Raw genomic sequence first — 288,358 nt, forward strand, 5'->3', positions numbered from 1 at the left:
CTGTCTGCCTAATAAACTACGAAACTAGAACAGCAAACGCGGAAGAATATACATATCATGTCGTGTTTATATTCGTATTATTCTTATGCTGAATAGTGATACAGTAAGAAACTAAGCACGCAACTGACTAGATTTTTAAATCTAAGATGACCCTAATTTCTGTGCAGAATGTAATGTACTAAAGAAGTCGTCTGCAAAGATTTTCAAACAGAGAAAAATTTTCGCTAAACTCTCGTTCAGAACATCTTCTATCATACGCAGTCTGTTAATTGCAAGCCGCGGTAGCGCGCACAAAAGCAAGCCTTGCCGCGAGGGGCGACAGGTCGTAAACACGCATTATCAGAATGTAACAAACAATGCAAGAGACAGTACAATAATGCATTTTCAGCTTAGAGTGACATAAACACCTATAACAAAGAGAACGGCACTTATCAGATCAAAGCAAAATAAGCAATCGATTCAAACCAGACGAAGCACACGAAAGAGGAAGGGTACCCGTATAAATACGGACGGAGCGCCTGACATAGCAATGGCTACCTGGTAAAGCTTAACTGTTAAGCTTACGACTCGAACCAAACTACTGTAGCTATATCTTCATCCATTCGACCTCAATTGTGTTTCACGTTACAATGGACCAACTGTTTTTCGATTTGGAGGGGCGGTCTAAAACTTTTCTCTCACCTTGAATTTCGAGTCTCAAATTTCGGGAGCGGCTTAGATTCGGGGAAATTTGTTTTCCTTGATTTCGAGTCTCATTTTTCGGGTGCGGCTTAGATTCGAGTAAATACGGTAAAGAACAGTAATGAACCTAAGGTTGATCCTTGTGGAACCCCCATGTGAGACTTCTCCTCAGTCTGAATAATGTCCACAGACTACATTGGTTGAATTACTAAGTACAACTTTCTGCATTCTTTTGGACTAATATGATAGCCGTTGGTTGGCTATACTATCAATCCCATAAAACTTCAGTTTATCTGGAAGAATACCACAATTCATACAGTCAGATGCCTTACATAGGTCGCAAAAAATATCAGCTGGCACTGAATGATTATTTAATGTTTATAAAATTTTGTGATTGAACATGTAAATAACATTCTCTGTAGAGCAACTCTTTTGAAATCCAAACTATGATTTGCTGAGGATAATACTGTTGCTCAAAAATTTTGGAAAAAGATGTCAGCAGTGAGAGAGGACAGTAGTTTTGATATATTTTTTATCACCTTTCTTAAACAGGGGTTTATTGATGGCATATTTAAGTCTCCCTTACCTTTTGTAGTGATGTATTGTATATTTCAGGATAGACTGGGCTTATTATATGGGAACGAATCTTTTGTACTCTATTGGAAGCACCATCAAAACCAGATGAGATTTTATTTTTGAGAGAATATATAATTTTCTTAAAGTTGGTGATGTATTCATATGGTTGAATTTTACATGTTACTTTTTCAACAGACTGCCTTTCTATTGAACTATTTGTCCCTATACTTTCTACTATATTTAAGAAATGATTGTAAAGTATATTTGGTGCATAAAACATTCTCAGACTTCTTACCATGTCAGTTCAGAGTAAAACCTAGAGCTTTTGATGATTACCTCCATTGTCTCCATCAGGAGCAACTGACTGTCCAAACAGTTTATGTGGTGGCCTTATATGGCCCACAAATGGCTTTTGAGTTGTCGGTAATTACGTAATGATGTCATACGTGCTGTCATTGTCTGTGCTGCTCCACCACTCACATAGTAGCATAAACATTGTGGCTATTATCTCTGCCTCTTCAGCATACTTCCATGCACTGCTAAGATTATGTTGACTGTCACAGCTGAAGCTCTCCTCACACATCCTTGTAGGAACATGGGGCAAAACTTTTGTTTTGTCAAACAATATTTTGTGTTTGCTTGTACACTGAGGTGATAAGTCATGGGATAGCAGTATGCACGTACACAAATGGTAGTAGTATCATGTACACAAGGTATAAAAGGCAGTGCACTGGCGAAGCTATCATTTGTACTTAAGTGATTAATGTGAAAACGTTTCTGGTGTGATTATGATGACATGACAGGAATTAAGATACTTTGAACATGGAATGGTAGATGGAGCATGGGACATTCCATCTCAGAAATTGTTAGAGAATTCAATATTCCAGGATCAGTGTCAACAGTGTGCCAAGAATACAAAATTTCAGACAAATCAGAGGCCAATGGCCTTCACTTAATGGCCAAGAGCAGCAGTGCTTATGTGTAGTGGTAACAAACAAGCAACACTGCATGAAATAATCACAGGAATCAATGTGGGGCATGCGATAAACATAACCATTAGGACAGTGCAGTGAAATTTGACATTAATAAATGGGGTATGGCAGCAGACAACCAACATAAGTGCCTGTGCTAACAGCACATCACCTGGAGCCTGTCTCCTGGGCTCATGACCATATTGGTTGGATCCTAGACAACTGGAAAACTTTTGCTTGGTCAGAGGAGTCCCAATTTCAAGAGGTAAGAGTTGATTGTAGGGTCTGCATGTGGCGCAGACCTCACAAAGCCATGGACCTAAGTTGTCAACAAAGCAGTGTGTGAGCTTGTGGTGGCTCCATAATGGTGTGAGCTATGTTTACATGGAATGGACTGGGTCCTCTTGTCCAACTGAACCGATCGTTGACTGGAAATGGTTATCTTCAGGTACTTGGAGACCATTTGCAGCCATTCATGGATTTCATGTTCCCAAACAATGGTGGAATTTTTATGGATGACAGTGCACCGTGTTGGTGGATGGCAGTTGTTTGTGGCTGGTTTGAAGAACATTGTGGACAATTCGAGTGAATGATTTCACCACCCATTTAACATTTATGAGACATAATCAAGTGTTCAGTTTGTACACAAAATCCTGCACAGGTAACACTTTTGCAATTACAGATGGTTGTAGAGGCAGTATGACTCAGTATTTCTGCAGGGAGCTTCCAACAACTTGTGGAGTCCATGCGACATTGAGTTGCTGCACTACGCCAGGCATTAGGTGTTCCGATATTATATTAGGATATATCCCATGACTTTTGTCACCTGCTGGTCGGGGTGGCCGAGCGATTCTAGGTGCTACAGACTGGAACTGCGCGACCGCTACAGTCGCAGGTTCGAATCGTGCCTCGGCCATGGGTGTGTGTGATGTCCTTAGGTTAGTTAGGTTTAAGTAGTTCTAAGTTCTAGGGGCTGATGACCTCAGAAGTTAAGTCCCATAGTGGTCAGAGCCATTTTAACCCCCTTTTTTTCACATCATTGTAAGGCAGTGCTCAGTAATTGCAGGTTTTTCACGTTCTCAGTTTTTAATGTGCTGTTGATGTTTGTACAGCAGCCAGAAGTGGTACTGATCGACTCACAATTGTAATTGCTTCCGTGTCCACAAGGGAAACTGTAAATCCCAGGGATCCTCAGGCTGAGACTGTTCTTAAAATGGTATAGTATCTCCTTTATCTCTTAGTAAGTCAGAAAATAGATTTTACATCTTGCCTTGCCAGTACTCTGCCAATTTTGCTGGCTGTAGCGATGCAGAAAAGGAGTAGTATCATTGGTGCCCCATCGTGTGAATGTTCAACATTTTTCATGGTTTTTTCCTTGAAGGAGTATGACTTCGTATCACGTGAACCATAACCACGTGCTAATGTACTTAAAATGGCTCTCTCGTGGACTGAGTGATGAAAACTCTGGGTAGTGAGATATAAATCAGTGTGCCCCAGCTTGCATTACACAGAGCGGCTAAGACGTCCATCCGATTTTAGTTGTACCAAAACGTCAAAAAATGACAGCTTTCCTTCTGTCTGTCCTAACAGTGAACTGGATATTTATGTATTACTGTTTATATCTTCAAGGAAATGCTAAAGAGCTTCTACACCATGTGGCCGGACCATAAACGTTTCATCAGCATTGTGCACATTTCTCAAAATGTTCTATAAAAAAAAGTTGGCTACTGCTGGAGACAATGGAGTACCCATAGACATTCCATCTGTCATTTCATAAAACTTACTACCATAGAAGAAGTAGGTGGCCATCATAAAATGTTGGAACAACTTTACCGTTTCATGAGGGAAATGCTCTGCCAGCATTTCCAGTCTATCCCCACAGGAACTTTTGTAAATAGTGAGACCACATCCAGGATGGCTAAAATATTATATGGGCCGATTCTAATCTGTTTAACTTTCTCAATGAAAAGCTGAGAGTTTTCGATGTGATACTTGCAGCAGCCAGCTATCAGAGTCATTCTCTTTGTTAAGTATTTGTCTAGCTTGTAGGTAGGAGAGCCAGTAGTGTAAACAATTGGTCTCGGTCGAATACTGTCCTTGTGGACTTTAAGTAATCTGTACAACCTGGGAGGTCTAGGAGCTCAAGCTCCCATGATTTTTCATGGCATCCTTTGGTGGCCCAGATTTCTTCAGGAGGGCCACTGTTTGGTCAGATGTCTAAAATATGAGCCAACAGTTAAAGAGGCCATAGAAATAGTGGACAAATAGGAGTGATTACAAACTCTGTATAATGTCAGAGGTCAATAAGTTGTACAATAAAATTAAATCTGTCTGGGCAATAATTTAAAGAGAAACTGGGAAATCAGCAGAGGAATGTGAGGATTTGTTGTTAAAGAAAATGAACATATACACTTAATAATCACTTTATTGAAGTAGCTCATAAGATTGGCCTTGCCAGTTCACTGAATATAACAATGGAACATATACAAGAAAGAATGTCTCACATAAGGCAAAATATTACTCCACATTGTGCCAAAGAAATTAAGAATGTAATTAACTCATTCAAAACCAAAACCTGTCAAGGAGTTAACAATATCTCAAGTAAAATAATAATAATAAGGCCCGGGAAAAGAATAGGCCTCCGGTATGTTCTGCCAGCCGTAAAAGGCGACGAAAAGAACAAACCACTAATAGGGCTAACCCCCCTTTTAGTGTGATTACTTGGTTCATTACAGAACTAAAGAAGCCTCGGATAAGCGCCGTCATGGTCGGGGATGACGCTTGAACCCTATGCCCGCCCACAATGGTAACGACACTGCTGGCCAACTGGAAAATGATTTAAATCCAAATAGAGGTATTTTGCAGGATATGCTTCCTGCAACCACCCTAGAAGGAAAACAAAGACAGAGGATGAGATGGTCAGATGAAGTTAATCGACACCTCATGTTCTGTTATTACCAAGCAACAAACCTTTAGGTTTCAGATAAGTTATTCCATGTGTAAGTGTATCAGGGAATGTGTATGGGTCTGCAATGTAACTGTTAAATAATTTAATATAATGGAAGGAAACATTCCACGTGGGAAAAATTATATATAAAAACAAAGATGAGGTGACTTACCGAACGAAAGCGCTGGCAGGTCGATAGACACACAAACAAACACAAACATACACACAAAATTCAAGCTTTCGCAACAAACTGTTGCCTCATCAGGAAAGAGGGAAGGAGAGGGGAAGACGAAAGGAAGTGGGTTTTAAGGGAGAGGGTAAGGAGTCATTGCAATCCCGGGAGCGGAAAGACTTACCTTAGGGGGAAAAAAGGACAGGTATACACTCGCACACACGCACATATCCATCCACACATACAGACACAAGCAGACATATTTAAAGACCCTCTCCCTTAAAACCCACTTCCTTTCGTCTTCCCCTCTCCTTCCCTCTTTCCTGATGAGGCAACAGTTTGTCGCGAAAGCTTGAATTTTGTGTGTATGTTTGTGTTTGTTTGTGTGTCTATCGACCTGCCAGCACTTTCGTTCGGTAAGTCACCTCATCTTTGTTTTTATATATGATGTTAAATAATTTAGTTAGATGTGAATGTGTTGAGGTGAATTTCTTTAGCCAGAAATTTGCTATTTTATCTTTTCCAGGGGCTTTCCAATTGTGAGTAGAATTAATTGCTTGGGTGACTTCATGTTGCAAAATTATCACTTCAGGCATTTGTGGTATCATCTTGTATGAGTCTGTTTCTGCTTGTATCCACCGTGCATGCCTGTTATGTTGTACCGGGTTTGACCATATGTTGCTCCAGAAGTGTTCCATGTCTGTTATGTTTGGTGGATTGTCTATTTTAATGTGTGTGTTATCTATTGTCTGGTAAAATTTCTTTTGGTTTGTGTTGAATGTTTGGTTTTGTTTCCTTCTATTTTCACTTTTTTTTGTATCTTCTAAGTCGTTTGGCCAATGCTTGTAATTTCTGCTTCTTTTCATCTAATTGCTCTATCACTTCTTGTTGTGAGATTTTACCTAACCTTTCTCGTTTTTTTTCTGACATTTCATTTCTTATAAATTGTGTTAGCTGTCCGATGTCTTTTCTCAGTTTTTCTATTCTGATCTGTAGCCTGTGTTGCCATGCTGGTTTTGTGGGTTTCTTCTGTGTTTTGGTTGGTTCTGATCTCTGCCTAGTGTGTATATTTAGTGTAGTGAGTGCTCCTATATAAACCAGTAGTTGTAACTCTTCCATAGTTGTGTTTTCATTTATTTTGTTGTGTATGATTGTGTTGATAGTTTTTATTGTTGTTTCGACTTGTGGTTTATTTGGCGGTCTATGCAAGAATGGTCTAATGTCTGTATTTGTGTCTTTGTATTCTATACATGTCAGCTGAAATTTTTCTTCTATATCTAACATACGTGTCACTTCATGTTCTATTTGTGCTTGTTCTGGTGGCTGTCTTAAGATTTCGTTTCCCTCTGATTGTTTAATTGACGCATTTTGTTCTTTGTTTGTTTTCTCTGGGATGTTTGAGTCCGTTACTGTATTTTCTTCTTCTTCTAATTGCACATTATTTTGTTCCAGTATTTGTTGTACTTGTTGTTTGATGTTTTCTAATTCTGACTGGGGTATCCTGTTATTTTTGATTATTACACGGATCTGATCAGCTAGTCGTTGTTCTGTTAAAAATTTTAATTCTGGGTATCTGGTAATAAATGTTGTGTATACTTGTGATCTGTATCCAGTTGTGTTGGTTCCTAGGTTTGTTGCTTGGTAATAACAGAACATGAGGTGTCGATTAACTTCACCTGACCATCTCATCCTCTGTTTTCCTTCTAGGGTGGTTACAGGAAGCATATCCTGCAAAACACCTCTATTTGGATTTGAATCATTTTCCAGTTGGCTAGCAGCGTCGTTACCATTGCGGGCGGGCATAGGGTTCAAGCGTCGTCCCTGACCATGACGGCGCTTGTCCGAGGCTTCTTTAGTTCTGTCCTGAACCAAGTAATCACACTAAAAGGGGGGTTAGCCCTATTAGTGGTTTGTTCTTTTCGTCGCCTTTTACGACTGGCAGAACATACCGGAGGCCTATTCTTTTCCCGGGCCTCCACGGGAATTATTATATTATTATTATTATTATTATTATCATCATTATTATTATTATCATTATTATTATTATGTATAAATTATATATATGAATATAATAGAGGGAAACATTCCACGCGGGAAAAATGTGTTTGTTTGTGTTTCTATTGACCTGCCAGCACTTTCGTATGGTAAGTCACTATACGCAACACTTCACTATCACAAATGATATTTCCAGACCAACTGAAATATGCTACATCAGATCCCTTTACAAGAAAGGTAGTATGGCAGATATTACCGATCAGTGTCACAGCTTATGTCCTCCTTGAAGGTATTGGAAAAAATGTGTCATTAGGAATCACAACACACCTCTCTTAAAATAAGTACTTAGTCTCAGTTTGTATTTCAAAAGGGTCTTGCTACAGAACATTTTCTATTCAAAAATGAAAAAAATATTTCCAGCTAGTATTAATTTTGACTTGTCAGAAGCAGATCAGTGAGTAGTTCACAGAATTGTACTAGAGAAGCTAAAATATTATTGTATAAGAGAGCTTGCTGGTAACTGTATCTAACTAAAACAAATCAGTTTGATCATTAGAAACTCGGGGGGAGTGTCCACATGAAACACCAACTGCGAAGTGGGGAATAATCAGTACAGGTGTACCACTGGGTTGGATACTGCATCAGTCTTGTTCTTGTTATGTACAAATGATCTTCCATCATATATCCAGGAAGCAGAAATAGTTCTCTTTGCTGATGATGCAAGGATTATAATCAAGCCTAATTGAGTAACTTCAGTACTTGAAAATATGTACAACATTTTCTTGGAAATTAATAATTGCTTCTTTGCAAATCAACAGTCGCTAAATTCAGATAGAACACAATACATTTTTTGTTGACTGTGCTCCACAGTTTTTATAAATTGTAGAAATGACACTATATAAGTTGCTAGAATGCCGGAGAGTATGAAGTGTCAAGCATTTGACCAACTGATAGCAATTACCTGCATTTTCTGTGCTGGACAATGTTCTTTGACTGAAACTGTTCGTGCAATGAAGAGTAAATTGAGGAGCAGCTTAAGGTGTTACATGATGTCATTTCTATAATACACACATTCACTGTGCCCACACAGTGAGAAATAATATAGGTGGTAAATCAGTAAATGAAATAGAATAATCCATATGCTTACAAGGGAACCTCCCCATCGCACCCCCCTCAGATTTAGTTATAAGTTGGCACAGTGGATAGGCCTTGAAAAACAGAACACAGATCAATCAAGAAAACAGGAAGAAGTTGTGTGGAACTATGTAAAAAATAAGCAAAATATGCAAACTGAGTACTCCATGCGTAAGATAGGCAACATCAAGGATAATGTGGGCACAAGGTCGCCATGGTCCCGTGGTTAGCGCGAGTAGCTGCAGAATGAGAGGTCCTTGGTTCAAGTCTTCCCTCGGGTGAAAAGTTTACTTTCTTTATTTTCGCAAAGTTATGATCTGTCCATTCGTTCATTGACATATCTGTTCACTGTAATAAGTTTAGTACCTATGTTTTGCGACCGCACCGCGAAACCGTGCGATTAGTAGACAAAAGGATGTGCCTCCCCAATGGGAACTGAAAACATTTGATTGCAAGGTCATAGGTCCACCGATTCCTCCACAGGAAAACACGTATGATATATTCTATACGATACTGGTGACGGCGTGTGCGACACATGACAGGAATATGTTGTCGACGCACCTAACTTAGCGAATGCATAAAAAGATTTTTCTACCTTGCCCAATTTAGGTTTTCTTGTGGATGTGGTAATCACTGCCAAAAAAGTGATGATGGACAGATAATAATTGTCTGAAAATAAAAAATTAAACTTTTCACTCCAGGGAAGACTTGAACCAAGGACCTCTCGTTTCATAGCTGCTCACGCTAACCACGGGACCACGACGACCATGTGCCTACACTATCCTTGATGTTGCCTATCTTCCACGTGGACTACTCAGTTTGTATATTTTGCTTATTTTTTCATAGTTCCACACAACTTCTTCCTGTTTTCTTGATTGATCTGTGTTCAGTTTTTCAAGGCCTATCCACTGTGCCAACTTATAACTAAATCTGAGGGGGGTGCAATGGGGAGGTTCCCTTGTTAGGACTTTAAATTGAGTAGTATCCCAACTGGAAGTTGAGTATTACAGATCTTAAATGTCTTAAGTCTGCAACTTTTGTATTTTGGATACTATCAGATTTTGGCAGAATCGGGCATAATTCATCGTTGAGAACAAAAGCGCACAGAAGCACATAATAAGGATAACAAATGGTGCCCACTCTAAAACCTCTTGAAGACAGCTCTTTAAATAGTTGGGCTTGCTGACAGCAGCCTTATAGTACATCTACTACTCTATGAAGTTTGTTGTGTGCAGTCAAGCAATTTGAAAACAACAGTAACATTCATAAATATAATGCTAGAGGGAGAAATGATTTACACTATCCATCACTCTGCCTTAGCGTGACACAGTAAGAAGTGACATATCCAACCATAAATGCCTATGACCACTTTCCGAGTGATAAAGAATCAGTGGATAATAAAATTAACGTCAGTGGAGCAAACAGTGGCCCATGACTACACAGGGTGTTAATCGATCCAAATTCGATGAGTAAGGTGAAATGTATAGTGAGGAGTTGATAATAGATGTGATACGACAAGACCATTTTGGGTACCAACAAAAATCTTGTGAGGATAGTGTTTGAAGATTAGTTTATGTTGTGGGACACATCATTGGAAAATTGTAGCCATGGTGAAGTTTTACGATGCTAGCCAAACCCATTTTCATGCTTTAATTCTAAACATAGCTTTCTATTCTGAGTGCACTCTAATTAAAGCTTTTGAGTTTTCCTCAGTATTCCAACCGCTATGAAATCCTGGTTTCATTGTGGGATCATTAGCCCATTTCCTAGCCATAGAAGAGTGCATCTTCAGTTTACCTATTTCTGCTGCAAAAGCTTGTCTCTTGCACTCCACAACCCCAAAGTTGCCTGCTGATACCTACTTTCACTATATCGCTAATAGGATCTGGTGCGTAATGGAAGAGAAACATGCAAATACCCTGCCTTCTGTACTAGATGACCTCCTCTGTCATCAGCTTAGATTTATATTGGTGGCCAGTGCATTGTTTTGGGATAAAATGAGATTAAAATACTAAATTTAAAAAATAATATTATTCACCAAAATTTTAGAACATGTTCAATGAAAGTATAGGTCATTGCTGAATGTAGTTCTAATGTTACACCACTGAATTGCTGTGATGAAATAAACTCCCACTTATTCATTAATATTGTTTTAAACACATTCGCATTGAAAACTATGTAAACAAACAGAAATTGTTTGTTTCTCAAAGACATGCTGACACTGCGACAAACAGCTTCTTCGAGCAAATGCTACAAACTACTGGGAAAATGCAGATTAAAACAAGTGGTACTTTACATATTGTAAAGCAAATACTGCAGTCAGGCACCATGAGTTTTGTGTATTCCCTCAGCTATAAAAAAAATAAATAAAATTAAATTTGCATGTAGCTTAAATGCTACTTTTGGACTGAGTAGTACGAGGCATGTTTTTTAAGTAAGTACCATTTTGAAATTAAAAAAAGGTGTGCTAAGATATCCCAATTATTTTATTTTTACATGAAAGCCTGTACCTTAATCTACTTTTCTACATCATTTCTGTCAATATTGAGGCACTTGTCATAACATTGTACCAGTTTTTGAATACCCTCCTCATAGAAGTCTGCCACCTGACTTGTTAACCACTGCACTTCTTCATCGTCTTGAAGATGCTGACCGCCCAGGTGTTTCTTCAAGTGCAGGAACAGATGGTAGTCACTGGGTGCAAGTTCGAGGCTGTACGGAGGATGATCTAGAGTTTCCCATCGAAAAGATGTGATGAGATTTTTGGTCTCATTTGCCACATACGGACGGGCATTGTCTTGCAGCAAAACGATGCCCTTGCTCAACTTCCATGGACTGTTGCTTTGATTCTGGTGTGACGTAGGCCACCCATGTTTCATCGCCCGTAACAGTTTGACTTAAGAAATCATCACTGTTGTTGTGGTACCACTCAGGGAAAGTCAGTGCACTGTCTAAACGTTTGGTTTTGTACACATCCATCAACATTTTCGGTACCCAACATGCACACAATTTTCAGTAATTCAAGTGCTTGATCACAACACCATACAAAACACTACGAGAAACATTAGGAAAGTCATGCCACAAGGAGGAAACTGCAAAGCGTCTGTTTTCTGTCACCTTATTGTCCACTTCCTGCACCAAACTTTTATTAACGACCGAAGGACGCCCACTCCGTTGTTCATCATGCACATTTTTGCAGCCATCTTTAAATGCTCTCACCCACTTTCTAACCGTTCCAGCGCTCATAATGTTTTCTCTGTAAACTGCACTTCTCACTATGAATATCAATCGCTTTTAGGACTTTAGCACTAAGAAATCTTATAACAGCCCGTACTTCACAGTCGACGGGACTCACGATTATCGGAGGCCTCTTAAACACTCGGTACACAACATAAACAAGGAATAATCAGACTGTAATGGCGTCAGTGTGTAGATTAAGGTACAGGATTTCATGTAAAAATAAAATTATTGAGATATCTTAGCACGTCTTTTTTTTTTTTTTTTTTTTTTTTTTAAGACGGTACTTACTTAAAAAACATGCCTCGTATAATCACTGTTTTTGAGGACAAATGGGCACAGAGTTTTTACCAATAGAGTACAACACACTGAAGGAAAGTGTCCAGTGTAGTTCATTATCATAGTCCTTGCATAACTCATAACAAGAGATTTTTGAAATTTACTTGTAGCACCAGTATCAGAATTTTTGCAAATGGGGACGTCATGTGTAGCATGTACTTAGTTTCTGAGATCCACCTGGTCTTAATTTGCATGAATTTCTGTTTTGTGCTTTTTATCCCCACATGCCCTGAGCCTCTCCTTCAAATTTACCCTTTCCCTCACTTCCATCCAACCTTCCATGGGTAACAGATATGACTTGCAATCCCATTGATTTCTTTTTCCTTGGTCTTAGTCTCTGGTTCATTCAAATGTGTATGGCATTTCTCTTGTATTATCTCTCGCATGTCTCCTGCTATATGTTAATCTTGGTTATCTTTTTCCATTTTGCTAAATAAAATTTCTTCAGAATGTTAACATGACATAGCATTTAGCTCCACTTTTGTTTTTAGGTTATATCTTTGTATGAAAAGATACCTGCTTTGTAGAATTTCAGTGCTTACACATGTAGTGGAAGAAGAAATATAAAAACAAGTTTGATTTAAAAAGCACATTAAAATTTCAAATGTTTCTAACCATGAACAAAGTAAATACAAAAATGCTGAAGTTTGGAATTTACTTAATCATTTCTGTCATCAAGCTTATTCTGCTTCCACCCATTCTGCATATTTCATCTTTCCTGTGACATTTATTCTGCAACACTTACGTACACATATAATGTAGCGACTATTCTCATGTTAATCACAAATGTGAAATCAAGGCTTAGTAGACACAACAAGAAAAACTGAGGAAGTGCATACCAGATTATGGAACTAGTGAGTTTTCACATTCTTAACTCTTAATGGCTCACATAGTAATGTGAACTATGTTACTCATTGACATGTAGTATGGAGAAAGAAGGAACTTACCTAATGTAAAGTTGGTATTATCAGGTGCTGTTCTGGGAGGATAAAAATAATGAACATAAAAAAAAAAAAAAAAAGTTGCTATGGTTGAGATGCTAAATCAGTTAATATTCTATGTGGGGTCATTTAAAATGTAAGTGAATTTAAAAGTAAACAAATACATTGAAAATCTAAGTTATGGTGTAATTGACTTAAATAACAGACGTGGCAGCAAAATGGGCAGTTTTGAAACCTCCACATTAATACAGTTTTATTCACAGCAATATAAAAGAAAGACAACATGAATTTACAATGCATGCAATTTAACTCTACTATGGTGTGTATTTTGCACATACACTTGAGATGTTTAGGTCAAAAGACCTGGTTTTTTGTCTTTCCTGTTGGTATACTTTTAACATTAGTGTATTGAAGACATAAATAAAGTTGTAATTTAGACAGTTTAATGTATTAATCATTCAAACTGCACAATAGAATAGTACAACAATTCAATAATTGAATATTATATTTATGTGTGTGTTTGTTGTACTACACTATGCCTAACTTTTGTTTCCAGTTTATACTTGTGTATGTAAGATGTTCCTTACATTTAACAAATTTCACTGAATTTTTGTTATCAGATTTTCCACATAGATGGCATCTTCCTCTCTCCTTACTCCTTGGATAATTTTCTTCCTATGAGGTGAATTAAATGATATTCTTCTCTCTACAGTTTCCTCTTCGAAGATATCTTCGTCTCTTCATGTACACACCAAGTATCTGCTTGGCAAAAGTTTATAAAAGTTGTATGCAGATATGTTGATGATATCAGAGAACACAACAATAAGCCATCTGTTTCTGTTTATCTTCTTTTTTACTGTAAAATTCCCCGCCATCTTCTTTAGTGTGTCCACAGCTCTTTTTGTAGCATAGTAGTCTTAAAATAAATTGAGTTTTCTTCCTGGTGCCATTACTGGTTTTTGCATTGTGGTGCAGAGTGTGTTTTGCACAGTAACACTTTTTTTTCTTTGTTTCTTTGTGATGTATGCTGCAAGCATTGTGTCCCTTGTGAAAGCTAATGTTGATGTGTAATTAGGAATCCCCCTGGTCTGCAATAGTTTTGGTGTAATGGAAGGCTTGTTTTCTCTTCACACAGTTCCAATCATTGTGGTATTTCTCTTCATCAGCATCTGCCCTGGCTCGTAGGAGTTGTAAAGGTTGTTGCAAGTAATGTTATGCCCTTTCAAGCCATAAGACAAGTCAGTTATTACCCTTAACCTTGATTCTTTTCAGAGGCACTACCTGGTCATTTCCCAGTATATGGCTGAATATTCCTCACATAACTAGTTTCGTTCTGACAAAGTACCCAAAATTTTATGTCATACTTTGCCAGTTTACTGAGCATATATTGGCGGAAAGGACAGTTTCCTCTGAATACAACAAGTTGTTCATCTGCTGTAACTAACAAACATATTGGGATTGTATACTTTAAGTAATATCTCTACCCATTTCTCCCACAAATCCCATACAGGTGCAAAATTACCTTTTTCATGTCTTTGTAGTCTCGCTTGTCTCACCGTCATCAAATCGAATAACTCTTGATATCTTTTTGAACCTTTCTTGTGACACTGTATCTCTAAAAACTGGACGACATTTACACTCATCCCATAAACATTTGGAAGACTCATTATGTGATGTCTAAATTCCTGCTAATAACAACAAACATATGTAAGCATCCATATCAAAATAATAATTTCTTCTGCTTATGTGTGTATAAATACATTCTCTCAGTATTAGAATGGGTGGGTATAATGTTTTCAATTCATGGAGAAAGAAAAAATTTGAAAGCTGAGCATTCATTTGTGATGCAAGAAGTGGCATGTATTGTTGATCCTGGAATCAGGTGATCTATATTACATGCTGCATGCTGTGCCAGTTGAGGTAGCGGTTCTGTCTTCCATTAATTTGATCATAACTGCACTGCTTACCATGTTGTTCTGGTATATCATCTGAACCTTCTAGTGATTTTCATCTTCTCTCACTATCAGATATGTTCATCAGTACATCTTCTATTTTATCATCTTGCAAAGAAGCTATGAATAGTAAAGGTAGTAACCCAGTGACCCGAGTAGAAATGCTTCACTTTACGAACTGATTTGGCTACAGGGTAAACAATTATTCGTACTCCTCCTTCCCTCCTTTCCACGGAAATAGGTGTTCCATTGTTCAAAACAACAGTGATTTCACTTCTTTATACCCACCTTACTGCACCCACACAAGTTCAATTGTTGGAAAATTAAATATTGTCAGAATTTGCTGTAATAAAGAAGGTTAAAATACACAGGGTCTCAAAAGACCTGAGCAGTTTGAAAAATACTATTTCTGTGGATGTCAAAAACCTCGGAAACATTTTTTGCTGTCAAAATACACTTCGCTAAGGGGCAGGCAATTTATTAAAACCAAATATTTTCTAAGTTATAGACCATCAAAATTTCTTGTGGTTCAAAATAGACCCTGTAATCTACCACTCCATCACATCATTTGTTGATGTCACTGTCTTTACAGTTAATTCTTTTAATAAGTTTCGAGAGCAGTGAGATTTACAATAAACTTTTTACTTATCTTCTTTTCTTGTAGTTGGCTCCAGTTCTTCACGTCTAGGGGCTGATTGTTGAAGCTTAAATTTGTGACATTATAGGTTCTCATGGTTCCAATTGATGTAATAACTTCTGAACAAGTGCCTGAGCAGTAATTTCTGTTTTTATGTTGATTTACTTATCTTGTATTTTTCTATATCACACTGTCTTTACAATTTCCACTTCAACAGAACCAAAAATTACATTGTTATTGCCAAAAATAAAAACACATGCAGTCATGACAGAAGCATGCCCACTACTACTCATCCATTCTGCAGTACTAACAATGTTCAAAAGGGGATTAAAGATTCTCTTGACAAATGAATTTTTATTAATATATATTATTATTTTGTAAGTGAACCAAGAAGTGAACATAATAAATAGCTCTAAATTCCACAATTAATAATATTGCAAATATTTTGCAATTTCATATGTTTCTAAAAGAAAATAATTTCAGTTGTTCATTCATTACATATAAATTGTGACAGAAAAAAAAAGTAATTTATTACAGATTTTTAGCCTGAAATATAATACATCATGTACAAAATCATATGAAATTCTTTTAGAAAAATGGCTGCGATAATATTAACCTATTTAAAAAGTTGAAAATATATTTGGTATCAACTGCTTCTGTTGAGGAAAAGTAGTGTTAGAGGAGGGTGTCCCTTTACAACCCGAACACATTATAAGGGTTGGAATGCCCATAGCTTGAAAATGACAGGACCTGGGTGTCTGCCATTCTCCTTCACTCACATTGTAAGTCTCATATGGAAATTAGATATCGCATCGTGCAGCACATCCAACTTCTTGCAGCACAGTAAATAACTTTCCAGGCAATTTACCATCCGGATTAACAGTTGGCATATTTGTTTACTAATGTGTTAAGGTGTTTTTGTTAGCTGATCTTGATACAACATTCTTGGCATCTCTAATTTCCAGGATTCCTTCCATGTGCATTTTGTCTTCAAATCCCAATTGGTCAGAGCTAAAAACAAATTCCTTACTGAACTATGGGATAAGTTTTGTTTATCGCATGTACAAATTTTTGAGTTGATTCTGCAGTTTGCTGTGCATTGTCAGGATGATACTTTGTTTGAAATTTCATTATGTTACAACTTCCAGTCCTGTAGCACTGTTTGATGTTATACAACCATCCACTGCTTCAAATGAAATCACTATAATCTATGTCCGCATGAAATTTAATGTTCATAATGTAGTAGGTCACTATCATGCACATCCTGTAAATTGTATTGATCATCCTTGAAACATGCAAACACCAGTTATTGTAAAAAGTGTGCCTTGTCTTCCCTTGAATATCTTTAGTTTTTCTTATGCAATACATGGTCATACTGCTGTGGATTTATTCTTAATCTATTCATAATTAACTTTTTTTTTTACTATGCTGCAGATGATCTTCCATGTATGTGATTATGTTTAGTACTTGCTCCTTGGACAGCGATTGTCCTTTACTACATTTCATTGGAGAAGAGGATATGGGGTTCCCTGTCTGACGAAGATGAAGTACTATATTTCTTGATACCTCTTTTAATATCATATTCCTTTGTTAAGCACTTATCATCATCATCATCATCATCATCATCATCATCATGTACATTTACTGCACAGTTGAGCGTATTCGACACCACACATTCCACTGACTCATCTTGCAGAAATGCTAATGTTTCATCTGCCACTTCTTCCTCACTCTATGAAATTCGTTGGGTTCCTTTCTGATGAAATGTCAACGTTGGCAACTTCTGTTGTGGATTTAATGAAATGTTTGCTTAGTTTATCATAGCAATTACTCCACTTTGTGTCAACATCACTAGCATTGTAGCACTGTTGTGAGTTACTCATCAACTAAGCAATTCAACTACACTCCGTAGACTCGTTCTGTGCTCACCATCGGATACCTTCAGCCCTGCTCTTTGTTGCCACTATCAGCCAATATTGTGGTTGGATGGCAGACAATATATGGGATGTCGAATGCCATAAACATCATTGGCCTTTGTCACTTTTGCACTCAGGAGGCTCCTTGTTAGACACAGATTCCTTATATCACATTGTTCATGCTAGTATCATTCTGATTAAGTGTTCTAGACCTTTATGTTAACATCACTGATATTTCCATTCGTATTTTCATCTTTTCCTGCGTCTCTTTTGTTCCTATCTCTTCAAGATCTGTTTCTAACAGCTTATTTTCTTTATCCTTTCTGGGTTCTTACTTACCTCTTGAGTTTGTCATTGTATTTATACACTAATTTTAATTTCATGCATTCTCTGCACCAGCACATAAAATAGTGTGTTACTGGATAAATAAATTTAAAACAGCCTTTGAGCACTGCAGACATGGTTTGTTCAAGACACTGGACTGAGGTTTCTTCTGAAGAAATTGTTAACATAACATATGGTATTGTGAGGAAAAAACTGCCATGTTTAGATCTTTCAGCCTGTTCAGATGATAAACATCTCTTGCAAAACTTTACGTAATACCTGTGAAACAATGAGTGTGCTGTAGGGCCTACATTTTATAACTCCATGTGAACAACACTTGAAAAAAAAAAAAAAAAAAAAAAAGAGTTCGGAAGAGTTGTAGGATAATCTGCATGTCCGGCAGTGTTATATAACTATTGGAAATATTACACTGTGATTATAGTGACTTCGGTGTAGACAGGATGTTAAATACTAATGTAATGCTGTTTAATTACTTCTTGGAGACAAAAATGTAGTGAAAATAGTGGGGTGACAGTTAAAACAAACAAGCGCTCTTGCAGCAGGAGAATACAGCTGCGGTCATGTTACCGAGTGACGTTGCGCAGTGGTAAGACATTAGAAATGTATTCGGGAGAACAAGGGATCATTAGCCTTTCTGGCCATGCAGATTTGAGTTTTCCAAGGCTCTCTAAAGTATTAAAGATTAATGCCGGGAGGGTTACATTAAAACAGACACAGCCATTTTTCTTCATCCTCCATGTCCATTCCAAGCATATGCTCTATGTCTAATGGTCTCATCATTGACAAAATGTTAAATCCTAATCTGTTACAATTTGTATTGTAGATGTAACAATCTGCTGCAAATGGTATGAAAAAATATGAAAATTGACATGTAACTTGTGTGAAATAACTCATAAAGCTTTTTACAGTTACTAACAAAAATTGTAGCAGAGGATCATGATCTTGATACTTAACTTATTATTCCTCTGTTGTGAATACAAAGCTCATAATTACTTTGCTACAGAAAAGCATAAACTTGATAGTCATGCATGTGGGATGTCATTCATGCACTATAATAAATAAAATAAGAGTGGTTTGTATGCATTTTGACACCACATTGATACATAAATTTTCACTGTACATCATCAGTTGACACTAAAAATCAACTATATACTGCCTCTAACAAACACTGAACACTGACTGACTGGGCTTGCATACTGATGTATCTGTGTTAGGCAACTGACCATTTGTAACACGCAACAATTATACTTTTACATGTTGTTAGTAACATCATTATAAAATTGGCTTGAAAAAATAGAGTTAGCATTTACAATTCTGCAAGACTTCAGATGCCTAGTTCAGTTTTAAAAAAACATATTCACATGTGTTATGTAAACATATCCTGGTAGAAATATAGTTTCAGTTCAAAGATTTACAAAATTGCTTCAAAAACACTTACGGCAGAAAAACTGCAATTTATATTTATTTTTGTGATCACTTTTATTCCTAACATTCTCACAAATTCTATCTAAGGTGTATAACATTTTACAATAATTACTTTCGAAATATACGATTTGAAAATACTATTAAAGAAAACCTATGTTGTTGTTGTGGTCTCCAGTCCAGAGACTGGTTTGATGCAGCTCTCCATGCTACTCTATCCTGTGCAAGCTTCTTCATCTTGAAGTACCTGCTGCAACCTACATCCGTCTGAATCTGCTTAGTGTATTCGTCTCTTGGTCGTTCGCCCCCGGGTAGCTGAGTGGTCAGCGCGACAGACTGTCAATCCTAAGGGACTGGGTCAATGTCCGGCTGGGTTGGAGATTTTCTCCGCTCAGTGACTGGGTGTTGTGTTGTCCTAATCATCATCATTTCAACCTCATCAATGCGTAAGTCGCCGAACTGGCATCAAATCGAAAGACTTGCACCCGGCGAACAGTCTACCCAACGGGAGGCTCTAGTCATATGACATGAAGATCTCTTGGTCTCCCTCTACAACTTTTACCCTCCACACTGCCCTATAATATTAAATTGGTGATCCCTTGATGCCTCAGAACATGCACTACCAACCAATTCCTCCTCCTAGTCAAGCTGTGCCACAAATTCCTTTTCTCCCCAATTCTATTCAGTACCTCCTCATTAGTTACAAGATCTACCCATCTAACTTATATTTTGTCAATTTTCCCCAACGTTCCACAAAAGCAGTTTTGTATAAAACAATTAATTTTGCATCCAATAGTATCCTTTTTATAAGCTTAATTACATTTGTAGACATGTATTCTATTAAAATTAAGAATGCCGATATTAATAGTAATTACAAAATGTCTGTCTTATCCACTACCCACGGATTGGAATTTGGAATGTACGTAAGTTTTGGCATCAAGTGTTTCTTGAGCCAAATTACAACCCCTCCCTCCTCCAGAACCTCTTGCACAAAAATTATACACAAGATCCTGCCACAGCATGTATAGTGCAGGGCAAAAAAGTGATCTAACAATATTATGTGCATAGACAATATGTTTGTAATTTAAAGCATGGGTTGTTGTTTATACAGTGTATGAAGGAAAAATCGTATTTGTCTTGTATTTCAAAAAAGATAAGCATCCTACATGAATTGTTGCTATGATACAGTAACAGACTATTAATTAGGCATGTGGGAATTCAGGTGGGTAAGTCCTAGGAATGACAACTGGCTGCTGAATAATCCTGATGATATTTATTGGCGATATTGCTGAGTACACAGACAATACCTAAACACACTTGAAAAGCCAAGACTGGACTGACTCATGCCACTTTTGAAAGATGTAGTTCAACTCAAATGTCTGACAATGATAATTGCACACAAGTTGTCACTTGAAAACGAAGTACCAGGGAGACACCCCTTCCCCCATCCTCACTCCAGTGTGGAGCACCAATACGAGAGGCTGATGATAGCTGTGGAGCTCTCCATTCAACTGCCTAAGCATGACCAGATGTGCTGTGGCAGCCTGCAAAGCAGAGTACGAGTGGACCATTTCTTCACCATTCTCTTCTGACCAGGTGTTGTGGTGGTTGGTTGCTTGGGAAGGACAACCACTGGGCTGTTTCTGGCAGGTAAGATGGTAGTTTGGTTTCCTCCTGTTCCAATTGATATTGACAGAGGTGCTTTGGAGTCTTTAGGATCCATTCATAATGAGAGTGACTGTGTGGAGAGCATTTTCCCATCCCAGCAACTGTAGAATTTCTTGTACCTTCTTTGGTCATCAGTGATTAGGCCTGATGAGGAGGGGGAGGGGGAGGGAGGGATGGGAAAATTCCTGAGGGACCAAGCCTCATGGGGGGCACAAGTCTCTGAAGGGTTCAGATCAGTCAGGATGCTCAGTTGACAAATATCAGACTGCTATCGTAAAATAAATTCCGTGTCATATAACACATAAAAAAAACATTACCCCAGCATCAGCATAGATACTTATTTTCTACTTCAGTTCTTAATTTTTATCATTCTTACTGGGCAATTTTATAAAATACTGTTTTGTGTTTAATCTTGGATAAAAAATATTTTTCTTTAGACACTGTATGCTAAATCCACCTTGTAATGAATTAAAAAGATGTGCTTCCTTTAAATATTGGAAATCCTACCAAAATATTTCCTCAACAAACGTACATGACAACAGCTGTCATTATGATTTGGTGGGATTGCCAACATCATTAAAAAATAAGGCGCCTCTGATTCCTTCACAAGCTGATTTTGCATGAAATATACAAAAAATATTTTGAATTCAAGAGTGAACACAAAATGAAACACATGCATTCATAAAAAGCTGGCCTGGAAGAATCTTGTAAATGAAGAAATGAAATGACACGAAAGGCCATTCTGATGATTCCACCTCCGTAGTGTAGCAGTAGCGTTACCGCCTACCACACAGGGGACCCAGGTTCGATTCCCGGCAGGGAACTGGGTGTTGTGTGTCCATCATCATTATTTTCAATATCATTGACTTGCAAGTTGCCGATCTGGTGTCACCTAAAAAGGACTTGAAATACGGTGGCTGAACTCCCCCGAATGGGGCCTCCTGCCCAACAATGCCAAACAATCATTTTCTAGAGTGGTAATGTCCTTCTTTAGTTTGTCCATGGCAGCCACTTTGCATGGGAACTCTTGTGTTATTTGATGTGACATTATTTCTTGATCAAAAAGAGATTCAGCTCCGAAAAATCAGAGATCCAAATAACAGAAATTTCCTCGGCATATTAGAGGTCTTCAGTCACTATGATTCAATTCTTACAAAACACATAAGCAATATCAAAAACTGACAAGAAGCAGGAAAGCATTGTCAAGTGCATTATGTGTCAAGCGATGCTCAGAACAAATTTATTTCTAGTTGTGCCATTGTGGCATAGAGAGAAAAGGAAAATTATTATGCAATTATTGTTGATAGAATTCCTGATTAAAACCATGCTAAGCACACAGCATTCATCCAGTGGGTGTTACTTCAATAAGGAAATTGATAAATGTGAAATAAAGAACAGGTTTTGGAATTCATCGATTGTAATAAAAAAAAAAAAAGAGGTACTATTGCACATTTAATTTTGATCAGTCCACTCAGTTCCTATCAGTGAGTGTGTGGACTAGATTATCATAACAGAAGTAATACAAGCTAGTCTTATAACGTAGCTGAGACTATTTTCTTCAGTGGAATCTTGCAAAGTTTTCTTTGTGTTTGACATAGCCTTATGTGGAGTACATGGAGCTGGGAGTTGCCATGAAGCAGATACTTTCCTTTTTGGAGTGATTCAAAGCCTTTAGAACTTGTTCAGTTGCAGTCCAAAATGAAGGGAAATTCTGAAACAGTATGTTGGAAGTTCTTTAATTCCATGTCTGACAAGTGATGGAGTGCTCAGGTTGACACTGTAAGAGCAATTGCTCTCATTTAGATAACACTGCTATTATTGTTGAAACTTTAAGCAAGTAAAATTTGTCAGCTGTAACATGTTCTGTGGTTCTGGGTATTTTGGATTATATGAGATCTTTCAAATGTTTAATCATGATATCAGTGTGGCTGATTGACTACAGAGGCAAATTACTACAAACTCAAAATGCTACCATTGATGCTGAAGTAAGACACTGAGAGCTTATTAAATGATGAAATATATAATCACAAAAATTGGGTCAGTATTCTCCCTGATCATAAGTTGTTACCCGTGCAATGAAAATTGATCCAGGATTTCCAGAGTTGTGCGCTAAGATGAGGAAATAATTTCATTATGAAACCAGGAATTAAGTGACAGATGTGAATTCGGAAGAGTTATTCAAGATAGAAGATCTTTTTATGTAATTGTTGACAACCCACCATCCAACTTGAAAACCCGATACAAAAAAGTGAAGTTTTTAGATGAAACATTAGGGATTTTATGGAATACTCAAAGATAACTTATTATCAGTTAACTGAAGTGTGCAAGTTATTTACCAATGAATACCACAGTGGTGTCACAACTGAAGCTGAAGAAGAAATTAAATATCTGAAAACAATTCATATTTCAAACTGTGAATATCTTACCTCAGAAACATGAGACATCTTGAATAGGATGCACGAGCTTAAAATTTTAAACTCATTTTTGAATGTATTTGTAGATATGTGCACTGATACTATTTACTGAAATGAGTGCACATACCGGGGACAGAGCACTCCATACTGCAGCATTACTGGCGCCAGACACTTCGTCAATGTACAAATCAGTATAATACTTAGCCTTTTTTTAAACTGAAATGAAAGTAAACTAAACCAATTTTAAAAGTAAAATTAAATGGAGTGTACATACATTTTGCAATAATTTATTGTTGAGTAGCATCGGAAGTCAAATTTGTAAGTTCATCAGTTTTATCAATTGCCTAGTAGGTCTCGGCAAGCTATCATCAAGTTCCCTATCTGTGGAGTATATGTTAAGGGCAGAATTATGTCACTTCCACTTAGGCCCAGAGATTGTTACACTGTACTGGTACCGTCGTCAACTCTATGAGAAGAACCTGCTTCAGAATAACCTACAAAGTGTATCTGAGTATGCTTTGGACAGCAGATGCACATTAGTGTATATTGTTTACACTTTGGCAGTGTAGTTTTGACAGTTCTTTGATTTTTTGCAGTTTGATTGTTGTGTCAATTAATGATGCATCTACAATATTAGCTGTCAAGATATACTATGAGACAAAAGAAGAAAGTTGAATGACTTGGGGTAGTGTAATGGATAACATCATGGATTACAGAGCTGAAAAATGTAGGGTTGTGGCCTCTTATATGCTAAGTTCTTTTATTCATAGTGTTGTTGACATATTCTGGGACTTTCTTATCAATGTAATACAAGTATGTTCTGCAATATTTGATGTTATTTACATTTCTGTCTGATTAGAAAATGAAGGATGAAATAAATATTTGGCTGTTTCTTTTCGAATGTGTGGCAATTTCCAAATGTGTGGTTATGCAAGAACCTAAGAGGACAGCTTTAACTGCTGCAAATGAAACAAGCAGCAATAAAATTTGTATTTCTTCCTTGTCACAAATATTCATCTGTTTCACAGAACACCAAAATGTTTACTTCATAGAGTATACAAAGATCATTAAAAAGCCAGATACTTCACATGTTACAATCAGAGGTGCTTTTGGTTGGTATATTTCTGATGATAGCGACATGTCTATTGGAGATGGTCTTTGGTTCATGATAGCTGTCTCGATCACTACTTTTCAAACCAATTTTTATTACTATTCTGTCAGTCTCCTACTCTATGGAAGTGAAGAGGTGCTGGTATTCCTTCTCAATATATTTAATACTTGCACCTCATTCATGATTCATCGGATTGATGTGCAAGTTCTTTCAAAGTGGTATTGGAGACCTGGTTTACAACTAACCATATTCAAATGATTCTGACTAGCAGAACATTATACAAGGAGTATCATAGCTATTTCTAGGTTTTGGAAACAATAGAAGCATAAAATTAAACACTTTTCATAAGAAACAATGTCCAGTAATGTGTTGTTTTGAACTTTTACTGAGATGAAGGATGCTATATTGTAATAAATGTGTTGGAAGGACTTCAGTGCAAAATGAGTGTGAAATTTAGAGCATAATCCTAGTAATGATACATTATACAAGTGTGCAACAAACTATTTTCTTTCTACGAAATTATTATAATTAAATGTAATGAAAATTGCAAATATATTTATAAATCTTATTTAAATATGTAGCTATCACAATCTACACTAATTCTGATTGAAAAAGTGTGCGAAAATCAAAAATGTGAATACAAAAAACGTGATTGGAGGAAAATTACATTCTTAGGGAAATTTAGCCCTCAAATATCAGTTCTATAATTAGGAAGCCTTAGTAAACAAATTTCACAGAAGGTATTCTGTGAGCTACAAGGGCACCTATACCTGGGGGCAAAGAGGGACTGCTGTGCATGCCTAGCTCTTGGGGAAAGAAAAAAATTAGTGTAGGCAGGCGTTTTTCTTTCAAGAAAATGATTTAAAAGTTTGTATTAGACAGATTTATAACAGGGTTGGAACCGAGACTTTTTTTATGGGTACTTAAAATCACCATTCACCACCGGAAATATTAAAAATATTCCATATCCTCAGGTCTTACCCCCCACCCTCCCCCCACAAACAATCGTGTGGGTGCTCTTGGTGAGGTATAATAACTAACTTCAGTAGTTCATTGTTTTCGTGATAAGAATAATAGCTTAAACAAAAGCATATAAAATCTGAGTGATGAGAACTTGCTTTTGTATAGAAAAGGAAGTGTTTGCAGACACTATTATTGATAAATAATGTTTATTTTCATGTCCTTTGCAACATCAGACAGCTGTGAACAGTCACTCTGATACACCTGTATATAAACTTTCTGCTCTGTACCACCACACATCGTGAAATTTCTAAATACAATGCATGATAGGTCATGATCTGTAAAATTTCCTGTAATATTTACAGGATAGCATTGCATCCAAAGTGCAACTGAAGGATAACGCTTTATCCAACATACACCCTTATTTGGTGCTATTAATTACTCAGTGATACATGTGTGTACTACTTTGTGTTCTAATTCACCTACTTTGCCATAAACAACTGTTAGTTCATTTGAATTCTGCTGGTAATACCTTATGCAACTTATAGTACTCGCACATAAATTGATGATGATGATGATGATGATTGGTGTTGTAGAATTTGTTAGCTTTTGTTGGGGACAATCCTCGCATGAATGTTTCGTAAAACACCGCGGACATGAAGGAAGTTGCCGGGGGTTTTGCTGCAGTTTCTTAGCGGGTTGTTTACGGCTAGGCCGAGGCTGCATGTGGGAGCACACTGCGGCCACGTCGGCCGGCGGGGACGCGCCGCACGCGTCGTTAACAGCACACAGAGGTTGTATTTCCCTGACATCACCCCACGCCTCTATTTGCACCCCAGCAGCGTGAGAAGTTTCAAAAGACTGCGCAATGGAGAGAACTTCATCTAGAGTTGGATTCACCAACTGAAGGGCACGTTGCCGAACTTCTTTGTCGGGCACCGACTGGATAATAGCATCCCATACCATGGAATCGGCATAGGATTCTTTGTGAACGTCAGTAACAAATTGACATTTTCGACTGAGGCCGTGAAGTTCAGCAGCCCAAGCGCGATAGGATTGAAGTGGCTGTTTTTGACAACGATAAAAGGCAACACGAGAGGCTACCACATGCATTTGCTTTTGAAAATAGACAGACAGAAGTGAGCACATTTCAGCAAAGGACAAAGATGCAGGATCCTTCAAAGGAGCCAATTGCGACAACAACCGATACATTTGAGGTGAAATCCAGGAAAGGAACAGAGACTTACATGGTTGTTTGTCCGTGACATGAAATGCCAAGAAATGCTGTCGAAGACGTTTTTCATAATCAGACCAGTCTTCCGCCGTCTCGTCGTAAGGAGGAAAAGGAGGTACAGCCAACGACGAGAAACACCCTGCATTTGACGCCGCAACGAAATCGCGAATTGCCGCTGTTAGAAGCGTTTGCTGTTCAAGGAGATTTTGCAATAGTTGCTCGACAGTAGCCATGGAACCCTGTGGGTCAACGGTGAAAAGGAAAAATCCCATTCTCGTTGCCAATTGTTATAACGTCAAGTTTAACAAATATATTTCAGAATGACACAACACATATAAGTCACAGAGTAAGTTGACAAGCAAGACATGTGTACACGTTATCATTCGAATGAGCACTGAGTCCCAGTCTAGCGGCCCCTGCTCAGCTGGCCGCTTAGGTGGCGCAGCTGCTGCATGACTGGCAGACAGCACCGCACGTAGAGGACGCGCGTAATTGCGTGATGGCGCTTTGAATGATTGGCAAGTCACAACAGCAATGAGTATCTGACAACTTTGAACAGGAAATCTGCAACTTTGCTCATGTTGTTCATCTTTACATAAAAGTTCTGTGATACTACACTGACTGCAGCACCTGTATCAATGACAATAATAGTGGGTATCCCTCCTACTGTACTTGTAGTGGATGATAGCACAATTTGCTTCTTCTTTGATCAACACTGTGTGTTATCACTTGTGAGGTCATCAGCCAAGTTTCCTTGTTCGTTGTATCTCAAGAATAGTATGTGTGATTCATGTAGTGTGAATCTGATCATATTTCTGTGTGGTATGTTAATGTTTGGTGTGTCAAATAGTAATTGTGTGTCGAAACTGCCCCCCAAATATTCCTCAATCATACCCTGGAGCTCGGTAATGACTGCATCTAGTTTAACTCTTGGAGTAGTTAAATTCTGTGTGTCGGTGTTAGTTGGAGGTGGCATTTTGCTTTGCATTTCAATTATATTTACCTGTTGGAAATGGCATCGCCATTCCCCGGGTTGATTTTGGTGTTGCTGTTGTGTATGAGATGATGTCGGCATGTTGTTTTGATTTGCGTATGTGTTCCGCTGTATTGGCTGTGATGGTGGCTGTCAGTGTTGATTGTAGTGAAATTGCTTATGTGGATGAAAGTTTTGTTTTTGCATGTGATTTTGTGTTGCTGTGTAATTTGTATTATGTATCTGCCACTGTTTTCTGTTTGAAGATTGTCCATTATGGAAGTTGTTTGTGTTTTGTCTGTATGGGTTATGATTTGTTCTCAGGTTGAACTTATTAAATTTTTGCCTTTTATAGGGACTGCCCCCTTGTGTATAGCTGTTTTGATGACTGTAGTTATTTGCTTTGTATGGTGGTGGTGAGTTTTGGAAATTGTTCTGTGTATTTTGTGGCTGCACGAAAGAAACATATGACTACATGCCTGAGTTGGGTTGGCTATCCTGCAAGTTCGGCATAGCTGCTATGTGAATATTGATTTCTGTTCCAGAAGTGGTGTTGTTGGTTCCCTTTTCATTGTGTAAATCAATAGCTTCAAGTCTTCCTAAAAAGTATTCTGCCTCGTCATTAGGGAAATTTTTCTTTTATGTGAAATGGCAATTTGGATTTGAGTGAATGGATTATGTCATGAAGTGCGACTAGTTCGTTGAGGAAGTGGATCATGTTTGAATATTTCTCAAATCATACAGGGATGAGGTGGAGGGAGACTGGGCAGCTATGTGCAGTTGGGAAGTTAGACAGAAGGAGGGTAAAGGTGGGGAGGGGGTAGCAGAAAAGCAGAGAAGTAAAAAGAGACTGGGTGCGATGGTGGAATGAGGGCTGTGTAGTGCTGGAATAGGAACAGGGAAGGGGCTGGATGGATGAGGACAATGACTAATGAACATTGAGGCCAGGAGGGTTTGAGAATGTCAGATATGTTGCAGGGTAAGCTCTACCTGTGCAGTTCAGAAAAGCTGGTGTTGCTGGGAAGGATCCATATGGCACAGGCTGTGAGGCAGTCATTGAAATGAAGGATGCCATGTTTGGCAGCATGCTCAGAAACAAGGTGGTCCACTTGCTTCTTGGCCACAGTTTGTTGGTGGCCATTCATGCGGACAGACAGCTTGTTTGTTGTCATGCCTGTACAGAATGCAGAACAGTGGTTGCAGCTTAACTTGTAGATCACATGACTGGTATCACAGGTAGCCTTGCCTTTGATGGGATAGGTAATGTTTGTGATGGGACTGGAGTAGGTGGTGGTGGGAGAAAGTATGGGACAAGCCTTGCATCTGTGTCTATTACTGTGGGATGGGTGGGAAGGATTGTGGTCAGGACATTTCTCATTTCAGGGCATGAAAAGAGGTAGTGGAAACTCTGGCAGAGATTGCAATTCAGTTGCTGCAGTTCTGGGTGGTACTGAGTTACAAGGGGAGTTCTCCTCTGTGGCCGCATGGTGGGACTTTGGGAGGTGTGGGAGACTGGAAAGATAAGGCATGGAAGATTTGTTACTGTACAAGGTTGGGAGGATAATTACAGTCTGTGAAAGCTACAGTGACACCCTCAGCATGTTTCAAGAGGGACCACTCATCACTGCAGATGCGACGAACACAGCTGGCTAGGAACATCTTGATATGGAACAGGTCGCAGCTGCTGAAGAGGAGGCATACCTCCACTTTGACAGGTGCCACACATTCCATGCCAAGATGTCTCTTCCATACAGCCTAGCCACTGGGATCGTCACATCTGCAGTGATGAGCAGACCCTCTTAAAATATACCAAGGGTCTCACTGAAGCTTTCACAGACTGTAATTATCCTTCCAACCTTGTACAGTAACAAATCTTCCATGCCTTATCTTTCCAGTCTCCCACACCTCCCAAAGTCCCACCATCTAGCCACAGAGGAGCATTCCCCTCGTAACTCAGTAGCAGCCAAGACTGGAGCAACTGAAATGCATTCTCGACCAGTGTTTCGACTACCTCTCGTCATTTCCTGAGATGAGAAATGTCCTGCCCACTATCCTTCCCACCCCTACCACTGTGGTATTCTGCCATCCACCGAATCTACACAATATACAAGTCCATACCTACACAACTCCTGCTCCCAATCCTTTACCTCATGGCTCATACCCCTGTAATAGACCAAGATGCAAGACCTGTCCCCTACACCCTCCCACCACCTACTCCAGTCCGGTCACAAACATTACCTATCCCATCAAAGGCAGGGCTACCAGTGAAACCAGTCATGTGATCTAAAGGCTAAGCTTTAGCCAATTTGCTGCATTCTATGTGGGCATGACAACAAGTTGTCTGTCCACATGAATGGCCATCAACGAACTGTGACCAAGAAACAAGTGGACCACCTGTTGCTGAGCACGTTCCCAAATGTGGCATCCTTATTTTCAATGACTGTTTAACAGCCTGTGCCGCATGGATCCTTCCCATTAACACTAGCTTTCCTGAATTGTGCAGGTGGTAACATTCCCTGCAGTATATCCTATGTCCCCGTCACCCTCCTAGCCTCAACCTTTGTTAGTCATTGTCCTCAACCATCCGTCCCCTTCCCTATTCCCCATTCCAGCACTACACAGCCCTCATTCCACCATTGCACCCAGTCTCTTTTTACTTCTCTCCTTTTCCGTTGCCACCTCTCCATCTCTCCCCTCCCTCCCATCTAGCCTCCTGACTGCACATAACTGCCCACCCTTTCTCCACCTCATCTCTGTGGGCTCCCAGCAGCACTGCACTGTCCGCCACCCCTACCCTAATATTCTTTCCCCTCCCCATCCCTGTCCCAGCCTCCACCTTACCCCCATCAATTGCCACTCCCATCATGCACTGGAGCTGTTGCTTGCAGTGCAGCTTCAATTGCCTGTGACTGCAGTCATGTGTAGGGGTGAAACTGTGTGCTTAAAATTGAGTTATCCACAGATACATGAAGATTTCTGGCTTGCATGTGTAATTTGTATAGATATTTAATTTTCTACATTTATTTAATAGTAATTTCTGTGTTAATAATTCTAGAGGAATTTAAATAACATTATGTGAAACAGGCAAGAAAGACTAAAGTAGTTGTGTTGATGAGCAACTGTTCTTCCAGTTTATGCAATGAGTTAAAAAAAAATTGTGTAATGTATGTGCTTGAAGTATTTGAATATTAGGAAGAATGTTTATAAAGAAGTGATGGTTGGGTGTAGAGAAATTGATCTGAGTAGAGTAATATGTCATGTGATAAAACTCAGGATGCAGCATGCAAGGCAGAGAGTGTAGTCTTTTTCTAGCAGGTACCATGTGGGTAAGGTGGGCTAAACAGCCTGCACACCACATGTGTTTGAATTCAAAGATAGGAACATTACTGTAGCTTATAATGTCAGTTAATAGTTAGTTTCCAGTATCTCATTTTGCGAGTCGAGTTGAGAATTCTTTTTGTGAACGTAGTGCAGCTCACAGTGGCTGCAATAAATGAACTGTTTATTTGATTGCGACTGCTCTGCGTTAACTATTTCAGATTCTGTCTGCACCATTGTGTGTAGTATGTGGAAGACCATCATTCATAGCAATTTTCTGTGAATATACCAACAGTATAATTCAGACACGGTCCAAACATTTATTAATACTGTAAGGGATCATAGTTTTAATTGTCTATTTCATTGCTTAATTTGCTCACATCTTATATATCAGTATTTCACTGGCTCATCTCTCGGACCATCTTAATATTGTTATTCGCTTATGTAAGGGCATAGTCAATGGTGTGCAACAAAACACCTGTGCAGACAAGCCAGTTAACAGGTCGTGTACTCGCCCCCTGCTGGATTGGTAGCAGTAGAGTTACTGCTAGCCAAAAGGTAAAGATGCAGCCTGTACATTCTGTTAATGGCTGTGCCACTAGCATTGTGAAGTGGATGTCAGAAACGTCTAGAGTGTGTAGCTAAACCAAACAGTGCTGTTACACAAGAACTAATTTTAATATTCTTAATTTAATGATCTTAATTTTTTACTAAGTAAACCATTAAATTGCTATTAATTATGCTCATTAAGCTGCATACTAACTTAAAATATTTTGTTTATTGTAAATATACATAATTATATATATTCATGAATAATTGTGAGATTGATGCAGTATGTGCAGTCACGATTGGTGAACAATTAAGACTTGCTAATAAAGCTTTAATAAAGGTAATATGTTACTATGTGGAATGCAGTGACTATTGAAATTAGTAGTTTTGCTTTATTCGTTCACAAATATATAATTACCAGTTTATGATTTATTTGTTAATTTTGCCCTGTATGTACAACAGCTATTCTTCTCATGACTTTTGATCCACTCTTTGAGTTCCTTGCTCCTTTGCCTGTCTATTGTCTCCATTTGACGTATTTTTGCTGCAATCTGCTGCTGAACAACTGGCCAGTAGTGCTTCTCTTTACCAAGTGCCCTCATCTCTTCTAAAAAGTTAAAGATGTCTTCGATGTCTGCAACCACTGAAATGTAAATGAATCAATAAAATTATGTTGTGAAATATTTTAACCACATATAGTGTATACTGTTTTCTTTCCAGTTTAGAACTTATTGTCTAAAATTTTTAAATAATTAAGAGATACAAATCTGATCTCTTGTCTTTTATCAGCTTGATTGATTAACTGTGTGCTTTCAGGTATTAAGACATGTTATAGGTCAATTTCTATGGTGTCTAAAACTTTACTGTACTAATCCCACAATTTAATTTGATACCTGTGTGGAATATGTTGGGAGTGAAAGGTTGCAGTCAGCTCATTGTAGAATGGCTACTGGGACAAAACCATCTCCCATGGCATTCAGCTCGCAACCAATGAGTAATGGGTTAATGCGATGCAGAAATGATGTGAAAGTATCACTTAAAGTCTGATGATCAAAAATGGAATCTTATTGCAATAAAATAACTATTTCTTATGAAACAATATTATGAGAAGGAAAGTTGCTATTAAGCATATAGCGGAAATTCTGAGTCACAGATTGGCACAACAAAAAGATTTTCACACTTACAGCTTTCCAAAGGCCTTCGTCAACAATAATCAAACAATGGGAAATCCAGGATGGAATGTAACAATACCAGAGAAGGAAAGTTGCTACGCACTATATAGTGGAGATGCTGAGTCGCAGTAGGCACAATAAAAAGATTCACACACTCATCGCTTTTGGCCATTAAGGCCTTTGTCAGCAGTAGGCACACATACACACACGCACACACACATTCATGCAAACACAACTTGCACACACGTCCGCAGTCTCAGAGGCAGTGTAGTTTCAGCTCTCTGAGACTGCAGACATGTGTGCAAGTTGCATTTGCGTGAGTGTTTGTGTGCGCGTGTCTGTATGTGTGTCTACTGCTGACAAAGGCCTTAATGGCCAAAAGCTATGAGTGTGTGAATCTTTTTATTGTGCCTATCATGACTTTGTCGACAATAGACACATATAAGCACACACACACTCACGCAAACGCAACTCACACACACAACTGCAGTCTCAGGCAACTGAAGCCACACTGCAAGCAGCAGCATCAGTGTATGATGGGAGTGGCGATTGGGTGGGGGAAAGGAGGAGGCTGGGGCAGGGAGGGGGAGGGATAGTATGGTGGACAGTGAAGTGCTGCTGCAGGTTGGGCAGTGGGCAGGGGAGAGGTGGGGAGAAGGGGGCGGGGGGGGGGGGGGGGGGTAGTAGCAGAAAAGGAGGGAAATGGAGAAAAATAAATAAAAAAATGAAATAAATAAAAAAGACTCGGTATGGGGCTGTGAAGCAGTCATTGCAATGAAGTTTATCATGTTTAGCAGTGTGTTCAGCTACAGGATGGTCCACTTGTTTCTTGGCCACAGTTTGTCGGTAGTCATTCATGCGGACAGACAGCTTGTTGGTTGTCATGCCTACATAGAATGCAGCACAGTGGTTGCAGCTTAGCTTGTAGACCACATGACTGGTTTCACAGGTAGTAGCCCTGCCTTTGATGGGATATGTGATGTTAGTGTCCAGACTGTAGTAGGTGGTGGTGGGAGGCTGTGGAAAGGTCTTGCATCTAGGTCTATTTATTACAAGGGTATGAGCCATGAGGTAAGGGATTGGGAGCAGGGGTTGTGTAAGGATGGACGAGTATATTGTGTAGGTTCGGTGAACAGCAGAATATCACTGTGGAAGGGGTGGGAAGGATAGTGGGCAGGACATTTCTCATTTCGGGGCATGACTAGAGGTAATCAAAACCCTGGCGGGGAATGTAATTCAATTGCTCCAGTCATGGGTAGTACTGAGTTACAAGGGGAATGCTCCTCTGTGGTCGAACGGTGGAGCTTTGGGAGGTGGTAGGAGACTGGAAAGATAAGGCATGGGGAATTTGTTCAAGTTGGGAGGATAATTACAGTCAGTGAAGGCTTCAGTGAGACCCTCGGTATATTTCGAGAGGGACTGCTCATCACTGCAGAGGTGATGACCATGGGTGGCTAGGCTGTTTGGAAGGGACTTCTTGGTATGGAGTGGGTGGCAGCTGTCGAAGTGGGGGTTTTGCTGGTGGTTAATAGGTTTGATATGGACAGAGGTACTTATGTAGCCTTCTTCGAGGTGGAGGTCAACGTCTAGGAAGGTGGCTTGTTGGGTTGAGTAGAACCAGGTGAAGCAAATTGGGGGACTGGTAACATGTTGCCTGGTCAGACGAGTCTCGTTTCAAATTGTATCGAGTGTATGGATGTGTACAGGTATGGAGACAACTTCATGAATCCATGGACCCTGCATGTCAGCAGGGTACTGTTCATGCTGGTGGAGGCTCCGTAATGGTATGGGCATGTGCAGTTGGAGTGATATAGGACCCCTGATAAGTCTAGATATGACTCTGGCAGGTGACATGGATGTAACCATCCTGTCTGATCACTTGCATCCATTCATGTCCATTGTGCATACCGATGGACTTGGGCAATTCCAGCAGGACAATGCAATGCCCCACACATCCACAACTGCTACAAAGTAGCTCCAGAAACACTCTTCTGAGTTTAGACACTTCCCCTGGCCACCAGACTACCCAGACGTGAACATTATTGAGCATATCTGGGATGACTTGCATGTGCTTTTCAGAAGAGATCTCCACCCCCTCGTACTCTTACAGATTTATGGATTCACTGCAGGGTTCATGGTGTCAGTTCCCTCCAGCACTATGTCAGACATTAGTTGAGTCCATCTCACATAGTGTTGTGGCACTTCTGCGTGTTTGCAAGGCCCCTACACGATATTAGGCAGGTGTACCAGTTTCTTTGGCTCTTCAGTGTATCACCAAATGTGAACTGAATAGCACTGAACCAGTATCAGAGGATTCTATGTAAGTTCCTATTTATGAACAGTAAATTCACAGATGATCAAAGATCATTGGCAGCTGCTTCAGCACTAAGTGATCGAGTTTCTATAACTTGAATTTTACTATTATTGGCAGATCATAATTTCATTTCAGTAATTATACCACATAGTTTCAGCAAACACATAACAATTAATGCTTATATTCTGTGAAACTTTGACAATGTAATATAGAACCATTGGGCCTTGCTACATTAGTCTGAACTTTACATAATTACAGAGAATAATTTCACTTAGTCATAATATCAATTTTTATCAGTGTAAAAAATAGTAGCCACAAGGCATTACAATTACACATCCTTAATAATTCAAAGTTTAATTACATCAGCCAATCATTAAGTGTATATTTTTAATGTATCCGGACATGTCCTCCATTTTACCTTTTTGTCTGCGGTCCGGGCAGATTTTTACATTCTCCTCCTTTTTCACAAAGTTGACTGTAATAAAATTATGTTTGCAATTATCCCTGTTCTATTACAATTTTCTTAAATACCTTATTTACAGATGGCAACAGGATCGTTGATTTCATCATTTTTTCTTTACTGGTCATGGATCGATCCATAAGCAAGTGCAAATATTGATTATTTAAAATCTCTGTTCTATATTTTTGGTTCCAGACTCACTTTGTGCTAGCTTGGCATTATAGGTCTCATGTCATGTACTCAGTACTTATGTGCAAGTGTCATTTGTTGTTCATTGTAAATGAGTGGGTTTATAAAATACCTGGCATTGTGAAAATTCATAATTACTTTTCTATTTACACTGTTACAAAGCTACAGCATGTTAAAACTAGGTGGCTATTCCTTCTCCCAGCCATTGAAAGGCTACTGAAAATGTATCTTGCTCTGAAATCTTACTTTCTGTCTGAAAGCAAGCCACCAAATGTTTTGTTTCAGATTTTTGCGAATGGGTTAAGTGAAGCCTACTTATGGCATTTGCATTCATTGATGTCTGTGTTCAATTTAAATATTCTGCACACAGAAAATGAGGACAATTCTGTGCCTGAAGTGGTTGAAATTTTAGATTATGTATATAATGCACTTTAGAACTGATTAAATGAAAAATTCATCTACCTGAAGATTAAACAGAAGCAGGAAATTGAAATAGAAGAAGGCTTTTATAAAGAATTTAGACTTTCTATGGTGGAAACATATGTTACTTTATCATTCTTGCCATGAATATTTAGAATGATGGCTCTCTATGTCTGATTACTCTTCCCATTTCAAATGGATGTCTCTTAAAATAGATGTTAACTACAGTGATGTTGAAGAAAACCTTTTTTTATAAGATAAATATAAAGCTTTTGAAATTAAATACGTAAAATATTTTGACCAGTTCTGTAATTTTAGACCATTTATGAAACAAAATAGTGATGATCGTGAATTTAATGGGTTATCTTGTAGTAAAAAAAGGGCCAAGTATTTTGTGAAAGTAAGTTTCTTGATTGTCATTCAGAATTTTTAAAACTTGCTGAATACTTTTTCAGTATATCAGGGCACAATACAAATGCAGAACGAGTAATTTCGGTCATTACAACACAGTGGACTGATGACAGGAATAGGATGAACCTTGAATCTGTTAAAGGTATTCTGATGGTCTAATATAATTTAAAAGAATTTTCCTGTGTATCTTTTTACAATTATCTGTGAAGCAAGCCTACACTTCTGCAGAAAATTGGATCTTTAAAGAAGTACCAATAAAAGTGAAGGAACACGTGTTATGCCTATTAATTAATTCATGTATTATGTTTTAATATATATGTGTTCTCTTTTTTTCTAACTTTGCCTTTCTTTCTATAGCTGTTTGCCCACTTTTTTACTATCATCTGCCTCCAGTCACCCTATGAATTTCAAGCTGATCAAATTAGGCATTAAGGCACAAGAGAAGAAAACTAGCTCATTGCCTACACCAATCTGGTCTATGTAGAGACTTTTTCAGAGAATAGAACTAGGTTTCAATTTCTGCTTTCAGCATTTAGTTGGAGAAGTGTTATTTGTAGATGTAGTTCATAGATATTAGTGATTTGGAAAGTGTCTTCTGTGAGGTTTTTAAGGATTGTATGTTAGTGAATTTTCTCAGTGATTTAGGTGATAAGTTAGGGTTTTGGGTAATCCCAGAGTACTAAGGTAAAGATCAAGAGAATTTTGTTGAGTTATGGTAAAAACCAGATTACACTATAAAATGCGTAGGGAACAAGAAGCCAATGGTTAGAGGAGGGGTGAGGAACCCAGCTCAGATCAAGCAGTAGATATAAGCCAGGGAGATGGCAATAACTCTCTGATGGAGCTATTAAAGCAGATGAAACTCTTTATGTCAACAGTAACTAATTTAGCTACCAAGGAGTAAAGTATTTCGACTACTGTAACAAATTTAGTTACGCAGCAGTCGAATATTTCGACTACAGGAACAAAAGTAGCTACCGAGCAGTCAAATATTTTGACTACAGTAATGAATTTAGCCACTGAGTAGGCAAATATGTTAGCCACAGGAAACAATATAGCTACAGAGAACTCAAACGTTGCAGATACAATGGTGAAATTATCAACTACTGTGGATAATTTATGGGTCGAACAAATAGAGTTATCCACCAAAGTGAAGAATTTGTCAGGAAAGATAGATGAGCTACCCACTAAGGAAGACTTAACCAAGTTGTTAGGCAAAGTTAGTAATCTGTCTAATGAACAAACAGGTATGAAGAACAAGGTAATGAATCTAAAGTATGCTCAAGAACAGTTTCCAATACAGATAACCACGACGAATCGGGAATTAGAAACTATACATGGAAGACAACAGGCAGTGGAGACAGAAGTGCAAAATCTTTCCACATTGCTAAAGGAGATAGCATCAACATGCGAAGTTCTTATGGAACAAGAGTTCCAAACACTAAAACCGTAATTCAACGAACAGTTCAATGACTGGGCATCAGATAAGGGGCAATAAGTTTTGCTGTGTGTTAATAGAGGTATTAAAAAAGCCATGGAAAACATAGCAAATGAAAGCTTAACATTACCTAGTAAAAGGAATTGAAAACTTAAGGAACTGGGAGATCAAATAAGGATGGAATTTGGCAAATGGAAAAAGGAAGTAACACAAAATGTACAAGCAAGTATGCAAGGTTTAGAGGAGATGTGAGTGGCAATTAGAGAAGGCAGAAATGAGAACAACATAGACTGAAGACCACAAGCCCCAAGTCATGGGTCTTTATGTGTGTATGTTGGTTTGGAGCAATACCCTTGTAGGTGCTCGAAAATACATACTTTTGGAAGTGTGTCGCCATCCCTTGATTATGCAAAATCGATCATGGAGGAAAAGATGTTAAAGCATAGCCAGTTTCAACTTTTTTTTTCAAAGAAAAGGATACTTAACCCAGTTTTATTTATAAGAAGATTTAAGGGATATCCCCATGAGCATGGTCAGAAAGGCAAAGGATTGAGTATGCAGCAAGATATATCCAAGAAGACACTAGATTATGGGTGACAGACATGATAGATAAGTACCGAACATGTGAAAAATTTGGGAAGGCATTCTTAAATCATTATTGGCCACAAGGAATTCAAGAGGGACTGAAAAATGAGATTTTAAATCCTGAATCATTCTCAAACAATGGAAAATCCTGGATGGAATGTAACAGTATTATGAAAAGGAAAGTTGCCACTCACCATTAGCGGAGATGCTAAGTCACAGATAGGCACAACAAAAAGACTGTTCCACAGTGTGTTGCACACTCACACAAATGCAATTCGCACACATGTGACTGCAGTCTAAGGCAACTGTAACCACACTTCAAGCAGCAGCACCCACTGACTCATTCTCATATAGAAATAGAAACATAAGAAGATATTTTGAGAAAGACTTGAACAAAGCTCGGTATTGGGATGAACTAATAGATTACCGAAGTATTCTAAAGGTCCTGAAGGCCAAGCTACTGATGGAATTAAGGGAGGAGATAGTTCTTGGGTCTGATAAAAATTTGGAAGATTCTTTTGTTGGCTGTGGATTTACTTGTTTTGTTGCAAGAAGACCAGAGAGGGAGGATGAACAACAAAAAATTTTACACACAGGAGAATGCACAAGTCAATTATAATCACAGAAATAATGGAAGGGAGATAAATAACTGTAGTAGAACAAACAATAATAATGGCTATATTAATGGTCAGAGCAATAGTCCCAGAGTGACAACAAAAGTTTCAGATCGAGCAGGAACAAACAGGAATGATACAACAATGAAGTATAATACAGTATATAACACTAACAACAGCCAGACACAGGGTAACTAAAATTTGCCAGAGCCAAGACCAAAAATTAACTGTCTAAGTGTGGGGAGAACGACCACCTATGTATAATATATGAGATGGAAGATGACAGTGGCCCAAACAGGCATAGAAGTTTAAACTAAATGTGACCTGCTCATGCCCTGGAGGTTTGGTTGAGGTGCAAAAATGGCATGAGTATCATAGAAGAATTAACCCATGTGAGCAAATTTCTCATACAGTACCAGTCTCAGCTATATGGGCAGAAATCTTAGATACCCATATTCAGGTAATACTTGATACTGGAGCTTCAGTAAACACAATATCCAATAATTTGTTTAAAAGATTACCCCAGAAGATAGAGCCACCAACACTTCCAATACATAAGTGTAAGATCATTGGAGCCATAGGTACCAGATCATAAACCATCCGGATACAGATTATGTAAGAAGCAAAAGTGGGAAATGCAGCGATTTTGTATGCATTCCTGGTGACACAAAAATTAGTTGAAGGCTGTATCATTGTATTGGATACAATGAAGGAAAAAGACTTCACAAACGGTAAAGTCAGTTTTTGCAATGATGGAAAATTAGCCCAAGTTGATCTTATCTGGGAGGAATGAAGCCATGGAAAGCACCATCAATGGTGTGGAATTAAACTTATCAGAAAGGAGAAGCATGAAAAGTGTCCAGAAGAAGGAAAGGAAAATACTGGAGATATCTGAACAGATTGAGGAGAAGACCAAAGAAACTGATAGGATAGAGGTGGAACAAAGAAACCAGCTGTCCAAGGTCCTGGAGAAATATAGTCTACTTTTTTTTAAGAAAGACCTGGGATAATCCATGAATTTACATGCCACTTACAAGGGAACCTCCCCATCACACCCCCCTCAGATTTAGTTATAAGTTGGCACAGTGGATAGACCTTGAAAAACTGAACACAGATCAATTGAGAAAACAGGAAGAAGTTGTGTGGAACTGTGAAAAAATAAGCAAAATATACAAACTGAGTAGTTCATGGGAACATATGCAACATCAAGGACAATTGGATCGCAGGAGCGCCATGGTCTCGTGGTAACGTGAGCAGCTGCGGAACGAAAGGTCCTTGGTTCAAATCTTCCATTGAGTGAAAATTTTTATTTTCAGTTTATGTGACAAACTCTTACGTTTTCATCACTTTTTTGGGAGTGATTATCACATCCACAAGAAAACCTAAATTGGGCAAGGTAGAAGAATCGCCAAGTGTACAAGTTAGGTGGATCGACAACATATTCCTGTCATGTGGTGCACATGCTGTCACCAGTGTCGTATAGAATATATCAGATGTGTTTTCCTGTGGAGGAATCGGTTGACCTATGACCTTGCGATCAAATGTTTTCGGTTCCCATTGGAGAGGCATGTCCTTTTGTCTACTAATTGCACGGTTTTGCGATGCGGTCGCAAAACACAGACACTAAACTTATTACAGTGAACAGAGACGTCAATGAACGAACGGACAGATCATAACTATGCAAAAATAAATAAAGTAAAATTTTCACTCCAGGGAAGACTTGAACCAAGGACCTCTCGTTCTGCAGCTGCTCACGCTACCACGGGACCACGGCACTCCTGAGCTCACATTGTGCATGATGTTGCCTATGTGGCCCATGGACTACTCAGTTTGTATATTTTGCTTACTTTTTCACAGTTCCACACAACTTCTTCCTGTTTTCTCAATTGATCTGTGTTCAGTTTATCAAGGCCTATCCACTGTGCCAACTTATAACTAAATCTGAGGGGGGTGCGATGGGGAGGTTCCCTTGTTAGAAGTGTTTCCACATACAACATACTTTAAGAAATCATATCACTTCTGTGATTTTAGAAGTTGTTGGATGAAGAAATAGATAGGATGATAAATTTGGACATAATCAAACCATTGATAAGTCCTTATTGTTGTCCTTTATTAGTTATACCAAAACAAGGAGGGAAAGTAAGTTTGGTATTGAACACAGGGGTTATAAATGCAATCATTGTGCCAGTGAGGACCCACCCAGAAAAAATCAACCAACTAATACAGAAGTACCATGGGTCCAAGTACTTCACAAATATAGAGCTGTGTGACTCATATTGGAAAATTACATTAGATCTTCAATTGAGGAAATATACTATCTTTACATATGCCAAAAGAAGTTATACTGGTAAATTACATTAGATCTTCAATTGAGGAGATATACAATCTTTATATATGTCACAAGAAGTTACCAAATTATGGCACTACCCTTTGGCCTTCAATATAAGTGCAGGTGTCTTTGTAATGGCATTAGAAGCAGTTTTTGGGCCAGAGCTGAGAAGTCATCTAACGCTGACGGTTTGTACAAGATCAAGTCGTGCATGCAGAGCCATTAATCAGTCTACTGAGGAAGAGTGTATCTTGACAGTGGACAACTGAATGTCAGAATGCCTTGGAGGCAATTAAATATGCCTTAGTAAGTGCAAAATTATTACACTACCTGGTATGAAACTCTGCATTCACCTGATGACTTGTAAGTGTACTGTCATATTGCTGGTTTAGTTGTGGAGTATCTTTGCGGGCAGATGCTTCTGTAGAGTTGAGCGCAGGACATGGAACTGTTATGTTGTGTAGTATGTAGGTCTGCAGGCATTGTTAGCATGGAAGGTGAAGTGTTGCTACAAGTGTTATTACAGTAAAGTGATAAAATTAGTAAATGATTCGGAGGAAAGTGCGTCAAGAAGTAATTTAAAAATGAACAGTGCTGCTGATAAAGTATATGTGTATCCTCTCGTTGCGTGTCGTACCGTACAGAATCAGTCATCCACGCTGTGTTTGGTCTCCCAGAATGAACTGATGTGAATCAGTAGAAATTAGTTACCATAAAAGAGTGCAGTCAAGTACCAGTGGTATGTAGCGAGTGTGAGAACGTTCGTTCGGTCGTCGCGTTTGCGCAATATCAACAATCAGCCGCGCCGCAATGGTTACGCACAAGCTCGTACATGTGAGAACTGAGAAACTAACTTTATGAACAGTGTGAAAATAACATTACTAGTGTCAAGGATGACTGGTACCAAATATCTGTGTATGCGTGACGAGCATAAGAACTTCAGTGCGATCATTCGGCTTCCGCATCATCAACAATCACCCGTGTCAGTTATGCGTATGCTCGTCCGAATGATATTGTGGACTGTTAATCAGCCATTAATTGGGATAACACTTCTGAATTAGAATGTAAACAGTGCAACCTGCAATTTTCCTTCAATTGTCTCAGAATATAGTTGTTCATACCAGACGTCGAACAGTGTTGTGTTTTAATGTTGAGTGTTTCCCCTAAACCCACTAGCATAATTCGATAGATAATTTCAGGCAAACCAGCAGCAGTGTGGGGCAGAACAGTATGACTGCCACAGGATTACCAAGTATGTGGAGTGGACAGGGCGCTCGGTTCAGAAACGACAAACAGTTCCTAAAGGCACCACCCCACCCATTTGTACTCCCAGGCGTGTTACAGACTGACTCCTCAAATGTGGGATTAGGAGCTTGTCTGTTTCAAATTAAGGCAGCTGAGGGCCAGCCAACCTTCTGCCTAATAGCCATTGTAAGTCGGGTGCTGTTGAGTTGTGAAAGGGCATTTACAACTACAGAACTGGAAACATTAGTTGTTGTTTGTACCTTCAAGAAGTTCCACTATTATTCATATGGATTACAGACAGCAGTATACTGTGATCACCAATCTCTTAGTTTCTTCCAGTTGTGCAAGTTACTTACACCAAGATAAGGTGGACACTGGTGTTCCAGGGATACAGGTTTCAAGTACAATATATAAAGAGAAAGAAGAACCAATTCATAGATGCCCTATCTAGACTTCCCGGATGGTCAGAACAAGAAGAATAGTCAGATGAGAAACAGGGAAAATTCCCAGTACCATTGATGAGGAAACAAACAGCATGGAGTTACTGTTTAGAGCCACATCAAGCTATGTCATTGGTACAATGAAAGATCTGCTCTGGCATGAAATACGACAGATGTTAGAACAGCTTGAGTATTCAAACCTAAACCAGTATTTTTGGGTAGTGAATGAAGTACTATTCTACCAACAAAGTTCTGGAAGCAATAATTGATGTGTTTGCATTCCAGAGAGCCAAGAAAATAAGTTTGTACAATATATATACCAGGTGTGGGGCCATTTTGAGTGATTAAGTGTGTGAATAAACTACAGGCATACTGTTATTCCCACAACTGGAGGTATAGACAGTAATCAGATCATGTGTAATATGTAAGAAAAGTAAACTAAATAATAAAGACAGCATCAGATTACTCCAATCAGTTTTGCCATAGAAGCTGTTAGCTTTTGTATCCATTGATGTCTGTGGGTCATTACCAAGAATGAGAGGTGGGTGCAGATTTATTGTTAGTTTCCTAGATGTATTCACAAAATATGTAAACTTGTATCCATTGAAAACAGCCACAAGTAGGACCATTCTTAGAAGGTTCCTGTAGGAAAACAGACATTCATTGACACAGATCCTGGCATGTGTCACCCAGCTTCTCTGTGATAACATCATTGGTCAATAGAATATTGTAACAACTGTAATACGAACTAAGAACTTCAGTGAAGTGTAGTATCTCAATCACGTAAGTTTTGTGTAAATTGTGATATCTCAAAATGATTGAAAATAATCAATAATTCATAAATGACAGAGGGAAACCAGATGGGGTGACCCAAGTTTTTGATGGTTTTCCTGGGAGTCTTTGCCCAAACGGGCAAATAAGGCCATGGGCACACCAATCACAAATTATAAAATGAGTTTGAAAGAAAAAATGGCACAGAAGTTGCATGTGTAACTTAGGTAAAATGCTACTGTTGCTTAAAGCATCATAAGAAAATGAATTCCATTCAGTTATTATCAGGCAAAGTTGTGATTTACATCCAGTGGATTTTCTACGCCACTATAGATAGTTTTGTGTCGGGCATGAGTGATGACCAAAAGATTAAATTTGTTAAAAGATGTCTTGAAAGCAAAGCTCTGTCGTGGGTAAATCTAAACTTAAGTCAGTGGGAAACATACCAAAGTTCCGAAAAAAGTTGTTTAAATAAATTTTGGTCAGAAGCTGAACAAGGGAGAATTAAAAGTGAATTTCTGATTGGTCCAAATCATAGCAATAGGGACGGCACCCTGAAAGAGTTCTGTAAGAATCAATTTAAGAAATTAGCACACCTTGATAGGCCATTTGAAGGAATGACATTAATTGATGCACTAAAAAGGAGATTACCAGAAAGGTTGCAGTGGGATTTGGTACACGGACCAGACGATTATCTAGAACAATTTTTATGATTTGTAGACAGGCTGGATAGAGCAGCCGAAAGAAACATGTACTACAACAATAGTAATGATAGAGATCATTATGGTAATAACTACAGAAACAGAGATAGTGATAACTTCAATCAGGCTCAAAATGGTAATATAGACAGAAATTTTGAATGTCAGGAGAATAGGAACAATGGGATAACAATGGGCAATTTAATAGAAGAAATAATCGTAGAGGTGGCCATTCGGGAATGGTGGTCTGTCTCAATGAAGGTCGACAGTTTTGGGGCAAGGAAATAAAACAAGAACAGGACCCCCAATTTACGCCTACAATTAGACAATATTAACAGTATTAATAGTGTGGCACAGGTATCTGAAGTTGAAAAGAAGGAACATCAGCTTTCTCATTTATGTTTTGCTCAAAAATTTTGGAATACTATGTTTAATTATAATGATGTAGATTCTAATCACAAACCAGAATGTGAGAGTAATTAGAATTTTGAGGTAGTATGTACTAATGATTTCTTCTCTTGGTCAGAAAACAGTCTTACTGATGTATGTGAAACAGGTAATAGCTGTATTGGATCTGAATTAGGTGGTATTTTTTGATATAGATGTGAATGAGAGCTGTGAAATGGCTGAGGTTGGTAAGTCTGAGACTGATAGCTTATTCCAAATGAAAGTAGGCGAGGAGTGTGACTTTGATGGCTATAAGACATGTTGGTAAAGATGTTATTGATGAAGTTATTTTGGAAGAATATGATGAAGATGATGATTATGAGGAGGAGGAGGAGGAGGAGATCAGGTTTTTGTGGAGTCTAAGAATAATGAAGTTTCAGAGTTGTTTGCGAATACAGGTAAGGTAAGTGGTTCAAATGGCTCTGAGCACTATGGGACTTAACTTCTGAGGTCATCAGTCCCCTAGAACACTTAGAACTACTTAAACCTAACTAATCTAAGGACCTCTCACACATCCATGCTCGAGGCAGGATTCGAACCTGCGACCGTAGCGGTTGCGCAGTTCCAGACTGTAGCACCTAGAACTGCTCGGCCACCCTGGCCGGCTAAGGTAAGTGGTGTTTGTGATGATGTAAGTGAGAGTCATGGAATACCAGTCCAATCAAAGCAGTTTTTCATTAATGTCATGCAGAATAATGATCCAGACAGTGAAGGTGAGTTATCTATAAGCCTAGAGAATAAAGGCGAAAACTGTTTGAAATCTGTTTGGAACCAAATTGATGATAACATAGATAAATGTGCAGTCTGGAATAAGTTAACTGTGGGTAGTCAAAATTTGTATCCAACTTGGTGAAATGAAGTGAAAGAAGATCTAAGTAGGAAACGTAATTTTGACAGTAATATATTTTGTGTTCCTTCTGTAGTAAGTGATTTTAGTTGTGCTATGGAACCCATTCAGTGTGTTCAATCTGTACCTGATAACATGAGTAACCAAAGTAATGCTATGATACCAGTAAAGTCGGTAAAACCCTCCAAAAGCAGTGTGGATGTAGCACTTGATGAAATTGAAAGTGATCTTTTACATGAAGTGTCTAAGAGTAGGGATGATGATTAAGATTTTGGGTGTTCTTACATTAAGATTAAGGTTGATCAGTGGGAAGGGAACTGCTTGAATGATACAGGTAGTCTGATTTTTAGTATATCTGAACAATTTAGAGATAAAGTTAAATATATTAGAATTTTGTGTAAATGCCCATTGTAGGTGTAAAGATAAAGAGGAGCCACTGGTAAGCAAAGCAACTATGTAAAATGCCAAGTACTGCTAACATTTAGTATAGAGGACAAGATATATGAACATGGATGTGTAATGATACCTAGTCTAGAAGAAAATATTCACTATTGTTGTAGATATTTAGGACTATATGATTGTGTTTTGTTTGCCATGAATTTAGTATGTAAGATCATGTAGTTTTAAAGTTCTGTCTTACCTACTGACCAAGGGAGATGATGAAAAACAAGGGGGATAGGAGAAAGCAGAGACATGATGGTAAAGGTAGATTTTGTAAGTATGAAGTAGGAGATCTTGTGTTTGTGAAAGCCAAAGAGAAATCTAAAGTGTTGCCAGAATGAGATTTTCACTGTGCAGCGGAGTGTGTGCAGATATGAAACTTCCTGGCAGATTAAAACTGTGTGCCCGACCGAGACTTGAACTCGGGACCTTTGCCTTTCGCGGGCAAGTGCTCTACCATCTGAGCTATCGAAGCATGACTCACGCCCGGTACTCACAGCTTTACTTCTGCCAATACCTCGTCTCCTACCTTCCAAGTCTCCTACCTGCAAGGTTCGCAGGAGAGCTTCTGTAAAGTTTGGAAGGTAGGAGACGAGGTACTGGCAGAAGTAAAGCTGTGAGTACCGGGCGTGAGTAAACTTTACAGAAGCTCTCCTGCGAACCTTGCAGGTAGGAGACTTGGAAGGTAGGAGACGAGGTATTGGCAGAAGTAAAGCTGTGAGTACCGGGCGTGAGTCATGCTTCGGTAGCTCAGATGGTAGAGCACTTGCCCGCGAAAGGCAAAGGTCCCGAGTTCGAGTCTCGGTTGGGCACACAGTTTTAATCTGCCAGGAAGTTTCATCTAAAGTGTTGATAGACATGATCCATAAATATCTGATTTTTGTTTTGTTTATTCTTTTCCCATTGCCATGAATGTAGTATGTAAGACCATGTAGTTTTTAAAGTTCTGTCTTATCCAGTTACTGAATTTGAATCCATTTGTAGATTCATAAGACTATAGAACTGTGTACATATAGAGCTGTGTTTTGTTTGTCTGGATTTTAGTATGTAAGATGAGGTGAACTTTGAAGTTCTGTCTTATCTTTCAACTGAGTTAAAACCTGTGGTCAGATGATGTGACTTACCGAACGAAGGTGCTGGCAGGTCGATAGACACACAAACAAACACAAACATACACATGAAATTCAAGCTTTCGCAACAAACTGTTGCCTCATCAAGTAAGAGGGAAGGAGAGGGAAAGATGAAAGGATGTGGGTTTTAAGGGAGAGGGTAAGGAGTCATTCCAATCCCGGGAGTGGAAAGACTTACCTTAGGGGGAAAGAAGGGGTATACACTCGCGCACACACACACATATCCATCCGCACATACACAGACACAAGCATGTGCAGACACAAGCATGTCTGCTTGTGTCTGTGTATGTGCGAATGGATATGTGTATGTGTGTGTGTGCGTGCGAGTGTATACCCCTTCTTTCCCCCTAAGGTAAGTCTTTCCACTCCCGGGATTGGAATGACTCCTTACCCTCTCCCTTAAAACCCACATCCTTTCGTCTTTCCCTCTCCTTCCCTCTTTCCTGATGAGGCAACAGTTTGTTGCGAAAGCTTGAATTTCATATGTATGTTTGTGTTTGTTTGTGTGTCTATCGACCTGCCAGCACTTTCGTTCGGTAAGTCACATCATCTGTGTTTTTAGATATATTTTTCCCACGTGGAATGTTTCCCTCCTACAATTTTGAATTGGAACACTACTCATAACACTTGTATTGCAAAGATTAGGAATAGTATCTGAGCACATCTGTATAGTAACTTATTAGTCAATTCTTTTCACTGCATTTTAACCCTGATTGTTAATGTTTCATATGTGAACACTCTTTAATTTCACCTGACATAAATACCATGTAATTGATTTTAGAATGACTAAGGAGAGCATATCTTGTGTGCCGTGAAGAAGGTATTGAACAGCATAATTAGTACACAAAACAATGTTTCAGGATTTGATGTGAATGCTACACAGGAAGTTACCTATCTGTTGGAGCGCATGATGAGAACTCTAAGGAGGAAGCTGAAAGATGTCAGCGGATCCATTCTCCACAAAAATGTATGGCTCTATCCTGATGGATCAGTCAACTTGCAAGAGATCATGGGTGCTGGGTAACGTACGTGAGCATTGTTGACTGGAGCTGTGTTGTGACTTGTATTTGTGAATTGGTGGCCAAGACTGCTAAAGACAGTGTTATTCACCATAAATGCATGTCTTTCTTTAGAAAAAAATGGGGGATTGACTTTCCAATCATTATGTAACTTTAAATCAGTATGTATTTTTTATCATTTGACAATTAATCTTTGAGGTCTCTATGTATGTAGATTAGTTGTATGGAAAGTTAGCAAATAGTGTGGATGACATTTACTAGTATGGACAGTATAACAGAATGTATGCATGTCTGCTGTCATACTCTGATTTTTGGTTGTCAAGCTACTGGATTGTGTCATCATTCAAAGCTATTTATGGCTATGTTTACCTGAATTTATCCTGAGTATTGCAATATTATATCTGATTGGATGTTGAGTAATATATATTGATATGATTATGAGCTTTATTCATTTTGTTGTGTCAAAAATTTTTTCTCTTTTGTACTCAATGTGGTTTGGATTCATTGGTCGATCCGCTAATATTTTTCTATTATTTTGTTCTTATGTGAGTCAACATATCATTGAATCCTACAGTTTATGTGACTGATTGATTACTACTCACGATTGAGTATATTCTTCTGGTATGTACCCATTATTGTGAGTTTTTCAAGTTGGCTCACTTGTCGTACGCTGAGGCTCTGAAATTTTTTTCTCTTCTCTTTTGAAGATTTTGAAGGTTTGATTGTATAGATCTTAACTTAAAATTTGTAAATTCTACAATTTATATTGTCTCTGTAATTATTTTTATAGTTTAGTGGAGTCATGTTGTAGTTGTGACCTTGTATTATTTGTCATGTGACAATATGTTCCACAGATCTGAACATCTGAATGCCATATCCTGATATATGTGCAGATTATGATTTGTATAGTAGATATTTTTCTTATGTTCTCTGTAATCTGTAATGCATCAGATACTTCTATACATCTATCTGCTATCCTGGGCGTCATTTTGTACACCGTTTGGCAAACCTTATAGCCTGTCACAAAATATTATAAACATTATGTTTCCAAATTTTGTGATGGGGATATAATAATGAGTCACCCTCCTCTAACATTACCTTTTTTTTATATAGAAATAACCGATACCATGTATACTATTGATTCTTGTATAGGTGATCATTATATCAGCTGTCTAACTGAATGAGTTTCATATGATTTTGTATACAATATGTCATGTTTCAGGCTAAATTGTGTAAAAAGCAATCAATTTGTTAGTACTATGTATGTACAGTTAAAATTACTCTTCTTTCATAATTATATGAAATTATGAAACTTCTGGTATTCTTATAATTCATATTATTAATTGTACAATCTAATGTGAATTAATAAATTTATTTCTGAATCGGTTTATAAAATAATGTTATATTTTGGTGATGATTCTTCTTTTATCATGAAAGTTTGTAAACTCTTTTGCTTTGTAAACTCTAAGGAATAATGTGAGTACTGCAGAATGTAAGTAGTGGTGGGCATTCCTCTGATGGAAACGCATGTATTTTGATGAACTTGTCAACAATAATGTAATTTGTGGTGTGACAGAAGTGCAAATTTTAAAGTAGGTGTGATTTAGAAGAATGGGATAAAATAGAAAGATATTCATAGCAACAGGAAAATCTTCATCAGTTATTTCATCTTCAGGAATCCAGAACATTAAATCAAAATTTCAGCTGCAAGAGTGTACCCCTAGACTAGACTTTGAGCCTACAACAACAACAACAACAACAACAGGGTAATGAAGATAAGTAAAAAGATTTTCTTTTGTATATCTTATGCCTCTTGAAACTTTCAAAATTCATGCAAAGACAGAATTTTAATAGTGATGTGTGGGAGAGTAAGATTACAAACTCCGCTCTACATGCTTCCTTCTGTGAAGATGCACCAGAGGTACACATACAGCAGATCTCTGACAATGAAGACCACTCTACCAAAGCCTTCTGTATACCATTTGTCTCAGTACAACACATCAAGTTGCCTTGCAGTACTAAGGTGGTACCATCATTCCGTTACGGCCAAAGAATGGTCATCTCTTTCTGAAGTTACACGTGGTTGGCCCTATCCTGGTCTTTGGGATACAGCTTTGGTCTCTATAAGATGTCACCACTCCAAGAAACAACATGATGATACACATTAAGCCACTGGGCCACATAAGTTTGCGACTGTCTTGTTTCCTTTCTTCCTATGGCCTTCCACTGCAGAGAACCTGGTAGGCATATTCTCTGTGCCACACTGCACTGTCTGTGACTGTATACACAGCGACTGTGGATGTGGGACCAACCGACAAACACTACCCTTTTGATAGGTGCGCTGACGTCGTCATTGGTATGGTTTTCCATTGACTGGAATGTCATCTTTCATGCAGAACATTATCATTCCAACGTCTGGTGACAGTTTGTATGATTATATCATGAATTAGACACAGAACAGGAAAGTAGTGGTGTGTTGCTTTAATATTGTACACCAGTGTATATTTTCCCTACCACAAGGGACCACATAATATCACAGCCCGAGCCAGTGCTAGTTCATGATATTTTACGGTTTGTTGTAATAAAGCTGAGCTGATCATCTGGCAGTTCAGTGATCTTTCAATTGTTAAGGTGAAAATTTGTAAAATGCAGCAAGTTAGCACATTTCACCTGCGGGAGAAATGCGTTTACTCCATAACATATAGTTGCCCTGAAGTGAATGGATCGCTTAGGTGCAAAATTAGCAATCAACAGGGATGTTAGCAAAAATATGTATATGATTCTGATGCTGATAGGTGTCTATTGTAAGACTTCATTTGTAAAATAGATTGGAACTGAATTATTTGATGAGTATATAAAGAGAAAAAGAAGCCACAGGTGTATGTTTCAGTAAGAATATATTGGTATGTTAAAAGGTAATTCTAATAGTCTTAATTATTTCCAGAAGTTTAATCTGTGGAAAGTGAATTTGTACCAAGCTTCTGTGTAGGAACTTTAGACATTTTGGTAGTGATGTTTTCTGGTGAATCTGCAAGCATGATCAAGGGAATTTGAGAAGTGTTTTCCTGCAGTTAAGAGGAATCTGCTTTACAGCTATGCATCGTATAACCAAATGCAAACTGAACAGCACTGAATCATTATCTGTGGATTCTATATAAGTTTCTATTTCTGAATAGTAAATTCACAGGTCACAGAAGTCATCAGTGGCTGCTTCTGTACTGCAGTTGCTTCTACACAAGCAGATTGATGAGTTACCATAACTGCAGTTTTACTATTATAGCCATATCAAAATTTTATTTCAGTACTTTATATCAGTTTTGCTGAAGGCTTAAAAATTGGTGCCTGTGTTCTGCAAGTCTTTGATGATATAATACAGAACCATTAGGTCTTGCTGCATTAGTATGGACTTTGGACAATTAACGAGAATAATTTCACTTAGTTAGAAGATAAATTATTATCAGTGTAGAAGTAGAAGCCACAAGGAAAACTTGGAAATTTGTGGTAAGATCTTATGGGACCAAACTGCTGGGGTCATTGGTCCCTAAGCTTACACACTACTTAATCTAACTTACGCTAAGGACAGCACGCACACCCATGCCCGAGCGAGGACTCGAACCTCCGATGGGAGTATCCACAAGGTATTACAATTACACATCCTTAGGAACCCAAAGTTTGATTACTTCAGTTAATCATTAAGTGCACCTTTAATGTCTCACATACATACATGACTATATTTATACAAGCTAGGGTGACACTGAAGGAGGAGTCATGCTTTTTCAACTGCAGCTTCTTGTTCCTCACTTACAGCCATCTTATTTCCAACTACGTGTGCTCTTGTGCCTGAATAACAAGGTCACTGCATACAGGGATAACATATACAGTGTTTATTTGCTTAATGTTCCTGTTAATCCAATGTTTGCTGTGAACCACAGACATATGATCATACATGATATGAAATGAAGTTAATGGCTGTGCTGAGGATTTTTTAGCAGAGGGGATGCAGCATGTAATATTAGATGGAGAGCAAACTACAAAATAAGAAGTATATTTGCACTATAGTTCAATTCTTTTATCTTAACGGCTTGCGCATGCCCACCCAGACGCGGGAGACTGCTGCGTTGCCAGTTGCAAACGATGCATGTGCCAAGAGAAGCAGCGCCATAGTATAGTGTAGTTCGCAAACTTACATTTAGCGGGGAGGGCGCAGTTTATGAAGTAAAGCCACTACGGCCACATGAACCCTTTTGCTGCTACAGAGACCTGCTGCCCACATTCCGTGCTGTGTGCGATTTTGTCATCACTGCACTGCTTGCCTGTGCAGACACATGGTGCTCCGACTGCTTTGACACACTTATCATTCGATTTCACAAAAACTATTTGACCCAAAAATTTGATTTTTACACGTCTTCTTGACTGATACCCCCCATAAATGACTTCATTTTGTTTCGATGTTCAATGCAGTTATTGTGCAGCATTAAATGTAGTAAACCATTGCACGAAATTTTGAAGAGTTTGCAGAGGTAAAAGTCCATAGCATATACTTTCCGTATGGTCGATTTTAGTTGCCACAATGTTGAGAATGAAATGTGGACAAGACACCTAAATTTCATATAAAATTTACTGTATAACAATATCTCATTTAATTTAAGTACCAGATAGGTGTCGTATGTAATATTGAGAAATATTCCATTTTTCGCGACTGTAATAAAAGTTTTATATATACCAGAGTCATTTCACTTTTTTCTAGAAATTTCTGATTAAAACAAAATTGGCAAAGTACACAAAACTGAATTGTGGACGTAATAAAACACAGAAACTAAAATACATTGTCAGTGAGGAGCAGTGCGCAAACAATTTGTATGTGTCACAATGGACAGCAAATACTTGCCAAAACATAGATCAGTCAATGAAAACATTGAATATGATGATGTTGCCAAAGCAGCGAAGCAAAGAATTGCATCAGACAATCAAGTAGCTCAGCAACATATGAGCCAAAATTCTGCCGTAAATAATACTTTTAATACTGTCGCAAAAGAATATACCTCAATATGAATAGTAAAACAGCGACTGCAGAAGAGAAGATATACAAACAAAACAGATAACATGAATATTGTATGTGTGCCTTTTCATTGTTTTTAATTGCTGTGAAAAGAAATATTGGAGGGCAAAATTAGAAAAACAGAAAACTTATTATGATTATAATGAAGAGACAAAGCACTAGAAATTTCAAAAAATTACATTCAAACGAATAAATTCATGAAGTAAGTCACTTCGCTATTGTTTTTAAATAAAGAAAATGTTAAGCACTGAACATGGTTTGAACTCAGAACCATTACGCTAACACAGAAATGGTTCAAATGGCTCTGAGCACTATGGGACTTAAGCAGCAGAGATCATCAGTCCCCTAGAACTTAGAACTACTTAAACCTAACTAACCTAAGGACATCATACACATCCATGCCCGAGGCAGGATTCGAACCTGCGACCTTAGTGGTCACACGGTTCCAGACTGAAGCGCCTAGAACCGCTCGGCCACCACGGCCGGCAACACAGCTCATCATTCAACAGAATTCCTGGAGGACTCTAAAATATCAAGCAAAATACCGACAAACACTGTTGGTATGACTATGAATTACTCACATTTCGTCAAAGTACAACAGGAAATAAACAATTACCGCAGTTCTTTATTGCGAAAAAGCGGGTTGTGAGAATGATGCAAACACCTTTCCTTGCTATCGCCTGAATTAGAAGGCTTATTGCTTGTTTGGTTTAATTAATTAATAGAATATGAAGCAATTGATATAAATAATGCTTTTTCCAAACCTTCTATAAAAGAAAGTGTGCTATCAAGACATTGCTTTTGTTCAGTTACTTTATTTACGACTAACGTTTCTAAAACTGAAGACACTCATCCGTGCTCTGCACTGCAGTCAAGCTCTGGCAACGTCGTTCTCTGTTCAATTGGCTGACTGTGTTTTGTGACATCAGATGCACAGAATGAACCTAAACTCGGCCACCGTCATAAATGACGTGCACTATAGCAGTAAATTATTATTTCGTATAGGAGGTGGCAGATTTTAGCGCAGTCGTTAAACATTTGTACAGGTTAGTTCATACATTCTTTGCGTGTTTCCCTTGCATTATGTAGGCACGGACTCATGTTTTAGTAACTGTTGTTCCACATCGATTAGAATGGACAGGGATTGTAATTGCTGTGTTCGGATGAGGGCTGAGTTGGCATCCTTTCGCTCACAGCTGCAAGCGGTGCTGACTTCGGTCGCGCAGCTTGAGGCTGTTGCCAATGGGCACCACTGTGGGGAGCCGGACTTGGGTATCACGGGGATGTCAACCTCGTCCCGTCTGGCCACAGATCGGTCTGCCCCTGTGGTTGCCCCGGTTGCTGCCCGCAGTGGGGCTGAGCCCTCGCCTGTGATTGATTGGGAGGTCGTTCCAAGGTGTGGCAGGTAGCGAAAGATGTCCCCGGAGGCTGATCAGAAAGCCTCCTCAGTGCGTCTGACAAACAGGTTTCAGGCACTGTCTCTGGCTGAGCCAGATGCGGCTGCCTGCCCTGTTTCAGAGGATGATTCTCAGCAATCGCAGAGGGTGGGCTTATTGGTAGTTGGGAGCTCCAATGTTAGGCACGTAATGGGGCCCCTTAGGGATATGGCGGCTAAGGAGGGGAAGACATCCAGTGTGCACTCCGTGTGCATTCCGGGTGGAGTCATTCCTGATGTGGAAAGGGTCCTTCTGGATGCCATGAAGAGCACAGGGTGCAGCCAGCTGCAGGTGGTGGCACATGTCGGCACTAATGACGTGTGTCGCTTTTGATCTGAGGTAATTCTCTCTGGATTCCAGCGGCTATCTGATTTGGTGAAGGCTGCCGGTCTTGCTTACGAGATGAAGGCAGAGCTCACCATCTGCAGCATCGTTGACAGAACCGACTGCGGACCTTTGGTGCAGAGCCAGGTGGAGGGTCTGAATCAGAGGCTCAGATGGTTTTGCGACCGTGTTGGCTGCAGATTCCTTGACTTGCTCCATAGGGTGGTGGGGTTTCGGGTTCCGTTGAATAGGTCAGGAGTTCACTACACTCATCTGGCGGCTACACGGGTAGCAGAGGCTGTGTGGCGTGGACTGGGCGGTTTTTTAGGTTAGAAGGCCTCGGGAAAGTACGGGGTGGGCTGCAATCTCAAAGGGTGCATGGCAAATACAGGACGTGCTTGGATCAAGGAACAGTCGGAATTGCAGTTGTAAATTGTTGTAGTTGTGCTGGGAAAGTCCCTGAGCTACAAGCGCTGATAGAAAGCACAGAAGCTGAAATCGTTATAGGTACAGAAAGCTGGCTAAAGCCTGAAATAAGTTGTGCAGAAATTTTTACGAAGTCTCAGACGGTGTTCAGGAAAGATAGATTAGGCAGAATTGGTGGTGGTGTGTTTGTGTCTGTCAGCAGTGGTTTATCTTGTAGTGAAGTCGAAGTAGATACTCCGTGCGAATTTGTATGGGTGGAGGTTATACTTAACAGCTGAACTAGTTAATAATTGGCTCCTTCTACCGACCCCCAGACTCCGATGATATAGTTGCTGAACAGTTCAGAGAAAATTTGAGTCTCATAACAAATAAATACCCCACTCATACGGTTATAGTTGGTGGGGACTTCAACCTTCCCTCGATATGTTGGCAAAAATACTTGTTCAAAACCGGTGGTAGGCAGAAAACATCTTCCGAGATTGCCCTAAGTGCTCTCTCCGAAAATTATTTCGAGCAGTTAGTACACAAAACCATGCAAATTGTAAATGGTTGCGAAAACACACTTGACCTCTTAGCCACAAACAATCCAGAGCTAATAGAGAGCATCATGACTGATACAGGGATTAGTGATCACAAGGTCGTTGTAGCTAGGCTCAATACCATTTCTTCCAAATCCACCACAAACAAACGCAAAATAATTTTATTTAAAAAAGCGGGTAAAGTGTCACTAGAAGCCTTTCTGAGAGAGAATCTCCATTCCTTCCGAACTGACTATGCAAATGTAGACGAGATTTGGCTCAAATTCAAAGATATAGTAGCAACAGCAATTGAGAGATTCATACCTCATAAATTGGTAAGAGATGGAACTGATCCCCCATGGTACACAAAACAGGTCCGAACGCTGTTGCAGAGGCAATGGAAAGAGCATGCAAAGTTCAGAAGAACGCGAAATCCCGAAGATTGGCTAAAATTCACTTACACGCGAAATTTGGCGTGCACTTCAATGCGAGATGCCTTTAATAGGTTCCACAACGAAACATTGTCTCGAAATTTGGTGGAAAATCCGAAGAAATTCTGGTCATATGTAAAGTACACAAGCGGCAAGACGCAGTCAATACCTTCGCTGCACAGTGCTGATGGTACTGTTCTACATCTACATCTACATCCATACTCCGCAAGCCACCGGACGGTGTGTGGCGGAGGGTACCCTGTGTACCTCTATCGGTTCTCCCTTCTATTTCAGTCTCGTATTGTTCGTGGGAAGAAGGATTGTCGGTATGCTTCTGTGTGGGCTTTAATCTCTCTAATTTTATCCTCATGGTCTCTTTGCGAGATATACGTAGAAGGGAGCAATATACTGCTTGACTCTTCGGTGAAGATATGTTCTTGAAACTTTAACAAAAGCCCGTACTGAGCTACTGAGCGTCTCTCCTGCAGAGTCTTCCACTGGAGTTTATCTATCATCTCCGTAATGCTTTCGCAATTACTAAATGATCCTGTAACGAAGCGCGCTGCTCTCCGTTGGATCTTCTCTATCTCTTATATCAACCCTATCTGGTACGGATCCCACACTGCTGAGCAGTATTCAAGCAGCGGACGAACAAGCGTACTGTAAACTACTTCCTTTGTTTTCGGATTGCATTTCCTTAAGATTCTTCCAATGAATCTCAGTCTGGCATCTGCTTTACCGACGATCAACTTTATATGATCATTCCCTTTTAAATCACTCCTAACTCACTGTTACGGTTGACTGTGCCGCTAAAGCGGAGTTATTGAACGCAGTTTTCTGAAATTCCTTCACCAGGGAAGACGAATGGAATATTCCAGAATTTGAAACACGAACAGTTGCTAGCATGAGTTTCTTAGAAGTAGATACCTTAGGGGTTGCGAAGCAACTCAAATCACTTGATACGGGCAAGTCTTCAGGTCCAGATTGTATTCCGATTAGGTTCCTTTCAGATCACGCTGATACAATAGCTCCCTACTTAGCAATCTTATACAACCGCTTGCTCACCAATAGATCTGTACCTACAGATTGGAAAATTGCGTAAGTCGCACCAGTGTTTAAGAAGGGTAGTAGGAGTAATCCATCGAAGTACAGACCTATATCATTGACATCAGTTTGCAGTAGGGTTTTGCAGCATACACTGTATTCAAACATTATGAATCACCTCGAAGGGAACGATCTATTGATACATAATCAGCATGGTTTCAGAAAACATCGTTCTTGTGCAACGCAGCTAGCTCTTTATTCGCACGAAGTAATGGCTGCTATCGACAGGGGATCTTAGGTTGATTCCGTATTTCTGTATTTCCGGAAAGCTTTTGACCCCATTCCTCACAAGCGACTTCTAATCAAGCTGCGGGCCTATGGGGTATCATCTCAGTTGTGCGACTGGATTCGTGATTTCCTGTCAGGAAGGTCACAGTTCGTAGTAATAGACGGCAAATCATCGAGTAAAACTGAAGTGATATCAGGTGTTCCCCAGGGAAGCGTCCTGGGACCTCTGCTGTTCCTGATCTACAGGGTGAGTCACCTAACGTTACCACTGGATATATTTTGTAAACCACATCAAATACTGATGAACCAATTCCACAGACTGAACTTGAGGAGAGGGGCTAGTGTAATTGTTTAATACAAACCATAAAAAAATGCACGGAAGTATGTTTTTTAACACAAACCTACGTTTTTTTAAATGGAACCCCATTAGTTTTGTTAGCACATCTGAACATATAAACAAATACATAATCAGTGCCATTTGTTGCATTGTAAAATGTTAATTACATCCGGAGATATTGTAACCAAAAGTTGATGCTTGAAACCTCCGACGTTTACTTGCGTGTTGTAACAAACACAGGCCACGGTCGGCGAGCAGCTTCTGCAGGGACATGTTTATGATGATGACCGTGTTTATGAGTGTGGCTGTAGTGCACTGTTGTGGTTTGGTCTAGCTGTCGCAGTGTCCGCATGTAGCGCTTTCTGCTATTGTTATTCTGCATTTGTCTCCGCACGCAGACCAACTGTAGTACACCGTGTTACCAGACATCTGTGATAGTGTAGTGTTGTGGGAACTGTGACCATGGTGTATGCGAACTCTGAAAAGGCGGAGATGATACCCATCTATGGCGGGTGTCGACGAAATGCAGCTGAAGCCTACAGGGTGTATGCGGAACGGTACCCGCACAGAGAGCATCCAACGTGCCGCACATTGCAAAACATCTATCGCCAACTGTATGCAAGAGGTATGGTCGTAGCATGCAAACGGGTCCATAACAGGTCCGTCACAGGAGAAGCGGGTGCAGTTGGTGTGCTGTTGCCATGAACCCACACCTGAGTACACGGGACATTGCGAGAGCCGGTGGACTGAGTCAAAGTAGTGTCATGCGCATACCTCATCATCACCGCTTTCACCCGTTTAATGTGTCGCTACATCAGCAATTACATGGTGACGACTTTAATCTTCGAGTGCAATTCCGTCAATGGGCATTAACAGAGAATGCGTTGCAGTTCTACCTGTTTACCGATGAAGCGGGTTTTACAAACCATGGGGCAGTGAATCTACGGAACATGCATTACTGGTCCGTGGACAATCCTCGCTGGCTCAGACAGGTAGAGCGACAGCAACCGTGGACTGTAAATGCATAGTGCAGAATCATTGGCGACCACCTCATTGGTCCTCACTTCATTGTAGGGGCCCGAACAGCTGCAACATACATTGCGTTTCTACAGAATGATCTGCCAACGTTGCTCGAAAATGTCCCACTGGAAACGCATCGACTTATGTGGTATCAGCGTGATGGTGCACCTGCACATTCCGCAATTAACACTAGGCTGACCTTTGACAGGATGTTCAACGGGCGTTTCATAGGACGTGGAGGACGCATAAATTGGCCAGCCCGTTCTCCTGATCTTACACCTCTGGACTTCTTTCTGTGGGGTACATTAAAGGAGAATGTGTACCGTGATGTGCCTACAACCCCAGAGGATATGAAACAACGTATTGTGGCAGCCTGCAGCGACATTACACCAGATGTACTGCGGCGTGTATGGCATTCATTACGCCAGAGATTGCAATTGTGTGCAGCAAATGATGGCCACCACATTGAACATCTATTTGCCTGACATGTCGGGACACACATTATTCCACTCCATAATTGAAAACGGAAACCACGTGTGTACGTGTACCTCACCCCTCATGGCAATGTACATGTGCGTCAGTGAAAAAGACCAATGAAAAGGTGTTAGCATGTGGACGTAATGTGCTGTTCCAGTCTCTTCTGTTCCCTTTGGATCCCTACGTAATTTGGTGCTCTCCAATACACACGATCGAACAGTGGAGGAGTGGTACTCAAGCATCAACTCTCGGTTACAATATCTCCAGATGTAATTAACATTTTACAATGCAACAAACGGCACTGATTACGTATTTCTTTATATGTTCAGATGTGCTAACAAAACTAACGGGGTTCCATTTAAAAAAACGTAGGTTTGTGATGAAAAAACATACTTCCGTGCATTTTTTTTATGGTTTGTATTAACCAATTACACTAGCCCCTCTCCTCACGTTCGGTCTGTGGAATTGTTTCTTCAGTATTTGATGTGGTTTACAAAATATATCCAGCAGTAATGTTAGGTGACTCACCCTGTATATAAATGACCTGGGTGACAATCTGAGCAGTTCTCTTACATTGTTCGCAGATGATGCTGTAATTTACCGTCTAGTAAAGTCATCTGAAGACCAGTATCAGTTGCAAAGTGATTTAGAAAAGATTGCTGTACAGTGTGGCAGGTGGCAGTTGACGCTAAATAACAAAAAGTGTGAGGTGATCCACATGAGTTCCAAAAGAAATCCGTTGGAATTCGATTACTCGATAAATAGTACAATTCTCAATGCTGTCAATTCAACTAAGTACCTGGGTGTTAAAATTACGAACAACTTCAGTTGGAAAGACCACATAGATAATATTGTGGGGAAGGTGAGCCAAAGGTAGCGTTTCATTGGCAGGACACTTAGAAGATGCAACAAGTCCACTAAAGAGACAGCTTACACTACACTCGTTCGTCCTCTGTTAGAATATTGCTGCGCGGTGTGGGATCCTTACCAGGTGGGACTGACGGAGGACATCAAAAGGGAGCAAAAAAGGGCAGCTCGTTTTGTATTATCATGTAATAGGGGAGAGAGTGTGGCAGATATGATACGCGAGTTGGGATGGAAGTCATTAAAGCAAAGACATTTTTCGTCGCGGCGAGATCTATTTACGAAATTTCAGTCACCAACTTTCTCTTCCAAATGCGAAAATATTTTGTTGAGCCCAACCTACATAGGTAGGAATGATCATCAAAATAAAATAAGAGAAATCGGAGCTCAAACAGAAAGGTTTAGGTGTTCGTTTTTCCTGCGCACTGTTCGGGAGTGGAGTGGTAGAGAGAGAGTATGATTGTGGTTCGATGAACCCTCTGCCAAGCACTTAAATGTGAATTGCAGAGTAGTCATGTAGATGTAGATGTAGATGTAGATGTATAGTGTACAGGTGCAGCCTACAATGGCTGCTTCTACCTGTTAATATATAACTTGACTCATTTTATTTCCTGAAGGCTCTTCTTCATTATAAAATTTACAGAACACAATGCATGAATGAACAAATGAAAAAGAACACTAAGGGGAAAACACAGGGTTGAGATTTACAACAAGAAGTTGTTGATGAATAACTGAAATCTTTTTTAAATACATTCAAAGTAATCGCTGTGTTGAGAGGAATCACCCTTGCTTCCACACAAATGGAATAGCTGGGCATATTATGTAACTGGGATGTTATCAGACTTAATTCATGCTGTAAGTGTCACAATTGAGAGCAGGATGGGCAATGCATTGGAAGTTACTCTGTTTGAGAGCAGCCAGTTCTCACAAGATTTGGTACTGGTATATGCTGTAAGGCAATACATACAACGTCTATCTGAATGAATCCCTCATTTCATGTGGTTTTCAATAACTTGTTTCGTGCCATTGGTTTGCTCCAATGTGTAGTGTAGCTCTTCAATCTAGGCAACATTTTGCCATGCTTTGAGCATTGAGGTACTTGTACGAGGCAACAGAAACTGGTTCTGGATGGTAGGGCTGCTCATCAGTTGTTGTTTGTCAGCATTGAATTGGCATGTGATTTGCTGCATTGTGGTTGATCTGTCTGCTGTTATAATCTGTGGTAGTAGAAGGGCCATCTGTCAACAAGAAATTGTTGCCAATGGTAAGGTAGTGGCCATTTTAAGGTACAAAGTACACTCCTACCACCCAATATAAATCTGTCAATGACTTTAAAGAAGTGTTCAAAAACTATAATTATTTGTTGATTACATAAACATGGGCCACAGCTCAACCATACCACACACAGCCCAGATTATAGCTGAGTAAGGCTAGAACTGGTCTACAGCAGACGGTTGGTGTTTGAATGGGACAAAGTTTTATGTTAGGCAATTTCAAATGAATAAAAAATATTCTGCTATTAGCAGAAACATGCATAAATAATCATAAAGTCTATGAAAAATTATCTGTAAAATTTTCTTGGTTTGTTACCAAAGGCAAGTTAAAAGGGATTTAACACATAGAAAATTAATGAAAAAGCTGAGTTTGTTATATTTTGAATATGGATCCTTTCTCATTATGCCAACTTGAAAACTAAGGTCCTAGCTTACTATGTGTACTGTCATTGCCCACTGTCCTCCATGGGCAATTTAGCTAAAATAACAAAAGTGTTCAGTTTACACAATAAACCCGTTTGAATGTAATATTGCATCTTTGCATCTTGCACATGCCTCTTCAAAGATCGTGATATTTTTATATTCACTTTCTAGAGATTTTAGTCTTAATGGTATTTATTAACAACAATGACAGACAGTTTCATTTTAATTGTGATTCAGACAATCACAAATTAAAAATAGAAAAATAATGTCCATGTAGACACTGATGCATTGTCTGTGGGTCATAATAAGGTCCCTTATTCCTGTGCAAATGTCTTCAATAGTGTTCAATTTCCCATAAAACAAGAAACTGAGAGTTTCAGTGAAATCGAAAGAAAATTAAAAGTATACATTGTTTGCTAGTCATTATAGAAATTCTTTCATTAATAAAGTGTGAAAAAGATGAGATTACATCCTTATGGCTGCAGTGTTATCTCTGACTCCTATTTATGCTCTGTTCCCATATTTATTTTCCTTGCTTTGTAATGGTCTCAAGTTATTCATGCTCTCACATGTTTCTGCATTTTTAAATGTTGTCAGTAAAGTTGTTATACTGAATCCACAACATTTCTGGTGACCACTGATGCTCCAAGCTGTGCCACATCTTAATATGAAATGACTGCATAAACTGTGCCCCATGTCTTCCACATATCAGTACTGAATGGTTAATTATCTAAGAGACAGAATCTAATACTGCCTACAAACACACTGGTCAACCATATAACAGTTAAACCACTCTATCCTTGCAACAAAATCCTTTTATATGTTTTCCACAATTCAAAAGTCAGTTTGTGTTAGCACACATAGCTTCTGATGAAACAAAATATAGTTATGCCATCACTGCTCTCCACAAGGCATGGTCATGAAAGTGCAGAATAATTTTGGCCTCTCCATCACACACCAGTCAGTATACTGCCACTAAAAATGTTCTAAATCTCAATCTGAAATCAAACGATTAAGGAAGTTATTCTACACAGAAGAGTTAGGTGATCGAAAACCTTCACACTTGCTGCATTGCTTATAGATTCCGGCAATCAATGCAGTTAATGAAGGTGTTCTATGAAATACATAGCTGTGATGCCTACTGGATGACAAATAGAAAATACTCAGCATATGTGTCAACAATTTCGACACTTTAGCACCAACAGCAGACTGCATTGCAGAGATGTATCCATCCACACGTGTTGCAGCTGAATGTCCACAATCAGACAATCCCCTCACCACATTAGAACCACAAATTTCTGAGTTTACTGTGTAAGTTGCCACCTCTCAAACACCACATCCAGTCTAGTCAGCAGCTATGGCACCACCACTGGGTGTTGTAGTTTCTTTCATTGGGGCGAATGTAGTGGCGTGGGAAATAGGGACATAAATGAGGCTCACCAGTGGTATTGTAGGATCTGCAGCAGAGATAGGAAAATACTGGAACAGGAAGGGAAAATTGCAGCTCTTCAAGCTGACCTAGACAAGGCAAGGGAGGATCTGGACAGGTTAAAGAGGGAGAAGGGCGAACAGAGGTGGGAAGTGGCAACAGGTAATAGGAGGAACAGGCAAAGGAGAGCATCAGACAGCTTTGTGATAAATCTTGATAGTAGATTTGACCTGTTGCCTCAGTCAGAATCGGATGAGCCTCATGTAGCTGAAGCTGTAGAAAGGGCACAACAAGCTTTCAAGGACTTGAAAAAGGTAGGGAAATTTGTAAAGAGAAAGAAAGTTCTGTTGTTAGGTAGTTCCCATGGTAGAGGTGTTGGCCAACTACTGCAGGAAAATCTAGGTCCAGAGTACCAGGTCACAAACTTTTTCAAGCCTAGTGCAGATCTGGGTCAGGTAACAGAGGATATAGTTTCTTTAGGCAAGGATTTCATGAAGGAGGATGCCGTGGTTATAGTGGGTGCTCCGGGAAACAGCATTGACAGAGACTCTGAATATTCCATAGAGAGTGACCTGCTGAAGATAGCATCAGCAATGAAGCATACGAGTGTGGGATTTGTGTCTGTGTTGAGACGCCATGATCGGCCTCATTTGAACTCTTCTGTAGGGAGGGTGTACTTGGAGTTGGAGTGGCTGCTTAGGACGGATGTAGGGTCCCATATTGGTTTGATTCCTGTGGATTCTATTGATAGGTTGGACTAGGCATGGCCTTCATCTCAATAGGAAAGGGAAGGGAAAACTGTCTGGGTTGATTGCAGAAAACTTAAGGGGGGACACTGTCACAAGTGGTAAAATACCAGTGGTCACAGGTGTCAGAGGAATGCCTTTTTTAGGATAGGGAAGGGGGATAGAAAACGAGTTTTAAGAGAGATTGGCAGACACACTTTACAACTAGGATCACTAAATCTCCAAGGACAGCCATTGATAACATTTTTATAGACAAATCAAGGGAACAAAATCATATCATAAAACCTGTAATAAATGGACTATCAGATCATGACATGCAGCTCCTTGTTTTAGATGTAAATTCTAAGCAGATTATCAAGACTGCTAAATCTGAGTACAGGAGAGTATTCTATCAACCAAAAATTGCGTGTTTTAGAAAACTGCTCAAAGATATGAACTGGAAAGATGTTTATAGTGCTCATGACATGAATGAAAAATATAACACATTCATGAACAATGTCAGTACCATTTTTGAAAACTGTTTTCCCCTAAAAGGTACTCAAATTAAACAGAAGTCTACAATAAAACCATGGATCACACGAGGAATAAAGATTTCCTGTAAGACAAAAAGGAAAATGTATCTGTCGACCAAGAATAGCTCCAATGCTGATGATTTAGCTAAATGCAAGGAATACTGTAAAATATTAAAAAAAGGAATTCAGATATCTAAAAAAATGCACTACGGGAAGAAGATAGCAATGTCAGAGAACAAAATAAAAACAATATGGGATATAGTGAAAGGGGAGACTGGTAGAACCAGAAAGGAACAGGAGCAAATAGCACTAAGGGTAGATGACACATTAGTAACCGATGGGCATAGTGTGGCAAATTTATTTAACAAGTACTTTATATCCATTACTGATAGACTGGGATTGTCAGGATCAGTAAATAATGCCCTTGAATATCTGAAACTAGCCTTTACAAATAGCTTCAGGTACATGAATATGTCACTCACTTCACCAAAAGAAATAACTTCCATAATAAAATCTTTAAAAACAAAGCATTCTGTGGTTACGATGAAATATCAACAAAGTTAATTAAGGCATGTTCTTGTGAGTTTAGTACAATTCTAAGTTACTTGTGTAACCACTCAATTATAACTGGGACATTTACTGACTGGTTGAAATATGCAGATGTTAAGCCTCTATTCAAGAAAGGGGATAAAGAGATGCCATCAAACTACAGACCGATTTCTCTTTTGCCAGCATTCTCAAAAATTTTAGAAAAAGTAATGTACAGGCAGCTTCTCAACCATCTGACCACAAATAACATATTATCAAGAACACAGTTTGGATTTCTGAAGGGTTCTGATATCGAAAATGCTATTTACACCTACAGTGAAAATGTACTTAATTCATTAAATAACAAGTTACAAGCAGCAGGTATTTTCTGTGATTTATCAAAGGCATTCGATTGTGTGAACCACAACATCCTTTTAAATAAATTAGAATTTTATGGTGTCATGGGCATTGCTGCAAAATGGTTCAAGTCATACCTAGCTAACAGGATCAAAGGGTGTCAGTACAAGGGACTAGTGAATTAAGTCATCAGTCATCATCAGAATGGGAAGAAATTACATGTTGTGTCCCACAAGGATCCACCTTAGGGCCATTGCTTTTTCTTGTGTACATTAATGATCTCTCATCACTTACACTACCAGAAGCAGAGTTTGTTTTGTTTGCAGATGACACAAGTATTGCAATAAATAGTATGTCGAGTGTAGTTCTAGAAAGATCTGCTAATGATATTTTCATGGATATTAATAAATGGTTTAAAGCCAACTCATTGACATTAAACTTTGAAAAGACTCACTACATGCAATTCAGAACCTGTAAGAGGTTTCCACCCAGCATATGCATAAAGTATGAAGAAGAGCAGATAGAAGAGGTTGACAGTCTTAAATTCCTGGGATTACAACTTGATAATAAATTCAGTTGGGAGGAACACACCACAGAACTGCAGAAACGCCTTAATAAATCTGTATTTGCAATTCGAGTGTTAGCAGACATAGGCGACATAAAAGTGAAAAAGCTTGCATACTTTGCCTACTTTCATTCCATAATGACATATGGTATAATATTTTGGGGTAACTCTTCAAGTCAAACAAAAGTTTTCAGAGTCCAAAAGCGTGTAATACGTATTATTTGTGGAGTAAACTCACGGACGTCTTGTAGAAACCTCTTCAAAGAACTGGGTATACTAACTGCTGCCTCTCAGTATATTTACTCCTTAATGAAATTTGTCCTAAATAATATATCCCTTTTTCCAACAAACAGCTCAGTTCCTACATACAATACCAGAAAAAAAAAATGATCTGCACAAGGACTTAAAAGCACTTACTTTAGTTCAAAAAGGGGTCCACTACTCAGGAACACTAATCTTCAATAATTTGCCAGCAAACATAAAAAAATTTAGTTACAAATAAAGATCAGTTTAAAAGGAGCCTGAAAGACTTACTAGTGGCCAACTCCTTCTACTCCATTGACGAATTTTTTAATAGAAACAAATAATGTATTGTATATATTCATACTATATGTATTGTTATTTCAGCTTTTTTTTAAAAAAAATAAAAAAAAAAAATAAAAAAAAAAAAAAAAAAAAAGAGTACATGTTCCACATGCACGAGGACCTCCTCAACACGGATCTATGGAACGAAAAACTAATCTAATCTCTAATCTGAGGAGATGCCACAGTTTGCCTTCATCTGCAAAGGTATGCTTGTACCAAAGAAGAGTTGACTCTGAAGCTGAAAAATGCTCTTCCCCACATGAGATGGAAAATGTCTTTGGAAGTTAGTAATTATGGCAACAGGCTTCCTAGATGGCAGCTGTTGGCTTTTTGTTATGGAACATTGTACAAAATTGTAGTTTTTAGAGGAAACAGGTGCTGACATATTTGTATACCCTTCTTTTCGACTTCCTCACTGTAGCAGTGATGACTGTCACCTCTATGCTGCCAGTGATTCCACAGCTAAGACATATGGGTGTGTAATACCTTCATTGAATTTAAGACATCATTGTGAGTTTGTGTAGCAATTCATTGTGTCAGATGTAGTATACCCCATCCTTGGAGAAGACTTTTTATGATTGTACAGCCTGCTAACAGACCTATATCACTGCTGCCTTCTTGATACAACCCCTAACTTAGCTGACCATAGATGTTTATGCTGTGTAGACAGCACTCCCATACACACGAATACTGGTGACTCTCAGTATTTAGAACTCTTTAAATATTTCCTAGAGATAACTCAATAGCTACCCACATAAGCACATGTACAGCACTCAACAACACATTATATTCTAACCATGTCAGGACCACTGATTCCCACTCAACTTCATCAACTACCACCTGCAAAACTGAAGCTAGTGAAGAAATAATTTTCTTTTATATGGTCCCAAGAGCTGTCAGACAGCAGCTGGGTGTCACCTCTCCACATAGTTCCAAAGAAAACCAACAGATGGTGACCATGCAGTGATTACCAACAATTTAATGCCAGAACAATCCCCAACTGGTACCCTGTTCTGCATGTTGAAGACTTCTCATTAGTATCCATGGTTAACGACTCCTCAACAATAGACTTGTTATGTGCTTTCTGCCAAATACCCATTGCTCCAGAATACATACCTAAGACCGCTGTCTGTACCCTGTTGCCTATTCAAGTTCACTAGGATGTGTTTTGGAATATGCAACACTGTCTAAACATTCCAGCATTTTATGGATGAAGTCATAAGCGATCTCGACTTATGCTACATCTATACTGACAGTGTTTTATGCTACATCTATCCTGACAATGTTTTAGTTATGTCCAGCTCTGGAACTTTTATATCAAATATTTACTCACACGTGTTCACATGGTTCGCTCATCAATCAATCAAAATGCATGTTGGAGCATCTGAAGTTCAATTTCTCTCTCATACAATTAATACCCAAGGAATATGGCAATGACAAGAGAGAGTGGAAGCCATAAACAACTTACCACAGCCAATGACAGTTCATGAGTTGTGAAGATTTCTCGGTCTCGCTAACTTTTAAAACCATTTCATGCACAACCATGCACTGCTAGCTGCTCCACTGAAACACTTCTTATGAGGTTCACCAGAACCAAGTGACAAATTACAGTGGAATAGCGAAGTAGAAACTGACTTTAACAATGTGAAGACTGGTATCACAGAGGCTGCACTCTTAGCAACAGCCACAGGTGCTACACTACAACAAAAAATAGATCAACATTGGCAGCTCCCGGCATTCTTCAGCCAGAAACTATCTCTGCAAAAGCAGAACTGGCCACTATATGACTGTGAGTTATTGCAGGTTATGCTTCCATAAAGAAATTTCAACATATGCATGAAGGCTGAGAGTTTAAACTGGTCGCTCGTCACTGGTCAAAAGCCACTATTTATGCTTTTCATCACAGACAAGACACAGCATCACCACATTATCTGTGATGCTTGAACTACATAGAGCAATTCATGACACATGTTGTCCATATTGATAGGGAACTCAATACACCAGCAGACACAATCTTCCATGTATGCAGTACCGGGCAGCGTCAACTGCAAAGCATTTACCTTGGCCCAACAACATGAGAGTGAACTGCAAAAATTACTTGTACATCCATCTGGCCTACAGCCTCATTGCATCCAGATACCTTATTCAAACATGTTGTATTTTGATGTTTCTACATCAAATTCAGGCCTGTTTGGAACAGTAAATTTTTATCATCAGGAAATCTTGTCGCTGCATGATTTGTCCCACCCTGGGGTCCGGAGTATGATGAGGCTGGTTAAGCAAGTTTTTGTGTGGGTAAATATGGACAGAGACTGCAAAGCTTTCATGCATTAGTATGTGGCATGACATCATAATAAGATCACCTGTTATGTCAATGCATCCCTTGGTACATCTGTTTCAGCTAACCAATTATTCAAACATGTGCAGCCGGCCTGTGTGGCTGAGTGGTTCTAGGCGCTTCAATCTGGAACCACGCGACCGCTACATTCACAGGTTCGAATCCTGCCTCGGGCATGGATGTGTGTGATGTCCTTAGCTTAGTTAGATTTAAGTAGTTCTACGTTCTAGGGGACTGATGACCTCAGATGTTAAGTCCCATAGTGCTCAGAGCGATTTGAACCTCAAACATGTGCACATGGACATTGTAGAGCTTTTACCACCATCTGAAGGATATGCCTACTGCCTAACTACCATGGACTACTTCACTTATTGGCCTAAAGTTTTTTTGGTGGTTGGTGCCACTGCTGAAATAGTTGCAACTACATTCTTTCACAGATGGGTTGCTCATTTTGGAGTGGCTCTCTGTATCACCACTGACCAAGTTAGGTAATTTTAATCATGACTATTCTAGTCACTTGCTGGTATATTAGGCTTGAAGCATATTCAAAGTGCAGCATGTCATTCAGCAGCAAATGGCATAGTTGAGCATTTATATCACTAATTAAAAGTATCCCTATGATGTAATGGATCACAAGATTGGACAGAAGCTCTACCAATTGTCCTTTTGGATCCCCACGCTTCTATCAACAAAGATCTTAATGCCACAGAAAGAAACTGGTTTATGGTCAAAATGTTTGATTGCCTGGTGAATTCTTTGGCAACATGCCTAATGACCTTGTTGAAGCACCAGACTTTGTTCAAAAGCTATGTTCACACATTTGCCAACAAAGTCCAGTTGCAACCAGAGAGCAGCATACTCTCCGACCTTCCACTTTCGCTGACCTCTGGAAATCTAATCAAGTTTTTGTCACACATGATGCTGTGCAAAAGCCTTTGCAGCCATTGTGTGATGGACTGTATACAGTCATTATATGAAATGTAAGACATTTAAGGTATCTCAACTATGAGTTCCATTAATCACTTTAAACCTGCTTTCTTCACCTCTTGTGCTAGCATCTCAAACCGGACAAGCCACAGTGGATGCTGGACAAAATGTCTAACGAATCTACAGCATCCTTAGCAGAAGTCCCTCTCCCACCATCTGCCCTCATCTGATATGGATGTCACATCCGTTTTACTAGAAAATACCATTAGTACTGGTAGGGCGAGGGGGGAGGGGGAGGCATACTCATGAAGTGCTATGAAGACAAAATCATTGCAGCATAATCTCTGACTCCTGTTTACTCTCTGTTCTCATATTTATTTTCCTTCATTTTTAATGTTCTCAAGTTATTCATGTTCTTTCATGTTTATGTACATTTAAGTATTGTTAATAAAGTAGTTATGCTAAAACTGCAACCCTAGTTTCAAGGATTTAATATACTAGTTAGCTCCATGACAAATTGGAAGCTTACTGGAAACAGGTCTTTATTCTCCTAGCACACAGATAACTGTTCCTGTATATTAAAGGTACGTGTTCAAGCAGTATAAGATAAAACAGCAGCTATTCAATGTAACTGAAGAAGCAGTAAATTTTTGTATTGTGTAGCTTCTAAAATTTACTTCACTTTGTTAATGTATATTGTAATGTAACAGATCAAAATCTCGTATCATACTACATGTTCCATCTGGTTACTAAATATCATGATATATGATAATTTTGTTATGTAAACATATAAGTATAGTCACACATTAATTTTAAACTTACACTAGTCATTGTATAATGGCACAAGGAGTATAATCAGCCTACTGATGAAAGAAATTTACTAAAATCTTACAAGATGATGGAAATGGCTGTTCTTAATTCAAACAATTTTCAATTTACCAATCTTCAGTATGTATTGGAATTTGCCATTAGAGGTAGTATTATTGTAGGCAAATGAAGTATAAATTTATTTTTTATGAAGAATTGCATATTGTAATAGTAATTGTTGAATAGATATACAGTATTTTACAAAGTTCAGAATAGAATAGTTTTGCAACTGACCAAACTGTTAGTTGAAAACATATTTACAGCTCTTCTTGACCTCATTGTCACATGTGAAATTATTTGTGTTAATCTCTTTTCATTATAGGTTATATACAACATAAATTGTAGTAATACAGATAATTGAATGCAATGTCAAAACTCTATACAAGTGCTGCTGTTAGGCCAAACCACTCAGTTTTTTTATGATTAAATGAAGAAAATTAAAGTATAAGGTGTGTTGGATTTCTATTTTAAAAAAGTAAAAATATGATGTTTATGTAAGAATGCAGCATATTCCAAAAATAAACAAACCTAGGGCATGTTCAGTGAATAATAATGATGTGCAAACTTGATCACCAATCTAGGATACTTCCAATTCAACAAATATAAATCCATTAAAGAATTGTTTCCCGCCCCATAACTTGTTTTTGTCATTTGAAACAAACTTGTTTTCAGTATATAGTATGTGGAATGGGGTACCAGCAGCATGATAGCAGAATAGTGACTCCCTCATGGGGCAGCAATCCCCATTTACAGATTCAGAGCTGCCACAGAACAACCCCCCCCCCCCCCCCTATTGTGGAGCCCATGAGGAGAGACTGCAACAGGGTGTCATCTGTCTAAAGTGATGTAGGCAGCTGTGTGACAGTGAATGTGTTGGAACACATGTCATAGTCAGCATGGTGCGCCGGGAGGTGTACAACATGCCTAAAGAGCAACGTCTGTGGTGCGACTAACGGGTTGCCACTGATAACATTAGCAGATAAGGAAGTAGTCTTGGCAGTGTCTTTAATTGTTGCTGGCTTGGCAGCAGCGTTTGAAGAGGGAGGCATGTTAGTGGTGTTGCCTTGCACTGTTGTGCCCACAGGAGGCAAGGAGGCATTGCAGGGCTGGCAGCAGTATAAGCCATGGTGGTGACTGGTGAGTGTACCATCTGCTGAAAAATGGGGGGTGAGTCATGCCTGGTGAGTTTCCCAGGAGAAGGATGAACCCCAGATGCGTCAACATGGAAGGTCACATGGGATTTCTGAAGTTGTCACTTGCCATTATTTATCATGACTCCATGAGAGGCCAGCTTATCAAACATGATTTGCAGGTGGTCATCATGGTCTTCCTCATTTTGCAAAAAAATTATGATATCATCAAGATAGGTGTAACAAGAAGGTAAATTGATCATTATGCAATCAATAAATCTTTGCCATGTCTGCGCCATAATTTTTAGTCCGTACAGCACGTAGAGGAATGTCTGGTTCCATCGAGTTTGTGCCAACTTACAGTCATTCGCAGTGCAGCTGATGTGGGTATGACATCACTCAAACCAAGAGGAAGTGGTTTCTGACATTGCCAAGGCAAGGCCATGAAGAATGTGTTATCGGAGTCCATAGTTGGTTTTGGTGCTGGGTGCGGGTGATGCAATTGCGAAGTACAGTTCTGGACCAGAAGCAAGTCAATTATGATGCCCAGCATGACTATTTGTGGCTGGGATAACAGAGATGTCATATCTCTCACAGATCTTGCATTTAGTCGCTATGGTTGGAATAAGATTTCAAAAATCAGAATGCACAGGTACTGAAAGGTGATGTTAACCTTGAGCCCATGGTTCATTGTCAGATGAGAGACAAAACAGATAATGGAATGGTATGGTGCAGGCCACTGTTGTTCAGCCACAACACCACTGTGGAAGGTGTCCATATGGTTCATGTCGTTAATGCGAGTGTCATAATGTTCATAATCACTAGCACTGTAACACGCAATGTTTTGTCTTGTGCGATAGTTGGAGGCACTTAGATTAACATTTATTATGGAGGTGGGTGGCCACTGTTTGTGGCTCTCTGCTCCACTTTGCCTGAAATACCAGGAATAGATTCACTTGGTGTCAAATCTGGAATGTTTACCATGAAGCCACCCAGTAAAGTTGACACTCTTTGTGGCACAGTTTGCTGCTTCACATCAGCGGTGATGTGAGCTTGGTCCAAAAATGTGGCAAACAATGAAGACATTGTCACTATATTGTTCAGCACTGTAGTATTGTCCAAGCCTTGGCAGATATTTAGCGATTTTGCACACAGTTTCTTCATAGAATTCACAAGCACTTCTTCAGGGACATTGTTGACATTGACGAAGAAATGGTGAGGTTGTACCATTTGTAATGGCAGCATTCTCAATGGCATAATTGGCATGACAGATTTTCTACTTAACAGTTGCGGTGCAAAGCTTATTGGGTCGCTACTGTGGAATGGGGCATGTGTGATAGTAGAATAATGACACAGCATAGAGCTAAAACTTCGACACTGTTTATGAGTAAACATATACACATAACACATGTAAGAGAATATGAACTCCTGGTACCTTCCAGGTAAGTGAACCTCATATACAGAGTCAGAAATGTTATGCGGCTACAACTACAATGCAACATGTGAAATAAAATTTTAATTTATGTCTTATAAGAGAACAGGAATGTTTCAGTAGCTTGTTACATCATGATAGGACCCGCAGAACATGAAGAATGTGCAAACTGATGAAAGGTGTAGTGTTACAGAGTCTATAATCAATATATTTGAGTTTATTAGGAGTCAACAGCTGAAGGAGATTTACATTAATTTATGTTTTTTGTGTGGTATTATACTTATTTATTATTTATTTATGTACTAAAAGGCTGATAACATTTAATAGAAAATAGCTTTTAAAGAAAACTTCAATAAAAGGATTAATTTACCTTTCTCCTAAACTTTAAATATGAGAAAATGATTTCAGTATTATTTAAATTTAAGTAATAATGGTTTTCTTTTAGATTTGATCAAAGAATAGATACAGCAAAAATATAATATATTCATTTATTATTCTCTTATTAGATGGGTAGTGCAAGAGGAATTTATAACTGTAAAATAATAATAGCAGATTTTTCACAGATTAAGTACCAGTAAAAGTAGTCATTATTTATGCCACAAACAATATGAACAGTTCATGGTACATAGTGTACAAATTATTAGACTTAATCTATCACATGGCCCAGTTCTTTATTAGAGACCAGGAGGGAAATGACCATGAAGAGAGCTGTTAAATTTATAGTTAACTGGTCTTACCATGTTTAGAAGTAAGGATTATATAATTATGTGTTAGTTTGAAAACAAGATTAAGTTAGAAGGGTATGTGGAAATGAAGAGCTCAGTTACAGAGGGCCAAACTGTTGTGGTACAGGAAAATGTCGGTGCATTGAAGAGAAAGATGTTAGTTGGGAGTTTCATCTGCAAGGAAATGTAGGATTGTGAGGGTAATGAAAAATGCCAACAGCCGAAAATCATGCAAACCATTCTTTAAAGAACTGGGGATTCTACCTCTACCATGTATCTATATACTAGAAGTTGTAATGTTCCTAAAAAAAAGCATGCTAAAAAATGGAAATGTATTTATTCAAAATAAATCTGTACATGAACACCATACAAGGGCAAATAGTGACATATACAGACATCATTGTTATACCACACTGTGCAAGAAAGGTGTATATCACTCAGGTTCACATTTGTTTAATAAGCTGCCAAGTAACCTAAAGGCCATAAAGAAAATCCATAGCTTTAAAAAATCTGTAACATCATATCTCTTGGAAAACTGTTTTTACTCAGTAACACAGTATCTTGAAAAATAAGTTGGTTGTAACAATATAAAAATGTAATGTAACAATATAGCAATATAAAAATGTCTTTGGAAAGATGGCGGCTAGTGTTAAAGTAAATCGTGTATCTCCGCAAAAAAAAGTAAAATTCGATGGAAAAAAGAAATCGTGTATGAGTTGTAAGGACGAGATATCAAAGCTAAATGAACGTATAAAAAGTCTACAATTCATAATCGGTACTCTAAAACAGGATATAAAAGAACTTCAATCGGGAAAATACGGGAAGCAAGAAGACACGGCCTCCACAGGAAAATGGGAATCAGTGACCGAAGAAAACTCTATCCAGGAAGATAAATCTCAAAGAAGCAGTGTAACTTTAATACAAAAAAACAGTGTGCAAAAATCGAGTGTAGTAAATCATGGAATACAGCCATCTGAAGAAAAACTGTTGCAAGGAACTGAAAGTAAACAAAAACGTGTGCAAACAAATAACTATAGCATGGTAGCAGAAAAGCATGAAAACAGATCAAACTTTCCTCGAAATCGCGAACTTCCAAACATACCGGTAGTGAAAAGTAAACTGTCAAATTCTCAAAGAAAGTTATTGACTGATTCTAATATCGTGTGCAAAAACAGAGTCAGTGTGCTATCAGAAAAAACGAACAGACAAAGTGAAGCAGATATACAAACGAAAGTTTCGGAACCGAAAACAACAAACGAAAACAGTCAACGTAAAAAACAAGATGCTGGCATTATTTATTTATTTTCTGATAGTCATGGAAAAGGACTGGCAAAGATCATGAACGAAAAATTAATAAATGAAAGTGTTATAGGATTTGTGAAGCCAGGCGCTCCACTGCGAGAAGTTACTCAGCATATTGACACACACAGTAACCATGGAAGTTGTAACTCTTGCATTATTTTAGCTGGCGCAAACGATGTCTACAAGAACGAGGCAAAATTCGCTTTGCGATCTTTAAGGGAAACATTGGCAAAAGTTATGGACATGAAAGTTTTCGTAATAAGCATCCCTATGAGACATGATCTCATCAAAACATCGTGTGTGAATACAGAAATCGAAGCAACCAACCGAAAGTTCGAGAAAATATGTAAGCTCTTCAGCAATGTGACATATATTAATGCAGACAGTCAAAAAAGAGAGAATTTCACTACCCATGGATTGCACAGAAACACGAAAGGGAAAGTAGCACTGTGCGATGCAATCATGGAACAATTAAACCGAAATCAGCTAGGCTTAGTACAGCCTCCAATTGCAGCAGCAGCAGCAACGGAATCACCAATTTCAAATAAAGAGAATATCACTCCAATGACTTCAGGAAGTGTTGAAGCGGCAAGAAGAGGATCCCCATCTAGCGTGGTTGCGGTTCCTCAAATTACAACTCCAAAAATTACAGCAGAAACGCCATCACACTACAAGTCAACTCGCCCAACACGAAACAGGAAAGAACCACAACGTTTTTTATGGCAAGTGGTTCCAGAGAAATGTTGATTTCATCTTCTAAAACATCGCTCTGGAAAGAAAACTTCAATTGTAAAAGTGTTAAAAATGATATGTCATGTGCAGCTGTCGAACATAAGGTAGGCCAAAACAACCTAGTAAATAAGTCATCGTCGAAATTTATGCTCCTGCACCAAAATGTACAATCCTTATCAAATAAAGTTAGTGAGATAGAAATATTATTAGAAGATGAGCTAAAAGAAGTGTCTGTTATATGTGTTAGTGAGCACTGGTTATCCGAAAATATGTTACATCACACAAGGATAGAGGGCTTTACCCTTTCATCTTTTTTTTGTAGGAAAACCTCCATGCATGGAGGAACATGCATATATGTTAGAGAGGACGTCAAACACGAAAATTTAAAGTTCACTAACCAGCTAGGGGAAGAGCAAAACTTCGAAATTTCTGCTACAGAACTGACAAATTTAAATATAATTGTTATTTGCATATATAGAAGCCCAGATGGAAACGTAACTACTTTCATTGAAAATCTTGAGAAGGCACTTAACAGTATAAAAATAGTTAGTAAAACAACCATCATATGTGGTGATTTTAATATAGATTTCAATAAGAACTCAAAAGACAGATTAAACCTTGAGGCCTTATTAAAAACATACAACATACATACAACTATCAAATCCCCCACCAGAGTCACCAAATCGTCAAGCAGTGCTATAGATCAGATACTAATAAATACAGATAAATATTTATACAAATCTGGAAATATGAATACAGGTTTCAGTGATCATTATGCACAGTTTATTGAATTCCCAGTAGACACTGCAGGAAATACTGAACAACAAATGACAAGAAAAGGTAGAAATTTTAGCAAGCACAACCTAGAACACTTAAGGCACTTACTGAAAAAAGAAACATGGAATGATATAGACAACTATGAGGACACATGTAAAAAGTTTGACATGTTCATGGAAATATTCTCCCATTATTTCAATATTTCTTTTCCAGTTAAAAACCAAACATTAAAAACTAAAAAAAGAAATGTTACATGGCTGACGAAAGGCATTAAAATATCATGTGCTGAAAAGAGGAGACTTTATGAAATCTCAAAAACACAAAATGTTACAGAAGAATTTCTGGTGCATTTCAAGAATTATAAGAGAGTGCTTCACAAAGTCATAAAAGAATCTAAAAAAACAACAAATGATCACCATATAAAAATGGCCAGGAACAAAATGAAAGCCATGTGGAAGATAGTCAGAGAACAAGTAGGAAACGAGACCTCCCAAAATGTAAATCTCCAGGTAATCCAAGATGGCAAAAAAATTACAAATCCAGAAGAAGTAGCCAATGCTTTTAATACATACTTTGCAAATATTAGTGAAAAATTACTATCTGACATAAAATCTTCAAATAAAAATCCTGCTACAACACCATCCAATCAAAATAGAAACTGCAACTCTCTATTTCTTACTCCAACCAACCCTAAGGAAATTATACTATCAATAAGAGAGTTAAAAACAAAATTTTCAACAGGTGTGGATGAGATTCCAGATTATGTCATTAAAAATGTGGGGGACCTCATTGCAATACCATTAGCCCACATTTTCAACAGTTCATTAACAAATGGAGTCTTTCCTTCCTGCTTAAAGACAGTGAAACTAAAACCACTGTTCAAAAAGGGTAAGAAAGAAGACATAGCCAATTATAGACCTATTGCCTTGCTATCTACATTTTCTAAAATACTAGAAAAAATTTTTCATAAGAGGTTGCTAGATTTTCTAGAAAAGTGCAAAATATTATCCACAACCCAACATGGCTTCCGGAAAGGCCGATCAACAGAAACAGCAATATATGAATTTCTGGGTGAAGTACTCGAAAAAATTGATAGTGGACAAAAAGTAACTGGCATATGCCTTGATCTGTCTAAGGCTTTTGACATCATAGACCACACTCTATTGCTGCAGAAGCTTGAAAGAATTGGTATCAGAGGTATGCCTAACAGCTGGCTTAGATCATATCTTACTGACCGCAAGCAAGTAGTAGAAATACATTTTCACAAAGAAAATAAATCAACAAGACACTATTCTGATTATAAAGCAGTAAAATATGGAGTACCGCAGGGCTCGGTACTGGGCCCTATCCTATTTTTGATATATATAAATGACCTAACATCAGCCAACCAGTACCATAGCACTATCCAGTTTGCAGATGACACAAGCATATTAGTCGGCGGGAAGACTGCAGAGATACTACAGACAAGACTGTCTGAAGCATTAACAAATGTTGTAAACTGGTTCAACCAAAACAAACTAATAATAAATAAAAGCAAAACAGTAGCATTAAATTTTCATAATATCAAGAGAAACATTGAAGAGGATATAAAAATTCAAATGTCAGACACGGATATTGCAAGTGTGCCTAATACAAAATTTCTGGGGGTCTGGCTACAGGATAATCTTAGATGGGAAACTCACATTGACAACATATTAAAGAAGCTAAGTACCATGTGTTATTTAATGAGAGTGCTAGAAAACTGCTGTCATAAGGACTGTCTAATGACAGTTTACTATTCTAATATACATTCTGTCCTAAAATATGGGATCACTTTTTGGGGTAACTCGCCATCCTGCCTAAAACTCTTCAGGATGCAAAAAAGAATAGTGAGAATCATGGCTGGAATAAAAAGGAACAAATCATGTAGACCATTATTTAAAAGGATGGGGATTCTTCCCCTTCCGTGTATTTTCCTATTTGAAAGTGCAATGTTTATAAAGAAATATACAATAACAAATCCTAGTATCCTCCCCAAAAATGAAAATGTTCATCATCATAATACAAGACAGAAAACTGACTTTCATGTACTCCATACAAAAACCAGTTTGTGCCAAAAAGGAACATTACACCATGGAAAAATTATCTACAATAAATTGCCAAGAGAAATTAAAGTAATGACAGATGTAAAAAATTTTAAAGCAGCATTAAAAGAATATCTGTTGACACATTGCTTTTATAGTGTGGAAGAGTTCCTCCAAAATCCTCGAGAGTCTAAGTGATGATTATGCAAATACTGTAACCATTAATATTGGCCTATAAATACATTCAGATGTAATTCTCAAGTTTATAATGGGGTTCAAGTATAAGTTGTATAGCGACTTGCCCAGTATATGAAGCAAAATTCTGTGAATGTAATTCTCTAGTGTACATGTCAGTTCATAGTGTAGAAGAGTTCCTCAAAAATCCTTAGAGCTTAAGTGAGGATCATGCAAATACTTTAATCGTTAATATTGGCTTATACATGTATTCAGTTGTAAACTTCAAGTTTCTAATGTGGTTTAATTATAACTTACACATTGACTTGCCCAGTATATGAAGTGCTGTAAAATTTTGTGAACATAATTTTCTAGTTTCTAAAGTGTTTTAATTATAAGATATACTTTGACCTGTCCAATATCTGATGTGCTGTACTGTACATGTAAGATTTACTGGACCAATAAATACAATACAATACAATACAATAACAATTTATAAATGTAATGTATACACCAATGTAACAGTATATTAATGTAATATCATTTTGTCCAACATCTAAGGTATGGTATATGTACCACAAAGATTCAGGACATAAATAAATAAATAAATAGGAAGTAGGGGGATGTTGAAAGGCAGATAAATGTCCTTAAAGTTGCTGTTTAGCTATAAATACAGCATGTTTCATGATTGCAACATCATTAAAAATTTGTAATATGTAATAAATTCACATAAATTACAGGGACAAGGAATTTCCAAGTACAAATTTTTATGAACTAATTCAAAAAGAAGAAAAATAAAGAAAAGAAAAAGGAAAAAAATACAAACAGATGTTTTAATATGAGGAAAAACATCAATGCTAAATTAACTTGTTTTGTTAAGTGTCTGCTGTAGATGAATGTGTATTCTTAAAGACGGTGACAAAGATAAAAGGGGAAATTTTTTTAGTTCTTAATTTTTGTCCATATAATCACAACTTCATCAATTTTATGTATTTGGAACTTAAACAAAACTAGAGCGTATAAATGGGTCTTCTTTTGATATTCTTAGTTCTTAATTTTCATATCCAGCAACTTGATGGGTTGAGAAGGGGGATGAGGGGTAGACAGGAACATTCTGTGACTAATAGAGACTTTTATAATGTGCCTAACCATTTTAGTTGACTTGGAACAGCATACGTTGCTTTACTTTAAATTACTTAGATTCATCATACCCTGCAGGTGATGGTGGTCAAACACAAAGTGAGTGACATGAATCAATAGCCATGAAGTATTCTCAGCGTATACAATTATTCCTTGTTTTTCTTATTAATACCTTTATTAGAAAAATAAGAAATGATAAAAACTTACATTCTTGGAATCTATCAGATTCTTCAGTTTTCTTGGCTGGTTTTGCAGTATCCCCTTCTTCCTTTGATTGGACCGTTGAAGTCGATTGTTTCCCATGAGCCATGAGAGACTGAAATTTTTCTATTTCCTTTGTTCTGTCCACTGTAAATGATTGTTTCATGATTTTACTGATGCATTGTTTTCCATTAATCATATTATGAAGAAGAGCATTAAGAGAAGTGATGCAAATCAAATTATACATTAACAGACAGGAGCAGCCATTGCAGGTATTAGTGAATAGTGAATAGTAGTGAATAGTGTTTTATTCGTCTCATAACATACAATTTCTAATCATATGATTAGTGTACAGGAGACACGTCAAAAAATGGATAACACAACTTAGGCCTAATTGATACAAAGAATTTTAACATTAATATAAAGTTTAATTTTTCTTTCCTCCCTTTTGTGAAGGACAGCTACATTTACACACAAGACTATATGTAAATTTATCCTGCTCAAATGTTCAGTTCATCCTTCATGAACTCCTCAACAGTGTAGTAGCAGCGTTTGACAAGTATATCATATAGGTTTGTTTTCAGTGTCTCTAGCTTCATACTCAGAACATTCTTTCCTTTTAGCTTGTTATGGATTTTCATTGCCATATACTGAGGAGACTGCGCATATAGGTTTAACCGATGAGTGGGAAGCATAAAATTGTCTTTGTTTCTTGTGTTATATGAGTGACTGAAACAGTTTTTCTCGAATAACTCTAAATTGCTATGTAGAAAGATGATAATATCATAGATGTATAAGGAGGGAACTGTTAATAACTGTTGTTTTTCAAATAGTGGGCGACATGATGTCCTTGGATGGGCGGTACCCATGTTCCTTATTATTCTTTTCTGTAGCTTTAGTATGCGCAATATATTGCTTGAATTTCCCCAAAAAATAATACCGTACCTTACAACTGATTGAAAGTAGCTGTGGTATGCAATTTTCCTTGTATTCATGTCTGTTGCACCAGATAATATTTGCATAGCAAATGCAAAGCTACATAATTTGTTTAACAGGTAGTCAACATGTTTATTCCAATTTAAATTTTTATCTTGGTTTAACCCTAAAAACTTTACAGAATCTACTTCTTCTATATCCTGATTTTTATGAGTTATTTTAATTTCTTGGGGCTTTGACTGTTTTGTTCTGAACTGAACTATGTGGGTTTTGGGGATGTTCAATCTTAATCCATTCAGTTGGAACCATGTTTCTAGTTTGTTCATTGTGTTTATTATGTAGAGAGGGATGTTTTCTGGCTCCTGGTTTTCAATTATTTCTGTAGACATGCTAAAAAGAAATTACAGGCGCTGCTAATCTACTCACATTCATAATCATGTGAATTACTTTTACATTACTTTACCAGCACCTTGCCCAATCTTTCCTCTGGTAGTACTAAGTATCTATCACTGGACAGCTTGTAAATTATATATGCAAACCTTCCTCATGAATCACCCCATCTGTTAGTGAAAACTATCAAAATCACTACATTAGTTCCTCAGATTAGCTTTCACACAAAGCCAAAAAATGCAGCGGGGAACTTTAATTTATTATAGTCATGCCAACTGGCATGAAACATTTATAATATGTATAGGCCTACACAAACCTTTCTCATAAATCAGTCTATTTATTAGTGAAAACTGTGTCAAATTCAGTATAGTAGTTCCTGACATTAGCAGTCACATGCTGTGATGTGATCAAGTCTGCTGTCTTATATGAATCCTATCAGTACCACTGGGTATTGGAAACAACAGTAGCAAAAATGTAGATAAATTAATTTTCAAATATGAGCAATGTAAATTTGATATCCTGCATTCATTTATTATGGATTAAATGATTTTGATAATAAGTAAATTGGAAAAGTAATGATGTATATCTAAACTACAACTTTTAAATTTTTTGTACATAAAATTTATAGTAACTGAATCAAGTAATTTGGTTATTAATAATATGAATGTTATTACTCTCTGTTTTGCTATTATGACTATTTGTGAAATAAATTGTGCTGTAATAACTACTGTAAGAAATGTATTGTTGGTTGATATTTATGTTCGTGCAATGCTTGGTGTAAGCACAGTTGGCAGGTGCTGTATGTAGTATGTGTCAGATGGTGGTAGCGGGCTGTGATTATTTTCTGTAATATAATTGTTGTGAAGATAAAATGTATTGTGACTGAGAAGATTATTGTGAAGGCAAAAAATACACAACAGAGAAGCTCAAAAGAAATTTATGTCAAAAAACCCCTGAGCCAAACTCATCACCCAGTAAAAGATAATGGAGCTATCACACACTGAAATAAATGTTAGATTAGGAAAATCTTAAACTGAACAAGTCATCTTATAAAAATGCATTCAAATGACACAAATCTGAATATGGGAGATATGCCACTGAAACTTGAATATTGTCCAGAGCAGTGTTACAAACCGATAGAAAAATGCAGCAGGAAACTTTAATACATCATAGTTCAGCCAATTTGCATGAAAAATTTATAAATGGTGTAAACAAACCTTATTAATTATTCAGTCTGTTTCTTAGTTAAAACTGTGTCAAAATCCCTACAGTAGTTCCTGAGATAAGCCTTCACACAAAGACAGAAAAATGTGATGAGGGACTCCTTGTGCCTTCTTTTTATTACTCACGTGCTGTTGTTATCTAATACCTCAGGTGAAGCAAGCAAATGGTTTGTAAACCATAATGATGCAATACGTATGTTTATGTAATTTTCTTTTTGTAAGCACTACAATGAATAGAGTAAAGTTAAAATGAAAAAGGCTGTTTGCATAATTTAAACTAAATTACTGTAAACCTTCTAAGTTGAAAGGTCATGGTTCATAAAACTTCGGCATTTTGTCCATAATTTCAATGGAGCCAGAGATGCTTCTGGTTCTTCTGAGTTTTACGAACTTTCAGGTTGGGCATCAGAGAATGACCATGAAAAGTCGATATGGTAGAAGCTTCACATGACCATCAAAGATAATAATTGTCAAAGATAAATTTAACTATTTAATTATCATCTTTCAAGAATAAAATTTATCTATGGATTCTGTTGATCTGCTGTCTGACTCAACATCTGCTGAATTTTGTTCTACATGTGAAAATAATTAATTGTTGGCAGTATCGTGTTCTCTGATGAAACTGGCAGAAGACTTTGAAAACTTATAAGAAAAACACTTCAATGATATAAGATGATAATTTTATTACTAAAAAGGAAACAAATCAAGCTACTCAACGTTCAGAGCAGGTAGATTACTAAATGCAAAATCACAAGGGACACAGCACACTATATGCTTCACAACTGATACCTGGCCTTTGACGACAGTTTGATGATGGAAACTGTAATATAACTGTCTTAGAGAGCTTATAATATACTACATAATGCAAATCTAATGAAATTTGTTTTGTGTTAATTTCAGTTCTTATAACAAATAAAGTTCAAGATATAAACATAGGCTTCCGCGGCCATTGTCACATTCAATAAAATTTTTCTGGGATTGTGACCGCATTGTCATTATATGTAAAACTGTTGCAACAGGGACTGAAACATCAGTAGTTTTATATACATTGACAATGCAGTCACATTGGTTGACGATGTGGACACAATCCTAGAAAAATTTTATTGGAGAAAGTTCAAAATAGTTACTCATAAATAAATGATACAAACTGTTTTAATAACTTATGATAAACTTTTAAGAACAGTGAAAAGACATTGGAAAAATGTATATGTAAAAATGTAAAGAATGTTGTATAAACCCTGTGAAAATGTTAATATTAAATTTGGAATGGATTTATATGTTAATTATCAATATGAAAACCAAACTTTCAAATTTACACACCTTTTTGTAATTCATTAGTTATTACAGATGTTCACAAACAGCTATACTTTTGAACATTAATACTGAAATCAAGTCATGCAAAAACACTGCAAAAAGTTTGTAACGCTTCATAAATTTATAGTTTAAATGGTAACTAAACACATCGACAATAAATTATGCTTGTATTACAAGAAATTTTATAAATAGTTCAAGCACATGTCTCAGATATCTCAGTTGTTCTTTGGATTTTGTTTTGGATTCATTACTGTGGTGGATTTTCATGAATTTCTGAGATATAATTAAATCTTAAAGTAATCTGAAACAGAACTGTACCATGCATCTTAAGTCATGCAACAAATTCCCAGAGTGAAAATCATTCCCTGACTGACCTAAGTAAAATAGGCTGTTTATGGTTTTTGTAAATATACCACTCAACAAATAAATTAAAGCACTACATTAGAACTTTCATCATTAGCTAAGATGTTCTCAGGTTTGAAATTAATAATCTGATAAATATCTTTAGGATAGTAGTGGACACATTTTGGAATACATCTAAGAGGACAATTTGTTCATAGCCATACCCAAGTAGAATGACACTGCTTCTTTCAGCAATACTGTAGGTGTGCCCTGTTGGGGTAGGAAGTGCAAATATGGTAGGTCGTTTGTGGACAGGTTTTGCACCTGAGTCTTCCACAGGTATATGTCTCCTGAGGCAAGGGTTTGAAATCAAGAAGGACACAGACATTGAATGTTCAATGTATATTTTTTGTGGTTAGAAAATTTTGCATTAGTTTCAAATATTTAAGATTCATGAAAGCATTCAGGTTAAATCATATTTAAAAAGAAGCCACTGAAAACAAGCTGGCTGACTTAAGCACATTGCAAAAGTATAGAAAATAATGTGATAGTACTACATACTCAGCCCTTTGGTGAGTACTTAGATTTGCTGGAACATATGACAATATACCTCCATAAAACTGAAAGATTAGAATTCATGGTAAATGCACAAGGAGATTTTCCTACATACAGTTATCTAATAACATACAAGTGTTTATTCTTATATAACATTTAATAATGGGATATAATATACCAGCAGTATGAATGTTTACAAGTAGTTCTAGTGCTGAATAAGAAAACATACCATTGGGTAACACTTAGTACACCATCTCTGTGAACAGCTTTGATTTATAATTCACAAACATTGTAAACAATGTGTGAACCAGTACATATTCATTTAAATGATATGCTATTGTGAGCTACTTTTCAACAATAAATACTAATATAACACAAATGAGCAATATCCCTGCTCCCTGTTAATTATTGTATCGACATACATTTTCACTTCCATTTACTTCATTTTCCTTCATTAACAATCTTCAAAATTTAACTTGTAACCTAATTGTAAAGATGCCTTTATGCCAAAGCGAATGCAATGAACGAGCAACACTGAACAGAGCATTCACTTTGGTGTAAACAGGCAGTGAGCAGCATTCACTTGGAATTTGCAAATGTTCATGCGTGATCCATTGGTTGTCAGTCTTGGAGCGAGTCATCATAGAAAGTTCATGTTCCCACTGCTTCAGTGCTGAGGTTGGTGCAAACAGCGCAGAGAACATTTTCTTTTGTAGTAACTTTTTTTTCCGTATGCAAATATTGAAACTTGTAGAAATGAAGTGGATGGACAATTATATATTGTTGCTGACTGAGGAATAATGATCCCAGAGGTGCTTGTTGGTTCTGAGGGATCTGCAATTTAAAATTTAAATAAAAAACAGCCATTTGAAATAAAAACTCTTGTTAGATAACGTGATGGTGTATCACCTTTGCTGTTTAATTGTGTTCTAGAAAAAATTGTAAGGATCTGGAATTCGGAGCTAAAAAATCACAAAATTGAACCAATAACTCTGGGAAGGAAAACAAATGGAATCTAAGTAAACTGCTAGACTTTTGTGGATGATTTTGCAATACTTTCAGAAAACCAGACAGAAGCAGTTATTCAGATAAACCTTCTGGAAAAAATAGCAAACAGAACTGGTCTTAAAATTTCTGCTAAAAAAAAATTTAAAAAAAAAATACATGACAAATATAAAAAAAAAGTGCCAAAATTCATAGAAACACAAACAGGTAAAATAGAGTGACTAAATAAATTTAAATATCTTGGAGAGACTATACAACAGAATAGACTAGAAAAATCTGCAATATATGTAAGAATTAACAAAATGGAAAGAGCATATGGTTTGACCAAAAATATTTACAACAAGAAATGTATATCTATAAAAACAAAATTAAAACACTACAACACAGTGGTACAACCAGAATGTTTATATGGATCTGAATGCCTAACGATGAACTATTATGTTTAACTGATTCTTTTGTTTAAATTTGAGTCTTTTTGGTAAACTGTGCTTTGAGCATGAACTCATAGTTATTGGATATTTGATCTGCTACACTCACTCTCACATTTTATGTTCACTGAAGCCAACCTCACGTATGCTCAATGGTAACTTTTGTGGAATTGACCTTTAGTGTCATGCTGTCATGCTTACAGGCCAATAGTAATTTTGTAACAACTGTATTTTGTTTATCTAGTCATTTTAGAACTCAGTTTATTATACTGATTCAAATTCTGTCATTCATTTCATTTCAACTTTAGCAAGTATACATATGCCTCAGTGATGATGCAGCTGTTACTAATCAATACTTGAACATAAAAAATAAACAGTTCTCAATTTGTAATTCCAGAATACCTTTCGGAGGAAGAAGTGAAATTAGCTCTTTGTTAGTATTTATAGAAGGAATACGTGCAAATGTTAGTAACATTTTCCAACTAATAATCTTCATGATATAAGCAGCTTTATAAAAAACACTATTATCTAACATATTTTATGAATTTCAGCACTGGAAGCTAAAAGCTACTTTATGCTGCAATGTGAGTAGAGCATTTCACACATTTTCAGTTTAAGAACCTGATAGTGGTACAAAGAGGTGCCCTACTGTCACGCACCTAAATTTTTAACTCTCTCTCAGAAAAGATAAGATACTTAGGAGATAAAGAATCTCTATTCAAAGCTTAAGTAAAGAAATATTTGTTAGAAATGATCTACTCATTATAGAAGAGTTTTATTCATAAAATGAGGACTTTTATTAAGAAAGAAGTAAATAATTACCTATATTAATCTGTAATAGGCAATTTACTTTATTTATTATCGGAGGGTTCTGTTCTACAGGTGTGCAATATTTTTATTTTTTATGATGAACTACTTGGAATAATTATCCTGTAGAATCTTCTGTACATAGTTCTTCGGGTAATTCCTTGTGGATATATATTTTTACTTTTCAGGATTATAACATATAAAATTATAGTACTACTTAAAACAAGGGAGGAACAACCACTCACATATAGCAGGTCAATGTGTGGAACACAGAAATATTAACAGAAAACTGCATTTATCCAAGCTTTCGAGCACTAGTTCTTTTTCAAGCAACAGTATACACATTCACATTAACATAACACATGGACAACCAAACACATCTCGTGACCAAGTCAAGAGTAATTATTGATATTTCATTATTGAAAGCGATTCCCTGAGCTGATGGATGTGGCAATGGGGTGGGGAAGGATGCAAGGAGGTGATAAAGTAAAAGGCAGATCTTTGGATAGAAGACTTTGCAGTCAGACAATAAGACGAGAAAAGTACAGAAGGTACAATGTATGTAGGAAGACGGCTGGGGGGGGGGGGGCAGATCCTAACAGAGGGAAGGGGGAGAGGAGAGAAAGGTGAAGATGAAGAGAGAGATAGGGAGGAGGAGAGAAGGGAAAGGGGTTGAAAAAGGAGAGGGGTTGCGGAGAGGGAGGATGCCACATGGAGAGTGCAAGAGGGGGGGGGGGGGGAGAGGGGAGAGAGAGAAGTGTTGTCAGAGGTGGCAGTGCATGATCTGGATGGAGAAGGAGTAATGTGGACAGAAGAGAGAAGGGAAAGGGCACAGTGAGGCAGTGGGAACATGTTATCAGAGGTTTAGGTCAGTTGGATTGTGAGAGTGCAGGATGTGTTGGATAGGCAGTTCCCAGTTTTGCTAGAGAAGAGTTTCTTCTTTCTTTGTTTGGGTCATTTAAGGACCACGCACCAATTTCAATGCTTCCTTCTTTGTTGTTCTTTCTTTTTCCTCAAGTATTCTTTCATCTTTTCACTATATATCCTTTTTCTGTCCTCGGGCCATTTTGACCCCATCCTCTTCTCCATCCTGCCTTGGAATCCTTCCATTTTTAACACTTTTCTCTTGAAAACCTCTCTTTCTGTTGCACCTTTTTCACTTATGTTGTTTCTGTCCAAACCTTTCCTAACTTCTTGAATTCAGGCCGTTGTTGACTTCGTGTCCCAAAGATATTTAAAAATCTTTTTGGTTAACCTGTTGCTGTTCATTCTGTATAAGTGCCCAAATAATAGCAGTCACCTCTTTCATAGTGTTTCATTTATGTTTTCTATGTTGCGATAAACTTCTCCATTGCCTCTTAATTTCCATACCTCTGTATTTTTTGGTGGCCCAAGTATTTTTTGAATGATTTTTCTTTCTACAACTTCAAGTTTATGTAATTTGTGGTTCAGCTTGCATAGCTACACTCTGGTTTTACTACTGTGTTGTAGTGCTGTATCTTGAAATTTTTAGACAGACACCTTTTGTTGTAGACATTCCTAGTTATTCCATAAGCTCTCTCCATTTTACGTATTCTTTCTTCTACAGCAAATTTTTCTAAGCCATTTTCTTGGATGATTTCTCCCAAATATTTAAATTTATTTACCCTCTTTTCTGGCCAATATCTGTTGCCGCAGATTCTGGAGTATTTTTATATTTGTCATAAATTTTGTTTTTTTCTACAGATATTCTTAAACCTGCTTTGTTGGCTATTGCTTCTAAGAGATTGATTTGTATTCCAGCTTTTGTTAGGTTTTCAGAAGTAATGCCAAAATCATCTGCAAATGCTAAACAGTGAATTATATACCTTTGTTTTTAGTTCCCAGTCTGATTGGTGATAGCTTCTGTTCTTTTAGTTTTTGTTTCCATTCTCTTACTATTTTCTCTAGTACACAGTTAAAGAGGAGTGGAGACAGGCCATCACCTTGCCTTACATCTGCGTTTATGTTGAATACCTTTGATATTACACCTCAAAACTTTGCTTTTGATTTGGTGTCTGTGAGCATTTCACGAATAAGGTTTGCTAATTTAGATTTGATGCCAAATTCTCTGATCACTTTGTCTAGTATTCCTATCAACCGAGTCAAATGCTTTTTAAAATCTATAAATGTTACAACTATATCTTTGGAGTTTGCATGTCTGTGATGAAATATGGACTTTATGTTGAAAATCAGCTCTGAGCAAGATCTGTTCTTTCTAAATCCACTCTGATATTCTCCCAAACGGCTATCAAGTGTTGCTTCTACCTTGTTTAGTAGTATTGTTGAAAATATTTTATAACCCTCTGGCAACAAAGATATAACTCTGCAGTTATTTACATTTTGCTTATCACCTTTCTTGTGGAAGGGATGGATGAGAGCCATTTTCCAGTCTTAAGGTATCTCTTTAGTTCCCCATATTTCTTCAAACATGAGCTGAAGGTTAGTTATAATTTTTAGTTGAGACCATTTAATAATTTCAGCTGTAATAGAGTCTTCTCTAATGGCTTTGTTGTTTTTTGGAGTACTTATTGCTTTTTTAGTTTCTTCAGCTGTAGGTGGTGGATAGCCTTCTGTATTTTCATGGAAATTTTATTTTATTTACTCTTCATAATTACAGCCTATTCTCTCAAAAGCTAAAACAGACCATACAGAGTACATTTCCTTGGATAGTAATAAATGTATATACAGGGTGTTTCAAAAATGACCGGTATATTTGAAACGGCAATAAAAACTAAACGAGCAGCGATAGAAATACACCATTTGTTGCAATATGCTTGGGACAACAGTACATTTTCAGGCAGACAAACTTTCGAAATTACAGTAGTTACAATTTTCAACAACAGATGGCGCTGCGGTCTGGGAAACTCTATAGTACGATATTTTCCACATATCCACCATGCGTAGCAATAATATGGCGTAGTCTCTGAATGAAATTACCCGAAACCTTTGACAACGTGTCTGGCGGAATGGCTTCACATGCAGATGAGATGTACTGCTTCAGCTGTTCAATTGTTTCTGGATTCTGGCGGTACACCTGGTCTTTCAAGTGTCCCCAAAGAAAGAAGTCACAGGGGTTCATGTCTGGCGAATAGGGAGGCCAATCCACGCCGCCTCCTGTATGTTTCGGATAGCCCAAAGTAATCACATGATCATCGAAATATTCATTCAGGAAATTAAAGACGTCGGCCGTGCGATGTGGCCGGGCACCATTTTGCATAAACCACGAGGTGTTCGCAGTGTCGTCTAAGGCAGTTTGTACCACCACAAATTCACGAAGAATGTCCAGATAGCGTGATGCAGTAATCGTTTCGGATCTGAAAAATGGGCCAATGATTCCTTTGGAAGAAATGGCGGCCCAGACCAGTACTTTTTGAGGATGCAGGGACGATGGGACTGCAACATGGGGCTTTTCGGTTCCCCATATGCGCCAGTTCTGTTTATTGACGAAGCCATCCAGGTAAAAATAAGCTTCGTCAGTAAACCAAATGCTGCCCACATGCATATCGCCATCATCAATCCTGTGCACTATATCGTTAGCGAATGTCTCTCATGCAGCAATGGTAGCGGCGCTGAGGGGTTGCCGCGTTTGAATTTTGTATGGATAGAGGTGTAAACTCTGGCGCATGAGATGATACGTGGACGTTGGCGTCATTTGGACCGCAGCTGCAACACGGCGAATGGAAACCAGAGGCTGCTGTTGGATCACCTGCTGCACTAGCTGCGCGTTGCCCTCTGTGGTTGCTGTACACGGTCGTCCTACCTTTCCAGCATGTTCATCCGTCACGTTCCCAGTCTGTTGAAATTTTTCAAACAGATCCTTTATTGTATCGCTTTTCGGTCCTTTGGTTACATTAAACCTCCGTTGAAAACTTCGTCTTGTTGCAACAACACTGTGTTCTAGGCGGTGGAATTCCAACACCAGAAAAATCCTCTGTTCTAAGGAATAAACCATGTTGTCTACAGCACACTTGCACGTTGTGAACAGCACACACTTACAGCAGAAATCTGACGTACAGAATGGCGCACCCACAGACTGCGTTGTCTTCTATATCTTTCACATCACTTGCAGCGCCATCTGTTGTTGAAAATTGTAACTACTGTAATTTAGAAAGTTTGTCCGCCTGAAAATATACTGTTGTCCCAAGCATATTGCAACAAACGGTGTATTTCTATTGCTGCTCGTTTAGTTTTTATTGCCGTTTCAAATATACCGGTCATTTTTGAAACACCCTGTAGTAACTACTTATTCTTGATACTTAATTTTTTGAGTACTACAATTACTTCTACTAATATAAAACTACAATAAAACCCTTAACCAGTTACCCAGCTACTAATGCCCTATGAATCTGTTCTCTATTTGTTCATTTATTGTAGATGGTTTTTTCTACTACTGGATCTGCACTCATACAACCCCGGTCAACAGCCATTTTCTGCTGGATTCCTTTGGCATCTGGCAGCACATCAGCAACGTTTCCACTATAGCAGTCAATTCCACCCATCACTGTTATATCTTAAAGTCCACATTTTCACAATCACTTGCAACAATGAAATGTATGTTCTTGGAAAAACTATTTCATTCAGAGGTCACCAACCACAGTTACCTTCACTCTATCTGCAGGGTATGGTGTCCAGCCTGAATGACAGCATGCTGACTATGGTTGAATGCCTCATGAAGTCTTCCTTGGCCTTCCTGAATTCTGTGGTTGAGGTATCGTCCAAGATGTAGACTCATTCTTAGAACTGCTTTGGGATCCACCATACTTAATACCTGGCATGCATTACCTGACACATCTCCATAGAGTGCACAGTTCCACAATGTGTGTTCTGATGTACCCACACTGCCACAGGCACAGCTATCATTAGTCTGTCTTCTGATTTTGTTTAGATACATTGTATACCAACCCTGGCCAATCAGGTAATGTATCAATGCACTCAATGGGTTAAGAAATCTCATTTTTAATCTCTTCCTGATGTTAAGGAGAAATTTGTATGTTCTCCTGTCTCCACCTGACATGTCCCATTCAGTTTTCCATGGTTGTAATAAGTGATCTTTTATTATCTTTCTCGAATTGGCCATTTGTACTTCCATTTGGTTGCCTTTCCTTAATCAGTAAAAAGCTCCCCTTTTCCTAATTTGCAAGTCTAGTGAGCATATTCCTAGAATTATTAACAAAGCTTCAATTGGGGATAGTGCAATAGGTGACCGTTAATCTTCGAAGGACTCCTCATTGAGCTCTTCTCACTAATGAGGCTGGTTTCACGAGCTGCAATCTATGGGCCCAAACACTCCATATTCTATGATGGATGTTAACGTAGATTGGTGGTATATTCTGATTGTTTCCAAGGGAAGCTGAAATTCTCTATTTGCAATGGTTATAATTTTAGTCATCATATATGTACATTTTCTGCCTGCTTCCTCTATATGATGTGCAAAGTTATGCTGTTTGTCCAAAAATACTCCCAGATATCTTACTACTGCTCTTCTCCTGATCATTACATCATTTAATTTTGTTTTAGAGTTTCTTACTAGATTCCATTTCAGCACGAGGTATGTTGTTTTGCGAGGTGTCAGTGACAATTTAACACTTCAACACCAGCCCTCAAGTTCGTGGAGCAATGCGTTACATGTCTTCTACAATTCTTTTGGAGTCACCACTTTACAAAGAATAGCACATCATCAGCAAATGCTACCAGTCTGCTTAAGTTAGTGCTGTTATGTAACTTATTTAGTATGGGCTGCAGTGCTCCATCCCAAAACTTTGGATGACACACTGATCCCTGCAGACACCCTTTTGTTATTGTCTTCATTATACAGCATTTAACAAAGCCATAACAGTGACAAAAATGTCACACTACTGTTCAGAAAATGTAATCTGGTGTAAATGCTAATGGGAAGGGAGAGTTGCATCTGGTTTCAATGTATTTTCAATTTATTGATGAGGTTGAAGTGTATCTCCTAAGACTAAAGGAATTTAATCACTTAGGACAAACTAAGCCTCTTGTGTTCTCCACTGATGGAAATGCGAAGTTAGTTGGTACTCTGGCATAGCCATATGAATGATTAACTAGGAACACACTAGAAGAAGCCATTATGGAACTCTGTCTACAGGTACTGAATGCACACCACCATCCACAAAACTATGATGGAAGGGTCAGAGCAAGCTCAAATATTGAAGTCACTTTAGCAAATATGGCAGTGGCATGCTATGTGAAAGGCTGGAAGGTTGAGAGTGGAATGAAATCGAGTGTCCACAATATCATACACTATACTGTCACTGGAAGGGAAATCCAATATATCACAGAAAAAAGTGCACATGAGGTCCAAATACAACATCACGGACACTAACTTGGACGAACCAAGAAGGGTGTTTCAGTGTCCAGGAAGTCCAACACTGATGATAATGTAGATGTGAAAGAGCAAGAATGGACAGTGGGAATACATAGAGCAATGGAGGTACTGATACCTGACAACAAAGGTCATTCTAAAGGAATAACTTGCATCTGATCTGAGGCTACAGAAATTAAAATGTGAAACAAGAAGAGCCAGTAAGTTATGCCAGAGCAGCATGACCTAAGAAGAAAGAGTCTGAAGGCTGCAGAGATACAAATATGTTAAACAAAGTATTAAGGACGAGTTATGGAAAACAAAAATGGAATGATGGAAGCAATTTGTGGGGGCTAACTTAGAAACCAATCCCTGAAGTGTACCATATATAATACAATGTGAGAAAATATGATCACCAACATTCTTATCCGTGCTCAGAAGGAATGATGGGATGGTAACGGAAAGTTGGGAACAGTCAGCTGCCCTGCTAATGGAATCACTACAAGAAGAAATTAGGCAAATAATTTAAGACTGAAAAAGAGAAAACCTCCAGGACTGGAAGGGGTCCCTGCTGAAATATTACTTGTATTATATGCCCAATCATATAGTTACTTGCATGAACTTTGCAATGAGTGTCTCTTGAAAGGTTGTGTAGGGATTGAAGAGGATATTGTATAGGTTCAGTGGGCATAGGATACCACTGCGGGGAGGAGTGGGAAGGATAAAGGCTGGGACATTCCTCATTTTAGCGCATAATGAGAGGTAGTCGAAACCATGGTGGAGAATGTAATTCAGTTGCTCCAGTCCCAGCTGAAACTGAGTGATGAAGGGAATACTCCTCTGTGGCCAGACGGTGTGACTTTGGAGATGGTCGGCGACTGGAGAGATAAGGCATGGGTGACCTGTTTCTGTACAAGGTTGGGAGGCTAATTACAGCCTGTAAAGGCCTCAGTGAATCCCTTGATATATTTTGAGAGGGACTTCTCATCATCAAAGATGTGATGACCAGGCTGTATGGAAGGTACTTCTTGATATAGAATGGGTGACAGCTTATCTTGTAAGGAAGGGTCCCTTTCACCATGAAAGGACAGGGTGAAGCAAATGTGGCAGAAGATGTTGAGATTCTGGAATATTGTGGGTAGGGTGTCCTCACCCTCAATCCAAAACACAAAGATGTCATCAACAAGTCTGAACCAGGTGAGCAGTTAGTGATTCTGGGTGGGTAGGAAGGGTTTCCGTAGATGGCTCATGAATAGGTTGGCATAGGATGGTGCCATGTGGGTTCCCATTGCCATACCCTGGATTTGTTTATGGTTGATGCTTTCAAAGGAGAGGTAATTATGGGTGAGGATATAGTTGGTCATGGTGACCAGGAAGGAGATTGTGAGTTTGAAATCTGTCAAGTGTTGGGAAAGGTAGTGTTCAATACTAGCAAGGTCATGGGCATTAGCGATGTTAGTGTGAAGGCAGATGGCATTAATAGTGATGAGCAGGGCACTGTGTGGTAGATGAACAGAAACTGTGGAGAGTTGATGGGGGAAATGGTTGGTATGTTTTATGTAGGGAGATAGGTTGCAGGTAATCTCATATGAGATCCATCCTTCATGAAATCTTCCCCACTCCACCAAGAGTGTCTTTCCGCCATCCACCTAACCTTCATAACCTCTTGGTTCATCCCTATGAAATCCCCAAACCACCTTCCCTACCTTCTGGCTCCTACCCTAGTAACCGCCCCCGGTGTAAAACCTGTCCCATGCACCCTCCAACCACCACCTACTCCAGTCCTGTAACCCGGAAGGTGTACACGATCAAAGACAGAGCCATGTGTGATAGCACCCACGTGATTTACCAACTGACCTGCCAACACTGTGAAGCCTTCTACGTGGGAAAGACCAGCAACAAACTGTCCATTCACATGAACGGACACAGGCAGACAATGTTTGTTGGTAATGAGGATCACCCTATGGTTTAACATGCCTTGGAGCACAGCCAGCGCATCTTGGCACAGTGTTACCAGTCCGCGTTATCTGGATACTTCCCACAGACACCAACCTATCAGAACTCTGGAGATGGGAACTTGCCCTTCAATATATCCTCTCTTCCCATTACCCACCCACCAGGCCTCAACCTCTGCTAATTTCAAGTTGCCGCCCCTCATACATCACTTGTCATTCAACAACATCTTTGCCTCTTTACTTCCACCTCAACTGACATCTCTGCCCAATCTCTTTGCCTTTACATATGTCTGCCTGTGTCTGTATATGTGCAGATGGATATGTGTGTGTGTGTGTGTGTGTGTGTGTGTGTGTGTGTGTGTGTGTGTGTGTGTGTGTGCACGATTGTATACCTGTCCTTTTTTCCCCCTAAGGTAAGTCTTCCCATTCCTGGGATTGGAATGACTCCTTACCCTCTCCCTTAAAACACACATCCTTTCGTCTTTCCCTCTCCTTCCCTCTTTCCTGATGAAGCAACCCTGGGTTGCGAAAGCTTGAAATTTGTGTGTGTGTTTGTGTGTTTTTTATTGTGTCTATCTACCAGCACTTTATCGTTAGGTAAGCCACAGCATCTTTGTTTTTTAATATATTTTTCCCATGTGGAATATATACAGGGTGAGTCACCTAACATTACCGCTGGATATATTTCGTAAACCACATCAAATACTGACGAACCGATTCCACAGACCGAACGTGAGGAGAGGGGCTACTGTAATTGTTTAATACAAACCATACAAAAATGCACGGAAGTATGTTTTTTAACACAAACCTATGTTTTTTTAAATAGAACCACATTAATTTTGTTAGCACATCTGAACATATAAACAAATACTTAATCAGTGTCGTTTGTTGCATTGTAAAATGTTAATTACATCCGGAGATATTGTAACCTAAAGTTGACACTTGAAACCTCCGATGTTCAGTTGCGTGTTGTACAAACATGGGCCATGGTCGGCGAGCAGCATCTGCAGGGACATGTTTACGATGTCGACCGTGTTTACGAGTGTGACTGTAGTTACCTGTTGTGGTTTGGTCTAGCTGTCGCAGTGTCCGCATGTAGCGCTTGCTGCTATTGTTATTCTGCATTCGTCTCCGCACGCAGACCAACTGTAGTACACCGTGTTACCAGACGTCTGTGATAGTGTAGTGCTGTAGGAACTGTGACCATGGTGTAGTCGAACTCTGAAAAGGTGGAGATGATACTCATCTATGGCGAATGTCGACAAAATGCAGCTGAAGCCTGCAGGGTGTATGCAGAATGGTACCCGGACAGAGAGCATCCAATGTGCCACACATTGCAAAGCATCCACCGCCAACTGTATGCAACAGGTATGGTCATAGCACGCAAACAGGTCCGTAACAGGCCCATCACAGGAGAAGCGGGTGCAGTTGGTGTGATAGCTGCTGTTGCCATGAACCCACACCTGAGTACACGGGACATTGCGAGAGCCGGTGGACTGAGTCAAAGTAGTGTCATGCGCATACCTCATCGTCACCGCTTTCACCCGTTTCATGTGTTGCTACATCAGCGATTACATGGTAATGACTTTAATCACTGAGTGCAATTCTGTCAATGGGCATTAACAGAGAATGCGTTGCAGTTCTACCTGTTTACCGATGAAGCGGGTTTCACAAACCACGGGGCAGTGAATCTACGGAACATGCATTACTGGTCCGTGGACAATCCTCGCTGGCTCAGACAGGTAGAGCGACAGCAACCGTGGACTGTAAATGTATGGTGCACAATCATTGGCGACCACCTCATTGGTCCTCACTTCATTGCAGGGGCCCAAACAGCTGCAACATACATCATGTTTCTACAGAATGATCTGCCACCGTTGCTCGAAAATGTCCCACTGGAAACGTGTCGACGTATGTGGCATCAGCATGATGGTGCACCTGCACATTCCACAATTAACACTAGGCTGACCTTTGACAGGATGTTCAACGGGCGTTTCATAGGACGTGGAGGATGCATAAATTGGCCAGCCCGTTCTCCTGATCTTACACCTCTGGACTTCTTTCTGTGGGGTACGTTAAAGGAGAATGTGTACCGTGATGTGCCTACAACCCCAGAGGATATGAAACAATGTATTGTGGCAGTCTGCGGCGACATTACACCAGATGTACTGTGGCGTGTACGACATTCATTACGCCAGAGATTGCAATTGTGTGCAGCAAATGATGGCCACCACATTGAACATCTACTTGCCTGACACGTCGGGACACACACTATGCCACTCCGTAATTGAAAATGGAAACCACGTGGGTACGTGTACCTCACCCCTCATGGTAATGTACATGTGCGTCAGTGAAAAAGACCAATAAAAAGATGTTAGCATGTGGACATAATGTGCTGTTCCAGTCTCTTCTGTACCTAAGGTCCATCACCATTCCCTTTGGATCCCTACGTAATTTGGTGCTCTCTGATACACACGATCGAGCAGCAGAGGAGTGGTACTCAAGCGTCAACTTTAGGTTACAATATCTCCGGATGTAATTAACATTTTACAGTGCAACAAACGGCACTGATTACGTATTTGTTTGTATGTTCAGATGTGCTAACAAAACTAATGGGGTTCCATTTAAAAAAATGTAGGTTTGTGTTAAAAAATATACTTCCGTGCATTTTTTTATGGTTTGTATTAACCAATTACACTAGCCCCTCTCCTCATGTTCGGTCTGTGGAATCGATTCATCAGTATTGGATGTGGTTTCGAAATATAACCAGCAGTAATGTTAGGTGACTCACCCTGTATATATATAATAGAGGGAAACATTCCACGTTTTCAGGTTGTTGGTGTAATGGTGTAATGTTGAACCATTACACCAACAATCTGAAAACTGCTTTCGCATCCCGCAACAACCCTCCCGACCTGGTACAGATGCAAATAACCAGAGCCACTTCCTCATCCCCTCAACCCCAGAACCTCCCACAGAAGAACCACAAAAGTGCCCCACTTGTGACAGGATACTTTCCGGGACTGGATCAGACCCTGAATGTGGCACTCCAGCAGGGATACGACTTCCTCAAATCCTGCCCCGAAATGAGATCCATCCATCATGAAATCCTCCCCACTCTACCAAGAGTGTCTTTCCGCCGTCCACCTAACCTTCGTAACCTCTTGGTTCATCCCTATGAAATACCCATACCACCTTCCCAACCCTCTGGCTCCTACCCTTGCAATCGCCCCCAGGGTAAACCGAATGAAAGTGTTGGCAGGTCGATAGACACACAAACATACACATGAAATTCAAGCTTACGCAACCAATGGTTGCTTCATCAGGAAAGAGGGAAGTAGAGGGAAAGATGAAAGGATGTGGGTTTTAAGGGAGAGGGTAAGGAGTCATTCCAATCCCAGGAGCGGAAAGACTTACCTTAGGGGGAAAAAAGGACAGGTATACACTAGCACACACACACACACACACACACACACACATATCCATCCGCACATACACAGACACAAGCAGACATTTGTAAAAGCAAAGAGTTTGGGCAGAGATGTCAGTCGAGGCGGAAGTAAAGAGGCAAAGATGTTGTTGAATGACAGGTGAGGTACGAGCGGCGGCAACTTGAAATTAGCAGAGGTTGAGGCCTGGTGGGTAACGAGAAGAGAGGATATACTGAAGGGCAAGTTCCCATCTTCGGAGTTCTGACAGGTTGGTGATAGAGGGAAGTATCCAGATAACCCGGACGGTGTAACACTGTGCCAAGATGTGCTGGCCGTGCACCAAGGCATGTTTAGCCACAGGGTGATCCCCATTACCAACAAACACTGTCTGCCTGTGTCCATTCATGTGAATGGACAGTTTGTTGCTGGTCATTCCCACATAGAAAGCTTCACAGTGTAGGCAGGTCAGTTGGTAAATCACGTGGGTGCTTTCACACATGGCTCTGCCTTTGATCATGTACAGTTTCCGGGTTACAGGACTGGAGTAGGTGGTGGTGGGAGGGTGCATGGGACAGGATTTACACCTGCAGCAGTTACAAGGGTAGGAGCCAGACGGTAGGGAAGGTGGTTTGGGGATTTTATAGGGATGAACTAAGAGGTTACGAAGGTTAGGTGGACAGCGGTAGGACACTCTTGGTGGAGTGGGGAGGATTTCATGATGGATGGATCTCATTTCAGGGCAGGATTTGAGGAAGTCATATCCCTGCTGGAGAGCCACATTCAGAGTCTGGTCCAGTCCCAGAAAGTATCCTGTCACAAGTGGGGCACTTTTGGGGTTCTTCTGTGGGAGGTTCCGGGTCTGAGGGGATGAGGAAGTGGCTCTGGTTATTTGCTTCTGTACCATGTTGGGAGGGTAGTTGCGGGATGCGAAAGCTGTTTTCAGGTTGTTGGTGTAATGGTTCAGGGATTCTGAACTGGAGCAGATTCGTTTGCCACGAAGACCTAGGCTGTAGGGAAGGGACCGTTTGATGTGGAATGGGTGGCAGCTGTCATAATGGAGGTACTGTTGCTTGTTGGTGGGTTTGATGTGGACGGACATGTGAAGCTGGCCATTGGACAGATGGAGGTCAACGTCAAGGAAAGTGGCATGGGATTTGGAGTAGGGCCAGGTGAATCTGATGGAACCAAAGGAGTTGAGGTTGGAGAGGAAATTCTGGAGTTCTTCTTCACTGTGAGTCCAGATCATGAAGATGTCATCAATAAATGTGTACCAAACTTTGGGTTGGCAGGCCTGGGTAACCAAGAAGGCTTCCTCTAAGCGACCCATAAATAGGTTGGCGTACGAGGGGGCCATCCTGGTACCCATGGCTGTTCCCTTTAATAGTTGGTATGTCTGGCCTTCAAAAGTGAAGAAGTTGTGGGTCAGGATGAAGCTGGCTAAGGTAATGAGGAAAGAGGTTTTAGGTAGGGTGGTAGGTGATCGGTGTCAAAGGAAGTGCTCCATCGCAGCGAGGCGCTGGACGTGCGGAATATCTGTGTATAAGGAAGTGGCATCAATGGTTACAAGGATGGTTTCCGGTGGTAACAGATTGGGTAAGGATTCCAGGCGTTCGAGAAAGTGGTTGGTGTCTTTGATGAAGGATGGGAGACTGCATGTAATGGGTTGAAGGTGTTGCTCTACGTAGGCCGAGATACGTTCTGTGGGGGCTTGGTAACCAGCTACAATGGGGTGGCTGGGATGATTGGGTTTGTGAATTTTAGGAAGAAGGTAGAAGGTAGGGGTGTGGGGTGTTGGTGGGGTCAGGTGGTTGATGCAGTCAGGTGAAAGGTTTTGTAGGGGCCTAAGGTTCTGAGGATTCCTTGAAGCTCCGCCTGGACATCAGGAATGGGATTACCTTGGCAAACTTTGTATGTAGTGTTGTCTGAAAGCTGACGCAGTCCCTCAGCCACATACGCCCGACAATCAAGTACCACGGTCGTGGAACACTTGTCCACCGGAAGAATGACGATGGATTGGTCAGCCTTCAGATCACGGATAACCTGCGCTTCAGCAGTGGTGATGTTGGAAGTAGGATAAAGGTTTTTTTAAGAAGTATTGAGAGGCAAGGCTGGAAGTCAGAAATTCCTGGAAGGTTTGGAGAGGGTGATTTTGAGGAAGAGGAGGTGGGTCCTGCTGTGACAGAGGACGGAACTGTTCCAGGCAGGGTTCAATTTGGATAGTGTCTTGGGGAGTTGGATCATTAGGAGTAGGATTAGGATCATTTTTCTTCGTGGCAAAGTGATATTTCCAGCAGAGAGTACGAGTGTTAGGGTGTTGTGGTTCCAGATTGTGTTGATTAGAATTTTGAGGTTTTGGGTGGAGTGGAGCTGGAAGTGGGAGATTGAGTCAATTTGGATAGTGTCTTGGGGAGTTGGATCATTAGGAGTAGGATTAGGATCATTTGAGGTCAGACTTGTGTATATAGTTTTCAATTTGTCATGAGTTAACATCCAGAGAAGCTCTTTGGAAATGTGTAATGTGTGTGGACAATAAGAAGAATTACAATTCTTGTGTTCTGATGTTAGATTTTGGATTTTGTGAAAGCAAGAGTGAGCTAATGTGGAAGGATCAATTAGAAATGGCTTTTTGACACAAAAACAATTGACTCTTGGGAGTGTCATTCAAGGCACTGAACCTCATACAGGATATTGCATGATACCACTTAAGTGAATTTCCATATGCATTATCTCTTGGGCTAAAAATACATTGCTGCATAAATATATACAATTTATGCTATGTCTGCAAGAGTTTAATATTAAAAGCTAAATCAAGGATGGTGCATCATATTTGGGGGCTGCCATTAGGACTTTTTTGGCTGGAGTATTAATAGTTTTTCTATTACAGGGAAAAAACACAAAAGAAAATTTATGTTTATTTAAATTATGTAAGCAATGTGCCGCAAAGTAGCATGGAATCTGGACACAGAGAGAACACAGAACACTGATTTGGAACAGGAAGGTGCAAAGGAACTTTACACAAATGAGGTCTGTTTAAAAAATTCTGGAACATTCATAATTTCGCAACAATGGTGTAATGGAGTGAAATGCAGTTGGCATCCCAGCACACATCTGTGTTTAATGTGGGATTGCCAGTAGGTTCATTGTTGTATGTCTGTTAGTTATTGCTCAGAGGTGTATTGAGTAGTTTGCGACATTCAAGATGGCCCAGTTATAGGAGCAGCGCGTCTGCATTCAATTTTGCATGAAACTCAAGAGAACATTTACAGAGGCACATAAAATGATGCAGGATACCTATGGTGATGAGTGCTTAAGCCATACGCAGTATTACAAATGGTTCATGTGGTTTAAAAATGGCCAGATGGAAGTTAAAGATGCTCTCATTCAGGATGCCCATTGACGTGTACTGATGACGCTCATGTCAGGAACATAAATGAAATTGTGTCTGCCAATCGGAAACAGACTGTCCAAGAGACTGCAGAAGAATGTAACATTTCAGTTGGGTCATGCCATGAAATCTTGACTCAGCATTTTGGAGTGCATCGTGTTGCCACCAAGCTTGTCCCACAGCTCATGAGATAATCCCAGAAATTCGCAATCTGTGAAGAGCTTTTGGATCACACAGATGAGAACAATATGCTCCTTGAGAAAATCATAACTGGTGATGAGATGTGAGTCTACAGTTATGATGTTGAGACCAAGGTTCAATCTTCACAATGGGTTGGGAAGGTTCTACAAGACAAAAAAATCTTGTCAGGTCAAGTCAAATGTCAAAGCCATGCTGATAGTTTTCTTTGACTTTGAAGGATTTGTTCATCATGAATTTGTGCCACAGGGACAAACTGTTAATCAATGGTACTATGGAGATATGTTGCAATGCCTGTGAGAAAATGTGAGAAGGAAATAGCCTGAAATGTGGCAAGATGATAAAACACCTGCACATTCAATCCTATTGGTGCGGGACTACTGCAAAAAAAATGAAGTCACGGTGCTGCCCCATCCTCTGTACTCTCCATACCTGGCCCCTGTGGACTTTTTTTGTTTCCAAAGTTGAAAATCCCATTGAGAGGATGAAGATTTGAAACAATGGACAAGATAAAAGAAAATTCGCAGACAGAGCTTTGCACAATCCAGCAAGAGGTGTACCAAGACTGCTTCCAGGATTGGAAATGGCATTGGGAGCGCTGTGTCAGTTGTGGAGGAGAGTATTTCAAAGGAGACCATGCACATACAATAATTAAAAGGTAAGGATAGAAAAATTTTGTGGACAAAGTTCCAGAATTTTTTGAACAGACCTCGCACACAGACAAAGAGTAAATGAATGCAAACAAAAAAGTCAGACAATTTTTGTATGAGGCTGTGGAAGGAACAACAAGAATTATCTGTATATGTTGTAACTGTTCATTGCACATTTTGACATGGTTTTCACATCCTTGGAAATATCATTTTTGACTATGATGATCTGAAAATGGGTCTTGGCCCAAAACTAGTCACTGAGTGAATAAAAAAAGTAAAATTAGCAACTTTGCTCTGGTTTCTCATTAACAAGATAAGTATTCAAGAATTATTAAAGTTACATTATTTTGGTGCAAAGTACTTTATAATCACATGAAAATGAGTGAAAAAGAAGGAAAAAGTGAAGCTGTAAGGAGGGTTGCAGATACAAGCCAAGATATTTTTCACAGTTCAACTGAAGTACAATTGGATTAAAAAATCAGACTTGAACAAAATGTTGAACTCCATATTAGAGCAAATGGCAGAATTGAGCTCAGAGTTGGGAAACATACAATTATCTGATCATCCATGGAGGAGAATAGTAAACATTCTGTTCAAAAACTGGAAAAAACAGAATCTAGATTAGGAGGAATTGAATACAATGTAAAGGATCGTAATGAACAGATTAGCAATAAATTCATGGGAACAAAACTTTATTTGGACGGTACAGTAGAAAAAAATCACTTCTTAAACTAGACCTGTTCTTAATGAAGATTCTTTAACTGAAACAGGCACAAACATATATGTATTACAGTAAACCTGCATGGTTCTAACTTTGGCATATATGAACTTATCTCTAGTAGAAAGAAGTGAAACATCATGATAGATATCTACAAATTTTTCTGAAGAAATGTTATTAGAAGCAAAGTTGAACTAAAAGTACAAACTTGCAAAGAAGAAATGCGCATGGAAAGCGACAGCTGTTACTCTATGTTGATAACCACCAACAATAACAAACTTGTACCTATAAATGGTCAGTGTGAGAACTGTCATGCTAGGAGTATTCAAACCATTTTGCAATGTGGGGAAACATATGTGTTGGCAGAATTCATACCAGCACATGATTATGTAGTTTTACAAACAGTAGTCAGAGAAGAAAGCTTAAATAGTACTACAGACCACATGTGATAGAAATAATAGTCAGAGTAATGACAAAGCTAAGTTTTCCAACTGACACAGTCAATGAAATAAATGGAAGCCAAAAAAGTGACATAAATGAGCCATAATAATAATGTCCTCTGAGGATCACGTGCTGTATGCGATACGGGCCAAGCTAACACAAGGTGATGATTTCTTGCGGTATTTCTTCAAAATTTACAAATTTCTGTACTGCATGCATCGCTTAACGAAAGGAAAGTTATGGTCCTGCACCGACAAATTGGTGGTAAAATTTGGTTTGGCTTAAAGTAGTTTTTGGTAACTGCTTTGGAGTTCAGGGCAAAAAATGTGTATTAATAAATAATAAGATACCCATTTTAAGTTAAATGCTAATTATTGGTTTAGATAGTAAGCTATTTGCCACACTTATTCATTAGTTAAAATGTGTTTGAAATACATTGCAACCTGTATTGCTACATAATTACAAAAAAATGATTGACTCTGTTGGAGTAATATATTCGCTGATTTCTGAACTAATTTTATCCAGTGTAATATGATACTCCATTGGGGAGTATAACTTGCATGTACTCCCAGCCAGTACCAGTTTGTATCAGAAAGGTACATACTATCTGGGTATTAAACTCTATAATAGACTATCAAATAGTATAAAATGCTTACAAAATATTAGTGCTTTTGAAAGATCTGTCAGAGAATATCTACAGTACCACTGTTTCTACTCAGTAAAGGAATACTTGGACCAGAATAACTGTTAAGAACTAGAGCTCTTGTAATTTGTAACATTGTATCATTATAAGAACTACAACTATTGAAATTGGTAGCATGTCGAAAAATGATTATTTAATTTAAATATGTATCATTTTGAACTTAGTAATAAGTCCAATATCATCCTGTACACTGTACTACATATGATCAAAGGACTCAATAAATAAATAAACAAATCTAGTATCTTGGTACAGGAAGAATTTTTACAGCAAACAAAAATTTAAGATTTTTGCAATTTATTTCAGTTTAGTTGATATTGCAGTCTTAGGATACTACAATTTTGCAGTCATAGGATACTACAATTTTTGCTTTGTTTTGTGATGTGCAAAATTTTATATTTCTGAACACTTATAGCAAGCTGCCAATCTCTGCACCATGTTGAAATCTTATCAAGATATAACTGAATATTTACGCAACTTTTCTGAGATAGTACTTCATTATAGATAACTACGTCACTTGCAGAAAGCTTGTTTTTACTGCTAATATTTTCTACAAGGTTATTAACACTTTGAGTCCCGAACCCTTTGAGGCATACATATAACAGAATCCCAGGAATTTTAGGAATCTCTTTAATTAACTACCATTTCATTCTTATAACGTTATTTAAAGATATCAAAACATTTTTTTTAGATGGAAAGGTTCCTATTTGATCCATTTGTAAAATATAAATTTAGGACACAAATTTTATTTACATTTCAGTATATATTGAGTAAAAAAAAATTCTGTACATTTAACAATAATTTGCCCTTGTATGGTACAATTTGAAACATTCTGACATGTACAGTGGAATTTTGCAGTCAGGTCACCACCATACTGTCTCTTTTCTGGAAGACTTTCCATTGGACAGTTTTATTTTTTCTGCACAAACTTTGCACACTCTTGTGGGATGTGCCTTCTTTTCAGTGGAAGGAATCCTGTTTGTAAAATGTCTTCCTAGATGTCTGCTGCTTCACACATTTTGGGGAGTAGCAGTATGTTGAGGTACAGCACCTTTCTTTGAAAATTCTTCACCTAATTGCAGAAGAAAATTTGCCACATGGCAGCCTTTTTTCTGACTGTTTCTTGTTTTACTGTACAGGATAAAAGCATTCACTGCTGCCTTTATAAAAAGATGGAAAAACAGTTTCTTCCACTATTTCATTTGCCATCTCTTGAAAGGGTAGTAAGATAAGGTGGTCATTTCTGTCCACACCTGTCTTGTTGTGGTTGTTGTCTAGAATGCCATCCAGTTTCGTTTTCTTTGTCAGCCCTGTTTTGCTACGTACTTGTACTTCTCTTCTGGTCAACTTGTGAAGACGTGACAAACACAGAACATCTCTTGTGTCCCTCCACTTCAGGCACAACAAATGTTCCTTCCTCATAAATATATAGTCACCGTTTTTCAATTTTTTTGCTGGCTACACATTGCTTAGGAAGTCCTCTATGATTATGCATGCACGTCTCCACAGCCTTCGTCTTATTCTCCCACAGGAAATCAAAAACAGCAGGTGAAGTGTAGTATCTGACCATATAAACATTATGTCACTTTTTGAGGTAGCCAGACAGAAGTCTCTGAAAAAGGGCGGTGACTGAATTGTCTTCCTGCCCTTTACCTGTGTAAACTTCAGTGCGTAAAACATATCCTGTTTTTGCATCACACAAGGTAAACACTTTGATACCATACTTGTCAGGTTTGTTTTTTATATAGACATAATAAATAACTCTTCCCCTAAATCCACAGACACATTCATCTATAATGAGGTTTTCCGAAGGTAAAAACGATGCTGGAAACTGTGTGAGTAAATGATTCAGGAATGGTCTGATTTTGTGCATGGGATCATGGCCAGATTCGTTTCTTGAAATGTAATGAGGCATTGTCGTTTACATGTAGGCAAGAGAGAATAGCAAATAATCTATTTCTACCTAGAACTGAACATGGAAAAGGCATGGAAACAAAGCTGTTTGTAGACCCGTAATCACACAGCCTATTTTTCTTCACCAGGCACACGTGGAATATGACAGCAATATGACCATATTTTTGACAATAAGCGTAGGTATGGTATGGAGTCAAACGCTTTTTGGAAATCAAAAAAATACTGCACCTATCTGGTTGCCGTGATCCAAAGCTTTCAGTATGTCATGTTGTACTCAGTGTGTTATGTTGCACTCTGGCTTACTATTCTGAGGCTTCTACCTCTATGATTATAGAAAACTGTTATATCAAGATTATTTTATTTTCATGTTCCAGCATTATAACATTTCTCTTTCATTCAAATTAATCTTTGTTAAAAAACTATGTTCTTCTTTACCAGTACTGGTTATATGAAAACAATAATAATAACAATAATAATGATAATGATAATAATAACAATAATTATTATTATATCATTATTATTATCACTCTTTTTACTTTATTTTTCTGTTTACTAAAGTACTTTCTTCTATAACTGTTCAGACCTTAAAACATAAGAAAATCAAACACAAATGCCTGTTACTACAATTACTGAAAATATCAGGATAAATACTTTCTTCAGTTCTGATATGTGGTCAAGGATCCTATCAGTAAAACCTAATATTATATTTTATTGTATTTTTCCTGGAAATGTTTTACAAAACAATATTTTCTTGTATTGCTCCGTATGCAGTATTTGCATCTAGAGCAAAATGGAGGATCAAATTAAATCTTAAAGTTATTTAGTTATTTTTTATTGAACTGAAAATGTTATTTACATATTTTTGGAATTGACTGGCAACTCCATAGTGTCCTGCGCACTACGACCAGATAATGGGTATACTTGGAAGGATAGACAGCATTGGTCGTATATTTTTGTTTATTATCGCAAAATCGATTTTCGGTCACTTAGTGCCCATCTTCAGTACTGTAATATATAACTTAAATTAGTAAGCTTTGGTGTCAATAAGCTTACGGCGATCACATAGACTCCTATGTGATTGCCATAAGCTTATTGACACCAGTGCTTACTAATTTAAGTTATATATTACAGCACTGAAGATGGTCACTAAGTGACCGAAAATTGATTTTGCGATAATAAACAAAAATATACGACCAATGCTGTCTATCCTTCCAAGTATATTTTTTGAAATTACACTTGTTCCATTCATCAGTGCACAAGTGGGTAAAAGAGTATATATGTCTATCCTTCCAAGTATATTTTTTGAAATTACACTTCTTCCATTCATCAGTGCACAAGTGGGTAAAAGAGTATGTGTGTGTGTGTGTGTGTGTGTGTGTGTGTGTGTGTGTGTGTGTATATATATATATATATATATATATATATATATATATATATGTAAAAACAAAGATGATGTGACTTACCACTCGAAAGCGCTGGCAGGTTGATAGAAACACAAACAGACACATATATACACACAAAATTCTAGCTTTCGCAACCAACGGCTGCTTCATCAGGAAAGAGGGAAGGAGAGGGAAAGACGAAAGAATGTGGGTTTTAAGGGAGAGGGTAAGGAGTCATTCCAATCCCGGTAGCGGAAAAACTTACCTTAGGGGGAAAAAAGGACAGGTACACACTCGCACACACACACACACACACACACACATCCATCCGCACACACACAGACACAAGCAGACACCTGTAAAGGCAAAGAGTTTGCCCTTACAAATGTCCACCAGTGCCCGTGCATGCGCGGATGGACATGTGTGTGTATGTGAGCACACACCCGTCCCTTTTTCCCCCTAAGGCAAGTCTTTGCCTTTACAGACGTCTGACGTCTGCCCGCGTCCGTGCATGTGCGGACGGACAGGCGCGCGTACCCGAGTGTACACCCATCCCCCCCCTCCACTCAAGGCAAGTCTCTCCGCTCCCGGGACTGGAACGACTCCCCACCCTCCCCCCCAAATCCCCCCCCGCCCCCTCCCCCCCCCCCGACGAAGCAGCCACTGGCCGCGAAAGCCAGAATTCCGTGCGTATGCCTGTGCCTGCCTGTGTGTCCAGCAACCCGCCAGCACCCTCGCCTGGTAAGTCACATCTTCCTTGTTCCCAGATATATCTTTCCCACGTGTAATGTGTCCCTCTATTATATATATATATATATATATATATATATATATATATATATATATATATATATATATATATATATATATATATATATAAAATAGAGGGAAACATTCCATGCGGGAAAAATACATCCAAAAACAAAGATGATGTGACCCACCATATGAAAGCGCTGGAAGGTCAACAGAAGCACAAACAGACACACACACACACACACACAAAATTCCAGCCTTCGCAACCAATGGCCACCCTGTCAGGAAAGAGGGAAGGAGAGGGAAAGACGAAAGGATGCGGGTTCCAAGGGAGAGGGCAAGGAGCCACCCCAATCCCGGGAGCGGAAAGACCCACCTTAGGGGGAAAAAAAGACAGGCATACATGCGCACACACACACACACACACACACACACACACACACACACACACACACACACACACACATCCACCCACACACACACAGACACAAGCAGACACTTGTAAAGGCAAAGAGTTTGGGCAGAGATGTCAGTCGAGGCGGAAGTAAAGAGGCAAAGATGTTGTTGAAAGACAGGTGAGGTATAAGCGGCGGCAACTTGAAATTAGCGGAGGTTGAGGCCTGGCGGATAACGAGAAGAGAGGATATACTGAAGGGCAAGTTCCCATCTCCGGAGTTCTGACGGGTTGGTGTTAGTGGGAAGTATCCAGATAACCCGGACGGTGTAACACTGTGCCAAGATGTGCTGGCCGTGCACCAAGGCATGTTTAGCCACAGGGTGATCCTCATTACCAACAAACTCTGTCTGCCTGTGTCCATTCATGCGAATGGACAGTTTGTTGCTGGTCATTCCCACATAGAAAGCTTCACAGTGTAGGCAGGTCAGTTGGTAAATCACGTGGGCGCTTTCACACGTGGCTCTGCCTTTGATCGTGTACACCTTCCGGGTTACAGGACTGGAGTAGGTGGTGGTGGGAGGGTGCATTGGACAGGTTTTACACCGGGAGCGGTTACAAGGGTAGGAGCCAGAGGGTAAGGAAGGTGGTTTGGGGATTTAATAGGGATGAAGTAAGAGGTTACGAAGGTTAGGTGGACGGTGGAAAGACACTCTTGGTGGAGTGGGGAGGATTTCATGAAGGATGGATCTCATTTCAGGGCAGGATTTGAGGAAGTCGTATCCCTGCTGGAGAGCCACATTCAGAGTCTGATCCAGTCCCGGAAAGTATCCTGTCACAAGTGGGGCACTTTTGTGGTTCTTCTGTGGGAGGTTCCGGGTCTGAGGGGATGAGGAAGTGGCTCTGGTTATTTGCTTCTGTACCACGTTGGGAGGGTTGTTGCGGGATGCGAAAGCTATTTTCAGGTTGTTGGTGTAATGGTTCAGGGATTCCGGACTGGAGCAGATTTGTTTGCCACGAAGACCTAGGCTGTAGGGAAGGGACCGTTTAATGTGGAATAGGTGGCAGCTGTCATAATGGAAGTACTGTTGCTTGTTGGTGGGTTTGATGTGGACGGACGTGTGAAGCTGGCCATTGGACAGATGGAGGTCAACGTCAAGGAAAGTGGAATGGGATTTGGAGTAGGACCAGGTGAATCTGATGGAACCAAAGGAGTTGAGGTTGGAGAGGAAATTCTGGAGTTCTTCTTCACTGTGAGTCCAGATCATGCAGATGTCATCAATAAATGTGTACCAAACTTTGGGTTGGCAGGCCTGGGTAACCAAGAAGGCTTCCTCTAAGCGACCCATGAATAGGTTGGCGTACGAGGGGACCATCCTGGTACCCATGGCTGTTCCCTTTAATTGTTGGTATGTCTGGCCTTCAAAAGTGAAGAAGTTGTGGGTCAGGATGAAACTGGCTAAGGCAATGAGGAAAGAGGTTTTATATAGGGTGGTAGGTGATCGGCGTGAAAGGAAGTGCTCCATCGCAGCGAGGCCCTGGACGTGCGGAATATTTGTGTATAAGGAAGTGGCATCAATGGTTACAAGGATGGTTTCCGGGGGTAATAGATTGGGTAAGGATTCCAGGCGTTCGAGAAAGTGGTTGGTGTCTTTGATGAAGGATGGGAGACTGCATGTAATGGGTTGCAGGTGTTGATCTACGTAGGCAGAGATACGTTCTGTGGGGGCTTGGTAACCAGCTACAATGGGGCGGCCGGGATGTTTGGGTTTGTGAATTTTAGGAAGAAGGTAGAAGGTAGGGGTGCGGGGTGTCGGTGGGGTCAGGAGGTTGATGGAGTCAGGCGAAAGGTTTTGTAGGGGGCCTAAGGTTCTGAGGATTCCTTGAAGCTCTGCCTGGACCTCAGGAATGGGATTACCTTGGCAAACTTTGTATGTAGTGTTGTCTGAAAGCTGACGCAGTCCCTCAGTCACATACTCCCGACGATCAGGTACCACGGTCGTGGAACCCTTGTCCGCCGGAAGAATGACGATGGATTGGTCAGCCTTCAGATCACAGATAGCTTGGGCTTCAGCAGTGGTGATGTTGGGAGTAGGATTAAGGTTTTTTAAGAAGGATTGAGAAGCAAGGCTGGAAGTCAGAAATTCCTGGAAGGTTTGGAGAGGGTGATTTTGAGGAAAAGGAGGTGGGTCCCGCTGTGACGGAGGATGGAACTGTTCCAGGCAGGGTTCAATTTGGATAGTGTCTTGGGGAGTTGGATCATTAGGAGTAGGATTAGGATCATTTTTCTTCGTGGCAAAGTGATATTTCCAGCAGAGAGTACGAGTGTAGGACAGTAAATCTTTGATGAGGGCTGTTTGGTTGAATCTGGGAGTGGGGCTGAAGGTGAGGCCTTTGGATAGGACAGAGGTTTCGGATTGTGAGAGAGGTTTGGAGGAAAGGTTAACTACTGAATTGGGGTGTTGTGGTTCCAGATTGCGTTGATTGGAATTTTGAGGTTTTGGAGGGAGTGGAGCTGGAAGTGGGAGATTGAATAGATGGGAGAGACTGGGTTTGTGTGCAGTGAGAGGAGGTTGAGGTTTGGTGGAAAGCTTGTGAAGCGTGAGTGAGTTGCCTTTCCGGAGGTGGGAAACCAGGAGATTGGATAATTTTTTGAGGTGGAGGGTGGCATGCTGTTCTAATTTGCGGTTGGCCTGTAGGGGGATGCTTTGAACTGCTGGCGTGGATGCAGGAGAGGAAAGATTGAGGGCTTTTATTAAGGATAGGTGTTGACGGGTGTGTTCATTGGCTGAGTTGATATGTAGGTGAAGGATTAGGTGGGTGAGGGTAATGGATTGTTCAGTCTGGAACTGGTATAGGTACTGATGGAAAGAAGGGTTGCAGCCAGAGATGGGAACTTTAAGTGTGAGGCCTTTGGGGGTAATGCCAAATGTCAGACAAGCCTGAGAAAATAAAATATGGGAGCGTAATCTGGCTAGGGCGAAGGCATGTTTGCGGAGGGAATGTAAACAAAACTTAATGGGGTCGTTGTGGGGGTGTTGTGAGGGTGACATGGTATTAGAAGGTGGAAAGTGTAACATGAGGCTGAAATGAAAACGAAAAAATATATATATGGAGAGAGATAAAGGTGAACTTGAAAGCAACTGGAGATCTGGTGTGAAAAAAGGCGAAAAAGTGTTGGTTGTGTTGATCCTGTGGTGAACTTGGGTTGGTAGACAACAATGTGCATAAAGGTTAGGTGGTTGTGTTACCGCCAAAACACGTTAAAGGGTGGAGAAATTCGGGAAAATTTCGAAAAACTACGTGTGAATGTATTAAAAGGAGTGGTTTTGTGGTGGCAGATTATGAGAATGAGGCTAACAATTGTCTGACGAAGAAATAATGACGTTAAAACCTGTGGGAAGCGGCTAAAAATAATCAATGATGTGTGAAAAAACGGAAATGGAAATAAAGCGAAAGTTATTAGAACTAGCCGAAATAGTTGTTTAATAGGTGAAAGGAACTGTTTGTGAACTAGAAACGGTGGATTTTATAGCGGTGGTAGTGTTGAAAGCGGGAAAAAATTTTTTTTGGTTTATGGTTTGGAAGTAGGTTACATATTATTGAGTATATATCAGCGGGATAAGATTGTATAGTGGATTACGCTAAAAGGAGAAGGTGAATACAAAGTGAAACTACTGGCAAAAAACAGAAAGAGAAAATAAGACGACAGAAAAGATTTCGAAATGCAACAGTGACAATAATAAACGTGATTGTTGGGTTCAAATTAATGATATGAATATAATATAACCTGTTCATGGGTCGCTTAGAGGAAGCCTTCTTGGTTACCCAGGCCTGCCAACCCAAAGTTTGGTACAGATTTATTGATGACATCTTCATGATCTGGACTCACAGTGAAGAAGAACTCCAGAATTTCCTCTACAACCTCAACTCCTTTGGTTCCATTAGATTCACCTGGTCCTACTCCAGATCCCATTCCACTTTCCTTGACGTTGACCTCCACCTGTCCAATGGCCAGCTTCACACGTCCGTCCACATCAAACCCACCAACAAGCAACAGTACCTCCATTATAACAGCTGCCACCCATTCCACATCAAACGGTCCCTTCCCTACAGCCTAGGTATTCGTGGCAAACAAATCTGCTCCAGTCCGGAATCCCTGAACCATTACACCAACAACCTGAAAACAGCTTTCACATCCCGCAACTACCCTCCCGACCTGGTACAGAAGCAAATAACCAGAGCCACTTCCTCATCCCCTCAAACCCAGAACCTCCCACAGAAGAACCACAAAAGTGCCCCACTTGTGACAGGATACTTTCCGGGACTGGATCAGACTCTGAATGTGGCTCTCCAGCAGGGATACAACTTCCTCAAATCCTGCCCTGAAATGAGATCCATCCTTCATAAAATCCTCCCCACTCCACCAAGAGTGTCTTTCCACCATCCACCTAACCTTCATAACCTCTTAGTTCATCCCTATAAAATCCCCAAACCACCTTCCTTACCCTCTGGCTCCTACACTTGTAACCGCCCCCAGTGTAAAACCTGTCAAATGCACCCTCCCACCACCACCTACTCCAGTCCTGTAACCCGGAAGGTGTACACGATCAAAGGCAGAGCCAAGTGTGAAAGCACCCACGTGATTTACCAACTGACCTGCCTACACTGTGAAGCTTTCTATGTGGGAATGACCAGCAACAAACTGTCCATTCGCATGAATGGACACAGGCAGACAGTGTTTGTTGGCAATGAGGATCACCCTGTGGCTAAACATGCCTTGGTGCACGGCCAGCACATCTTGGCAGTGTTACACCATCCGGGTTATCTGGATACTTCCCACTAACACCAACCCGTCAGAACTCCGGAGATGGGAACTTGCCCTTCAGTATATCCTCTCTTCTCGTTATCTGCCAGGCCTCAATCTATGCTAATTTCAAGTTGCTGCCGTTCATACCTCACCTGTCTTTCAATAACATCTTTGCCTCTTTACTTCCGCCTCGACTGACATCTCTGCCCAAACTCTTTGCCTTTACAAGTGTCTGCTTGTGTCTGTGTGTGTGCCGGTGGATGTGTGTGTGTGTGTGTGTGTGTGTGTGTGTGCGCGTGTATGCCTGTCTTTTTTTCCCCCTAAGGTGGGTCTTTTCGCTCCCGGGATTGTGGTGGCTCCTTGCCCTCTCCCTTGGAACCCGCATCCTTTCGTCTTTCCCTCTCCTTCCCTCTTTCCTGACGGGGTGGCCGTTGGTTGCGAAGGCTGGAATTATGTGTGTGTGTGTGTGTGTGTGTGTGTGTGTGTGTGTGTGTGTGTGTGTGTGTGTGTGTGTGTGTGTGTGTGTGTGTGTCTGTTTGTGCTTCTGTCGACATGCCATCGCTTTCGTATGGTGAGTCACGGAAGATGTGACTTACCAGGCGAGGGCGCTTGCGGGTTGGTGGACACACAGGTAGGCACAGGCATATGTGCAGAATTCTGGCTTTTGCGGCCAACGGCTGCTTCATCGGGGGTGGGGGGTTTGGGGGAAGGTTGGGGAGTCGTTCTGGTCCCGGGAGCGGCAGGACTTGCCTTGGGGGTAGGGGGGGACGGGTGTACACTCGCGTACGCGCGCGTGTCTGTCCACACATGCACGGACGCGGGTAGACATTTGTAAAGGCAAAGACTTGCCTTAGGGGGAAAAAGGGACGGGTGGGCGCTTGCATACACACACATGCCCATCTGTGTGCAGAAGGAGGTGTGTGTGTGTGTGCGAGTGTGTACCTGTCCTTTTTCCCCCCTAAGGTAAGTCTTTCCGCTCCCAGGATTGGAATGAATCCCTTAAAACCCACATCCTTTCGTCTTTCCCTCTCATTCCCTCTTTCCTGATGAAGCAGCCGTTGGTTGCAATAGATAGAATTTTGTGTGTATGTATGTGTCTGTTTGTGTTTCTATCGACCTGCCAGCGCTTTCGTATGGTAAGTCACATCATCTTTGTTTTTAAATATATTTTTCCCGCCTGGAATGTTTCGCTATTATATATATACATATATATGAAACCTAGAAAATTGGGGTAGATTGACAACATTTCTTCTTACATTTATATGAAGCTACACTTGTACTGTATGACAGGTCACAAATGTGAGAAAACCTGTTGACATAATGAAAAGTTACAAAAATCTCTTTCTTGACTATTAGTTCATTTCTATGCAACCATGTGCTGTGTATTTTACCATGATATTTTTGTATGTGACCTATCAGTAACTATTTTACTCTTCATTAATTTGTGCATCCATATCCAATGATAGGTAGGCTATAAAAGCATATTGTATGTGAAAATTCATACCAGTACTCCTTTAGTTACACAAATTGTAACATACTTTCATAAAAAACAACTGTATGTATAAGACCCAGATGCAAATATTGCAACTATGGAAACACCTATAAAACTGCATGAAAAATCCAGAGATAAAGAGACATTCAGGACATACAGAAAAAGGGACTCTAGTAATGAATACCAAGATTAGATTATAGCAATCTACACTCATGTTCCTAAATTAAAGACAATTGCAGAATGTGGTGCCACACAATGTTGCACTACACAAAACTGGCACTAATAGCATAGGCACATAGGGAATATACACGATACAGATCTGTAAGTCCACGGTATTGGTGATGAGTTGAGAAAACCATCCCGAAACACATGTGCTATGAAATGCCACTTTTTCCTGCGCATGTGGCCCGACATCAATATGGGATATGACCTTTATGCATATGTACACAGGCCGCACAACGGGTTGGCGTACTCTGGGTCAGGTGGTCAAGCAGCTGCTGGGGAGTAGCCTCCCATTCTTGCACCAGTGCCTGTCGGGGTTTCTTAAGTGTCCTAGGGGTTTGAACATGTGCAGCGATACGTCGACCAAGAGCTTCCCAGATGTGTTCAATGGGGTTTAGGTCTGGAGAACAGGCAGGCCACTCCATTCGCTTGATATAATCTGTTTCAAGCTACTCCTCCACGGTGGCAGCTCAATGGGGCCAAGCGTTATCATCCATCAGGAGGAAGTTGGGACCCAGTGCACCCCTGAAAATGTGGACATACTGGTGCAAAATGACGTCCCAATGCACCTGACCTGTGATAGTTCCTCTGTCAAAGACAAGCAGGAGTGTACGTACACCAATAATAATCCCACCGCACACCATCAAACCACGACCTCCATACAGTTCCCTTTCAAGGAAATTACGGGTAAGGACATAAGGTATCTGGTTCCTGGTTCACACCAGATGAAAACCTGGACTCACCTGTGAACATAACCTGGGACCACTGTTCCAATGACCATGTACTATGTTCTTGACACCAGGCTTTACGGGCTCTCCTTGACACCAGGCTTTACGGGCTCTCCTGTGACCAGGGGTCAGTGGAATGCACCTTGCAGATCTCTGGGTGAATAAACCATGTCTTTTCAGTCGTCTGTAGACTGTGTGTCTGGAGACAACTGTTCCAGTGGCTGCGATACGGTCCTGAGCAAGGCTACCTGCAGTACTCCGTGGCTGTCTGCGGGCACTGATGGTGAGATATCGGTCTTCTTGTGGTGTTGTACACTGTGGACGTCCTGTACTGTAGCACCTGGACACATTTCCTGTCTGCTGGAATCATTTCCATAATCCTGAGATCACATTTTGTGGCACATGGAGGGGCCGTGCTATGACCTGCTGGGTTTGACCAGCATCCAGTTGCCCAAGTATTCTACCTCTCATAACGTCATCAATATGGGTTCTTTGATCAATTTTCAACACACAGTCACCATTAACAAGTCTGAAAACGTCTGCACACTTACTCATTGCACCATACTCTTGACATGCACCAACACACCTTTCCATATGTGGACTGCTGCCAGCATCACCATGTGATGACCGCAGGTCAAATGCACCGCATGGTCATACCCCAAGGTGATTAAAACTCGCAAACTGCCCACCAGAGTGTTGTTTCACCATGTATCAGCATTATCCTTAATTTATGAGCATGAGTGTAGGTATGTGAAATATTCAACATATAATACTGAATAGTAGGTGGTATCTGTAAAAATGTAGTTCCATTTTACAACTGTGTTACATCAATTATTTTTATCAAATTTGTTCCTATAACAAATGAGACTTTATTTCATCTGCTTTTTTCTGCATATACAACAAATGTTAATCATTTAACAAGGAATTGTCCAAAGAAAAATGTAATTAAATAGTAAACTCTTACTTATTATCAATGAAACATTTAAAAAACTTTATTATTTTTTACCAGATTTAAAGCCTTGACCATAAACATGCTACAATTTTCTTGTTGTAGCTGTATTGTAATTTAATTTACTATTATTTTTTATTCATAGGCCTGTTACACTTCACATGAGAGAGTTTTGTGTATTTTCTATTTCCCTGCTCTTCAAAAATTATTTAACCAAAATGTAGGTTGACACATTTACAGATTTCTCTGTGATATTTTTATTTATTTATTTATTTTTTACATGTCATGTAGCACATTTTCAGTTTATGTGTTTCTGAGTTGCATAGTATTGGTGCTATAAGAGAAATTTTTCACATGCAGAAGTGCCCAGAACATTCAACTTCATTTAAATCTTGTCCTGAGACAACTAACTAATTTTCAGGTGTGGTACCTAAAAGCATACAATCTTGTACAAATTATGTGTCCCATATAGTGTGATGAGGATATTATAATGAACCCAGACCAAATGGAACTTTCACTCAGTTAATGAGCTGTACAATACCATCTGGATTCTGGCCAGATTTGAATTGGTTTTCATATGTAAATTATATAGTTCATAACTCGGATGTCCACAGAATTTTCTTGTTACTGGATTCAATTTTTCTTCAAATATAATTTTCTGCTTATGTAAAGTACTCACATATTCTCATACTTTGACCATACACTGTGAAAATTAGTTGGCAAATAATTAACAGCAAATCCTCTAAAAACAAATCTACATTAATGTTGCTATTTTTTATCATCCAGTTTTAAAATATATATTCCTAATTTTTGTATTTGCAAATTTTGTAACATTCATTATCAGATATTATTAGTAATAAGTTTCACATAAATTCATATCTTTGGTAAACTTTGTACACGGTCTGGCAATAAAACCTCTCGCATTTGACATAGCCGGTGTGAAACTTGTCGTGAGGATAACGATGGGGTGTGTGTTTTGTTTGAAAGTGGTGTATGTGCCATTTTCAGTGTGCACCATCACAATACTTGGTGAGCATCATGTGTTTCTTGTGGAGGAATTTATTCGTAATGGTGGTTCTGTGATTAGTACTCAGCAAGTGTTTTGGACATGATTCGAACTTGGCCGACATAATTGTGTCCTGGATAGAAAAACTATTGAACTGTGGTTGTCAAACTTTAGAAAGATAGGTTCAGCACTGAAAAGAAAACCTACTGGCCATTCTCAGCCTGCAACAGTGCCAGAAAATGTGGCGCATGTGAGAGTGTCTAGGAATTAAGTGAAAGAGATTTTGAAACTCGCAGAGTTGCATGTGAGGAAATTCTTCAAAACATTCCACCTGGCACTTTATTTATTTCTTCAGATGAGACACATTTCCACTTATCAGGAACTGAGAACAAACAAAATTTCCTCTACTGGGCTGCAGGAAACCTCACGAAATTCATCAGTGACCACTACATGGCCCTCATGTGACAGCTGGTACGTCATTGCTGAATGTTTTGTGTGGGGACCATATTTTTGTGAAGAAGGTGGCCACATGGTAACAGTTAATTCAAACTGTTATTGTCACATCCTAGAGACCTTTCTCCAATGTAGGCTAAACCAGTTTATTGCAGATCATGAAGATCAAGAAGTGCGGTTCCAGCAAGATGGAACAACATTCCACACCTCTCGGCATTCTAAGAAAATGTTTAGCAAGTTGGGTTCCTGGTCATCTTATCTCTTTGCAAGGAGACATTGCCTGGCCCTCAAGGTTGCCTGATTTATCACCTTGTGATTTTTTTCTTTGGGGACACTTAAAGGCTCTAGTGTACATACACATCATCCCACAACACTGCAAGCACATAAAGAGGCCATTACCCAAGAAGTGGCAGCCATTCCAAGAGAAATGACATGAAGATGTATGGAGAACTTTTGGGACACACTTCATAAATGTGTCTACAATGGAGGACGTCATTTAGCAGATATAATTTTTAAAATCAAATAATCCAAAATGGCAAAGTATGTACTTTCATAAATAAAAGTATTTTTTCTCTATCATATTTAGTTTTTCTGTGACAACCTATTAAAATGAAGAAGGCTTTATTGCCAAGTACTGTATAAACTAAATCTGACACATAATCTAAGAAATGGAATTTATCTTAATATTATTTTCAAATATATGTTCCGGATTGTTCTAGAACAAAGTACATGTCATATTTTTTTTTCCTTTGTGCCAGTTGAAACAGTCTGGTTTTATGTGCATTTTCAACTTTTTGTGGCATAATGAAGAGTTCATTAAATTTCAGGCATGCAGCCACACAAATAAAATTTCTTACACTGATATTTCGCCCATGTATCATCCGGACATCCTCAGATTAAGTTGCAATACTTATTTGTGACTTACTCTGAGGATGGCCAGATGATACACGGCTGAAAAATCAGTGGAAGAAATTTTATTCACACATGCTCAAAATTGAATGGAGTAGTCTGGTTTTAGTCCTATTTAGATCAGGTCAGCCTCATATCAACCGTTTTTAACCTGGTGTGAGTTAACATCTGTAGAAGCTCTTTGGAAATGTGTAATGGAGACAGACAATAATAATAATAATAATAATAATATTTCCCGTGAAGGCCCGGGAAAAGAATAGGCCTCCGGTGTGTTCTGCCAGTCGTAAAAGGCGACGAAAAGAACAAACCACTAATAGGGCTAACCCCCCTTTTAGTGTGATTAGTTGGTTCGGGACAGAACTAAAGAACCCTCAGACAAGCGCCGTCATGGTCGGGGACGACGCTTGAACCCTATGCCCGCTCACAATGGTAACGACACTGCTAGCCAACTGGAACATGATTCAAATCCAAAAAGAGGTGTTTTGCAGGATATGCTTCCTGCAACCACCCTAGAAGGAAAACAAAGACAGAGGATGAGATGGTCAGATGAAGTTAATCGACACCTCATGTTCTGTTATTACCAAGCAACAAACCTAGGAACCAACACAACTGGATACAGATCACAAGTATACACAACATTTATTACCAGATACCCAGAATTAAAATTTTTAACAGAACAACGACTAGCTGATCATATCCGTGTAATAATAAAAAATAACAGGATACCCCAGTCAGAATTATAAAACATCAAACAACAAGTACAACAAATACTGGAACAAAATAATGTGCAATCAGAAGAAGAAGAAAATACAGTAATGGACTCAAACGTCCCAGAGAAAACAAACAAAGAACAAAACGCGTCAATTAAACAATCAGAGGAAAACGAAATCTTAAGACAGCCACCAGAACAAGCACAAATAGAACATGAAGTGACACACATGTTAGATATAGAAGAAAAATTTCAGTCGACATATATAGAATACAAAGACACAAATACAGATATTAGACCATTCTTGCATAGACCACCAAATAACCCACAAGTCGAAACAACAATAACAACTATCAACACAATCATACACAACAAAATAAATGAAAATACAACTATGGAAGAGTTACAACTACTGGTTTATGTAGGAGCACTCACTACACTAAATATACACACTAGGCAGAGATCAGAACCAACCAATACACAGAAGAAACCCACAAAACCAGCATGGCAACACAGGCTACAGATCAGAATAGAAAAACTGAGGAAAGACATCGGACAGCTAACACAATTTATAAGAAATGAAATATCAGACACAAAATGAAAAAGGTTAGGTAAAACCTCACAACAAGAAGCAATAGAGCAGTTAGATGAAAAGAAGCAGAAATTACAAACATTGACCAAACGACTTAGAAGATACAAAAAAAGTGAAAATAGAAGGAAACAAAACCAAACATTCAACACAAACCAAAAGAAATTTTACCAAACAATGGATAACACACACATTAAAATAGATAATCCACCAAACATAACAGACATGGAACACTTGTGGAGCAACATATGGTCAAACCCGGTACAACATAACAGGCATGCATGGTGGATACAAGCAGAAACAGACTCATACAAGATGATACCACAAATGCCTGAAGTGATAATTTTGTAACATGAAGTCACCCGAGCAATTAATTCTACGCACAATTGGAAAGCCCCTGGAAATGATAAAATAGCAAATTTCTGACTAAAGAAGTTCACCTCAACACATTCACATCTAACTAAATTATTTAACAGTTACATTGCAGACCCATACACATTCCCTGATACACTTACACATGGAATAACCTATCTGAAACCCAAAGATCAAGCAGACACAGCAAACCTAACAAAATATTGCCCCATAACATGCCTACCAACGATCTACAAAATATTAACTTCAGTCATTACACAGAAATTAATGACACATACAACACAGAACAAAATTATAAATGAAGAACAAAAAGGCTGCTGCAAAGGAGCATGAGGATGTAAAGAGCAACTGATAATAGATACAGAGGTGACATATCAAGCTAAAACTAAACAAAGGTCGCTACACTATGCATACATTGATTACCAAAAAGCTTTTGATAGTGTACCCCACTCATGGTTACTACAGATATTGGAAATATACAAAGTAGATCCTAAATTAATACAGTTCCTAAACATAGTAATGAAAAACTGGAAAACCACACTTAATATCCAAACAAATTCAGATAATATCACATCACAGCCAATACAGATTAAGCGTGGAATATACCAAGGAGACTCATTAAGTCCTTTCTGGTTCTGTCTTGCTCTGAACCCACTATCCAACATGCTAAATAATACAAATTATGGATATAATATTACTGGAACATATCCACACAAAATCACACATTTGCTATACATGGATGATCTAAAACTACTGGCAGCAACAAATCAACAACTCAACCAATTACCAACGATATAAATATGGCTTTTGGAACAGACAAATGTAAGAAAAATAGCATAGTCAAGGGAAAACACACTAAACAAGAAGATTACATATTGAATAATCACAGTGACTCCATAGAAGCAATGGAAAAAACAGATGCCTATAAATATCTAGGATACAGACAAAAGATAGGAATAGATAATACAAATATTAAAGAAGAACTAAAAGAAAAATATAGACAAAGACTAACAAAAATACTGAAAACAGAATTGACAGCAAGAAATAAGACAAAAGCTATAAATACTTATGCTATACCAATATTGACCTACTCATTTGGAATAGTGAAATGGAGTAACACAGACCTAGAAGCACTCAATACACTTACACGATCACAATGCCACAAATATAGAATACATCACATACATTCAGCAACAGAAAGATTCACATTAAGCAGAAAGGAAGGAGGAAGGGGATTCATCGACATAAAAAACCTACATTATGGACAGGTAGACAATTTAAGAAAATTCTTTCTAGAATGAGCAGAAACTAGCAAAATACACAAAGCAATCACTCATATAAATACATCGGCTACACCACTGCAATTTCATAACCACTTCTACAACCCTTTAGATCACATAACATCAAAAGATACGAAGAAAGTAAATTGGAAAAAGAAAACACTACATGGCAAGCACCCATATCATCTAACACAGCCACACATTGATCAAGACGCATCCAACACATGGCTAAGAAAAGGCAATATACACAGTGAGACAGAAGGATTCATGATCGCAACACAGGATCAAACAATAAACACCAGATATTAAAGCAAGCATATTATTAAAGATCCCAATACCACAACAGATAAATGCAGACTTTGCAAACAACAAATAGAAACAGTAGATCACATCACAAGTGGATGTACAATACTAGCAAATACAGAATACCCCAGAAGACATGACAATGTAGCAAAAATAATACATCAACAACTTGCCATAAAACATAAACTAATAAAACAACACATTCCCACATACAAGTATGCACCACAAAATGCACTGGAGAATGATTAATACAAATTATTCTGGAACAGAACCATTATAACATATAAAACAACACCACATAACAAACCTGACATCATACTCACCAATAAAAAGAAGAAATTAACACAACTAATCAAAATATCCATACCCAATACAACAAATATACAGAAGAAAACAGGAGAAAAAATTGAAAAATACATCCAACTGGCTGAGGAAGTCAAGGACATGTGGCATCAGGATAAAGTTGACATTATACCGATTATACTATCAACTACAGGAGTCATACCACACAATATCCACCAGTTCATCAACGCAATACAGCTACATCCAAATGTATATATACAACTACAGAAATCCATAATTATTGATACGTGTTCAACAACCCAAAAGTTCCTAAATACACTCCTGGAAATTGAAATAAGAACACCGTGAATTCATTGTCCCAGGAAGGGGAAACTTTATTGACACATTCCTGGGGTCAGATACATCACATGATCACACTGACAGAACCACAGGCACATAGACACAGGCAACAGAGCATGCACCATGTCGGCACTAGTACAGTGTATATCCACCTTTCGCAGCAATGCAGGCTGCTATTCTCCCATGGAGACAATCGTAGAGATGCTGGATGTAGTCCTGTGGAACGGCTTGCCATGCCATTTCCACCTGGCGCCTCAGTTGGACCAGCGTTCGTGCTGGACGTGCAGACCGCGTGAGACGACGCTTCATCCAGTCCCAAACAAGCTCAATGGGGGACAGATCTGGAGATCTTGCTGGCCAGGGTAGTTGACTTACACCTTCTAGAGCACGTTGGGTGGCACGGGATACATGCGGACGTGCATTGTCCTGTTGGAACAGCAAGTTCCCTTGCCGGTCTAGGAATGGTAGAACGATGGGTTCGATGACGGTTTGGATGTACCGTGCACTAATCAGTGTCCCCTTGACTATCACCAGTGGGGTGCGGCCAGTATAGGAGATCGCTCCCCACACCATGATGCCGGGTGTTGGCCCTGTGTGCCTCGGTCGTATGCAGTCCTGATTGTGGCGCTCACCTGCACGGCGCCAAACACGCATACGACCATCATTGGCACCAAGGCAGAAGCGACTCTCATCGCTGAAGACGACACGTCTCCATTCATCCCTCCATTCACGCCTGTCGCGACACCACTGGAGGCGGGCTGCACGATGTTAGGGGGTGAGCGGAAGACGGCCTAACGGTGTGCGGCACCGTAGCCCAGCTTCATGGAGACGGTTGCGAATGGTCCTCGCCAATACCCCAGGAGCAACAGTGTCCCTAATTTGCTGGGAAGTGGCGGTGCGGTCCCCTACGGCACTGCGTAGGATCCTACGGTCTTGGCGTGCATCCGTGCGTCGCTGCGGTCCGGTCCCAGGTCGACGGGCAGGTGCACCTTCCGCCGACCACTGGCGACAACATCGATGTACTGTGGAGACCTCACGTCCCACGTGTTGAGCAATTCGGCGGTACGTCCACCCGGCCTCCCACATGCCCACTACACGCCCTCGCTCAAAGTCCGTCAACTGCACATACGGTTCACGTCCACGCTGTCGCAGCATGCTACCAGTGTTAAAGACTGCGATGGAGCTCCGTATGCCACGGCAAACTGGCTGACACTGACGGCGGCGGTGCACAAATGCTGCGCAGCTAGCGCCATTCGACGGCCAACACCGCGGTTCCTGGTGTGTCCGCTGTGCCGTGCGTGTGATCATTGCTTGTACAGCCCTCTCGCAGTGTCCGGAGCAAGTATGGTGGGTCTGACACACCGGTGTCAATGTGTTCTTTTTTCCATTTCCAGGAGTGTACAATGTAACATATACCGTAGAGTTAAAAGGAAGTCACGCTTGATGAAGGTCCGCGTCACTTTCCATTTTTAACCAGACATAAGGTCTGAGAAAAATAGAAATAATAATAACTACAGTCCTTATATTTTGATGTTATATTTTGGAGTTGTTGAAAGTGAGTGTGAGGTATTGTGAAAGGATAAATAACCACAAATTTTAATAGAAAAACAATTGACTCCAAGCTGCATCATTCGAGGACTCAAATCTTACGCAGAATATTATACTACATCTTTTTGTCACTGGACACTGAGACCTTTTCAAAGTTGACTGAACTTTCCTATATATCTATACATGAATTATCTCTTGGACTTTCAAATACATTGCTGCGCAACAATTTTTGTTTTCATACAATGTCTGCATGATAACTCTTAAAATTTGAATCAAGTAAGATGCATCACAAAGTATAACACTGTTTATGAAAGACAGAGAAAGAAACAAAACAAAATATGTTTAATAGATCATTACAACAACTCTTAACTACAGGAACTTAATATGATCTTACTCATGGGGCATAATAGCAAGAAGTGAAAACTGCATTGAGTATTCCTCAAGGAATTGTGGTGGGTCCTTATAAATAACATAAACAATGATTGTAGCTTCCACAATGAGTTTTTACTTTGCAGCAGAGTGTACATTGATTTGAAATTTCCTTACATACTAAAACAATGTACTGGATGAGAATCTCTGCCTTTTGTGGAAAGAGAGTTTCCACATTTATAGTTCTCTGCAGTTGCTTGTAGATGACAAAACCACATATTGTGAGCCAGTGTCATTAGAATTTTCTTAGGGAATGGGTAAAGGTTTTAAGGCAAAAAGTTACAGAGCCTCAAGGTAAATACAGGCAATATGTACGAAATCAGGAAAAGACACAATATCATTTGAGTAAGAGATTGACTATTATTATGTCTGTTCATTGCCTAGCAGCACAGTTTGGAGGGATTTAAGTTGGAACAAGAACATGATCAGTTTTCAGTCACTACTGTTGAATGCCTAACTCTAGAGAGATTTAATTTGAAATGAGCTCATATATGTAGGTATGAAGGAGGCAGATGCCAGGGTGAGATTTATTGGTAAAATCCTGAAGTAGGTTATAATTTACAAAACGTTTCATGAACCATTACATACAACATCATTTGTCACTTTGAGAGCATTATGAAGTTAAACTTGAGGCTTTTCCACATTGTGATGGTCAGTAGTATACTTGAGCATCATTTGCCATTTAATAATAATAATAATAATAATATTTATTCAACATCGAATAATTAAATACAATCCCTAGAAATAATACAGTTCCAGGACATCATACAGATTATTCTTCTGAATACGTCAGTTTATAAATTACAAACTAAAGATTTGTTTGTATTAATAAATTTTACATTTTGATGGATTTTACGTCTGGTAGTATACAATCACGATATTACAAATATTGTTTTTATCAACATTATATTAGTTGTAGGTTACTTAAAACTATGAGCTTGACATACTTATGAAACACTTTTCATACAGATATAATACTCGTCTAGGGAATAAAAAGGGTGTTCAATTAGAATTCTTTTTAGCTGATCTTTTAATTTGTTAGTAGGAAGGGTTGTGAGACTTTTTGGTAGGGCATTGGCTAGCTTCAGCCCAGCATGAAGTGCATTTTTTTCATATAAAGCTGTTCTGTGACTATATACATGGTATCTGAACTTTTGCCTTGTATCATATTGGTGCAGGTCACAGTTGAAATTTCGATTTGTTGTTTTCACAAGCAATATAACTTTCAATATGTACACACCTATAATGGTAAGCACACCTAATTTTGGGAACAGATTCCGACATGATTCTTTAGGTTTGGCACCACAAATAATTCTAATAACTTCTTTCTGTAGTATTAATAATGTACTTAGGTTGGTTTGAGTTGTTGCACCCCATATTTCTACAGCATATTTTACGTTTGATGAGAATAGGGCATGATAAGCAGTTTTTAGTACACCCCTGTCCTTACAATATTTGCTAATCATATTTATAGCAAACACATTCTTCGACAGCTTACATGCTAAGGAATCAATATGCATGTCCCATTTGAGGCTGTACTGGATTGTAATTCCCAAGAACTTTGTCCATTTTTCCTTTTATACAATGGCATTTCCTATGGATAATTTCATGTCAAATTCTATTTGTTTCCTTGTCTTAAATTCCATCATTGCAGTCTTTGAAGCACTTACATTTAGATGGCTTTCATTAAAATACTTGACTATTTCATTAGTTACACTGTTGCACTGTACCTCCAGACTCTCATAGTCTTTGTGTTTACACACTATTGATGTGTCAACTGCATACAATATTTTTGTACAGTTAGGAGAACAATACTGTATATCATTAACATAAATCAAGAAAAGAAGGGGTCCCAAGACAGAACCTTGAGGCACTCCATATTTTATGTCTGTAATTTTAGATTTGTAAGACCCACTGTTTGTTTTAAGCAAGACAAATTGTTTTCTATTGCTCATATACGATTTTATTAGCTCGTAGCCAGTTCCTCTGATAGCCAGGTTCCACAGCTTGTCAAGTAATATGGTGATGTTGACACAATCAAAAGCTTTTTCTAGATCAAGGAACACTCCAGTTGCATACTCCTTGTTCTCTATGGCTGTTATTATTTTGTCTATTAATTGTGCTGCTGCTACTGATGTTGACTTGTTTTTCATAAAGCCATTCTGATTTTCAAATATTAAATTGTGTTGACTCAGGAATGTCATTAGCCTAGTATAAATAACTTTCTCAACTACCTTAGAAAATGCAGGTAAGATTGAGATGGGGCGGTAGTTTTCAATTTTAGATTTATCACCTTTCTTGTGAATCTGGGTCACTTGTGCTGTCTTTAGGCTATGTGGGAAACAACCTGATGCAATTATATGTTCTCCAAAAATTTTGGAACCAGTTATTAGTATTTTATGTTTTTATTTTTTTCCCTTATGTGCTTAAATCAATGTGTATCAGTTTTCCAGAGAACACCTAGCCTATTCTTTTCAATTACTGATGTTAGTTTTCAAGAGTACATGTACTCTTCATTATTGCTGGTGGGACAGTGTTCTGGTATGTCATTTACATGTCACTTGTGCAGTCCTAAAGGAATGAAATGAATTGCTGGCATTGAAAAAGGAGTTACAGTGCTCTGAAGCCAATACGCAAATGAATAATATCTGGTAGCTGTAGGGTGAAATTTTTCCCTCACATAAGTTCAACATGAGTTAACAGAGGAGCTGGAAAAATTCAGAGTTTTGTGATTTCTCATTATTGAATAAACTCCAAGAGGGTAAAATCAGAAAAAAGCTGCACTTATACAGAGGCATAAGACAAACCTGCTTCCCACGCATCTTCCCATGAAATGGATGGGATGGGAAGAAATTATTCTGACTGACTATTTGCTGTCTGTCCTACCATGTGCTAACCATCCAAGTACAGATGTAGATGTGAAACTTGCTATATGTAGTGTACCTACATTGGGATTCCTGAAAGACTGTAATTTTTTCACTGTCCATCTCTCTCTCTTACTCATGATTTATAGGAAGATAAACCTAACAAGACTATACATGTAGTATATAATCAATGTTATCTCAGTAATTTCAATTTTTTAAATGTTCCCTTGTTAACAGTTTTCTTCTATTAATCACATCTCTTGTTTCAGATGCCTCTATGGTAGGATGTTTCATGGAGACACTCTGTCTTTTGTGTGAAGCAAAAAAGTGTAAATTGTATCTCCATACAGCATTTATTACAAGATTGGAATGGGGTTTTATTTAGTAGGAGGAAAAACCTACTCCGTTAAGATTCCTTCTACAAAAATATTATGTTACGAAGATGAAGACAATATTGAAGGAAATTTAGACGGAGAACATGTAGCTGTGCATAGCCAGATGACAAATGGTAGTGAAACACAAGGTATCAGATATCATCAGATTAGTCATGAATTTTATTTAAGCTCAACTCATGCAGGGGAGAAAAATGTACTGATGGGTGATTAACCACAGTAGATGAAATCAACTCACAAGTGACCCCAGGGAACATTTTTCCCCAAGATAATAGTGAAAGACATGCTAGCATGGATTTCAAAAAATCTTTTGTGTGTCGTCACATGAACAGAACCGATCACGAGTCATCATTTCCGAAATGCAGGTAATATTAAAACTTATTTGTGACCTAAATGTGAAGAAGCACGATTTGCACACAGATTTGTACAAAAATAAGCTAGATCAGAAGTTCTTGTCCATAATTAAAAATCAAAAGGAACGGCTTAGCAGTATAGCTGAAGTTCATAATAATTTACAAATCATGCAGACAAAAATCACAGAAACCATGACAGTTGTGCATGGGTATGTGGAGAGGTGGAACAATTGAAACTAGGTCATGAATTCATGAAAAAATACCAAGAACATATGGACAAGGGTATGAAGAAACTAACTGAAAGAGTCGAGGTTGTATTATTCGATAGTGACACTACGCTTGCACAAACGTTTATACAAGAGCATAAAATGTACATAGATGTCATGGAAGAAGTGATGATGCAGAAGGAAAGCAAAATAATTGTTAAAATTGACTCAGATATGAAAGCAGCAGATGAGAGAATGGTAGTGGAGTTCAAAGGGGCTGATCACAACCAATAATCAAAGCTGAATAGATCTGACTGGAAGTGGGAAAGCTTACCTGGTGATGAAGAAAGCGAATATAATTTGCAACATCCAATACCAATGACAGCACCAGCCTAAGTTATGTACAATATGAACAAGCATTTCTTGACAAATACTGGTCAATCCCTGTACAAGAAAAGTTGCTTTGTGAGGTGTTTACCCTCAGACCTTTAACAGTAAACAGGGAGGATTGCATCAATATTTTGAAAAATATCTCAATAAGACATGTCACTGGATGAATCCAGTATCACATGTTGAATCTTAAAGGTACTCAAGAGCTGGTTGTCACCACATTTCAAAAAAAAATTGGTGACAATAACAAAAACAATCTCAAGTGCTTCCTCTCTAGTCTCGTCTTGTTCAATCTCATTTATGAAGAGGGTTAACCTCCAGCTGAGAACAGGAATATAAAGGCTGATACATCACATAATGGAAACCACTATAACAATAACAATAACAGTGGACACAACCAGCATGGTTGGCGTCGTTATGCGCCTCAGCAAAGTAACAAAACAAGAACTACGTCAAGACAGGAAACTACGAGTACCAAAAAAGTGGGATAGGAGAGAACATGATTCTGGTTACTGTGACCCGGTACCTATGGAACAAAGGGTCCACATACCAGAGATCTAGATCCACTGACAGTAGACACTAAAAATCCATATAGTAATTGGCCACAGGAGGGAAGTGATGAAAGAAAAAATGGTAACAATTTTAACTTGCCCTCAATAGATAATTTGTTGTGCTGTCTGTGTTGAAGCAAGCTGGGATATTTTTACTTCCCCTCTTGTTTCGCCATCTGCCTCCTTAAAATTCATTTTTTCAAGTCTAACTAATTACGATTAATATATATGGGTATAAACTGTATTTACATAAAAAGAAAGGCTGGCCCTCAGTTTTAAAGAATATAACACCAGATCTAATTTTGTGCTTAGTTTTGTGCATGTAATTGATTTTCTAATTTATTTTGACTATTCCTAGTTAATATTTTTGTTATAGGGTGAAATCAGTAATTGTTTCATAACTTACATTCTATTGTTCTGTAATAATTGTAAACATTTGGGAGATGAAATACTAGTAATCCTAAAGTATCTATTTGGCTCTTTCTGAAAACATAATAATTAACAGTTTTGTCAAAAGTATTGTTTGCATAACGATATCTGTTAATTTCATCATTTAAACAAATAATTTGACCTAACCCTGGTAGTAGAAGAAACTGTTGAAAAGAACAAATTTTTTGATGTATTCGGTTAAGTTAATGAGTTAAGTTTAAATTGTAATTTCTGTAAATTTAACTCCAAACAATGTGCAGTTTCAGTACCTATTATTGTGAGGATATATAAGGGCCCGATGTTTGGTCCCAAGACAGTCAGTCCACAGCTGAGTTCCAGACGAGGAGCCTGTATTGGTTGGATCAACAACAATGCATCCGTGAAATAAGTGTAACAAAATTAGGCCGTGTGTTAAAACAATGACAGTGTCTGTTCCATACATACCTTGTTATTCTTCAAGAGCAGTGTGGTTAGGTTTTTACTGCTTGTACATGTTCAATAGTAAACTATTGTAGCAGTATGTGGATGTTCACCTGCAAACTATCAATGAGGCTTACCGAAAATTAAACAATAGTGCACTGGCCATATTAAATGTGTATATAGGGGGTTGTGAACAGTGAAAGCAAACAACTGTGAAATGCAAATGTGCACCTAAGGCTACATCATTTAAAGTAGTCTGTGTTTGACTTCCACCCCCCATTTTTCAACGAGTACACAGTACGTCAACTCCAAAGACAACAAACAAGGAAGTAAACTAGGTGAATGTCACATGTTGATTGTATGAAGTGGCTTTATTGGACTCTGCAGCAAGATAGGGTTTGTTGTAGTCTATGAACAAGCAGATGGAAACTTACATGGGTTCTTCTTTGTGACATAAAAAAGAAAGAAAGGAGGAGGAGGAGGAGGAGGAGGAGGAGGAGGAGGAGGAGAAGAAGAAGAAGAAGAAGGAGAAGAAGAAGGAGGAGGAGGAGGAGGATAACAAGGAGAAGAAGGAGGAGGAAGAGGAGAAGGAGGAGGAGGAGAAGAAGGAGAAGGAGGAGAAGGAGAAGGAGAGAGAGAGAGAGAGAGAGAGAGAGAGAGAGAGAGAGAGAGAGAGAGGGGACAACCATCACGGTGCCAATTGTACAAAGTGGCTTCCTTGGACTCTGCCGTGATGGTGATGTAGGGTTCGTCGTAGTCTACAAAGAAGTAGACGGGAACTTATATGGCTCCTTTGTTGTGGCTCTGGCGGGAATAAGATGCACATGAGGTCATGATGCTGCATGGACATACTGACAGGCTACAGTACTGTGCAACAGTTATGCACTAACAATACAGAGAGGCAACTGGACTTAAAAAATCAATACACCCATTGCAGGGACAATATGTATGAAAACATCAGCTGAATTAAGGGGAGCACACACAAGAGGAAGAAGAAAAGATGTGTATTAAATATTTTAATTAATATTATAGTAAAAAAGAATTTTGGAAAATGAATATAAAATAATGGGTAAAAAGTAAAGACGCTGACACATGTAGGACGACAAAAAAAAAAAAGAAAACAACAACTCATTATATCAGGCCAAACAATACAGGATATTGATCCCCACCAGGTCAAGGACCTAATATAGAAATTGTAATGTGAGTCTACTCTGAACAGTGATAAACATACCCTAAGCAACCAGAAAAGTTCATCACTGCTGTATACTGTCATCCTGTAAAGTCTGGACAATGTCTGTATACAGTAGGGGGCAGTTGTAGTGTACCTAAACTGGAATACCTGAAAGACTGTAATTTTTAAATTGTTGTCCCTCTCTTTCTCATGTTTATAGGAGGATAAACCTAACAAGATTATACTACACACTGAGGCGTAGCGCCGTATAACGATTGTGCCTTGGAGGTGGTTAAGCGGGAGATGTGTCTCAGAGCTGGATAGTGACAGACGGTGATGTGAGACTCGACATGCACATAGTTTATGTGTCAGCCAATAGAGGACAATATTGGATAGGGGGAATGTGATTTTAGTTTCCACTGTGCCCACTAGAGTGCACTAAAGTAATAGAATGGTTTTCATTAACTGTTGTAGTATTTTCATAAAGTGTTATTATTTCTTTTTGTGTATGTAAAATGTTATAAATGTGTTTTAGCAGTATGAATGATGCGTGAGTGTGGTTTAAGATTAGTATGAAGATAATTGTTTAACAAGTTGTGTAGTAGGATTTAGTGTGGGAACATACTTGTTCGAAGAAGTATGGATATGGACAAAGGGGATTTTTGTAGAATAGATTTATAAAGTAAGTTTATGGTAAAGGGAAAGTTAATTCAGGTATAAATAACAATAGCAAATAACTTTATGCATAAACAAAACTTCAGTATATTAGATAATTATGTAGGTAAAAAGTGCAGTCATGAGGTTTACTATTTTGTGATTGGTTATGGATGAAAAGTGCGGACTGATGTGGGAGAATGTTGTTTTGCTATTGGCTGTTAAGTAAACTGACCAATGGTAAAGCAATATTCTTTGCATGCCTTTCTCTGCTGGTAGAGAAGACTTAGAGTATTCTAGAGAGAGTCGAAGCCTAGCCATGAAAGAGATCGGACATGTGCAGTAGTAGTTTCGGTGAAAACGATAAGTTGCCGGATCTATCAGTGTTTCATACATCAAAAGTGTTGGAAAATGATGGCATAATTATTCTGATGTGTGTGTAGAAATTTTGGAATTTTTAAGTGAATTTTGTGATGAGAAAAGACATATATTCCATGTGGCGTATTGAGCAGGTGGGTGGCTAAAAACTGTGACTGCATTTGGTACCGACAGACTTAATATTTGGCAAGCATTCTCAAACAAAAACAGTCAGTATTTTTGTAGCTATTACGTTTTTATAAATGCAACACCATAAACTTTCTAATGTGAATGAAAGGGATTATGAATGACTGTGTTAAGACTAGCATGAGCTTGGTAGTGATACTTGTTCACCTAAGTTTCAGAATATATTAATTGTGGACAAAATTTCCAACCTTTCATTTCATGTTTCTCCTGAAATGTAGATTAGCGACTTTAATTGCAGCCTGGTTCACGTCGAAGTACAGTAGGTTTCACTTGGCTTACCTACTGATGGTCTGCTGAGACAATGTTCACAGGTAGGTGTAGGTCCATTGTAAAGGGATGGAAAGAACCGCACCACTGCAACATGGTATAGAATCAATGTTGTCTCAGTAATCTCAATTTTTTTAATGTTCATTTGTTAACAGTTTTCTTTTATTAATCATTTCTCTTGTTTAGGATGTCTCCATGGTAGGATGTTTCATAGACATACTCTATCTTTTGTGTGTAAACTTGCATCTCAACATAGTGTTTATTACAAGTTTGGAGTGGGGTTTTATTTAGCAGGAGGAAAAATCTATGTCCATTAAGATTCCTTTTACAAAAATTTTGTATCATGAAGATGATGGTTTATCAACGTGACACAGTCAGAAGAAATATATTTATCTAGTAAGAGGAAGGCCACAGAAGATGATTCTGGAGCTGCTGCTATCAAGAAGAAACCAGGTAAAGCGATGACTTCCACGGACATTACTTTACAAGACATGAATGAGAATTGTTGGTGTTTCAAGTGATTGTAACAATAGCAGCTGTTTGGTCTGCTGCCCTGCCCACATATCTTCAAAGCCTTATCGTTATATATACAAATTTTAAAAACAATAACTAAATCACATTGCCCCTATTTCATATACTGTTTGATATGTTTAATGAACAAACTGTTTGGACAGACAACTGGCACACCTGTGAAGAGCCGTGGCAGTGGTGGGGGCAGGTAAGCTCCAGACTGCTCGATGTCTCGGAGTGAGCGCCTGCGTGCACACAGCTGTGATGCAGCTGTAGGGCGTGAGGGGGCAGAAGCAGCACGTGGGCGGAAGCTGCGACCCCCTGAGGATGGCGGAGGCAGCGAGCTGCCATGCGCTACACAGTCCAGCACTCGCTGACGCTGCAGGGTTGTCAGACGGCTCTCAGTGATTAGGCCTGCACACACACCCCACACCACACATGTGCTTGGCAGGTGGTGAACCCACACAGGTATCTGGCTAAAGGCGTTAGTGGAAAACAAAGAATGAACACCCTGAAGGTACGGTTCTACATGAGTGAACTTCTGTTAACATATTATGAAGATTCTTGGAGAAAATCGGGAAAGATTGTAAACATAAGCTTCAGACATTCTTTTTTATGTTAATATTTGTATTTTGGTAGAATGCTATGACAACTTTCCAATTTACAGTTTTGAAATTTAGGACACAAAGCCGAATTTATTAGTAACAAACCAAAACATATGGGTAATATGGTGAACAAAAAACGATTTAAACAACAAAATTATAATTAGTTTTCAACTACACTAAGTGTCAGTGACTTAGAAAATGAATTAAAAAATAGTGATGTGTAAAATGGTTGGTTGGTTGATTTAGGGAAGGGGGGGGGGGTGGGGAGGGACTAAACAATGGGGTCATCAGTCCTATTGGGTTAGGGAAGGATGGAGAAGGAAGACAGTCATGCCCTTTCAAAGGAAGCATCCTGGCATTTGCCTGAAGTGATCTAGGGAAATCACAGAAAACCTTAACCAGGACGGCTGGACGCGTGTTTGAACCGTTGCCCTCCTGAATGCGAGTCCAGTGTACTAACTGCTGTGCCACATTGCTAGGTGTAGGAAATGAATAAAAAATAATAGTGAATGAGGAAAATAAAATTGGTGTGTTTGAAAGAATAAAACTTGGTAATTAATCAACAATATTCCACTGATAAGAACAGTTTCTTTGTGAACTTGAAATTCTTACAAGTGATACTAATGTTTTGTCAGACATACACTTACTGTGTATTAGTGAACACTGGCTAAAAGAGTCAGAATTACCTTATCAGTATATTCAAAACTTCAGATTAGTCCACCACAATTCTAGGAAAAATTACAAAGGTGGTGGAACTTGTATATACATAAGAAATAGCATTAGCTGTGAACCTTTCCATCCCTGTGAAGTGTATTCCTTAGACAAAGACATCGAAATAGCTGGGGTAGTACTTGCCAATCTACATATGTATATATTGTGTGTATATAGATCACCTAGTGGTAACTTTTCAGTCTTCCTCAGAAACTTTGCACTATTTCTAGAGAAAGCTTGTCACAACAACTCAAAAAATATAATAATATGTGGTGATCTCAACATTGATTTCCTTGAAGAATCTGCTCAAAAGTCCCCATTAGTAAATTTAATGATGTCATTCAACTTAAATATGAAAGTTATATGTCCTACGAGATTAAACAGCTGTCTTGATCAGGTTGCTACTAACACTAATTGCACTGTAAAAATTATAGATGTTGGTTTTTCACCCGTGCGGTTCTAGGCACTGCAGTCAGGAACCGCGAGACCACTACGGTCGCAGGCTCGAATCCTGCCTCGGGCATGGATATGTGTGATGTCCTTAGGTTAGTTAGGTTTAACTGGTTCTAAGTCCTAGGGGACTAATGACCTCAGAAGTTGAGTCCCATAGTGCTCAGAGCCATTTGAACCATTTTTTTGGTTTTTCATATCACAGTGCACTAACAATATATTTTAATCCACTACTCAATGTACTCCCAACAGGAGAAACAGTTATTAAATGTAGAAGTTATAGTGGTAGCAACATAAACAACTTTGTACTTAGCTTAGAGAAAGAAGACTGGCAAAGTGTATTTACTTCCTCAACAACAAATGAAAATTATGACAATTTTCTGCAGATATTTGAATATTACTTTAATTGCCATTTCCCAGAGAAAACAAAGACCACCACTAACAAATAACAGAATGCTTGGGTCACAAAAGGTATTAAAACTTCATCAGAAAAGATGAGGCTGCTGCACAGACTTAGCACTGGACAGTGGCAAATCCAAAGAGTTCAAGGTATACTATAAAAATTACAAAAACACATACAGGAGAGTTATCAAATGGGCTAAAAAAGCTCATAATGATAAAACAATTAGGTGCTCTTCCAACACATGTAAGACCATCTGGGGTATAGTAAATGAACAGACTGGTAGAAAGTTAAGGGTAGAGGATAAAATAACATTAAATATAGAAGGACAAAAGACTGAAAATGCACATAAAATTGCCAATAAATTCAACAGCTATTTTTCAGAAATTTCCACAAATCTCCTAACCAATTCTTCAAATACTGTTCACTCTCCTCCCACAAATCTCCTGACTAGCTCTCCAAACACTGCACACTCTTGTCTCAAAAATAATACTCCTCTGAACTCCTTTTTCCTATCTCCTACAACACCGTATAAATTGAAGACATTATTAAAAAAAGAGTCAAAAAGATTTATTCTGCAGGGCATGATCTGATACCCTGCTTCTTACTTCACAAGTGTTCAAATTACATCTGTGGACCCCTGCCAAATATCATAAATACCTCATTTCTAGAGAAAACCAGCTAAAACTTGCTAAACTTATACCTCTCTACAAGAAGGGAGAGAAAATGGACATGACAAACTATAGGCCAATTGCTATACTATCTGTCTTCTCAAAAATACTTGAATACTGTATATTAACTAGATTAGAAATATGTTTAAATTCTAACAACATAATCACATCTTCCCAATACAGATTTAGGAAAAATAGGTCCACCAAACATGCTTTGTATGCGTTTCTAGAAAAGTGCTCAAGTTTTGTTGACCATAAACAACCTGCTGTCAGTATATTTCTCGATCAGTCCAAGGCCTTTGACATGGTCGAACACAAGCTGCTGCTTATGAAACTCCATAAGTATGGGATTAGAGGTGTAGCCCACAATTGGTTCCATAGCTACCTTAGTCAAAGAAAGTAATATGTAGAAATAAGAAAATCAGAGACATTCAGACACTGCAGGTCAGATATACTACATACAACAAATGGCGTCCCTCAGAGATCTGTCCTTGACCCTGTTCTTTTCATATTGTTCATAAATGATCTCCCAGAACACATACCAAATGCCTGCTCCTTTCTGTATGCGGACGACACAAATATCCTGATAACCAGTAGAGGTGACACATTGCAAGATGCAGTTAATGAAACTACTCGCCATTTACAATCGTGGTTCGAAGCAAATAGACTACTCATAAATACTCAAAAAACTGTAAGTATGAACTTCCATGCTAGACAGAATCTAACCCCCTTCAATGCTGTTATAGTTATCGGCAAAGATGACATTATGAACAGGCAGGACACCAAATTTCTTGGACTTACCATCAGACCATCAGTAACACACTAAATTGGAAACCACATATTGAGTCATTGTCACAAAAGCTTAGTAAAACCTGCTGTCTATTACAATCATTAAAAGACACAGCCAGTGTACATACTTTGAAGCTGGTGTATCATGCCCTGTTTGAGTCTGTCTTGAGCTATGGCCTAATCTTCTGGGAAAAGAGCTATGATTCTCCCACAATTTTCAAGTTACAAAAACAAGTAGTAAGAATAATGAAATGTAAAAAAAGAACTGAACACTGTAAACTACTATTTAAACAGCTAAAAATCCTGCCACTGCCATGCCTCTATATATTGGAACTAGCTTGTTTTACAGTACAGCACTTGGACGCCCTCGACAGAAATGCAGACCGTCACACACGGCACCAGAAACAAAACACAGTTACAAATTATAGCCCACAACACAAAATTATATGCAAATGGGGTTAAATGTATGGGCATTAAAATATGCAACCACCTCCCAACAGACATAAAAACAAGCAAAATAATGAGAATTAAATTAAAGGAATTGCTACTAAATCACTGTTTCTATTCCATACATGACTTTCTTAAAACAAAATTTTAATTACTTGCAATAAGCTGTTTATTCAGTTGTAGATGTTTCCACTTAGTAAGATAATTTAATTATTGTATCTTATCTATATTCTGTCTGTATCTCATATATGTATTCTGCTATGTGGACTATGTACCACAGCATTTTAGTTACTTGTAATAAGCTGTATATTCACGTTTAGGTACTTCTACTTAGTAAGATAATTTAATTATTGTTTGTTACTCATATTCTGTCTGTATCTCTTATATGTATTCTGCTATGTGCAGTATGCACCACCGTCATCTCTCATCTGCTATGTGAGTTATGTGCCACTACTGTCATCTCTCGTCGTATACCATCTTAACATAATTTTTCAAATTCACTTGTCCTATATCATGATGTGCTTTGCTGTACGAATTGTATGATCTACAGGAACAATAATAAATCAAATCAAATCAAATCAAATCAGAAGTCCTACTGAATGCTCGGCCACTCAAAAAGGTTTCGAATTGCCAACCACATTTTTGAGGGTAGTGTTTGGTTTGAATTTAATCCCATCCAGTGCTTGTGACATATGTCCATTTCTTGCATGCATAAAATATTGCCATCATAATTTACTTTTCATTACTTTGAACATGGCATATAATACAGTTTTACTATCATATATTTTTCAAGAAAATATTATCATTTGTAACAACATATGGGAGGCCACTGCAATCTAGATCTTCCAATAAATCAAAACAGAAGTGATGCTTGAATGGGTTCTTCATTTTGGCAGGAACAAAGAGTTTCCATTTTAAATGTGTTGTTCATGTTGCTATCTCCATTTCTCCTGTTTGTCCACGTGTTATTTCTTCTAGATGACCTCAGACAAAATTATTTTTTACATCTCTCATTAATACTTTGGTGAAAGATTACTGTATCCTATAGTCAATAAAAATGTAATAAATTTATGTTTAAATATCTGAGAGGCTTAATGAATGGTTCTATAATTCACGAAATAATTTGATTTTTAAGGTAACAGTCATCATCTTTCTCCCTCTCCAGATAACTATTTCTGCAAACACTGGCATCTGTAATTCAGACATTACAGGAAATCAGATTAGTCATAAATCAAAAAGTGCAGATCAGCAGGCAATAACTAAAGCTATAGTGTGAGGATTTTAGATTGTCAACTCAAATGCCTGATGAAATTAGTTTCAAGTTGACCATTACAGCTATATGAAACATGAACACAGTTATAAGGGTTACATTACTGAAAGTTACACATTTTCAACTTTATCAAAAAAAATCTGCTGGATTTGGTAAAATTCATTCCAAAACTAGACACAGAAGTATATTGTGATGTGATAATCAGTTTGCAAATGTAATTAGCCTTAACAATTCAGTTGCGGAAGTTAAAATAGAATGTTATTAAAGAAGAGACAGCTTTGCTACAAAATTGATTCTCATGAAATTTTATAAACTATGAGTATCTGGGGGGAAATACAATTAATTTGAATTTTCCTAAATAAATTGAAAATATTTGGCTTAGCTTATAATACAAAACTGTCACATTAACATCTACATAATATTAAGCAACATTTATTAGACGTAAAGAGAAAGATTCTCCACGATAATAGTACCAGAGCTAGTAGTAATAGTAGTGGTAGAAGTAGTAGTAGTAGTAGTAGTAGTAGTTAAAATATATTTGCAGAAAATAAAAGGTATAATTTTGTGAATTTGTGATCAAATACTTTTATCAAATGGAAAGTCATTTTCCATCATGTGAAAGTAATATTAGGCCTGTGAAAATTGAAATAGCATTTTAAAAACTATAAGGGGACTGATGACCTCAGATGTTAAGTCCCACAGTGCTTAGAGCCATTTGAACCATTTTAAAAACTGTAGTTTAAAATTGCTGCATTTGTTCCAAAAGTACCGTAAACTATTTGGGCACCACGTATGCTGAAGCACAGGAAGACTGCAGTAGATTCAGTTGTTGTTGAGTTCAGGACTGTTTGAGCACTCTAAAAACTGATTAATTAAATCAAATCCATACATTAATGAAGCTGTGGACTCTTTTTATTTGGAGGGAAAATAAAGGTTCAACCAGAAAATTGCAACAACTTAAACCTTTGAGAAAGAAGACATTGCAGGACCAAATTTAATAAAAATATTTTAATAGGATCAACAACACTAAAATTAAATTTGTGTGCAGTAAATTTGAATGTTTTTTGAAAACATGCACTTCATGAATAACATAGCATAAAATATAGTGAGACTGTACAGAGTGCAAAGCATAAGGGAATAAGGTAAATTTCAATTATGAACTGTATAATACTGAGTACTTATGGGGACACCAACATGAGTAATGCCTCTGACCAGACAACACACGTGGCAATATCTGGGTGGACTCCAGAGAAGTTTGTTCAGTTTATAGTCTTGCACCCTGTGGATGTCTTGTGCATCAGGCTATGAGCAATAAAGCAGTATTGTTACACAGCATCACCAGCCCCTTGAGATCGTACCTCAATGATTGGCATGACTGATGTCCATTATCAGTGTAATAACTGTCAACTAGTGCTCAAATACAAACTAAATACACCTATGGGAGTTGCTTCTCATAACAATGTATGATCTGGAATGTCATAACAACGGCCACCAATGTGTAGTCTACTGTAGGACTTTGTACAAGATTCAGCATCAAGTGCATTATTTCATGATTCAGAAGGACAGGTCAGACTAAATATGAACAATAAAGTGACTCCTACACCAACTGCACCAGCCGTGTTGTGAATGCTATTAGGAAATATGACTGACATGTATGGCAGATTGCAACAGACCATGCACTCCCATGTGCAATTACCACATTCGCAACCACGCCATGGGTGCCCAGTGGTACTTTGTCAATTATACCATTTTTCACGACAGCAGCAGTACAACCACAACCCAGTCATACTTCAGTTCAGTGCTTTGGCACACAACCTGCAAGTATACTAGGGGGACTTACCTGAAGTATAAGACTGCTTCTCAGTAGTTGCGCCACTGGTCCTTCAGTTGAAAATGTTCATGATAGGATTGTATCTCTTAATAAAAGAGAACTCTAGCAGTACTTTTCAAATGTTCACAGGAAATCCTTGTGCATATTTATTTATGGAGTTTGATTTTCATTGCTTAAGACCACGCCTCATGACAGACCAAAAAATGTGTACGCAGGTCTCCTTGTATTCACATTTAATAGATAACTTTAAAATATATACCGCAAAAAGGCTGAGAATCGTGCACTAATTGTCACACAAAGTAATTTTTCCTGCAGCAGATCAACAAATTGTCTACAAGGCACACAGAATGATGATAATAGTTTAAGGTACAGTGGCATGTTTACAAATGCTACTTGTTAATTCCATCACTGATTCTAATAGTCATTGCTGATATCCTTGAATAATCCCAAGGCTAGTTCAAACAACAACATCAGATCACACAGTGTAGAGACTACTGAAGTCTCACAGCGAGTTACATACTGATCAAGAATTAACTCCAAGAAAATTGAGAAGCATAATTACAGAATTGCACACATTTCGTCCTTATAATATAGACGCACACTAGAATGTTATGTGATTTTCATTATATGATTATTATTTGAAATTTCGATATGTCAGATTATTCCTTTTAAAAAAATGTAATAATGACTGTCAGCCTTTGTTTATCAAATTACTGATGCGAGCAGTAACTGTTAAAATATATTCAGAACCAATTCATGCTTACGCTGTGGGAACTTCTGACTTTTAGATACAGGATCAGTTTGATTAGAAAAATTTGGATATTAAAAATTACACAATTTTTAACGGTGGCAATTACATATTTGTTACTAGTATCGTTGGGTTCAAAAAATTTAGTCCATCAATAGCATGTTAACATATTCCAGGAATTTATAATGGTTTGGTCACAATATAAGCTGAAAGTTTGGGATGGCTGAAATATTTAATTAATTATATCTTCTGAATTAATTAGGCTTGAACCAAAATAAACTTGTCTTGGAAATGAGCAACAATTGGTCCACAGTTTAGAGATAATCTTCTTTTCTGAATCTATTTATTAGCTCACTAGATTTTTATGGATGCCATCTAGATCGGAAACTTTGAAATACAGTAACTTTTGAAATACATTGTTACCAGCAAAACTAATTAATAAAAAACATTCAGAACAATGAATTGTATAATCTGAATAAATAGTTTTAACAAGAGAAGTTAATTTACATTAGTTTGTAAATTAATGTAATGTGTGCTCAGATAACGGATCCTAGTATCAACATTTTTGGGAAGAACAACAGCAAAAGAAGAAAAAACTGGTATACATCCTAGCTACTGTAATTAATAGTGTAAAATCAGAGTAGGATGGTGGGGGCCAAACCTGCTTTGTCACAAACCCAAGTTGCTGCCATTCCAGCCAGAACAATCAGCACCTTCAGAATGAGATTTTCACTCTGCAGCGGAGTGTGCGTTGATATGAAACTTCATGCCAGAGTAAAACTGTGTGCCAGACCGAGACTCGAACTTGGGACCTTTGCCTTTTGCGGACAAGTGCTCTGCCAACTGAGGTACTCAAGCATGATTCATGCTCCGTCCTCACAGCAAGTTTCAATCAGCACTTCGGTTCATGACAGTAAAATCTGTGTTTACTTCATTGGGAATTTGGATGAAAGCATTCCATTTGTGACATTAATTTGTCACTTGGCAGAGAAGGCTGACATTAGTGATGTCGTCTTTACACCACCCAAATAAAATAAATATGAAGAGGCAAAATCTGCATTACCCAAACACTTTCCAGCCACCCCAGAACAACAAGTAAAACAATCTAGGATGAACACCTCACCAACAAGATGTTGTCCCACCTGTGGCATGGGCTATAGAAACTAGTCAACACAAACCTCATGCCATATGCTGCATTATGGACTCTATGAACTGTTGAATTCTCACTGCAGCTACAACTCGCCATGACTTCTCATGAGGCAGAGCCACTAGAGAAGGAGCTCTGCCTGGTGGACAGAATATTCACTGTGTTACAGCACAGACAATTCATCAATGCTGTGGAAAATAACACATTACACAACACTAGATCTCAGTTGAATGCCGCATGTGCCGAACTGCTCAGATCTGTGTTAAAAGTGCATGATGGTGACATGGACTAAAGAAAGTAGCTCAAACTTGGAAACAGTTCATTGACAGAGTTCTCTTCAAATTTGACTTTTGTTATGCTTATATGTATGGCATACTAACAATTTTTGCCACCCGATAGCACCATAAATAGCATTCTGTACAAGTTCTTACTGCCCTGCAGGACAAGGGCAAGGTCGTTAATGAGGATAAATTGCAGCTGCAGAAAGCTGGACTGACCTTTCTCAGATGCTTGATCAAGCGAGGTGGCACAGTGGTTAGCACACTGGACTCACATTCTGGAGGACGGTGGTTCAAACCCTCATCTGGCCAACCTGATTTAGGTTCTCCATGATTTCCCTAAATCACATCAGGCAAATGCCAGGATGGTTCCTCTGAAATTGCATGGCTGACTTCCTTCCCCAACTTCCCCTAATCCAATGGGACCAGTGACCTTGCTGTTTGGTGCCCTCCCCCAAATCAACCAATCTCAGATGCTTACAAAACAACTACCATCTCCAAAGAATTACTGTGACCTACAATGCTTTCTATGCATTGTAAATTTTTATTGACATCACCTGCCACACATGGTAACAATACAAGTCCTCCCTCACTGACGTTTTCACCAGGTCGAATATGCAAGGAAAAAAATTAGAAGGGATTCACAAGATGCAAGAAGTGTTCAAACTAACCAAAGATTGCCTGGAAAAGGTGGGCACTTTAGACCACTCTCTCCTGATGCAGAGCTCACAGCACCATCTGACACTAGTGATTCAGTCATGGGAGTGATCTTACAAGTTGTTGTAGGTGAAGCACAACCACTTTGTTTCCACCCAAAAACACTCATGGCTTTGCATTTGATTGTGAATTACTCACTGTCTACAGTGGAGTTAGATATTTTAGAGAAAATGTTGGAGGAAGACATATTGTTATCTGTACAGATCACAAGCCACTTGCAGACACCACAAGGCACACCTCAAAGACATTAGTACTTGTCACTTGTGTCACCTTGATCTTGTTGCACAATATACGATAGATGTCCATCATCTACATAGTACTGACCACATGATACACACTGCCTGTCAAGAATCAATGTTTTTTTCTGTATAGCTACACTACAACATAGTAGTGGAAAAGGAGAACCATGATGTGACCATTATGGACTTACTTATCAGTGATTTCATCAATCTTTGCATAGAGCAGCAGGCAGTCGCTGGGACTAATGTCCAAATACTATGCATCTCAGAACACATTTTGACCGCTAGTACCCACAACCACGTGCTGCATGATTTTTGAGCAATTACACTACCTACAATACCTGAGGCTCACCCCAACAGTATGGCTCATCACCAAACATCTCATTTGGCTGAACGTAGAATGTGAAGCCTAGGCACAAGTTTGTCCGGAATGGCAGTGTAGCGAAATTGGTCATCATACACAACCTCATGTACCACGGAGGATTGTGGATGGAAGCTTTGCCTTGTGTGCTACTAGGTTTTCATACAACACTCAAGAAAGACTTAAGTAGACCACTAGCAGAAATCCAATATAGAGAATCACTTACACTCCAAGCAGAGTTTGTTCTACTGACCCAGCCCTTGAACAGCAGACTTACCAGCACTAGTCCAGCAGGCAAAGAGCCATGTCAAACATACACAGGTGACACCATCTATCTCGTATTCGAACCAAAAAGTTTTCATGCACAAGGCACTGAGTAATTGTGAATTGTAATGCCCCAGGATGATATGATCTGGATAAATTTACAGCCACCCAACTCAGGCCCAGATGAAGTTTTAAAATGGGACACACACACATTCAAAATTTTGCTCAATGGAAAAGTGTGATGGTCTCATTAAGCCACCTAAAACCAGTATGGATTCTGCACGAGCACATGGCTGCAGTCAACACAGACCCAGAAGTAATGAACTGGTCTGGTTGTTAATCGCTCAACATGCAGATGGATAATACAAACTCAGGGAAGCCAGTCATCATCAAACTTGATATGAGAGACTTTTATCTGCAGTACATCTGTGTGAAAATTGTAGACAGTGAACTACTAGTGGTTGTCTGCTGTCACAATGCCGTGACAGATAATGGATTGATAGATTGGCAACTCACACACATATATCAGCTACCTGCAAACATCAATTACGCTGATATATCATCACAAGATATGCAGGGGAATTTTTGTGAAGCTTGACAGGTAGGAGAAAACGTACTGGCAGAATTAGGGCTGTGAGGGCAGGTTGTGAGTCATGCTTGGATAGAACAATTGTAAAGCACTTGCCCATGAAAGACAAAGATTCAATGTCCAAGTTTTGGTACAGTACGTAATTTTAAGCTGTCAAGAAATCTCAAATCAGTGCACATTCTGCTGTAGAGTGAAAGTTCGTTCTGTGGGCATTTCCACAGGTTGTGGCTAAGCCATTTCTCTGCAATTTCCTTACTTCTGTGAATGTTACTCCCACAAGTTAAGCATGAAAGCTTACCGTGAAATTTAGAAGGTAGGAGAAGAAATACTAGCAGAAGACTGTTGCTGTCCAATTAAAACATAAACAATGCACTTGATTCCAAATCAATGGGGAAAAAGTGTTAGGTTAAAACTACCAGCTACCACAGATGGGATATCCATGACCACAATGCACTGTACAAGTCATTTGTGCAGATTTGTTTTTTTTTAAACAAGATGAGCATTTGCATAGTATTGTACCCTCAACTGTCTTGTATGATTGAGCAAGCACAGATGTTTCAGACTACATTAGGCCAAAACGTAATTGTTGGTTGTTAATTAAAATATTAATGTGAAGCTGTTTTCATTTGGTAGTAATTTTATGTTAGAGGTACTTCTAGGACATCGTGCAGTGGCACAAGATCTTACAAAGTGCTTACGTCCTCATACAATGTGCCCTTGGAGCCTTCAGTGGCATGTGCCACATCATGGAGCCTCCATTGGAAAAGTTTTTGCCATGGACTTGTCAACAATTGAAATATACATTGAGAATTTGATGTAAAATTTAGAATTAGTTCCGTTATGATGTTTCCTCAGCTTGGGAAATATATCCAAGTTATCCAACGAATATTGTGGTGGTTTATAATTTAATGTATGTTTCATAAATAAAGTCATGAACCATTACAGACATTCTTTTAGCAGCTTGGAAATCATAGTGGGATGATTTTTTTGAGTCTCTGCAGTGTTGTCATCTGACCAGCAACAGAGCCTGACAGCAAGAAGCTGCACTTCATTGGCATGAACACTCGTACAGTGCCAAGCAAAGTCTCAAATAAGAACTCCTATATCTTAGAAAACAAGTTCACAGTGAATCAGTAGTGCAGTCAGCAAATGTAAACCATGCTTCCTGGAACCTAGTTAACAAAATACCATAAAATATGAACTAACAAAAAAGGGAAAGCAATAAATATCAGACATGATGGTCAGCTGAGACAATACCAAAACACTGTTTGCTATCTTCTTAACAAGAATTTTATTGCCCTGGCTGGCACCATCATTCCAGACATATATCCACTTAACAATTAAACACATCATTGCATATTTTGGGTAAGCAAATTACACACTTTATTGCACTGAAAGGAAGCACAGCCATAGCACTACATAAAAATAATCTAAGGAAGAAGCATTAGGCTATGGACCAATACCATGATCCCCATATTCAGTAAGGTTTTTGATTTCAAAAAACTTATGTCACCGACCTGCGTTAACTGGATTTTCTTAGTGCTACCAGTTTCGCCCATAAGACATCATCTGGTATGAAAATCACTTAAAACTTTTCATTTGTGATTTTTGTACCAGATGATGACTTACAGCTGAAACTGCTAGTGCTAATAAAATCCAGTTAATGCAGTTCGATGTCATGAGTTTTTTGAAACATATATCTTCAGCTGAAAATTTCATGAAAAAAACCTATTAAAATTTTTGAATCAATGATGTTAGCACAAGTAAGGATGTCTTTCAGTAAAAACAATTTATTCACAGAAAAAAATTGAGATCACATCACCACACCAGTTGTGACAGAGTTTTTGCATAAAATCTGTAGCTATCTAGATGAAGAAAAGGAAACTGCAGGCATATTTTTAGATTTCACAAAGAAACTCAATCCAATCAGTCATTTATTTATTTATTTATTTATTTATTTATTTATTTATTCTTTGCCCATGGACTCCAGCTGAAAATCCAGCTGAGAGTATTGGGTGTGTCATACAATAGCCTATTAACATCAAACTTGATTTCAATATATATATAAATGAAACAAATGATTAAACAGAAATAGTCCATAATCATACAAAGGTTTTACATGTTTCACATTATACGTACACACAAATAAAAAAAAACATACAGAAATGATAATTTTTACAGGTACATTTCAGTAATGATATATTTAAACACCATCTTAGTATTCACTCAAACTGTATATACATTTCTCTGTGAGATATAGTTTCAAATGATTTTTAAAACATTTTAGATCTGTTTCTTTTTTAATGATTTTGGGGAGTTTATTAAAAAACCTTTTGCCTGCTTCTTCTGGGGCAGTCATAGACAGTTTTAGATTTCTGTTTATCATGTAGTAATTTTCATTTCCTCTTGTACCGTGTTTGTGTACATCTTTATTTAGGAGGTGTTTATCACTTGACCTTACCACCATTATGCTTTGGTATATATACAGTGAATATACTGTCATAATATTATAGTGTACAAAAGCTTGCCTACAGGTCTGTCTTGGTGGTATTTTTGCAATGCATCTCACTGCCCTTTTCTGAATTGTGAATATTCTTTTTAGGTAGCCAGCTTGTGCATTTCCCCATATATGAACTGAATAAGACAAATGTGGGAACACAAGTCCATAATACATTGATCTGAGGACTTTATCATCCACAGTCTTAGCTGTTTTATGCATGATGAAGATCTGTTTGTTTATCTTTTTACATAGTGCATCTATGTGCTCCCCCCATGCCAAATGTTTGTCTATTATAGTTCCTAGAAAATTTGTGCTGGTTACTTCTTTAATAGTCTTTCCATTTATATTAACATTTATATTATAATTTTCACTATGCTTGGTCTGAAATACTACATTCATTGTTTTAGACTGATTCATAAACAGGTTGTTTTGTGTTAAATATTTATTTGCATTTTCAATAGTCAGGAGTGCTTCCTTCTCAAGCTCCTCCTTTGTGTCAGCTGTGCAAATGATTGTTGTGTCATCAGCATACATTATAAGTTTCTGATTTATATAGCTAGGGAAGTCATTTACATAGAGTATAAATAGTATTGGCCCAAGCACAGATCCTTGCGGCACACCGTGTTTAACTGTTTGTAATTCTGATATGTAGTTTGTTATATTTCCCCCACTAGTATGTCTGATTTCTGTGCATTGTTTCCTATTTGTAATGTATGATTTAAGTATGTCATAGCATTTTCCTCTAATTCCATACTGATATAATTTCACCATTAATTTTGAGTGGTTCACACAATCAAATGCCTTACATAGGTCCATAAAAACCCCACAAGTCTTTTGCTGCCTGTCAAGTAAATTAAGAATGTGCTCAATTATATCTGTTGATGCTGTTTTTGTTGACTTCCCTTCTCTGAAACCATGTTGTGATGAATGCAGTATACTGTACTTTGTTATAAAACTTACAATTCTATTCTTTATTATCATTTCATAGATTTTAGCAAATGTTGAGATCAATGATATTGGCCTGTAATTTCCTAATTCATCCCTGTTCCCTTTCTTAAATATTGGCTTCACTTTACTTACTTTCAGTGAATCTGGAAATATACCTTCTTCTATCGCAGCATTCAGCATGTGTGTCAATGGTTTTAATATACATTCTCTGCATTCCTTTATGAGATGTGATGTAACACCATCCAAGCCAGAAGAGTGTTTAATTTTAAGTCGTTTTATTAGGTTTGACACTTCTGCATCTGTTGTAGGTATGAAAACCATAGTATGATTTGTATGTGGAGGGTTTAACAATTTACTCACTGCATTTGTTTTATTTTGACTTATTAATTCGTCTGCTACAGTAATATAATATCTGTTAAAAGTATTGGCTACTTCTAGAGGGTTTGCGTTGCTTTTCCCACTCATCAGTGGGCAGATGTCCTCTGCCCGATTTGTTACTTTTCCTATCTCTCCATTAATGAACGACCATAAACCTTTTGAGTAGTTCTTTCCCTTATCTATAGACATCCTGATGACTGATGCTTTAGTTTCTCTGATAAAACTACAGTACTCTTTCTTTTTTATTTTATACAGTGTGTTGTAGGCCTCATTATTTTTTTGTTTGGAGAGGTCATAATACACTCTCAGATTATTTCTGGCATGGATTACTTCTCCAGTCACCCAGCTTTTCTTTTTTTGTTGCTGTTTGACAAGCCTTTTACTAACAGGACATGTAACATCATAATAATAATTGAATAAAGAATAAAACTGGTTCCATTTGGTGTTTGCATCTTTAGCTGCATATATTGTTTCCCAGTTTTCTGCCTCTAACATCTTTTTTAGCAGATTTATGTTATGTGGGTAGTTCTGTCTTCTCATCTCCCATATCTTCTGCACTGAATCACTAGTCTTTATATTTATGTCTATCATGATTGCAAAATGGTCTGCTAATGTGGAGTTTATTACCTGTGTGTCACAATAGCACGTAGGAATATTTATTATTACATGATCAATAATAGTTTCACTATGCTTTGTTACTCTGGTTGGTTTATCTATTTTTATTTTTAGATTGTATATGCACAATAAGTCCAGTAGGGTCTTAGTATTGTCTGTATTTTTACTCGTGTCTATGTTCAGATCTCCTATAATGATCAAATAAGCATATGTTTTTGAGAGGTGTTGGATTATATCTTCCAGCTGTTCAAAGAAGGTTTTAATTATACCATTTGGTGATCGATACAAACCTAATACACAACATAAATTCCCAGCAATTTTAGTTTCCAGTGCTGTAGCTTCAAAGCTCAATTCTATAGCATATTTTGTTATATTTATGGCTTTAGTTGATTTATAGTTAGAAAAAATGGCAACCCCACCACCTTTATAGGAAGTTCTGCAAAAACTGGCTACTTTCACATAATTCTTCAAGTTGTAAATTCCTATGCACTGCTCTTGCAGAAACTAAGATCAAGCAATGTCAGACACACCTCTCTTAACTCTTGTCTAGATCCCTAAAAAATTGTAAACTGTGCACAAATATAAACTATCAAAATGGACTGAGAAAAATAAAAAAAATCAAGAAAATCAAGACCACATCTGCAGCCAAATGGTTAGCATTGCTGCCTTCAGTTTAGAAGAACCTGGGTTTGATTCCTGCTACCTTCTCAGATTTTTTTCGAAAGTAGAAAGATGTGGAACAGGGTCCACACAGTGTCATGAAGCCAAATGAGGAGCTGTTTGAATAAAGAAGCAGCAGCAGTGTTCATCTGATTGGCACACCCAAATGTTATCATTTACATAAGTACTACACAAGAAATAATCAGTTATTACAGACAGAGAACAAAATTAAAAATAATAGATCATAGTCCACATATAAGAGGCTCAATGTGATACAACAAATTGCCAGAACTGATAAGAGTTCATATTGGGAACACACCATGGACACTGACATCCAGACAATCGCCCATGAACTATTTTGTCATGAAGTATGTCAGAAGATGTAGAACCATAAATGTTATATGCGTTAAACTTTTATATACAAATATGCCCATGAGAGGCGAAGGTCCCCGTTTTGAAACTTGGTCCTACACACAGTTTTAACCTGGCATGGAGTTCCAGCATGAAGGATGTTCGGCAGCAGGCACCTTAGTAACATCACAGTGGAGGCTACAAATCATGCACCCATGATGTAATGCTATGAATGAGAAGTCATTTATATACACAAGAACAAGCAATGGTATTAAGATGAAATATTGCGGGAAAATATGTGTACTGTGATCAATGCTCAGTTGGATAGTGACTGCCAGTTTAATATTGAGCTCTTTGCTAATAATGTCATTCATTTCTTGCTAGAGAGATATGATCTGAACCATTTTGTAGCATTTCCTGTAATGCCATATCATTCTAATCTGCATAAGAAAAAGGAGATTGTGACTTATACAAACAAACACTTTTGATAGACCACAGAATATTGCAGTAGCCTGTAATTTGTGTAATAAAGTAAGTGGGCTACTTCCGTGAAAAACTATGGTTTTTTTCCCTTTGCTGACACCTTGTATAGTTTTTTTCGTCTTACGTCTGGTTTGTAAATATACTTTTGAATAAATAGTATCTGATAATCCCATGGAGGTCTATGTTCTTGGCAATACTATGTATCTGAGTTTTGTTTATCAAAGTCAGTTTTATAATCTCTCAAAATAATGATATCCAATAACTTATGCAAAAATTTTAATCAAAGTTGTCCACCTTGATGGCGATAGGCATGTTATAGTGAAAATGACTTTGGCTACAAATAACATTTGAATCACAGCATGATGGTTATGGTGTGAGCTGCACATTAAATCAGCCATATTGTGCAGTGCACATATACACACAAGTTTGGCATTAAACAATTGTGACACTGTTAGTTAGGGAAACCCACCCATCATGGCAAGGTCATACCATATTGGATGGGAAAAATCGGTTTTCAACCATACTGAGGTCAAAAGCTGCATAAAAAGCAACAATGAAATCAGTTTTTAACTTCTCTGAGACTGGTGCAAGGCATGTTCAATACACTGCCCACAGGTTTCTGCCACAAGATGAAATCGATCAATAGCTAATCAGAATCTCTCAGGGTTTAGGTTCAGAATACATTGCACAATGTATGCCTTCAGTTCAGCTACATTTGTAACTGGAGCTCAGAACACAGCATCTTTCAGATAACCCCATAGCCAGAAGACACAAGAATTGCAATCAGGTGATCTGGATGGCCAGGTGTAGCGAAATGATGGCTGATAATTCTAGCATTTCCAAAATGCCTCTGTAACAGCTGCTGTGCAATGTGTGGAGGAGCATCATCTAGTATAAAAATGATCCTACCCATACAATCAAGCTGTTGAAGAGTCTGAATGATGTTCGTGCACAAAAGACTCTCATAGCATTCACTAGTGATGGTACAGGACCTGCGGGATCTATCTCCTCCAAAAAATGTGGCCCTGCAATAACCAATGTCACTGTTGTGATGCTCTACAGCATGTATGCGTCCACCACCCATCTGCTTCAACACATGTCAACATAAGATGACGTCACACACTGCTGGATCAGGCTGCGAGTGAATGTGGACCCACGAGTTGGTGTCCCTCTTCGCCATGCATTTCCCCTTCCTCGCTGCAGATCAGTGTTTTTCCCAGAAAAGCATGTGGTAGAAAGTGCTCCATGACCTTCGTTTCCCATGTTGATGCCGAGTGATTTGCATCTTCATTTAGGCGATATACGTTTTGCTACCGGTGATTCCAGAGCATTCTGTGTTAGAAGAATAAAGATTTGATGGCTTGGCATAACAGTACTCCAGGTAGGAAAGAGTGAAGTGAAGACAACGCCAGGGAGTTAGTACCACATGATTAGACTAGACTGTAATTTCCTGCATCTGGAAATCTTATTGAGAGTTAGTGACAGAGTGCTTAATTAATCCTTGATACAGACTGAGTTTCACAATTGATCTTTGAGCACTGCCAAGCAGCTTTGTCTTTTTAGCTTACTACCTCTGCCTCATGGACTCCCTTGTACAGTGGAACCTCACACAGCGAGCATAATTCCTTCCAGAATCTTACTCACAGTGTGAAAAAATCGTTAAGCGAAACAATTTATCCCAGATAATTAATGTAGAATACGACAATACGTTATGTGCAGAAAAAGCGCAAAAAATCTACAGTCATTTGTTTCTGACGACACTTCAACACTTCGTGATAATGTGACACAGCAATATCGTCAAATAAATTTGTAGCACTTGTAGCCACTGCTTTATGGGCTGTTGATTTTCAGTGTACAATGCATCTCTTTTATTGGCCCAGAGCATTGCTGTTTTGCTGTTACTGTCTCCTCCTCCTCCTCTGAAGAACTCTTCTCCACAACTTCCTGCTATGAAATAATAATAATAATAATAATTTTATTGTCATTCGTCTGATTACAGCAACAGACAAACTCAAGAGCATATATTTCTACATAAACTACTATATCTATGTAAATTGGTTTACATAAAATAGGTACATGTTAGAATACAGTATTTTCATCTTCAAAAAATTCGTCAATGGTTTAAAACGGATTGTTCACTAGTAGCTTGTATAATTTAGCTTTAAAAATATTTACAGGCAGTTCTTTAAAGTCAGCACTTGGTCTATTAAACTTCCTTAGTCCAAGAAGTACGTAGGAATTCTGCGGTTTTGATAATCTATGATAGGGCACGTCTACAGATGTTCTGTTTCTAGTATTATGGCTATGAGTATCACTTCTCAACACAAAATTAGAGACATTGTTTCTAATGTACAATAAAACATTGTAGATGAATAAGTTTACCACTGTAAGATACTGCAATTTAATAAACAGAGGTTTACAATGTTCTGTTTTATCAGAATCCGTTATTATTCTTATTACTTTCTTCTGTAAAAGTAAAATGTCATTTACATGACAGCTACTACCCCACAGTAAGATTCCATAAGAGATGATGTTTTGGAAGAAGGCAAAATATGCTGATCTCGCATAGTCATTGGGAAGATGTCTTTTTAAATTTCTAATTAAACAAATAACTCTTGAAAGCCTAGCCAATATATTTTTAATGTGTGGTTCCCATGTCAATTTATTGTCAATAGTAACACCTGAAAATTTTACATTTTCTAATTCTTGGTAGTTAGGAATCTCTTTGAGGCTAAAGTAAAGTGTCTCAGTATTGTTTTCATTTAGTAAGAAGCCATTAAATTTGAACCATAATGAGGACTGAGCAAGGTTATTTTCGGTCAGCATTTTCAGTGTACCTAGGTCAGAGCTTTTATGTAGAAAAGTTGTGTCATCGGCATACAATATTGTGTGAGAATTTATGAATGAAGGCATGTCATTAATCATTAGTATAAACAGTAAAGGTCCAAGTACCGACCCTTGAGGCACTCAAACACACAGCAACTACATAAACTCTCTGGTGGTCATTTCTTGGGTGAGATCTTCCATCAGCTCATCAATATCATTGTTATCCATTTCTAGTCTCATGCTCTTGGCCAAAGGCACAATCTCGTTGACTGCAGACTACACAGGAACTGACTCAAATGCCTCGGAGTCACATTTGATAACGCACTCTGGCCAAAGTTTCTTCCAAGCAGAAGTATTAATGTGCATCGAAGGAAGAATATAGTGTTATTTTACCAGTGAGAAGTTGTATGAGTCATTACTCAAAGTAGTACTGCAATATATAGAAAACCAAGGAGCCCACCTGTATACTTTGGAGTTATCACAAAGATCCGATTACAACAATATAAAGGAAACGGCGATCGGACGTAGTATTATTAATTGGTAAGCATAAATCTACAAGAGGAAGGCTATTAATATAAAGGACACGGCAATTGGACATAGTATTATTAATTGGTAAGCATAAATCTACAACAACAGGAAGGCTATTTCGTTTATGTGGAACTAATACAATAAGATTTTTTTATCCATTTACAGGCATAGCTCAGCTTATTGTGCTTGTCCAATACGCCAGAAAATTTCGTAAGAGTTAGTAATTAAAATTCCAATTTCAGATCACCTCTTAATTATTTCTTAGCTGCCATTAATTAATTTCATTATTTCCATATATCGAAAATTTATTTTTCATTACATTATAAAGTGGCGACAAGTGACAGGCACAATACATAGTGGACAAAACAGTGAGTACTAGTATTGTTAAGACAATGAATATACATGTATGTTAATTTCTTTATGTTCCATGTACTCTGATGACATGACGGAGACAATAATGTAATACTGGAAAAACACTAACTGAGAAAAAAATAATAAACTAGAAGGAAGAAGACAACAATAACAAGAGTGGACAACTAAAAGTGCAATAGAGGGAAAACAAGTTACAAGACAGCAATAAGGTATGATTGCGCAGTATGTGTAGAGAATACATTCCTAGCAGATATATTTGAAAATCCAAGCACCTATTTCCTAAAATCCAGAACCTAAAGCTTCAGAGGCTAACACAGTTGCAATCAAGTAGAGAAAATGACATTGCTTTATCAATACGAAAAGGATATTGAGTAAACAGCAATTGAGATTACAATTACATATAGCTGTACATGCATTCTGTCGCGTGAGAAATAGTGCAGTAGTAAAATTCAAACAGAGAAATTACTAATTTAGGTAACTGCAGAGACGTAAATATTTTCATAAGGGATGGACGTAACGATAATGAGATGTCATTTCAAAACCAAATACCAATGTAGTAGACTTGCATTTGCAAAATGTAACAATGAGTGGTTTGGAACCATCAAGTGGTGATTATTTGGATGCTGGGCGCGAGATGCCATTGTTGCATTCGACACCCGTGAATAGGCAATGGAACATTTCATTACAAGCAATACGTTGACTACAATAGGCGAAACTGATGACACCTGAAGGCAAAGGAGTATTTTAAATGGAAGTAGTATGCGTAGTACAGACGCAGATGCTGACAGGCATAGGCCAGAAGTGACTAGGGAAGATATGCAAGCCTTATTTCGAGCCTTAACATACACTATACAAACAGACATGAACGCAACGAAACCAGACATGAATTAAAAAATGTCGAGTTTAGAGATCAATTTGAGCACAGTAAATTCAAAAACCTCGAGTCTAGAAATAATGCAAGCAAAAAAAAACACAATAAATTCAAAGATGTCTAGTTTAGACCCAATACAAACAGACATGAGCACAGTAAAGTCCGAGATTAGGAAGGTAAATGCAAACATGACACACATATCAGACGAAGTAAAAAATTTGCATACAGAACTCAATAATCTGGATACGAAGTTCACACAGGAGATTTCGGAAATCTCCATGGAGGTGGATAGGAAAATTAACGAACAAGTACAAACGTCAGTTCACGATATGAGGGAGAAATTAAAAGGCACAGTGGAAGAAAAATTAGAAACATGCATGCACACATATGGACAGGAGCTATCCAGAATCAGAAACTCAGGATAATTTACAGTTAATACAAAAGAATACGCAGGTTAACTTAAATCATGTACAATCAGAAGTAGCGAAGCTTCATTCGTTCTGTGACGACTTATCAGAAAACGAAGAGAAAATTACGGTGGAGATAGGATTACTTAAGTTAGAACATAAAAGAATCAACTCAGATGTTATGCAACTTTACGAAACAGTAAAGGGCAATACAAAAGGGTGAAGGAAATAATGGGGTACAAGGAAGAATAAATTTTAAAACACGTAGAACATGATAACAAACAGGTAGAACAAATAGTAAGCAAACAAAGTACGGTAATATCATCGTCGGGGATGGTAAGCGGAGCTATGAACAGCTGTCCACCGGTGAGAGAAATCAGTGGCGTGGACAACAATGCCCAACCCACGCCGCGTGAGCATATGCCGACGCGAGCAACTGGCAAATTTTTATGATACATATATGTCATCACCACATGTGAATGCTGTTCTATCTTGCTGGTCAGCGTTGTTAATGGACGAGAGTTTAATAAACACCGACAGTTTCCTGTATTTTCAAATGAAAAAAAGCGAACGCATCTGGTAGTGTTCGTCCGAGCCTTTAGGAATGCACTGCCTAGGACTTGAACAGATGCTCAAAAGATCATATATGCGGTAGGACATGTAGAAGGCAACACCCTTTTGTGAGCTACAGAGATGTTGGAACTCTGCGAGTCATATGATCAATCTGAGAATGCATTTTTAGATAAATACTGGTCAACATCTATCCTGGAGAGATTAAGACGAGATATTCAACCCATTATCATATCATCCAAAATTCGGGGAGGGGGGGGGGGGGGGGTAAGAAGCTGTTTTGAAGCATACCTAAACAAGACCTGCTACTGGCATAATGTAATATCTCATGCCGATGTATTGAAAAGCTTAAAGAATAAATTGTCTACAAATGTAAGGGAAAAATTAGTAACCATTCCCGAGCATGATACCAAGTATTTTCTCTCAGCGCTCGACTCAATAGATATAATTCATGAGGATGGGCAAACCATGCCTAGTTATGGTAACAGTAATGACCACAACCCAAATGGGAGGAAGAACTACAGTAATGGCAATGGCTTTGGAAACTATAATGGTCGTGTGCATATGAATGAATGATATCCTTATGCACTGTTGCACTGTAGTGGAAATCAGTACATTCAATTTACCTGTCAGCCAGAGGCGGCGACTCCATGAGGCCTGAGGGAGCCTGAGTCCCCTCAAAAATTCGTTCGGGAAAGGGGGGGGGGGGCTGGGCAGAGACCCCCAATAATTTAAGAAAATTATTAGTTATATTATGCTTTGTAAAATCACAAAATTATGTTGGAATTTTTCATTTTACTTGTTTGAAGATAGTTACCTCTTAAAATACATTCAGAAATGAGTTAAAACAAATAATTATTTCAGTAGTAAGCAGGTTAAATGAAAACGAGTGGTGTGAATCATGAGAGTGTTACAGTGCTGCGGGCACACTTAGAAGTTGTCCCGGTGCGCGAACCTTTGGGTAAAGTCTGGTGCCGGAGGGCCAGGGCTGCGGCCACGATGACATCAAAAGGACTGGAGCAGAAGCGCCTAGAACCCTCTGCCTTGCGTCGCCTTGTCCCTTTGAGACATTACGACGCCACAGTTATATAAAGCCCACCCTGCTGTCACAGTCATTCAGTGTAGATAGTTTCGTTCAGTGCATGATGCAAACGTGTTTAGTGTTTCGACTTTAGTGTCTAGTGGACTATTTTGAATCACTATATTTTATTCGTTTACTTTAGTCTCTTAATGTATAGTGAATTAAGTTTGCAATGGATAAATTTGATACCAAAGAGGCGTGCTTGGAAGTTGATACTGCAAGTCAACCTCCAAGAATTATTGTGTTGTCAATTGCTTCGTCATCTTCAGGCGAGAACTTTTCATAGCCGAAACCTGGACAATCTGGTAAGGGAAGCTCATTTCAGAAGTCTTGGTTGATCAAATATATATGGCTAGAATATGAAGTATCTACCGCTAAAGTTTTTTGTAAAACCTGCAAAGAGGCAGATGCTAAGAGTCTGTTACAATTTCCTTCAAAAAAAGAAGATGCAGTTACTTCCGTAGGGTTTTCTAACTCGAAAAGGGCTTTGGAAAAATTCTGTCTTCATGAAAATACGTTTACGCATAAAGAAGATGTTCTGAAACTAAATTCTATCACTAACTGAAATGTGGCCTCCCAATTGAATGAACAGTTAGATAGTGATATGAAGAAAGGCCGTTTAGATCTTGAGACAAGTTTTACTACCGTGTAATTTCTATGCTGACAAGGACTAGCAATTAGAGGGCACGAAGATGTAAACTCAAATTTTTTTCAATTGTTGGAACTCCAAAAGAATAACATACCTGAGTTTAAAGAATGGCTAGGGTGTTTGGGGTATAAGTGGACGTCCCATGATATTAAAAACGAAAGTATGTGTTGAGAAAGGTATTGGCTTCAATCACGAAGACTGAAAATTTTTCTATTACGGTTGACGAAACAAGTGATTCGTCGATTTACAAACTAGTGTCATTTTGTATTCGTACTGTCGATGATTCCTTAATCATCAACGAAGACTTTATTGGCTTATACAAGACCCCCAACACTGAATCACAAACTCTATTTAGTACTTTAAAAGATGTTTTTGCTTACCGGTATCTTGATTTGTCAATGGAAAAGTTAAAGGACAGTGCTATGCTGGTGCTTCGAATATGAGAGGTGAGTTCAAAGGACTAAAAAAAGTTAGTTTTGGATATACAACCAAAAGTACGTTATGCGCACTACACTGCTCGCAGAGACTTAGAAGTTGTAGACAGTCTCCGCCATATTACGTCTATGAGGACTTAATAAACATCGTAAGGAACTCCAACAAAAGGATGGGACTTTTCAGAAGCACTTACTGTGAAAGCACCAACGACCAAGATGGTCTACGACCCCTTTGCCCGACTCGATGGACTATGCAAGCTTCTTGGAAAACTTTGAAGAACTTCTAGAATTTTTTGAAACATTTTCTGCTGAGGACAAAACAGAAGTAGGTTACATATGTGTAAGCTACCTTGAGTCAATGTTACAATTTAAGACTTATTTCTTTTTACGCCTTTATTGCCATGCAATGAACTCAGTAGAGGATATCAATGAAAAAATTCAGTGCCCTCATGTAAGTGTTGCTGATCTGGAAAAAATATATGAAGGGTTGATTTGTATATCGAATGGAAGGCGTAAGAATTTTGAACACTTTTGGGACTTGTGTATGAAAGAAAAACTTTCGCAAGTTGATGATCCTTCGCTTCCTCGGAATCGAAGTATATCAAAGAAGTATGAAAACAATGAACCCAGCTCATCACACACTTTCAAAACCCCAAAGGAAAACTACAAAGCTATTCACATTGAAGATTGTGAAACGGTGCAATCTTGCATTACTGAGCAGTTTTGCTTCAACTGGACTCACATAGGCCATTGCAATTGATTTTAGTAAAGAGAGGTGAAACAAATGTGGAAAAATCAACTGAGTTTTTCAAAAATGACCTAGACATTGACAGGCTGCACTAACACTTGAATATGTTAGCCAGTATTGCTAATGAAAAACAAGTGGTCTTAAAAAACATGCGTGATGTAAGAAAGTACATTATACAAGGCCCTGCAGTTGAAGAAATGTAATATGAAGTTGTGAAATGCATTAAGCTCACAACAGCAACAGCAGAATAGTCATTTAGCACCCTCAGACGTCTGAAGTCATATCTCCAATCAATAATGGGACAGAAGCGATTGAACAACTTGGCTGTCTTTCATGCCCACCGAGATGATTTTGATGAATTGGATATCAATAACTTCATATTCAGTAATCCAGTCAGACGGTCGACATTTGCACCTTTCTAAAGACACTCTAGCCCTAATAACGGCGTATAGAGGAATATTAAAAATCTTTATAAAATAGAGAATTAAATACATACATAATGTTAACTTCTCAGTTTCGAAATATTAGTACTAGTTTAGTACTGTATTACTATATTACTCTAGTACCGGTACTGTACTAGTTATTTTCAAATACTTAAATATTTTTAGGGTGTAAGGCGCAATTAAAACCCGCTATTTACGTACTTTTCGACTGAAAGTATTAGGCATACTGTGTTAACTTTATTAACTGTATTAAAGCATTAACTTTGAGATACTGTTTTTATTTAACGAGCCCTGAGCCTTATTCAAAGTAAGCTTAAATTAGCTTCTTCACTTATTAATCAAAGTGCTATTATGTGCTACGGCAATATTTTATGTTTTATTCTTTTAATGATAGTTTAGGATTTATTTAAATATAATTTCAGTATTTTCAGAGCTATATATTCAATGCTCTGTAATAGTCTATGAGAATAATTATTGGTTGACCCTTCTAGCAATGTACGCCTTAGGAACTTTAACAGTACATCTACATCAAAATGACAAACTCTGCAGTTCAAAGGTAAGTGCTTGGCGGAAGGCGCATCGAACCACCTTTAAGCCACTTCTCTACTGTTCCACTCTCGAACATTGTACGGGAAACACAAACACTTACATCTTTCTGTGAGAGCTCTGATTTCTCTTATTTTATTCTGATGGTCATTTCTTCCTATGTAGGTGGGTGCCAACACTCTGAGGAGAAGGTTGGTGACTGAAATATCATGAGAAGGTCCTGTCGCAGTGGAATGCCTTTGTTTTAATGAGTGCCACCCCAATTCATGTATCATATCCATGACACTCTCTCTCCTATTTCGCCGATAATATAGAAGGAGCGTTGTGTAAGCAGTCTCTTTAGTAGATCTGCTACACAATTTGTAAGTGTTCTGCCAATAAACATTACTCTTTGGTTTGCTTTCCCCACAATATTATCTATGTGTTCGTTCCAATTTAGTTGAGGTTACAGCCTTTAAATTTATGAGATTTATCATCTAACTGAAATTTAGCAGTCAAGTATGTTCTCGCAAGCATTTACATTACGAATGGGCGCCTGAACTAGTTGTTCAAAATAATTTTAGGAGAAGGCATTCAGTACGATTTTGACTGATGTTTTATCCCTACCACCGACTTGATGTATTTTCGCCAACATATCGAGGATACATTGAAGTCATCACCAACTATAATTGTATGGGTAGGGTAACTATCTGAAATGACACTCAAGTTTTCTTTGAACTTTTCAGCAGCTGTATCATCTAAGTCGGGGGGGGGGGGGGGGGGGGGACAGTAAAAGGAACCAATTATTAATTTATTCCGGTTGCCAACCATACCCTCTACTCTACCATTCACAGGAACTATCTACTTCAATTTCACTACAGGATAAACTACTTCTATCACGAACTGTATTTAATCTATTCTTTCTGAACACAGTTAGGTCCTTTGTAAAACATTCATCTGAACTTTTCTCCATCTTGATCCACCTTTCAGCACCTATAACGATTTGAGGTTCAGTACTCTCTATTAGCGCTTGGTGTTCTGGTTCTTTTCCAACACAACTATCACAGTTTACAACTACAGTACTGACTGTTCCTATATCTATCCTCTTCCTGAGTTCGTTCTGCACTCTTTGAAACTGAAGCCCTTTCTGCACTTTCCTGCGACCCTCTAACCAAAGAAACCGCCCTAGTAGTGAGGCAAAGTGAGCATAAGCATATTTTGCTAGTGCAGGTTGCCTATATCAGGGCTAAACATACATTCAGGGGCAAACGTATTGCTCTCTCTTGATTGACAGGTCCTCAACACATTGTTCTGCTAAAAACATATTACCACACTATCTGCAGCTATGCCTTAAAGGACAGCAAGTTTCACAATAAGCTTCATGACTCTAATGATTAATTAACAATTTTAAGAATAATAATTACAATGGAAATTTGCTGGCGCCGCAATAGATGTACAGTGAGTTCAGTTGGTAGCATGTGTGTCAGCTAATTTATGCACAGCAATGCACACGCCAGCGATGTACTGTGATTTTTCGTATACACGAAAAATCTGTAACTTATAATATTGGATTATTAGAGGATAGTTCTTTGAGTCTGGCAGTTATTTACACCACAGTGTCCAGTTTACTCTGCTTAAACTTCTTGCTTCTCTGAAGTACTACAGGTACCGGTAACACAGACAGACAGATCAGACGAAATAAGGAACTAGTAAGTGAAGTTGATTTTGCGTCATAACAATTAATAAATTTCATATTATTAGTAAACTAAACAGAAACCCATGTCCTCCCTCTATCATGGATGGGAAAATACACACAGTACAAGATCGATGAAATATCCGATAGGAGTTTTTATGAACATAAGAAAATTAATGTTCTCCATCCTTTCTCGCTAGCTCTGTAGACTTTATTACTGTGGGCATATCACATTTTAGTATTTGCCACAAACTTCTTAGGCGAACAAATGGATAAACATAGATAGAAAAAAAACATATACCGATATAGATAAACCAGCATAAGTTGCAATTGAATTGCCTCCCTACTGTATATTGGCGTGGTCCTCAATTACTGGATTACAGTACACAGTTTTGGTGCCCTTTCTACATACAATTATAACATATTAAAATTTATTTTCAGTTGTAACTTATATTGTATTTTTGGCCAGACCGGAGCTTAAAAAAGCTTTATTCATGGCCAATCTTATTTTAATGTATGTCTTACATGTGCCAGCTCTCTCTTATTTTACAGTTTTATCTACATATTCTGGAAGTTTCATTTTTCAGGTTCATGTTATGACCAATGGAATATTCCACGGATCCATAACTGTGGAGTAACTGCTACACACCTCTTGCAGGGCTTCGCTTACAAACATAAAGCAATGTTTGTTGTGCGCGCATGTCATAAGTCTTGTTAGTGTAACATGGCTAAGCTGTACAGTTTGTTTTCACAGCTTTTAGATAACGACGAATTTCATATCATCAAAATGTCCATAGAACTGCTCTGTAGGATAGTGGGTAAAGGCAAGTGTGTCATTGAGAGTTTCTAATGCTGCAACAGAAAGGCCCATCATTTGCAATCTGTTGTACTGGAACCACTTCGTGCGTCACATATTTCAGTGTCCAAGGCCAGGCTGTACATTCACCATCACATCGAGATCTCAACAAATTTCAGGTTAAGTCCATTAACGTTTTCACCATTTATGTTCACTAGTAGCAAAGTCTAGCATCCCTCGCCACTACAAATGGACCGAAAACGTTTGCCTTAGTGTAAGCACCTGCACCTTCACTCACTACAGCACACACAAATGTAACCTTTCTACAGAAGACTGCCAAGCACTTTGTAATTGGATAGTTCCTCTTGGTGACTGTTTTGTCGGTACATATGTAGTTTCACATAACATATACAAAATAAGCATTACAGTTCATCATCATATGATTTAACCTAAGCATACATAAGCCCATACCTATGTGTTGCTGTCACATCAGGTACATATATGGTACAATTTATTCATATCCACATCTAAATTTATTATCACATTTATAACTTGTACAGAAAACAACATTTCAGTACCACTGTAAGTCCTTTAAGATTTTATTTTCGCCCTTAGGACGCATATAAGAACATCTTCCGACATTTAAATACACAATATTTGACATTTTCTCTGACCATTCAAAGGCTGCTTGGCCCTTGCCGATTAGTCATGAGCAGGTAACTCTCTTAATCTTTGAGTTATGCAATAGTATACCTTACATAGAATAATAGTTAAAATCATTTTTTTTTCAATTTTAGTGTTGAAAGGATATTGTACATATATACAGTTTGATGATATGTATAAACTCATGTCCTCACCTTTCGTCTGACTCACGCACCTGTAAATCCAGATTGCTAACGAATGAGAAGAAATCTTCATTACATATTAACCAAAAGAAGCAAACATAGCTATGCTTAGCCCCACCTCTCTCAAGTCTATTAGGATAGCGTCCACTGATCTACAAGGAAAGAAGCATTTTTATCTGCTACTGAAATCCATCGTCTACACACCACAGAATAATTGAGTGAACTCTTTGTGCACACTTGTTTGTATGTTTATGAAACTACTTCCTTAATATTTGCTGAACTAATTTGCAGAATTGTGACAGTGCAGTGTCATATACTTGTTTGAAAGTACCTGTAGTGAATGTAATTTATTGTACCCAAATTATATCCATATCTTGGATAACATTCTAGCGCATATAATATACTTCAATACGTCACTACAGATATTGTGTGGAGCAAGTATTGTAGAAGAACATTCACATAAGTCGTGATCCCATGTAAATGCATCATGAATATTCATATTTGGCGCTTATATCAGTAGCCTGCGCTTTTTAATATGCTGTCTGGCCCCTTTTTTCCTTGGCAGTACTAGATCTAAACATCATTTAATCACACTGTCACATTCATACACATATTTATATGCATATAATTACTCATATTGCAGTGTGGCACGTTTTCTTTGGTACCAGCTATCTAAATTCTCCTTCCTGCTTTTATCAGGGTGTGTACTTGCATCGTTACCTGGAAAAGAAACTTAGTAATGAGTTGTAAACAACGTAGTCACTCCATGGCTAAGTCATGTGTCATTTTTCTCTTGACACACATAACTTTTTACTTTAAGTATGTGGATGTGAAACTTCATCAGCTCCTACTTAATTTCCAAAATCAGTCCTTCTGTTGCGAGAGCGCAAATATTCAGAGCATTTCTGTCGTTTCGACTTACCTTTTTCAGTCCTTTCATATTCATACTACGATTATACATTCAATTAAAAAGAATTGTTGTAGACGGGCACAACCTCATTACCTTTCTTAGTTTGTTCAGAATGTGACCTTACTCTTACAATAATTATTTCTTTCATTGTATATAGATACTTTCCTTATAGTTTTTATTCACTGTGTTTATAGCTACCACATAAATTCGTATATACTACAAACAGTAGTGCAGTGTGTAGACAGGTTTCTGTAGTTACTTATTCTTTCATCTTTGTAAATTTTCTTTTATTTTAAACCTTCCTACCGTATTAGTTTTATTCTTATACTGTAGCCTCAATTTCAGTAGTAATTAACTTATATTGAAACCACCAGAATATAACTTATTTTGCTGCTGGATGCCAAGTTTGCATTGCATGCAACATGTTGGACTTAAATACACTGAAGAGCTAAAGAAACTGGCACACCTGCCTAATATCGTGTAGGGCCCCCACGAGCACACAGAAGTGCCGCAGCATGACGTGGCATCAACTCGATTAATGTCTGAAGTAGTGCCCGAGGCAATTGGTACCATTAATCCTGCAAGGACGTCCATAAATCCGTAAGAGTACGAGGGGATGGAGATCTCTTGAACAGTGCATTGCAAGGTATCCCAAATATGCTCAACAATGCTCATGTCTGAGGAGTTTGGTGGCCAGAAGAAGTGTTTAAACTCAGAAGAGTGTTCCTGGAGCCACTCTGTAGCAAATCTGGACATGTGGGATGTCGCATTGTCTTGCTGCAATTGCCCAAGTCCATCGGAATGCACAATGGACTGAAATGGATGCAGGTGATCAGACACGATGCTTACGTACGTGTCACATGTCAGAGTCATATCTAAATGTATCAAAGGACTCATATCACTCCAACTGTACACGACCCACACCATTACAGAGCCTCCACCAGCTTGAACAGTCCCCTGCTGAGCTGGAGGTTCCATGGAGAATTCATGAGGTTCTCTCCATACACGTACACATCCATCTGCTTGATTCAATTTTAAAGGGGACTCGTCCAAGCAGGCAGCATGTTTCCAGTTATCAACAGTCCAATGTCGGTGTTGACAGGTCCATGTGAGGCGTAAAGCTTTGTCCCTGCTGTCATCAAGGGTACACAAGTAAGTATTCAGTTATGAAAGTCCATATCGATGATGTTTCGTCGAATGGTTTGTACGCTGACACTTGTTGATGGCCAGTATTTAAATATGTAGCAATTTGCGGAAGGGTTGCATTTCTGTCACCTTGAACAATTCTCTTCGGTCGCCGTCGGTCCCGTTCTTGCAGGATCTTTTTCCGGTAGCAACGATGTCAGAAATTGTACGTTTTACCCAGTTCCTGATATTCACGGTACACACGTGAAATGGTCGTACGGGAAAATCCCCACTTCATCACTACCTCGGAGATGCAGTGTCCCATCGCTCATGCACCGACTGTAATACCACGTTCGAACTCACTAAGTCTCGATAACCTGTCACTGTAGCAACAGTAACTGATCTAACATCTGCGCCGGCGCCTTTTGTCTTATAAAGGCGTTGCCGATCGCAGTGCCGTATTCTGCCTGTTTACATGTCTCTGTACTTGAATACGCATGCCTATATCAGTTTCTTTGGCACTTCAGTGTATTTTGTGCATGCACTGTGGTTGCTGACGTATGTGTCAGTTCCTACTCCGTTTGCTTGTCCTCTCCCTTTCCTAATGTTACTTCACGTGTTTACATCCCAAGTGCATTATCACATTGTATTTGGGTACTGTACGTATTGTAGAATAAATCGGCACCTCTGCCATCGTGTTTGATTTTCAGGCTTCATGTAGTCTTTTGACATTAAACGGAATCTTAAATTACTGTAACTTACTTTGCTTCCATTTAAAAACATATAAATAAATAAAATGAAAATTTTCTGTTAAAACTAAGTGAACAGTTGTTATATGTTGAAAAATTCCCCTTGTTCATGTGAAGTATTTCGAATGAGGTTTGACCTTTGTCCATTCCTTTTAGTGTACAAATTATCTTATACCCTTGTGTGGATAAAGTCCCCTTGTCCTTTTTACTATTAATGTAGACTAGTCTACATGCACCTGGATGTGGCTTTTAGTAACCACAAATGGGCCAATGTACAAAAGCTGCTACTTATTATTGAGCTTCCCGTATTTCGTAGATTTAAAGAGTGTTCATAGCAATACCTCTTGTCATATTTGAAATTGCACAGCGTGCCATAATTTTTATTGTACGAATTTTTTCCCTGTTCAGCCTTTCCTTACAGATTAATCAGAGCCTGACATACTTTTCCTTCAAGTGACATCTCTCCCTGGGGTATCCTGGGCAACGGTTTTATCCAATTGTCGACTTCTCTCCTTTTAAACTTCAATTCAATAAGTAAGAAAGTAACTGCTTGAATTGTGTGGTAAGATGATAACGATTTGTTGAAATTGTGAGACACACTCAACACATTTCGTATGCTTCTGGGGTGTTTAGGTGCTTATAAACCTGTTAAATCCTTTGAATATCTTTTCCATTCGGCTTGCCTCGAGGTGAAATCTGTATTATCATTAATGTTCTATCTTGTTTGTGTTAGTAAATTCTTTCCAGTTATTGCCTACGAAGTATGATGCATTGTCTGTTAACAATGTCTGTGGCTCTCCTCTCTCGGGAGATAATCTTCTGCAATTCTCCTTATAACAAAAACTGCAGTCACAGACCATACAACTTTAACATATTTTGTGAAAATATCATACAAGTTAATAACATGTTTGACACCTTCATCCCCTTGCGTGTAGGGTCTGGCAGCATCCAAGGACACTAATTCTAAGGGTTTTCAGGTGCACAATAGGATACAGTTCAATCAACTTGGACTTTTTTGAGTGCTTCATCTTTTGTCAAGTAATACACTTCCAAGTTACTTGGAGAACTCTTCTCCACAAGTTAGGAAAATAGCAGTACGTATGTATCTTGTTAGATGTAGATTTGGAAACCTCATAATGACTCCATATACTGTGAGTGTACAAAATGAAATCATTCATGTAACTTTCTGGTGAACACCCAGACCACTGTTCTTGACTCGGCGTATGCTGATGAAACACAATTCCCTTGTATGTAGTACAGAATTTCTTCAAATTCTCGTCGTTATTTACCTTTCTCCATTGCAGATCTCCCTCTTGCAGTTGCTCCAAACTCTTACACATCTTTACATAATACGATTGTTGTGTCTTGTCCTGCATAAGCAGAACACTAATTTCAGAAATCTGTTCTGTGAATTCTCAGAGTTCATCAAATTCTTGAGGTAACCTCGACAAGGTGACTGCGATTATGTTTACATTGGTGTATACGATTTCAAAACTGAACTCCTGCAAATACATGCATCACCTCGCTAATTTTCGACTTAATAATTTTTATGTTAACAGAAAAGAAAGGGCGTCATGGTCACATTACACTTCGGTGTGCTGGCCCCATAAATAGTTCTCAAATTTCTTAAATGCCCATATAATCCCCAGAGTCTCGAACTCTGTCACGAAATACGGCTGCTCGTATTCAGAAATTGTTCGACAACAAAACTGATTATCTTAGGTGTCGGTTCTCCATCATCTTCAGTGATCTGAAATAAGCTTATTCCTAGTCCCTGTGAAGATGCATCTGTACTCAAGCAAAAATCCTGTGACGTGTCAGGGTGGTGTAGTACGTTTGCACGTAGTAAGGCTTCCTTTATTTTGTGGAAGTATGTTTGGTAGTAATTGATAAACATCCATGGATTGTTTTTCCTCAAAACATACAGCAATGGTCGCTACTCAGTAACTGATCTGGAATGAATTTCCTAAACAATGAAACCAAACCCATGTCTTGAGTTGTTTTTTATTCTGTGGTGGTGTGAAATGCTTGATCACATCAAGTTTTCCTGGATCGGATAGGCGAGGCAATATGATCCAGGAATTTGACCTTTTATTTTCCGAACTCCGACTTCGTTGAACTGGCTGTGACACAACATTCTGCAAATTGGTATAATACCTGTGCCAAAAGTCTCACATGTCCTTCCCATGTGGGAGTAGCTATTTTCACGGGAACGGAATTGTAAGCTGACAGACGTGGTTGAAATAAAGGCATTCATTGGACTGTTGTACATTGAAGGTTTGAAGAAAACATATCGTTTGAATGTGAAAGAAATGGGTACTGATGATGGTATAGCCTGTGATTTTTTTATAGTAACAATGTCCATAAAGCGCTTCTTATTTTTGTTACGAATGTTGCGTTTTGATGATATCGATACTCGGGAGGCAAGAAAATAAGTTGATAACCTAGCGCCTATCCGAGAAATATTTGAGATCTTTGTTAGACACTTAACGACAATTATACTACCGGAGCCTACTGTGCTATTGACGAAATGTTCGAGTCATTCAGGGGCCGCTGTAAGTTTCGGGTATCTATTTCAAATAAACCCCGTAAATACGGAATAAAAATCTACGCCCTTGCATATGCGAAAACCGTTTACACGTGTATTTTGGAGATACATGCCAGAAAACAGCCACCCGGACCTGATAATTTGAGCAACGCGGCTGCTGACGTAGTCAAGAAAGTTGTTGCTCCTGTATTGAACAGTGGTAGAAACATAACACTGGACAATTATTTCACGTCCATTCCACTACTCAAAGAATTGAAAAACGTCTACAGAACAACAGCAGTCGGCACATTACGCAAAAATAAAGAAGAAATACCGCCATTATTTTTGTCAACAAAGAACAGACCGATGCCGAGTTCTACTTTTGGTTTCTACATCTACATCTACATCTACATGGATACTCTACAAATCACATTTAAGTGCCTGGCAGAGGGTTCATCGAACCACCTTCTCAATTCTCTATTATTCCAATCTCGTATAGCGCGCGGAAAGAATGAAAACCTATACCTTTCCGTACGAGCTCTGATTTCCCTTATTTTATCGTGGTGATCGTTCCTCCCTATGTAGTTCGGTGTCAACAAAATGTTTTCGCATTCAGAGGAGAAAGTTGGTGACTGGAATTTCGTGAGAAGATTCCGTCGCAACGAAAAACGCCTTTCTCTTAACGATTTCCACCCCAAATCCTGTATCATTTTTTTCGGTGAAAACAATGTCATCGTATCTTACGTACCAAGGAAAAAAACGAAGAAAATTGTACAATGTTATCCTCACTCCACAAAGACGATAATATCGATCAAGAGACAGGTAATGAAGCTAAACCAGAAATTATTGCATTTTATAACAGTACTAAAGGAGGTGTGAACGTTGTTGACCAAAAGAAAGAGGATTACTCTGTTGCACGAATTTCTTCAAGGTGACCAATGAGACTGTTCTTCACTATTTTGAATATAACTGGGATCAACGCGCACGTTATGTACAAAGAAACCACACAAAATGTAATTGCAAGATGTGTATTCCTGGAAGATGTGGCTGTAGAGATGGTGAATCCACATATTTCACGAAGAATAACACTGCAGAACATTTCATTGGATCTCAAGTTCCGAATGAAGTGGTTTGTACCTCTTCCTAACGTGGAAACAGAGACAGGATCCAGTGGCTTTTGTGCGCTTTGTCCAAGACGGAAGGGTAGACGTTCTAAAAAAGCATGTGCTTTATATCACAAATCACTCTGCACTGAGCATATGACTTTCACGTACAAGGGATGTTGTAAAAGACACATTTCTCCAGATACTATGGAAGACTGATTAATTAAAATATATGCAGTTTTTTATTTTTTATATATTATATTCCTTATATGTGCCATGAGTAAATAATCAAAGTTCAGAAGACTTTATTTATGCCTAAGGCTGAATTTTTTTGTTACTTGTACCTTAATAAGTACTGTGATTACGTATTTAAGTGCCTTTCATTTCATATAATGTTTTATTATAGTATTATATTTCCTTTTTCTAACAGAGGTTGAAAATACCGCTTCAGTTGTAAATTTCTTTATTTTCACACGACCGGTTTCGGACTGTTATAAGCCCATCTTCAGATGTCGTGGCTGTGCTGTGGTCCCCGAGCGCTCATAGGCAGCACACCGCGCCTTGTACACACAACTGAAGCGGTATTTTCAACCTCTGCTATAATTCTCAGTTGCGAATGTTCTTCCAACAGATTGTTTGTCCTTTTTCTAAAAAATACGATTTAAATAGCGTGATCATTTTGCTCCCGCGCGCCAAACCGTGTAACTTTCTAAGGCGCGCCTTCTCACGGGTTAACATTGGCAGTGTCTGCTGCATTTTGTAATTCCTTTCTTATCCGTCTGAAGGCTAGTAGCAAATGGTTGATAAGTATTACCGCTATCATCCTGCTCGATTGCACCTGACTGCTTGCTACTGGCGTCTCTCTTGTGACATCCGCAACATTAATTAGACTGTTGTGCAACTTCTCTTCCACTGCCTTTAAGCCTAGCTCAGTCCTAGCAATCAATTCGGTTCCCCTTTCCTTTAGTACCTCTTCAGCTTCGTCGACATAGGTTTTATGCTCTTGTACGGCCTTCGTACCTTTCCTTTAAATTCTTTACGTCCTTTTCGATTTTAGTTGTGTTTTTTTATGATCTTAGTGTCTAAATCTAAATTACTCAATTTTAACAACAGATCCTCTATTTCCTCTGGCAAATCTTTAAATAAAGATTGCAACTCATTAAAGTACCTGTCATAGTTTCTAAATTTTTACATATTTCCGACTGAGCCTCTTGCATCTGAGTCTACACGTCACTCACAACCTTTAATTTACCTATCGTTTCGTCTTGTGCCTTGTCTATAGATGACACCTTTCGATCTATGTTGTTTATCTCCTAAGATAGTTCAGTGAATAATTCCATCTTTATTTTCTTCCCCAAATATGCAAGTTTGCGTGCTGAATCATTAGGAAGGTCAGTTCTTAGTTTTTGATTTAAATTATCGAACCTCTGTGATAGGTCATTGAAAAAACCATAAAATTTTTGCCTTTGTACATTTTCAAAATCACGAAATTTTTCATCAAGTTTTTCGGTTTGTTGTGTAAAAAAATTATTAAAGAAATTCGTCATTAGGTCAGTGAGTCCTTTATACACGTCCTCCGCTGTATGCATTGATGACGCATTAGCTTCTCGTGTATCTACCGTCTCTTGTTCCGTCACATTTCAAACAAGTTCTCATGACATGGAGAAAATCAAATTTACTGATTCCGCAATAGTGCGTCTTTTATTCGATTCATGCGGGAAAATGCTTCTCGGTGAGATTTGGGAATTAGTCTTGTCTACCGTGAGCATGGTAGCGTCATGAGGTAAGACATTATTGTCATCAGGATAAATTGAATTTGTGTAATATTCCCGACTGTCGTCGATATGATCGACAGTTTCGGTGTCACTATCCATTGCGGCGCCTTTTTGTACCTCTACGCTATTTTCATTAGTCGGCACAACTTTTATAAATGGTAGCATTTTGTAAATCTTTTTTATAAGCAATAAATACAAAAGAAAATTAAATTTTAATTTTAAAATTGATTGTGCGGGATTTCCCGATCAGTATGTTATGTATTCTACGCCAGTATTGCAGCTTATTGTTGCCGCTAAATTATTGCATCACATTTCAAAAACTCAAAATAATGGGATTGCCTTTTAAAAAATTATTCAAATTAATGACTGGATAGGTAAGGTACTGACACTACTTTTGATCGAGGCGCTACCAAGCGCAGTCATATGAGCTAGAAGTTGGATTTCTTTCCTACCCTATAGACGATCTTCTTAAATGTCAATGGTAAAATTTCTCCGGTTAACCATTGTAATTTATGAGTACCATGTGGTGTTTGACCTTGGTTTTCTCTCAGCGATATTCCAGTCATGAACCGCAGTAAATAAAGAGACAATTAGTACAATAGAATGTTACACAGCATGCTTTATATAACTTAATTATGTATAATACAGTGCCCTGCCCGCGACGTAATAACATAATATTTTCTTTTTCCATCGCAAAATTAAGGTTTAAAGATATAATTTAACCACTGAGTCAATGAACCGCGCTGCAAGTCAGCGAATATGTACGCCCAGACGCGGAAATACAGAAGCGTCCGATCTTACCCGTCGGCTTTGACCCATGACGTCACAAATACCGCGGAAACGACTATAAACAATTCCAATATGGCGGATATAAAAACATCGCATACGTATTGTAAACACTGAAATACACAAGTTTCACAAAAAGCCTAATGACTGTAACGGGACAAGCGTGGGAAATTAGGGGTTTTTGGGTGCGGAGAAACTAAATATACAGAAATGTAGCCACCGACCGCCATTCAAAACCACGCAAAACAACGAAATAAATCAACATCACAAAACTGACCAAATACCAAAAAACACATTCCTATCCATAATCGGACACTTCCCTTAACCTATATAGCTCAACAGAACCTACCGATCACATCCCCCAAAAGAAAACTAAGAAACGAAAGCTTCCCTTACACCTACATACATCGGCACTTATGCAGTTTAGCAGGTACGGAAAAAATTTTTCATTTTTTTTCAAAATTTGATCATCATGTGTCGTTATGCGGTGGGGGGAGTCTGCAGTGCCCCCCCATCCCCCCACAGGCTTCATTAGTGTCAAATCAATATTTTCGAATCATAGGCGGCCGCTGCCGCGGCCGCATTCCAAAAAAAAAAACTCCCAACCTAACCTCAAGTGGGCTACGCTACAGATCAATATGTTCATCAAATTGCTTCATATTACGTATACATGTTCATTAGTGTCAAATCAATATTTTCGAATCATAGGCGGCCGCTGCCGCGGCCGCATTCCAAAAAAAAAACTCCCAACCTAACCTCAAGTGGGCTACACTACAGATCAATATGTTCATCAAATTGCTTCATATTACGTATACATGTTCATTAGTGTCAAATCAATATTTTCGAATCATAGGCGGCCGCTGCCGCGGCCGCATTCCAAAAAAAACTCCCAACCTAACCTCGTATTCAGGGCTACGCTACAGATCAATGTGTAGGTCCCTTACGTCACGGGTCAAAGCCGACGCGTGAGATCGGATGTTTCCAACCTATACCCAATACACAAAACATACATAAATAACCAAAAAAAAAAAAAACGGAACTTACCTCAAAAAAGTTCCAGCTCCACAAACTAGATTGGCCACCACAATCACACACAAATGCACACATGCACGCACGCACACACACACACACACACACACACATACAAAAACACACACACACACACCAACGAAAAAATACTGAACTAAAATAAAAACCCAACCCACCCAAACGTCAACCCCCTCCCCCACAACTCCAAAATACAACACACAAACACTATACAACAAAATAAACCACCCACCCACCTACCCAGCCCACCCTAACTAACCACTTTCGGTCTATACATTTTACCCACAGCCCTTAAAAAAACCCGAAGAATGCAATAGCCCTCTGGGACACTCTTCCGCCAACAGTACTCATCTAAATGAGACTGAAGGTTGGAAGAGCGCCTCTTCCCCCTCCCAAGAACTGACTTAACCGCTCCCCACATCCCCTCAATTGTGTTAGTGCAAGCCCCAGTATCATAATTCTTAAGGGGAGTTGGAATGCCCTATCTCGCCAATGTTAAATTTGCTAACTTTGTGTACCTTTTTCTTTGGAACTATTATCTTCAGAACTTTGAAATTCTGGCAGAGGTTTTCAGCATATATTGTGAGCCCACTGAACTAGAACCAATGTTTTCTTTTTGTTGGTATAGTATTTATGAATTTTTTACCATTAAGCCATTTTTTATTGGAAAAAGTATAACATAAACTTCCCTAGTTCAGAGAATAAGCCAGTTCTTGTCATGATTCTAGTTCAGTGGCCTCTTTGAACTGTTTTGCAGCATTTCTGAAAATTTGAATGTTGTTGGTTGAGTGGTTTATGAGATAAAGGTACATGTAACACTAAAAATGTCAAATGCCAGAAAATGCGATTAAAGTAATTTATTATGAAAATTCACAAATACCTTTTATTCTATTATCAAAAGTGTCCAGCAGAGTAATCAGGGTCATCTTCTAGTTCTTCTTCTTCACCTAGAAGCTTTCTTCTCCTTGCTGCCCTTGCTTTTTTTGTATTAAATTCAGCTGCATACTGAGCCTTCCTTACTCGCACGCTGTCCAGAAGCTGAAGACCTCTGATGGTGTTGATACCAGGAGCAATGCCGAGCCTTGCCATGACCTTTAGCCTACCCATATGACCATCATTGAATGAAATAACAGCATCACTGACTCCCCATTTCAATGTTTTTATCCCAACAAATACATTCTTAGGTACACGAGTCCAAATGAGGTTGTTGAACGACTCGTTTTGATTCTGGGTACAACCATGAAGACATTTTCGCAGAAGATCAGGATGCCCCAAGTCTCTATATATTGGTTTAATTACTTCCATAACAGCCAATGGAATATAATTTTTATGGTGATAAGGATCCCCAGTAGCTTGAGATTTTCTATAATTGCACCATGACTGAGGACCATCTGGACAAGCAAAATGTTGAGGATTATCATCAGTTGATGATCGATGTAAATATGTGGCCCATACAGCTTGTCTCATTTCCTGCAAATTATTTGCATTATTTCTTATTGCCATACCATAGTATTGTTGTAATTCATTTATAATTTTATCTGACAGGCGACCTCTAATGGTTTTACCATCTGACAAAATTTTGTCCTTCAGATTCTGTTTCAGTTTCCTTAGACGAGTGCCCATTCGTTTCTGAACATGACCGACACATTCTAGTTTAGTTATTGTCTTATTGACATATGGCATGGATTCTGTAACACTTTTGTATGCCTTGGAGTCCCCATCTCCAAGGAATTTTGTGTAAAATACTCCCCGTTCTTTTTCTGATCTGCTAAACATTTTCACAGCAGCGGCAGCCTCCATGCCTCCACTCGTACCTTCATAATTCTTGCTACATATGTGAGCTGCTTCTATCTTACCAGATGCACAATGGTAACAATGTTTAGTGAGCACTTCATAGTCCAAAACTTTACCGCTGTCCACACTAGTAACAGTAGCAACAGCATTTTTGGATGTGTGACCCCTTTTCTGCCAGGTTCCATCAAAAGCAACAGGGATATCTGGGTTTCCTTCATTTATATATTTTGCTTCACTGGCAGCAGCTTTCATTGATAAATCTGCTACAGACTGAACAGCATCTCCTATCACTTCAGTGTAATTGTCAATTTTAGCAGGTGGAGGTGGAAGATTCATTATGGCACAAAATGTTTGAGCAGCAGTATGTCCTTTACCAATTGCTCTCATTGCATACATTAGCCTGATATTACTCTCAAACAAATTGCTACTGCATGTTTTAGAGCTCCAAAAACAGGTCTCATTTTCACAACTGGCACAAACTATAGCAATTTTGCAGGAAAGTCCTATAGATTTTGTTATGTTCATATCAAAAGAACCTCCACAAAGATTACAACACAAACATTTCTTCATAAACTCAGTAAAAACAGGAAAGTCGACTAAAACATATTGTTCATTAGAAGCTTCATCTGTAATTTCACTTGCACAGTTTGATAACTTCTTTTTTGATGCACTGGTGGGCGTGTCTCCTTCACACATCTCAGCTGTACAAACGTCAGAACTTTCACCAGCATCAACAGGTGCTGAAGCAGAATCACTTGAACAAACGTTATTTGTAAATCTATTACCGCGAAACTTTCGCTTTTTAAATAATGATGCACTCCTAGGCATCGTAGAAACTACGCACTCACCACTGAAAGTCAAAACAAGACAGATAACAAACTCCAAATGAGCGACAAACTAAACTCGAGGCTCAAAACAAACACTCACAGATCAAAAACTGAACAATAAACACAGCTAGTCGTAAAAACAATGGTACCTATGGAAGGATCAAAGATTCTACAACTGAAGAGTGAAATCCACAGCCTTCTATATGTAATGTTTTCGGAAATGCGAAGATTTAAATGTGTACAAATCACAAGATGGGTAACTTTGCTGGGCGCACATGTAATTTTGAAAAATTAAATAAAAATACTTCCAATTGGAATTTCTTAACAAATTTTGCACCATTTTAAGCAGAAAATTTCAAATTAAGTTATAAGGTTAAAAACTGAAAATGTGAATTTTTTCCATTTTCCGGCATTCCAACTCCCCTTAAACTCTAGACTGTGGTTCACTACTAAATGATTAAATCCCCTCTCACCCAACCTCCTATATGAAGAAAACGCATCTGAAACTACTGTGGACCCCGGCTCTACATACTCCTCAATTAACCCCACTAATTCAGGCTTCGACCTCCCCTCCATAACCCTAAAAACACATTCAGTACCCCCACCCCCCTGAACATCAGCCCCCCACACCCAAAGACCAGCCACAGACTTCCCCCTCCCATACTTCCTTTTACCAAACTGCGGCTCATCCACCTCCACAAGCACCCCATGCCCACCCAACTTACCCCTGTACTTAATAAATTCGGAACACACCTCACGACAAAAGGAATACCAGTCTAAAACAGTCCTCTCACTCACACCAGTCTCAAACGCGCAAAAACTCTGCCCGCAACTATAACAAAAATAATACGTAATAAGCACAATCTCACGCATGGCCAATCTAGACTTCTCGAACCAGGTACCACGCCTTACAGAACGCCATACGCCATCTTTCCGGCAACACCACATGTATCCGTCCCTGGTCCGAGAGTCCGGAACTTTAACCAATTTCATAGGTTCACGGCACACACCGCACTTCACGACCTCGGCAATTAAGCCAAATAGCTGAAGAAATTTAATCAGCTCTAAAGCTGTCTCCCCCATCATCGCCCTCAACCGAACACTGTTAAGGCGGTCTTTCATATCCATTCCTGAACAAAAAACCACAACCAAATACACTCAATAACAAACTCACCCGACGTACAGCAATGAGCATTAAATTAACCATTAACTCACTAATAGAAATTCCGCTTCAAATCCAACACCTGAGCAACAGAAAACTGACCCCACCACACGAAACAAACGAAACAAACGAAAACCATGAACACACCACCAGAGAGCACGACAAACAAAAACAAGACATCTACAAACACGCCACAATCGCAAATCAAACTCCGCGCCGTAATGACGTCACACACCACAACACGCTTACGTCACGGGTCAAAGCCGACGGGTAAGATCGGACGCTTCTGTTGTCCCTTTTATTCGATTCATGCGGGAAAATGCTTCTCGGTGAGATTTGGGAATTAGTCTTGTCTACCGTGAGCGTGGTAGCGTCATGAGGTAAGACATTATTGTCATCAGGATAAATTGAATTTGTGTAATATTCCCGACTGTCGTCGATATGATCGACAGTTTCGGTGTCACTATCCATTGCGGCGCCTTTTTGTACCTCTACGCTGCAAGTCAGCGAATATGTACGCCCAGAATTATGAGAGCGGCGTATCATTATCATCTGAATTTTGTTCTATATAAGAACGCGCGCTCGTCTTTTCTTTCCCTTCTTTAACCCCGCGCCTTTCCGACAGCATCTTACGCTATCAGACTCCTATTTTCTTCCATTTTGTTCGAATGAACTAAACTTGTATTCCTGCTGGGAATTTATTTAATCAATCTATTATTATCGCCATCTGCGACTACTAATATGACCTTATTATGAATGCTTTATTCTTTCGCTCTAGAGTTGAGCTAAGACTATTGTAATTTCGAAGTATTTCGCCGCAATACGGCACAATTCTTTGTTATGTTCAAAACTGTGAGAATTATTCACAAAATGTTAGATACTGTACAAATTATTTACTTCGTTGAATAATAATTGTTTAACATTTCTGCGTTCATTTCGTAACAGCACTCCCAAATTTCCAATTTATAAATGTTATAGGTATTTCCTTACATTTTTTTCTTGCGGTGCCAACGCGATACTCACCATATTAAATTATTCTGAATTTCTCGTGAGGCGAGAAGACAGACAGAAATTTCCCTGAGATTACAAAAAACACAAATCAACCGATTTTCAGAACGCTGCTTGCCTACTGATCTTCTCTTCAAGCAAAAAAGGTAAAAAGAGTAAAATAAATTAAGAAGTGAAGTGATAATATTGTGCTTTCAGTAGTATCGTGTTCATTTTCTGATAAAAATAATTTTTATTATAAAGTCAAAAAAAGTGGTGTGTGAGTGAAATATCTAATTCATTTACTTTTAATTACGGATGAGAAGTGATACCTCCAATTATTCCACATACTAATAGTTGTATGTGAATATCTAAGTATTAAAGGTAATTAGTCTCACGCGTATATTTAAATAATAGTAGAGCAGAAAATTTAATTGGGACACATTAAGTTTGAAGAAATTTTGCTTAACAGTCATTCAATTACTGAGCTATTGCCAATATATGAGTATACTATAAGCTCAGGTTACATCCATCGTAATCTAGCCGAAGCATAGATTTCCACAATAATATTCATCCATATTTATAAAATATACCATGGTCAAAATAATTCAGTACACAGGGTGTTACAAAAAGGTACGGCCAAACTTTCAGGAAACATTCCTCACTAAGAAAGAAAAGACAGACAGAAATTTCCCTGAGATTACAAAAAACACAAATCAACCGATTTTCAGAACGCTGCTTGCCTACTGATCTTCTCTTCAAGCAAAAAAGGTAAAAAGAGTAAAATAAATTAAGAAGTGAAGTGATAATATTGTGCTTTCAGTAGTATCGTGTTCATTTTCTGATAAAAATAATTTTTATTATAAAGTCAAAAAAAGTGGTGTGTGAGTGAAATATCTAATTCATTTACTTTTAATTACGGATGAGAAGTGATACCTCCAATTATTCCACATACTAATAGTTGTATGTGAATATTTAAGTATTAAAGGTAATTAGTCTCACGCGTATATTTAAATAATAGTAGAGCAGAAAATTTAATTGGGACACATTAAGTTTGAAGAAATTTTGCTTAACAGTCATTCAATTACTGAGCTATTGCCAATATATGAGTATACTATAAGCTCAGGTTACATCCATCGTAATCTAGCCGAAGCATAGATTTCCACAATAATATTCATCCATATTTATAAAATATACCATGGTCAAAATAATTCAGTACACATGGTGTTACAAAAAGGTACGGCCAAACTTTAAGGAAACATTCCTCACTAAGAAAGAAAATATGTTATGTGGACATGTGTCCGGAAACGCTTACTTTCCATGTTAGAGCTCATTTTATTACTTCTCTTCAAATCACATTAATCATGGAATGGAAACACACAGCAACAGAACGTACCAGCGTGACTTCAAACACTTTGTTACAGGAAATGTTCAAAATGTCCTCCGTTAGCGAGGATACATGCATCCACCCTCCGTCGCATGGAATCCCTGATGCGCTGATGCAGCCCTGGAGAATGGCGTATTGTATCACAGCCGTCCACGATGCGAGCACGAAGAGTCTCTACATTTGGTACCGGGGGTGCTTAGACAAGAGCTTTCAAATGCCCCCATAAATGGAAGTCAAGAGGGTTGAGGTCAGGAGAGCGTGGAGGCCATGGAATTGGTCCGCCTCTACCAATCCATCGGTCACCGAATCTGTTGTTGAGAAGCGTACGAACACTTCGACTTAAATGTGCAGGAGCTCCATCGTGCACGAACCACATGTTGTGTCGTTCTTGTAAAGGCACATGTTCTAGCAGCACAGGTAGAGTATCCCGTATGAAATCGTGGCGGTGAATCGAGGAAGTACAGTACATACTGACGAAACTAAAGTGAGCTCTAACATGGAAATTAAGCGTTTCCGGACACATGTCCACATAACATCTTTTCTTTATTTGTGTGTGAGGAATGTTTCCTGAAAGTTTGGCCGTACCTTTTTGTAACACCCTGTACATGGTCCCCGTCTAATCTATCTGGCGCCGTCCAGGGAAGGGGTCACCAGTTCTATTGATTAATTAATAATTGTAAGAATAATAATTTGAAGGAAATTTGCTGGCGCCGCACAAACGGCGCCACAATAGTGAGTTCGCTCGGGAGCGTGTGTCTCAGCTAATTTACCCACAGCAACGCACACCCCAGACAGTTAGGCTTATGATTTTTCGTATACACGAAAATCTCTTAAGATGTAATATTGGATTATTAGATGACATTTCTTCGAGTCTTGAAGTTATTTATCTCCTCTTCTTTGAAGACAATATTACAGCGCCAGTTTGCTCTGCTCAAATTTCATGCTTCTCCGAAGTATTACAGGTACCGGTAACGCAGATACGAGTACATCAGATGAAGTAAGAAACTATAAGTGAAGTTGACTTCGTAGCATAAGAATTAAAATATTTAACATTATTAGTGAACTAAACAGAAATCCACGTCCTTTTCCCCATCATGGACAGGAAAAGACAGTACAAGATCGATGAACCATCGGATAGGAGTTTTTACAAACATAAGACAATTAATGTTCTTCATCTTTTCTCACTGACTCCACAGACTTGATTGCTGAGGGCCTACAGCGTCTTAATCTTTGCCGTAAACTACTTAGGCGAATGAATGGATAAAAATAGACAAAAAAGACATATACCCATACAGGTAAACCAGCATAAGGTCCAATACATACTGCACGCTATGTAACTCTCAAGGAGGTCGCCTTCACTCTTGATGGTGCGAACATTTGTGATCACCTTGGTGAGCCATTTTCATTCGGTGTCCATGATGGAAGTCGAAGGTTTGTTTTGAACATTTCTTGAATGTCGACAATGTCCATTTTGTGAAGTGTTTTTTGAAACCGCAAAACACACTGCGCTTTCTCCTGCATATACGCCAGTATGACAGCAGTATTCTCAAATAAATTACTCTACCTGTAACAAGAGAGAGAGAGAGAGATAGAGAGAGAGAGAGAGAGAGAGAAGAAATCATATGCTGTCAGAGCACAATAGAAGATTGACCTCTGCATCTCCCGACACTCATTTTCTGTCGAGGCACATGATGAGTCATTAGCAGCTAATATTTTTCCTGTCGTAAATTACCCTTACGAAGGACCGAATTTGCGACCTCGCACTCAAGGGGCTCCTTGCAAGATGTTATCTTCACGGGTCGGTTCTCTGATTAACTGCTCAAAGTAATTTTAACTTAGAACAATTTCACATGGCTATACCACCTGGCTTAATCATATGAGTCTCCCAGCCCACAGCTTGTAAATTAAAATCTCCACCTAAAGCTGTAACATGATCAACAAGTTTCTCCTCAACTGTTGCACGACTATAGTGCTCTGAAAGCATGTGATTTCTTGTCTGTCTCTCTCTCTTTTGTTAGTGGTAGGGTAATTTGAGAATACTGCTTTCGTAATGGCATCAATGCAGGAGAAAGCGCAGTGTGTTTTGTGGTTTCACGAAACACGGGCGCGCGTTATATTTCAGTGAAGAGTCCATGGCCGAGATATGCCAAACGTGAAGAGCTTCAAAGGATGCCACGAGAAGCGTAAAGAGCCTGGCGGTGCTGGTGCCATGGCAAGAAGCGACAGACGTTGAGTCAACGACGACATTGTCGACAGCGCGCGTACAGCATTTCAACGCAGTCAGCGGAAATCGACACATGTTTCCAGAGAAATAGGCATCCCTAAGAGCATTGTGCTGAAGATTTTACACAAAACGCTGCATTTCGATACATACAGAGTGCTATTCCTGCAAGATTTGCAGCCAGATGATCAGACGGTGACGAAAGAGTTGTCGGCAAAGACACGCAGAGAATCCGAGGATCGCCTAGACGGGAAGAGCGATCATTAAAAAACTTTACGAGTTAAGCTACCGTTTGCTACAAACCGCATAACTGTGTATAGGGTAGTTGCTTCGAAATAAATTTTTGTGATCAACGAAAGACTTTATCCTGTACAGCACTGTACCTACAAGAATAGAAGTTAGCAGGAAATCGACATACTGTACCGTTATAAAATTTGACGAGATCGGAAATACTGTTCTTTGTTCATGCATCGTTTAATACGAAAATCTTTTAACGAGATTCCCTCTGTCCTTGTATCACTGGGTGCCTGTCTGGCCATCCGGATTTACGTTTTCTGTAGTTTCCCTGAATCGATTGAGACATATGCCAGAATGATTCCTGTCATCAGGACAAGACCGAATTCCATCCCCAACTCTCCCTAAGCTGAGTCTGTAGTCCGTCTCTAATGAATTCATCGTCGATAGGACTTAACAGCCAAGGCTGTACCGAAGGGGTGGTGATATTGGACCCCACCAAAGACACAGGTTCAGAGGAAGAGCAAAAACTGACCGAAAAAAGAAATTACCGTTTAGGAGTTAACCGGGAGAGTTGCGTGAGTTTTCCTAACCCTCGTGGCTTGTGTTTCTATCTTACGCATATGAAAAACAGGCTTTGCCTCGGTTCGTGAATGTAGTTGCACGTTGTTGTCATTGTGTCGTTTCGACCAAGTAATGAGTACGACAGAACAGACGTGTATCACTTAACAAGGTTCACACAGCTGCCGCTACACAGCTCGCCCACGTTCGACAGTGTTCTTGATGCTACTTCGCCGCCACGCTATTGTAGAATCTGAGGACGGCGACCGGGTGTTGAAGCAAAATAACAACCTACGTTTTATAACCGAAGGCTGCCGGCTGAGGACTACAACGACAAGTGAGTGACATGTAGGAAGCAAACAAAAACGGTGGCGGGCATAATTATGTTAATTTACTTGCCCCGCTAGCCATTATTTTTGCTGCTCCCATGTTTCGGTTCGTATTGTCTGATGCACACATAAAAGAAAAATTCAAGAATAAGCCTTCTGTGGTTGATCAATAATATTACAGGAGTTTGTAGTCGTTCACCTGTAGGCAGCCATGACTTAAGCTGAAATTTTTTCAACTCTTAATTATAACCCTTTTCCTTGAATTTCTATTTAATAATTTGTACATCATCAATAATTTACGAAGAGCAAATGAAATCTGTTAATTATAGATCATACTAAAACTAATACATAGTGGCTGCCATAAAAATAAGACAAATTTCGTTTTCCTTTCAATGTATCTTTGTAATAAACAAAATAATTAAATACGAATTGGTTTACTACAAAGATAAATTTTAATTTGTTATGTGCAATATTTTTCATCCGTGCAGTTCATTTAAATAACGTTTATCAATAATGCTGCACTATTATTAAACCTACATACAAATTCATAAAATTTTCTAAATCAGTTTAGGAAGAAAAGAGAGAAATGTACTTATATGAAAAGAATGCGCTGGGGAGTGGAAAGTGCCGCGTGGTAGGCGTAGCTTATGCAGTTCTGCCAGCGGCGCAGAATCACCACGTCACAGCTATGTGTAAAACCCTAAACTTCCACTCTTCTCGGGTTTTTAAGTTTTGTAGTAGGGATAAATTCTAGTTCCCGATTCCACTCGTTGGCTTTGAGCAATGATGTCGTACCAGGGGCAAGTACGCTACGTAGAGGCAATCGTTGCAAGCAGCGGATGAATGGTTCAAATGGCTCTGAGCACTATGGGACTAAACATCTGAGGTCATCGGTCCTCTAGAACTTAGAACTACTTAAACCTAACTAACCTAAGGACATCACACACATCCATGCCCGAGGCAGGATTCGAACCTGCGACCGTAGTGGTCGCGCGATTCCAGACTGTAGCGCCTAGAACCGCTCGGCCACCGCGGCAGGCGCAGCGGATGATATTCGTAAACAAACAAATGTATTTCCGTAAACAAACAAATGTATTAATAGTATACGATAAAATTTCAATCACAATTGATGCGCGATTATTTACTAAGACACGAATTATATCGAAACGAACTGAAGATAATGGAAATAAATAAATAATAGCAAAACAAAAGAGATATAAGTGTGCGTGAAAAAAATTATTGTCGTGATTTATGCGATTAAGAAAAGCATGGAGAACGTTTAAATTCCAATACAGTATAGTGCAGGGTGAAGCAATATTATAAAACAGCGATAATTTATAATTATAATTTCTGAATCTAACGGGACAACCGAGCGAAATTGGGGGTTTTGGGCAAGGAGAAACTGAAATGTAGCACAACAACTGGAAAACAAGTAAATAATAATTAATATGAAATAGTAGCATGAAATGTCGAAAAACCGATATAGAAAGCCCAAAAAAAACAGTACACAAAAAACGAAAATTCACAGAAGTAACGTATCAACAACTAGAATTGACCTATATACATAATTCTAGTTACCGATTACAATATTAGTTACTTTTTCGCTGTAGTTCAGAGAGTAATTACACTACTGGCCATTAAAATTGCTACACCACGAAGACGACGTGCTACAGACGCGAAACTTAACCAACAGGAAGAAGATGCTGTGATTTGCAAATAATTAGCTTTTCAGAGCATTAACACAAGGTTGGCGCCGGTGGCGACCCCTACAACGTGCTGACATGAGGAAAGTTTCCAACCGATTTCTCATGCACAAACAGCAGTTGACTGGCGTTGCCTGGTGAAACGTTGTTGTTATGCCTCGTGTAAGGAGGAGAAATGCGTACCATCACGTCTCCGACTTTGATAAATGTCGGATTGTAGACTATCGCGATTGCACTTTATCGTATCGCGACATTGCTGCTCGCGTTGGTCGAGATACAATGACTGTTAGCAGAATATGGAATTGGTGGGTTCAGGAGGGTAATACGGAACGCCGTGCTGGATCCAACGGCCTCGTATCACTAGCAGTCGAGATGACAGGCATCTTATCCGTATGGCTGTAACGGATCGTGCAGGCACGTCCCAATCCCTGAGTCAACAGATGGGGACGTTTGCAGGACAACGACCATCTGCACGAACAGTTCGACGACGTTTGCAGCAGCATGGACTATCGGTTCGGAGACTGTGGCTGCGGTTACCCCTGACGCTGCATCACAGACAGGAGCGCCTGCGATGGTATACTTAACGACGAACCTGGGTGCACGAATGGCAAAACGTCATTTTTTCGGATGAATCCAGGTTCTGTTTACAGCATCATGATGGTCACATTCGTGTTTGGCGACATCGCGGTGAACGCACATTGGAAGCGTGTATTCGTCATCGCCATATTGGCGTATCACCCGGCGTGATGGTATGGGGTGCCATTGGTTACACGTCTCGGTCACCTCTTGTTGGCATTGACTGCACTTTGAACAGTGGACGTTACATTTCAGATGTGTTACGACTCGTGGCTCTACCCTTCATTCGATCCCTGCGAAACCCTACATTTGAGCAGGATAATGCACGACCGCATGTTGCAGTACTGTATGGGCCTTTCTGGATAAAGAAAATGTTCGACTGCTGCCCTGGCCAGCACATTCTCCAGATCTCTCACCAATTGAAAACGGCTGGTCAATGGTGGCCGAGCAACTGGCTCGTCACAATACGACAGTCACTACTCTTGATGAACTGTGGTATCGTGTTGAAGCTGCATGGGCAGCTGTACCTGTACACACAATCCAAGCTCTGTTTGACTCAATGCCCAGGCGTATCGAGGCCGTTATTACGGCCGGAGGTGGTTGTTCTGAGTACTGATTTCTCAGGATCTATGTACCCAAATTGCGTGAAAATGTAATGACATGTCAGTTCTAGTATAATATATTTGTCCAATGAAAACCCGTTTATCATCTGCATTTCTTCTTGGTGTAGCAATTTTAATGGCCAGTAGTGTGCTAACGGTGAAACCCTATTACATTTCAGTTCACAAATCTCCTCGAAAAACGATCTACATAATGAACTATGAAATGACCAGAATCGGTAACTAGAACTGACGTATATAGCTTAATGCTAATTATCGATTCCAATATTTGTTAATTTATGTGAATTTTCGTTACTTGTGTACCGGCTGCTCTTTCAGGATTTCTGTGTCGGTTTCTCCACATTTCAGGCTACTGTTCTCGTTATGTTTCATATACTTCACCATTTATTTCATTTTCCGTTGTTGTGTTACTTTTTAGTTTCTCCCTGCCCAAAACGCCCACTTTTCCGCGACAGTCTTTTTATATTCAATAATTATTACTGTTATATTAACGATATTTTATAATATCACTTCACCACACGCTAGACTGCAGTAGGTTTAAAGGTTATTTGTGCTTTTCTTACTCGCGTAAATTACAATATTAATTTATTTCAGACATGTATATTTCTCTCTTTCTGCTTTTTATTTCCGTTACTTTCAATTCTCCCCTCCCCCTTCCCCCTCTCCTGACGAACCATGGACGTTGCCGTTGGTGGGAAGGCCTGCGTGCCTCAGCGATGCAGACAGGCGTAAATCAGGGGTATCTGTTGAGAGGTCAGACAAACGTGTGGTTCCTGAAGAGGGGCAGCAGCCTTTTCAATAGTTGCAGAGGCAACAGTCTGTATGATTGACTGATCTTGACTTGTAACACAACCAAAACGGCCTTGCTATACATGTACTGCGAATTACTGAAAGCAAGGGGAAACTACAACCGTAATTTTTCCCGAGGGCATGCAGCTCTACTGTATAGATAAATGATGACGGCATCCTCTTGGGTAAAATGTTCCGGAAGTGAAATAGTCCCTCATTAGGTCTCCAGGTGGGGACTACTCAAGAGGATGTCATTATCAGGAGAAACAAAACTGATGTTCTACGGATCGGAGCGTGGAATGTCAGATCCCTTCATAGGTCAGGTAGGCAAGAAAATTTAAAAAGGGAAATGGATAGGTTAAAGTTAGATATAGTGGCAATTAGTGAAGTTTGGTGGCAGGAGAAATAGGACTTCCGGTCAGGCGAATAAAGGGTTCTAAATACAAAATCAAATAGTGGTATTGCAGGAGTATATTTAATAATGAATGAGAAAATAGGGATGCGGGTAAGCTACTATGAACAGCATAGTGACGCATTATTTTAACCAAGGTAGACACGAAGCCCACACTCACTACAGTAGAACAAGTTTACATGCCAACTAGCTTCGCAGATGAGTAAGAGATTGTGGAAATGTATGAGATAAAAGAAATTATTTACACCCTTAAGGGAGACGAAAATTTGATAAGCATGGCGGACTGGAATTCGAAAGAAGGAAAAGGAAGTGAAGAAATAGTAGTAAGTGAATATAGACTGGCGGAAAGGAATCAAAGAGGAAGCCGTTTGGTAGAATTTTGCAAAGAGCATAATTTAATCGTAGCTAACACTTGGCTTAAGAATAATGAAAGAAGGATGTATGCGTGGAAGAGACCTGGAGACACCAGAAGATTTAAGACTGATTACATAATGGTAAGACCAAGATTTCGGAGCCATGTATTAAATTGTAAAACATTTACAGGGACAGATGTGGACCTAGATGAACTGAAAGAACCAGAGGTTGTAAAGAGTTTCAGAAGGGGTATCAGGGAACGGTTGACAAGAACAGAAAAAAGGTATACAGTAGAAGAGGAATGGGTAGCTTTGAGAGATGAAACAGTGAAGGCAGCAGAGGATCAAGTAGGTCAAAAGACGAGGGCTAGTAAAAATCCTTGTGCAACAAAAGAGATACTGAATTTAATCCATGAAAAGAGAAAATATAAAAATGCAATAAATGAGGTTGGCGAAAAGAGAATACAAACGTCTAGAAATGACATCGACAGGAAATTCAAAATGGCTAAGCAGGAATGGCTAGAGGACAAATCTAAGGATGTAGAAGCGTATATCACTAGTGGTAAGATACATGCTGCATACAGGAAAATTAAAGAGGCCCGTACGAATATCAAGAGCTCAGATGGAAAACCAGTCCTAAGCAAAGAAGGAAAAACAGAAATGTCGAAGGAGTATTTAGAAGATAGGAGGAGGAGATGTACTTGAGGACAATATTATGTAAGCGGAAGAGGATGTAGATGAAGATGAGAAGAGAAATATGATACTGTGTGAAGAATTTGACAAAGAACTGAAAGACTTAAATCGAAACAAAGCTGCGGGATTAGACAACATTCCGTTAGAGCTACTGATAGCCTTGGGAGAGGCAGCCATGGCAAAACTCTTGCATTTGGTGAGCGACATGTATGAGACAGACTTCAAGAAGAATATAATAATTCCAATTCCAAAGAAAGCAGGTGCTGACAGGTGTGCAAGTTATCGAACTATCAGGTTAATAAGTCACGGTTGCAGAATACTGACATGAATCCTTTACAGATGAATGGAAAAACTGGTAGAAGCCGACCTCGGTGAAAACCAGTTTGGATTCCGGAGAAATGTACGAACACGTGAGGCAGTACTGATCATACGTATTCTCATAGAAGATAGGTTAAGGAATAGCAACCCTACATTTATAGCATTTGTAGACTTAGAGAAAGCTTTGACAATGTTGGCTGGAATACTCTCTTTCAAATTCTGAAAGTGGCAGGGATTAAATACAGGGAGCGAAAGGCTGTTTACAATTTGTACAGAAACCAGATTGCAGTTATAAGAGTCGAGGGGCAAGAAAGGGAAGCAATGGTTGAGAAGGAAGTGAGACAGGGTTGTAGCCTATCCCCATTGTTATTCAATCTATCTATTGAGCAGGCAGTGAAAGACACAAAAGAAAAATTTGGAGTAGGAATTAAAGTCCAGGGAGAAGAAATAAAAAAATTGAGGTTTTGCCGATGACATTCTAATTCTGTCGGAGACAGCAAAGAACGTGGAAGAGCAGTTGAACGGGATGGACAGTGTCTTGAAAGGATGAAAGAATAAGATGATCATCGACAAAAACAAAACGAGGATAGTGGACTGTAACCGAATTAAATCAGGTGATGTTGAGGGAATTAGATTAGGAAATGAAACCTTAAAATAGTAAATGAGTTTTGTTACTAGAGCAGCAAAATAACTGATTCTCGAAGCAACGAGGATATAAAATGTAGACTGGCAATGGCAGGGAAAGCGTTTCTGAAGAAGAGAAATCTGTTAACGTCGAGTATAGATTTAAGTGTCACGAAGTTTTTTGTGAAAGTATTTGGGGTCTAGTGAAGCAGGGGATACAACCTGTCGGCTTTGACCAATGACGTCAGAATTGGCCAGAGAGCATTTATTACACAGATGAAAGAGCTGACAAGACTGTTCAGAAACAAAGGAATACGAGAGACGAAAAATATAGTTGACATCTATCAAGGCAAGTAGTATTTTCACGTTTAGGATATCGCATGTTTGTGTCGTATTATTTCTGTGGAAAATGAAGGGGAAAAATGGATGGAAATATTGGTAGCATAGAATACCTCACGTCACATATATATGGGTTGTATCTCGTACCTCATTTGAACTGTATTGGTTAACTGCAGTACGGGATACAAGTTTAGCGTACGTCGATTTCTTCGTTTTCGTTAGCATTAATATCCTGTTGTTCAGTTGAACTATACAGGTCAACTGAAGCACGGGATACAAATTTTACATGTGTTGTTTCTTTCGCCTCTGCTATAACTAATAGTCTGTTCTTAAGTAGATAGTAATACTACCGATGACAGAAGGAGCTGCGTACATAATATTTGTATTCCAACTTCCGTTCAACTATATGTATGTACACTGCTAACGAAAACGTGGAAATGGACGTACGTCACATTTGCAACCTGTACCTCAGAGGCAAGAAGACGACACACATACAATTTGTACCCGTACTTCACTATGGGGTATAGGTTTTTTTTCGCCTTCGATGCTAATAGTATCAACTGAAAGTTATAATTTTGATCACAGCAGTGACAATAGTATCTCATTCTTTAGTTGAGCTATATAGCTATACACAACATTTGTATCCCGCTCTCCAGTTGACATGCGCAGGTAAATCTCATCAGTGTTACATATGTCGTTCTTTTCGAATAGGTAATGTCAGTGTAAAGGTCAACTGAAGGACGGGATGCAAATTTTAGTTGTGTAGGGCGTTTCGCCTTTAATATTGCTAGTACAGTTTCGAAAAAATCGTACTGATTGTAGTGCTGGGAAACGAAAGAACGACAGCTGCGAAATTTCTATTACGTACTGGAGTACACGAAAACATACGTAATGGTGTAATACAACAATGAAATACGTCAAAATAGTCAAATGCAGTAAAAGAAAAAAAATTGAAAACTGAACTTACCACATGGGAACTTCTTAAAAGAACCGAAGCTCACCTGGAAATACATCAACAAAAATCACACACCCACATTCACAACAAACAAAACATTACGAAAAGACACACTCACACACACACACACACACACACACTCACACACATACACGCACAGACAAACACATTCACTCCCCACCCCCCATCCTAATGTGAAATTAGCTAACATATTTCGAGCGGTGCATTTGTCCAACACGTTTAACAAAACATTTCAACGGGCAATATGTTTGGGGAATATTACACGTCCATGAATATTCGTCTTAGTGATTTTGATGTGTGGAAATCCGGCGTTTCCCCGTCCCTACAAGAGATTTCACAGCTGACCATGCTATTTGTGCAAGCCCGTGTGGATAATGATCTGAATTCAATATTGTGATTAACTACGAGATGCTGATAACCCCTTTCCCCTAAATCCCTATATGAAGAAAAACCATCTGAAATTACAATGGAACCCTCTGCAACATGATCTTCAATTAAGCTGACCAAAACTTCCTTCCTTCGATTGAGTGCTACTTTAAACACTACATCGTCACCCTCTTGACCTGAAACTACAGCCCCCCAAGCCCATAATTCCACCTGTGGTTGTACTTCCTTTTGCCAAAATGCGACTCGTCAATTTCGACCATAAAACCCGGCCCCCTATATTTCATGTGTTCCCCACAATCTTCCCTACAAAAAGAGTACCAATCCACAACTGTACGCTTACTTGCACGACATTCATGGACACACAGCCACACAGGATATCTCAAACACCAACAGTACGTAATTTTCATAATGTCTCTCAAGACGAGCTTAGATTTTTCGAACCACGTTCGTCGTCTAATGGACCGCCACAACCGATCTTTGCTGCAGCGCCATAAGTACGGCGACGAGATACACTTGTGAGGCGCATATGTTAGCCGCACTCACGACATCGAACATACTCGGCAACGAGACCTCACATTTGTAAAAAACAAATCGTGGCCAACATGTCTACGCCCATAGCCTCTCTCAAATTATCCAGGTTCATCGGAACAGATAAATCCATACCTATAAACGAAAATACTAAAAATTGTCCTGAAATAAGAAACTAATATTCGAAATTACCTCAATATCACGAAGAATGAAATTAAGCACCGAATGAATTGCAAACAACCAATTATTTAAATAAATGCACACGAAGAATATTTTGAGCAATATGTAGCGATCTCTTTCAAAATCACATTAAATTATTTTAATGTACAATGATAGCTCTTATCCGGAACACAGAAGTGTTTTATTATCTATGGCTGAAAGTGAAGACAATATTATCAATGGACGATAAACAGTTTAGACAAGAAGAGAATAGAAGCTTTTGAGATGTGATGCTACATAAGAACGCTGAAGATTAGACGGGTAAATCACGTAAATAATTATGGAAAAGAGAAATTTGTGGTACAACCTGACTAGAAGAAGCGGTCGGTTGGTAGAATACACTCTGAGGCATCAAGGGATCACCAATTTAGTACTGGAGGGCAGCGTAGGGGGTAAAAATCGTAGAGGGAGAGCAAGAGATGAATACAGTAAGCAGATTCAGAAGGACGTAGGTCGCAGTAGTTACTCGTAAATGAAGAGGCTTGCACAGAATGGAGTAGCGCGGAGAGCTGCATCAAACCAGCCTTTGGACTGAAGACCACAACAACCTTCACTTCTTTTCGATATAATCACATGACCTGTGACTGTAATTTTATCGTATGCTTCATTCGTTTGTTTACGAATATTATCAGTTTCTTTCAAAGATTACCTTTAAGTAGCGTCCTTGCCTTAGATATGACGTCATTGCTCAAAGCCGGCGGGTGGAATCAGTCATTAGAATTGACCCGCGTATTGTATAACTACAGTTTACGTTATAAAACCCGACTACATTTTGCTAAAGTTGTAAATCCTCCACAGAACACAAATATCTATTATACCAAACCTACAACTATGACTCACTTCTGAGCAGCTGCTCCGTCTCCTTACTGTACTTCACTACAGGACTGTTGAAGATACAGGCGCCTCGTACGACTCTCGTAGGCTTGTTCGACGACATTACTTATACACTCGTTTTTCTGTGGAGGCAGACGGACAACGTGAACACACAGAGAACACGAGTGCTTCTGCAATTTGTACTGCGCCCGTGCAGGGACAAAGCCGCGGATTCCGAGGTAGAACTCTGCGACTCGCACATTTCACGGAGAGACGCCAGTCGGCGGACAAGCGAAACGCCACGTGTTTACAGACGCCAACTCGTTGCTACGGCGACCGTTGCCCCACGGCTAACAAGCAGACGATCGTCGGTGTACCTGCACCTACACATATGCTCTGCAAACGACAGTGAAGTGAATGGCGGAGGGTACTCAGCGCTGAATCACATGTTACAGTTTCTTCCCGATCGGAAAATCGTACGTGCCTCTGTGGACGTTTTAATTAGGTTGATGTCTCCGCGGTCCCCGTGCGAGCGATACGTAGATGTTTCTAATATCTTCCTAGAGTCATCACTTAAAACTGGTTGTCGAAACTCTGTATGCACAATTACAAGAGATGTTGTTGTTGTGGTCTTCAGTCCTGAGACTGGTTTGATGCAGCTCTCCATACTACTCTATCCTGTGCAAGCTTCTTCATCTCCCGGTACTTATTGCAACCTACATCCTTCTGAATCTGCTTAGTTTATCCATCTCTTGGTCTCCCTCTACGATTTTTACCCTCCACGATGCCCTCCAATGCTAAATTTGTGATCCCTTGATGCCTCAGAACATGTCCTACCAAAAGGTCCCTTCTTCTTGTCAAGTTGTGCCACAAATTCCTCTTCTCCCCAATTCTATTCAATACCTCATCATTAATTATGTGATCTACCCATCTAATCGTCAGCATTCATCTATAGCACCACATTTCGTAAGCTTCTATTCTCTTCTTGTCCAAACTATTTATCGTCCATGTTTCATTTCCGTACATGGCTACACTTCATACAAATACTTTCAGAAACGACTTCCTGACACTTAAATGTATACTCGATGTTAACAAATTTCTCTTCTTCAGAAACGCTTTCCTTGCCATTGCCAGTCTACATTTTATATCCTCTCTACTTCGACCATCATCAGTTACTTTGCTCCCCAAATAGCAAAACTCTTTTACTACTTTAAGTGTCTCATTTCTTAATCTAATTCCCTCAGCATCACCCGACTTAATTCGACTACATTCCATTATCCTCGTTTTGCTTTTGTTGATGTTCATCTTATATCCTCCTTTCAAGACACTGTCAATTCCGTTCAACTGCTCTTCCAAGTCCTTTGCTGTCTCTGACAGAATTACAATGTCATGGGCAAACCTCAAAGTTTTTATTTCTTCTCCATGGATTTTAATACCTACTCCGAACTTTTCTTTTGTTTCCTTTACTGCTTGCTCAACATACAGATTGAATAGCATCGGGGAGAGGCTACAACCCTGTCTTACTCCCTTCCCAACCACTGCTTCCTTTTCATGTCCCTCGACTATTATAACTGCCATCTGGTTTCTGTACAAATTGTAAATAGCCTTTCGCTCCCTGTATTTTACCCTTGCCACCTTCAGAATTTGAAAGAGAGTATTCCAGTCAAGATTGTCAACAACTTTCTCTAAGTCTACAAATGCTAGAAACGTAGGTTTGCCTTTCATTAATCTTTCTTCTAAGATAAGTCGTAAGGTCAGTATAAGAGATAGTTTGCGTTTATCTTCAAGCGCCTGGTGTTGTCCTTCTTTGTATACGATATTGCAGTGCGTGTGTTGTTCAGAATGCGATGCAATGTTCGTTAGGACATGGATGCGTTTCCGAAGGAACGACTACGGCGACTGCAGCCATAATGAAATGCACGAAATGTGTTCGCAGTTGCTGATACAACTTTCAGCTGTATAAGGTAATGACGACAATGAAAATTTGTGCCAGGCTGGGACTCGAACCCGGATTTCCACGGCTGTAGTCGTCGCAGTGTTGTTTCTTTGGACATGCATGCAATTCCGAAGGAACATTGCATCGTTCTTCTTAACACCACACGCACTGCAATATCGTGATCATCCGCCGGTACCAGGCAGCGACTTTTAATTGCTCTCCGCTGTACGGGAATTACATAATGTACGTACGAGTACAGGGTGCGACGCAGAAATGACGACATAATTATGGAAGTCTGGGTACGGCTTTGGAGTGTACTCAGATATCCTAATAACTGGTCGCAATAAGCGGAAAATCCGAATTCGAATCCCGGTCCGGCACAAAGTTTTATTGGTGTCATTCCATTATACAGCCTATGTTTGTCCATATTCTCAACTGTGAACACGTTTCATGTATTATTTATATGCGTTCAATGTCCCCGGTTAGTCCAGCTCGTTTTTGTTACGGGTCTCACACACTCCAACAGTATTTTAGGATGGGTCGTACGAATGTTTTGTAAGCTACATTATCTTTGTTAACTGACCGCATTTTCTTAGTATCCCGCCAAAGAACCAAAGTCTGCCACTTGCCTCAGCTATTCTCACAAACTGTTACACACACCGGGTGATCAAAAAGTCAGTATATATTTGAAAACTGAATAAATCACGGTATGATGTAGATAGAGAGATACAAATTGACACACATGCTTGGAATGCCATGCGGTTTTATTAGAACAAAAAAAAAAAAATACAAAGTTCAAAAAATGTCCGACAGATGGCGCTTCGTCTAATCAGAATAGTAATAATTAGCATAACAAAGTAAGACAAAGCAAAGATGATGTTCCTTACAGGAAACGCCCAATATATCCACCATCATTCCTCAACAATAGCTGTACTCGAGGAATAATGTTGTGAACAGCACTGTAAAGCATGTTCGGAGTTATGGTGAGGCATTGGCGACGGATGTTGTCTTTCAGCATCCCTAGAGATGTGGGTCGATCACGATACACTTGCGACTTCAGGTAACCCCAAAGTCAATAATCGTACGGACTGAGGTCTGGGGACCTGGGAGGCCAAGCATGACTAAAGTGGCGGCTGAGCACACGATCATCACCAAACGACGCGCGCAAGAGATCTTTCACGCGTCTAGCAATTCTTTGTTTTTTTTTTTTATTCTAATAAAACCCCATGTCATTCCAAGCATGTGTGTCAATTTTTACCTCTCTATCTACATTATTCCGTAGTTTATTAAGTTTCCAAATTTATACTGACTTTTTGATGGCCCGGTATGTAATTGAGTAAGTTGACTGACTCCAGTTCTGGCTCATTGATGTTGTAGATCATAGGACACTACTTTTCTGATTTTTGTGAAGCGTACAATTTTAATACAATAAGAAGAAGACCGCAAAAAATGAAAGTATGCGAACAGTGCCACCTGGAAAAACATTTCCACAAACGTACGTAGTAAGGGCGCACGGGTGCTCCGTTATCGTTAGCATTCGGGAGAACGACGGTTCAAATCCACGTCCGGCCATCTAGATTTAGACACGATACAATATTACAGTGCCTGTGTTGTTGAGAAGTACAGTGCAAAGTTCCTTCGAACAAGCATGTACGTCCGGAGGAGCAGGCACTGCGGCAGCTACAGTCATTATGAAATACATGAAATGTATTCGCAGTTGCGAATACAAACAACCATTGGCGGTATAATGGAAATATGACAATGAAAATTTGTGCCGAACCGGGACTGGAATCCATATTTCCCGCTTATCGCAAATGGTTTCTTTACCATTAGGCTATCTGAGCACAACTCATAACTATCTGCCGAAACCATGCAAACGACTTTCAATTAAAATGTCTCCCCTGCACGGGAATAAACATAACGAATGTACGAGTACAGGTCGTTGACACATGCTTGGGGACATACGAAAGTTTGTTTGGACCTGCCTATGAGTCATGTTGGGATAGCCAAATGGTATGGCGACCGCTAGCTATAAGCGGGAAATCCGCGTTAGAATCGCGGTCCGGCATAAATTTTCATTGTCATCATTCCATTATACAGCTGACGGTTGTCCCTCGGAACAGCGAGTACATTTCACGTTATCCACATTTAGGTTTCCCGTGATATTCGCAAATCGCTGCAGGCAAATGCCGAGGCAGTTCCTTTGAAACGGACATGGAGAATTTCCTACCTAAATCCTTTCGTTCTCCGATTTCGTGCTCTGTCTCTGTTGACCGAGCTGCCTACTGGGCATTAAACTCTGATCTCCCTATCTTCCTCCAGATGCATCGTTAAAAAAAAAAATAAAAAAAAATAGGAGTACTAGGCACATGGTTGTTGATGATTGGTTAGGTTATGAACCGCAAGTGGAGACAGCGATTTCCATTTCATTTAATTTCACGTGTTATTGTCCGTTTAGCAATATTCTCAAGCCAGTTGGGGGTTTATGTAAAGTGCATACAGTGGCAGTTTAGACGTGAAAGGTGGTATACACCGTCCGTCCAAAAAGTTCCGAGAACACTTCTATTCCTGGCGCATAAACGAGGTCAGTGTAGTAACTACGGTAGCATCATGAACTGTAAACAACAATGTGCATTCAAGTAGTTGGTGACCTAGACCAGGAGTTCTCAAACTTTTTCAGCTGCGGCCACTTCTGAATCATAAATTATTTTGCCCCTCCCCCCTTCATTCCTTCCTCAACACTTCTCATACTTGATATAAAAACGGCCCACGATATTTATTTACTTCTGTATAATTATTGCAACTATTAATTACAACAATAGCAATAATTAGTGCCCTTCGAGCGCATCAGAGCTAAATATTTTTCTTAATTATCATAGATTTGTATTATTTAAAAGTGATGAAAGATAACTATTACAACTAGTTTGTAAATAACCATAGCTGCGTGTGCAGTTATCGTAATTGAGCAAATATGTATATTTCGCTACCTATTTTGTACAAATTAGGTCACAAATTAATTAACTAGTTGGTTAGTTAAAGTTCACCTGTTTCCATCTATATTGCTTTTAATTCATTTTGAATGTTTTAATATTTAAAAGATCACGACGTACGACTGACGACAGAACGACAGTCAACATTTAAACGCCAGTTTGAAATGTGCTGTATTCAAACTGGACAAAAGGAAATAAACAAAAGTAAAAATGCACATGGTTCAAACTTCGAAAAATTTCTGACAATTGCACGTTTAGTATGATGTGTGTGCTTGAATTTGCGAAGAAAGCAGATCCAGTCTTAGTTGGATCTTTGAAACAGCAACTCGCAGATCCTTTTCCAACTGAATTTAAGACCGATGTTACGTCTTGATTAATGCCATTGCGGTAAATATTAAATTATCTTGATGTACTAGTTTTCAAGAAAGAAGAATGTAGCTTGGGCCACACAGTTTACCGGAAACCCACGCACACTGACCGTTACCTACACCGGGATTCGAACCACCACCCACAACAAAAGCAAGGCGTTATAAAAACGTTGGCGGATAGAGCAAGGAAAATCTGTGAACAAGATCTGCTTGACGCAGAATTAAAACTTCTCACCACTGCATTGCTCAAGAATGGTTCTTCGTTCGCTGAGGTGAAAAGAGCGTTAAGGCCACCGCGTAGAAATCATTGTGATGCTCAAGCGCCGGCGACATCGAAAGTTTTCCTGCAATTATTAAAGGAGTGACTGACCGCATAGGAAAAATCTTGAAAAAGCACAACATTGCGGTAATTTACACACTCTTTCGGATGATATAAGATCATCTGAAATCGTCCAAGGATACTCGCCAACGCTGTAAAAAGGTGGAATTTATAGGATTACGTGTAGTTGTGGGGAGGTATACGAGAGTACTAAAAAACAACTGCCAAAAAACGACTCGAAGAGCTCAAGGGCAATTGCAGAAGAGGGGAGATCGACAGATCAGCTGTTGCGGAACATGCTTCACAGTCAGGGGACCACCACATTCACTTTGTTAGGACTCAAGTACAGGCAGCCACAAGCGGATACCACGAAAGGCTATACAAAGAGGCCATAGAGATTGTGAAACACCCCGGGAATATTAATAGGAAGGAGAGGGTGTGAAATTGAATGAAATTTGGATTCCTGTGCTGAAGAAGATGTGTACGAGTCTTCCAGCATGGGATGACTGGTACAGTAACAGCGGTTGACGGCAGTCGACAGCGGCCAGTTGCGCTCGCGTATTCAAAACATATGAAGTCACGCCATTGCGCGGAAGCGGAATTTTGCTGTAGTCAGTAGTCAGTAGCGGACATTCAACAAAGCTACGATCCCCCTTGAAAATGCCCTTTGCAGACAGGGACGAAACGTTGGGTTTTGAAGTGAAATCCCTTAGACCATGGCATGATAGCCCGGATTTTGGCTGTGCTGAGTTTAGAGTTGATTTCCTCATTATAACGATTCTATCGAACGAACACAGAAAGAACGCGTTCTTCTGCATTCTTAACCCTAGCAACACCAACGGATTTTCAATAAGGCGTTTACCGACGGGGAGGGAGGAGGGGGAGGTATTTCATGCTCACCCTGAAAGTACGAGGTTTGTCCGGAAAATACGTATAAAAGTTGAATAATAACTTTATTTTACAATTATTCAGGTGTTACAATATGGTCTCCTCCAAAGTACTCGCCCTGAGACGCGACTCACTTCTGCCAACGCCGTTTCCACTGTTGATAACATTGCTGAAAGTCTTCAGTTGTGATGTAGTTCAGTTTCCGTGTCGTTTCCGTCTTGATGGCTTCCACATCTCCCAAGTGCCGCCCCCGAAGCACCATTTTGCATTTCGGGAACATGAAGAAGTCACACGGGGCTAAATCGGGTGAATAAGGCGGGTGGTCTGTCACGGTGATTGAGCTTCGGGCCAAAAACTCGCGCACAACGAGCGACGTGTGAGCGAGCGCATTGTCGTGATGAAGGATCCACCTGCCCCCTTTTGCCAACTCCGGTCGAACTCGGGCCACACGAGCTCTGAGACGTGTCAGAACTCCAACGTAAAAATTTCCGTTCACTCTCTGGCCGAGAAGGACAAATTCCTTGTGAACAATGCCCCTAGAATCAAAGAAAACAATCAACATTGTGTTCACATTGGACCTTGATTTTCGCGACTTTTTTGCTCTCGGTTCTCCTGCTAGTTTCGATTCCTTGCTTTGAGATTTGAGCTCCACATCGAATTTGTAAAACCAGGACTCGTCTCCAGTGACGACTCGGTTGAGAAAGTCCCCTCGTTCCTCTGCTTTAAACCAATCCTCACGGCACTCAACCCTCATTGCTTTCTGTTCTGGCGTCAAGAGGTATGGTACGATTTTCGCACACAATTTCTTCATTTCAAGTTTTTGTGTCAGGATTTCGTGAACGATTGTTTTGGGGATTGACAGCTCGTTAGCAATCATTCTGACTGTCAATCTACGGTCTTTAAGAACACAAGCCCGAATTCGTTCAACATTTGCATCGGAACTCGATGTCGACGGGCGCCTGGGCGAGGGTCATCGTTCACTTCTTCTCGGCCATCCCGGAACCTTTTTAACCACTTGTTCACGGTTGGTTCCTTCAGAGAATTGTCTCCGTAAACCTGTTTCAAACACTCAAAAGTCTCACAGCCATTCTTGCCTAGCTTTGCAAGAAACATGATGTTGACGCGCTGTTCCTCAATCAGAGAGAGCTCCATGCCGACGGCAGGTGAAAAAGGGTAACTGTCAACAAGCTGCCGCACACTCCCACCTTCACACAGAGTGCTCTGACTCGAACTGAGCGTTGATGGGATTGATTACAGCAGCAGTCCCACCTGGCGGTGACTGCAACTTGTAACATAAAGACATTATTCAACTTTTATACGTATTTTCCGGACAAACCTCGTATTAAAAAAGGAAGGAAAATTCATTGATTGTTGTTAGTGGCCGATCGGTTCTAGGCGCTTAAGTCTGGAACCGCGCGACCGCTACGATCGCAGGTTCGAATCCTGCCTAGGGCATGGATGTATGTGATGTCCTTAGGTCAATTAGGTTTAAGTAGTTCTAAGTTCTAGGGGACTGATGACCTCAGATGTTAAGTCCCATAGTGCTCAGACCCATTTGAACCATTTCGTACATTCTATAAAATCCGTGTTTTGGATTCAGCTCTGGTGGGGTGGGTAGTTTATTATTTAAAACGTATATTGAATACTATTTTTTGTTTTCACTTGTTCAATAATATTTATTTACAATTGGTTTACATTACGTTTCAGCAGGATTACATTACGAGAATATCATTGCACACTGTTACAGTTCAAAAAGTCTTTTGTGCATGGCGAATCGTGAAGCAGCGTAAGGTGCAAAGTATCGTATTCCATTCCTTACAACACGTTTTAGTCTGCCTCCGCTTTTTCTGCGCTCTACAGACAACGCTAGTTCTGTAGCTGCTCCACTCATCAGGTAGGTGTGACCCAGCAGCCAGTCTCGTGGGAGGTTCTGACCTTATTCCTCCGCTCGATCTTCTGTTTTCTGTTTTATATTTTTCCAGGATTCCCTGTATGACTCTCATTTGAAAGTTAGTGTAGCTAATTTTCCTTTCAAATTTCTTATATAAACAATAAGCGTTGAAAAGAGACATGTCCACGATGTGAATAAACAGCTTGCGATACCATTCAGTGGATTTTCTGATATTTTCCACGGCCTTCATTACCGTGCCACTTTTATCGACGTATCCCATTGATGTATTGTAGTCTAGTATTACTGAAGGTTTCAATTGCTTTGAGTCTGTTTGACGATCCATCTTCGATGTTTCCACAATTTCTGCAGAGTGGACTGTCGGAAGTATACATACGTCTTTTTTGTCACGCCATTTTAGTGCCAACAGAAATTCCGACACAGAACGGAAAGTCTCTCCTTTCTTTAGTTTCTCAGGCATGTTAGGCATATCTTTTCTTGCGTGCCTGACTGTACCACAAGCATTTTTTGCCCGATCATACAACCAACACTACAGGGCAGGACTTGTATACCAATTGTCACAGTACAGGGTGTGTCCCTTCTGTAAATATGACTCTACCAATGTAGCTACAACATTTTCTGAGATACCGAGATCATAGTTTTCAATATCTATATGTGAGCCACAGTAGACAGTAAAATTCAGAATATAATTTGTGTGAACGTCGCATATAAAGAATATATTCATCCAAAAAGGCTATGTTTTGCAGGTATATACTGCCTGATTTTTAGCCTGCCTTTGAATAAGACTTTCATCTATGCATAACTTTTCATTAGGATAGAAATTATCCTTATATTGTTTTCTAAAGTGGCCAATTATTGGCCTTAGCTTGTACAAATAGTCATTGTCGTGAGGCTTTTCGTTATTGGCGAAATGTAAAAACCGCAAGTTATGTTGAAATCGGTCTCTAGGGAGCAGTTTAGAAAATATTGGTGTATGAATAATGGTGCATAGGTCAAACTTCCACACAAGTCGAGAGTAGTGAAGCGGAGAAATATGACGCGAGGCGGAACTGCTACAGCAGTCAACCGGCTGGACAGCTCGGGCCGCACGAAACTGCTCGCAGCAGTCCACCGGCTCACCGGCACATTCGCTCCCGACTTCTACAGAGTTCACCGTAGCCAAAGGGTTAACAGACTGAAGTCACTTCGACTCAAAGGGTCAGACTTATTAGTAAGCTTCCGTGTCGTCTCACTCTTCACTAGGATCCCTCTTATGGGTTCACTGTCACTCAACAGCAGTAAGCTCAAAACAGATATAACAGCGCTATTCCATCATGCACTTTCGTCAACCTACTTTTTGTTCTGCTGTGTATATTTAGAGCAAGTTGACGGTATTGCCATGGGTAGCCGCCTCTCACCTCTGGTAGCAAGCTTTTTTATGGAAGACTCTGAGGAGAAGGCACTCGATTTGGCAGAACTTGAACCAAATTCTTTTGCCATTTTGCAGCATCTGAAGTCAGTCCATGAGAATATCAGATTGACGATGGAAGCGGAGAAGATGCCGCTTCTGGATGACTTTGTCAGTCGGAAAGTCTGATGAAGACAGCATTCCAAAGGTAACAGACATTCTCCACATCAGATCAGAACAGCTTTAAGGGAGAAGAAACTTGACCAAGAGGAGTAGGAGCAGCGTCCTCACATATGTCGGCAATTTTCACCGAAATTAGGCAGAATATTAAGCAAACATTATGTCAAAGTTATCTTCCACCCATCTACAAAGATGTTTGCTCTTCTCGGTTCTGTGAAGAGCTGGAATCTATAGAATACTTGCCAGTATGACAAAGCCAACATAGGTCAGACAACACGGCCACTGCGTGAAAGGTCCGTTGAACATGATCATCACACTTGCCTTTCACATCCCAGTAAGTCGGCCATTGTCGAGCATTGTGTCTCAACAGCACATTCCATAGATTATTCTGTCACGGAAATCGTGGCCTCGACGAGACCCTTTTCGGATTCAATTATAATTTTTTTTTATTGTGATATCATTCCCCTGCCCCATATAGGCAGGGGGGGGGGGGGGCGGGCTGTCAGCAGCACAATCCGCCGCTCTTCAGCCGAGTGATATGACAACTAATACGGGAATAAAATGTTACATATAAGGCGATTCCGTTATTAAGGAATTGGTGGAAATACTTTTGCAGGAAAATCTCATTAATTGTGAGAGCGGTTTTCAAGCGGGTATGACGTGGAACCCAGTGGATCTATAGTATTTTCAGAAAACATTTTATGACTAATGAGTCGTCTAGCGATAATTGATTTTATTAATTTGACATCCAACATAGTATCATCAATACGCATGCGCTTGTGTGCCACATATGGAGCAACATTCGAAGAGGCCGCGAATGTCGACAGAGGTCGCTCATGTAGCGGCTGCGTTTGCGCATGCATCTCCGAGCTAATTTTTGGTAAAAAAAAATTAGCGACACGAACTAGCAATATCCCGTGCAGAACACTGACTTAAAGGTGGCTAAATTGTTGTCAGCCGAAATATTGTGGCAAAAAGTCAACGTCATTCGGCAGCATTTTCGAAACTTCATTGAATAAGCTACAAAATAAATTACAAAACAAGACACTAAATGAAAAAGCTAGGTTAGTGACCGCTGCAGAAATGATAGATCACAAAGGCAGGGCTTCAATCTTTTCTGATAGTTTTCATGAAATAAAAGAAATGTGTTAAATAGAGGACGATGTCCAAGGTACTGCCATAGATTTTATACAAAACTTGTCCTTTCCTACAACACCATCTCGGGAAGTGTTTTACCTTCGGCAACTTAAACAAACGCTCAACATTTATGTGGTCATATATACATATACGAGGGTTGGAACTTAAATGGTGGCAACTATTTATTCACAACCGATACAAAATAGTTACATGTTTGCACCTGTTACTATCCTTCAGAGTAGTCACCAGTGTTGTGCAGGACCCGTTGCCAGCGATGTGGAAGGTGCTTCCAAATCTTTGGATTTGACGCCTGTAGATTTTTTTCTGCAGGGAAAACCGAAAGACACTGTCTACAAGGACTACCAACTACACCCGATGATATGCAACGGCGTATTACTGCAACCTGTTCGGACATCTTGCTGAAATGCTTGCATGTGTGAAGCAGTCTTTTCATACCACAGTGGAAGCGTGTACTGCCTCCCAGTTGTCATTTTGAACACAACCTGTGATAGTCAGTAATCTCGCTTCTGATGAGAATCCATATAACTAGTTTAACATTTGTGTTGTCTTTTGTGTGTGCTACCACAGGTATCATTCACGTGTCGGTGTGGAACTTTTCAAAATGCGATACCTCGTCGTAAACGACTCGCGCTAGAATACCTGCAACAAACATCACTGGCATTCTGATTTATACACCTTTTAGTTTGTTAATCTCAAGAGGCACTGTTCCATTAAAGAACTGTATGTTTGCACAAAAAATACACTTTCTAACTGTTATTACGATTTGATTAATAACGCGAGCCCCTGATTACCAATCCATTCTGTGAAAACGGCACATCAGTAGCACTTTCCATTTTCACAATATTTGCGGTGCGAGTTTTAGTTTTCCTTTCTTTATTGGATTTCAATTCCCCCCACCCCCCCCCCACCCCCACCCCCCGCCCCCGGGGGGGGGGGGGGAGGGGGGGAGCTCGCGGCAGCATAATATGCTGCTCTACAGCCTACAGAAAAGTTAAAAAACATAATGAGAATATAAACAAACAAGAAAAACAGGCGATAAACGAGTTTTAGATGAGTTGCCCCGTATATAAGGAAATAAGAGGCGCGAACCCAAGTCACACAGCGAGTACTGATAATATAATGTATGCAGATCAGGCTGAATTACATATGAGGTTCACTCCAAAAGAAATGCACACTATTTTTTTTTTAAATCCATCTTTTATGCTACATGTTTGAAGGTTTTACAGTGTGTTGATACATCCTTAAGAACAATATTTTCATTTCTCCACATAATTTCCATCCCCCTCAACTGTCTTACGCCATCTTGGAACCAGCGCCTGTATACCCGCACAGTAAAATTCTGGACCAACCTGTTGGAGCTACTGTTTGGCAGCGTGCACAAGAGAGTCAGCATCTTCAAACCTTTTTCCAAGAAGAGAGTCTTTCAGTTTCCCAAAGAGATGATAGTTACATGGGGCCAGGTCATGACTGTAAGGCGTGTGTTTCAGTGTTGCCCATCCGAGTTTTGTGATCGCTTTCATGGTTTTTTGACTGACATGTGACCGTGCATTGTCGTGCAACAGCAAAACATCCTGCTTTTGCCAATGTGGTCGAACACGACTCAATCGAGCTTGAAGTTTCTTCAGTGTCGTCACATATGCATCAGAATTTATGGTGGTTCCACTTGGCACGATGTCCACATGCAAGAGTCCTTCGGGATCGAAAAAACACCGTAGCCATAACTTTTCCAGCAGAAGGTGTTGTTCTGAATTTTTTTTTCTTGGGTGAATTTGCATGATACCACTCCATTGATTGCCTCTTCATCTCTGGTGAAAAATGATGGCGCCATATTTCATCAGCTATCACAGTTCTTCCAAGAAATTCATCTCCACCATTCTCGTACTGTTCCAAAAGTTCGCTGCATACCGTTTATCTTGTTTCTTTGTGAGCCACTGTCAACATCCTGGGAACTCACCTGCCACAAGCCATTTTTAACGCCAACACTTTCAGTATTCTGCAAACACTTCCTTCCCCTATCCCAATGTAGCGTGACAATTTGTTCACTATGATGCGTCTGTCAGCAGTCACCAACTCGTTAACTCTCTGCACATTGTCTGGAGTGTGTGCAGTACGAGGCCTGCCGTTGCGAGGAGAATCCTCAATATTGCCGTGCCCGCTTTCATCACGTAACCTGCTTGCCCACTGACTAACTGTACTGCGATCGACAGCAGCATCTCCGTACGTCTTTTTCAACCTCTTGTGGATGTTTCCCACTGTCTCGTTTTCACAGCACAGGAATTCTATGACACCACGTTGCTTCTGACGAAAGTCAAGTGTAGCAGCCATCTTGAAGACATGCTATGACGGCGCCACTCACGGGAACAGGTTGAACTATGTTTGACAACAAGCGGGAAGGATGTATCTACACACTGTAAAACCTTCACACATGCAGAATGAAAACCGTATTTTTACAAAAATAGTGTGCATTTCTTTTAGAGTGACCCTCGTATACCACACCAACTTATAACATTTCCAGAAATCCAACCAGCAGAGAGCAGACACGTCTTACAAAACATTCACACAGGAAAACTCGCTGTCTCCAGGTTTTGCTTCGGAAATGACTAGCCAGACAGCCCTCTTTCTGAGAAATACGTTTAACAGCATGCAGGAGGTCTGAGTTCCACAGACAGGAGACAGTCACTGTATCGCAAGTATTCGGCCAGCGCATTGCTCCTTGTTGCCGCTGTCCCACCACTGCAGCACGGCATGCAGTCATATCCAATGGCCGTGTGATCTATTAGTATCTGCGAACTGCTCTCTCGCTCTCCGAAACGAACTCTACTTCCGCTTCCTCTCCTCTAGAAGTTCCCCGCGGTGGCGCCTGTGTCGCGATGGGCGTGGCGCAGCGCCGCTACCGAATTGCTCGACCACGCATGCCGTATCGGTGGCGCGGATTATAAAAGGCCACGGCTGCCTGACATGGTTTCACGGCACAGTTAATTGTGTTCAATATCCATTACCCCTATATTTATCATGAAGATATATTAGAAAAGAGTCCCGATGAAAATCTGAGCTTTTCCGCTGGAAGACATACAAAACGGTTTTGCCACCAAACATAAAACATCTGCTTCTGTTTTCAGACGGCTGCTCAGGGCAGAATAAGAATAAAACTATGATAAGATTCCTCATGACACTTGCAGAATATGAACGTTTTGTCACAATTAATCATTAGTTCATAGTTCGAAGACATGCCCTCCTACGCTGTGACACAGACTTTCCGCCTGTTAAGAGGAAAACTCGAGCTGTTAGAATTTATGGCATCATGCAGTATGTAGAACGTATTTTTCCTCAAGTGTCCAACAAGTGTTCCAAATTACAGTTGTTTCGCAGGCTATCATTGACTTCAAAACCAACAGCCAGACAGGACAGCAAAGTAAACCCAAGAAATAAGAAACTTTCGTCGTATCAGAATTCTCGTACGAGGACGACCTGAAAAGTAATGCCTAAGAATTTTTTTGTGTGAAGACCTCACGTCTGTTTGCACCTCTTCATCACTACCAAAGTGAAGGCGTTTCACTCACTCTACTCGTATGTCGTGAACAATACTATCATTTCTAGGTTACACAATGAGCTACTATTCAAGTGCTGTCTATTGCGGGGCGCTGCAGTCAGTATAATGTGGCGTGCTCTGGTAGCTGCTGTCCATTTGAAAAAGCGATCTGGAGAGTTCTGCAGAATTTTGTTGTTGTTCCGGTCTTTCTGAGAAATACGTTTAACAGCATGCAGGAGGTCTGAGTTCCACAGACAGGAGACAGTATATCACTGCCACCAGATGGATCTATTTGTGGACCATCAGCGACAACATGGAACAGGCCTGTATCCCTTGTAACATTCCCTAGGCCGAGGTACCACTTTGTAACATTCCCTCTGCGGAATAACAAACTCTAACTTATAACGTACTGTACCACTTGGACTGTCTGGTAGGGTAATCGGTAGATGTACAGGGATGCGTGACAAGTTCTCTTTGTGACTTACCTGCGCGGTGGCAGCGTAGTCAGCCTCCGCACTTTCTTGACCTTTAATCTTACCTGCCCTTACCTGCAGTTCAGCCGCTCGTACGTTGTTCGGCACCCTGTGGATTCTGGACTTAGTAACTACGTAGAACTAAGGTTTTGGAGAGGAATTCTGGTGCTACTAAATAATGCAACACTGCTCTGATAAAAGTAATTATATTCTAGAGACAAGTTGGCCTCAAAATCCTTTGATACAATTTATCACAAACAAGTTGCAAAATCGTGCCAGAATCCAGCCAGATAGCGGGCAGACGGATATGCCCCACTAAGTGGGTTTAGGACACTGTCGGATACCGATTGCCTTTGGTTGCTGTCTCAATTAGGCTAATCCCAATTGTGATCGTTTTAATATCATTCCTTCAGCTGCCACGCGAATCTTTTGGTGCATAAGGCCAGCCACGGAACTCAGTCTTTACTTACACTTGATACCCCACATAAAAATAAGCATGGTCATAACGAATTGTTCATAATGATCATTGGCAGAAAACAAAAACAGAATTTGCAACAGCAGGAGCGAGCACAGCAGCTGACTTACCGTGTTCAATGACTGTCATGTTGTTACATGCACTGAACTTTGCTCAATTAACAACTTGCATCTATACCTCAGTAACTGTCACATATTAAGATAAACATTCATTCACAGTCAAAATAATTTCACCATCTACGCGAACGTTACTTTGTCACTATCTTATGCAGATTTAGCCAAAAGCTTAGTTTGTAATTTTGCGGGAGCGCAACTGCCGAACATCCGTAGTGCTCCCCGGGCTAACCGCTAGTCCTCAACAAAGGCGAGCTGTGCTCTCCTTCTCCCCCACCAAACCGGCTGTGACGTCAGCCAACATCTCGGCCCTTAAAACAGACACATTGTACCTTATACTTTCCCTGTAGCTTTCTGCGCAAATACAATTTTGATTCCAACTCTTCTGCAGATTTTACTCTGGCCCTCTGCTTTAATCTAAAGTTTTTTCAAATGAACTACTTTTTATTACCCTTAGGCTGGCTCTGGTCGGACCAGTCCACCTTCTCCATCTCCAAGGGGTGTCCGCCTGTGGATGCTGCATCGTATTTCTAAGCTACCCCTGGCTTTTCTTTGTCCTTCCGCCTTCATGTTCTTGAAAGTCACCGTGCTCGCCTACTACGCCCGACTCAGCTCTTACCGTAACCATTCGGCATGCTACCTCCGCTCTGGCTGGCTAGAACTTTAGTTTTGTTGCCCTTACAACATCCTTTCATTCTTAGGGATCACAGCAAGTTCTTAAAACTAGTGCTTATCTGAAGCGTGGTCATTCGTGCCCAGCACATTGCCACGTTTCACCCTACCTATAATAGGGCGAGGGACGGAGAGGGAGGGATGAAGGGAGGTAAGAGTGGCTCTAAGTTGGTTAGTTCATGACCGCTCATTGATGAGAACACATTTAACTGCCGCATCTCCTCCTGGTGCAATCTTTTGGGACGACGATTTTCCCCAATGCCTAATAAATGTGTTGCATTATGACCCACTGATTATGCGTGCTGGTTTTTTTGTGGCAATTTCGATGTGTCATTAGAACAGTGAAGCATTTTCCATCAATTGTGGTAGTGTGTATTGGCTTTCCTGGATTTCTATTACATGGGCTGGTGAGTGATTGTCGAGCAATGCAGCAGGAGCAGTCTGTAGGGAACTCTGATGTGAAACAGCGATAGATAAAGTCCTCAGCTGTATGTTTACAGATAATACACTTATTAAACTCCTCTCTGTCCAGTACCAGCATCTCATCACTTGCATATATTTCCCACCAAAAATAAAGATAGTACATTCCACTCTAGCCTTTTTGCACCAGCTTATAGGTGAAGGTGTCATCCTCTGTAGAGTTTGAGTACATCTGCCATTATGTTCTAGTAGTATTGTGAAATTTTTTCCCAGGAGGATAACACCAGTTGTAAGGCATCATCAATATTTGTTGTGTATTGCGATTTTAGGCGCCTGTGTAGCGCTGTGGATATAGATGTGTAATTAGGACCGAGTTTTATGATTAGTTGTGTAAATGGGACCGGTCTTTACTTCAGTTCCCCCCCCCCCCCCCAAAATAAATAAAGTACACTAATCTCTCCTTCACCTGGAGTGTTTCCATGTGTTGGGGGAGAGCACTTGCGGCTTTCTGTCCTGCCAATTCCCAGGTGGGGTGGGACGTCTATGTTATTTACTTTGTAAAGACGTTTAGACACTGTGTGAAATTAATCTTTCGAAACTATTCTCATTATTTTATTTATTTAATTATGTCATAATTCCTGTAACACTGATGTATCTGTTTATTTCTATTCTTTTGTAAAGCCTGTACTTATGAAACATCCCCTTAGAAAAATTTATGAATTACTGTGCTGATAGACATCTTATGTTATTTGCTTTTCAAACAGCTGAGCAAAACTGAACGTACTCAGACATTACTGTCTTTACTCATTCTGATCAACACTAAACTGACACACAATATTTTTAGCGCAACGCATCTGACTTTTAATAATCCCTACAAAAGAATGGCCCTGACTAACAATAACCTGTACCTTTCATAAATCACTTACCTCACAAAAATCTTCGTTACTCAAACTACTGCAATACAGCGAGTGCCACTACTGCCAGCTAAATAAAAGATTCAAACTACTGAAGGCACTAACTACTAATAGGCATAGTTAGCAAATGAAAGATTTTGATGGAGAACAAGCAATGTATTTACCTTAATAGTGTTCAAAAGTCATTATATATATATATATATATATATATATATATATATATATATATATATATATATATATCAATCCATGGTATCCAATATTACAAATTTACTCTTTCTGATGGACACACGTCCAGATCGTCCGCTCTTAAAATTCCGCCATCTCTCTCCCCACATCCACCACTGCTGGCGGCTCACATCCAACTGCGTAACGCTACGCGCTGTTAACAGCCAACAGCCCAACACTACAATAGCAAATTCCAACAGTGCAAACCAACCACAGCCTTCACACAGCACAGTCAGTGATTTTCATATAGAGCGCTACGTGGCGTTGTGTTGTTGTGGTCTTCAGTCCTGAGACTGGTTTCCCTGCAGCTCTCCATGCTACTCTATCCTGTGCAAGCCTCTTCATCTCCCAGTACCTACTGCAACCTACATCCTTCTGAATCTGCTTAGTGTATTCATCTCTTGGTCTCCCTCTACGATTTTTACCCTCCACGCTGCCCTCCAATACTAAATTGGTGATCCCTTGATGCCTCAGAACATGTCCTACCAACCGATCCCTTCTTCTAGTCAAGTTGTGCCACAAACTTCTCTTCTCCCCAATTCTATTCAATACTTATACGTGGCGTTACCAACATAAAAACCTAAACAACCTACTTCCAATCTCTCCTTCACCTGGAGTGTTTCCATGTGTTGGGGGAGAGCACTTGCGGCTTTCTGTCCTGCCAATTCCCAGGTGGGGTGGGACGTCAGCACAGCCTTGGGACAAAGAAATTCTCGCCATTTTTTAAATTCTCAACTTTTTTTTTTTGGAATTCCCGTCAAAATTTGAAATTCCCGCCAGTAGGGTAGATGGGGGGGGGGGGGGGGGGGGGGGAGGAGGTGGAAAGGTCGGGGACCAACGTGCAGGCAAGAGAAAACACTTGACATCATATGGGGTCGGGCTAATTAATTGATCAGTTTAATTAATTCGCTAATCAGTTTGATATCAAAATTGCGCTCTGGAGCCCCTTGCGCTACTAGCTGCAACTTGCGCCAGTGAAATGTGAAACTCAACTGATTAATAATGCATGACATGGATTCCTTCACGTAACATTGAGAACAGAATAAAAAATTCGGAGGCATACTTTTCAGCACACCCTCTTTGTATTAACTCCTTTCCTATCGCATCTAACTTGATTCATCACTCAAAAATATGTTTAGTGAGTCAACCAAGTCAGTAAACAACGTGATTACAAAATAAATAACACACAGAATCTTAATGATCGTTAAGTTAAAGTGTGTCGCTGTTGCTCTCGTTGATGCAGAAGCACTAAATAGTATTGTCTGCTAGTTCACGTTAGTATCCGTCAGAAAATCAGTGTCGTTTCATTGTTATTGGTTCAAGTAGTCTCATTATTGACCTCGGTGAGTATCTTTTTAGAGTGCGCATATAATACGTACAAACGTGTTCCCGAGCTCTTCGCTCTGCCTCACGACACAATCTTTATAACCACACACCCGTTTTCATATAACTGCGAACGAAACTGTATGTCATGTACATTTGTGGCAGTGCAGGTCCTTTTCACACCTGTCGACGAAGCTGCTTTGGCGCACTGACCAAAGGGACATCAAGAATGGACCGGACAATTATTGATAAGTGTTATACATGTATGCACGGTGTATGTAATACTTAATATCTTTATCGCAGACCGCAAGAAGCCTACTGGGAGGAGAAACAGCCGCTGCAAACTAGACGTGACTCTACAATGTCGTGAGACATTGAAGGGACAGCTATCTCTAATCTGAAAGGCTCGCCGAATACTGGACAACCAGATTATGCCGTCTGCCTGTAGAGCTGCTGAGGAATGTGGCATTACAAAACCTCTCTTCCAAAACGACTTATTTTCGCGTTCACAGACCCGAAACTGTCGCTGCTTTTAAAGTGCATTCACTGTTTTTGCTCAAAACACATACAGAATGATAATGGTGCACTCTGCTCGCGTTCGAAAGAAGATAATTTTCAGATCGCCGTCTGTACATTCTGATAGCAGTTCTACAGAAATCAGTCCACGCGAATGATGAAACATATGTCAAGAAGCAATGACCGCTACTATTACGTATCGTTGTCAAACTGTGCTAATGTCCCGTCCCCAATGATCATGACCTCGAACTCGTCCAGAGGTTCGATTCTAATCTTCGCTTTTTGGTTAACGGCAGATCGGCACACCGACGGTCATTCTCCGACCTATACGGTTGTATTTGAGTAACATTGAAACAAACATTGCAAAGTACCCGAGTTGACAATTTCTACCACTCGCCAGTTATTCTCAGCAACTCTAACCATATTGTCTGTGTCATTCTGCGTAGGTTCAGCGACAGTTCTTCCGCTTCCCAATGAAGAATTTCATGTACGTACCTCTGTACACAGCAAGCTACTGAACGTTGTGTGGTGTGCCAAACTCACCTCCTCCCCCTTTCTCCCTTCCACTTACCCCACTTTCGTATTTCATTTGTAAATGGCACACTCAAAGAAATGTTGTAGGTACTACTCTACATACGCCTGTCTCAAATTTTTCTGTCAATACGCGATATTAACGTTGAAATACGAGAAATGTTTCTTGATTTGCATAGTAACGTGCGAGTAAGATTCTGCGCGATGTATAATACCTTTCTTCTGGCGTCCCGAATCGAGTCAGCATGGCTTATAATCTTTGATGAATAGTGAAATAAACGAAGAGTAGCAGCTAAGGGCAATGTACCGCTTCTTATCGCAATGTCTGTGGCGTCAGCAGGCTAGCGCAACATTCAGACGCCAGCTTACAGCGCGCGTAATGAAGTGTTCTGGTAGTATTGCCACTGACACGTGTTTGGAAAAAGTACATTCACTGAAACGATCTACAACAAATTAAGTAAAAAGAAAGTTTTGTTTCTGCAGGTGTTTCTCTCATGAGGGCGTGGTTAGCAGATCTCTAATAGGCATGGTAATAATAAAATATTTTGAAAATGTTATGCACTCTAATTGCGACCTAGAACTCTTGAGGAATACCTGTAAGTGTAACCGAATGTGCTAAGGTGAGCGTGTGGAATGATAATCGATTCAGAAGTCGCTGGTTCGAATACCCTCGGCAAAAGATATATTCACCACCAGTATTTGGTTGGCATGGGGAGGTGAGATAGGGAACTCAAGTTACTGGTCACCAGACTTTTCATCAGCATCCTGGAGCAAATACCGAAGGTTTACACAGTCTCTTGGAGTGAAGACTTACGACACTGTTGATGGTCAACCGACTGTCGGATAGGAAAATTAATCTCGGGAGCCCATTGGTGTTAATGAGAGGAGTAGGCTATGTTTTTCCATAACAACACAAACACGACACTACTCTGTAACAGTTCTGTCACTAAATATGACTGGGTTTTCTCTTTTGATGCTAGTTAATTGTCAGGATGAGCATTACTGCAAAGGGCATTTGATTCTAAAGCACTGTGTCAGGGTGAAAATACTAAATTAATTAATTTTTCTCTCTTAACAACATGTGGGCAGGGTGGGTTCTTCCTTGGCTCGGGTATGAGGTCGAATGAAACATCATTTTTACATAAGATAACTTTTATTGAAGATTTATACAACTGTTTCCTTACTCGATGTTCTGGCTCGGAGAGCGGCAGCTGTGTCATTTGCGAAGCCTTCTGCTGCGGCAGCGGCGGCGTCTAATTACGTGTGGCGGTGTGTATCTCGTGTCGCCGTCTCGCCCAGTTGACTGGAGACGCGCCTCGTGCAGTGGCCTGTTTAATTATTGAGAGCAAAGTCGTGCATCGGATGGTGATATCTTGGATGTGGCGTCCCAGTGTTTCTCTTCTCTAAGCGGCCGCGTGTGTTGTGCGTCGGCCAGCGGAGTGGCGCGGCGGGGGAAAGCCAGTGTCCCGGACTCGAACAACGGACTCCCGCTTGCCAGTCTTCGGCTGTCAGATCTTCATCCCAGCTCACAGGTGACTGCTGATGTGAGGCCGTCTCCTTCCCGTCCTCACGAGTCACCCGGGTACGTAAAAATCAGACTTCAAATACCTTTTAACTTCTGTCCTCTGGCGCCGAGGCTGTTGCTTGCTATTCCATTACAGCGGCGGACTTGGTGCATCTGTGCATGATGTAGTCTCTTCTTGCATGACGGTCTTCAGCACCAAAACTGACTGAAAACTACTGCTACTCTACTTCACTTCTTCTCTTTTCTCTTCTTCGGGCCCATTGCATCTCGCATATTTATTCACTTCAGTTCACTGGAGGTTAACGACTTCACGGTCATTGCCTCTTCTGTCACGTTGAAAAACTTCTCGAAGAATCTTCTTAACGTCGGTCATTGGCTGTTGGAATGTAGGCGAGGGCCTTTGCTCACATGTGACAACTGAGAAACACGTGAGCCGGTCGGGCGATGCCCTGACGGCTGAATCGACAGCGTCCGCTTATGTGGAACTTGCTGTCTTCATGGTCATTGTCTCTTCTGCTCTGCTGTTCTGCCCGCTGTTTGCCAGTGTGTAATTCTTCTAAACCAAACTAAGTTTTTCATTTATTTTCTAATTTCTACTTCACTTTGATTTCACTAATTTATTTACTTATCTTAAGTACCACTCGACAACTCTGTACGAGCCGCGCGGGATTAGTTGAGCGGTCTGAGGCGCTACAGTCATGGACTGTACGGCTGCTCTTGGCGGAGGTTCGAGTCCTCCCTCGGGCATGGGTGTGTGTGTTTGTCCTTAGTATAATTTAGGTTAAGTAGTGTGTAAGCTTAGGGACTGATAACCTTAGCAGTTAAGTTCCATAAGATTTCACACACACACTCTGTACGAACACTCACCACAGTCATTCAGATGATAAACACGCTTAAGAATTCATGATAAAGCAAAGCAAGGCAGCGGAAAATCAGTTCCACTAAGGCCCTGTCCAGCCAGGATGGCAATGCACGATTCCTGCACCCATCCCCAACGTTTATTTCCAGAGTGAGGAGCCTACTTAGACCACATAAAGATAAATGCACTTTCTTCCAGTGAGTGGATTCAACCTAAAACTACGATTCTGGAAGGTCAGCAAAACATCCATCCGTGTCTGCCGTAAGTTCTTTATTGAGTTCAAAACGCTTTTTAGCCACACATTTATTTGTATATGGGAATAACTGAAAGCCAGAAAGTATCAAATCCGGCGAATAAAGTGCGCATTTCAACAATTTGTACTTCAAATGTTTCAGGTTTTCCATTGCCAAAACATATTTATGGACAAGTTAGTAATCCTAATGACATATGAATTTTTCTTTGGTAACCCAAGCATCTTCTCACGTTTAATTCATATTATTTGCCACCTTTTTTTCTGTGCAAAGCAACCCGAAAGAAGAATCTGTTTCACCCGCCCCTTTGACCGCTTTTTCATCATCTGAAGTAAAGTGATGGACACTGTGAAACCCACCAAGAGTGGAATTGCTCCACTTGTTGTAATTCAACTCCGTAAAAATATTTTTATTTTTCTGTTTTAGACGTAATAAGTTTACCACGAATACTTTTAATAGCTAAATTCTTATCCACGCTGTATTTTGCTAAACTTATTATTCAATGTATAGCTTTAAACCATTGATGATGACAGAATAATAAAGTTTCGAGAAAACATTTTCTTTCGTGGAATATTCTAAATTTACGTTTCACTAAATACAACGTACTCTTCAAATTCTACTCCACTAATAATTATTTGTTTTTGGATTAACATACCTTATTTGAAAGCCCTCATTGTACTCTTTCAAACAGTCATTTTACCTTTTCAGAAAACTTGATCTTTGGGAAGTTATTTATATTCAAAATAACTGTATTCCACAATGTTGGAATCTTATCGCTTCAGAATGCCGGCGGTGTAGTTTTGCGATCCCAATTTACCTGTTTCCAAAACTATATAGACTTTTACGAAAGTAACAAATTAGTTAACAAAATATTTCAATTAGGAAGATATTCCAATTTGCGGACAACGGAGCGAGTTTTCTGATGTAAGTAAGAAAAGTTTAACGCTTACAGATGTCGAATGACATGAAATGAAATTGTATACTTTTTCGGTGGCACTGGAAAGAGCCTTGGAAGAGGACTTCAACGACGTAACATGTGTGGAACCTGATGAATGAGAACAAGATAACAGCGCCGCACACCACTGACCTGCCATTCGGAGAAGAGGCCACACAAACGGTTGTACTGCTGTACCGAATGTCAGCTAACAAGTCACAGTTCGTATGTTTACATGTGCGCTACAAGCCTATCAGTGTGCGCTCTGGTTTTATACAGGGTGAAAAGTATTTAAACCGACAAACTCTGGGAGGTTGTAGGCGACATCAAAACAAATATTTTTCCCTAATGTCATTTTTTCCTATGAGGATTATTTAAACCGGTGGAGGCCGTATTACGCTCTTCAGTTGTTAGAGGCCGTATTACGGTATCCAGTTGTTAGAGGACGTATTACGCTCTTCAGCTGTAGGCAACTGCTGTCCACCAGTGTAGTAGTGCATTGTCTTTGTTTACTAATTGGGCGATACACCTGGAGTGAGTACACTGATCTGGTTGGTGCGTACTACATCCTAATCGCCGTATCCCGCATTATACGACCTTTGCTGCTGTGTACCAACGTCTGCATGAGACCGGGTCATTTAGCAGATTATCGACACATGTCACTCGTCGTGTGCGTCGATTCCTGGACCGACGGTTCCCAGGAACGTGGATTGGCAGAGGTGGTCCTGTACCATGGCATGCTCGATCCCCAGATATGTCCCCTCTGGACTTTTTTTATGTGGGGAGAGATGCGCAACCTTGTTAACGCAACTCCTGTTGCATCAGAAGAGGATCTGGTTGCCTGGATGGTAGCAGCAGCAGGAACAATTCAGGATACTCCTGGGGTTTTTGCCCGTGTCAGACCGAACATGATCCGACTGTGTAACCTTTGTTTGTGTGTCAATGGAGGCATTTTTGAAAATCTACTGTAATTGAAATTGGATTGTGTTAATGTGTTGTCTCTTGGTCATAAAAAAATGGTTGCTTTAATTAATTTGCCGCCAGACAAATCTTCCTCTCCGGTTTAAATACTCCTCATAGGAAAAAATGACATCAGGGAAAAATATTTGTTTTTATGTCCCCTACAACCTCTCAGAGTTTGTCGGTTTAAATACTTTTCACCCTGTAGATGTATGTCAAACAACTTGCTGTTCAGGGTTTCACAATGTATACGTCATTCGGAAGAGTCGTTATTGTTTTCGTTTATGGAGAATGTTGCCAAATACAGTGGTGTACAAAACTTAAGGACGAAGTAACTTTCGCATGATGGTCACTACCAAGTAACACAGCTCGATGAAACTTGGGATCATAGAGGTCTCTTAAAAAAATTCCGGAACTTTGCCCACAAAATTTTTCTACACTTACCTTTTACTTATTGTGCATTGTGTCCGAAATACTCTCCTCCACAACTGATACGCCGTTTCCACTTCCGGAAGCAGTCTTGGTACGCCTCTTCCTGGATCGCGCGGAGCTCCTTTTGCAAATTTATATTGTCTATCCTTGCTAATCTTCGTTCTTTCAACAGGGTTTTCAACTTTGGAAATAAAAAAAAATCCGCAGGTGCAGGTGCCAGATATGGAGAGTACGGGGGATTAGGCAGCACAGAGGTTTCGTTTCTTCTGCAAGTCACGCACCAACAGGGATAAATGTGCGGATGCATTATTGTGATGCAAGAGCCATGAATTATCTCGCCATATTTCAGGCCGTTTCCTTCTCACGTTTTCTCACAGGCGTCGCAACACATCCCGGTTGTACCATCGATTAGCAGTTTGTCGCTGTAGCACGAATTCATGATGAACCAATAATCCTTCAGTGTCAAAGAAAACTATCAGCTTGACTTCGACATTTGACCTGACCTGATGAGCTCTTTTTGTTCTTGGAGAATCTTTCTTGACCCATTCTGAAGATTGAACCTTGGTCTCAACATCATAACAGTAATCTCATCACCACACGGTTGTACCATCGATTAGCAGTTTGTCGCTGTAGCCCGAATTCATGATGAACCAATAATCCTTCAGTGTCAAAGAAAACTATCAGCTTGACTTCGACATTTGACCTGACCTGATGAGCTCTTTTTGTTCTTGGAGAATCTTTCTTGACCCATTCTGAAGATTGAACCTTGGTCTCAACATCATAACAGTAATCTCATCACCAGTTATAATTCTCTTAAGGGAAATCGCGTTCTCACTTGAGCGCGATCCAAAAGCTCTGCACAGATTGCAAGGCGAAGATCTTTCTAGTCTTGACTCATGAACCATGGGACGAACTTGGCGGCAGCACGATGCATTTCAAGTTGCTGTGTCGGAATTTCATCGTGTAATCACACTCAAATGTAACGTTCTTCTGCAATCTCTCTGACAGTCTTCGACTGGTACGCACAATTTCTTTGACGTTTCTGACATAAACGTCGTCGGTAGACGTCGAATGACGTCCTGAACGACGGTCATCTTTATTTTAAACCGTGTGAACAATTCGTAATATTGAATACCGCTTAACTACTCATCACCATAGGTTTCCTGCATCATTTGGTGAGTCCCTGTATAGGTTTTCTTGAGTTTCAAGGAAAATTTAATGCAGACGCGTTGCTCTTCTAACTTTGGCACCTCGAAATTTGCAAACTGTGCGCCACAACACTCACACTTATGTGAAAACGAATTTCTTCGTTTTCCTTGTAGGCAGCAACATGGCCGCAATTCTGCACCTGCCTCCACAAGCACTGGTTGAAATGGTAGTTGCAGCCATTAAGCTTTGCATCAGGAAACAAATGTGTTACTGATTGGATGATTACAGCTTCAAAATCCGTCATGATAGGTGTAGGATTCCATCTAGGTACGTTGCTCTTACAGCTGTGAAAAAGCGATCGTACATTTGTCGCTTTTTATTGGGTAGCAATGCGTGCACGGTTGGAACTGTGTTTGTTTCCTCCTCAGAACTAGAAATTTCGGCATGAACAATAAATAACTGTCCAAACTGCTTGCTGCAACTTTTGAACGTTCCATTGACAAAGAACGAATTGCAGTCTGTTAAACGGGATTTTCCCCTTTCGCTGGCGAACACCAATATCCTATCATTTTTGGATTTTTGGTCCTCTGTCGTCATATACAAGTAAAAATTTGCTCCCGTCATTCATTAGCAAATGATGTTCTGGCAGAAATATTCCTGCAGCATCGGTCGGATCATGTGTAGATCCCATGCTTATTGCCTAAAGCGTTGCCCCGATCGTTTTGCACTCCTGTGTGACGGCAGTGATGTGACAATGCAGTACTGAACTGCGGTGTGTTACCTGTTTGGTGTCCCTGTAGACCGCCCGCTACCTGTTCGGCCGGGTCTCCTAACAAATGTCGCTCCTCACAACTGTCGCTCCTCACAAGTGTTGCAACCCCACTTCGTGGACACTTGTGAGAAACTGGAATGTGGCGACACTTGTGAGAAATCCGGGATGCTAAGGGACCGCCACAGGGTGTGTCGTAAATGCTACGCCACTACCTGCTCGGCCACTACCTGCTGCCGCGTAGTGTGTGTGACTGAGTGTTCGGCTTGTGGTGGCCCGGACAACTGCTGAGGGACATTCACGCTCCTCCAGTGCAGCCAGGTTACATTATTTCATTTTTTTGGGGGAGCAATGAAGAGTAGCCTTCGTCAAATTAGAAATCAGAGTTGATTTTGCCCACACGATATCATGTCAACCATTAGTTCAAATGGTTCAAATGGCTCTGAGCACTATGGGACTTAACATCTGAGGTCATCAGTCCCCTAGAACTTAGAACTACTTAAACCTAACTAACCTAAGGAGAGCACACACATCCATGCCCGAAGCAGGATTCGAACTTGCGACCGTAGCGGCCACGCGGTTCCATACTGAAGCACCTAGTCCTAGAACAAACATTAGTTACAGCACAGTTATGCGTGAGACCTTTTTCATTAGAATTTTTGTTCCGATTAATCTTACATAGGGCATAATTTTCGCTCAACGTCATACTTAACGATGTATTTTACAGAAACTATAGAAACCGAAAATGTTTTCCATCTTTCAACCCATCACTATAATTTGATATGATAGGAGTGGCAACCTTTTACAATATATTCAGAGGAGCCAACTAAAGAATTTAGTTCTCAGTAGAAACTTTTTCTTTAATTATTTCGAAATAAACATCAATTTTTCCGTACCACTCAGGGAAGTGTACTGAAGTCTAATGTGAGTCCTGCTAGCAATTAGCGTTAAGGAATGCAGTTTATGTATTGAAGTAAGATGCATTCATCGTCCACTCAAACAGACATTGTTTCTAAAATTCTCTGAGGGAAGGGCGAGCCAGTCTATTTACTGAATGTCCTCTCATTCCAAGAGCTCCTCTACCAGCGCTATTCGATTCGGTCGCCCATTGCCACCCATAAAGACGAAGTTAGGGCCGAAAGCACACCTAAGAAGACGGGCACGGGATGGGAGTACAGTGTCGCAATGACATTGACTGGTGAGTGCACCGCGCTCAATGATCTGGAACTCAGTATGCCCATACAATAGTATGCTGATTTATGCCCTCTACACCATAGCACCTGAAACATAGCACCTGCCATTTCCGACAGTGTGGACGGACCCTCATGTAGCGAGAGGTTTGAACATGCAGTGCACCCGGGAACATTGTTGAACATGATCATTTTGGTGGTGTAAGTGTTACGGTATCGGGAGGCGTAACGTTACATGGGCGTACTGACCTCCAAATCTATGAACACGGTATACTCACTAGGATGCACTGGGGAGACGTACTGCAGCATGTGCACATGCACCAATGACCGTCATGTAATTGTCAACCACCCTACCACAAGAACTCCTTACAAAACTTGTGGCCAAAATGGAAACACGTTGCAGAGCATGCATTGCCGTCTGTGGTGATCACACATTCTATTCATATCCGTGCCTCACCGTTTATTATGTCCAGGGGACCACCACAAATTTCTGTGCCTTCAATGCAGTTATAGTTTTTCAATAAATATGTCTTTCTATTCGGTCATTGCATACTTGCAGTTACCTTTTTTAATACACTGAAGCATTTCTTTTAAGTATGGTCAACGATTCCTCGAGCTATGTTAGTTGGCAGTGCCACATTGTGCGAAAGTTATTTTCCTCCTTAAGTTTTGCACACCAGTGCCGAGAAACTGGAAATTGAAGAATAAAATACACCGAAGACAAAGTATAGCAACTGAAGACTGAAATGCAACTACTATTTTAGTAGCGCTAAACTATCTAACACTATGAGGCGGGTGGAATGTGCCAGGAGAATAAGGCAAAGGAGTGGCCAGCAAAAGACATACACTACAATGAATTTCATTCGTTCCACATTTTAGTTCAGTCAAAAGTTCCTTGGCAGTAACTTTCAAAATCGTTTAGGTCCAGAATACAGACTTTTGATCGGCCGATAACTTGACCGGTCTCGTACTTACCACGAAAACAAATGCGAACGCGCACACTCAAACGATTCTAAATCGGCCGACAACAAAGTTTAATGGGCACTACTATTCCCTTCAGACTTCATTGTTTGCCAACAATCGGCCGATTCTTAAACATCAAGCCGCACTTTACGAGTGCGCAGTCTTGTCGATTATCTCGTTCGTTTTTAGTGTGGGGCTCTTTTCTCTCTACATAGTGTGAGGTGGTGAAATGGCGGTGATAGTTGGCAAATTGATAGAAACCTCAAAAGAAGAGATCGAGAAACGACCAGCTCTGTATAAAAATAGTTTAAAGGAATACGGAGATATAAATTTCAAGAAAAATCTGTGGTTGGAAGTCAGCGGGAAGCAGTTGTTCCGGGATGCAATCTATGTGATAGTCATGGAATACACAAATATTTACATTTTAACACCTTATCATATTGGAATGAAGTAAAGTACCACGGTAAGTATTGTCATGTTCCTAGGTTGTTTTCATACACTATGAGATACAATTATCCATAGAGCAGTCGTAGAGTGGATATGCGAATTTCACTCCATATTTTATTCGTACGTAATTGTGAAGGGTACAGCAAGCTCCAGTACTGCGGGCACAACAATTTATATTTACGTCTATTGAGCGGTGGAAAAAAAAGAAAAAAAAACCACCACATTCGATCACGCGGTGGGCTTTAGAATGACTGTAGTTTAAGATTTTCGTGGTGTAGTTAAATATTTTTCCGCATATCGATGTAATACGTGATTTAAATGGTATAGCTTCAGTGGGCAAGTTTTAGCCAGGAGGGATATTCAGTTGATTTCCTGAGAGCCGTTTACCCGTGTTAGATGATTGAAATACCTCTGAATCACTAGCTGTTGCATAAGAACCGATATCTGTAAACAAATTTGTAATCAGCGTCGGCTAAGCCATCAGAACACAAGAGAAGAACTTTTTACATTTCAAATATGAAGATCCGGTACGTTCTGACTACATCGTCTGTATATGCTTGCCGTCAGTCGCTCCAATTACGTTTGGAAATGCGTGCGACGATAAAATTCGCTAGCAATTTGTAAAGAGCCATCTTCTTCTCTATTTGCCGTATACGAGAGTGTTTGACACATATTCCAAATGGGCTCACACGTCGTTTGTGCAATATCTTGTACAGTAGACACTTCAATCAGATATTCAAATGACAGTGTGTTGAACCTAGACCTAGTAGCCAGATATATGCAAAAAAGTATTAACAACAATATACAGGTTTCTCTATTATTCTCAACTAAATAACATTTTCATAATTATGCTGAATTACGGGCAACCGCAAAAAAAAAAAAAAAAAAAAAAAAAAAAAAAACACCGATCTCGCTGTAGAAAGTATTATTTTGTTTGTTTGCCCCACGACCGGCTATACGCCAATTTAGGCATATCCTCATATGATCCAAACAGGGTTTAGAAAGAAAGTGTTTTACAATTTTTTCTTTTTACACTGGCTTAGTAAATATTGTTATATGGAGTAGAATAGTGTTGTACATTAGGCATATTTTAAGCTGCTCTGAGGCCTCCCACCACCCACCCACAGTCCTTCACATCATCGATAAATCAAAGCCTCTAGATGTATTTGCGAAATTTATAAAAAAAAAGGTAGGTGTCGTGATGTTTGAAATTTTCCCAGCGTACTGATTGTTCCATAAAAACACGGGAGAACTGCCGTAAGTCAGTATCATCTTGCCACGATATTTCGGCACAAAGTCTTCTGGCCATCTTCAGGTGAGTACAGCTGTAGAAGTACTGGTGAATACGCTTTTTTTTTCTTTATTGTTATTTTAAAACCTGTACAACAGGCAGGCTGTCAGCAGCATTCTACGCTGCTCTTCAGCCATAGAATAGACAATGAGAAAACAACAGAAAGAATACACATAAGTTACATAACGGTGGGTAATAAAACAGTAGACACATAAATACAAACACGGAGCCGTTCACACTCGACGATAATCCACACTACAAACTGTTGACACGACACACAAACACTGAAGATGTCGATGGCACAGGTGAACGATGGAGTGTGACGGTGAACACTGAACACTAAACACGACAGCACACACGAGACACTAATGGCGATGATCTCCGGCGCGCGAATGTCCACGTAGCATGTGTGAGTCCGTGGACCTGCCAAGGGGGGGAAGAAGGGTGAGGCGGGGGGGAGAGGGTAGAGCGAAGATGCCAATGGCTGAGGAGATGGGAGGAGGAGTAGAGGGACAGGGGAGGGGAAGCCCGGGGGAGGAGTGGGGAGAAATGGAGGAGGGTGGGAAGGGGGAGAGAAGGGAGGGAGGGTGCCCAAAGGAACAAACACAGGAAGAGGGAGGGAAGATCAAAGTAGGTAGGAGGGGTAGATGGAGGGGAGGAGGGCATCATCAGGGAGGGGGAGCTGGCGGAATCCACCTTGGGAGAGGGTAAGGAGGGTGGAGAGATGGAGAGCAGGTGGGGCATGGGAATACAGGCGCGGAAGCAGGTGGGGATGGGAGAGGATGGGGGAGACAAGCGGGTGAGGAGGATCGAGTTTACAGGAGGTGTAGAGGATGCATATCCTTTCAAGGAAAAGGAGGAGGTGGGGGAACGGAATGAGGTCATACAGGATCCGCATGGGGGAGGGGAGATGGATGCAATAGGCGAGGATGAGAGCATGGCGTTCAAGGATCCGAAGGGATTTGTAAAAGGTGGGGAGGGGGGGCGGAGATCCAGGCAGGATGGGCATAACAGAGGATAGGGCGGATGAGGGATTTATAGGTGTGGAGGATGGTGGAGGGGTCCAGACCCCATGTACGGCTAGAAAGGAGCTTGAGGAGCGGGAGCGTGCCTTGGCTTGGATTGTCAGGAGATGGATGGTCCATGAGAGGCGACGTTCGAGGGTGACGCCTAGGTACTTAAGGGTGGTGGTGAGGACGATAGGACGGCCATAGATGGTTAGATAGAAATCAAGGAGGCGGAAGGAAGGGGTGGTTTTGCCTACAATGATCGCCTGGGTTTTGGAGGGATTGACCTTGGGCAACCACTGGTTGCACCAAACAATGAACCGGTCAAGATGGGATTGGAGAAGGTGTTGGGAACGCTGCAGGGTGGGGCGAGGGCAAGGAAGGCGGTGTCATCAACAAACTGGAGAAGGTGGACGGGGGGTGATGGTGGCGGCATGTCCGCCGTATACAAAAGGTACAGAAGGGGGGAGACGACGGATCCCTGTGGCACACAGGTGGAGGGAAAAAAGGTGTAGGAATCCGTGTTAAGGATTGTGACATAGGAAGGACGGTGGGAGAGAAAGGAGCCAATCAGACGGACGTAGTTAAGAGGAAGGGCGAAGGTTTGGAGCTTGAAGAGGAGACCGGAATGCCATACGCGGTCATAGGCACATTCGAGGTCCAGGGAGAGGAAGATTGCGGAGCGTCGGGAATTAAGCTGTTCGGAAAGGAGATGAGAGAGGTGAAGGAGAAGGTCATCGGAAGAGCAGGGTGGCCAAAAGCCACACTGGGTAACGGGAAGGAGGCGGTGCTGGAGGAGATGCTGGTGGATGCGTCGAGTTAGGATGGATTCCAGGACCTTGCAGAAGACTGAGGTAAGGCTGATGAGACGGTAGGAGGAGATGGCGTATGGTGGTTTGCTGCATTTAAGGAACATCAGGATACGGGAGGTTTTCCACAGGTCGGGGTAGTAGCCAGTGGACAGGACCACATTGTAGAGCCTGGCCAGGATGGAGAGGAAAGAGGAGCTTCACGAAGGTGGCGGTAGGTGACACGATCGTGACCAGGAGTGGTGTTGCGTTTTGTGTGGAGTGTAGCAATGAGATCCTGCATAATGATAGGGGCATTGAGTTCCGTGTGTGCAATGTTGTCCAAGTACTGGAAACCAGGTGCAAGGGAGGGACAGAAGTGTCAGTTCGATTGCAGACATACGGGAAGAGGGAGTAATCGAACGGGGGATCGTCGGGGATGGAAAAGACATCGGAGAGGTAGGAGGCAAAGTGATTGGCCTTACTAAGGGTGTCAGGGAAGGGGTGATCATCATGGAGAAGAGGATAGTAGGCGGAGGGTTTAGGTCCGGTGAGACGACGGAAGGCTGACCAGAACTTGGACGAGTTTATAGGTAGGGTAGCATTTAAATGGGCGCATGTCTGTCGCCAGTCCCAGCGTTTCTTAGCTGCGAGCATGTTTTGGATGTGTCACTGGAGTTGCCGGTGGCGTCGTAGTGTGTCCGGGTCACGTGTGTGGAGGAAGGCATGGTAGAGACGGTGGGATTCATGGAGGAAGAGGACAGCCTGTGGTGGTAATGTAGGACGGTGGGGGTGGATGGCGACAGTAGGGACGTAGGCCTCCACGGCCTCAGACAAGGTCTGCTGAAGAAAGGAGGCGGCATGGGTAACATCGTCAGGGTGGTGGTAGGTGAAGGGGTGGCCTTCGACCTGGGTGGAGAGGGTATCCCGGTAAGCATTCTAGTTGGCAAGGGAATAATCATGGACATACTTCGGCAGAGGGTCATTACGGAGGTCGGGGCGGGGGCGACGACCGTCTGAAACGGTGAGGAGGACAGGGAGATGGTCGCTACCAATAGGGTCCATGACATCCATCGCTATGCAGCCAAGGAAGTTGGGGGAGGAAAGGTTGACATCGGGAGTGGATTTGGATTCGGGGTGGGTGTGCTGGGGAATGGGGACGAGGTCGCCTTGGAGGGTGGAGAGGAACCGATGCCACCGCCGTAACTGGGTGGTAGAACAACTATGGATATTGAGGTCGGTGGTGATCACATTGGAGGAGAAAGTACGATCAATGTGGGAGAGGAAGTAGAAAGGAATAGGGGCGTTAGAGTGGACATAGATGGTGGCGCAGGTGACGGTAAGGCCGGGGAAGAAGAGACTAAGGATCAGGTGTTCAGTGGGGTCGGGAAGGAGAGGTTGGAGCCGAAACAGGATCTGGCGGTGGTGACCAATGGCAACTCCACCACGTGCAATCGGGAGAGGATTATTGGAGTGTTGGAGAAGGTAGGGCAAGGTGTGGATAGTGTGGTGGGGTTGGAGGAAGGTTTCATTGAGGAGGAAGGCATCCATGCGGTGGGTTGCAAGGGTGTGCATGAAGAGGTTCTTGTTGGTGGGAAGGGAACGGATGTTATTGAACAGGATACGGTGCTGTCATGCCATGACAGGGATTTAGACAAGGGTGTCGAGATGGGAGAAGGTGAAATGGGCCTGGTTGTGGGAGTAGGTGGCATACTTTTTAGGTGGAAGATGGAACAGGTGGCGAGGGATACCTGTTGGAGGGTGTGAGGGTGCTGGAAGGTGTGGACGTTTTGCAGGACAATGGTGAGGAACCTGATGATGTCCTCAGCGGTGGGGGGGGGGGGGGGGGACGAAGGGAATTGCCAGGAGGGGTGGGGGCGTCCAGAGGGCGGACAGGGATGGTGAGTTCAGGAGTGGTCGGAGAGGGTGGGGCTTTACATTTTTGGGAGTAGGTGAGATGGGGGAGATTGCAGGTATTACAGGAGGGAGGGGACTGAAGGTTAGGGCACTGCCGGAGGAAGTGCACTTGCCTACAATGCGGGCAGGTGGGGGCCTCGCGGCACTCAGCTGTTGGGTGCGTGTTGTAGTGCAGACACCTCTGGCAGTGAAGGGATTGAGGAGGGGAACGGGAGGGGTCGACCTTATATCACTGGTTGAAGAGAAGGGCACCCTCCTTCAGGAGATGGTCAATGGAGGGTGCGTCCTCAGAGAAAACCCGCTTAAGGTGGGTGGGTTCGGCTGAGTTAAAAATGGGGCAGACCGCCCACACCTCCAGTGAGGGATGCACCTTGAGCTCCGCCAACACCTCCTCCTCCGTGATTGTCGGACTAAGCCGAGTGATCACGGCGGTGAGGGTCGGTGGGCGACGGGGGGGTTGGGGTTGGCAGGTCGGAGATGGAGAAAGAGCAGGTGTGAGGGAGGCATTGGGGCCAAATTGGGTGATGGGGAGGCGAGAGTGGATGTCGCTATGGAGAGTGGGGCTGGGGGAGGAGATGAGACCTGCATCCCGTCTGGGAGTGAGGAGGGAGATGGGGGCACCAGGGAAGTGTTGGCGGAGGAGGAGGGAGAGGTTCCGGGCCTCGAGAAGGGAGGGATCGGGATGGGAGATGAGGTATTTGTATAAAGTGGGGGGAGGAGGAGGAGGAGGCGGAGGGAGCAGGGCCAGGTGGGGAGACATCCATGGCATCCTGGGTGGGGAGGGAGGACGGGGCAGGGTCTTCTTGGGAGCAGAGGAGGTGGGGGTGCCACTAGGGCGTTTAAGGGCAGCAGTAGGGTGGGTGGTGATATGAGGGACAGGAGCTATAGGGAGGTGGCGGGAAGTGGCAGGTCCCAGCGTGGACGCAGTAGTTGGCGCCAGAGATTGTGACGGTGAAGGTGATGGCGACGGCGATGGTGGTGGTGGTGGCGGTGATGGCAAAGGTGATGGGGAGAGCTGGGCGTGGGCAGTGGCCCGTCGGGCCACCACCCTTGCTGGAGCTGCAGTGACAGGCTGGGGGAGTGGGGGGAAAGGATCAGAGGTACAGGAGCTGGAGGAAGAAGCTGGGGAGGGGGCGACAAAGAGCGAGTGAGAATGGAGAGTTAGAAGAGGAGGGATGGAAAGAGGGGGGGGGGGGGGGCGACTGGGCACACCATGTAATGGTGGTGGTGGCGGCGGAGGGCGAAGTCTACACTATGGCAGTGGTGGTAGTAGTGGCAGTGGTGGTGGGTGCTGACATGACGACAGGGAAGAACTAAAAAAGTACAGGACGAAAAAGAGAGGAAAAAACCGGGGATGGACGAAGACAGATGAAGACGGACGAAGATGGACGAAGACGAGGACCAGAGTCCCACGCTGCTGGCGCTGGTGACGGCTGGCAGGAACGCTGCAGCTGCTGCTGCCGCGGACGGGGCCGGGGCCACTCCTGCTGCTGCTGCTGCTGGCTGGACAGCTGCTGCTGGCCGGCTTGCGGGACTGCAGCTGCTGCTGCTGCTACTGGCTGGACCGCTACTGCTGGCGCCCTGGCTGGCTGGCTGGACTGCTGCTGCTGGCTGGATGGACCGCTGCTGCTGGCTATCTGGACCGCTGCTACTGCTGCTGATGCTGCTTGGCTGGACCACTGCTGCTCGGCTGGACCGCTGCTGACTGGCTGGCACGTGCAATCCTAACACTTCGATTAGTGACAGGCACAAATCGAAGGGCGGTACTCTTGCAAATACGCGCTGAGCTCTGCTATTTAAAGCCAAAGGGGGCTGCAATGCGCATGCGCTTCGCATGTACTGTTTAGCGTGCACGTTCACAACTCCGTGCGTTGCGCCTGACACCCTCCGTGGTGAAAACTTGGCATTTTGATATCAGATCGATCTTCATCTTTATACCGATAACTACATTGACTACGAAGTTTCTCTACAATGGGATTCCAAGCAGAATTTAAAAATGGTTCAAATGGCTCTGAGCACTATGGGACTTAACATCTGTGGTCATCAGTCCCCTAGAACTTAGAACTACTTAAACCTAACTAACCTAAGGACATCACACACATCCATGCCCGAGGCAGGATTTGAACCTGCGACCGTAGCAGTCGCGCGATTCCGGACTGAGCGCCTTAACCGCGAGACCACCGTGGCCGGCTAAGCGGAATTTAACTGGTAACTGCTATCTCTATTGATAAGAGTCTCGCTGTCTGACAATTTTATTTCTATGGATTCATTTATAATTGAACTCCAGAAATTTGATGTTTGAGCCACAATTTTTGTATCATTGTAATTCATAGAGTGGCCAGTACAAATGCAATGTTCAGCGATTGCAGACTTGGTGGGTTGGAGAAGGCGAGTATGCCGCTGGTGTTCCACAATATGTTCCTGCACTGTTGTTGTTGTCTGCCCTACATATGACTCGCCGCAATCACACGGAATCTTGTAGACACCTGATTTACGTAGGCCCAGGTCATCCTGAACGGATCCCACCAGTGATGATATTTTAGGAGGAGGGCGGCAACGCGCAAGCAGCTGCAATGGACAACTGTCAACTTTGTCTTCTCTGCAATACATTATCCAGGGATCAGTATTCCAGTGGAATCGGTGACAAATCGAACAAATTATTTTCCACCAAATTTGCCGACAGTACATGAGATACGAGACATTCAAAACAGCACATCGCCAGGATGCTCCAACGACACAGTACAATCATATTGCTTCGTTTTACTAATGACTCTGAACTGATTGATTTGGAAGAAACATGTGCCTTTATTAAAAAATAAATATACCTATAAAAAGAAAATATATGTTACACTTGCCTTGATGTCACATTTACTATCTGTTTTACAACTATAGCACGTCGTATAATTGTATGTTTTCTTATGGATGGTCCAATTAATTGAACAAGTTCACTGCAACTGGCAATGCTCATTCTATAACAAGCGAAAACTTTTTCGGGCGTTTAGTAGTTTAGAATCCTGCGTGTAAAACAAGTGAAGTTGTACAACTAGCAGTTGGACGACAGCCAATCAGCGCTCCCACTATCAACCAAAAACCAAACAATTTAACTGCAACAGTTTGCGGAGATGCAGTCCAATCCGACCAAGTTAGTAGACGATAGTTTGGCTTGTACTGCGCGCCTGCCCTTACAGTCCTCCGAGTGATGTCTGCAAAAGCTGCAAAGTGATACGGCGTCTGTATGCAAGATTTTGTTTATGGATGAAACATTGTTTACCACCTATGGACAAAACAATCTCCGCAATATGCACTACAGGTCAACTAGAAATCCATACTGCTTGAAGGAAGTGGAGAAACAACAGCTTAGATTGTGAACGTTTAGCGCGCGTTTTTCAGGAACCAAATCAATGGCCCTCGTTTTATTAATAGGGCTCTAAATAGCCACAAGTATATTCAGTTCCTAACAGATAGTTCGCCGTTGTTACTGCAAGACATATATCATTGACATAAGGCAATCCGTGTGGCCTCAACATGATTATGTTCCGCCTACTCCGCATAAATGATTGCAGAAATTCTTAACAGATCGGTGCGGAATGGGCGAGTAGTTCCGGCCGTGATGTGTTACTGCGTCGGACACTAACTCGAGTTCTACAGTCTGGCCCGAAAGTTCTGCCATCTCCTTCTTTTTTGGTCATGATGTGTATTTATTTATTTTGAACAGGTCATAGTAGATGTGTGACAAATGTTGATACTTTACGTTCCAATAGTTTAGTGATCCAGAACATCAGTATGGGCACAATCATTGTCGCAGCGCGAAATGGTGCGGCGCCAGGTCCTGTGTGAAATTTACTGAAGCATAGGCAGTGTGATTCCATTGAATGCCTCACTAACAGCTTGCTTCACCTCACTAACAGCTTGCTTCCATTCGTCAAATATCTGGTATCGACGTTTCGCGACATGCTGGTTAATTATTCCCCACAGGGAACTGTAGCATGGTGTCAGATCTGGATTCCCGCTGGCAGATGCACTGATCCTCTCCCTATCCACCTCTGGGGCCACGCTCCATCCATGAGTTCTCCAACACGGAGGGTGTACTGGGCAGGAGCTCCACTTGTTGAAACAAACTGTTACCAAGAGTGTTGAGTCTCTGGAGACTTGGAATGAACCATTCACGCAACATTTGGAAATTGCAGCCCAGATCATAACATGTGGGGAATTATTCTTCAACTCTTCATAATAATATGGATTTTCCTTGCTCCAGAAAAAATACCGCTATTCCAACAAGACCGATAACACATCGAGCAATCTTGACTACGCTTCACGTATTCGCTGCATGCCCTCATCACTCAATTCATTTACCAATGTTGGCCTAAAAGACTGTAATTCTAGATCTTTTTTCATGTGTGTCAGCGTAGTTGTTTCTGGAATTCCAAGTTCAGCAAATCTTTTCCGGAACGATTTTGTGGGAGGTCTGGTCGCAGAATTCGCCATTACTGCACGTGTTTGTTGTCGTGTTGATGGTTGATATGTCCTGTTTCCATCCGAAAAGGATCTGATTCTGCAGAGTTTCTGTTGCCATCGTAATATCTTTCGCTTTGGTGGAGATTCTTTGGGCAACCGTGCCGCAAAATTTTGTTGCACATCTTTCATGGTTTTGCCGATGTGTGCACGTTCATGAGCACATGCACCTGCCAGAACACGTTCTTCCTTACTGCAGGTACTTGTGTCTGCCGTCTGAAAATAAGGGTTTAAAGACATCGAGTATAACTTCACATGATGACCAAAAAAGACGAGGGAGTGACAAGACTCTCGGATCTTACTGTAGTCCGCGAAAGGCTGCATCTAGAGGGCTAGGTTGAATGAATCGCAAAGGTACGTTCTAGCAAATTGGACTTGATTCTTTCCTTCATAATCAAGTGGACACTTGCTTACTTCATCTTTTATAAAGCTGTCTGTGCTCCAACTAAATTTCTTCTCAGTAGGCCGCGGCTGTTGACATACTATTACTAAATGAAAACACAACTTAAACAATGTACTTAAATCTCCACAAACTAAGTGAGTAGGTATGTGAGTGGGATCTGTTAGGCTAATTGCAGTTAATTTCGGCCCACAATTGACATGGGATGCACACACAGACCAGTTGTGCATTTAAATATGATACGTGATCGTACTTACTACGTGGTTTAAAATCCTGTGTCAGGAGGGAACAGCTTCAATTTACATACTGTGCTTTCTTCTCGTCTTACTTAGGGAAATATTTGGGACAACTCTTCTGGTGTGAAAACAGTGTTTATTTGGCAAAAAAGAAAGAAAGGCAGTGAGAACAATACGCGCATTCCAAAGAGAGAATCATGGCGTTCGAATTTCACAGAACTAAAAATATTACCTGTTCCTTTCCCCTTTATTAAAGCCTAACTCCTCTCAATAAAAGAAAACAGACAGCGACTTTAATTTACAGAAGTTCCACAGTTATGGGGCAAGGAACAGAAGTAATATAGATTTAGAATGCTGCAAAGTTCTTTCGACTACGCTGCAAAAGTTTCCCTGGGGAGCACTTACAAATCCTAGATTTAGTCCCGATCTCTCCCCATGCGATTTCCGTGTTTTTGATCCCCGAAGAAAGACATTCATGGCTATAAATTTGCTTTGGATGATTGTATGGCATTTCACTTTGCTTTGGATGAAGAGGTCCGGATGAAATCATGTTTTCATAGACAATGGAAAACATATTTGCAAGAAGGCATTCGCCTCTTGTGTCACAGTGGGATAAATGAATTAACATTTATGGCGATTACTTTTTAAATAATAAAATGTTTACTTATTTTTCTCTATCCTTCTCGTTTTCGTTTGACTGCTCCTTGTAATTTTTTTCACAGCACCAACCGTCGGATTTTTTTTTTTATCAAAGTGGGAGGAGAATGTTGATCCAAGTTGTTCAAATTCGCACACATAAAAAAGGATATTAGCTGGAGGCATGGCTCAGCAGCCGTGCTCCATTGGGTCTGCTGGATCTTGTAGGACCGCTGTCGAGGTCTTATCGAAACGTGCTGTTCCATTAACAACTGTAGAACGCTGTGGGTTGGTATTGATACGTGATACCACAGATGGATGCCAGATTTTCTCTAAATTTCCATTGAAACCTGTCTGTACGTACCGTGTTTGGAACAGCGAAGAAAATGTGGTTGAGATGAGCGTAATAGGCATTATTACTATCGCAATAAGGAGAATTCAAGATTAGTATTCGGTGTAGATGTGCTGGAAAATATTCATAATTAAAACGCATCCAAATTATACTTGTTATTAATTTCTCTGAGAAATTTTTGGCGTGGAAGCAAGGTTTAGGAGGGCTATTTCTTTGTATCGAGGCATACCGTTTTCCCTTGCAAGATATAAATAAATTCTAATATTCTTACCAACAGACATTATTTTTCTTCCTGATCCATGTTTCAGGTCTGATTTAGAAACTGGTGAGTGATAAAAAGTTTCTGATGGTAGCTACGGCTAATTTTGCGAACTGATCTACCCATCCAATGTGAGTGATGCCTGAGTGAGCAGAGATCTCTTTTAACGTTTTTTTTTTAAATTTCATTGGATTTATTTGGCCTCTATCTATCCAGCTATTTAGCCAATTGAATAGATAGTTGATATATTACAGTTATATATTACTTTTATAGTTAGTTTTTAATACACTTCAATAATCATATATTATCACTAGAAATAATACAAACATAGAAAACTTCTGTTTCTTTAATAATTAGCATCCATTTATCGCTGGAGTAAATTTTCTGCGGTTCATTGTTGGAATTAAATAATTTATTGTTCAAGAGATTAACACTATACACAAATACCCAGTTCTGAAATCAATGCATAAGGTTTCTTCTAATATTAACAGTTGTTGGTATACACATAGTGAGTCAGTCAACTACCTCTCTCATTTATGCATACATTTCACACTCCACTGCAGTCCTTACATTCGCAAGTTAGGAATGAATAATTCACCCAAAATAACTGATTTTGATAAATAATGAAACCTTGGAATAAGGTGATTAGAGGAAAGAGATGAACATTTAAAGACGATATTAAATCACTTGGAATATGCTTTAGGTATTCATTATAGATTTCCTGAAAAGTTTCAATGGTGCTCGCCGTTATATTTGTAAATCCTGAAATTCACGGCGAATGCCAACGTTCCAAGATACGGTATAGGTAGGGGAGACCGGGGACAAAAGTAACATTTTGCATATTGCATTTTTTTATTACCACCCTATAAACTTTTGAAACAAAAGGAACTAATGTGTGTGTTCTCTGAAGCTTTCCTAACACAAATAAATTTAATTTCCACAAAATTACATATATTTGGTACTTGTAAAACTAATTTTAAGGCATCCCCATTACCGGGGACGATAGTAACACAGGTAGGTTACGAAAGTAACATAATAAGTTAAGACACATTTTATTACCTAAAGGACTCATACAGTAACTTAAAGTACATTACCATTACAAAACATTAATTAAACATTAATAAACTTCAATTCTCATTCGTTTACAATTATTATATTAATTGAAATAGCAGTTAATAGCACTGAACAAATTCAGGTTTAATGAGTAAATGTTCAGTGTGTCAATAAAAGAGAAAAGTAATACATACTCCTTTGGTACAAGCAACATGAGACCAACCCTTACATTCCCAACACTGAATTCACTTCTCTTTGGGATGACTGTGGTGGAAAGGCTCGACACATACAAGGCAGTAGCTATCATTGTCTTCCGGTGATGATTCTTCGGGTTTTTTCTGCTTTCGCACTCTTGGCCGGCTGCTTTTTAAATTTAGCTTGTTTTCCGCTTTTTTCACCTGGGGACAGGCCTTTAGCTCTTCTTTTATAGCCAGTCTCAAGTGGTGTCGGTCAAAATTGCAGACTTTCTCCTTTTTGTTCCTTTTCTTGTTTCTTGCCTTGGACCTGCTTTTGGTAACGGACGAACACTTCGGGTGAAAAGGCTGCGCGAACTGAAGAAGATGATTATAAATCACTAGGTCCTGCATTTGTGTCCTGCTGTGACATTTGAAAGTGTTTTCTTGCATATTGCTACTGGATCAAGATTAGATGTCCTACCAGCTTCAGAGGGGTCACTAGAAATCGCTAATGATTCTGCTAAGTACGTAGTTTGGTTTCCATAATTGGAAGCTTGTGCTGGGCGATCAGTGACAGAAGATGGTGCAAAATCGATTTCACTGAACGCATTCCTATTAAATGGTACTATGCCTGTGCAGTGAAACCCTGCTGAAATGTTTTTGGGAGTTACACCAAGTGGAAGTGCTTCCCTTACAATTAAAGGGATGTCATAAATTGACATGGTCTTTCCTGGATGATTCTTGATCCAGTTGTCAGCAAAAGCATTCACCATCTTTTTAAATGGATCATAAACTGAACGATCTAGAGGCTGCATCCTGTGTGTACAGTGTGGTGAGAATAACAACATAACAATCCCCTTGGTTTTGCAAAAATTCAGGCTTCTGATGGAGATATGGGATTCGTGATTGTAGAGAAGCAGTAAACATTTGTGCGCAGGAGTTGGTTTACCAAATTTTACGAAATGGTGCAAGAATAACAAAAATTCTTCCTCTTGCATTCAGCCACTCACATTTCCTGCTCCAATGCAACCAATAGGACCGTCTCGAATAAAACAGTCATGATACCTCAAGCAAGAGAATACAAAGAGAGGTGGTGTACTGTTTCCCTGAGCGTTGATGGCAATAGCAACAGTTACAAGAATGCCTCTTTCAGCCGACGTTGTTATATCCTAGCCAGTAATGCCAACCGAGCCTGCTGCCAAAAGCATAAGCTGCATAAGCAGCGCCAGCGATACAGGAAATCGCCGCAAGTCTGCGCGCGCCACCACTGGCTTCTGGCTTTTTAAGCGCTGGAGTCGCGAGCGCTAGGACAGTTCTGTATTCGCCGCTCAGTTGTATACTCGCCACCGAATTGTGTACTTGCTAGTCAGTTGTGTGTTCATTGCAGCAGAGTTGTTGTTTGTCGTCAGCCGACGCTGACCTAGTCGCTCCGACTCGAACTAGACAGATCTCTGTAGACACGGAGTTCACTATTGTGTGGCTGTATCTTTGTTAATAAAGATAAGTACTGACTTTTATTTAATCAGAGTGTTTGGGATTTCATCTTTCTGTTCACTGTTCCAGCGGACCGGTCGGCCCGCTATTAAAAGTGTGGCGGTGACTTCGTAAGCCGTTTCTACAGCGAATTGTTTGTCGCTACGAACGCCGCCACAAAAGACGTGATAGCTCCTACCTGCTTTATTCCCAGTTTAGGAACAATCCTGTTTGGTTTCTGAACTCTGACAGCTGTCTCGTCCATATTCCAAATGTCCATGGGCTCTAACTTATATCTCTCCATAAAGCTAGCCAGGTAGTTGAAAAAGGCGTTCACATTTGATGGATTAAAAGTCGTTGCTTGAGCAAGACTTGTGGGTTGAGGTGCCCGAATAGACAACTGGGGATTCCAATTCATGAATGCTGAAAACAGTCTGGACCAGCAGTTTGATTGTCCACCCAAGTTGATGGAATTGGTATATTGTTTGTCGTTGCCAGTTCGTGAGCTAATTTACGGATATCCTTAGGGCAAAGTCCGTAAAATATCTCCGATGCTTTAATCACATATTCAGTTATAATTTTTTCTTGTTCATAAGAGAACACTCGTTTTACACTTCTGTATCCAACACGAGGCATTGGTGTGCTGCAATCACTCATACGTTTCTCTTTCTTTGTAATGTACCGATGCAATGTCACATGGCATACATTGCGTTTCTTTGCTGCTGCTCTAATACTTATATTATAATTTGCAACATCATCTGTCGCAGTTTGATATACAGTAGTAGGAGTTAGTCCTCTTGTAGTCGTCCTAACCCATGTTCATAGCATAATTCCCTGTAACGAAATAACTAAGTAAATAACGAACCTGTTCAGTAATAACGAGTTTGTTCAGCAAGATACTGCTACTCCTAACAGTATCATACCTAATTTACTGTTCACTAACGGAAAAAAACACGGGGGACCTGCAGCTAACAATATTTTTTCAGTAACGGGGATGAAAGAAACACTGTTACTTTCGTCCTTAGCAGTAATGTTTCTTTTATCCCCGACCACGCTTTTCTGTTTAATTGATATTTTAGACACAGTCTATACAAGTAATTAAAAAGTTCATTATGGTGGCATAAAACTGAAAGTTTCACATTAGTTAAATTATTACAGTAGACTAACGTTTATAGCGTAATACCACCGTTATCACAAAACTAAGAAAATTGAGAAAACGTACGTGGCCCACCGAAAAAACGTTTTACTGCGACACTCTCAACAGAGACTCTCCAGTACTGGCCAACAATTGGTAGGCAGTTGGGAAACATGAAGGGAATTGAAGATAGATGCAAACTATCCACGATAGCCTAGTTACAGAGTTTCAAGTACCAGCTTTAAGTGAGGTATCTAGACATATAAATAGCACCCCCATGTATTGTGAAGGAAGGGTTAGCACAATTACAACACATACAGAGGGATTTCAGCTATCTTTCTGTGCTCGACACATGAATGGAACGAGAAGAAGCCCTAATAACTGGTGTGAAAGGAGGTATAATCTGCAGTACACTTCACACTGGTTTGCAGAGTATATACATGTTGTTGTTGTTGTTGTTGTTGTGGTCTACAGTCCTGAGACTGGTTTGATGCAGCTCTCCATGCTACTCTATTCTGTGCAAGCTTTTTCATCTCCCAGTACCTACTGCAACCTACATCCTTCTGAATCTGCTTAGTGTATTCATCTCTTGGTCTCCCTCTACGATTTTTACCCTCCACGCTCCCTCCAATACTAAATTGGTGATCCCTTGATGCCTCAGAACATGTCCTACCAACCGATCCCTTCTTCTGGTCAAGTTGTGCCACAAACTTCTCTTCTCCCCAATCCTATTCAATACTTCCTCATTAGTTATGTGATCTACCCATCTAATCTTCAGCATTCTTCTGTAGCACCACATTTCGAAAGCTTCTATTCTCTTCTTGTCCAAACTATTTATCGTCCTTGTTTCACTTCCATACATGGCTACACTCCATACGAATACTTTCAGAAATGACTTCCTGACACTTAAATCAATACTGGATGTTAACAAATTTCTCTTCTTCAGAAACGCTTTCCTTGCCATTGCCAGCCTACATTTTATATCCTCTCTACTTCGACCATCATCAGTTATTTTGCTCCCCAAATAGCAAAATTCCTTTACTACTTTAAGTGCCTCATTTCCTAATCTAATTCCCTCAGCATCACCCGACTTAATTAGACTACATTCCATTATACTTGTTTTGCTTTTGTTGATGTTCATCTTATATCCTCTTTTCAAGACACTGTCCATTCCATTCAACTGCTCTTCCAAGTCCTTTGCTGTCTCTGACAGAATTACAATGTCATCGGCGAACCTCAAAGTTTTTATTTCTTCTCCCTGAATTTTAATACCTACTCCGAATTTTTCTTTTGTTTCCATTACTGCTTGCTCAATATACAGATTGAACAACATCGGGGAGAGGCTACAACCCTGTCTTACTCCCTTCCCAACCACTGCTTCCCTTTCATGTCCCTCGACTCTTATAACTGCCATCTGGTTTCTGTACAAATTGTAAATAGCCTTTCGCTCCCTGTATTTTACCCCTGCCACCTTTAGAATTTGAAAGAGAGTATTCCAGTCAACATTGTCAAAAGCTTTCTCTAAGTCTACAAATGCTAGAAATGTAGGTTTGCCTTTCCTTAATCTTTCTTCTAAGATAAGTCATAAGGTCAGTATTGCCTCACGTGTTCCAGTGTTTCTACGGAATCCAAACTGATCTTCCCCGAGGTTGGCTTCTACTAGTTTTTCCATTCGTCTGTAAAGAATTCGTGTTAGTATTTTGCAGCTGTGACTTATTAAGCTGATAGTTCGGTAATTTTCACATCTGTCAACACCTGCTTTCTTTGGGATTGGAATTATTATATTCTTCTTGAAGTCTGAGGGTATTTCGCATGTTTCATACATCTTGCTCACCAGATGGTAGAGTTTTGTCAGGACTGGCTCTCCCACGGCCGTCAGTAGTTCCTATGGAATATTGTCTACTCCGGGGGCCTTGTTTCGACTCAGGTCTTTCAGTGCTCTGTCAAACTCTTCACGCAGTATCATATCTCCCATTTCATCTTCATCTACATCCTCTTCCATTTCCATAATATTGTCCTCAAGTACATCGCCCTTGTATAGACCCTCTATATACTCCTTCCACCTTTCTGCTTTCCCTTCTTTGCTTAGAACTGGGTTTCCATCTGAGCTCTTGATATTCATACAAGTCGTTCTCTTATCTCCAAAGGTCTCTTTAATTTTCCTGTAGGCGGTATCTATCTTACCCCTAGTGAGATAGGCCTCTACATCCTTACATTTGTCCTCTAGCCATCCCTGCTTAGCCATTTTGCACTTCCTGTCGATCTCATTTTTGAGACGTTTGTACTGCTTTTTGCCTGTTTCACTTACTGCATTTTTATATTTTCTCCTTTCACCAATTAAATTCAATATTTCTTCTGTTACCCAAGGATTTCTACTAGCCCTCGTCTTTTTACCTACTTGATCCTCTGCTGCCTTCACTACTTCATCCCTCAAAGCTACCCATTCTTCTTCTACTGTATTTATTTCCCCCATTCTTGTCAATTGCTCCCTTATGCTCTCCCTGAATCTCTGTACAATCTCTGGTTCTTTCAGTTTATCCAGGTCCCATCTCCTTAAATTCCCACCTTTTTGCAGTTTCTTCAGTTTTAATCTACAGGTCATAACCAATAGATTGTGGTCAGAGTCCACATCTGCCCCTGGAAATGTCTTACAATTTAAAACCTGGTTCCTAAATCTTTGCCTTACCATTATATAATCTATCTGATACCTTTTAGTATCTCCAGGGTTCTTCCATGTATACAACCTTCTTTCATGATTCTTAAACCAAGTTTTAGTTATGATTATGTTGTGCTCTGTGCAAAATTCTACCAGGCGGCTTCCTCTTTCATTTCTGTCCCCCAATCCATATTCACCTACTATGTTTCCTTCTCTCCCTTTTCCTACACTCGAATTCCAGTCACCCATGACTATTAAATTTTCGTCTCCCTTCACAATCTGAATAATTTCTTTTATTTCATCATACATTTCTTCAATTTCTTCGTCATCTGCAGAGCTAGTTGGCATATAAACTTGTACTACTGTAGTAGGTGTGGGCTTCGTATCTATCTTGGCCACAATAATGCGTTCACTATGCTGTTTGTAGTAGCTTACCCGCATTCCTATTTTCCTATTCATTATTAAACCTACTCCTGCATTACCCCTATTTGATTTTGTGTTTATAACCCTGTAGTCACCTGACCAGAAGTCTTGTTCCTCTTGCCACCGAACTTCACTAATTCCCACTATATCTAACTTCAACCTATCCATTTCCCTTTTTAAATTTTCTAATCTACCTGCCCGATTAAGGGATCTGACATTCCACGCTCCGATCCGTAGAACGCCAGTTTTCTTTCTCCTGATAACGACATCCTCTTGAGTAGTCCCTGCCCGGAGATCCAAATGGGGGACTATTTTACCTCCGGAATATTTTACCCAAGAGGACGCCATCATCATGTAATCATACAGTAGAGCTGCATGTCCTCGGGAAAAATTACGGCTGTAGTTTCCCCTTGCTTTCAGCCGTTCGCAGTACCAGCACAGCAAGGCTGTTTTGGTTATTGTTACAAGGCCAGATCAGTCAATCATCCAGACTGTTGCCCTTGCAACTACTGAAAAGGCTGCTGCCCCTCTTCAGGAACCACACGTTTGTCTGGCCTCTTAACAGATACCCCTCCGTTGTGGTTGCACCTACGGTACGGCTATCTGTATCGCTGAGGCACGCAAGCCTCCCCACCAACGGCAAGGTCCATGGTTCATGGGGGGGGAGTATATACATTGGCAGAAAAAAATCACAACACCAAAAAATAATTAATATAGAGTAATGAAATTTTGGGACTATATTTGTCTAGGTAACATATGTATGTGGTTAGCGTCTCAAGATCACAAGTTAATGTAAGCACAAGATAAGTCATTTCAAATGGGAAATGCTGGTACATTAATAACAGGTGTAGCTGCCAGAATGTTGCATGCAGCCATGCAAATGTGCATGCATTGTATTGTACAGGTGCCGAATTTTAGTTTGCGGGATGGAGTTCCATGCCTGTTGCACTTGGTTGGGCAATATAGGGGCAGCTAATGTTGTTTGTGGATGATGCTGGAGTTGTCCAATGGTGTCCCATATGTGCTCGATTGGAGACAGATCTGGTGTTGAGCAGCCCAAGACAACATGTCGACACTCTGTAGAGGAATTTAGGTTACAACAGCGGTATGTGGGTGACCGTTATCCTGTTGGAGAAACCTCCTGGAATGCTGCTCATGAATGTCAGCACAACAGGTCAAACCACCAGACTATCATACAGATTTGTGATCAGGGTGCTTGGGATAACCATGAGAGTGCACAGTCTGCTGTTGTACAACAGCACACCAGACTCTAACTCCAGGTGTAGCTCCAGTGTGTCTAGCAAGCAGACAAGTTGGTTGCAGGTGCTCAACTATCCCCCTTCTAAGCAACACACGGGCATCACCGGCACCAAGACAGAACAGCTTTCATCAGAAAACACAACATACCTCCACCCTGACCTCCACTGAGCTCTCACTTGACACCACTGAAGTCACTGTCTGATGGTGGGATTAAGTTGAAGGCGGCCGCCCACATTGTATGAACTCTCAGACATTCTGCTTGACTGTATAGTTGACACACACACACACACACACACACACACACACACACACACACGCACACACACACACACACACACACACACATTCCTCAGTATCAAATGTAGTTACAGGGCCTGATAACATGTGCGATGAAGCCTTAGGATTTGAGGGCTTTGTTGTGGTCTTATTGAATATTTCATAACTGCAACCAGCCAAAGAGAGTGCCCAATCACTGCTGGTGATTAGCTGTACAATCTGGGATGTCTGGTGTAGATTTAAAATAGTGAAAAATAAAATACGGTCTACAGTAAGAATGAATTTCATACCATACAATTATTGGTCAAATTTCTTTTATGGAAACATATTGGCCAATGCTTCCTCCTTGATCCAAGAATAACTGTGTTGTACTGTACAGTACACACATCAAAAAAAGTTTTGCATCACCCCGGTTCCCAGAACTCCTGAAGATAGATGTTAACTGTGGATATTGTGTCACAGACACAGTCCCTTTGACTGTCCAGGGGTGTCACTAAATCTGCCCAAAGATGAAAACAACCATACATGAGCAGCATCTATTAGACGGAGGGGATCTGACAGCTGATCAGTTCCAGTCATGTCTAGATGGTCAATACTGCGGTTGCATTGTTATTTCCTGCCAGGAAGGGCTCTCAACAAGGAAGTGTCCAGGTGTCTCAGAGACAATGACACAATGTTGAATAATGCTTTTCGTGCAGCCACAGGACATCATGTTATGACTCAAACTGTGCACAATAGGCTGCATGATGCACACCTTCACTCCCGAAGTCCACAGCAAGATCCATCTTTGCAACTACAACACCGTGCAGCATGGTACAGATGGGCCCAACAACATGCCAAATGGACCACCCAGGATTGGCATCACATTCTCTTCACCGATGAGTGTTGCATATGCCTTCAACCAGACAATTGTCAGATACATGTTTGGAGGCAACCTGGTCATGCTGAACGCCTTAGACACACTGTCCAGTGAGTGCAACAAGTGGAGGTTCCTTGCTGTTTTGGGGTGGCATTATGGGGGCCGATGTACGGTGCTGGTGGTCATGGAAGTCACCATAATGGCTGCATGAAATGTGAATGCCATCCTTGAACCGATAGTGCAACCATATCAGGTGCATATTGGCGAGGCATTCGACTCCATGGATGTCAATTCACACCCCCATCGTGGACATCTTGTGAGTGACTTCCTTCAGGATAACGACATCGCTCGACTAGAGTGGCCAGCATGTTCTCCAGACATGAACCATATTGAACATGCCTGGGGTAGATTGAAAAGGGCTGTTTATGGATGACGTGGCCCACCAACCACTGAGGGATTTATGCCGAATCGCCGTTGAGGAGTGGTACAATCTGGGCCAACAGTGTCTTGATGAACTTGAGGATACAGGCATGCATCAATGCAAGAGGACGTGCTCCTGGGTATTATGGGTACTGGTATGTACAGCAATCTGGACCACCACCTCTGAAGGTCTTGCTGTATGGCAGTACAACCTGAAATGTGTGGTTTTCATGAGCAGTAAAAATGATGGAAATGATATTTATCTTGATCTCTATTCCAATTTTCTGTACAGGTTCCAGAACGCTTGGAACTAAGGAGATGCAAAACTTTTTTTTTTTATGTGTGTCTTTTGGATCTAAGTCATGGTGCGTTCCATCTATCTGGCAGTGACCATGGAATTCTTCAATGCCATTTTGTGATACATCTCTGGTGTGGAATTACCAAGCCCTTGTGCCACAAGCAGTATTCTCTTCACCATAAGAATAATACGAATATAAACATTTTTCCTTATATTCTTTCGTGTTTGCTGCTATCTCATTTAAATCCTGTCTGCCTAATAAACTACAAAACTAGAGTGAGACAACAGCAAACGCGGAAGAATATACATATCATGTCATGTTAATATTCGTATTATTCTTATGCCTAATAGTGGTACAGTCAGAAATGAAGCACGGCAATTGACTAGATTTTTAAATCTAAGATGACTCTAATTTCTGTGCAGAATGTAATGTACTAAAGAGGCGTCTGCAAAGATTTTCAAACGAAGAAAAATTTTCGCTAAACTCTCGTTCAGAACATCTATCATACGCAGTCTATTATTTGGTTCTTATTGATCATTATCAAAGAAAGCAGCAATGTAAGTAACAACAGATACCAGTCTCTTGCCATTGTTTCGCTAATATGACAATTCCTCTCTGTTTTAATTGTAAGCGGCAGTAGCTTGCACAAAAGCAAGCCATCCCGCGAGCGGCGACAGGTCGTAAACACATTATCAGAATGCGACTAACAATGCATGACAGTACAGTAATGCATTTTCAGCTTAGAGTGACGTAAACACCTATAACAAAGAGAACGGTACTTATCAGATCAAAGAAAAACAAGCAATCAATTCAAACCAGACGAAGCACGTCAGAAGGGAAGGATACCCGTATACATACGGACGGAGCGCCTGACGCATAGCAATGGTTAGCTGGTAAAGCTTAACTGCTAAGCTTACGACTCGAATCAAACTACTGTAGCTGTATCGTCATTCATTCGACATAAATTGTGTCTCATATTACAATGGACCAACTTTGTTTCGATTTGGCGGTGCGGCCTGAAACTTTTCTCTCCCCTTGAATTTCGAGTCTCAAATTTCAGGTGCGGCTTAGATTCGGGAAAAATTTTTTTTCCTTGACTTCGAGTCTCATTTTTCAGGTGCGGCTTAGATTCGAGTGCGGCTTAGATTCGAATAAATATGGGTATATATCTACGAAGTACTAATCCTCATAAAAGTAAGCAAATTAAAAGAAGAAAATATCTTCGAGCATAATTGTAAGTTCTGATCTCATGATACAAGACGGAAGCATTACTTGCATGTCAATTCATTAAATACAAACATTTTTAAGGGAGGCGTGTATCATACTGGCATTATCAGTGGTGTATGAATCCATGGTTTCATGGCGATATGAATTAATAAAATTTTCTCGGGCTTCCAGCTGCGTCAGGTGGTTAAAATCCCACGAGCTTTCAACTGAGCTCTTCTCAGTCATTGTCAAGTGGTAAGAATGACTGCTGAGGTGACGTGGACACATTGCTATATAGCAGCACTGCTGGCTGCGACATCACTGGTGCTCTCTTCCTCGCCATATATGGTAATGTTTTCATCCCGCATCTGTTGCACCTGTTGCACCTGTTTTAACCTCGCAATGGCTAGGTCTCAGGCTCTGCTGAGCTGCAAACCACCGTCGTTGTTAAGAAGAGGAAGAGGGCATTATTAAGAATCTCCTCCCTCAGGCGCCGAGACCACCTACGCTTTATGGACTACCAAAAATCCACAAACCGGATTCTCCTCTTTGTCCCATTGTGAACACCATTGGGTCACCGACTTACAAATTGGCAAAACACCTGGCGAACCTCCTTGCACCGCATGTGGGTCATTGTATGCATCACATCAGGAACACCGACAACTTTATCAACAGAATTAAACAATTGCATTTTAGTCAAGGAGATATAATGGTTAGTATTGATGTGGTCTCCATGTTTACACATGTTCTGGTCAAAGACTGTATAGATCTCCTCTCCCAGTTATTTGATAGCACAATTGTGGGACTGTTTAAGCACACATTGACATCATCATATTTCCTACATGCCAGCCAGTATTTTGACCAGTTGGATGGCATGGCCATGGAAAGCCCATTAGCTCCATCCTTTTTATGGAAAAATTTGAAGACATTGCCTTGGACACAGGTCCAGCTAAGCCAAGTTGCTTTTATTATTAGGTTGATGACACTTTTATCATCTGTCCCCATGGTCATGAAAAACTGGGAGAATTCTTAGAACACCTGACAGCATTCATGGCCACATCAAGTTTATGATGGAAGTCGAGACAGATGGTGCATTGCCCTTCCTTGATGTCCTCATTTGACGGAAGACCAATGGGCACCTCATCCACAGTGTCTACAGGAAACTGACACACACAGATCAGCATCTGCACACTCTCAGCCATCATCATCTGGCACAAAAACATGGCGTTCTGAATACCCTAGTCCATCATGCTAAAGTCGTCTCAGACACTGAAAGTCTGCCACTAGAACTGAGCCACCTCCAAAAAGTTTTTCAGGAAAATGGGTACAGCCACAGACAGGTGTCACTGGCTATATCTGGTGTGACATGCAAGAAACTCACCAACAGAGAAGAGAACACCATCGAAGAAGAAAGCAAGAAACTTGTGTTTCTGCCTTTCTGTGGTATTGTGTCGGGAAAGATTAGCCGGCTCTTGAAGAGATATAACATTTCATCGGTGTTCAGGCCCCCAGCAAAAATTCGACAGCTCATGAGGCCTGTGAATGATGATCTAGGGCGTAGAACGCCTGGAGTGTACAAGATACCATGTAAGTGTGGCTGTTACTATGTCGGCCAGACAGTACACACTGTGGAGCAACACCAGATGGAACACGAGAGGTGCTTACAATTACGCTATCCAGAAAAATCAGCCATAGCAGAACAAGCCTTAGAAAATATACACTGAATTCTATTCGATGAAACAGCTGTCATTATGAAGATGAAGGGATTTTGGGATAGCATCATAAAAGAAGCTATTGAAATAAAAACCTCTGAAAACACCATTAACGAGGACGGCAATTTACAGCACAGCACAGCCTGGGACCCGATCATCGTGAGGTGAAAACAGGCACGATGGATGCTGGATGAAACCAGTACCATATATGGCAAGGAAGAAAGCACCAGTGACGTCACAGCCAGCAGTGCGGCTATATAACAACGTGTGCACGGCGACAGCAATCATTATTACCACTTGACAATGACTGAGGAGACCTCGGTCAAAAGCTTGTGGGATTTTAACCAGCTGACGTGGCTGGAAGCCCGATAAAATTTTTTATTAATTTTCAGTGGTGGCTTGTGGCTACACATTCTGGGTGTTCACAAATTTTTAGTATCAAATAAATTTGAGAGTGTGAAATTAATAGCATCTGCTGTATAACAGTTATGCTTACAAACAAGTTTATACAACTATAGCAACTGCTAGTAATAATAATAATAATAATAATCATTAATAATAATAATAATACACATAACTTGTCTGGAAAAGAAAAAAATATGATTTTTGGGGAATATTGTTTTGTTTTGTGCATAATTAAGTACAATGTAGGGCAAGAATGAAATAATGTTTGAACTTCCACTGCACCCCATCTCGCATTTTTGTGTGAGGGGAGTTTTTGTGCTTTTTTATTTTTTCGGACGAATGTACAAGATCTTTAACACATGTAATAATCCACGCATTAACTTCTGGAACATTCTCACTTTGCACCTTGTGACATTCGCCTGCTTTATTTCTTCATTGATAGCCCTTGGTGTCGATGTACTACGTTGTTATATTGGCTGAAAATTGGGGGCCAGGGGGGTGGGGGGTGGAAGTTCAACACTGACTACTGTAAATGATATAGCAGACAGTTGCACAATTGAATTTCACAGTTCTTTACTTTCATTGTTCACAATACCCCAATATTACACAATTATATGGCCAGTTCACTATTAGTAAATATTGATAAGCCTCATTAATAGGTTGCAGGAAACATCAGTATACTGCTACAATAGTTTGCTGTTCAACCTCAATGAGCAGTAAAAACCTAACCACACAGCTCACAGTTCTTGCAGAATAATACAGTATGTGTGACACTATTTTTCAAATAAATTAAACAGACATTGTCATTAACTGTTCTAACACATGGCCTATTTGTGTTACACTTATCCCACTGTTAAGTTGATGCATTGTTGTTAATCTAACAAATACATATTTCACATCTGAAAATCAGCAGTGAACTGACTGTCTTGGGACTGAAAATCGGTCCTTTGTATATCCTCACAATAATAGGCACTGAGAATATACATTATTTGATATTTAAGTTATAGAAATTACAATTAACACATAATTCATTCAATTAACTGAATACACTGAAAAATTCCTTCTTTTTAACAGTTCCTTCTTCCACAAAGGTTAGGCCGAGTTATTTGTTTAAATAATAAAATTAACAGATATAGTTATACAAACAATATTTTTGAAAAACCTGGTAATAATTTTGGAATTAATTAAGGGTTAGCTTTGCTAATATGTTTTCGAATAGAGCCAAATAAATACTTTAAATAAGAATCCTAGTAGTTCTTCTTCCAAATGTTTATAATTAGTACAGAATTTTATTGGAATTTGCATAGCTCAATAAGTATTAAGGAGAAAAAAAGGACATTTTACTAATAACTATATTTGCACATTCAAGAACAAAAAAAAATTTACAGTGAACACGACAGAATAATTAGCGTGAACAAAGAGTGTTAGACAATGCCAAAGAGGTCTATTTTACACAGTGCACTTTGTGCCATCACACACAAAATATATTGTTCACATAATTCCAACACCCCTCCTTGAACTTATATTTTGTGTGTTGCTTCCACAAGATAAACCAAATAGTCCCACAATCTTCTCAAACTTCTCCCTTTCCAAGGGTTTGGTCAGAAGGTCAGCTAACATGTCTTCTGTGCGCAGATAGTCCACGGCAATGTTCTGTCGCTCTATGTGGCCCCGAATGAAATGGTGTCGTATATCAATATGCTTTGTCCTAGCACTAGTAACATCATTTTTAGCTAGGTTTATGGCTCCCTTATTGTCACAGAAGATGGTTGTAGGTTCCTCAATTAAATTGGGTTCTATTTCACTTATTAATGTTCGTAGCCATAATGATTCCTGGTTGGTGTAAGATAGTGCCGTATACTCAGCCTCTACGGTGCTCAATGCAACAGTTTTTTGCTTTTGACAGGACCATGATGTGAGGCCCCCCATTAATTTAAAACAGCAGCCAGTGGTGGAGTATCTGTCTCCCAATTCACTCCCCCAGTCCGCATCGCTATATCCCTCTAGTTTTGCGTTACCATCTCTATGGTATTTTAACTCATAGTTTGAGGTTCCTCTTAGGTATCGGAATATCCTCTTTACAGCTTTCCAGTGCTTTTTCTTTGGGTCCCTGCAATATCTGCTCACTGCATTGGTGGCAAAAGCAATGTCGGGTCGTGACGTTTGAGACAAATATAAGAGACTCCCTACTGCTTCTAAATAAGGGACATTCTTGTCACATTCCACATCAGTCTCATTTACACTTAACTTCACTCCTACTTCCATTGTAGTACTTATGGGTTTGCAATCACTTATGCCAAATTTCTTTAATATTTTTTCCGTGTATGATGATTGACTTATGCTCAATTCTTGCCTTACTTCATCCTTAGTAATCTGCATACCTAAATAACGTTCGACTTCTCCCAAATCATGCACCTTAAACTTGGTTTGCAGCTGTTTCTTGAAAATTCTCATTTGGCCTTCACTTTCAGTCAGGATAAAGAAATCGTCCACCCATATCGCCATTATTATTATTTCTTCTTTTCTCCCTTTATAGTAAATGCTGGGATCTGCCTTGGATTGCTTCATATTCATATTTATTAGAGTTTTATGTAGACATCGATTCCAGCAATGTCCACTTTGTTTAAGTCCATAAATACTTTTTCTCAAATGCCAAATCTTTTTACTTTCTGATCTGGTTTTTATGGGTTCCCTTGGTGGAATGACATATATCTCCTCCTCCAATTTTTCATTTAAATATGCCGTTTTAACATCCATATGATGAATTATTAAATTTCGTTTTACTGCCAAGGCTAAAAGATATCTCAATGATGCATACTTGACTACGGGCGAAAAAGTTTCTTCGTAATCTACCCCTTGTTTTTGTGAATATTCTTTTACCACAAGTCTTGCTTTGTATTTTGGTGATGAGCTTTCAGGGTTCTTCAAATTGAATACCCATCTTGCCTGCAGTGGTTTCTTATCTCCTGGCATATCTACCTATTCAAAGGTTTCGTTCTGATATAAAGATTCTAATTCTCTCTTCATCGCTTCTGTCCATTCTTGAGAGTTTGGGCAACTCATTGCTTGTTCTGCTGTTCTTGGCTCATCATTAAAAGACTGTGCTGTATACATCTCAAAATCCAGATATTCCTTCAGTTTTGGTACATGAGAAGAATGCCTTACATTGTTTTCTTCATTTTTTTCATCCTCTAACTCATTGTCATCATAAATTGTATCCATTTGTCCTTGGCTGTCGTCTTCCTCTTCTTCACTTTCTATTTCCTCACACAAGGTTTCACCTTCTGAACTAGGTGCAGTTGACTTAGTGGTATTGCTCTCTTTTGAGTCCTGTCTATTTTCAAGGAATATTACATCTCTACTTGTGACAATCTTTTTAGTCAATGGATCCATTAATCGGTAGCCCTTTGAATTTTCACAATAGCCTACAAAAATATACTTTCTAGCTTTCGGATCCCATTTTCCTCTTAGCTGTTTTGGAATATGTGCCATTGCATCACACCCAAAAACCCTTATATTGCTTAGATCAGGTTTCTTTCCTAACCATATCTCATAAGGGGTTCTATTCTTTAATGCTTTTGTAGGTGATCTATTGTTCAAATATACAGCTGTTGACACTGCCTCTGCCCAAAAATCTTTGGATAATTCAGCGTCAGTCATCATGTTCCTTGCTTTCTCAACAATGGTCCTATTAGCCCTCTCAGCAACCCCATTTTGAGATGGGCTGTACCTTATGGTAGTTTGATGCCTGATTCCCTTTCCTGCCAGAAGTTTCTTCAATTTCTGGTTAATATATTCTTTCCCATTATCAGACCTGATGATCTTGATCTTTTTCCCATCCACCTTTCAACCATATTGCAATATTCCTCAAAGATATCTCTCACTTGATCTTTAGAACTAAGAAAATAAACATGAGTATATCGTGAGTAATCATCAATAAACGTAAGAAAATAATTACTCCCACCTATGGATTCACACTCCATCGGGCCACGTACTTCTGTGTGGATTAACTGTAAGACTTCTGTGGATTTACTCTTACTAGTCTTGAAGGGTAACCTTGCTTGTTTTCCCTTTATACATGTCTCACAAGGATCCTTGGACACACTAAAATTCTGTATTCGCTTTACCATATCCTTTATTATAGACATACTCTTTCTATTTAGATGTCCAAGCCTCCGGTGCCATAAAAAACCTTCTGCTGAATATACTGAATCACTAACATTTTTATGTTTACTGTCAATGGTATCCAACTTAAAAATACCCCTTTCATTACTTGCTGTAGCTATAACTTCACCACTTTCACTGATTACTCTTGCACCCTGCATGTCAAAAGTGACTGTATTTCCTTTCTTGACAATTTCCCCTACAGACAGCAGGTTAGTTACCACATTTTTCACATAGTGAACATTGTGTGCTGTAACCATATCTGATTCACCATTTACACTTACATGTAGATCTAGTTTCCCAGCCAGGTGACACTGGAGCTTGTTGCCATCAACTGTAGATATTCCCATATGAGTCTTATCTTTGATGTCATAAAGAAGTGATTTATCTTTAACAGTATGCACAGATGCACCTGAGTCTAAAATCCATTCCATATCATGATTACTCATCCCACCAAAAGAATAAAAACATGAGAGTGCCTTACCTTTGTTATTGGTCCTTCTCTCTGGGCTATCAGTAACATACTTCTTTTGCTGAGTGTCTGATCTTGGGCTTCCTTTTTTTTTGCACTGAGACGCAATATGTCCCATCTTCTGACATTTATAGCACCTCACCAGTTTCTCCTTTTTGTTTTTTTGAGTAGAGAGCAGACGCACCTTCCTTCTCCAATGTACAACAGCTTGGAGCTCTCTTTACGTCCTGCAGGATTTTCACCTTAACACTATCGCCTGTGATTGGTATACCTGAGCTTTCAAGAATGTTCTTGGCTCATCATTAAAAGACTGTGCTGTATACATCTCAAAATCTGTAGCTGTAAAGAGGATATTCCAATACCTAAGAGGAACCTCAAATTATGAGTTAATATACCATAGAGATGGTAACACAAAACTAGAGGGATATAGCGATGCACACTGGGGGAGTGAATTGGGAGACAGATACTCCACCACTGGCTGCTGTTTTAAATTAATGGGGGGCCTCACATCACGGTCCTGTCAAAAGCAAAAAACTGTTGCATTGAGTACCGTAGAGGCTGAGTATTTTTGTTTTGTTTTGCTTTGTATTTTGGTGATGAGCTTTCAGGGTTCTTCAGATTGAATACCCATCTTGCCTGCAGTGGTTTCTTATCTCCTGGCATATCTACCCATTCAAAGGTTTCATTCTGATATAAAGATTCCAATTCTCTCTTCATCGCTTCTTTCCATTCTTGAGAGTTACACTTCACATTCTTGAAGTACACAGTGCACTTTGCGCCGTCACACACGAAATATATTGTTCACACAATTCCAACAAATTTGTATTTGTTTATAAGTCAACAATAGAATCTAAATCACGAAACAATTCACCCTATAATGATCTGTAGCAAAAGATATTAACTAGGAAAGGTCAAAATAAATTAGGAAATTAATTACATACAGAAAACTAAGCACAAAATTAGACCTGGTGCTATATTCCTTAAGGCTGAGGGCCAACCTTTCTCTTTTATGGAAATGCAGATTATAGTCATGCATGTTAATGGTAATTAGGCAAAAATGAAAATAAAATGAATTTAAGGAGGCAGATGGCAAAATAAGATAGGAAGTAAAGAGATCCCAGTTTGCTTCCCCACAGCCTACACAACAACTTATGCTTATTACACACTTCTTTGTTAAATGTTTGCTTGTAGGCATGCTTATTTGATTTCATTCATTTTCCGAATCAACTGATCTGGTCTGGAAGGCATTAGTTCCTTTGTGACTAACTTATCCTGATAGTTTTCTTTTCTGTCAGACTTAAAATGGATTCAACAGAGTTCATATTGACACTGCACACAAAAGCCAGTTTCAGCATAGTAAACAAGCAACTCCAAACAAAATGTCATTTGCAGAAATGATTAAATTCAGGTAGTAATGCCTTCCAGCATGGTCACTAGACTAGAATGAAAATGAGACACCCTGGGAACCAAAAGCACACCATCGTCGATCCAACATTTAAGTGAATATCAGATGGACCAGTGGAACAGCTTTTCATGAATGTTTATATATACAGTGTTGGCTTACATTAGATCAACAGATTTCAGAAGCACAAATAAATGCTACAATCTCACAATTGACAATTATGTGCTCAGTGGTTATCAGCACCTCAACTGAATTGCTGTATAGTAAAATTCTAAACTTAATATACTATAGCTCATTCAGAAACCCACAAAATAGGTTTTTCTGTCAGTATAACTATAAAATATACTGACATCCAAAACAATTTTACTATATAGTGAGTAACCAGGCATATCTGAGGATTGTGCTACTGTCTAATGGGATCTATGCCAAGCGAACGGGGATACAAGTCTGCTGCAGTGTGTTACCAAATGGTGACATTGACATAAACTACTGGCATTGATGTAAACTTGTAGTTGAGTCGTAAGGGCTAGCTGTGCACACCATGAACCGTGCATGTTGTTTATCAAATCTGTATGTATTTGTTGCGTAAGGAAATTACATCATGCCAATTGCGCATGCGCAGAAGCTCCTTGAAACATGCACAACTGAAGGTGTGCTCACAACCCTGATGCCAAGTTTCATGACGTCTGGACTAGCAATGTAATGTAGCTCATTAGGTTTAGTGTTGTGTATTTCAGATTACTGGAGCTACGTTATGTTTAATGGCAGACAAAGAAAAATAACCAAAAAATGCTCAAGGTGTTAAGGCACAACTGGGCATTGTGTTGTATCAGCACATTCTGTACATTTTGAAAGAGATACAGAATTAACCTAAATTTAAAATGAAACTAAACGAGTGCTTGTTTGATCACTACTTTTATTCTGTTTCTGAGTTTTTGGAGCACCAAGAAAATATCAAGTCAGTGATCACATAATTATGCTTAATTCTTCTTGCAATCATCTTATTGTTTTTATAATTATGTTAGCAATATTCAACATGTATTGACTTGTGTGTACTATATCAAACCTGACTTATCCTATACTGTTTATATGATTTATGTATCTAATCACAATTTACAGGATGAATAAGGAAATACAAAAATACAAAAACAAATTGGATGTAGGTCTCTTTATGTACTTTTTGTTTGTATCTTTATTCTATTAGCCAATGGCATTACCACAGTGGTAACACCTGTTCCATCCAGATCACCAAAGTTAAGCACTTTTGGACTTGGCTAGCACTTAGATGGGCCACCGCTAGGGTCTGACAAGTGCTGTTGGCAAGCGGTATGTAGTGAGCCCTTGTGAGGCCAATTGAGGAGCTACTTGATTGAGAAATAGTGAACACTGGTCACGAAAACTGACAATGAATGAGAAAGTGATGTACTAACCACATGCCCCTCCAGATATGCATCTGGTGATGCCTAAGCGGTGAGGATGACACAGCAGCCAGTCAGTACTGTTGGGCTTTCAAGGCCTGTTCAGACAGTGCTTGTTTTTTATTTGTGTTTTATTGGTATCATAAAAACAACAAAACATGTAGTCAAAACCTTTTTTAAAATTCTTCATATTAGTAATATTAGCACTAACGAAACTCTAATAAAATAGATTTCAGTTTTTAGTGGTGCCATTCTGTGCTGCAATAAGAGCCTCTATGCACCAGGGCATTATTGCTCAATATGGCTTTGCATTTTCTTGGAGTTTGGAGTAGTGATGCCATTCTCTGATAAGAGTTTCAAGCAACTGGCACTTGGTGGTGATCATTTCCTTTGGAGAGCTCCCACATGTTTTCTACGTGGTTCATATATGGTGAATTGCCTGGCCAAGGCAAAACAGTAACATTTTTTTCAACTGTGTATACAGTAACACTTCCGTCTTTGTGGCACAGTGCTGAATCATGCATAAAAATGTAATTGTCATCATAATGGAACCATTCACTGAGCTATGGGAGCGACTTGGTTACTAGTGCTTGCATGTACTGGACTTGTTTCATTGCTCTTTCTATGATATATAGGTGCCCTGTGCCTTTGGCTGAGATGAGAGACTATGCCATTACACTAATCAGGTGTTTAACCCTCTCCACAATTCAATATGTGCGGAATTATTCTCCAGGGTGTCGTCTGTCGAAAGAACTTCCATCAACAAAAATTTGGAGTGTTGATTCATTGGAGAAGCACATCTGTAAAATATTAGAATTAACAGTAGAAAATCATTAATGATTAAAAAAAGAAGAAAACACTTTCTGAACAGACCTTGAAGGCTAAACTGTATGGGCCAGCCACTGTATCATCCTCAGCCCTTAGGTGTCACCGAATGGAGATACGGAGGGGCATGTGGTCAGCACATCACTCTCATGGCCATTGTCAGTTTTTGTGACTGGTGCCATTACTTCTCAGTCATTAATGATATATTACAATAATCAAAAAAGTTATGTATACCCAACTCTATAGTCCTGTAACAGTCACATTTCGGTGTTGTCTAACCCACTGCGGTCATTTATTCATTATGGTGTCAATGAGGCATGGTTGTTGGGTAGGCCAATGACCAATCAGATTCTCCTTGACCAACCACCGCTGGACCACCCATTTCAAAACTTTATACCCTCTTGGTTCATCATTACAGTTAAACAATGGTTTTCAAGGCAGATCTCCAAGACTTTCCAGCTGGTACAAGGAGTGGTGATCATTTTTCTGCCATATTTTCCTAAATGATCTTCTTTGAGAGGTTTTTTATTGTCCATTTTAATTTTAATTTGGTTGATGACACACTTTGAAACCCCTGCGATAGTTATTTTATCTCTGTAGGAATGTGTGGAAAACAATAAGAACATTTATATTCTTCTAAATTTTCTTGGACAAGTGTCCAAAGCCATGCTCTTTCTAAAAATAAGCAAATTTGAGGTTATCATGTCAAACCATTAACAAAAATTTAAAGTCATCAATAAAAATTTACCAAAAATATTGTAATAAGAATCATTACATATTTTCTGATTATTTTAGATATGAAAATTAGTGAAAAACAAATAGGCAATATTAAAAATGACAATACAGTGAAACACACTTTTTAATGAGCAGTAACCAAATGAGAGGAAACATCACATAATTGACAAATGACGTATGTCTCCAGTAGCAATAATGGTACCAGTAGCAATATCAAAACAAAACAACCCTTTGACAGCCACTTTATTTGTTCGGACTGTTGTTTTAAACTATAAATTACATAAATGTGAGCACTGTCCTCAATAATTTGGGCACCCACTGTACTATAAACCATATAGTAAAGCAGGTTTTCAACTGCCAAGCGTTCATTTTTTTGATAATATATGTTTCACATGAGAGAGAGAGAGTGTTTAAAAATGTAAATACTACATATTAAATTACTAAGCATGACTTCAATAAGAAACATTTCACAATAATAAACTTAGCATTTTAAATTTTATATTTGCAGTTATAATTAAATGTGTTACATTTGTAAGAACTATGCCATTGGTGCATATGTCTATACTTGTAAAAATACTAAAATGATGAAACATGTTGAAATAAATTAATACATTATGGAGGGGCAGTTCCGTCTTGGGGCTAGACCAGTAACTTGCATACATACGAAATGCAGAGTATGAGACATTCTGCTTATATGTAAATTGTTATTGCAATCAGGTTTAAAGAATCTTAAAGTCTCTTATCTAGTTGGACTTGAAACTGATGGCATCTAGGATAGATCTAAATGATGCAGACTGTACATGAAATAGGTTTTCAAGATGGTTCATTGTAATGTGTTTACATTTTAATGTAGCATTTCCCAAAGTAAAGACACAAGAAAGGCATCAAGATCAAACACAGTGGATTACGAGTGAAATACTAGAATAGCGAAGGAAGCTTCAGGACATGAGACGGATGGGCGAAGCTGAAAACTATAAAATGTTAAAAAAGAAGTATAGAAAAAAAATAAGAGAAGTGAAAGCAAGAGCAATTGACACCACTATAGCGAACTCAAAAAACAAGGCAAAGGCAGCTTGGAATGCAATCAATGCTGAAAGAAAGGAAAAAGATGGGTCAAACAAAGAAGAAGGTATTAGGTTAATTAAAGTAGACAACACAGTGGTCACAGATGGTATGGAAATAGCAAACATACTGAATAATAACTATATCAGTGTAGTAGAAAACCTAAAATTGGAAAGAAATAGTCAAAAACAGAAGGGTATTAAGGTACCAAAAAGATCATGCAGTACTATGTTCTTAAGACCAGTCATGGAAGATGAATTGCGGAAAACTATACAGAAACTGAAGTCCAAGAAATCAGCTGGTGATGATGAAATATCAAATCATGTAATAAAGCTGGTATGTGAGGAGATAATAACACCACTGCTGAACATAGCAAACTGTTCTTTCAGAGATGTAATTTTTCCAGAAAAACTGAAGATAACGAAGGTAGTGCCAGTGTACAAGAAAGGGTGTAAGGATGATCCCAACAACTACAGACCAGTGTCACTGATATCAGGCTTCTCAAAAACCCTAGAAATGCTTATGTATACCAGATTAGTTAACTATTTGGACAAACATAACATTCTCATGACCTCACAACATGTTTTCAGAAAGGGTAAATCTACAGAATCAGCAATTGTCAGTCTAACAGAATTCATTTTACAATCTTTAGATGAGAAAAAGGTTGCCTCTGCAATGTTTCTGGATCTTTCAAAGGCATTTGACACCATTGACCATGAAATGCTGATACAAAAATTAAGTAACTATGGCATTCGGGGACAACCAGGTGAATGGATAAAATCATACTATTGCAACCGCAAGCAGTATGTATCATTAGGAAACTCGTACCAATCAGAAACCAAATCCATCAAATATGGAGTGCTGCAGGGTTTGGTAATGGGGCCATTGTTATTTAATGTATTTGTTAATGATATAGGTGTTGAGGAGGAAGAAAAGAAAATATTGTATGCTGATGACATGACAATACTAAATAGTGACCAAAATATGGAACAGCTTGAGAGAAGAGCATACATATCTGCAAATGTCACAGCTCAATAGCTGTTGGAAAATGAACTGGTTATAAATCTAAAAAAGACTATGTATGCAGTGTTTAAAAACAAGGAAATGGCTGTAGACATGGATTTAGAGGTTGACGGAACAAGGCTGGAAGAAGTAGAATCTGCTAGATTCTTAGGTATTCTTGTGGATAATGAACTGAAATGGAAAAGATATATTAATAATGTCTGTAAGAAACTGAGCTCTGTCATATTCTTAATGATGCAGCTATCATAGTATTCAGACAAGAACCTTCTGTGTACAGTGTATCATGGACTTTTCGAACCATACTTACAGTATGGAGTGACGGTGTGGGGAAACTCAAACAAACAAGAGACAAAACGAGTGTTCACATTACAAAAAAAAGCAATTAGGACCATTTTAAGAAGAAAGACCTCTGAAACATGCAGAAACTGTTTCAAGAATTTAGGTATCTTAACTTTTTCATCGTTGTATATATACAAAACAATAATGTACATCACAAAAGGTAGTGAGGACTGGATTACAAATGCTAGTGTACACATCCACAACACAAGAAAGAAGAATGAATTACGGAGCATACCCCACCAACTGGCAATGCTAGAAAAAGGACCCCAGTACTCTGGTATCAGACTACTAAGAAGTCTGCCCAAAACCCTGCAAGATAGTGTACTTCACAATGAATTTACAAAGAAACTTAAAGACTATCTCATTGAAAAAGAGTTTTACAGTGTTGCAGAATACTTATGCCATTAAATTTGTATGTATTGTTACTCATTATCAGTGATGTAAAAATGTAAGCTAAAGGTGTAGAAAAATAATTGATAAAGAATTTTAATACTTTGACATGTCCTATATTACACGTACATTTACTGTGCACAATGTAATCTTACAGGATCAAATAAAATTCAATTCAATTCAATTCAATTGTACCCTATTTGGTGGCTAGTTCTGATTTCACAATTCACAATTTATGCAGGTAAAGGAAAGTGCATCTCCTTCTTAATACATAAGGAAGGAGAATCACCCAGTTGTTAGGCAGCATCACAGGTTTAGTTGAAGTTCACAGTGGCATATTATATATAATGACAGAAACAAGACTGTAACAGTGCACATGAAAGAACTCAAAATATTGTTACCAGAATTTATAATATTGTCACATAGGTAATGTTTGCAGATCATTTGTACTGTTGAGTTGATCATTTACTAGTTCACCCAAGATCTTAAGACACCAAGATACTGCACAGTTTCATATTCTTTGCATATATTCAATTGAGGTGAAGAATTTCACCTTAACTGACACAAAATTATTAGCATCAGGCTAGGAATAATAGGACTTCCACACTAAATGACATAACTGATGTTGTCTCTGTGTTCACCAGTCACAAACTTTAAAATGAACTGACATATGTACAGGGTGAGTCAGGAGAAATGGTACACATTTTGAGCGATGACATCATTCGTGAGACTGAACAAAAGACTTCATATGGACTTGTGCTCTATTCCAAATAGTTTCTGAGAAAGAACACATTAAATGTGCATTGCTATTTATTATTTGTATTACTCAAACATTGTCATTCTTTACAATGTACCATAGTGATGTAGAGGATGTGGAGACCAACAGTTTCATGTAGGACAATTGTGGTGTATCATTTCAGAAAGCTGCCACAAATTTGCCTACAAGAACTACCTAACCCACAAGCACATGCTTGTAACGTGAGATCTCCAATATTGTCTCACGCTCTTCATGGAAACTATTAGTTCTAGAGAAAAAATTAATAGGACCTTTTCAATTTAACGTAGTTTAAATTTGAGCTGTGATATGTTTTCACTGGAGAGTGAAATTTTCAACTTATTCAGAAATAACATACAAAAGTAATATTAAATGTGTTCTATGTTGGAAACTATTCAGAATAGGGCATATGCCCATATGGAGTTTTTTATTCAGAATCACTATCACCCATCAAGAGCATATCCTTCCTCCTGACTCATGCTGCATATGTTAGTTATCACTATATCAGGCTAATGTGATCTGACTTAATAGATATAAGAATGTAGGCTTCCGTGGCCAGTGTCATAGTGATTAAAATTCTTCTAGGTATTATGCTGCGTCATTGCTAAAAAACTAACAACAATAATAAACTAAAACCAACATTTTGGCCGAATTGCAACGGCCTTCCTCACGGCACGACTGGTTTTGCATGGGGATAGGTGCTTCTATTTATTACAGACTATCGATTTCTGATGTCACTGTTGTAAAACTTTTAATTGGCCCTCCAATATGATTGGCTAGTCATTACTAAGGGAAGATGGAAGGAAAGAGCCTATTCGTGGATGTCCATGTTGTCAATGATTGATAGCTGTCCACCAATCAACGTTCGGCTTCTGGTCAGCAAGTTTTCCTCCTGGTGTATACGGAAGTGGACTGACAGTTACTCTGTGGCTGTTTGTGGAGATACATCCATGTCCTCTGTAGCTTCTTTCCTGTGTCCATTCATGGCCCGTTGGACTGGGATGGCCAGCAGCCAGGACGCTGGGAGTTTGTAGCCATCTTCTCTGTTAATGCTGTCAGGCTGCTTAATAATTTTGATCACCTCCCGTATTTTGCATTCTCGCATCCACGACTCTTTCGCCAGTACTCAGGCTTGCTGGAACCTGATAGGTTGTCCCAGTTCACGGTGGTGTTCTGCTATTGCCAATTTATTATGTTGTTGTAATTGTTAGATAGAGTGGCAATGGGTTCCACACTCTCCCCTCCAGCTGCAGACATCTGCATGGAAGCCTTTGAGCAAACGGCCCTAGCTTGTGCTCCATTATGTCCCAGTTGTTGGTTACAATATGTGAACGACACATTCGTTATCTGGCCTCACGGTGAAGCGGAATTGGGAAACTTCCTCCAGCGCTTAAATAGCCTGCACAAAAATATGAAGTTCACACATGAGACTGAAAACAATGGTACCTTGCCATTTCTGGATGTAGAAGTATACAGAGCTGCCGAAGATAAAATGGGACACAAAGTGTACCGGAATCCAACGCACACTAATCGGTACCTGCACGCGGAGAGCCACCACCACCCAGCTCAAAAGTATTCTGTTCTGCATACATTAACAGACCGAGCCTACTGGATAAGTGATGAAAATAACATCAAAAAGAATTACAGGAGCTACAACACATGTTTCATGCCAACGGCTATGATGACAACATCATATGAAAGATAGCTAAAACCAAAGGGAGCAGAACACAAGAAGAATGGAAAGAAGAGAAGCTTCCACTGGTACACTTACCATATGTAAAAGACATCAGTGAATGGCTAGGCAACGTCCTCCACTGACGAGGTTTCAAACCGATTTTATGAAGCAGTCACAGGATCCACGAAATGATAGGTTCCACTAAGGATGTTGTCAACAATCTTAACACTGCAAGTGTTTACGAGCTACGGTGTGAGTGCAGAGCTGCTTACATAGGAGAAACAGGGAGACCTGTCAGCTTACGAGTAGTAGAACACAAACGCTATGTACGATTACAACAACATAATAAATTGGCGATAGCGGAACACCACCATGACTGTGGAAAACCTATCAGGTTCCAGGAAGCCCGAGTACTGCCAAAAGAATCGTGGATGCGAGAACACAAAATACGGGAGGTGATCAAAATTATTAAGCAGCCTGAGAACATCAACACAGAAGGTGACTACAAACTCCTGGCTGCCAGCCATCCCAGTCCAACGGGCCGTAAGTGGTTACAGGGAAGAAGCTACATTGGACACGGACATATCTGCACAAACAGCCATAGAGAAACTGTCAGTCCACTTCTGCACACACCAGGAGCCAAACTTGCTGAACAGAAGCCAAACGCTGATTGGCGGACAGCTACCAATCATTTACGACATGGACTTCCACGAATAACCTCTTTCCTTCTAACTTCCCTTCCATCATGACTAGCCAATCATATTAGAGGGCCAATTAAAAGTTTTAAACAGTGACATCAGACATCAATAGGCTGTAATAAATAGAAGCACCGATCCCCATGCAAAACCAGTCATGCCCAGAGGAAGGCCGTTGCAATTCAGCCACAATGTTGGATTTAGTTTATTATTGTTGTTAGTTTTTTAGCTATGATGCAGCATAATACCCAGAAGAATTTTAATCGCTATGACTTATAGATGTTGGTGGTGCACTGGTCAGATGGGGACTGCAGACTTTGGGTTAGGGATTGCTATACAAAGACAGGCGTAAGACCATGATATGAATTCTGGTCGTATATAATGCTTTGAAATTCTGTTAGGCAAGATTCTTCTATCTGGCACAGATTCTAGACACTTTACTATTGTTTAGTTTACGAAAATCTGTTTCAGATTAGTAATTCATAAAATAACATGGAATTTTGTTATAACGCAATATCTGAAATCCCCTATTTACGAGTATGCCATCCATCTTGAAGTAAATCTTCTGTGATTCTAAATTATATAAAATCTTAATTACTGACTGCTTTAAGTAGTGAGTAGTGTTGACTGATCCAAAAAAATATAACAATAAAATCATATTGTCAGAGGTCAAAATCTTGCAGTCATTAAAGCATCAAGCAATTGAAATTTGTAGGATTCTCACCTTTCATGGCAATTATCTGTTGAGTTAATTAATTTCATGTAGTTCTAAATATGTTCTTCTAAATACTTTCTTCAAAAGTTGGCAGTGTTTCCTTTTGAATGAGTGGGAATAATAAATCTTCTGCTGCTTGTTTGCTCACAATAGTTTTTCCTGTTATATGATATCATAATTTTAATTAGGTGTTACTGTTAATTACTCAGGCTTCCAGTAAAACTAGTTACATTATTATCCTCTGAGACATAAATATAAACAACTGAGCTATAAGTTTAAAAGAGATTTTGTATAAATAATAATTTAACACATTCCTGTTCATAAGGTATACTACGTATGTATCTGCTTTAAATATAAAATGAAACAAGTGAAAAATTTTTAAATTATTCTTGGGAGCAGGAAAAAGATGTAATGAACTATATGTTATTTGAAAGTCTAAGTTCAAACAAAGGGTTACCTCCAGCCTGGGAGTCTATTTTTATTGTTAATTTTGTAACTGTCACTGCACTGTGAGATTGACAGGAAGTGCAAAATGGCTAAGCGGGGATGGCTAGAGGACAAATGTAAGGATGTAGAGGCTTGTCTCACCAGGGGTAAGATAGATACTGCCTACAGGAAAATTAAAGAGACCTTTGAAGAAAAGAGAGCCACTTGTATGAATATCGAGAGCTCAGATGGAAACCCAGTTCTAAGCAAAGAAGGGAAAGCAGAAAGGTGGAAGGAGTATATAGAGGGTCTATAAAAGGGTGATGTACTTGAGGACAATATTATGGAAATCGAAGAGAATGTAGATGAAGATGAAATGGGAGATACGATACTGCATGAAGAGTTTGACAGAGCACAGAAAGACCTGAGTCAAAACAAGGACCTGGGAGTAGACAACATTCCATTAGAACTACTGACGGCCTTGGGAGAGGCAGTCCTGACAAAACTCTACCATCTGGTGAGCAAGATATATGAGACAGACTTCAGACTTCAAGAAGAATATAATAATTCCAATCCCAAAGAAAGCAGATGTTGACAGATGTGAAAATTACCGAACTATCAGTTTAATAAGTCACAGCTGCAAAATATTAATCAAATTTTTTACAGACGAAAGGAAAAACTGGTAGTAGCCAACCTTGGGGAAGATCAATTTGTATTCCGTAGAAATGTTGGAACACGTGAGGCAATACTGACCTTACGACTTATCTTAGAAGAACGATTAAGGAAAGGCAAACCTACATTTCTAGCATTTGTAGACTTAGAGAAAGCTTTTGACAATGTTGACTGGAATACTCTCTTTCAAATTCTAAGGGTTGCAGGGGTAAAATACAGTCAGTGAAAGGCTATTTACAATTTGTACAGAAACCAGATGGCAGTTGTAAGAGTCGAGGGCGTGAAAGGGAAGCAGTGGTTGGGAAGGGAGTGAGACAGGGTTGTAGCCTCTCCTTGATGTTATTCAATTTGTATATTGAGCAAGCAGTAAATGGAAAAAAAGGAAAATTCAGAGTAGGTATTAAAATCCATGGAGAAGAAATATAAACTTTGAGGTTCGCCGATGACATTGTAATTCTGTCAGATACAGCAAAGGACTTGGAAGAGCAACTGAACGGAATGGACAGTGCCTTGAAAGGAGGATATAAGATGAACATCAACAAAAGCAAAATGAGGATAATGGAATGTAGTTGAATTAAGTCGAGTGATGCTGAGGGAATTAGAATAGGAAATGAGACACTTGAAGTAGTAAAGGAGTTTTGCTATTTGGGGAGCAAAATAACTGATGATGGTCGAAGTAGAGAGGATATGAAATGTATACTGGCAATGGCAAGGAAAGCGTTTCTGAAGAAGAGAAATTTGTTAACATCGAGTATAGATTTAAGAGTCAGGAAGTCGTTTCTGAAAGTATTTGTATGGAGTGTAGCCATGTATGGAAGTGAAACATGGACGATAAATAGTTTGGACAAGAAGAGAATAGAAGCTTTCGAAATGTGGTGCTACAGAAGAATGCTGAAGATTAGATGGGTAGATCACATAACTAATGAGGAGGTATTGAATAGAATTGGGGAGAAGAGGAGTTTGTGGCATAACTTGACAAGAAGAAGGGACCGGTTGGTAGGACATGTTCTGAGGCATCAGGGTGTCACAAATTTAGCATTGGAGGGCAGCGTGGAGGGTAAAAATTGTAGAGGGAGACCAAGAGATGAATACACTAAGCAGATTCAGAAGGATGTAGGTTGCCGTAATTACTGGGAGATGAAGAAGCTTGTACAGGACAGGGTAGCATGGAGAGCTGCATCAAACCAGTCTCAGGACTGAAAACCACAACAACAACAACAATGAGTTTTTGTGCCTTGTGTACTATCAACAATTATAATATAAGAATTTTTTCACTCACTGCTGTCACCACTTTTTGCACATTCCTACCTAACAGCGTATTGCTACACACCCATTTTGTGAGTTCTCCTTTACATTTTCACCCATGTCTGTAGATAAAGTGGTGTTCAGCATTTGAACTTGAAAATACAAACAAATCTCTTGTGTTAGTATAATAGCAATTCTTACATTTAACCTTGTAATAAAGATGGTGTTTCTGTAGTCCTTACGGACTACAGAAAATTTTGTAGGTATATACATAGAAAACTTGGAAGAGAATGGAACCCTTTTTTTTTTATTTTCTCACTTGGTTTCTTATGAAATTCGACCAATTAAGTTACTTGAAAAATTTAAAATTGAGTTAATGAAATTCTCAGCAATTTTTAATTTCTGCCAGAAAAACAATTACGTCACATAGGAGGTAAATGGTGTAGTGTCACTGATATGCAGTTATCAGCATTTTATATTCAAAAGTCCTTACATAAATTACTATTTTGGTTACTTAGATTGCAGAATTTGTCAAGAGATTTTTGTTATTACCATTATTGCTCTTGGACAATATCAAACTGTTACTGACTACAGTGCCATAATTTTCAATCATTTCTCAATAAGTTGTGTCATATTACTTATATGTATCATCACAGCAGGAAACTATGTACATCACCACACCTTACAATTTATCAAACCTGTTATTTCCTTTATTTCTTTCCTTCCAAACAGTTTGCTGAAAGAGAGTATTCACAAAAGAAAGTACTACAAAGACAGGATCCCTCATTGTCACTGCTTTCTATATACTTCATTATATTCCATTATTCCATTGATTCATACATCTCTTTACATTAGTTAATTCATTGTAATATACCTCTTTATCACATAATACATCACTGCTTCACATACCTCATTATGTCATTAATGAATCATCAAAATCCCTGCTTTCCTTGTTGTAATGAACCCCCTACCACATTTTGGATTCACTATGAATCTGACCTTCTGCTCCACCATCTTCTTTTGCACCTTGGGGTGTAATTTCACTTTTATACTTTGAAACATTTGCCATTCCACTACAGAACACCACAGAATTATTGAATATTTCACTCCCAACGGACAATTATTTTACATATCAGAATCACATTGAAATTCATTCCCATGACATTATTACTAGAGGCTGATACCTGTACACTCTCACTGAAAATTTTATTTTGCACACAAAAATTCAAAACGGTTCTTTGTACACAGTCAGCCACTTCTTTTACACCCTCACCAAACACTAGTCTTTGCAAATGGTTCATGACTTCATTGATCTCTAACACACTTTATATGTCACTCATTGACAACTTAATAACAGGTTTCTTTATTTTGATGAATTTTCTCCTCTGTGCAAGTCAACATTCCCACAGAATGCTACTTATATTTATCTCAAATATCTGCATTTAACTTACATTACTGCCACTGATTGCCAAATCTTTACATTCTTGGATAACCAGATCACTGACATTGTCAGTGTTTACACATCACATTCCCTTATCATCAACATCAGTGTTTACAACATCATCTATAGTTACCTCCATACTTTCAATAACAACATTTACCTGCTTTGTATTGGAAATCATCTTATTTCTGTCACCAGAACAGAGTGGCACTATTTCAGTTAATGTATCCTGACAAACATTAATAACTTCCATTCCCTTGCTACATTTGTTTTCAGTTACATTTACATTTAACAACTAATCAGTGACAAAATTTTCTAAATTTGACCCAGAATTTTCAGTTATATTTTCTTCTAATTACCTATTCCAAGGCCTATTATCCAATTTTTTATTAATACACTGGTGTGGAAGCATAAAGCTCCTGATCACCAGTAATTGTGCCAGTGTCCTGTATTATGTTCGAAACCTATCCACAGAGTCTCATGAAGTGAGGGTATGTTACAGCACTGATAGTGATCCATTTGTTGGATTTGGATGTCAAGCTTAGTAATGTTCTGCAGATGACAAAGAAATTGAAGAAATGTATGATGAAATAAAAAAAAATTATTCAGATAGTGAAGGGAGGCGAAAATTTAATAGTCATGGGTGACTGGAATTCAGTTGTAGGAAAAGGGAGAGAAGGAAACGTAGCAGGTGAATATGGATTGGAGCTAAGAAATGAAAGAGGAAGCTGCCTGGTAGAATTTTGCACAGAGCACAACTTAATCATAGCTAGCACTTGGTTCAAGAATCATAAAAGAAGGCTGTATACATGGAAGAAGCCTGGAGATACTGACAGGTTTCAGATCGATTATATAATGGTAAGACAGAGATTTAGGAACCAGGTTTAAAATTGTAAGACATTTCCAGGGGCAGATGTGGACTCTGACCACAATCTATTGGTTATGAACTGTAGATTAAAACGGAAGAAACTGCAAAAAGGTGGGAATTTAAGGAGATGGGACCTGGATAAACTGAAAGAACCAGAGGTTGTACAGAGTTTCAAGGAGAGCATAAGGGAACAATTGACAGGAATGGAGGAAAGAAATACAGTAGAAGAAGAATGGATAGCTCTGAGGGATGAAGTAGTGAAGGCAGCAGAGGATCAAGTAGGTAAAAAGACGAGGGCTGCTAGATACCCTTGGGTAACAGAAGAAATATTAAACTTAATTGATGAAAGGAGAAAATATAAAAATGCAGTTAATGAAGTAGGCAAAAAGGAATACAAACTTCTCAAAAATGAGATTGACATGAAGTGCAAAATGGCTAAGCGGGGATGGCTAGAGGACAAATGTAAGGATGTAGAGGCTTGTCTCACCAGGGGTAAGATAGACACTGCCTACAGGAAAATTAAAGAGACCTTTGGAGAAAAGAGAACGACTTGTATGGCAAAGGAGGGAAAGCAGACAGGTGGAAGGAGTATATAGAGGGTCTATACAAGGGCGATGTACTTGAGGACAATATTATGGAAATGGAAGAGGATGTAGATGAAGATGAAATGGGAGATACGATACTGCGTGAAGAGTTTGACAGAGCACTGAAACATCTGAGTCAAAACAAGGCCCTGGGAGTAGACAACATTCCATTAGAACTACTGACAGCCTTCGGAGAGGCAGTCCTGACAAAACTCTACCATCTGGTGAGCAAGATATATGAGACAGCCGAAATACCCTCAGACTTCAAGAAGAATATAATAATTCCAATCCCAAAGAAAGCAGGTGTTGACAGATGTGAAAATTACCAAACCATCAGTTTAATGAGTCATGGCTGCAAAATACTAACACGAATTCTTTACAGACGAATGGAAAATTTATTTATTTTTTTTTCCATAAGATAGATGGGGATACACCAACCCAAAATAAGCTATTTTTATTGCTTCGATATCTAAATATTGAACTAATCTCCTTAGTAAATACAGACTAGATGTTATTTTACCACAGACATAATCTATTTGCTGATTCCACGAAAGTCTGTCATCTATATATATCCCCAGAAATTTACATTCTGAACAGGTATTTTCCTGAATGTCCTAATTTAAAACAGTATTTTTATTTGAGCCACTTGTCTTAAAATAAATTAAATTAGTTTTGTTAATATTGACCCTCAGGTTTTCTTGTTCAAAATGTGTTTAGGCTTTTTCAACAAAATTCTGTACCACTGAAATTAGGTCATCATTACTACGTGCCCAGCAAACCCCAGAGGTATCATCAGCATACATAGTAATACGATGACTGGTGTCTAATACTTTTGGGAAATCATTCACGTAGCAAATAAACAAGAAGGGGCCCAAGATAGAGCCTTGTGGCACACCAAAATTTATATTTCTTATCTTTGATCTTCTTTTTTCGATTATATTTATATTTTTTGTCCTCTAGCCATCCCCGCTTAGCCATTTTGCACTTCATGTCAATCTCATTTTTGAGAAGTTTGTATTCCTTTTTGCCTACTTCATTAACTGCATTTTTATATTTTCTCCTTTCATCAATTAAGTTTAATATTTCTTCTGTTACCCAAGGGTATCTAGCAGCCCTCGTCTTTTTACCTACTTGATCCTCTGCTGCCTTCACTACTTCATCCCTCAGAGCTATCCATTCTTCTTCTACTGTATTTCTTTCCTCCATTCCATTCCTCTCCATTATCATACACAACTTCTGTGCATTGTTGTCTATCTTTAAGGTAAGATTCTATTAAAAGCAACAGTTTCCCACTGACGCCATTATAAGCAAGTTTACTTAAAAGAGCGCCATGATGGACTCTGTCAAACGCTTTGGAAAGATCTAAAAACACTCCTGCCGTTTCGTAACCCTCATTTATTTTCTCCATTAGACAGTGTACAAACTGTACTGCTGCAGATATGGTGCTTCGACCACTTCTACAACCGTGTTGGAAATCTCCTATTAAGTTATTCATAGTATAGTGCTCGATTAAGATTTCTAGCATTATTTTTTCAATTAATTTACCAAACACTGAGGCTAAGGCAACTGGTCTGTAGTTCTGGAGTTGTTTTCTTTTCCCTTTTTTATATAAAGGTTTAACTATGGCAAGTTTCAGTTTCTTTGGAAACACACCTTCTTCAAATACACAATTTATTAGATGGACTAATGGTCTGGCTAACTCCCCCTTGCATTTTTTCAGTAGAAAAGGAGAAAATTCATCCCATCCAGCTGATCTTTTATTTTTTAGGCTGTCAATTAGCTGTGTTACGTCCTTGATGGTTACTGTAGGTAGCTTAGAAGACTCCCGTTCCTTTTCCTTATCGTTTTTAAATTGCCTCTCCTGTTTCATGCAAGTATCATTTCCAACAGCATCTATAAAGTAATCATTAAATATATTGCTAACTATATACGGATCAGAAAAATTATCATTTCATATACTTAACTCTACATTATTAATTTTAGTTTTTGAATCAGTGTTCCTCATATCATTAACTACTGCCCAGCACGATTTTGAGACACAGTCAGAATTTCTGATCTGTTTACTAATATGTTCTACTTTCCTTCTCCTTACTTCCTTGTGATACTCATATTTATATTTTTTATAATCCTCTTTATATGAATCAAGACTGGTTTCTCTGTGTGGCTTATACATATACTCCATTCCTTCTTTGAGTCTTTTTGTTTTTTCATCCAGTTTTACACGTTTGACTACTGGAGGTTTATTTTTATTTTCGTTGATCTTCTTTGCCGGGATAGCAAGGTGATGTTGTATTCAGAAAATAATCTTCTATTCTCATATTTTTTGTTTTGTTTAAGTTTATTAAGACAACCAATCACTAATAATTGTCCTAGATGATCAGATATGTGCCCATTTACAGTCTGTGCTGACACAACATTTTCATAATTGGTCATTACATGATCTATGGAACTGCTGCTTGACTGAGTTATTCTAGTGGGCACATGACCAGGTAGATCTTTAATATCATAGGATCATATGCAGTCTTGTAAACCGTTGCATTCCTAGCTGTCGCTTAGTGTGTTTATATTAAAGTCTCCTAACATTATAATATTTACTGTATTGCCGCCCTTGCTTAGCTTCCCCAATACAATATCCAGTGCTTCCAGGAAAACTTCGAGATTACCAGAATGGGCTCGATATATACCTAACACAATAAGTGGGACGGATACAATCATTAACTTAATTATCACTGCTTCAAAATCTTGCTCAATACAATAATCATTAACCCATGATAAACTAGTAGAAGCTGACCTCGGGGAAGATCAGTTTGGGTTTCGTAGTAATATTGGAACACATGAGGCAATACTAACCCTATGACTTATCTTAGAAGCTAGATTAAGGAAAGGCAAACCTACATTTCTAGCATTTGTAAACTTAGAGAAAGCTTTTGACAATGTTGACTGGAATACTCTTTCAGATTCTGAAGGTGGCAGGGGTAAAATACAGGGAGCGAAAGGCTATTTACAATTTGTACAGAAACCAGATGGCAGTTATAAGAGTCGAGGGACATGAAAGGGAAGCAGTGGTTGGGAAGGGAGTAAGACAGGGTTGTAGCCTCTCCCCGATGTTATTCAATCTGTATATTGAGCAAGCAGTGAAGAAAACAAAAGAAAAATTCAGAGTAGGTATTAAAATCCATGGAGAAGAAATAAAAACATTGAGGTTTGCCGATGACATTGTAATTTTGTCAGAGACAGCAAAGGACTTGGAAGAGCAGCTGAATGGAATGGACTGTGCCTTGAAAGGAGGATATAAGATGAACATCAACAAAAGCAAAATGAGGATAATGGAATGTAGTCAAACTAAGTCGGGAGATGCTGAGGGTATTAGATTAGGAAATGAGACACTTAAAGTAGTAAAGGAGTTTTGCTATTTGGGGAGCAAAATAACTGATGATGGTCAAAGTAGAGAGGACATAAAATGTAGACTGGCAATTGTAAGGAAAGCGTTTCTGAAGAAGAGAAATTTGCTAACATCGAGTATAGATTTAAGAGTCAGGAAGTCGTTTCTGAAAGTATTTGTATGGAGTGTAGCCATGTATGGAAGTGAAACATGGATGACAAATTGTTTGGACAAGAAGAGAATAGAAGCTTTCGAAATGTGGTGCTACAGAAGAATGCTGAAGATTAGATGGGTAGATCAATACGAGGAGGTATTGAATAGAATTGGGGAGAAGAGGAGCTTGTGGCACAACTTGACTAGAATAAAGGATCGGTTGGTAGGACATGTTCTGAGACATTGAGGGATCACCAATTTAATATTGGAGGGCAGCACGGAGGGTAAAAATCGTAGAGGGAGACCAAGAGATGAATACACTAAGCAGATTCAGAAGGATGTAGGCTGCAGTAGTTACTGGGAGATGAAGAAGCTTGCACAGGATAGAGTAGCACGGAGAGCTGCATCAAACCAGTCTTAGGACTGAAGACCACAGCAACAACATATTTTTACCCCTATCAGTGCTGCTGTCTGCTGAGAAGTGGTCATACTAGTTGTAATACACACTAAAATTCTCAGTGAGTTTCTCAGAAGAAGCTTGTTTCATGATACCTTAGCAAAAACTTTTCTTATTTTCAGCCATCTGATGTAAGGTGAGCCACATTCAATCACACAAGCAAGCACACCTCACACACCCATGACTGCCACCTCCAGCAGCTTGGACAGACTGCAACTGTCATGTAGAATGGAAGCAGTAATCTGAAGGGGGCAGGAAAGGGGAAGGGATAGAAAGGCACAGATGGGAGGGGGAGGGGGGGGGGATAGGGGAGAGAAGAGCACTGTCTGGTGGAACAGAGAATAGACTGCCAACAGATGCAGTGTCAGAAGGCTGTGAGGCAGGGAGGTGTGGAAGGGAAGGGGACAGGAAGGGAAACACCTACCCAATCTCCACAAAATCTTAGTCCATCCCTATGCCATTCCCAGTCCCAACCCCTGACCTAGGTGCAAGACCTGCAAAATTCTCTCACCCAGCACTGTGTATTCCAGTTGTGTTACAGGTTTATGCTACCAGGTCAGAAGCAGGGTCACCTGTGAAAGCACCCATGTGAGAGACCAGCTCTCTTGCAATCATTGCACAGCTTTTTATATTAGTATGACTACCAACCTGCTATCCACTAGTATGAATGGCCACCACCAAATTGTGGCCAAGAGCAAAGTAGACCACCCTGTGGCAAAACATTCAGCTGAATATAACAATTCTGATTTCAAGGGCTGCTTCACATGTCAAGCCATCTGGATCTTCCCCTCCACCACCAGCTTTTGTAAACTGCATAAATAAGAATTATCCTTACAACACATTCTCCGTTCCTGGAATTATCGTGGCCTCAACCTATGTTTACCACTGTCCCCACACCCTCAACGCAACAGTTTTCATCCCCTGTGTCTTGTCACCTCTTTTCCTTTCTCATCTCCCCTCCCCTCTTTGTGTGCCATTCTCTGCCAATGCACCCACCCATCTTGCACCTTCCTCACACTTCTCCTTTTTGCTCCCAGTCCCCTCCCCTACCTCTCCATGTCCCTGTTCCATAGCCTCCTGACACAGTGCCTGTTGCCAGCCTAGTCCCTGAACACTCCACCAGACAGCACTCTTCCCTCCCCCCACCCATATCCTGTCATCCATTCCCCTTTCTGACCACCTCCGATTGCTGCTTCCATTCACAGGACAGTTGCATTCTGGACTGAGCTGCCAGAGATGGCGATCATGTGTGCGTGAAGTGTGCTTCCTTTAGTGAACGAATCTGTGTACTTGTGTGTTTACTTTTCTGATAAAGGCTTTGGCTGAAAGATAATGTGTAAGTGTTTTTGTTGTACCTGTTTGCAACTTAAGGTGTCATTTTTTTTTTTTTTTTTTTTTTTTTTTTTTTTTAAGTAGCTATCTATCTCTTCCTTATATTGTTGATATTCCAATCTGGAGTTTCCATTGTTAATTTGATGTGAGATAAGTCATTTATATTGTTCCTGTTATCTCACTTACACATGGAGTAATACTTTTTACAGTATTGATGTTTAAACAACTCATTTTGGCTTACAGATGTAGTACCTTGTTGTTTCATTGAGTTTAATAGCCTTACCTGTGAACGAGTAATGCCAACAGGCCATCCGGAGGCCACTTTTCCCCAATGGTTAATTTTTAATTTGTCTACCCCGGAACTTCCATATTTGATGCCTAATACTACAGATTGACTGCCAAATTCTTTTGTATACGAAGGTGGGATCTATGATTATTTTTCTTTCTGATGATTTTGAGTTAATTAATTAATTGTATTTAAAGTCATCTCTGTCCTGTTATTGCAGTATATAAACAAAAATCTTATTAAAAACAATCTGCTGCAGTCAGTTGGTATTGTTTATGGCACAAGGACATCAAGATGTCTTGAAAATATACCCAGACGCTGGAGGAACAAACATGGGATCTAGTTACATGTGATTGAAGTGGCGAAGGATGATAACATGTCTTTTTTTTAGCAGCCATGGAATTTAATGTTTCAAGTAACATGCTAAAAAGAAGACTTCCAGGGGAAAAAAATGAGATACAGGAGATGGTAAAATGATTGCGGGAAGCTTAAGGAGTGAGCTGAGTGAAGAAGAAGTAGAAGAGTAAGAAATCCTTAATTATATTTTTGAAATGAAAAAACCAATAGCATTCCAGTTTGCAGAGTGTAACAAAACACCACATCATTTTTATACTAATAACTTACACAGAAAAATGGAGAAGCACTGGCCACATTATCTCCTTAGGTAGGGAAAAGCAGCCTTCAGAAAAATATATATAGTTTCTATATATTTTTCTTTTAGTCTTAAAAATATTTGGTGTGTTACCTTATAATACATAAATTCAGAATGTGTAAGCAGCAAGCTCCTATCAGTAACCATGGTTTGGTGAAAATTCAATTTCTCTTAGAGTGGCCACTTTGTAAGACCTTCCTCCATTGATATCTGCAAAGGGCTCTCACTTATGAAGAATTGCAATGGCTTTGGTTATATTCTTGCTGTTTCTGTTTGCTGCAGTTAACACTTCCTCCAATAATGGGATGTTTTCATGTGCTTGGTTTCATCCAGGACACCTCATTGCTGAACCCATGTAACTGCATGCCCAATACAAGCATTGCTATCTGGGCACCTCCAAAATCTTCTGCAATGATCATCAGGGATCAGACACTCAATGATGAAAGGAACCCAACAACACTGATCCAGGTTCCAGTCCAGGTGATCCCCTGCTCACCTTCTTCATGTTCCAACCTGCTGCAGAGTTTGTATGTTAGCCATAATAAGCCAAATTTATCAAGTGGAGATGATTAGATATTGTTTTGATGAACACAGAGCTGCCAGCTGTCTCCAGAAAGGTTGTGCACATTTCTTTTGCATTCGCTTTGCAATACCTACAATTCATAATATAAAGATTACGGGTGTTGTCTTGCTCACTTACTTCAAACAGTGAAGTGCTTTACAGTTTATACTATTAATCTGTTGATTTTAAGTTGCCAAATTGATCATGTGGAGACTACTAAATATTGTTCTTGTCAATAAAATGCTCCCAGTAGCTTTGAAAGAGATGGTACACAGTTCTGCTGCATTCTCTACGAGCCATAATTTGAAGCTAGTAGTAATCAGCTGGTGCTGACCACGGATGACTACTATAAGGCAGATTACAATGTTTTGTATTTCACAATAAAGGCTTAATGTTCAAGTGGAGTCAATGTTGTGTATGGAAATTTGGCAGGCAGTGTCCACACTGTCTAATTATCTATGATTCAGTAATCATAACTTTGTAAGAATTTATATGGCTGCTCCTTTGCTTCTGCTATTCCAGAAACCAAATTATTTTAGAAAGTGATATTACACTTGTTCAGGTAACTCATTGGCACATCTTTTTAACACATTAACATGTGTTTGTGATTGATTTTTTCCCTGAAAATAATGACGGCAAAGAGAAAGACTCATCTTTTTATATCTTCTGCATTACCATTACTTTTCTTTAGCTGAGATACAAATTTGATATGGTTTAGGTACTCTGGTAAGTAACGTGAGCTGAAAGAATCATTTTATTATTGTATTGTCTCTGTGTTCCTTAAGAACAGATACTGACACTTCCTCTATACATGTTGACTTTGTATTCTTTAAGTTGGTGATATTTTCCTAAGCTCTGTGGTGTGTAACAATATCTTTATATCAGTTTCATGTTCTTATTTTTTGGATGGTGCATCTCTTTTGGATAACATTTGTTTTATTTTTGTTGAAATACAGAAAAGATACTCATTCACAAAATGTAATAGTTGCAGTGACATCTTTCTGTGATCATAAGATGCAAGTAATTGTGTTTCTGTTTGTTTTCTCTGTTTCCTAGTTTTCAGCCTTCAAGATTGCTTTGTTTTTAAATTTGAACTGACAATTTTTTCTAGCTAGCTGGAACTTTTTAGTCAGCACTACCCGCCACAAGATCTTTTTGTAACTGTGATAAGAATATGTGAAAGCTGACTACTATGACCTCTATTATGAATATGAGACATTTAGAAATCTGGATGGGCTAATACCTGCTATTTTCCATCCAATTTAGTTGGACATTGCTACTAACACGTTTAGTTTTGGAAATGTCTGGTCCAAACACAACTAAAATAGTATAAAGAACACAGAGGATTTTACTTCTATATTGTTTCTGTGTACAGCTTTCTCATCTTTGATTTAACAGTATCTTTCAAGATACTGTATTTTAAACTTTTTAGAGATCTTTTGTATGCTATTATTATTAGGACAAAATAACCTAAGAGTTCAAGATCTTTTCAAGATAAATTTTTTTTTTGTAACCATGTCACTAGTACAATTTCTTTATAGTACTGGCCTCATCAACACTATCTACCTAGAGGTTGCTTCATGCCTCTTTTTATTGTTCATCACATTGGCCATAAGAGAAGTGGTTGTGAAGAACATTACACTATCATTCACTGGTATGTATTTCATTTAATATAGCTACAAAAAGGCAACACCTTGCCTTGCATGCTTCCCAAAAGGATACCCTCCATTGAAAGGAAATAGAAATTTTGTAAAGAGTTAAACATTATTATAAATGTAGTGTTGCTGACAGTGTTTGTTAGCTTCTAAATGTACAGCCAGTTCTTGCCACTTCTGGAACTCTATGCATGCTGATCACTGCAAATGCCACTGCAGAATACTTATCTTTCTGTTCAGTGAAATGAGTGACTAGCAAAACAAGCTGGCTGATAAAATATTGCAGTGCCTGCAATTGTCAATTGCAAAACACAGTAGTGTGCAAACTTCTTATAACGTGTTAAGAAAGAGCTTCTAAAGTAACTCCAATGAAATAATTCCATTTTATGTAAGTATGCATGTGGCAAAATTATAATTATTACCAGTAGAACTGATGACTTTTTAAAGTAGATTCCTGTGTCTCACTGAAAGGAGTAGTTTTGTTGTGTGTTTAATTATATATGTATTGTTTGATGACATTGTTCCAGGTATCTTGTTAAGGTTGCCTGTGCTAGAGAAAAACCCAGAAAATTTACTTGCCTGGCAGGTATTTTAAGTTAGTAAGTTCCTTGAAAAAATGAAGACAAAGCTGTTGTTACTGATATTTACTGCTGAATTCCTTAATGAAATTGTTGAAGTAAGTAGTATTGTGTAGTTGTTTCTTAATTTTGGCAATCATTAAATAAAAAAATAAAATTTATTTACCTTTGAACAAGTGAAATATAATCAATGCCATCAGATAAAATACAGTCATCTACAGAATAGAGTTTGATGATATAGCATCTTACTTCAGTAAATCTAGTATAAAGACTTAAATAAATAAATAGCAATTCCATGCTGTTTATATCACATTTAATTCCATACTGAATGCTACTGCACGATACAATAATTCATACACATATCCACTTACTAGAATACTTTTAGGTGAATGCGTAACATTAAATGATGCTGTATGCTATAAATAGGCACAGTTCAGCATGAAAATTCCATGTGTTTTGTTAAATGTTAATGAAATTTTTGAACTATTCAATATGTCTTACATTGAAATCTTTTTGCTGCTACACTTTCAAATTTACTCATGGATAATGAATAGCCACATAGTCACATTTGGAGAATTTTGCTATAGAATGCAGGGTGAAGTTGTTTATCAATCATATGTCTATTTCTTTTGTGTGGTGATGTGCTTGTAGTATACTCACTGAGCTTTTTTTAATATGAATTAAGCTGCTACAAATGAGTAAATTAGGGACAGTCATAACCTTCTGCTGAACTGTGCCTGTTTGTAGCATACTGCAACATTTAATGTTACATATTCACCTAAAAGTAATGTAGTAAGTGGATGTGTGTTGAATAATGAATTATTGTATCATGCAGAAGCATTTAGTATGGAATTAAATGTGATATAAACAGCATGGAATCTCTAATTTAAGTCTTTATACTACATTTACTGAACTACACAATTCCCATTGAGCAATTCCAATCAAAAACACATTTAAATGAGTCATATTATCCCACAGCAGAATACCATAAGTTACTTGAGTGTGGAATAAGGCAATTTTCTACTGATGCAGCTTCTCAACTATTACATTTCATAGATCACTTGAAAAGAGTTTATCAGTGTGAATCTCTACTTTGAGTCTCAGATTAATGTGGAGATCAATAAATTTAACTTACTGTCTTGTTTAGTAGTAACATTTCAGTTAAATATAATTTCTTCAATTTTGTTTTTATCTTTGTCCACAAACCAGGTTCTTTTGCAGCTAAATTTGAAGAGTGCTCTAAGTTCTGTAACTACTGTTATGTTCTCGGCATATTGCACTGCTTTGCAAGATTGTAATTATGTAGTTTGAGGATTACAGCTGGGACAATTGTCTTGTAAATGTCAGTTTATATAAACAATTACAGTCAAGGATGGTTTCTAGTGTCATTGTGCATCTTACACCAATGTGTTTCTGCATCCTAAGATTTTGTGATTGTGAATGACAGTGAAAGAAAAAAGTTAGTTTTTCAGTATCTACTGTAATGTGGGGAACCATGAACTATGTAGTTTCTCAGTGCATGATTCAAGTTAATCTATATCAATGATGTTTCAAAACAATGAAGTGATTGAATAAAAGTGACACACTTGTAATTCAGCTACACTGATAATTTTGACTTAGTAATAAAATACACTTGCATAGTATACAGTAAATATTTTACCTTTGTACCCTTGCTTAACAGAGAAGTAGGCTATATAACCCCCCCCCCCCCCCCTCCCCTTCGAATATTCTCAATGAAATGGTCTTTATTATATATCAATACTCATACCTCTTGTTTTGCTGTATGAAAATGAGTTAGCTGCACTGCCTAGAAGATAATTTCATCTACATGTATACTCTCCAAATTACTGTGAACTGCATAGGAGAGGGTGCTTCCCATTGTTAACAATTGGGGGCTTCATCCCATCCGATTCATATTTGAGGTACGGGAAGAATGATTGCTGAAACACCTCTGATCATGGTGTAGTTAGTCTATTCTTGTCTTCAAGATTCCTACAGAAATGGTGCATTCAGAATTTTAGTATATTCTGATACTCCTCACTTAAAGCTGATTCTTGAAACTTTACAACTGGGCTTTCAAGTTATTTGTTTATTCATTGACCTATAGATAGGTTTCTTTGCATTTTTTTTTCAGAGGTACATCAGATAATAATAATGGATAAAATACCACATAATTAATTCACAGTACAGACATATATACATCATTTATCTCTTGATTAAATAAGACAGGCAAGAAAAGTAAATCATGAGACTCGTCTGATACCACATCTTGGTTGTTACAGTACATGGTTCCAGTATAATTTACAAACTGGACGTGCATGTCTATTGTGTTGCTTGCAGACTCCATCCTGTTTGGTTGTTTATTATTGGTAATATGTTTTCATAGTATGCCCTCTTTAACAGAGTAAACATTATTTTTTTTTGTTTGTAAATATAGTTTAAGACAGCTTTAAATATACTCAGTTCCTTTGTGTTCCTGATCTCTTTTGGCAGTTTATTATATAGCTTGACTCCCTCATAAAATATAGTAGGTTGGGTGTTAACATTATTCTATTTGCTGCATATATCTATCCTCAGACATCTGCTCCTTCAGTTTTTCCAGCATATCCATTATGCTCACATCCGGATCAGACAAACCTGTGATCATTAACTTTGCTTTTCTTTGTATACATTTGATATCCCATGTTAGTTTTATTTGGAACAGGTCTTATGCACTTGAGGAATATTTTAGGCTGTTAGTGTGAGTGTTTTGCAACCCATTTCGTTTGTAGACTGATTCCATTTTTCTAGTATACTAACAATGAACACCTACTTTACCTGCAACTGAGCCTATGTTACCATTTCATTTCATGTCCCTACTTATTAACTGTATCAGTTTACCTAATCCAATAATTGTGATTCATTAATATTGATATTATGATCATAGGATACCATGTGTTTTCATTTTGTGAGGTGCACATTTTTTCATATATGAACATTTAAAGCAAATGTCAAATTTTTCATTATTTTGAAATCTTTTCAAAATCTTACTGAATATTTGTGCACCTTTCTGCAGGCAGAATGCCATTATAGATAGGTGCATCTTCTGAAAAAAAGTTTTCTTAGAGAAGCCTGGGGTTATTGTTAATATAAGATTACTGACATGGATTTTATCTTGGCAGTAGTGCTGCTTCCTGCAATAAATTGAGTTAGTCATCAGTTTGTTATATGATGAACACAGCAATGTATAATTTAAAATTTTTTGCATATTATTTTGGCATCAGTAAACTAACAATGATCAGATTACAATAAATAATTTGAGTAATTCATAAATTACAGTTGGAATCTACACTATGAATGCAATACACCTCCACTTTCGAATTCTGTCTGTCAAATAATGTGATATTGATTTTATTACTTAGTCACTATATTTAGTTACTGTTCAATTTGTATTATTGGCTATATATAGTAACAGTACTTTCTGGAGACCAATTGCAATACTGAGCTGTTTATCATGTGGTTTTAATGGTTTGGCTGACTTTAATACCAATTACACACACATGTGAACTACACCTAAATCACTAGAAATGTACATTTCAGTTACTGTTTATGAACATTTAAATGACTGCTGATGACACAGAGATGTTCATATTTTGACAGCCAACGAGGAACTGGTTGAAATATTATGATGCACACTTACTTACGGATGAGTATAAGAATAAAAATGAAAATTTGGTTTTACATATTGCTTAGTAACATAGAGCAAAGCAAAATCAGGTAAAACATTATTATAAGATGCAAAAGAGCAGTTTGGCTTAAACATGACTTGCGTTACCAGAAAAAAAGACAATTTTATAGGTACTATTTCATTTAAATAATTTATTCTTCTGCAGATACTTCCAGAGGCCTGCCTCCTCTCTCCTACCACATTCTAGAAAATGACAAATTTGATTATGAAAAATTTTTTAGTAGGAAGTTTATGAAAAAAACAGATGAACCTTAAATTATGAATATTTCTTTATAAAAATTATTTCTAATTAAACCAACTGTATTATTGCCATGAGTGCTTGGGAAATTACTCTGTGAACAACAAAATCTTGTGGATTCCCATATGAATAAGAAAGTAGCTATTTTGTGCAACACATATATGTGCTATCTACAGAACTTATCAAATAAAGAAAAAAAAATTATATTGGTGTTAGGAGTAGTTGAAGAATGTGTAGAATTGTTCCATATTTTTGTAACATCCTCTCCTCTTGGGTTATGCAGCTAAATATTGAAAATAATATAAATGGATAATCAAATGTAAAAGAGTAATTAGTTACACAATTACATAATACAATCAGCACTTGTCAATTGACCACAGAAATTTTTGAAATGATAAAAACAATGAAATACAGTGCATAATCATTTTAAAAATCAGGTGGAGCAAATGGTGAATACAAAGCTGAACTTCAGTCTACAGTGAAGACAATATAAATTAGTTTGTTCACATTTTTCACGTTATAAAAATTCAGTGCTGCTGTGAAGATAATATAAATTAGTTTGTTCACATTTTTCACGTTATAAAAATTCAGTGCTGCTGTCTTACTTGCATTTATTACCAGTTTGTTGTGACTAAACCAGCTTTCAATATTGTTCAATGTCTTTATTGTACACTTCTGAAACATTTACATTTCTTTCCCACTCACTAGTACACTTATATCATCAGCAAACTGGATGGTGTCCTTTCAGAATTTGTTTGGTCATTGACATATAACAGAAATACGTTGCCCTTCAACCACTTGCTTTTGACTGCTTAGATATGATTTTATCCAGTTGTTGGATGTTCCTCTAATCCCTCTTTGTTAAGCTTAGGCAATAGTTTTGAATGACCTAATGTGATCTATGATATCAAAAACCTTAGAAAGATCTAGACATATTCCAATGACATTTTTGCTATTGTCTAATTGCTGAAGTACTTCACTTAGACATGTTTAGACAATTTGCTATACATTTTAATTGCCATGTACTTATGACCATTGTTAGTTTTTGCTAATCTATTTTCTGGCAAGAACAGAGAGGTACAGATTCTTTTGTTGTAGTTGTGCCTTTGATCATTACACCTAAACTTGGTAGTTCAGCAAGTATATAGTTAACACTATCAACAGTATAAACAGGGTGATTATAATTAAAGTCAAACTTTTAAAACTCTGTAGAAATAACACCACTGGCCAGAATGATGTCAAATTGTGATGGAATACTATTGGAGAAGCAGGAAAACATATGGCAGAAGAAGAAAAAAGTTTGAAAATTGATCAATAAATGGCATTGTATGTGTCAGAATATGTAAATGAAAACACCTGTCATGCACACAACTCATTGAAGTTGTATAAACACACCAGGTACACAGCTTTTTCCCCTTTCATGTCTGCAACATTTGCCATGACTGTCTCAAAGTCTTCAGACAGAGGTATTGTAATGGGCTCATCCATGTTGTCTTCATGTTCTATATCAAAATTGTTCTTGATGTTGGAGCATGACTCTTCACATTGCTGACATAGTTTCATACAGAACAGTCCTGCCCGCCTACACTCACACTGACCTAGGCTGTCTGCCTTGCATTTGCAAGATATAAGTTAAAGAAGCCTCTAGACAGTCAGGAACTCCATGTGGTAATGGAAGCTAACCCATTTTTTGTCAATTTCTGCTCCCACTGCTCTGGAACCATGTAGTATAGTATGTGTGATTGATTGGAGCTTTTTGTCACAGTGATTTGTGTGTTCATGTGGGTGTATATTTGAACAAGTTTGTGATTCATATATCTATTATTTATGAAGTAAGTACAGTAAATGTGTCGCAATTGTTCAAATGGTTCAAATGGCTCTGAGCACTATGGGACTTAACATCTATGGTCATCAGTCCCCTAGAACTTAGAACTACTTAAACCTAACTAACCTAAGGACATCACACAACATCCAGTCATCACGAGGCAGAGAAAATCCCTGACCCCGCCGGGAATCGAACCCAGGGACCCGGGCGCAGGAAGCGAGAACACTACCACACGACCACGAGCTGCGGACGTCACAATTGTATTTGATGGGGACTTGGACGGACATAAGATTATCAAACCCATGGATTTCCTGAGGATTTCAATCATAAAGCAGTCTGTGAAGATAAAATTAAGCAGCACCATGAAACCAATAGTTTCACAAGTAATTTTTTTTATTGAATGCTAAAAACAAGGATACACCCATCACCATGCTGATCATAAAATACAGTGAAAGTGGAATCACCTCCATGCAGGCAGCAGATGATACAGACACACTGATAGTGTGGATAATGAAATCCATCGCTTTGCACATAAGAGTGTCACAATTGTGGGGGAAGATAATGACCTTCAGGATCTCCAGATGCTTTCAATGTGTATTTTCTCAAGCCAGGGAGAAGTGCAACCCCTCAGATCCTACACCAACCAAGGAGTACAGTGGACTAGAGTGTTATCAGGCACATGCTCTTGCTCCATGCAGTGAGTGGTTATGACTCTACATCCACATTACCAACCAAAGCACGGTTGCAAGTATCAAGAAGTCTCCAAAAATATGAATCTCAAATCACAGATTAATAAATTCACTTATCCTTAAACCTGAAAAAAGGAAATAATAGCTGCTGGTGAGAAATTTTTGATTGGTGTTTATGGTGGTAACCATCCAACTACAACACTCAACACAATGAGGTATATCCAGTACATGACAGCAGCCTACAAGGCATCAGCAAATATGGCTTCCAAGCCTTTCACTGAAGCTCCAACTCAGCAACACACTTTCAGTGTTTTCCATTAGGGACAGCAGTGAATTGGAAACTTATTAGATACAGAGCAGTGGAGGTGGAAGTTGACAAAAGACGAGTTGGTTCTCATTACCACACTGAAACCCCCGACTTGTGAGAGGCTTCTTGAGCTTATACTTGCAAATGCATGACTCATTGCCAAGGTCAGTGTGGGTATAGGTGAACAGGACTGTTCTGCATGAAAATATGCCAGCAATGAAGAGTTGGCTCCTATCTTATTGACCATTTTGATACAGAAGATGAAGATGACCTGGATGAGCCCCCTGCACTACCACTGTCTGAAGCAGTAGAGGCCACTGAAGGTATTAATTCATGCAAAATTTTACAGTGCCCTTACTAATGAATTTCCTCTAGTACAACATTAAAAATTAAATTAAACTTTTTTGTGTGAAGCTCTGCAACAAATTGCTGTTCAGTCTGGATCTTCTACAGCTCCTGACAATTTGCCTGGACTTTCCATTACCCAAAACCCTTCACTTAACCTTCTAGTGCCCAAGAAATATTGCCTGAGCCTCCAACAGCCAAGCAGAGACAAGAAAAAAAACTGTACACATGACATCAATACAAGTATTTCCTCATGCATCGATAGTTCAATGTACAAGTTATCTGTCTTTTGTACCCGTATTTTATCATCAAATGCCTTCAGTTCTTTTCCAGATAAAGAATCTACTCAAAGTGATGAACCAATCCTAGTCTCCACATTCACTCATTTCATGACACATGTACATTACTACATACAGATTTCATATTCATCTTTCTATTCTAAGTAATATGCTGCAAAACATACTTTCTTAATTTTTTCATCAAATATGTTTTTCCATAAATTCATTTGAAACAACTTTTTATAAGTGTACTACACAAAAAGTACAGCACTGTTAAGAGATAGACAGGTGTGAGAGGTCATTTGGCTGCAGGATGCAGAGGGCATTTTTTGTAATTTTTGCTTGCTGCCCTCCACCAAGTGAGAAAATTGTATGTTACAGACATCTCTTGTAGTCATTTTAATGCATCTTCATGTGTCGTAGAGGTCTTTTCTTGGTAACATGTATTTGAGTTGTGGGGGTTTGCACTGGGTGTTTTTTACATTTTTGTGGAAGGACCATAAATCACTACTTTTCAGCAGGTTCTAGTGCTATTACCACTTGCCAAGCAATCAAACCTGTTTAGTAAATTTTGTGAGAATTTTGTCTTCTTTAACTTTATATAGATTGGTGAATATAGAAAAAAAAACATATAATTTTCAAGAGCTGAAAAAAGTTCAAAAAAATTTTGAGATTTTTTTAGTTTTTCTATCTTCTACAAGGCACCAAATATGAAATTCAGATTAAGCACCCCAAAAAACGTATAGAATCATTGAGGAAAAGCTTCTGTAATTTTGTTACCTGACAATTTTGTTAGCCCGTTTGACTGGGCTATCAGGGAAAACTCAGAAATCCTCTATTAACTGTGTATTTAATGATTGCCCCAACTGTTATAGCTGTAATGGACTCTCTGAAAGTCATAAAAATACATTATGGGTAGTTTCATGTGACACATGAAGAACAAGAAGACATAAATATAAAATGGACAACAAACATAGTAAGTGGACTCTGCTATATTCTTTGGTGTGAATATTGATAGAAATTAAACTGGCCCTATCACATCCTATATCTGTCAAAAAACTTTGTTCTACAGCTTTCCCCTTATGCATAGTCACATTATCTGCACATAAGGATGCCATATACCATCACAGCTGCTTACTTTGGAAATTTCCTTGCACTATTGTCTTATGGCATTTGGCAGCATCTTTTTGAGTAATCGTCCATGGCAAAAGAAGTGTCACATAGAAGAGATTTATATGGATTATGAGTGGTTTTCATTTAAGACACTTGCAGGAAGCTGTTTTGTAAACTATAGACTTTGGCAGTGACATCCCAGCATACCTTCTCCCTTGCACGTTTCATTAGTAACAGCCACTCTCTTCTCAGCACCAATAGTACATATCACAACCACAATACAGAGGCAAAACAGGATTTACATAGCAACCTGACAAACTGTACCCTTGTGCATAAAGAAGTAAATTACTCAGGTATGAAATTTTTCAATACTCTGTCAAGGGACATCAAAAGTCCTGCTCTTGGAACACCAAAATGACCAATTTATATTAAAAATGAAGAAATTCCTCCAGCTGTATTTAAGGTGTCGATTTTATTTTGGCAACTAGTTTCAACATTGCAACTTCATCTTCAGGCCCATACACTTGTTGATGTCAACTGCATGTGGCTGATACTAGAAGTCAGTGGTACCTCACCACTGACTTCTAGCATCAGCCGCACACAGTTGACATCAACAAGTGTATGGGCCTGAAGATGACGTTGTTACAATGTTGAAACTAGTTGCCAAAATAAAATTGACACCTTAAATACAGCTGGAGAATTTCTTCAGTTTTAATATAAATTTATACCAGCTGACATCCTGTTGTCCTCCATTTCAACTATGGATGTACAAAAATGACCAATTTCTT

General features: G+C 39.4%; 2 protein-coding genes across 3 annotated transcripts in view; one reads left to right on the forward strand and one right to left on the reverse strand.

Moving 5' to 3' along the window:
• Positions 1 to 22,426: 22,426 nt before the first annotated feature.
• LOC126457889 (UPF0193 protein EVG1) lies at positions 22,427 to 210,457 on the reverse strand. 2 transcript variants are annotated; one of them, XM_050094561.1, is made up of 5 exons: positions 194,534 to 194,771; positions 135,570 to 135,806; positions 80,920 to 81,060; positions 31,911 to 32,135; positions 22,427 to 22,644 (listed from the first exon to the last, which is right to left on the reverse strand). In XM_050094561.1, the coding sequence occupies exons 1-4, from the start codon at positions 194,628 to 194,630 to the stop codon at positions 31,915 to 31,917; spliced, it is 696 nt and encodes a 231-aa protein (XP_049950518.1). In that variant the 5' UTR covers positions 194,631 to 194,771; the 3' UTR covers positions 22,427 to 22,644; positions 31,911 to 31,914. The 2 variants fall into 2 exon arrangements, with proteins under 2 accessions (XP_049950518.1, XP_049950519.1); XM_050094562.1 differs by lacking the exon at positions 194,534 to 194,771 and adding an exon at positions 210,229 to 210,457 and having other exon boundaries at positions 22,429 to 22,644.
• A 68,351-nt stretch (positions 210,458 to 278,808) lies between these two features.
• LOC126457888 (phenoloxidase 2-like) overlaps positions 278,809 to 288,358 on the forward strand; it is a 183,558-nt gene continuing 174,008 nt past the window's right edge. Inside the window, exons 1-2 of the mRNA XM_050094560.1 lie at positions 278,809 to 278,858; positions 278,998 to 279,146. Of these exons, the coding sequence (XP_049950517.1) occupies positions 279,087 to 279,146 (60 nt within the window). The 5' untranslated portion in view covers positions 278,809 to 278,858; positions 278,998 to 279,086. The remainder of the gene's footprint in view (positions 278,859 to 278,997; positions 279,147 to 288,358) is intronic.

The sequence above is a fragment of the Schistocerca serialis genome, chromosome 2, assembly GCF_023864345.2.
Source record: "Schistocerca serialis cubense isolate TAMUIC-IGC-003099 chromosome 2, iqSchSeri2.2, whole genome shotgun sequence".
NCBI lineage: Eukaryota > Metazoa > Arthropoda > Insecta > Orthoptera > Acrididae > Schistocerca > Schistocerca serialis.

Coding starts and splice junctions, on each gene's coding strand:
- LOC126457889 (XM_050094561.1), bottom strand. CDS start 194,630: ATGTCGTCGAACAAGCCTACGAGAGTCGTACGAGGCGCCTGTATCTTC. Junction 135,807..194,533: donor GACGGAGCAGCTGCTCAGAA/GTGAGTCATAGT, acceptor GTGTGTGTGCAG/GCCTAATCACTGAGAGCCGT. Junction 81,061..135,569: donor ACTGCCACGGCTCTTCACAG/GTGTGCCAGTTG, acceptor AATCATTTACAG/TGGACAGAACAAAGGAAATA.